The sequence below is a fragment of the Orbicella franksi genome, chromosome 5 (genome assembly GCF_964199315.1).
Source record: "Orbicella franksi chromosome 5, jaOrbFran1.1, whole genome shotgun sequence".
In the NCBI taxonomy this organism is placed as follows: Eukaryota; Metazoa; Cnidaria; class Anthozoa; order Scleractinia; family Merulinidae; genus Orbicella; species Orbicella franksi.
In genome coordinates, this window is record NC_138149.1 from 21,801,893 (window position 1) to 22,089,405 (window position 287,513).

The window sequence follows — 287,513 nt, forward strand, 5'->3', positions numbered from 1 at the left end:
AAGGTGGAAGTTTAACACGATTCAAACCTGCCCCACAAGGTGGAGGTGGCTTTGTTCATGAACTGCTGAAAGCGAGTGTTAGAGGAGGTCTGAAAGGGTTAAAAAGCGGTCGCGGCGCTCGAGATCGCATTCGAAAGGCGAAAGAGGGTGCGAAACGGAGTGTTAAACAAGCAGTGAAACATAAAGCTTATGAAGTCCTAGATAGAAACATCAAGTGAAAATTCAACGACATCTTCAGTGAATAATGAATTCCATCTACTCCAGAGGCTTGAGACTCATCAAATCTAGAAAGGGGTTGTCAACGTCATGTTGTGAAGGGTTCCCAAAAACCTCCAAACGTCGACAAAAGGTACAAAAAGGCGGATGGATTGGTCCTGATGTCAGTAAACCTGTTGGCTACGATTGGGTTCACATCTTAGCGAGAAGACAACAGAGAAGAAGAAGAAAAATATGATGGATACCTTGGTGGACGGTGGCTTGTTACATCCGGGTTCCAAATCAGTCCTGAGTCCTCAACTGAACCTGTTCACCGTTCCACCCACTGATCTCAGCATGTCTAGTTATCGCATTGTACCCATTCAGACCTACACGACAGGCATCAACCCCGTGGAATTCCAAGTGGATCCTCAAGAAGATTGTGTGGATCTCAGTCGAAGTTTCTTTGAGATTGAGTTGGCACTCAAACTGGCGAATGGTGATAATGTAGTCCAAGCCACGAGACTCTGGCCCATGAACAATTTGGCCCACACTTTGTTCAAACAGATCAGTGTGAGACTCAATGGTACCTTGATCAGTCCTCAGACCGACACTTATCACTACAAAGCATACCTGGAAACATTGCTCAACTACAACAGAGATGATGGAGAAACTGTGCTAAAACCTCAAGGTTGGTACAATGCCCTGGACTTTCCAGCGCAATTGACTGTGAACAACAGAAACACGGAAGGAGATGGGCATGAGGTTTTCCAAGCATTGTCCTCCAACCAACAAGCTTCAGTGCAACTCATGAAAGCAGAACAAGGCAATTACATGGATGGAAAATGACACATGCTAAGGTTCACACCCCCCATTGAGGTGTTCCACTTAAAAAAATTGCTTGTACCTGGTGTGCAGACTGGAATCCAGATGTACTTCAATTCTCCCAATTTGTTCTTGAATGGTGTGGATGTAGCTGGAAGATTGACACACGAGGTCAAAGTGAGAATGTACCTGTGTCAAGTAAGGCTCAACCCCAGTGTCTACCGAGAGTTGATGACGAAAATGAATGTCAACAGAACCATAGTGGCTTACCCGACCGTGAGGAGTGAAATCAGGACCTTCAACATGCAAAGGAACCTGCAAAGATACGAGTGCAACAATTTATTTCAAGGCAGAATTCCTAACAGAGTCATCGTTGGGCTTGTGCTTTCAGAAGCCTTCAATGGTACTGTGGCACGTGACCCATTCTGTTTTCAAACGTTTGGTGTGAGTAACATCAGGCAACTGGTCAGAGGAGAAGAGTACCCTTACGAGACCCTGGAGCTAGTGCACAACGATGGTACCCAAGATCTGAGAGGTTACTATCGATTCTTACAAGCCACAGGATGTTTGTGCAAACATCAAGGTAACATGGTCAGAAGCGAAGACTGGGGTCAAGGCAAGAATTGCACACTGTTTGTATTTGACAATGCAGCCAACGGATGTTTGGACAGTCCAGTGTTGAACCCCAAGCAGTCAGGAGAGTTACAGATCGTGCTGAACTTTGGTGTCCCACCAGGTAACAACATCACAGTCATCTTGTACGGAGAGTTTGAGAACCTCTTGGAAATAGACAAGAACAAAGCCGTGTTGTACGACATTTACCAACACTAATGGAAGAAGTACCTCTGAATAACGTACAACTGGATCATTTGGCGAAAGCGGATGCCATTTTGAAACCTTACTTTTATGGGAGGTGGCTTGTGATCGATTACCACGTTGACCAATCAAGAAAGAACCCCATGGGTACATTGTAAACACAGATCCACATGATAGACCGAGCCAACACTGGCTGGTGCTTTGGACCCATAGTGGGAATGTGTGCGAGGTGATGGACAGCTACACCCTACCTTTAGAGACTTACAAGTCAGGAGAAGTCTGCAATCGATTTACAGTAAAAGCTGTGGTGATTACGCCTTGTTCTATTTAAAAGACAGAGCGAGAGGTCAAAGCATGAGTGAGTTCTTGAGCCGTTTCTCGAAACATGATTATGTAGACAACGATCACAAAATAGGCCACATGTTAAAGAAGTTGATTGAGAAGGAGTTAGAATGGGATAAAGTGTGTAAAGTGAAACATCACCAAGACACCTCGTTGCGGTGTGAGATATTTAGTGTAATGATTGTTGGTTTGACATTAAAATACGATTGAAAACGTTCATTTTCTGTGTGATGATCTTGTAGTACAATGGTTAGTATTCTCGACTGTCACTCAAGAGATCAGGGTTCGATTCCCCGTTGGGTGGAATTTTTCCTTTCCATGTGGTATCAAAAGTAGCATGTCCATGCGCGTTTGCTCATTTGAACTCATGGAACGATGCGAGTCTTTTCGATTTCACACCCCTTCCAGTGTATTGGTGGTGGGTCCTTCAGGGTGTGGCAAGACTGTGTTTACCACCAAACTTTTACTGAACAACCTCGATTTGTTTCATACCCCACCCTCCCAAATACATTACTGCTGTGGAGTGTGGCAAGACTGGTTTCAGCCCATGAAAGAACAGGGGGTCAAGTTTCACAAAGGCGTTCCCGACACAGATCAATTGAAAACGTGGTTTCCTAAAGGCGGATTACTGGTGTTAGACGATCTAATGGCTGAAGAAGGGAACGATAAACAAGTGTTGGATCTGTTCACCAAACATTCTCACCATCAGAATGTCACCGTGCTCTACTTGTGCCAAGACATGTTTCCGCTGGGGAAATATGCCAAGAGTATTTCCAGAAACGCCCACTACGTCGTAGCCTTCAAGAATCCACGAGATCAATCAGGCACGAGAAATTTACTGTTACAGGCATTTCCCACCCAATGGCAAGTTTTACAAGACACGTTTCAACGTTTGACAGAACGTCCGTTCGGATACATGGTCTTGGATTTACATCCAGGCAGTTCGGACAATCAAAGGATTCTCAGCCACCTTTTAAAGGACGAAGGATGTATGCGATGTCACAAATTCATCGAGACATCGTGATGAGTTCTTCCCAAGATTCAATCACTACCGTATCTCTAATGAACGGATCCAACAAAAGCGTCCAGTTGGTAAACAAAGATTTGTTGTAGCGATTGGATGGGTTGTTTGCCTTTTACCACCGTCAATGGTGGTGTCATCTCCAGATGTTTTACCACTTTAAGTGGTGCCACGGTTGTCTGAATGCTTTGGCATTGATCATTGTGGCAGCAGGCATTGTCATAGGATCCGTCTTAGAAAACAGCCTCCTGATTGCCTGTTTAACTGCCGCTGGAACTGTGATTAACGAGTGGAACGATTTCAAAACGTTTTTGTTCAAAATCGACATGTGTTGCTTTGCCTACACCACTTACGACAAAATATTGATCGAATTGAGAACCTACGTGCGAGGACTTCCAATGGAGGAGTTTGAGGGATTTTTAATCAAGATGCAAACCTTGGATGACACAATCACTGATTTCACACCCCCAGTATCTGACAATTGCGTGCAAGAATACGAACAACGATTTCGCTACGACCACGTTGATAAAAGCGGGAGCACTTACGTGTGAGTGGTAGTATGTGTCATGAAGAGCAAACGAACAGTTCGTAAACAACTAAGGAGACGTAGGAGGACACAAAAAGAGGGATTGTTACCATTGGCAGCACTCATTCCAGCTTTAGTAGCAGCTGGTAAGGCGGCGGCTCTAGGAGGAATCTCTGGTGCAGCTGGTTATGGTGTGAAAAAGGGTTTGGAAGCTGCTTCGCGTAAACGTCGACGATGAAAAATAAACCAAAGACCAAGAAAAGAAGTAAACAGCGAGGTGGAGCACTGGCACGACGTAAACATAGATTGGTAGACAAGAGCGCCGAAGGAGCTAGTGTGTTCTTATCAGGACCCTCACCTACCTTTGCTATGCTGGCTTTGAAATTAGCGGGTCAGGCAGCAAAAGGAATCAGAGACAATGTGAATCACTATAACAAGAGACAACGTGGAGGTGCACTGTTTACTGTTCTCAAGAATGCAGCCAAGATCGGGTACAAGCTCGGAAAGGACAAACAGTATGAGAGAATGGGTGTAAAGGGTGTCACAGGCAGTTACAACAGACGTCCTGCACCTTGGGAAGTATGATTCGATTACGCAGAGAACGCCCTTTCTTGAAAGCTATTCTCCAAGAGGCCAATTGGAACAGGAGACAGGAGATGTTAAAACATGCTAATACTGATCAAATCAACGCCATGAGAGAAATGGTTCTCAATCTATTACGAAAGAGAATTCCCGTTCACCCAATCACTGTGGCGAAACTGCATCGCTATAAGACAACGCTACTCGAGGTGGGGAAACACAGAAACTCGGTCAAGAGGCGAAGAGAACATCTCCAAAAACAAAAAGGTAGCGGGTTCTGGCAAGGTTTGAACGACGTGTTCCAAGCATGTCGATGTTAACACCAGAGATGCCCACGGTTATCCACTGCAAGGTTACGACTTCGTCTCCAAACCCAAAGACACCTTGAGCGAATTGGTCAGGTTATTACAACAAGCCAACGAAAGAGAAGACGCCCTGAAACGTGATGTGGAACATTGGCATCGAGCTTACAACACCCTCCTTCAAGAGCATATGGCATTTAAGTACGAGGATCTGTGTTCAGCTTGCAAACTAAACCGCGACGAGACCGAAGCAGGTGAGACCATCCTGTTGTGTAAGGAGTGTTCTACAGTAGAAGAAACAAAACGTAGCCTAGAGCTGAAACTAGAAAAGGTTCATCAAGAGGTTCGTTACTGGCAAGACTGCTACGAAACGTTACTCCAACAACATTTCAAGGATGACAGAAGAGGTCATGATGGTACCCACATAAGAGTTTGACCAATTGGTTCAGTATTACAAAGGAGAAATCACCGACAATGTCTTGTTGAACAAAGTGGGTCGATTGGCCGCCGAAAGTCTCGTGATACTCCGTGATAAATCGATTCCAGATTTGATTGCCATCAAGAAAATTAAACCTCTAGCTCGTCAGAGGTCGTTTAACCAAATGTATCAGACAAATTGGTCCTTTGTCGAGCAATAGTGCTGATGTCGGTGAAGAGGAAGATGGGGAGGAAGGAGATTTGGTGAAGGGTCCGTTGGAAACCATGTTCAAACAATTGATTAAGAACGCTTCTCGAGGTACAAAAACACCAAAGATCAAGGAAGAAGCTACACCGCTTACGTCAGGTGTTAAAAAGAAACAACCTGCTGCTGAAACACCCATTCCACCACCTGACTCGGATCTGGGAATGCTCCTAAGAAAGGCTGACATTTTCCTGGGTAAAGACAAGCGCAAAGGCAAGGGCAAACGTAAAAACGAGGCCAAACGTTTAAAACCTACGAGTGGTTGGGAAGACTGGGCCAAAGGAAAGAAACTGAGAAGAAATCTAAAACACGATTATGACTCGGACTAAGACCCGTACGTGCAAGTATCGCCAACGTGGACTTGGTTTTGACATTCAAAAATTGCTAGGCAAGATGGGGATTGAATTTCACTGGCCTGGGTACCAGTACATGGGACCTGGGACCAAGTTGGCAAAGAGACTGAAACGAGGAGACCCAGGCATCAACCAACTGGACAAGATTGCCAAACAACACGACATCGATTACAGTCACGCTCAGAATTTGCAAGACAAGTGGAAAGCAGTTACAAAGATGATCAAGGCCATAACGAGGTTACCCGGCAACAAAACGGTGACTGAAAAGATTGTGAAAAGAATCATGCAGGCGAAGAAAAAGTTAAAATTGTTATCAATTCTCCCTTTGGAGTTCATGTTGTTATTATTCAATAAAAGTTGACAAATGAAATATCAGACTCTGTGTTCATTTCAAAGCAAGGTTTAGTATTAAAATCCTGATTACAATGTGTGTGCTCTATTTTAGAAACCAAACTTTTTACTCGGTCAACACGGAAACGAGATTAATGACGTCAAGGGGGGTGGGGCTTCTGGTTACCATGGATACGTCAAACTCGAGAAAACAATAGAACTCCTTTCCATAACAATACCTTTTCATTTGCATTACAATACCTGTCAAATCTGTACTGGACTAGCCTATACCACTACTTACCGCTACTTACCACTACTTGTTTATGACTTGTTTTTTCGCTTGCGCTCAATTAGCGAAGCGATATTAGTAAGCTTTTCCTTTGTATAGCTTTATCATAAATAAAATACAGTTTATTTTTTGTTCGGTTTTAAAAGAAAAGTTTTTCGCTTTTTCCTCCCCTGATTTTGATCTATTGCAGTGTTCCTCCATTGGAAAACTCAATTTTCTATCAGCTTTGAAAAACTGGAGATGAAAAAACTCCGGGACATGCATTGTGCAATCTGTGCATCGTTTTTATCGTGCCATAAACATAACAATGTTGGCTAAACCAGTGTCAAATTCAGAACCAACACCAACCAACTGATGTAAAATGAACCATATAAAATACATAAAACAACATTTAGCTCAGCAACTTTTAATGATATGTAACACGAAGCTATAGATATGTTATTTTTATAACTGAATTGAAGTTGGACTTATCAAACCATTCATGTTTATGACTCGTTTTTTGCTTGCACTCAATTAGCAGAGCGATATTATTTTTGTCTTTTCCCTTCTATACCTTTATGATGCTTTATCATAAATAAGATACAGTTTATTTTTTGTTCGGTTTTAAAAGAACGTTTTTCACCTTTTCCTCCCCTGCTTTTGATCTATTGCAGTGTTCCTCTATTGGAAAACTCGATTCTCTATCAGCCTTAACAAATTTGAGATTAAAAAAGCATCGCTATTAAAGTTTAGTACTGAAAGTGACGTGATAAACATTGAATTCATCCGTTTGAACAGCCACAGTTATGATATTTGTTCAAACAAAATTGAGCTGTTCAAATGGCTGATGTTTTCCGTTCGAAAAAGTTTTGGCACACAAAGATCGCAAAAACAAAACATTTTCATTACCAGTTTGTCAATTTGTAACCAAATACGCACATCAGTTAGCAGTCTGAGACTCCGGGACATGCATTATGCAATCTGTGCATTGTTTTTATTTTGCTGTAAACGTAACAATGGGGTTTGAAGGGTGGTAAGGGGCCCTGGTGGAGTGCACTGGGGCCACCAGGTGTACTTCGCAAATGCCAGGAAATGTCACCGTGTCAAAGGCTCTGCCACCAAGTCGGCTGTCGCATTTCCTCGTCATAACCCTGGTAATGAAGTTGTACTGCAGCTGAGCGACAACGGCAAAAGGTGGGTATCCGGCGCCTTTCAAATAACGGGATATTGTGGCTAAGGGAAGGACACCCTGACAGAAAACCCAGGCCCTCCAGGTTGGGGGTTGGGTATGGGGCCAATCTCCCCATCCCATAAAAAATTATCGATTACGGAAACCGGAAATTCTAACGAGCAATGTTACATGGGGAACAGCACAACTACTTGCCTAACTCCCAATGATAATTTTATCACATGGGAGGATGGGTTGATGACGGGAACAGGTATAAACCGAAAGGAAGCCTGTTCTCCGATACAGTCGTTGGCTACGCCCAAATCGAGTGTGAAGATAGGAACGTGGAACGTCCGAACGATGTACCGAATAGGGGAAACAGCAGTTGTAGCAAGAGAGATGAGGAAATACGACATCAATGTACTGGGAATCAGTGAATGCAGATGGGCTGGTTTTGCGCGGATGAGGGTACAAACAGGTGAAACGTTGCTGTACTCAGGAAGGGACGATGATGCACACCTGAGTGGTGTAGCCATGTTGTCGAATAGGAAGGCAGCCAGCTGTTTAATTTCGTGGTCACCTTTGAATGATCAAATTATCACGGCACGGTTCAACTCACGTTATATCAGAACTAGCATTGTCCAAGTGTTTGCTCCCACAAACGACGCCAAGGAAGAGGCAAAAGATGTCTTCTATGAGCAGGTGCAAAAAGTCCTTGACAAAATCCCAAAACATGATATAGTGATCCTGATGGGGGATTGGAATGCGAAGGTTGGGGATCAACAAGATGGTGAAGAAGGAGTGGTGGGCCACCACGGACAGCATGGGGAGAGGTCAGAAAATGGGGAACGCTTTGTCGAACTACACGCAAGCAACAATATGTTCATCACAACCACTCTGTTACCCCATAAGGATATCCACAACACCGCCAAGCTCAAAGTGCCTGAGGTGGCGCAGAGTTTTAAAATCGAACTTTGGAACAGATTTAGCTGCCTGGCAGATGATGAGGCCAATAACAGTGATGATCATGCTCAAGATGTGGAAAATGACTGGAAGAAGATCAAGCAAACTTGCCAAAAAAAAACAGCTGAAAAGGTTCTGGGGTTTCAGTCAAGGTCAAGCAAACCATGGATCAGTGCTGAAAGCCGGAAAAAAATAGATGACAGGAGAGAGTTGAAAAGGAAAATAGATTCCACCAGATCAGATAGGGTCGGGGAGCAGCTCAGAAATGCATATTCAACCAAAAACAAGGAGGTGAAGAAACAGCTCAAGAAAGACAAGAATGACTCGGTAGAGAAGGTCGCCGAGGAAGAACAGAAAGCTGCAGAGCAGGGCCATCTTAAAACAGTTTATGACGCTACCAGGAAACTGTCAACCAAGAAGGGCAAGACCATGTATATGATAAAGAGCAAAGAGGGAGTGCTGCTGACAAAACAAGACGAAATTCAAAAACGATGGAAGGATCATTTCCTTGAAGTCTTGAATCATCCAGCACCTGAAGATACAGGAGAGTTTGGTGACGAGGATGTAATTCCTGAATCTGAAGCAATTATTGACGTTGATGCACCAACAAAGGCTGAAATCTATGCAGTCTTTAAGGAGATGAAGAACAACCGCTGGGGGGTTGATAGTTTGACCGTTGAGATTCTAAAGGCAGATTTGGAAACATCTGTGAATGTCTTACACGACTTCTTGCAGAAGGTGTGGGAGCAAGAACAAATACCGGAGGACTGGCAACGGGGATTGATAGTGAAACTACCAAAGAAAAGCGATCTCACCGAATGCAGCAATTGGAGAGGCATAACGCTTATAGTGGTTGCAGCAAAAGTTCTAGGCAGAATCATAATTACACAAGTACGGGATGGAATTGATAATAAATTGCACCAGGAACAGGTAGGTTTCAGGAAGGGCCGCGGTACAACGGAACAAATATTTATACTGCGCAATATCATTGAACAGTGTGTTGAATGGAATGCTAACCTTTATGTCTGCTTTGTCGACTTCGAGAAAGCATTTGATTCTGTAGGTCGTTCTGTGTTATGGAAGATTATGAGGAGCTACAGCATTCCTGAGAAGATTGTGAAGATGGTGAAAGTGATGTACAGTGGGAGTGAATGCGCTGTAATTGATGGGTCAGGTGTGTACGATTGGTTCGAGATCAAAACCGGTGTTAAACAGGGTTGTTGTATGTCTGGGTTTCTTTTCCTGCTTGTTGTGGACTGGGTTATGAGAAAGAAAACCAAACATGGGAACACAGGCATCAGATGGAAGTTCAACAACTTCCTAGAAGATCTTGACTTTACTGACGACCTAGCCCTGATCTCTAGCAGTAGAAGTCATTTCTCTTTTTGGAAGAATATAGCACGAAACATTTTTCCCTGACCTGTTCACTGCTGCAAGCTGGCAGAGCTCGGCTGATTTGCCAGTTGAATTTGTCTCAGTATCAAACAACACGAAATCATGAAAGATACTGTCATCGTATTTTTCCTTTTTGATTGACGGTCTTTGGATGTAGTTTGGAACTATCTTCTCGTATTCTTCTCGCTGGTTTTTTGCAATCATATTATTTAAACTGCAAAGTTCAGAGACTGTGTTTAGTTCTGTTGTTGCTTCAGGGAATGATACCGGTTTCGCCCCATGGCGAGTTCGCCCTCACCGAGTTCGCCCCCACTATAAAATTTCCATTTCGAGTTCGCCCCCACCTTTGTCGAGTTCGCCCCCAACTTTTCGAGTTCGCCCCAAAATTTTGTGTTCGACCAAAAACACTCGATATAGTCTTTGCTAAGTATTAGTTTACTTAACTTATGAATGGTGGCCATTTTAAATTTAATATGCGATGCGGGAGCGAGATCCTGGGCAACCGGAAACAATAACGCGAAGTCACGCGAAAGCGCAAGAGATCTTGAGTGAGTAGAAAAGAAACCTAGCCTGTACTCCCCTCGTGTTAAACTAAATAAACTACAAAACACAGACTGATGCACTGTTGATCATGACTTCCGTAGATTTGTGGCTCCGTTTTGTTTTCTTTGACCGAGCCCGAAGGCTACAAGGTCAGAGGCTTGCTCACGCATCGCGAGGACCATACAAGCGTGAACACGCTCGCAGAAGTTGTTTGAAGGACTGCTCTCCGTTTTCGTAACGGTCCCACAAGTTGAAGATTTTTTATTGCAGTTGCCGGTAGGTCTTTCGCTGGACATGGCAGAGCTTTCTTTCGGAAACTAATCTGATCTGCAAAGATGTAAGTCGGCTCTCCTCGTGCAGCAGCATGATCAGCATATACAGGGGCAGCTGGTTCTTCCCTTGGGCGTGTCTGTTGAGGTCATTGTGCCAACCTTCCACGTCCTTGTTGGTTCGGATGGCTTTTGAGGTAAACGCTCCAGGATGCGGGGGGCCAGGTGGTACTTGTAATCCAGGTCCTTTCAACGTACTCGGCCAACTCCTGTAGGGGTCTAGTAGCTGCTTTCCATTTCAGCTTTCTGAAAGCGGACGGAATTTGGTCCTCTGGAAGGAAGGGGAGGGCCATAATCTTTCGGATCCAGGTATGTGTGCCCTGGTCTCTGTTGTAAGAGGTCTGACGGCCAAGTTCGTGAACCTAAAATACAAGAGAAAAAAATCGTAAGAACCCTACAACAAAACCTGATGTCAGTGTACATGTTAAGTGCGTTACAAATTGATACATTTAATTCCAAAATTATTTTAATTAACAGAGAAATCAGGTTAATAGTCTAAAAAAAATTGAAATCTAGATGCCATACAATTTACTGTTTGCTGTAGATTGTAGAATTTTCTTTGTTTTTATTTCACATTTTTGGGGATTATGTCATCCACTCATTAGTACTTTGAATTACGGTTGCTTGGCACCGGTTGACCTGAATAAATATAGAAGTAAGCTACAATTAAGACGGATTCCGCTCAAAGTTCGAGCAATAAATGCAAAAATTATTTAATAAGAATCTACTCATACCAATGTAACTTTTGGAATACTATCTAAAACAACACACTTTAGTTAATTTCTCCAACTGACCCCGCGTCTAAATTCTCAAGCATTCTCGAGAAAGTTAAAGTCAAACCTCGTAAGAATGCTTAAAGCGTGTGTTATTGTGCTTTTAACTAACGCGAAACATCTGTTTTAATTGAAATATGGATAACTTCAAGTTCAATTTTCTCTCGTGGGCTCAGCTTGAGAGCTTTAGTCTTGATAAGTTCTTCTTTACTGCGTTCAAAATATTACCATGCTATGAGGGTTTGTTGATAACTTAAACTGGTATGGTACCCTCAAATGGACCAAAAAGTTTGTTTAAATATGGTGAAGAAAGATCAATTGTGTGCTATTGCACTCAAGAAGAGAAATTAAATTTCTACAGTTTTACTCAAAGTGGTTGCTATGGAAACCAGTCACAGCCTTTTGAAGTAGTGTTTTATAGTATTGACGCCAACACTTCCTGCTCTTTTACAAAACAAGATTTGACTGTCAAATAAACATATCATGTAAGTTTCTGTTTTGTTCTGCGCAATGAACCTAAGTTTTGACAGTTAACTCTTATTTTCAGTGCTTTTTACAGCTTTATTTGGAAATACCCTTATTTTTTACCACACCCAGTGGACAAATCATCTCATGTCACGTGACAGACCTTAAAATGTTACGATGTTTTTGGTTTATGACATCACGACACCATTGGTCTTTGATCAGCCCAAGTTTCGGGAATTCTACTTAAAAACCTTGCAAAGTAGAAATGTTGGCGCGAAGTCAGTCGGTACAAAAGTAAACTTTTGAGAAAAATGTACTTTAAGTTTCTTACACGAAGTATTAAGCATTAAAGAGCCACAAATAGTGGGGGGGGGGGGGGTGCAGATTGGATCTCGGGGAAGGGGGTGCAATGGTTGTTCTATTTTGTAAAAAGTTACCGCCGTTGTGGGAAATATTCCTTGTCATAAGGGAAATGAATGAGCCTGTGATGGCAATTTGAAGCAAAGCTTTTCACAAATAATTATACCAATCGAGTTGTGCATGTCTTAAAATTTTTTTTCTAAACAGTTTCGTTCATATAAGTTAAAAATAATCTATATTTTTGGTCACGTTCTTATAGTAACCAGTCGTTGCTATGGCCGTTGCCACGTGAAAAAACTTACACCACTGTGTACTTTCCTTAAATTTCACACTCATCTGGAAGGAAATTCGGCAAGATCGTTTCAAAATGTTTTTGACAAGTCCTCAAGGGTCTTAAGTCTTGTATTTCCAAGAAATTGAATTTTTCATGAACATCGCCATATTTTGGGGTACCATACCCCCTTAATTTTGCCATTATTGCTCGAATGTTTTGCGGAAATCATCTTGAAAACACATCAGGTGATCATTTTCTATGTTTTGAGGGTCCAAAAACTGATCTTTTCGAACCGTTACTAAGGAAAATTTATTCTCATATAACCTCATCATTTTTAGTTAGTTCAGAGCTATTTCATGTGTTTAAGTAACACTAGTGCTGAGTCGTCAGGCCACGCTTATGGTCCTGTGACTGATACGGAAAAAAATGCAAAGGCTCCCAGGCAAGTTACTTAGTTAGCTGCCAGTCAGTATTGTTCCCGCGACGCCTCTTGACGTTGTAGGTGTAGCCACGGTTGTCCACCAGTTTGTTTCTCCCTCGCTTTGTGGAATCTTCCACAATCTCGAACTGGAGGCTGAAACTGGACAGCTCCTCGTCTGCTGGAGGGGGTTCGGCTATTGAAGATTCATCACCGGCAGGCATGACGTTAATTGAAGTCTCCTAAGATCGAGAGAAAAATGATGATAGTTGGAACAAAAAATCATGGCAAACTTCATTATAGGGGTTGTTGTTTAGACGGAGGTAGATTTGACAATCTTACTAAGCTGATTCAACGTATACGCACCATAGACTGACTTAAATCAGATTGGAAGCTGTGATCACTGAACAGCAGTGGTGTTGACTCTCGGTCTGCATGCAGGTGGGTGCTGCTCAGGATTGGGACTGACGGCTCCTCGACGTCTTCGCACGAATAACAGCGCCAATTTATCGATTGATCCAGCCGGACTGCCTCACGGTAGTCATCTTGACCAATACCAGTGTTGCACGTCCGATGTTGCCATCTTTGACAGCCATCGTGAAGCGACGCTTGTTGGCGAGGGCGAACGGTAAGTTCACATACAATGCAAGGATTCATGATGTAGTTGTTAAAAAACTGTTTGGAACGATGAAGCGAAATAGACTGAAGTTGTCCTGTGAGCTGTAATAGCTGATATGAGCGATTAGTGGATTTGGTAAACCTTTTGTAGATGGCCCAGGATCCAAATTGTAAGCTTCGGTTAATCACACGTTTTTATTGGCTGCATTATAGAAAAAAGTGAGTGGATTTATAACAGACCCGCGCTATTAACACCAAACTTAACAATACAACTTAATTAGGACAAGTTTCCTATTGTTTACATCGACGCACATTTTTCACACGATCTGTTGCAATCAGTTAGCGCTGGGCGGAGTTTTATGTTAAAAGTGATAGTTTACAAGTTCGCAAGTATAAACAAAGAGTTTGTAGATGAAAAAACTTTTTAGTTTATTTATGTGGATGATTACACGTGCATAGCGTTCACATTGTTAAGAATGAACTTAGTTTAAAACATTTTTTATTTAAGGTTTATGTAGTTGATAGCGAGTTATTAAACGTTTTCGAAGGACCATTTCAGTCTATGTGTGGTTGATAAGCTCAGTTGATGATTGTTCGCTTGTTGCAGCCAGCGCATAGCAACAAAGTCAAACAAAGCCCATTGATCGATCGGTTGACCTTGAAAGATAAACGACACTTAAAAGTATGAACTGCGTTTTAAACTTTTTATTGAATTACTTTTAAAGCGTTTTATTACAGCAAGTATGAATAAAGATAGCTCAAGGTTTCATGTTCAAAGTGTGATTTGGCTTCGTTCGCAAGTCTGAGTAAGTCGAGTCAGCGGCTGACCGATTACATCACATGGTTGACTTGAACATGCTAATTAACCTCCATTCGCATTTCAAGAATTCAAGATTGAAAAGAATTCAAGATTCAAGATTGAACAGTTGAATACTGACGTGGGAGCGAACACGATCTGGTTAGGGGCGAACTCAATCAAGTTGAGTCTATGTGGGGGTGAACTCGTCATGGGGCGAAACTGGCAACTACCGTTTCAGGAGTAAGGTTCAGACTAATGTTACTTCGGTACATTGGGCGTTTTCCATTTACAAAAAAATTCGGAAAATTCCCATTGGGAATTTCCGTTTGGGAAAAGCGCGTTCCATTTGTCACAAGTCCCATTCGTTCACAGGCCCTTCTCTCTCGCTTCTCTGAATCTTCCGCGAATATTCAAAGTGGAGGCCAATGAGGCCCATCAGATGTTGTTTTTGTGCGAAATGTTTGAAGTCTCTATAGAGGAAGAAAGTTTGATTAATTCAGAAGATGATACAGTAGATATCTTTTCAGCGGCATCGAAGTTCATGAGACGGAATTTGCAATGAACTGAAGGCTATTTTGAACACGCATTGCCAGGATATTCACTCGATGAGTTTAAAAGTCATTTTCGAATGACAAGAGGCACAATGGAAGGTCTGTGTAAAGTCGTCCAAGCTACAGGAAGAGTGCCACAACGGCATTTATTTGGAAGACCAACGTGGGAGACAGAGCACTCGTAGTAGCCCTGAAAGTTTGTTTGCAAAAAGCTTCCAGAAAACTGAACCTGATCAGCCGCCGTTTTTGTTGAAACACGAGGGAGCCGAGGGAAGCCTGGCCGCTTAAAAGACCGCGAAAGGCATGGAACTGGTGATAAAGACGAGAAATCTGTAAATGGAACACAAATTTTCCATTGGGAAGTTTCCACCGGGAAAACGGGACTACCTTTTCAGGAATTCCGTTTATTCCGGAAAATTTCCAACAGAACGAACCAAAATATCGTGTTCCATTTACATCCCAACCGGAATTTCCGGAATTTTTTGGTAAATGGAAAACGGTCAATTGTACCTTCCTTCGCCTCTTTCTTGGAGGTATCTGAAATTTTTTGTTTGTTCAACTGTGATCTACGTCGTTTGAATGTGGCTGCTGATTTTCCGTTTTTTCCATTGTGTTTTTCCTTTCCATTATTCGGTTAAATTCTCTGCAGAAAAATCCCGGATCTATGTTGAGGGCTTCCAAAGTGTGGGGAATATAGGCATGACCTAAATTAATTTGTGATATTCCATAGGACACTCTGAAGTCGTTACTTTCACTTCTTCCATAGTAACGAATCTTGGGGTTTTTAGAGCCCACCACACTGTTTAGAGATTCATTGGGCTGAGAATTTGCAGCAGGAACCAATTTTCGAATGACAGTATCAGTGCTATATTCTCCAAACAGGGATGTCAATGCCGATTTAAGGTTGCCTCTATGGAGGTCTTTGCCATAGGGAAGGTCTTTGTGGTTATAATTCTCAGGATCTTTCTTAGAACCACACCAGGATTCATCGCAGCCATAGTGATCACCAAATGCATGGGGAACTATGTTTTGCATTCCAGTTTTCATTTTTGTATGATTTCCCTTGTTTTGTGCTATGCAATATGTAAAGCACCTCACAATGTAATTGATAACTTTTTGAGACAATATTGAACAATTTGGAAACTTTCTTCGCTGACTTTAGTTATAGAGTCGTGTTGTTAGGGACCTTTTTATATGAACAGTGTCACTCCATTTTTCTACACCATATGGCACCTTTTGCTTTAAGTGAAGTTCAGTAGTGGAATCATAATCCCCTGCGTGTGTGGAAAATTTTACATTTGATTTTGTTACATTAGTGAAAAGTTCGACTGCAACACTAGCCTCCATGGCCTTGGATGAACCTGAGTGGTTTTTCTGCAATCATGTTGTTTTGGCTGTCTGCTTGCCATTTTTGCAGTTTCACAGGAGCGACAGGGTTTATTTTTTGTAACATAATCTAGGACTTTACCAGTAGTTGTACCAGTAGATAGCAGTAACTGTACCAGTAGGTCACCATACTCGTTTGCGAGAAAATGACGATTTACCTCTATGGCGAGGTCCAGCCGTAAAGAAAAAGCCGCCATTTTTAAACTCGTGGATACGCGAAGCGTGGAAACGTGTTTGTTGCGGGGACTCCGATATGCAAATGTGTCACTCACTCACTCACTCAGGTGTAGACACTGCTCGTAATTAGTCGGCCGGCCGTGCGAACCTACTACTCAATGCGTGCATCGTGCCAGCCTAAATGTTGATGATTTTGTAGCTTTTACACGACCATTAATATTAGGTGTTTCGCTAAATTGAAGTGAAGTTGACTTCGAATGTTCGAATTAGTACTATGGCCAACTTGAAGGCTGAATTTCAGGAGCATTTGAGTCGTCCAGGCGTTCAAAATGACCAGGAGATGTGCATTTGTTTGCTGGAAAGTGACCTGAAAAGCTAATGTGGTAAGCTTTGATGAGAATGTGTCTTATTCCTCGACCTTAATGAGCTTATATGAGCGAAACGAACAACTTTTAATGAACGAAACAGCTATTGAATGCAAGACAAACATCGGCACCATTGTATAATGTTGTAATTTCATTTTTATAATTTAGTAACATCTAAACCCGAGGCCAGCAGAAATATTGTTTTAACCCTACGACGTTGTGTCAGCCTTGCAGTAGTGACGCATTATCGTTTTACTTTTCAAGATTGGCTGATTAGATCTGCTGTGAGATCCAGCGTTCAATCAAGCGGGACCTTCGTTCACCGCTTTGCAGTTTAAACACTTAAGTTTTTCATTTTGAGTTGTCCATGTTCAACCGGCATCGAGTTAAGTTTAGATTGAAGTTGTGTTCTCTATACTTGTCTTGTTCATTTTAGTACATTGATCGGAACTCTAAGTGGGATGTGAAATGCACATAAACTTGGAAGAAACTCCCAAATACTTGATTTTGATATGCTTAAATGATTTTTGCCCTGTCTTTTGTTTACACTTTTGCTTCCTGAGGGAAAAGATAACAAAGGGAAAGAAACCCCCTGTGAGCTTTTCCCCAATTATTAGTTAATACTAAATACATTAACACTTCAATAAAGCTGTTATTATTATTGTTGGAGCACATATTTATGCTCGACAGATTTGTCGGATCAACACTGAAAATGCTTGCAAAAGAGTCTACTTATTTTGATGTATTTTACGAACAATATATATAGAGACAAACGGTTCCACATTGGAAAAGAAGTGCTGTCTCATAAGAAACCTTACCTATAACCTTGAATGAAATGCAATGAAAAACGTTTGTGAGCTCGTACGACTTGAATACGTGAAAATTTTTCCAGCAGGCAGATCAACATCAAGATCTGGGTGTGAGGGAGGGGGGGGTGGAGAGTATTGTATGATTTGTTGGGCAGGAGTGTCCTCTGTGACCCAAGAACCCTTAGCCTTTACCATTCCATGTTCTGCTGCAATTTTGCCACCCTAGCTATTCTGGACGTATGTCTTTGTAATATGTGTGCCAAAAAAAGCCAACGAAAAAAGCCTACACTTTGTGAGTTAAGTGCGACCTAGTATGGTACAAACCCGGCTTGTTTTAACAGCATTTAATAATACACCAGTAATTGCAAGTTCACTAATATGTTTCATCTCTATAGATTACCTAATCCACGAGTTTGGCCATAGGTCTCCATTGATTTAATGTGCGCGCGCTAATCACGGTGAAATTATGCGCAGTAGGGATGCGCAATGCAATACTATGCACGCGCACATTGAAAACATGGCGGATTTGCCTTGATGTTGAGTTCTGTCAGTCGAAAAATGGCTATAGCTCACTAACGAGCTCGGGCATCCCAATTTTTTTCCAGTCGTTTTAATCAGCTAATCATTAGCTTTTTGTGAGAAAAGACTGATCTGATTTCTATTGCTGAAAATTGAAGAAATAAGGAAAATAGCAGCTGCACTGTAGTCTTTTCTATTTTGTAGTTTGATAGCCGTGGCGAGCAATTTGGTTTCAATATTTTAACAAAGATTCAGCTGTCTGTCGAAATCAAACTAAAAAGTTTATTTGTGTCCGACACAAGTACTGACTGTAGTTTGAGGCGTGTTTTCATGAGTCTGGGCTCACAAAGATTTTACAATAACTTGGAATGCGTTCTTGTAATAAGCATTAAATAATGCCAAAATGGGATATTTCAATGCCTCACTGCTCCTTAACGAGCATTGGCACCCCCCATTTTTATTTTATAATTAAAGTTCTCATATGATAAATATTCAGTGGTTTGAACAAAAATCTATTGACAGTTAAAGTAACGCGCAACGTATTTGTCAACCTCGTTCCCAGGGTCTGGGGAGCGGAAAGATGAGACTGGGAACAAGGTTGCGTATTTCTTGTCTTTTCAAGGACGGTCGGTTGGTCGCTTTTTGGCTGTCGGTTGTTCTTGAGGACAAGTCGTTGCGTCGCGTTGTTGTCCTTCGCTTGGCAACAGTCGGCAATTTTTGATTCGCTAGAATTTTGACTGTTTCGCGCCCTGGTACGAGACGTTACTTTGGTTTGAAAATTACACCAGGCGGAGTTGACTACTAGGACTGTATTGTTTTCTTGCACCAGAGGTAGATCGGCAATCGTACAGCTATACATACTAGGCAACTGAAAATAAAAGAAAGGTTATATTCTGTGGAATACAATCCTAACATTCTAATCTTTACTCCTCTAAAAGTTCTTCGAGTTAACATTTGGCCGCTAACATCTTCTACTTTCCTTCTCCCTCACTCCCTCTTCCAGAACGCTGAAGCATAACACAAATACACAAGACTGTAAGGCAGGCAGAGTGAGAGCACCTGCCCGATGATGCTTTAATTCATTTCACACTAAGCTAGGCAAATAAGTACAAACAATGTGAGGAGGGAAAACTGGCTACATCTTTACGACTCAAAAAGCCTAAGTAGGAAAATATTTACTTAGTTGTAACCTACTTTCCAGAGAATCTTTAACATACATATTCTTAGCTTTCTCTGATTTCCATCGCCCGTGAAACATTAATAACCTATCAGAAGCACCTGATTTCATAAGATTGTCTGCTATAAAGGTAGCACCGCCTGATCTAAGGCTATGAGTACTATAAGGGATGGAGTTAATCCCTATAGCTGAAAGCGATTCTTTAATTAGCTCTCTACACCTAGTATAACTTAGTCTCCTAGGGCCAAGAGTATACAAATTGCCCTTCTTGACAAATTTAAGGGTTCTAAAAATGTGAGCAGATGAACCTAGATCAATACTTGCTGCTGAAAAATAACGGGCTAATAATGAATGAGGACATGCAAGACCACCACTTTTAGAAATAAACACAATATTGCCTTGCCTATATTGATCAGTTTTGCTATGCTTAACATTAATCTCTAGATGATCATCAAAAACTACAATATCCGAAGCCTGTATATCCAAAAGCTCATTAACCCTGAAGAGGCCATAAAAGCCTAAAACAAAAATTAATGCTGTACGTAAACCACTAAGATTACAGCCTTCATAAGCAAACTTAATACAAATTCGACGTATCATATCAGGAGTAATAGGCTCCTTTTTTCTGACTGGTCTGCTAAATACACGTTTACTAGCCTCCACAATGTTGCGAGATAGTGCAGAATCAACTGGATTACCTTGTATCCCGTATGGAATGAGATCATGGACCCATTTTAACGCACAAAACGCAGACAAAACAACAGCATATGATTTTTTGGTTTCGTGAAGATTAGACAGGTATTCAGATATAAGTAAACTATCACAAGGCAAAACCAATCTTAGGCCTCTGGACTTCATATAAAGACAGAAAAGCCTGTATTGAGCGACATACTTTTTAACAGAAGAATTAGCCTTAGACGATAAAACTTGCTTCAGCATTAAACGCCTTTTGGCAACACAGGTCCGTCCCCAAGAAGTGGCTTCAGTCAAATCCTAAGGAAGCAAAAATACTAAGAGATAATATAAAATAGAGGGAAGGGGATGTGCTTATGCCGATTTAGCACCGGCGAAAAGTTTAAGAAAAAATCCATAGCCAACCGGCCAAAGTCCGCTGCCATCCGGCTAGAGCATAAAGCCAAAACGGCTAAAAGAGTTCGCTGCCATCCGGCTAGAACCTGATGCCAACCGGCTCCAAGGACTGCCAAAAAAGGCTTGAAAAACTGTAATACAACAACACAGCGTGTATAATGTTTAAGTACGACCCAGTTGGTTTGTGATGACACTGTCAGAAAAATTAAGTTTGACAGCGATAATAAAACCATTCCAACTTGACGAGCCTAACAGCGAGTTAATGTTGCGCCCTAAACGCAACGCTAGCGCACCTTCGAAGAATGCGTAATCAACAACAAAACTCCAAAACCTATTGACCAACAGTGGCCAAAAAGGAGCAGACGGCCAATGCGGTGCAATTAACGTTCCACTGGCACGAGATCTAAACATGAAAATGAGAACTTTAGACAAAATTGGAATCGGTGGTACAAGTAGACAATTTTCGCCTCGCCAGTCCTGGAAAAACGCATCCACACCTGACGTCGCAGGGTTCCAGAATCTTGAAAAATATTTTGGAACTTTTTTGTTGTAGTGAGAGGCAAAACAATCCACAGTATATGGCCCCCAAAGACCGTCTAGCTGCTGAAAAAACTCGGGGGCAAGTTCCCAATCGTCATAATCAATTATCTTGCTGAGGTAATCCGCCTTATCATTGAGAGGTCGGGGCACCCACTGAATGTCCAAAACAATTCCCAATTTAAAGCATAGCGAAAAAATAGCAAAAGCTAACTTGTGAAAATTAAAGTGCATACTACCAACTTGCGCAATTCTTGCGGCCCCCTGGTTATCGGTAAACCACTTGACTCTTGAATTAGGCAGAAAAGAACTGAATGAACTAGGGACGAACTGTACAGCTAATAATTCACGGTAAGTGGAACTCTCCTGACGTTCAGCCTCAGTAAACATCCTATGAGCACAAATATCTTTCCCGTCAATATGGCCAGCGCAAGCAACATCACTTGCATCTGAATAAATAGAAACAAATGGAGTGACCGAATCAGACACGCTTCTAGTGTTAACGGAACGAAGATTGTTCTTCCAAAACTCAAGTTCAACTACACAGTATCTATCAAGCAAAAATACACTATCCCAATCTTGGGCGGCAACCACAGACATCTGACAATGCCTGGTCATAATTCGAGCGAGGTTTCCTAAAACGGGACTCATAGATATGATCTTTCCAACAATGGAAGCCAAACTTCTTGCTGATAACGTACGAGGTTGTAGGGCGCTGTCAATGTGAGACAAGGCATTATCTATTCTTCCTTGAATCCCATCCCAAACAATACCAAGCCAAACAATAAATTGTACAGGAATCCAAACTGACTTGTCGTCATTAGATATGAAGCCCGCCGCGGCAAGGTCTGACCTAAGAATGTTCGAATGAATTTGGCTCGACGACTCAGTAGACTCAACGTCAAAACCATCATCGAGGTAAACAACGGCACGTATTCCCTGAGATCTCCAATGCTTTACTAAAGGTCTGAGCAACTTGGTGAAAATGTAAGGCGCCGAAGATAAACCAAACGGGAGAACTGTAAACATAAAGAAACTAGGTTCCCCATCAGACATCACCCAGCTAAAACCGAGGAATGGCTGGTGTTCTGGAAAAATATCCAAATGATGATATCCACTTTTGAGGTCAAATTTGGTGAAGTAGCTACCTTTCTCAAAATAGTCTAGCCCAACTCTCCAGTCCTCGAACTTGAATTTTTGCTTAAAAACGTGGTGATTGATGTACCTTAAATCCAAAATCAAACGTCTTTTCCCACAACTTTGAACCGAAACAGAAAGCGGATTGATAACGTTGAGGCGACTCTTCGGAACTTGACAAACTCTTCCCGAGGAAAGCAACTCAAGAATAGCTGAGTGAACGAACTCGGAATGTCCTAAACCAGAACGATTATTACTAAATTCTGCTGGAGGCGTAACCTTCTCTAATACAGTCGATGATAAAAGGTGGTGCGCCAATCTTACCCCCAAAACAGAACATGAGCTTTGAGTCTCCCCTTAACACCTGGCGGAACTGTATCAGGGACCAGTGAACTAGACTCTACCTCAAAAGAAGGCAAAAACAAATCTTCTACCTTAATGATATCTTCGAAACATCCGACCGCCTCATCATGTTTAAATAGTTGACTGTCGCTCGTCTGGTCTGCGGGATTGCTCTCCAGATGTACTGCCTGAGCCAAGTCTGGTTGTGTTTCTGTAATTCCCGAATCCAGGACCTTCGCTGAGCCTCCCGCAACTTGAACTCCAATGACCTCTCTTTCCGCATCTGAAGCAGATGTCTGCTGGAGAAGGCATTCTACGGCCTGAAAAACGAAAAAACAAAGAACGCACAGCAGAAAACCTTCACTAAAGAAAAAATAAAAACGTGGAAAAAATAAACAAAACGAACAAGAAAACTACAAGCACCGTCGAGTAGTGTCGCACTTGATGAATATATCAACCTATTCACTCCTTATATCTATTACAACTGGAGTCTCGAGAGACTCCACGTGCTAACACAAGATGTGTTAGCATAAATCACACGCGTGCTCACGCTGAACTTCCGAAGGAAAATACATTTCTCTTGGCAGTTATTTTACGGTTTTGCTTTAATCGTGAGATTTACTCCTCTGTTATCACATCCAAGATTGTATTGAGACAAATTTAGTGCCATAGAAAGTAAATAAAATAAAGAAACGGAGTGCAGATCAGTCGTTTCTGCGCTTCGCGTATCCACGACTAAAAAGGGATTACCTCGGATATAAGGCCTAAACTGGAGATTCACTCGTACCTTGATCTTCTCCTGGTCCATAGTTAATGCAGTCCGCCCTGTCGCCTTTTTTTAAAAACTGGAATCCATTTTTCCATCTTCCAGTTGCGAGGCCACTGTCCACTACAAATGCAGGTGTTAAAAAACCCTGTCAACAGAGCCTCCTGCAAGGACCCCAGTAGTTATCTTCATCCACTGCTTTGCTTGCGTTTAACTTCCTTACTTCATTATTGACTAAACTCGAGTTTGTCTCTTTGAATAAGCCTTTTCCGAGTTGCTTTTTGCCCCTGTGTCAAAATGAGTTTTCGTCCAAAACCATTCATATGAAAATGTTCTCCTCCTACAGGCTCATTTTCATGCAAATTAAACTCATTTTCATATGAAAGGTTTTGCCCGAGGACTCGTTTTGAAACAGAGACACAAAGTAACACAGAGACGGCCTACTGAAAATGAGACTCGTGGTAAGAATGACCCATACCCTCCACGCTTTGATGATTGTTGAAATCTTGTTCGTCCAGTTTTAACACATGTTCTCCTCCAATATCGTTTTTGCCATTGTGGAAGAATAGTCAGCCATCTTCCCCGCTACAGTCTGCTGATCTTTTACGATACTCTTGTTGACTCTTCAGGAAATTGTTGTAGCCTTCCCTATGAACGCAGACATTGGTTAGAGGCCTTGAAGAAATGTCCGGGTCTCTTTTTAACTCTTGCAACTTTTGTTTTCTATAATTTTTGGTAGCTCTTCTTCTTTCGCTGGTGGTAATCAAAGTTTCTTCATTTTCTCTCCAGCTCCAAATTTCGAAGGAAGGATTTGGGCGTAAAATGTGGCATGGTTCTTTTCTCTTTGATCTAAGATGTTGAAATTTCACCCCAACAAGCGACGAACCTTTAATTTCTCCTTACCATTTCAGTGCAATATCAAGTAGCAATGAGAAAATAAAATCATCAATTAGCAAAATATTGTTTTGATGCCTCACCAAATTCTCATAACTATCAGTAAAGGAAATAATTGGGAATCTATAAGGAGAAGGTATATTTCCATCTAATTGTGGTCTCACTGTTAAAGAGCAGCTCAGATGAATTACAGTCACTCTAAGATATGGAGGTCTAAAGTTTATGCCTTAAGGTTTGTGAGTTTTACATGAATTGTAAACGAACAAAATAACCAGTCGAAGGTGTTTGCCTCATTTTCATTGAAATAAATTAGATTATTCAGAGAGGAAGCTTGATCAGCTTTAGCTGGTTTTCACGCAGGTCCTCTATTGCAAGTATTCCTCATCTATCCAGGATTTTGTGTCAATTTTGCATTTTACAAATTAACAATACATTTGGTAGTCACCCTGTATTATAAAAGCAATATTTGAGAATGACGTAGATTGATTTCGTGTGTCCAGAGCGCTTTTAAAAGTTGCGAGAAAAAACAAATACAAAACCAAGATGCGGGTTTAAGTGTCCTAAAACGTAAACCGTGAAATTGAATGAGACTAATAAGGAGGACTCCACTTTTAAATATTGGTTATAACCAGAAAACATGCCTGTCTCTCAGTTTTATTGAAATCTTTAATTAACTGTGCGCGCCGTTTGTCTTGACAGCCTTTGTTTAACCAAGACGGTGGTCATTAAATATTCCGTGGCTCGTATGCAAATTTACAACAGTACCAGATACATGTTCCTAAATCACTGTCTGTATTTGAATATTCATCCACTCCCGTTGTACCCGATTGCTATTGTGTTATTGCAAGGGGGATTCCCTGGTCCTCTTTGTGATTGGTTAGTGTACACTGAAGGATGCGACATCAGTTTAAGTGCAATCTGATTGAAACGTTGGATTGTGCGTGTACAATGTATTCGCGCGCGTGAGATAGTGGGTCAAGTTGTTTCGTGTTCCATTGATGGAGTATTTTTATTACGACAATACATCTGTTCGGTCATGAGACGGAAATACAAGCGAATCACTCCATTGCACTCCATTTCAAATTTCACCAGCACTGAAGTTTTGCCATCACATATGAAGGGCGTTTATTTGAAAGAAGTTATCTTTCTGAAACGCGTCCACAACTTGGAACGAAACGTCAGTTATAAGTTCTTGAATTATTTTAGAACTTTTGAGAACCACTGCGTGAGACAATTCACGATAATTTTTCCTTCCAAAGCTGGTCGGATAATCTAATGATCTTTCATATATTCACTAGTAGTAACATTTGTTGCTTCTGTTATTGCTTATTTAGATGGATACCTGAAGTATGAAGGATGCTACACTTTGCATTTGTAAAGCCAGACAGTTTGCTAGCGATTAATTACGCTTCGTCCGTTGTGTCGTTTTTTTTTTTTTCTTGCTATTTTCTTGTTCATTTATTTGATGTATTTACATAACTTGTTTGATGGTTTACTGGTTTATCCAAATAAATTTGAGAAAGGTCATGGTAGGAACTATCTTTTATGTCGTCATGACACCGGTTGTCATGCATGTCGGACTAAGTACATAGCTGGCTCCGCACTCATTCTGTGACCCTTCTTTGCGAGAGAGAGCATGGAACGTACTCGGGTAAGACATGCTTTTACAGTTACTGGGGGTTATCCCTCCTGAATTGTATTCACGTCAGTGTAACATGTATTGTGCTAAATGCGCTTCTCGGCAGCTCATTTGCGCTATCACTTCTTCTTTTCTCTATTTTTTAATTCTCTCGTTGTTTATTTATGCATAATTTATTTGTTTATTTTAGTTACCCGCCTACATTATTTAATTTCAGGTTTCATTCGCATGCATGATATACGGCACTTAGTTAATTCGGGTAATACTCATTTGATGTGTCCCATTTGTTAAAGCCGGCATTTATGGACACTGACCTATGTCCTATATCATCATTGTTTAGGCTTTAAGAGTGAATGCCTACAAAAATGGACCTAAATCGCCTATCAATGGCACAAGTCGAAAAATTGATTTCGCTTGTATTTTGTCCATAGATAGGTCCTAGTAAGAATAGAAACGGACCATAGTTAGTTTCTGCTAATACAGCTTTCTTTGGTAGAAATACGCCAAAAACGATTTCGACCCGATTGGGCTCAAAATCTACTTCCGGTTTTGCTGAATTTTCCGAATATTTGATTGCTTCGCGCTCCGCAGAACAGTTACTTGAGAATATTTTAATGGATTTTATATTCAGTTCAGGTCTTCGTGGTATGACTGAGCGAAAAATAAAATAAATCAAAGTTAGTTTTCTGCCCGAAAAGAGATCAAACTGACACGCAAAATTTTACAGTGTGTGGCAAGAGAATTATTGCTTAAAAACATCGCCATATTTTTCTATGGGCTATAACTTTAAATACCGTAAAAACACTTTCTACGGGTTAAATATACACCCACCTGTTAGGCTATCAAAAAACATCTCTGGGCAAATGGTTTCAAGTCGCCCGTCTTGGCCTGTGTTTCTCATAGATTTTGCCCAAAATCCGGCGTTGGAATGTAAACAATTGCGTGACGCGGATAGCCAATCTCGAGTAAAATATTCGTTTCCAGCAATCCGATGAAAGCAATTTTTGAAACGTTGTGTGGATAAAACAATGGAAAATGTTTTTTTTTTGTTTAAGTTAGTATAAATATGTATGTTTTTTCATTTGCATTGCAACACCCACGACATCCCTGATAAAGAACGTTGCTACAGTACTCCGGGAAATGATTTTAACACTTGTTTATTTTATTGATTTCACTGATAACTTACAATATAGTGGCAGTTTCAGAGATACACTTAACCAATCCTCTATGGTTTATGGCAATTGAATCATTGACTGACAAATAAAGTCAAGTGGAAATACCATAATTTCTATAAACTACTAACTGCGTGATGGCATCTCAGCTCTTCTAGCTGTGTAGAAAATTTGTACCTACACAATATGTTCAAACTCAGCTAGAAAACCTGGAATTTCTTGAATTGAATTAGCCCAGGAAGAAATTGCGTTTAAGTTTCGATCATACTGGGAAAAACTCCATCTTTTCTACTTTTGGTTGTTTGATCAATTAACTGAAATTTGCAGATCATAACACTGGTAGACAAATAAACATTACAGTGGTCGATCTACGACTGGGTTTACACTGAAGGAGTTTTTTTTGGATTCGTAAAAGTTCCCGGATTCATCAATTTTAGAGTATTCGGATTAGTAGGGGTTTACAGTGAAAGGATATTCGGATTCTTAACCGTTTACACACGACGATAACTCCGGGCACATTCATGATGGAATGGTTAACAAGCAGTTTGTTGCCTCGACAACGAGAAACAAAATGCCTCCGAAAATAAGGCTAGGAGTAGGTTGAGACAGTCTGAAGTTTTATTTCGACTCGCTGACCACGGTACTGTTGTCCATCATGTCAGGTCCCTCCAGGAAGTTATTCTGGTCTTTACTTAATATCTAGAACCGTCGAGGTTTTCGATCGTGCCATCGTCGTCATCTGCGCAGTATTATAAAAGTGATTACCTACACCTGAAACAGCACGAAGTAATCACCCAGCGACCGCCATCAAATGGCCATCAATGTGCGTACGACTCGACTACGTATACGACTGGATCATGTAATCCGCCATTTTCGTTCCACCGCAAACTCAAAAGATCACGGGCGGAAAAATATGCGGATTCGAGAGAAAATCGTTTACACGACAAAACTCTCCAGATTCAAAAGTTTTCGGATTCAAAGTTCCCACTTTAAATTCCGGGGAGTTTTTTTTTTCAGATTCGTCCACTTTTATGTAAACGGCAAAATCAATCCGGCACTGAAACGTTCCGAATTTCCTCTCGTGTAAACCTACAATCCTGGCCATAAGTTGTTGGGACACCTCCCCATTTTGCGCGCTAAAACCCTCGATTTCAACTACGTCCTTAAAGTTTTATAACAAAAGATGAATAGAAGCAAGTACAATTGACCCCCCTCCCCCCTAGCAATGTTGCATGAAAACGAAGCTATTCTAAAGACTAGATCGGATGTGGGAAAAAAGGAAAAAGGGACAATAGAAAGTGGTTAGACAGTTGTGTTGGAACCAAACGCGACTGCTGAAAAATCGCTATTATTGGAATAAGAAGTGAATATCTATCTTCTCGTCTCTTTGGTTCGAGAATACTGTTCTAGGAGACGAACAATTCTTCAAACGTGGCTATTCTGAAGCTATTGTCAAGGATTTTTTTTCTTCAAGATTTTTATCAACATTGACAGGGGGAGGGGGGTAGGCGGGCTTGCGCGGTTTTGGTCTTAAGAAAGGCTGCCTGTGAAGTCATCTGCCGTAACTGTCCCAACACTTTTGACCAGGATTGTAGTCTTAAATGAACAGCGAACAGCCATCTTGTTTTGTTCGCGGAAGTCGATCACGGAAGAGCGAATTTCAATGAAATATATATATATAATTTGATTAAGCAATTAGCCAAAAATAGGTTGGCCGCCAAAACAGTTTAGGGTTTAGCTTAACTCTAACCTTAAGTTTTAAGACTGAAGAAAAAAAGAAAAAAAAGCATTGAGCATTTCAGTTGTTTGAAACAGAAACATTCGCGCACAATGAACTATATGTATAATACGTGCGTAACCTGGAAAGCAATCCGTCCAGCACAGTAATTGTTCAAATTAACAGCTTACCGAGACACTCGCAATGTCGATGCCTCTTATTTATGATTTAAACTTTTAGGATTTGTTTACTTTACTTTTTCCAACTTTTTAGAAGGAGAAAAGGCACTAAATGTGTTGGTACAAATAAAAAGGTTTAACCGAAAATCGATCCGTCGAAATCAATCAACAAATACAAATTTAATCACTGTAGCGTTCCTTCAGATCACGTAAGGCTACAATACAAACCAACAATATCAACTTGTCATTACGCTTAACAAATGAACTTAGAACGATTTTCTTTCTAGAACTCGCTCTTGTAATTAAAATGATCAAAGAAAGAACGACAGCTTAAAACGACATACCAGTAACACCCGAACTCCAAGTAAATTGCTTTTAATTGACGTTTTTAATTAACGAAATTTCCAAAGCGATGACTTTCAAAATATTAAAGTTAAAAGTGGTCCATTATGTGTTTCTTTTTTCACCCAAATGTTCTAAGATAGTCATCTGCGGTTTGTTGGAAACGAATAATGTATTCACGGTGACCGCCCGCGTCACGCAATTGTTTACATTCTCACGGCGGTTCAGGGAAAAATCTATGAGAAGCACAGGCCAAGGCGGGCGACTTAAAACCATTTGCCCAGAGATATTTTTTGATTTTCAAACAGGTGGGTGTACAGTTAACCCGTAGAAAGTGTTTTTATGGCATTTAAAGTTATAGCCCATAGAAAAATATGGCGATTTTTTAGTGCTATAATTCGTTTGCAACACATCGTAATATTTTGCGTTTCTGTTCGATCTCGTTTCGGGCTCAAAAGAAACCTCGATTTATTTTATTTTTCGCTCAGTCATACCATGAAGACCTGAGCTGAATGTAAAGACCATTGAAAGACTCTTAAGTAGCTGCTGTGCGACGCGCAAAGCAATCAAATTTTCAGAAAATTTAACATAACAGGAAGTAGATTTTGAGCTCAATCGGGGCAAAATCGTTTTTCGCAAATTTCTCCCCAAAAAAGCTGCATTAGCAGAAACTAACAATGGTCCGTTTGTTTACTAGCTAGGGCCAGTCTATGGGCAAAAAATGAGCAAAATCGATTTTTCGACTTGTGCCGTTGTTTGGTCCATAGTTATGGGCACTGGCTCTTAAACTCCCTCGTCAAGTTAAAACGTTAAAGTAATTGGTAACCAGACAGGATCGGAATAAAGATTTTTAGTGGGACAGGATGACGCCAAAAGTGAGATTTAAAAAGCATATATATTCTAGGTTCGTTTGTCAACAAGAAATGAAAGTATAAACATCCTGAACATCAATCAGTGTATTTCACAAAAAGGCTTTATGATGAAGTGACAGGAAATCAAGAATATTGGTTGTCGCAAGAACTTCCAAAGTGGAAACCAGTATCTTTCATGCAAATTTTCTAAATTTTTATTTGTGGCGTGAGCGGCCTTGGAATGCCATTGCGATTTATGCAAATATGAATTAGATATAGACCACTCTAACATTGCATTTATACTTCACCATTCGTTGTCGCCAATCCGACACGCATGAGTTCACAATATCACAACATCACATCAATGCTCCGCCCCCTTTCCACAAGTCATCGAGGGGGATTCCCTCGATTAGTACGCTATCTGATTGGCTGGCTTGTGGTAAATTGGACACGTGAAGGGGCGTGAAAGTCATGACTCGAGCGATAAAGTGTTGACTTTGTTTGTTTTCTGGGTAATTATAAAAACGCACAGCAGTCATTCACATCAGCTAGGATTTTTCTACCATACATGTTCTTAAACAAGAGTTCTTCACTTAACTCGATTCTGGTTTTCTTATATAATTTTTTTTGTTTTAATATAGTTTTCAATAATCGTTTAGAGATGTTGATTACCTAAGAATTATTGTGTAATTAGTACCCTCCTTTCCTGTCTGACGGGAAAGATAGCCTCATCGTGATGGTCTTGACACTTGACGCCCACTCAACATCTGACAGTGAAAATGACTGGACTAATACACTTTGGATTTCTACTAACAGCACAATACGATGCAGATTTTAACCGGTGATAAAGTATGTCACAAAGGAAAAGTCAAGAACAAATATGTACATATTGTATTATAATTATTTCAGGTCTGGTCGAATGGGAATACTTCCCGGGGATGGTCAAAAATGTACTAGGGTTAGGCTTAACAAATGATAGGTGATCTAGTTAACAAACGTATTCCATGTTGCCGTGCGTCTGTTCAGTATTAGTATAAATTTACTAGCGTTCTATCACAAATGCTGCTCTCTGATTGGCTACGTTACTAACTCACTATTCTGTTGTAGATAGTGAGTAGCGTATCATTGTGCGGTTGTTAACTAACTGGCGGCTACTTCTTTGCGTTTTTCAAATGTCTGTGAAGAGGATTTAGATAAAGACTGAATGACGTCTAGATTTAAACTAAAATAATAAGAATATTCGCTCTCGATTTCTATGCATGATAGTTGACCAGGGCTGCTGGTCAACTATTAGTCAGGTGGCTTAATGACCTGATCGTGACAAGACTGATAAAGCATGAAATTTGGCACACAGCTTGCTTATACCCTACCAAATGATATTAGAAGGGGCGTCCATGTCAATCTGCTCACGCTCCCGTTTTAATGAGATTTTAGTTTTTGACCAAAATCGAGATATGGGATACCTGTGGTACGATTTTCAACAGAGTTATTTTACCACTTTTTAAAACGAATTTTGCATTTTTTGTCTTGATTTTATCACTTGGTTATGTACTTTGCTATTTTATTAAAGACTGCTTTAAAATAGCGTTTATAAAGCCAGATCATAGTATTAGTACCCAGTCTTCGCTCGGCCGATAACACAGACAAAGAAATTGTAGTAGTAAAGCAGAAAAAAATGCGCGTGTCACACCCAGTGAAAGCGTGGAAGACTGGTAAGGCTCGCGACTGAGACTCTCCAAGGAAAGAACAGATTCCGTTGATGTTAATAACCGAAAAGTGGCGCCCCATGCCAAACGCAACCCATACTTTAGAAAGTTGGTTGTAGGCTAGAAGATCATATATCTCTCCAACCAAGATCACGACAACGTCGGTGTCAACAGTTCTGACAAGGACAGATTCTGCACCTCTCTCCAAAGCGTGGCGTACGTGGACAACCATGCGAGTATCGGCCTCTTCATGGTTGCACTGACCCATAGCATGTTCAGATCCATGGGAAACCACAGATGTTCCTACGACACAATTAAATCACAGAGGATTATAGATTAAACACCATAGGAACAATTATTCAAAGAATCAATACATTTTACAGCTTTACTAACCAGATGTAATGTATAATGTTCTGTCAAGGGGCCATTGGAATTGCGCTACCTTCGACGTCAGAATGGAAAACAGCTCAGACTTGTTGTCAGGGTCTCTCAGAAACATCATCCAGTTCTTTGGAAGCTTTGTTTGGCCTGTTACTTTCCTTCTGACCCCGTGACCTCTTTTTTCCCTTGTTGCGTCGTTTAGGCTATCAGGAACGTATGTGTCCCACATCACATCCACACGTTTGCTTTGATGGAGCTGCTGTCGAAGCTTTGACAGTCGGCAGACAGTGGACTATTACTGCGCCATCCAAGACTTTGCAGTCAATCCCTCTGACAGACGACCTGACAATTCAAAATCTTTAAGTTCAAGGGCCATTTGACGGATACTCCTATCAGTTTCCAGCACCGAAAAACAGTGAAGCTTGTCGCCGTCGTCTCCTCCTAAACAGAATAAACATTGCGATCGCTCTTCAGAGACAGATTGGTGTTTCCTGCATTTCGGTACGGGTCATTTCCTCCTCATCTGTTCTGCTGTCCTCGCTTCGTTTTCGGCCGGCACGTTCTTGAACTTTCTTTAGCTTTGAAATACTAAACTTCAGGTGACAGGACTTGTGCCAAGTAGGGGTTGACACATTATGCTCCTAAAATCGAGCATTATGCTTTTTGGCACTGCCCCCAAAACGGACTATTATGCTCCAAATTATGCTCGACTGTAACTATTGTAATCGTAATTATGCCGCAAAATTTTTTTCCCGGACCCCGGTGAGTTATAATTATGCCGTAAAAAATTTTTTCTCAGACCCCGGTGAGTCATAATTGTGCCGTAAAAATTTTTTCCGGGACCCCCGTGAAGTGCGATAATAGAAACCATTTTGATTCATAATAAATTAGTAACACAATATGAACATTTAATCCAAAGGATTTCAAGTAAACTAGGAAAATACAACGTAATTTGGGTGCTAACTGCTAAACTTATAACTACATATTAATACTTATCGATACTTATTATAACTTATTAATACAGTTTTGGGCAATAAACTTATTTCCCCATGATTAACAAAAACGCACTGATTCCGCGACTAAGAGAGAAGGAACTTCTGAGCTCCAGACGATCTGACAATTCTGAGTCACCTGACTTAGCAGTTAGCTCAGCGCTTGTTGAACTGTAGCATAAGTGAACACTCAATATAATCTTGTAATGCCATAATGAGAGTAACCAGGCCTAAAGAGCTAAACCCAGTTGAGGATGCACTGGGAACAAGCCTAAAGTGCTCAATAGTAATGGAAAACATGTAGAACATTAAAATAGCTTGAAATTTTGTAGTTTTAACTTAATAAATGGACAATAGTAACTCTAAAAAAGGAAATAACTGTTATGTTGCAAAATGGCACTATTATGCCGCCAAAAAAGCACTATTATGCCGGCAAAATCCACTATTATGCCGGCATTATGCTCGATGCTCCACATATAGTATTATGCTCGAAATTATGCCGGCATAATGTGTCAACCCCTAGTGCCAAGAACCGTGAATATGACAAAGGCAATCTACATCAACATCGTCGCCAAATTTAAGCTCCACAGGTAAACCGTCTGCTTCCCGAAAGCTGTTGACATTTTGAAGGAAAGCCAAATACGTTTGCCGGTTAGCTTCAAGTGGATTTCTTGTGTATAGTTCTAACAGAAACTACTTTCATGATGAACTGGTCCTGCCAATTATAAACAGGAGCCTTGTAAAACAAACGTTTTTACTTAAATTCGCTTAAAACTATTCTAATAGATAAAAAAATATATTATTTCTACCCTCCTTACATAATTTTAGCATATTCAAGTTCTTTTGCAAAGAATTTTTGACACTTTCTTCAGATACTTATAGATACAGCAGTGCAACAAAGAGGCCGCCATCTTGGATGAACGAGCGAGGCATGGGCTCGAGTCTTTTCTGCGCTACTAAAAGAGACGTTTCTTTGCCAGTAGTGCATCGGAAACGAATCCGAAAACACAAACATACATATAAAAACTGAAAAATGCTTGTTTTGTAAGCATTTCTTTGCATTTGCTAATAAAATAGATTTACACCACAGGTATCACATATCTTGATTTTGGTCAAAAACTAAAATCTCCCTAAAACGGGAGCGTGAGCAGATTGACATGGGCACCCCTTCTAATATCATTTGGTAGGGTATAAGCAAGCTGTGTGCCAAATTTCATGCTTTTATCACTCTTGTCACGTTCCAGCCTAAATTTTGCGTTAAGCCACCTGACTATATCACGCGATAGAATATCTGGAGTTCATAATCTAATTGTTGAATTGCTGGTTTTCATTGTCACGCAATTCAAAATAGATCAAAATAAAAATCAAAACCGGCCAATAGATAAAGTCCAGAATCTGGGAAATGAAAGAAGGTAAATATGCAAAGACTCTCGCCAAAATTCTGGTCACAGCAATTTTTCTTATGCGAGATATGCGGAGAAATTTTCTACCCAAATTTATAGAGATTTGTATGGAGACGCCATGCTGGTGCCCATCCGTATGGGCACCAACATGGCGGCCGGAAACCAACAGAAACATCTGACACTGAGTTTTGCTATAAAAGCGTGAATTTATACCTCGAGGAACTGTAAAACATTCAAATAATACTTTTTCTAAGACATAAACTGTTCAGATAGCCAAATTCCCCGAAATAAGTCACTTTTTTAACCATCATGACAGCTCTCTAGGCCGTCATGTAAATGCCGCGTCACGCAAAAGTTTAGAAATTCAAGCGTAGTTTATTACAAAACCAAGAACCCATTCGGAGCAAAAATTTGTATGAATATTAATTTTCAGCCGCTCTTATACATCATTTAAGTGAAATCTCAGGAAGATCAATAGTTTTGTAGTTCGAATTTTAGTGACGTCATGTGAAAACCAGCTATAGACCACAGATGACGTAAAAATGTGGTAAGAACAAAAAAGTGGTATACTAGGCCATAGCCGAGTGTGTCACTAATGAAGAATCTACATGGCTTCTACTTGTTTTTTATAATAACGTAACAAAAAAGAATGTTAATGACGTCATCTATCTGTCTGTCTTCCAATAGATCATAAGCAAGAACCAATCAAAATGCAAGATGATAATGCGACCTAGTGCCAGTGTGTTGAGAAATCACTTTAAGTGGCTTGGTTTTCTGCAGCAAATGATTATTTCACAGTCTTTTTCAAGCTTGGTCTCCTTTAAAGAGCTATTTCACAGTTTTCTATATGTTACTGTCTCACAGCTTTTTTTATATGGGGCCACTCTGAAAACCACCGATGTAATGAACGCACCCTGTTTAGGGACTGCCATAATTGTGAGATTTCAATATTTTGCTGACCTTGTACAAAATTACTCTCAAATTGAAGGAAACCTCAAGAATGATAGCTTTCTAAGGTAGAAACTCACCAGAAGAATAATTATCCTAAACAGGAACTAAACAAGGGTGGCTAGCATCAAGAAAGATTACAAACGATAAACTTGAGAGGAAAGACCAATTTTTTCGAGACAATCCAATGTGCGCCGCCTGTGCCGTTTACTCTTTCAACTTACATAGCATGAGGTAGCGCTCACTTTAAAAGGGTTGCCACAGGTCAGGAAATGGTCAGGGAAAAAGAAAATCTTCAAGCTCAGGGAAAAGTCAAGGAATTTTATTTTGAGTCAGGAACGTTGATATTTTGAAGAAAAGTCAGGGAAAATTCAAATAATTTACACTGCTGATTTAATGCCATGAAGGCTGGAAGGAAAACATGGGGTCACTGTCATCTCAACGATATTTTTCCTCAATAAAGAAGGAAAATTTGTTGAAAAGTTTTTAGTCTCAATGAGCGAGTAGAGAGGAGGGCTGTAAGTTGAGGCCAGAAGCCGCTACTAGATCTGACATTTTGTATTTATTTGGTCAGGGAAATCCTATTTTTTATTAGAGAAAAGTCTGGGAATTTTGAAAAGTGATGCCTGTGGCAACCATCATATCTTTTCAAGAGTATTTAGGAAATAAACCTGTCGTCATCACAGCATTTCCTCGATAATAGATGTCGTCCAGAAACAGCAAACAAAGAATCAGTCAGTCGGTTGGTGGGAAAATCGGCCAAGCAAGAAACAAAGTAATAGACAGGAAAAGCAGTAGATATAACAGAGCCTCAGTACTCTAATTCGCCGTCCCCCTTTGCGTTGCACCTGATTGTTCCTCAAACAACCAAGCTGCCTCCATAAGGCAGCTCATGTTTGGAAGAAGCGCGAGTCGAGTACTTCGCGTGCAGAAATTTCTGGTGTAACTTATTGGCGTTCAGATCTGACAGATCGAGGTGAATTATATAATAAATCAAGTTATTCTCGCATGTTGATTAGTGCTTTAACACTTTTTGTTTCTTTATTATGTAAAACAGATAGATGCCATGTTGCTGTGCGTCTGTTCAATAATAGATCACAGAGGACGTCAAACTGTTATACGCGCATCAGTCACGCACACACGGCTCGTGTGGCCCTTTTCTGTTCTTACCACATTTTGACGTCATCTGTGATCCATTACTAAACAGACGCTTTGCAGAGGTTTGACAGTGGACGAAATGAAATCAACCTTTTCTATATCTTTCCGTAAGTGACTTGCACTTCGTACTCTTGTCTCTTGTCAGCTCCTTCCTTGCGCAAAACGTCCGCGAAACTCCCGTAAACAGAATGGTAAAAAAGTGATATGACGCAAACGGCAATACTTGGACTTGCTTCTTGCCCTTTTTCTCTCTGGTCTTATCTGTTGAAATTTCCCCCAAAAAGTGACAAACCTTTAATTTCTCCTCACCATCTCAACGCAATCTCAAGTAGACAACTGGCGAAATATTTTTTTGATGCAGTGCCAAATTCTCATAACTATCATTAAAGGAAATGTATGGGAATCTATAAGGAGAATGTATATTTCCATCTAATCGTGGTATCACTGTTTCAAGCAAGAGGCTCAGAGAAATTACAATCGCTTTAAGATATAAAGGTGTAAAGTTTTCACGGATCAATATGCCTAGAAGATTTGTGAGTTTTTCATCAATTGTAAACAATGAAAATAACCAGTCGGGGGTTTTTGCCTCCTGAATTCTAAGTATTCTTCATCTATCGAGGATTTTGTGTCAATTTTGCATTTTGCAAATTAACAATACATTTGGTAGTCACCCTGTATTATAAAAGCAATATTTCAGAATGACGTAGATTGCTTTCGTGTGTCCAGAGCGCTTTTGAAAGTTGCGAGAAAAAACAAAGACAAAACCAACATACTGGTTTTAGTCTCCGAAAACGTTCAAAAATTGAATGAGATTAACAAGGAGGACTCCACTTTTAAATATTGGTTGTAACCAGAAAGCATGCCTGTCTTTCTTTTATTGAAATCTATAATTAACTGTGCGCGCCATTTGCTTTGAAAGCCTTTGTTTAGGCAAGACGGTGGTCATTAAATATTCCGTGGCTCGTATGCAAATTTACAACAGTACCAGATACATGTTCCTAAATTACTGTCTGTATTTGAATATTCATCCACTCCCGTTCAACCCGATTGCTATTGTGTTATTGCAAGGGGGATTCCCTGGTCCTCTTTGTGATTGGTTAGTGTACACTGAAGGATGCGACATCAGTGTTTAAGTGCAATCTGATTGAAACGTTGGATTGTGCAAGTACAATGTATTCGCGCGCGCGTGAGACAGTGACGTGGGTCAAGTTGTTTGGTGTTCCATCGATGGGGTGTTTTTAATACGACAATACATCTGTTTGATCATGAGACGGGGAAACAAGTAAATCACTCCATTGCACTCAATTTCAAATTTCACTAGCATTAAAGTTTTACCATCACATATGAAGGGCGTTTATTTGAAAGGCGTTATCTCTCTGAAGCGCGTCCACAACTTGGAACGAAACGTCAGTTATAAGTTCTTGATCTATTTTAGAACTTTTGAGAACCAAAGCGTTTGGCAATTCACGATAATGTTTCTTTCCAAAGCTGGTCGGATAATATAATGATCTTTCATATATTCACTGGTAGCAACATTTGTTGCTCCTATTATTGCTTATTTAGATATTACCTGAAGAATTGTGGTTTTTTTTTCTTGCCATTTTCTGTTCATTGATTTGATGTATTTACATAACTTGTTTGATGATTTACTGGTTTATCCAAATAAATTTGAGAAAGGTCATGGTAGGAACTATCTTTTACGTCGTCATGACACCGGTTGTCATGCATGTCGGACTAAGTACATAGCTGGCTCCGTACTCATTCTGTGACCTTCCTTTGCGAGAGATAGCATGGAACGTACTCGGGTAAGACATGCTTTTACAGTTACTGGGGGTTATCCCTCCTGAATTGTATTCACGTCAGTGTAACATGTATTGTGCTAAATGCGCTTCTCGACAGCTCATTTGCGCCATCACTTCTTCTTTTCTCTATTTTCATTCTCTTGTTGTTTATTTATGCATTAATTAATTTGTTTGTTTTAGTTTCCTGCCGACATTTCTTAATTTCAGGTTTCATTTGCATGCTTGATTTACGGCACATAGTTAATTTGGGTAATTCTCATAGCCAGCATGTATGGACACTGACTCATGTCCTATGTCATCACTCTTTAGGCCTTAAACTCCCTCATCAAGTTTACACGTTAATTGGTAACCAGACAGGATCGGAATAAAGATTTTTAGTGGGGCGGGCTGACACCAAAAGTGAGATTTAAAAAGCCAATATTTGAGGTTCATTCGTTCTGGGGCTATCAGTGATCGCAGATCACTTATCAACAAGAAATGAAAGTACAAACGTTCTGAATATCAATTAATTTATTTCACAAAAAGGGCTTTATAATGAAGTGACAGGAAATCAAGAATATTGGTTGTCACAAGCTTCCAAAGTGGAAACCAGTATCTTTCATGCAAATTGTCTAAATTTTTATTTGTGGCGTGAGCGGCACTGGAATGCCATTTCGCTTTATGCAAATATGAATTAGATGTAGCCGACCACTCTAACATTGCATTTATACTTCACCATTCGTTGTCGCCAATCCGACACGCATGAGTTCACAATATCACAACATCACATCAACGCTCTGCCCCCATCCACAAGCCATCGAGGGGGATTCCCTCGATTAGTACGCTATCTGATTGGCTGGCTTGTGGTAAATTGGACACGTGAAGGGGCGTCAAAAGTCATGACTCGAGCGATAAAGTGTTGACTTTGTTTTTGTTATTCTAGGTAATGATAAAAGCGTACAGCAGTCATTCGCATCAGCTAGAATTTTTCTACTACATATGATCACAAGACACTCTTAAACAATGTTCTCGAGTTTTTCTATTCTCTTGCCCGATTCCAGAATAACGATTAGTCATGCACAGTCACGTGTCGGTCAGCTTGAGTTACGAACCCCGGGAGGGGCGGAGAATCACTCAACAATAGACTTTCGTGTGGTCCTTGACCTCGTGACGTGAATGAAAGCACGATCATCTCAAGGTAGTTATCGCGCACGGAAGATACCTGCCGGGAGAGCAGATGGACCCGCGCTTGGAAAACACCGACAAGCATTTGTTATCATCATCTTCATCATTTTTACAGTCATCTTATATTAGTTTTAGCTATGAATAAATAATTTCATTGCGTAGAAGTGTAAAACTATAGGCTACATTCTTTGTTCTCCAACTCATGGTCAGAATATTTTTTGGTGCTGCGTTAATACTTGAAAGCAACTCGTTTCTTAGCGGATAATTCTGTAACAAATACATTACATTACATTAGTAACCTCAAGCAAATATAATAAGAATGAGGAAAGGTTGGAGGTCAAAGGTTTCAGTGGCTTTTAGATCAATAGTGATAGAACTGCCTGAAACAGTGTGATTGATCTTTAGTCTCTTAGTGCATAACTAACATTGCTCTTGACTTAACTTAACTCGATTTTGGTTTTCTTAGACTTTTTTGTTTTAATATAGTTTTCAATAATCGTTTAGAGATGTCGATTGCCTAAGAATTCTTGTGTAATAAGAACCCTCCTTTCCTGTCTGAAGGAAAAAATAGCCTCATCACTCTCATCGTAATGGTCTTGACACTTGGACGCCTAGTCAACATTTGACAGTGAAAATGACTTTACCGGCTGAAAACTATGGAGTTCTGTTGACAGCACAATATGATGGTGATTTCAACCGGTGATAGAGAATGTCCCGAAATAAAATAACAGAAAAGAACAATAACTGCGCATCATGTTATAGATACATTAGGTCCGGCATTGAGAGTTCTTCCCACGGATGGTCAAAATTGAATACATTCTTAGGTCGATATGTATAACAAATGGTCTAGTTAACGAATAAATTCCATGTTGCTGTGCGTTTACTTGTCATTACGTGCAAGATACTTGTCGATGCATCACGAAACATTTTGGCAACAAAAACAGTTTTAAATTTTAGCGGGCCGTGCAGCAGAACACGGCCCGCTAAATTGACCAATCACAGCGCGCGTGCTAACTGAGAGATATAATAAAGAACAATATTTTCGAGACAATCTAAGATGCGCCGCGCGTCAGCGTGCCGCGCACTCTTTCAAACTTGCATCGCATGACGTAGCGCTCACTAAATTTACAACGTACCATTACGTCCCTCATAAGACGCAATGTGATTAGGGCTGATTTTGGTGTGTGTCTTGTACTGGCCTTCAAGACTACCGATATTCATCAAATCTTTATCATCATTGCAGCATTTACTCGAAAATAGATGTCGTCCAGAAACAACAAACAAACAGTCAGTCGGTTGGTAGGACAGAGGAAAAGCAACAGAGATAACAGAGGCCCGATACTCAAGTTCGTCGTCTCTTTCAAGCAACCCCGTTGCGTTGCACCTACTTAGTTCTATCTCAAACGAATAAGCTGTCTCCATAACGCCGCTCATGTTTGGAAGAATCGGGGGTCAAGTACTTTACGTGCAGAAATTTCCAGTGTAACTTACTGGTGAACAGATCTGACGGTGACTGTTTTAGTCTTGGTCTTTGCCCTCATAATTCTATGGAGCTTTTTTTCCTTTTTGCTCAGATCTAGCTTTCCAGACCATGATTTATCTAATCCGAGTCTGTAGAATTAGAGTCAACTTGGAATTAAGGTTTATGATATATTATCTTGTACTCTCGGAATCTTATTGACTAATCGCGAACTGAAACTTAAGTTAACTCGAAAAGGGTATAAGAAACTGACTGAAAAACTTTGGTTAATTTAAAGATGATTAGCATTATTTAGTTTTCGATCAGATGGTACAATGTATGCATGAGTTCCGACGGGACAGACATGAAAGCATTGCCTCAATTGAATGGCCAGAGGATGTAGGAATTTACCTATGGAATTGGGTCCATCAGGCTACAGAAACAGGAAAATTAACTCACTATTGTAAAAAAAGTGGTCTTTAAAACTTCTGTGAGGGCGAAAAGTATAGATTGTGGTGAGGACGAAAAATCCCGTGTCGGAGAAGTGGCGCTACTGCCGTTCGACAGTGCAAGAAATGAGTGATATCAAGTAACCGTTGTCCTTCTCGTGTCTGGACTCAGATTGGTAAAAGCGACTGGTCAATTTGCTATTTCTTAATATGTCTTTCCGTAAGTGACTTCCACTTCGTTCTCTTGTCTGTTGTTAGGCCCTACCTGGCACGAGACTCCGGCGAAACTCCCGTTAACAGACTGGTAACCATGTGATATGACGCAAACGGTAATATTTGGAAGCCCGCTTGCTTCTGTTTGCGATCATTTCGATGGCTGTCCGTTTCAGGCTCTTTTTTAGCGAGTACGTGGACAGCGGGCGGAAAGGGGTTGAAAGTCGTATCCGTTTTTTCCCGCAAGTTAATTTAAGTGAATGGCTATCACTTTGCTTACCATAAAATAATGAATTGCCCTCGTATCAGTTACAAAAGAGACGGTGTTGAATTACGTGTCTCGCCGGAATTTTTTTTCCGAAACGTTTCATTTTGTTGTAGAAATTACCGGAAAATAGCCAACGGTAGGGATCAGTTTTGCCATGAACGATTTTAATAAACAACAATGAAATGATATATTATGACGATAATTACAATAAGTTACTCAATATATTGTTAGGTGTTTGATTTATGAAAGCGAAACATTAATTTGAATCAGAAGCATATCACCTCGACGAGGTGATATGCTTCTTTTTGAACTGATCACTAAGGAGTAACAAAGTTAAGCGATAAAAATTTTGAAACGATTATTGTTTTATTCATTTACGTGGTCTCAAACTCGTGCAAGACTTTGATTTTCGAATCGAAAGAAATCAATATCTTTAGTAAAAACTACCACTATATTGCGTGAGACACGACAAGGAAAAGATATCAATAATCAATATCTTGAGAAGCCTGGCCCATTTCTATAAATAGATCATGTAACGTCAATATTCAATGACGCCCTCGTCAATGAAAAGAAACTTCACTGGGTTGAGATGACGTAGTTGCTGAGGGGTATTCCCCGGGAATGCATTCAGTTGGCTTGAAATGCACAATAAATGACGTAACTCGACAGACGTCACGGATGACGCATTTTGAAATTAGGTGTTTCAATTTCCTGTTTCTTTAATAGACATTCGGTTCCGTACGGAGGTGATCCTTTACTTGTCCAATTTGGTGTCTTGTTTTTCTTTTCTTGGTAAGCTATTATCGTGAAGTTCCTGTTGAAAGTAATGGCGGTCCGGAAAGGGACTATTTATTGCCTGGCATGGCTGCCAAAGTCAAAATATAATAGTCAATAATGAGAGAGCCTCCTTTATGTAACATTTAATCTGTAAATTAGAATTAACTTAGTAAAAGTGAATCAAGGAAAACTAAGTGGCAGAATAAGTTTATGCGAGAATCAATTGACCCATCAAGAAGAAGTTAAAAAATCGATAATTATTTTTATACTAATTTTTTTTCTAGTTGCTCAAAACTTATGACTTTTATCTTCTTTATATAAATGCAAATACGGTCATTTCTGTGAATCGATTTTCGATTGTCTCATTTTCGCGCTTAAATAATCCTGGCGGAAATAATAATTCAAAACAATGGAAATACTAAAGATAAATAAAAAAAACACTAGGAACTGGTCAGCAACAAGCCTGGATTGGGCTCACACCGCAATATTTTAACTGTTCAAAGGTCAACCCTATAAGAGATCACAGAGTGGGTTTTTAATTGATTTGCCATAATATTTATTGATTCATTCGTCCGTTTACCAGACGTCTTATCAGGTCATCTATCTATTTTCTCATATCGGAAGGATTTTGGAATCAATTAAAGGATTATTGGGGCAATTACCATGTAGTCATTACAGGTTCGATAATGAGAAGGACACTTAATCTTCACCATATTTCCGCCGACACGTATAACATACGTTTCTTTTCGTGTCACCACTAAACTTTATAGTGTTAATTAATATGTAATCACGGAAGAAGATGATTGTAGAACCGTATAGTAACAATTATCTTAATTTATCTTCGAACGTTCTTTACATCTAGTATTCCCCAATAGAATGAATATTCCATTTTCTTTTTTGTGTTTGAAGCTGATATTAAATCAAAAAGATGTTAAACTAGACAACGATTGTTTGAAGATAGCGTGATTAATTCAGCTCCTTAATCTCTGATTGTAATTCGTTTGCCGAAATAGGTTTTTAATTTACCATGGTAATAAGCGTAACCTAGGTTTTAAACATGCATGTTAATTAATTGCATATAAACAACGTCAATTAAATTCTGTGGAAAGAAAATAAGAAGCAAACTTGGTCTTTTCTAATGTGGGAAATTCTCCAATAAATGTAAGGTCTCGATTTCGAAAAAAGTTAAAAATCAGTCAGTCGAAACAAAGGTAAGCTACAAAAAGATCAGCCCATTTCATTTGCTCATTTTTTTAATTTTTATCCTTTATACGCACACTTAGAAGTGTATTTTATATTATTTATACACATTTTACATGTAAAGCTATCTCTCAAGATGTTTCCCGGCCATCGAGTCGAAATTCCTTTCTGACTCTGTAATTCGTTTCATTTATTTGGGTAACAAGGTTATTGAAGGGAACTTCCTTCAAAATCAGCTGGGGTCACGTTTCACGGAAGTCACGATATATTTCATGTTCTCTTCCAACCACGCAGATAAGAAATAAAAGGAAAACCTTTTAGTCACCAAGGAAGCTCTATCCATGTTACCGGAAAATACACGGTGCTAATGTTTGCTGGAATCTAAACAGTAAGACTTTTAAGTTCTGTTTTCAGAACGATCCAGGGGCCGACAACTGCAAATTTCTTCTTAGACTTCTTCAATCCAAAATAACTGCATTGAAAAAAGTCCGGGACAAAGATCCTATAAGTCAGTTTTTCGTTAGTTTTCCTTGGTCAACAACGTTTTACTGCAGTTATAAACCCTGCTGATTTTTCTTTTTCTTCGACGTAATGCTTTTAACCCACAGCACGATACAACATTTTAGACTGTAGCTCGATCGCTCCTGTCTTTAGTCGGAAACATGAAAGAAAAAAATTAAGTATAAATTTACACATGTTTTAGTCAACTTTTTTTTCGTCGAGAACTTCCTGAAGTAAAGCGTTCGTGAAGTAAAGTTAAATCGTCCCGGTATACATTTTCGGTCTTATATTCAACGTCTTTTTAAAATTTTCGTTTCAAACAAAGCCTGTTCATTAGCTCTTTAAATGATTAATTAAGTTCTCGCGGCAAAGTTTCCCATTTCGCGTTAACGTATTCGGTTTCGTGACAAACAGGCGCTATTTGGAACGCCTGGCAAACTTCGTGGCGCGATAAAAATTCAATCAGCTGACGAAAAATTCTTCCACTTTGCCGCCGCGTCACTTACCACTGACCAATCAGCGCTCGTCAATGGAGGAGGAGCGGGCCGTTTTGATTGGCGTGGTCACTTCATGGGGGGTCGTGTTGTTCGCGCAAGGCTATTGCATATCTCAAGCATGCATGGCGGCATGCTACAAGGCTCCGAGGCCACTGAAATTCCCCTTCTTGGAGACTTTTGGACGCTTGCATGAAGAAACAAAACTGTTTCGTCTTTGAGAGGAAACTATCTACTTTCAAGGAAAATCGTTCGCGGAGTCGTGATCGTTTTAGGGAATTGGAAAAGTGCTATGATTTCGATTGTCGTTCTGCGTTTCTAGCTTCTTGACTGCGTTCGACCTGACGCGTTACCGAATTGCAAAGGTGGAGCATATCTGTTCTGGAAAGTGTGGTGGATTGCTTTGGATCGAATTAACGACAAAAAACTTTTGGAATCAAAGCAGTGTTTGCAGGACTCGAGGTGAAAAGCTATGTCTGGTGAGTTGAAAATTTGTTTTGTTTGAGACCTGCATACGATGACGTGCTGTACTGTAAATCCGCGTAAACTTCAATTGTTTTTCGGTCCCTTACACTCACGCTTACGCCTTAGTTCACAGCTACTTTCATACATTGCCTGTTATTGATCAGTATTTTGCAAAGTGATTGGGCTACACTGCTGGGAACAATTTTCCATTGCATGATTTGTGTATGTATCAAGGAGTCTGAAGGACGCCATTTTGAGATGAAGTCCAAAGATTGTGGCGCGTTCCAATTCAAAACTATAAAAAAATGCACAAAATCAAAGAGATTATGTGAGTGAACCTTGGAAATCTTTTTTAGGTCGTTTTTGTTGGTTTGAAGCGGAAAAAGCTCTTTGGCAGTACCTTTAAATTCGCTAACCCATTGTCGCTTCGCTATCTTTCCTTTAAACACAACGGCCGCCATTCATGGGTTATGTTGCCAATAACAGTTGATTTTTTATTCGATGGGCGTAACACAAGGCTCAGGAATAAAACGATTGGAATATGTGTGGAAGATAAAACATCAAGGCCAAGTACCTCAGGCAAACGACTTTGGTGGATTGAATACACGAGAAACTTGTGATTCTTAAAACGCGAACAAAGGCACGAACCAATGTTCTAGCGATATGAATAATTACTGCCAATGACATAAGATGGCGGATGCACGGTCAGTGGAAAATCGAAATGGTGATTTCATTTGGTGACTTTTATTTTGCCCGAGATCTTGGTCAGTTTTTGGCATTGACAACTCCGCCTGTGTGTGTCGTACAAAGATATGCGTCGTAGAAATTGTTCTTCGTCCATTTACCGAGCGAAACATCTGCGTTCTTCGCGATTTTGTATTATTTATGAATGTTCATTTGTTGTTCTACTGGAGTTCCCCTATGAAATAAGCCATGGCTGAAATCTACAACCTCACGATTTGATGTAAAATTTCACTCAGTCTAGTCAGTATGTTCGCATTTCGCGCAGCCGTGAACACAATGACTATTTCCACTGTAAGTTTAAATCGCCATGGCTTCACTTGAATTCAGTTCATTCGTAGTAACTAACGATCATTGATGTAGGCTATCAGCTGAGCGAGGAAAGTCAAGGACGCGTTTCGTGAAAGGCAACTTTACCTTTCGGAAAAATCTGAACTATTTTGCTTGAAATACTCTAACAGCTTGACTACGCCTTGCAGAGTAAACTACTAGGAATGAAACGAACGAAACATGTTGTAAGCGACGTTTCTATTTGCATTTTCCTTATTTCATATCTCGCTTCTAGTCTAAAGAAGTTTTTCTTCCTTCTTCAGGACGAACTAAACGAGGCCCCGGCAGACCAAGAGTGACGGAAACTGTAGTAAGTACTGACGCTGTTTTAGTATTTCAATGAACGAAGGTGAGAAGGTTAAATCTATGCTTACTTATCCCAGCCTTCGACAGATTTTATCACGAGTTGCGTGTCCCATAAATGGTCTTTTGTTCATCAGTTCCAAGCGATTCCTAGCGCTTTCCTTACTGCTCGAATTACAGCATTTCTGTGTTGCTAATCGAAATTCGTTAGACTTCTCGAAGTTGCCAATATAAAAGGGTGTAGTAAATTGAATTCCACTCTTCAATGAGACCGTGAGAGCTTTGCCTTTTGGCTCAACAGCAAAATGTTATGCGATACTATTTGTTACGATAGTAAGTTTTTTACCTCTGAATGTGAAACGGAAAATTTTTTTGATGAAATATCGTGAACTGCTTACAGAGTTTGCTTTCTTTGGATCTCTATTACTGTTTGTATAAATTATATTTTTTGGTCGGATCTCAATTTGAAACTGGTATTGTTACTCACATCAAATTGAGAAAAAACAAGAAAAGTATAACATGTAATTGCTGTTGTTGTAATAGCGGCCTATGTATGAGAAGGAATTTTGAGAAAATGGTATCATTTTATGAACTGTAAACTGGCTTTGGTTAAAGTCAACCTCAGGTTCTGACATTGCTACATTTCTTTGGAAGAATGAAATTCGTGGAGCTTGTGCAGGGGATGTGAAAATCTCTGTTTGTTTCAATCTGCCAATTGAAAAAATGAATGATATTTTAATTTACCTCTTACAAAAGAGTGTGTCTTCAGTTCTTTTTTTGCAACCTAGAGTTTGGTTTGTTTCCTCTCTTTTGTCAAACAATGAAGGCTTCAATCTGGTACACAGGAAACTTAGGGGAAGTATTTTAAGGAAGTATTTGTTATAATTCCTGTTTTGATGGTAACAGATCAAAAAAGTTTGATCTGAAAAATTATTTTTGTTATTTATACATTGTTTTTTTAGATTTGATTTACAGAGAAATGTTTTTCACTCTGCAACAGATGTATTTCAAATTCCAAGAATGATTTCACTATCTTGGAGTATAGTTGTCTTCATGGGAGGGAATTGACTGCATTGTCAACTTACAAAATATGACTTGGTGGATATTATCTTTCTTGTGTTCCATTTTTATTATTTTTGTTCGCTTGGAACTTTAGAAACATTTCCAGAATTACTGGCACACTGTTTATAATTGTTTTGGCCATTGTTTTGTAGATTGTCAAATTATGCAGAGTATTGATTGAGTTTAATTTCATATCAACAGAGTTATATATAGCCTTTTGTTTTTCTGTTTATAGACATCCATTTAAACACTTTACATACTAGATGTATGGTTGTTGTCAAAGTGATAGAGGTAACAAAACTTGAAATCTAAAACGGTGTTTGATTAGAACGGTGTTTCGTAGTCCAAAACCACAGAGAAATGGTAAATTCGCCATAATTAGAATTATGAAGTGTCTCCAGAATAGCAGCAGTAAGAAGAAAATTGTGTGTGAAGGAAACTAAATAAAAATACCATTTTTTATTTTTACACAATTCAATGATTGCTTTTTATCAAGTTGTATTTTAATCTACAATTGATAGTCCCTTTGTTCATCTCTTGTTTAAGTGTCATTAAAGAAACAAAAGCATCTTAATAGATTTAATGCGTTGTAACCTTCAGAACAAAAGTTTCTGACAGGTCAATTTTATCATAAGTTCATTTTGATATTGGCCAAATATGGTGTATATCTTTACTGCAACTGTTAATCTCTTTTTCAGTGACAAAACAATGAGAAAGATATAACATAAACCTCTTGTTAAGTTCAGCTGGGTAACACATATATAGCAGGTTGAAAGAAGTCGTGATAATGTTTCAGAATTGACTCTTATTGCATGAAATTGTTTTGGTGAGGATATGTTATTCAGGAGCCTTCTTGTCTGCATAGATACCGCTGTTCATTCAATTACATACTTGTATTTCCTCTGTCCAATGTTTGAGAACACTCGGTATATTTCAGTGTCAATACTCTTGCCTTTGGGTCATGCTTTCTGCACGTTTTCTGTGTTCTCTTGAAATTACAACTTAAATATACCTTTATTTTATGTCAGTGTAGTGGGTTTTGGTTCTCTATTTATTTAATAATTCCCCTATTTGTCATATTTCAAAGCAAGCAATCTGGCCCATACTTCATTTAATTGCTTTGTAATTGTTATTTTTCATTAGTTTCTTCTTGATTATGTGTAGCGTAGAAGGCTGCTTTTTACAGTGTTTTTCATTTTGCCCTCTTGAAACACTGCAATTGTTGTACATGTAGATAAAGAAAACTTCTTAATTTTGGGGAAAAAATTATGAAATTATTTACTTCTTCGGCACTCATACAAAAAAAGGAAAAATGACAGAAAGTAGTGAGGGGGCCTAAGAAGAAACCATGGGTCTTATAAAATTAGACCCTTGGCATAATACGTATTGAAGAACTACTATGGAGTAGGATGGTGGTGGATGGCCTAATGTTCAGTTATTAGAATATGAATTTTGAGTTAAGATTTAAATGAGGGCAGAGATCCAGTTAACAATACCTCGGTCATGTTGTGATTGCTATATTCAACAGTCCCTGAGTCCATACCCAAGTTCTCCGTTAACACCAGATTCTGAAGAGGGATTCATAATGAATATAAGGGAAGAGGGTAGATCCACAAGGGTGCGAAACAGACCAAAGCCTCAGCCTGCAAAGAAGACAAGAGTCAATGCTCAGAGGTATGGTACTGCTATTTATAAATAGACTTGCTTGTGTAGGTTTCTTTGTTTTACCTTGTTAGCAAATTCACAACTGTATCAGGTAATTAATGCATGCATTGATGTGCAGCCTTCATCAGAATATGGATTTCATTTGAAGATACCATGCCACAGTTTTTGAAATTTTATGTTCAGTTTGGAAGGAAAAGGGACAAACACAGCTGGAGGGAATAATGTTTGAACTAAAATTGGATAGTTACCTACATTGCATAAAAATATCTCCATAAAATTCCCAGTTTCTTATAATATGCAACATGCAGAATTTGTGCACAGTACTATACACAGTTATGTATTTGCGTACTGTCATGTAATTGTTCACAAAAAAAAGAAATTGCTGAATTTACTGAGTTCTATGTTAGCTAAACATATTACTGTTTTAAAATAGTAAATTTGACAAGTGCATTCTCTGTATTGTGTAAAATGCCACTCAGGTTCTATACAAGAGTGTTACTTGTGAATGGGCTCAGTTTTGTTCACATAATCCTCTTGGCAAATTGTCCAGGATAAAAGACTATTGATCACAGATAGATAATCTTGTTCCCAAGGACGATTGTTTTCAGTTAATGCTATTAGCACTTGGACAGTCATCAAAGTTTTCTCTCTCCATTTTTAGCATCAAAGAAATTAATTTGGTAATGTCTGTTTGTTTGGTCAATATGTATGGTGTAAATAATGGCTGTTCATCTGCACAATATGACCTTGGCATATTGATGTTAACAGGTTCCACAATGTATGTTAGGTTTCCTTTGTAATCTGACACTCTTCTTTGAGGAAATATCAATTTAATTTCAGTCCTAATGCATGTATTTCTTGTTTGCATACAAACCTATTTTATTAGTTGAATTGTGACAATTGGAGAGGGGTATCAAATATTGCAGGAATATTAATTTATCTTGTAGAGTATAAGTTTCAGTTATTTCAACTAGTATCTGAGTGTTTAGTTTAGAAGGAGGATTGTATAGAGAGTATGAAAAGGATTTTCTGTTTGAGATGAAGGGGATTCCCACCATAACAAAATGTTTTTCAACTAGGAATTGCCTGGCTTTGGTGATGCACATGTTTCTAGAAAATTATGCATGACTAGCAACAGACAATCTCATTGAGAGAGTTTGGATGTCATTATCAGGACATGTTAGCTAAAGGTTATTTTGAAAGGAAGCAGTTGCAGCTAGACTTTGTTCAAGTTTCTTTTAGATGTGATTCTTGTATTATGTCCTTAGCTGGGCTGGTCCTATGTTTTGTAGATTAAGATTGTTTGTATCAGTTGTAATTTGTTTTGTTTTTGTTGGTAAATTTGCCTTTAATTACGGTAGTTGTCTTGGAATTGATTTTATATATTGTTCTCCCACTTGACCTTGTCTGATTTAGCTGTTTTTGTGTGTCATTTTTCATTTTCAGTAAGTTGAAATCTCCTATCAAGGCTTCCCCAATTGGTTCCTGCACTGAAAGTAATCGTGAGAACCATGATATAAGTACAGATCATGAAAATTTGATGGTAAGAAGGCATTCCATTAAATGTAATAGGAAATGTTATGCTAGCGATAATTAATACTTAATGATATTGAACTTGTTTGAACGGATCTAAACCTGGTTCTGTTGGTAAGGGTATAGAAAACCTGACAATTCATATTGTTTGCATACTAAAATGAAAAACAATTTGTAATACACTACATACCATTTACTTTATCATCTGCATGCCAAAAAGCATTTAAGGTTACCATGGTCATTTGCTGGTGTCCTTAGCTAGTAAAATATCAATTTGGCCATTTTAAAGTCAACCACCACAAAATGTATATCATTGCAATGCTTATAAAATGTATATTCAGATCCAAATTTTTTCTTAAAATGCAAGTCAAAATAAATGAACTTGTTTCAGTTGGCCCTCTGTTCTAAGTCTTCTGTTAGCCATATATGTGTCATTGAATGATTGTGTTATTGAAATGTTTTTCAAATTCTTCATGAAGATAAGTTTGCGCTCACATATAACTGTAAATAACTCGCAACTCTTTTCAAATTGTGCCTTCCCTAACAGGAGATCTCGCCCTACTCTATGCCTCTGGATGGGTCAGGCCAATTGTTGTATGACAACTTGACATCTGACGGCTTTGGAGTAACAAAGAGACCATTGACAGACCCAGAGGATGAATTGTAAGTACTTTTCCACTTTTAACTAGACTTGTCGTAATCCTATCTAATAATATTGCAACTAGCAAATTGCTGATTTTGTTGTTATTAAGAAGCACAGTTTTGTTCTTGCCATAAGCATGGCTGATTGATGTGTTCTAAAGGATCTGTCATCTTGTGTAAAAATTAAAGCTGGTTGGGAAGTTGTTGCATTTTATGGGGTTATTTTTTGTCATATATAAAATCAAGTGAAGCGTCTTATTTTACTATGGAAGGTAAGTGCAGCCAAAGAAGTGACGGTGAATGAAAAAGAAATGGAAAGTAGAAAGGAAAGGTCGAGAAAGATTTTAAACAATTAACTTGAACAAGTTGTCCTTGGTGTTTCTGATAAAACAGACTCCAGCATAAAATTAAGCGATGACGATAAGCATATGTACATTTGTGTATCTTTATACAGCTTGATTCAAACACTATACTGAGTTTGAGACAGTGGAAGTTTATTTGAATCCAAGTTGTACTGTAAATAATTTGTTTTCTTACCAACCTACAGTACCATTCAAAAGGATTGCAGCACCTACACGTGCGTAAAATGCGTGTAGCCTGCGTGTAGTATTCGTGGACAGTGTGTGGACGGTGTGTGTAATTACACGCGTGTAAAATTTACTGATCTGTTAGTTACACGTATTTGCGTGTAATTTTACGCAAATGCGTGTATTTTAATCCGAGGAAGACACCTTTGTTACTCATACATGCAGTTGCGTGTATTTTGCATAACAAAAAGCCACTACTAACTTGTATTTGAAACCTGTGACTCTCAATGTTCACAACAAAAAGTAAATTTCAAAGCCCACAAGCATTGCTAAATTAGTGGACTAGCTCGAGCACCTATCAAACAAATACTATTTTTTTAGTTTGTAGCAGTCCGCATTTCTGCTTGACATCTAAACTTAATTCTTAAAGATCTATGAGTTTTCGTTTACGACGTGCATTGCAACGTAAGAGCCCACTCAAACTCGCGTGATATCAAGAGGCTGTGTAAACATTATAAAGCAACTGTTTTCTATCCGCAAAAACATTAATGTAAATATGACAATGATGATATTGTAACCATGTTTACACGTCTGTGTAGAACACACCTGCCTCTATAGGTAGTTAGTTTTTGATTTCAGCAATATGGGGTTCCTTGTCTTCAGTTTAGTTAACTTTTTTTTCACAATTTATCCCTAGTCAATTATTATTGTTAACTAGGAATGGATTGGAATAAAAGCAACTAACTGAGAGAAAATGAACCACATACACACTGTAGGTGATATAAAAAATTAACTGAGATAAAAAATTAGTTTAAACATATCTGTCCAATCAGAGTGGACCTGGATAAGTGACAGCATGTGAAGCTTACTGCACATTCTTGGCATCCTAGTCAAACTTCTTTTATTAATTGATACTCCTCTTCTTAACAGGGCAAGGAACAAAGTTTGTTCATTCTGCAATTGTGGTGTGGAAAAACGTATGTTTCATGGCAAACTCCAGAGATATGCACCAACACCTGGATTCGACCCTGTCAAGAAGCTCCAAAACAGACACAGACAGAATAGTGGCTGCGACCCTTTTAGAGACAGACTAGACTTAGATCCTTGTGATTCTGGACAGTTTATTGAAGATCACCCAGAGCCTCAGCCTGTTGTAACTCGCCGTGGACCTGGCAGACCACCTGGGCGTGGCCGGCGGAAGGGAATAGTTGTTGTGGGTTTACCTTTGAGAACTGGTAACCATGACCTGACGGTTGACAAGACAACGTACGGAACTGTGAAAGAGAAGGAGCTGAGTGATGTATTTGAGGATGATGGTTTCACATGGGCTCATCACTGTTGTGCAGCTTGGTCAGAAGGAGTTAGCCAAACTGATTCTTATGACTTGATCAATGTTGATAAGGCTGTTGTCAAGGCTTTGTCAGAGGTATGCAATTGTGCATGTTTGGTAGGAAGGGTAGTAAATGTAGTTTCCTTTTTTTCCCTTTTCAGATACAGTATGATGTTGTCTCAAAAATCTTTGCATACCATATTCTAGTCTCTGCAAAAGCAATACCACAAAACATGTGGAATGACTGTCAGAAACAAAGATTTATTTTATTTCTTTTCTTTTGTCTGCTTCCTTGTTCAGGTAAAAATATTATTTATTCCCTACTCTGAGTGGTAATATTGCTTTTAATTCTACAGCGATGTAATCATTGCAATCGATTTGGTGCAAGCGTTGTTTGTCAGATTCCACGGTGTGGGAAAACCTATCATTATCCCTGTGCAGCAAGCAGTGGTTCTTTTCAGGTTTGTCTTGTTCCTTGAGTGTCAGGAAAAGACTGGAGTGACTTTCAGAGAGTAGTTATTTTGTGGCTCAGCCTTGAACTTTTAGTTGATACGTGCAATTGAACTTTAACTCAGTTGCTGAAGAGTACCTTGCACTGCCATGTTGATTGGAGATTCTGTAAACAGAAGAATGTAGACATAAAACTTTATAAGAACTGTTTCAGGGCAATTGAAACAAATCAGGATCTGATATAAAGGGAAACTGTGTGGAATTCTCTCAAATTCTCCCACTTGCTCTGAATGTGCAGAGACAATAAGGATAATTTCTGTTGACTTTGTACAGGGTTAAGGGTTAAAGTGTTAATTAACATTCGGGGTTTAAGCATTAATTAACAACTAGATTATGAGCTCGAACTTTCTATGAAGTGAAAGTTGACAAGGCATTAGTATATAGTAGTATTTGCATTACTATGCCAGCGAAATTCTTCTAATGCTTGAAAGAGGAGAGGTGGTACAAATTGGGCCGTGTATCTTAAGTAGCATGTTACATGGTGCGAGTATAACATATTTTTAAAACTGCTAATAAGCTTTTTTCCCTCCGGCACAGGACATTAAATCTATGACCATGTTGTGCCCAGATCATTTGGAAGATGCAGGACGTCTTGGTAAAGATTGAATCGTTTCACTACTCTTTTCCCTGGAATGTACCCATTTAAGTGTTGACAATTTCCTAAACTTAAGGGGCTCTAACAGTCGTAGAACTTTTCTTCCTGCCTTTTATGGAAACTTAAAAATGATGTTATGGCAAATGGCAAAGGACAAAAATGAAACTTTTTGCGGTCTGTCTTCAGCTGTGTGTCCAGTAGAGTGAAAATATTTGTATTTGTGGTAAAAAGTAGAAGACGTTTTTCTATTTTGTATGATTTTTTTAAGAATTAGAAGAAAAGAACACAAAATCAGAGGTAGTCTTTGTTGTTTGCTGTCTGCTGGAAACTTTTTGCTGAAACTCTCTTTTGTTTGTTTCTTCTCTAGCGGCCAGTGAAGCAGAGTGTGTCCTCTGTGGGGAAGCTAAAGATTTTGGTGAACAGATATTCTGCACTAGTTGTGGCCGTCACTATCATGGTCGCTGCTTGGAGCCATCTGTTGATTTGACTTCACTTATCAGAATGGGCTGGCAGTGTCCAGACTGTAAAGTGTGTCAGGGTTGCAGGTTGGTATTGATTAGAATAATATTGATTTTTTCTAACATGATTGAAGCGAGAGACTGAATAGTTTTAAGTAGTCATAGTTATGATGATAGATTCTTGCAGTGCAGATTTCCCAATAACTCTTATTGGGCTTCACATAGTCCTACTGCTGTTAGTTTGTTGTACGTATGGTGCTAGTACCCCTCTTTCCTTTTTCTGATTACAGAAGCAGTATCTTAATATGTAAAAACTAGATGCTCTAAAGTGTTCACTCAGGCTTTGTACCACAGTATCAAATTGTACTTTACAAAAACGCGTATTGGACACAATAAAAGCAAATTAAAGAATCAGGATATTTTAGCACAAGAGTTCTGCTTAGATATTTACTATTGAAGTTGCTTCGTTGAGTATCCTCCTCATCCTATGCAAGTTGTGGGTTTAAACCATTTTGGTTCAAGAATGAAGCACAACTGCCTTCGCACTGATGGAGAAGTTGTTTGCATAGAATTTTCGAGGTCTTTTTACAACTTATGGTGATTACTTTGTACATGCTAGCAGAAATTGTACGAAGTTTGTTTTCTGGTCGTGGTGATCCGAGTAAATTGTGTAGCTGAACATCTTTGCCGTGTTGCAATCTTAAACCCTTTTCAAGAGTCATATCTCCTTTGGAGAGCAAATAATCCCTTTCGAGAGAGCCAAAATGAATCATGATAAACTCCTTCATGAAAACAACAGTCCTGTGACTAGGCTCGAATTGCATTGTACATAATTTGCATAAACTTTCAAGTTGTGTATTTTGCGATAACTTCCAAGAATTTGCAACCCTTAACGCAGTTTATGAAGAAATATTCAAGCTACATATTTTTCTTGAATCAAGGCAGTAGTATTTTTAAAAAGGACTCTCATTTACAAGGGAAGATGTGGCATTCTGCTTTGCTATGTATTTTGGTTGCATGCTCGTCTAGTTCATGTCACGCAACATGATTTTCTTTTGCAGTCAGACACAGTTGTCTAAAACAATTGGCCATTGATAAGACTGCTAAATATATTTGAACTACTAGTGAAATAACTGGCTAAACTATCATCAATGCAGATTTTCCTTAGGACTTGGCAAGAACATTGGTTCATCAATAATCCCGCACAATTCCCCACACAATCGAAGGTTTAATTCTCCCGCACAGTGTGCCTCCAAATTCACACGTTATTTTTTTCCTACATCCTACTAGAAAGCCAACTAACTTGGAGGTAAGATATTTAATTCAGTTACCAAAAGTCTTATCTTTACAACTTTGGAGATCGACATATTTTGCACAGTGCAAGAAACAAGTCAGCATGTTTTTAATGAGCTATGAGTCCAAAAACATTTTCGTATTTAGCTCGTTTTATTGCAATATGATTTGTTTTACTGCAGTGTTCTAAATAACAGCAGTAGCCACATACCGGCATTTACTGCCTATTTTTTGCCAGTGTTTTCATAGATTGAACTCATACCACAATCGGCTCAATTGTTATCTCACGAGAACATTTCGAGCGTGAACTTTGCTCACCTGGCTGGCTTTCAAGCAATATAATTCGTGGACCGACCCTTTCTGAAAACGGTTGACATCTTTGTATGTGAGATGAATGTATAAGGCGCGATTCTTGCCAAAACTTTCTTCGCAAAACACTGCATTCTGTCATGAGGAGCAAGCAATGTCGCGTTTCTTGCCCCAGTTTCCATGGTCTACGCATGGAATGCCTGGGACCATGACCCCCCTTTTGGCGTCCAAAACGCTAGCATTTTAAGACTCGGGCTCTCCTACAGAAGCCCGAGTAAAAAAAATGTGTGCCTCTTGGTTTGTGTCTCTGAAATTTGGCAGGCAGTTGATTTTAAAAGTAACTTCCAACCTTAACTCTGTAGGCAACCTGGTGATGACAATAGGATGTTAGTTTGTGATTTGTGTGACACTGGGTATCACACCTACTGTCTGGACCCACCGATGAGTACCATCCCCAAGACAGGCTGGAAGTGTCTGGTGAGTGACTGTTGTGTTGTGTATGTTAGTTGGGTGATCTGCCTCTATTGTGGAGTATTCAGGTTGTGAGACTGAAAAAGGGGGTCATGAAAATAGATAGCAGGACATTCCCTCAACTGGTGATGTAAGAATATAGAGAGATTAGGAGGGGAATTTGTGGACAATTGGGCTCAAAGAAGTCCCTAATTTGATGATTTTTCTAAAGAAATGAGATTACTCTGTCCTGCAAAAGGTTCTATAGATCCCTTTTAAGGTGTCTCCACAGGGTAATCATTTATGGCGATGCGCGCGCAATTGTTATGTTTTGAATGCTGTTTTTGCATTCGCTTTCACACCTAGTCCTCTCAAACTTATTACATATAAAAAGCAATGGTTAAAGAGTATTTTGCTATCATCTCTGTTAAAATTTTGGGATTTAGTCTTGAATTATAAATGCCTAAACAAATGTGTTTTTTACTGTTTCTATGGCTTTATTTGTGATTTTCATGAATTTCCTTCGGTGAAATCTTCCAAAATTTTTACATCACATTGCTTCCAGTGGGATACGAATTTTGAACACGAAAAAAGTAGGGTCTGTAAAGGCAGTTTTTTCAATATTTTCAAATTTATGTCTTTTACCGCTGCAAAAAATCTGGTCTTATAGATTTCCCTAAAAAACGAGCTCCAACTAAAATAAAATATTTACTACCAATCTGCCAAATTTAACGGAATTTCACTGAAGGAAACACGATAAAATTCACTTTCAGTTTTGCTTTTTGTGCTCATGTCGATGTAATAAAATATCGAAAAACACTGACATTTTCCTTTGAGCGCGCGCAGATTACTTCCTCAACGTTCGTGCGATCGTAAAACTATAGGGAGCCACCTGAAGTGTGTATTTTTTAAAGCTACCATTTAGTGAACAAAAGTTCTCTTTTTTTGTAGGGCTGCCGTCGATGTGAAGACTGTGGCTCAAATACCCCTGGGGGTGGACCTACTTCTCGCTGGCACCACAACTTCTCTGTGTGTGACAGTTGCTATCAACAACGCAACAAGGGTCTGTTTTGCCCATTATGCGGAAGGGCTTACAGACAGTTTACTGATGTTGCCATGGTGCAGTGTCTTTCCTGTGAGAAGTGGGTCCATGCTAGCTGTGATAACATTGACAAGGATGAATATCAAAAGTACAACTCCAAAGATCTGCCATACTTCTGCCCTAACTGCAAGCCAAAGAAGGGTTCACTGCAACTTTTGGTAAGTGGTATTTTGATTTATCCTTTTTTTTCTTGGATTTCCTAGAACCTTCCTGTGTTGTTTTCCTCTATTTACCCATTTCAAGTCAGTGTTGGGTTACTTTGGCCATATTTTGAAGCCCTGTTCAGTTTCTATTTCTTTCCATTTCTTGCATTGTTACTACAAACTAAATGTAATCTTGAGATGGCATTCCCGCTTTGGGATGAGATGATCACAATACACCTGGTACTATTTGTTGGTTTGTCAAGGCTAATCCCTAGTATCTTTTAGTTATTCAAATTATATTTTGAGATGTCACTTCAAACCATTATTTATGTTGGTGTTTTTAGGACAAGAATCATGGAATTGATCTTGGATTTGATGAACCGCATAGTGTCATGAACATGAACTTGGGCTGTCCACCAGAAGAAGACAAGCGCACACTGACAATGGCAGGTCGTATGAGCCCTTGCAACGAGGACGAGGACCTTCTTCTTGATTCTCACTTGAATGCCCTGCGGCCTTTTGATCCTGTTCCTGATGATACAGAGACAATTCCAATGCCAAACCTTGATAACATTATGCCTGAGAAGTTGCCATTAAGTGAGAAATTACCACTGGATGAGGAAATGGAAGTTGTGAAGTCTGATGAACTGGACATGTTATCATCAGCTGCTAGCCTGTCAGAGGCATGCTCATTACCATCCTTCTCTGTAGCTAGTCAGTTGATGGACAGACATCTGTCAGTTCCTAAAGCTCCACCTCCAAGTTATTATCAACCTCGTCACTCACTAATTACACCTCCAAAGTTACCAGGAAAGAGAAAGCTGACTAGTAAACTAAAGGTTTGTTCATGTACTTATAAAAAAAGTATGTACTATCAACCCCCTCTCCCAAACAAGTGGACTCCTTGTTAGTGAAAGGGCTTAACTACATGGGCAAAGTTAGAATTGGCATAGTGAGACTGACAACTGGCAACTGTTCCTTGAGGGATGTGTCTGAGTGAGTAGTCAATCCTCTCTAATTGTCTCCTGGTGGAACATATCCTTTCCAAGGTGGTGCAGCTCCCCTTGGTTTGGGGAGGTTGAAATTAGAACCTCAAGTAAGATTCCAGGCCACAACTTTAATGGCTGAAAATTTCAATCATCTTTTAGAAAGTCAGTTGAAATCAAAATACACAACTCTTCAGTGGTTTCCATTGAGTTGATTCTGTGTGTTTCCTTCTGCAGTCCAAGTCTGGTGGGACTCCTGCACGGAAGAAATCAAAGCATGGTAAACCAGGTCCAGGTCGTCCACCTAGTAAACTAAAAAACAAAGCAATGCCTCAGACATCACCTGGAAAGGAGAATGTGGTGAGTTAAACATGTTATTTTTATCAGTTCTCACTGAACCTCAAGTGATGTTGTTGAAATGAAAACAAGAATGTTGTGAGTTGAGATACCTCTGTTTGGCTTAATGTTTGGATTGTAAGCTCTTCACATCAATCACTCAACAACCTAGTTCAGCCATACTCTTGGCTACAAGCCATGTTAAGACCATGATTTTTCTATTTAAACACACACATACTCTTTTATGGCCCTTGTGTTGTTGCATTAGTCTGTAGTAAGTGGAGTACTCTTTATCTACAGCCCAAAGCTGCCAATGTGACAGACCACACAAGCAAGGGAGATGAATCTGAAAGCCTGCACACAACTCTTGTACTATTCTCAGCTAATGATGAATTCACCACTAAACAAGACATGTGTCTGTGTTGTGGCAGTTTTGGCAAGGGTCCAGAGGGACAGCTAATAATGTGTTCACAGTGCGGCCAATCTTACCACCCCTACTGTGTTGGTGTCAAGGTAATATACTCCCATTCAAGAGGAAAAATGATTTTCAGAACTTTTGTTGGGGTGGTTTAAGTGCTACATTGCAGCCACTCCAACCTTAAATGGTTACTTTTCCTCTTGTCTAACCTCCCTAGAATTATAACACCCATGTGCAAACAAGAAAGGAAAAGAAAACATAAACACCGCTTCAATTTGCTATTGTTTGTTCAATTTTTGTGTTTTCAAGACTTTTTTTCACTGCTTCTGAAAGTAAACACTGGAAAAATATTGGAAAGATAATTGAAGTATTGTTTCAAATCATGGTGGTGATGGGCTGCCTCTAGGAAAAAACAAAACAAATAAGTCTTGTCCCAAGTTCAATTGTCCTAGCTTTTAAAGGTGAAAATATACATTTTGTAAACTACCTTTGGCTATTCAAAAAGTAGTTCACATGTCATATGTAATTCTAGTGGATATGTGCTGCCTTCTGAGTAAGTTTGCAGGCATGCCCTTAAACTGGGGAAGCTAATGTTTCACTAGATGTAGCATGGGTAAGAATTTGAGATGGGAGGAGAGGGAAGATTTCGCTCTTTACGAAGTTGCTGTCATAGAATTGAACTTTAGACTACCTAAGGCAAATAAAGTTAGTGATACTGTGGAGGGCTCACACCTGGTACTTCTGGATTACAGGAATGGTGCCCTTTTTACTAGACCTTGAAGAAAAAGTAACAAATGTTTGTTTTCTCACAGATTAACAAAGTGATTTTAACAAAAGGTTGGCGTTGCCTGGATTGCACTCTTTGTGAGGGCTGTGGTAAAGGAAGCGATGAAGCACGTCTGTTACTCTGTGACAGCTGCGACATCTCGTATCATACCTATTGCCTTGATCCTCCACTAGGACATGTTCCTCAGGGTGGATGGAAATGTAAATGGTGAGTCACTGGTAAAATGGTTGCTCTGGCACCCCACTGTTAGGCAGCCACCACAACCAGATCTTTATTGCAAATTCAACAAAACAGTGCACAGGTACTGAAAATTTCAAAATTTCACAAATGGCGAGGTTTGTAGATGCAAGCTAGGTAAAAATATTTAAGTACTAACTTGAAATCTTGATGTGGGTGGGTGAGAAAAGGTCAGTAATGGATGATGCTAAAGGCCACTGCACAGTAGCCGATTTTTTTGTCGGCCAACAAAAAATCTTCACTTGTTGGCTAGTGTACGGTGAATTCAGACAAGTCTGCGACAGTAGCGGGGCTTGTCGGGCGATATCTGACAGTGCTAGATCTCAAAAACGTCTTGTCGGTCCTTGTCAGCTAGTGTGCGATGGACCCAGACAATTTGTCAGGGCTTGCGCGCACCTCAACCAATTAGGAAAATGTTGATTTTGGATGAAAGCCCCAAGCCTCAATGTGGTTAGCCGCGACAAAAAATTGGCTAGTGTGTGTTAAGCTGATTAACCCGATTTGAACCCGACAAAAAATCGGCTAGTGTGCAGCAGCCTTAAAAAAAACAACTGCCTGCCTATGGTCGCACGATTTCTTCCCAGGACCTGGTGGTGCATGAGAAAAACAATTTCACTCATTTGTTTCACTCAGCCAGTGGAAAATTACGCTTGCTTTGGTATGTGTATATTGTTTGGGTTATCAACTGTATTGTTTTGTTTGTCAGGTGTGTGACGTGCTTTGATTGCGGAGCTACTACACCAGGAGTTGGCTGTCAGTGGATGTCAAACTACACACAGTGTGGTCCATGTGCGAGTAAAACAATGTGTCCCGTCTGCAAAATCAAGTACAACACCAATGACCTCATGATACAGTGTGCACACTGTGAGAGGTATGAACATTTTTTATGAAAATATGGGTTATTTTTTTCTCAAGTATCTGAGCGGGCCGGATTCCTAAATCCTCGAATTTGATTGGCTAATCATACACACGTGACCGGTCCAGCTTTTTACGATACGGCCCATGAGCTGGATTTTTTCTGCGCTGCCTAAATTTCGCTCCTAAAAGTTGGCGGTAATTGTCAATCTTTTGCCTTTTTTATACTTCCATTGACGATCAGTCAACGCAACTTTATCTCTGTTCCCTTTAGAATGGGAAGGAAAGTCACTGTAAGTAAATTCAATTGAGTGTTTTGAAGTTGTGAGAGTTTGCTTAGTTGTTTCTAGCTTGGCACTGTAATGGCGTGTAATCCTGTGTTTCTCTCGCCATAAAATTTGAGTCAATTTCAGTCAAGTTTACCTCTGATTGTTGCTGTATTTAGGAGAATTTCTGTGGAATACACTTAACGAATTTCCTCTCTTTCTGCTATTCAATTTACGGTAGAAAAGTCTGATTTCAAGTGATTTTAAAAGCAATGACTGACAGAAATTGTTTTTGTAGTAAAACTTCAAACTTCGCATGAAATTTGACACCGCAAAAAGAATTTTGGAGAACTTAACTGGTGAAATAAATGCAGCTAACATACAGTAGTTCGAAAAAAAATCTGTTCTTTAATGCATCTTTCTTTGTCTACTACCTGAGTTCCTTGCTCGTTGCCGAGATTTTTTACAAATTGTTAGAAGATGGCGCGGAAGCCGATTCAGTGACAAGAGTTGCATAAACTAACCCATTTGTAATCTGTAAAACCAATTTGCTGCAGGAGAAAAAAATAAACATGTTATTTGCCGGCTTAGGGTCGGTCCGATCAGTGAAAAACTGTGACCTCGGGCTTGAAAATGCTGCCCTCGGCCTGCGGCCTCGGGCAGCATTTTCAAGGTCTCGGTCACAGTTTTTCACCATACGGACCTCCCAGCCGGCAAATAACATATATGTATGTTCTGGGTGTTTGCCATCAAAACTGAAAATGTGTATAGCATGTTTCTGATGAGGTAATACAAGTTACAGTAACAAAGTAGCCTTACTTACTTTTTTATTTTGTAGATGGCTCCATGGCTCATGTGATGGCCTTGTTAATGAGGAAGAACTTGATCGAGCTGCAGAATATGGATATCACTGTTTGTATTGTCGGCCAAAAACCAAGCGTGCGCTTGTTGGTGTCAGTGGTATGTCTTGTAGAACTCCATCTGCTTCCCAACCTTTCCTCTCCTTCTTATCTTGTGTTGGAACTAATACTCTGCACGGTTAGTAAGTACGTCACTGTGCACTCTTCAAAATGCCCTCCACACTGCACTTATCACAGCAACGGGACTGTTTTGCTTCTTTTATTACATTGCAACCCAAATACAAACTTGTCTCTAAAATTGTCAGGGAAGTAGAACCAGGAAACATTTTGATGACAAGAAATGCTAAGAAGTGCAAAAAGCTAATTTTCAAGCAAGTTATAAAAAAGTAGACTGAAGCTTTTTGTTTCTGGTTTTACTGCCTTTACTGAATTTTCTGTTGAAAAAATTAATGTGTGCAAAATTCATATACAGCCCAGCACTTTCGAACTGTAACAGTTTTTCTGCTTTCTAACATTTCGTTTATCTATGGCAGATTAGAACAATAACTTTAAATGGACACTGTTTCTTGGAATGTTCTAGCATCACATGCATGATACACTGGCAAAAATGTCAAATTTGTACTAGATAGTTTGATTTTTGTGAATGTAACTTCTGGCAGTTTGATTAATGTTGGTACTGTGTAAAAAAGGTTGAAGGCACCAAATAAAAACAATAAACAGAGAGACACTTAGGTTTGATAAATTGGCTAGTCTGGCTTTGCACTTACTGCACAAATTTGCTGATGTGGAGGGTGTTTAAACTAAATCTGTTCTTCAATTCTTTACTCTTTGATCTTGTTATATTTTACCTAGCAATTCTGGGTCTGGACTGTATGCACTGCTTAAATGTTTCTTTTCCTCTGTGTGTTGACTTGAACATGTAGCTAGAGCCCTTAATCATTTCATGTCATTTCATTGCCAAGTCTCACTTAAAAAGTGCATTGACCTCTAAAGTTTCATAATTTCTATGGTTATCTGTTGTTAACATGAATAGGCACATGAATAGGCTGAAGTTATAAAGAAGAGATGAATGCCCATAGAAAACCAGTGTGTTGCTGCCAAAGGTTTCAAACAACTTGCAAGGAACCAAGTTTTTGAGGAACATTTTGAACAACTGGCTTAACATACATTAGATTCACTCCTAAATTGTTCCCTTCTTTTTCATATGGTTGTAGTGAGTACAAGAGCCATTGTGTTACAATGTTGGCAATACCACCAAGATGTAACAAAATTCATGAGAAAGTATATTTAAAATTACACCCCGAATGTTTATGTTTCTATTGTTGGTCTTCAAAGCACAGAAGGATTCCAGGGGATCAGAGTCAGTTATATAGACAACTTCATTTAAACAGACACCATTTGAAAAGAATCCTTGACTATTCAAACAAATTGCTGTTAAATTGATGTAGATGTAGCCCCTGGAATTGAAGAAAAATTATTTTTTTGTGACAGTAGAACTTTGGTCAAAGATGGACCTGGCTTGAATGCCTCTCAATTGGGTAATGTACAGTCTCAAATGCATAATAGTTGTTAAGAAAGTGACATCTAGAGCTTACACTTGGCAAGGCAAGAAGTGACATGCACTATGGCCTCAGGGGTATTTAAACTAGAAGACTTGAGTCAATGTGAATCGTAAAAATGGTCATAGTAGTAGTTATAGACCTACTTCTGTACAAGTATTGAAACCATGCTCTGCTTGGTAACGTTTGAGATTCCCTTTTTCTATATCATTGTCTTCTGTCCATTTCTTTACAGGTCCTCCATCACCCAAGGCAACAGCTTTGCATCACTATAGGCCTCCGTCTTTGTATGAACCCAACAGCTCTCAACCAAATGGGAAACCATTGCATCCTTGTCAGCGGGTAAACAACAATTTAGTGGAAGTGAGGTTATCCAACCACTTCAATAAAATGCAGATGACAGCATCTTTTCCTGCTAACAACATTGAACTGACTGAGTCTGGTGTGCGGCACATGAATAGGCTGAAGTTACCCCCAGGAAGCAACAGAAGGCGTGTGGTTAAGAGCAAGGTGAAGCCCAAGAAGTTTGGTATGCCAGGCAGTCCTCTCAAGAGAAACACCTTAGCTGACCACTTGCAAGGCAAAGATGCCATTTTCAACAGGGCCCTCATTGAGGATAATATCAACTTGGCAGATGACATGGACAGCCTTAGCAGCCAAACACCTTTTGTTCCTTCTAAGGTGAACAGGCCCAGGCAATCCAACATTGGACGTCCAGGTATTGGTGGTTTTGTGTTGCGTGGTCGTGGCTCAGGGGGAAGGAGGTTTTTTGGCCGTGGTGCACGGGGAGGTATCAAGAGGAAAGGTCCAGGATTCCCTGTTATAGCACGTGGACCTTCTCATGTGAACAATCTGGGAGGCCAACTGTCACAGGTATGTGTTGAACTTTGCTTCATCCGAAGTTTTAATCATGTATCCCTAATTGATTGGTTGGCTGAGGATTGATTGGTTCAGTAAGGATTTCCTAGCCATGCACAAGTGCTCAGATTTGGAAATTCTGGCATAAAATGTAGTGTACACTTTTTTTCACTTTGTGACAAACTTTTATTTAAAGTGTACCAAGTAGTAACTACAATTTTATATAAAGAGAGATCTGTTAAAATCATCCATAGGACCTGACCTGATGTGATGATAATGTAGATGGAATTTTCTGCTTGTGTTTATTTTGTAAGTTTTGAATCTTTTAACTTAGGAAGTTTGTCGGTAAACTTTAATCTTTTTGGTGTATTCCCCTTTTGACATGTACAACAGACATATCCAGGTGGACTGAACAGTTCAGCCTTTGGTACTAAGCAGTCTTCATTCAGCCAGTTAGAGCCATCAATCAATCAGGGAAGTAATGACAGTTGGGCTGATGGCAGTGATGAGACCGGCCTGCAGGAGTCGTATCCTAAGTGGATGCAGGTAAGGCTGTGTGCTGTTGCAGTTTTACCTTTATGAGTTAGTTTGTAAGCATTGCACTGTTTTGAAATACATATGACAATATGTAAGGTGGACAATCCAAAGTGGAGATTCACTCTTATATGTAGTATATCTTGCAAACAATTTTTTTAGGAGGCATTTTTTGGCAAAGAGCTCTTGGACACTATAGGTGGAGAGAAAAGATCAAAGCATGGTGGCAAGACACCATCAACTCCTTCTGAAGATGAAGATAGAGCAAACCAAGACCCTTTTGCACCAAGACAAGGTTCCATGCACCCAGAGAGAGAAGCTTCCTTTGCTGGATCAGGACAAGTTCCTTATCAAATGTTGGCTGGTGAAGAGCAACGGCATCCTCAACACTCAAACCAGGGACTTCACCAGGCAGGATATCCAAGGGGCAATCACTCCTTGCCGCAAAAGCATCACTCCGATTTGGGATTGAGTGGGCATGAGAGGTAAGAAGTGAAGTAATGTTTTAAGATTGTAAACCCTTTCTATGTTCTCAGGAGTACGGCGAAGTGGTAAATGTAGCTATAATACTTCCACTTGAAAGATTTCCCAAATCAAAATATATTCCTAAATCTCATTTCATCACATATCTCACTTTCATCCATTGTGTGTGGCATACCTATAGTTACTCAACACTTAAGGTTGTAGTATAATGAAACTGTTAGTTCTATTTCTTTGTTTTTGTAAATGGATGTGCTGTGTTTTGTTAGCTGGCAACAATCTGCTGGGACAGATCCATTTCCATCACATGCCCTCAGCTTGGCAGAAGATGTTCCCAATCCAGATGCCTTGTATAGGTCACTGGATATGCTTACTGATGACCTACCAGTTACTCAGGCCGATCCTCACTCAACAAACAGAGGTAAGAATGTTGTCCAGTCTGCCCCCTCAGTCATTCCTTGTAGCAGCATCTTGTGTTAGCACTGATTTTCAACCACAAATTGTCTACAATAGCAAGGTGCAAAGCAAAGGTCATCTTTAAGAGCTTGCGCTTGTGGTGTTGTTTTTTGAATGAGAGTGTGCTAATCTATACTGCTAGCATTTGTTTTGAACCTCTGGGCTAGTGGTGCTTAGTAGCAGCTAGAGATAGTTAACATCGATCTTCTTTTAACTTCTGCTGTGACCACTGTAAACACCTTAAAGTTCTTTTTGTATTTGTAAAGTACTTTCACAGCCACCCTCCCAACATCCTCCTCCAGCTGCGCCCACCTCCCGAGCACAGGTCCCTCAGGGAAATGACCTGGATATTCTGTGCAGTACAGGAGATGTCTTGCCTCACGTTGATGGCCAAGAAGTGGAGGAAATATTTCTTGATATTGAGAGAGAAATGAGCAACAGAGCGTTAAACTTTCTGGATTCTGAAATGGAGAACAACGTGGCCAATTCTCAAGAGCCATTTAATCAGGAGAGTGCCAACCCTGCATCAAGTCATGGTGTAGGTTTTCCATCTGGTCACCCTGTTAGTGCGTATGGCCAAGCTGCTGTTAGTCAGCCGTACAACTCTGGTGCTACACATTTTCAAAGTGTTTCTGGGAGATCTGGATTTCAGCAGGGACCTCAAAACCACATGGATGGGTTGTCCAATTCTGTTGTACCAGGTCCGCTTGGTTTTAATCAGAACAGTGTATTCCCAAGAGGAAGTGAGTTTGATCTGGATGACCTGCCAAAGGGACGACGCAGACCTCCAAGTCCTCGAGTAGACCCACTGAAACAGCAGCAGAAGTGGGAAGAGGATGAGAAGCTTGGTGCCATGGCAACAATATCACCAGTTCTTTATGCCAACTTGGAGCATGTTAATTTGAAGCAGGAGTATCCAGGTAAGGGAATGTGAGCAAAAGAAACAAAAAGTGAACTGATCGTGTTATTCTTTTGAGTACCCAGTCTCCATTTAAAGTATAGAGAAGATGTCACTAATGTAATGAAACCCTCCAGGTATAGCAGTTGCTTTTATCTAACCTTTTCACCTCCAGAGTGAAGCCTAAAATTGTTGCAGTTCTAAATTGTTTCAGTTCCAGCATAAGAACCCTACATTGTGCATTTTGCATATGTTGCTTGCTTCCCGAAGAACAGTGTAGTAGTAGCGATTTTTTCTCAGCAGTTAAAGTGTCCATAATGTCAGAACTTTTTTTTCGCTCATCTAATTCTACATTTCACCTAATGAGCTTCTGCGAAAAAATGTTTCGATTTGGATAAAACGCCATTTTTTTTTACGAATCTTTACAAAGTTCAAAATTCTATTTTCTTGCAGTCAACCCCTGCTGCTGATCACAAAAATAACGTGCTCAAAATGGCCACGTGACTGATGCCTGTGACGTAGGTTCAGGAACCTACGATGAAGACGGATGTTGTTTTCTGGATCATTAACGTTGTTACAAAGAGCGCAACGCACCTTTCCGGCATTTTCAACTAAATGTAGACAACTCTGAAGCAAAATTTCCACTTATTTTCAAGTCAGATAAGTCATGACCCAAATCACGTGTTCCTGAACCTACGTCACGACTCACTTCAAACCAAGGAAGACTGGTGCGAATGGTGGACCAAAATGGCGGCAAATTTTAACGTCTTTAAAAACTTATAAAAAAATTGCGTTTTATCCAAACCGAAAAATTTTTTCGCAGAAGTTCATTAGGTGAAATGTGGAATTAGACGAGCGAAAAAAACATTTTGACATTATGGGCACTTTAAGTAAATTAACTTTCCCGAACTTTTTTTCAGACTGGCCCAACAGATACAGAGCAATAGCAAGATTGTGGCGGAAACTGTCAGTTGAGCAAAGGGATCCTTACAGAGTAAGCTTATACTATATAAGTTGAAATTTATTTGTCAAGAAAAGCAGCATCTCTTGGGTCTCTGAGGGACGGACCATTATTTTTTTGAGGGGGAGTTGGGCAATTTCCTCCCAAAAAATTCCTGCAGAGCAAAAACTGCTGGAAAAAATGGTGCAAGCAGAGCTATGGGGAAAAAAATTCGAGCAAGTGCTTTCTACTAGCTGGGTCCTATTTCTGATGTTCAAAAAATTCTTGCACTATTATTGTACACCAAAAAAAAAATGTGCCCCGGAAAATTACTGAACGCCCCCCTCAAAAAAATAATGGTCCATTCCATGAAATAATGGAAGAAGTTTACACTACCTGACATCTTATGTGCTACCTGTGGTCTTAAATGGTGAGTCTGGAGTAGTGAATAAGTAATTTGTTGTGTTTTATTCCCTTAAAACACTAAGCCAAAGCAGAATTTTGATAAGGATTTTTTTTAATAAACTCAACCTTTTCAAGTTGGCCAGCACATCAAAGGTCGTTGGCAAATTTCAGTTCACTGTTGTCTAAACAGTGTACAATTTTCGGGCTTGCCTTTGTAGTAATCAGTCTATTCTATGTCAATGTTTAAAATGCCATTTTGGAAATGGGTTGCTTATTGAAAGGGGGTATTTTCTAGAATAAGGGGTGCTTATTGGACGGAGGGTGCTAAATGAAATCAGTGCAGTGTTTTGAACTTTCATTTAGTCTAAGAGGCATCAGTCTGGGTTCACTTGCTTGTACAGTACAGTCATATTAAAACGTTAAAAAGCTTTGTTGATCTTTATTAGTGTAATCGGAAGTATATCAGTACATTTTGTAACAGTGTAATTGCCTTAATTGCAATTTGTGGAGTTATTGGTAAAAGAAGATTGATGTAAGGACTTGTCTGTAAAAACGGAAAAAATTAACTGTGACGTTACTTTCCAGTTGAAGGCAAGGGACAACCGTGTTAGATTAAAAGATCAAGGGAAAAAAGTAAGTTAATGTTCAACGTAAAACATAAAATGCTACCGTTCAATATTTCAATTATCGTTATGATGCCAGTGTGTTAAATATGTTGACCTCGTGGCTTTACTTGTTTTTGTTTTATCAAGAATCGAAGACGTACCGCTGTATGTCAGTCTTCCTCAAGTAAAATTCTACGAATTTTTTTGATCCTTTTTTCCTTTGTTAGTTGATTGCAAAAAATGACGAAAAATCCAAGGCAGAGTCTCAGAAGCCACTTCCTTTGAAGCAGCAGCCACAACAACAACCACAGCAGCAACAGCAACAGCAGGAGCAGGAACAGGAACAACAGCAGCAGCAGCGGCAGGAGCAGCACATCCAACAGCCACAGCCACTGCAACAGCATCAACTGGTGCGGCATTCGCAACCTTTACAAAACTCCTCACAAGGGCATCAACTCAAACAGTTACCACCATCTGCATCTGTTCGTCCGCTTGTTGACAGCACCGTACTTCCTGTGACTACCGTCATGCCAGCACCTCTAACACCTAGTACACCTGCAAGATCGATCACTCCAGTAACACCTGGTACCCCTGGCCCCTTGACTCCAACAACGCCTACCACGCCAACGTTTTCTCAAGTGTTAAGTCACCCACCAATTGGACCTGTCATTCCAGGATCTGTGGGAAGCCTTCCCTCTTCGGGTAAAACTGTTAGTTCCAAAGGTAAGAAAAGTAAAGAAGAGAAGGAACGAGAGAAAGAAATGAGAAAGCAGAAGCTACGAATTCAGCAGGAACAAGAACGGCAATGGAAAATTCTCCAGCAAAGAAGGGCCTTGGAACAACAACGTCAACAGCAACAGCAGCAACAGGAAAATGTATTACTTAGGCAAGAGCTTAAAAAACAACAGCAAGCTAAAGGAACTAAGGTCCCAGAAGAGCAGAAGAAGAAACGCTTATCTAAAGGTAGTAGGCGAGCCCCTTTACAGGGACCAAAAGAGCAAGGGCGTACTACTGAGAAAGCAGGAGCTGGTTCCCTTAGAGATGACGTGCTTGGTTCACCTCCATTTCAAAATAGCATGAAATCTCTTGAAGATGCTGAAAACAGCATGGACGAGCAATTCCTTCCTGTAGTAAGTTCATTCTCTGCTGCACCCAGAGCAAACGCAAATGCTCTAGCATCTAGCAGTCAATATCAAAATGATTCCTCACTGGAATTTTTGGTTGACTACGATGGAAAAGGGAATGGATTGTTAGAAGAAAGACAAAGTGATCCAAGTGTAGCTACTTCCAGTCATGAAATTCCCAATGCAAACCAAGGTGAATATCATTCGGTGCAGACGGATGCAAACCATCAATTTCAGCCGCCTTCTGTTTGGCGAAAGGAAACTGTGGAAGAAGAGCTTCACCGTACAACAGATGAACCTCTCTGGGAACAATCACAGGCTAGCAGTCAACTTGAACAACAGAAGCAACCTAACGGCTCATTAAGTTTAGGCCAAGTCTCGCAGACATGTACAGCTGAGAGGCATAGTTTGTGGACCAGTGAAGAGCTGCAACCTGAAACCCTTCAAGATCACTTAGCAAGTGATAATGTACACAGCAGGGTCCCCTTACCTGAGCAACATATGAGACCTTTGCAAGAAGCCCTTCACGATGAGCAGAAGTCTCATGGTAACTTAGGTTCTCATGAGCAAATGATTTTCCATGACGAGAGACAGCAGTCGTGGGTTCCAAGTACTCATCGACACCCTTCTGCATTGCCTTCATCGCAGTCAGCAATACAAGGCCAACAGCTCAGCAGGGAAAGTGGGCAGATTGTACGCCAACCTTCTGTACCTGATTCCATTCAAGGTCTTCCTTTTTCAACCCAACATGAAGTGTCAATCAGTACCTCAGAGCAGCACCAACAGCAAGCTGTGGAATTGCAACACCCTCCACAAATACCAGTAATGCATTGGCAAGAGGAGCTGTCTCAAGTTCGAGCGCAAGTGGCAGCTGCTCATGACCTTCATCCACCTCAAGCTGTTCCTGCTCCTTCAGCACTGCCACCTCCACCACCCCCTCCACCACCACCACCACCGTTACCACCACCGTCCTTACCATCTACGCAGCAACAACATACTGGCCCACTGCAGCCATATGAATTGACTTCAGGATGGCCGCAGCAAAACCAGTTACCACAACAAGGACAGCCACAGCCAGTAGCCTCATACCCACAGACTCCTCAGCCCCACCAGCCACATGGTCCATCAAATTCACAAGGTGGTATGCTGCAGACACAATTTCAGGCTCTGCCGCAACTGCCAGTTCAGATGGCTCCAAATCAACATCCTAACCCATCTTTGTTGAGTCAGCCACAAGATAGCTCTCTACAGCAGCCACAACAACAGCAGCAAGATATCGTTCAGCGGCAGCAAAGGGAGCAACTTATTAGAGTTCAACAGCAGCAGTTTTTCCAGATGCTTCAGCATCAACAAGTTCTGCAACAACAACAACAGCAGCAGCAACAGCAGCAGCAGCAACAACAGCAACAGAATGCTTCCATTCAACCAGGCTTTGCTAGGGTACGATTAAATCAGGTGATGAACACAAAAGATTTGCCTGAAATAGACACAGAAGAAGAGCACCAAGAAAGGCTTCGGTACCTTTATCGCCAACGTCAGGCACAAAAACAGCAGCAGATGCAGGTGCAAGCTCAATTGTTGCAACAAGCTTGGATCCAACAGCAACTTACTAATGGGGGTGGCCAAGGCGTGGTTCCAACAGGTATACTTCCAGTGGATTCTCCCAACCCTCAAATGTTACAACAGTTTGCTCAGCAGATACGTCCCCAAATGCCTGACTTGGCACAGCAGCAGTTGTTTGCTGAATACCAGAGACGTATTCAGCAGCGCCAGGATTTAGGTCAGCAAACAGTTCAGTACGACAAAGTTCTGCAGGAATTGCAACAACAGCAAGGAATTCCAGTTGGCGGTAGCACTCACACTGGCGGTCCATTCCTGGAAATTCCTCAGCAGAGGTTTGCTCTGAGGCAGGCAACTCCGATGGTTCAACCTGGTTTGAAGCCTATAATGCCTTATGGACTAGATGGACAGTTTGTGGGTCAACAGCAACAACTATACAAGATGCAGTTACAACAACAGATGATCATGCAGCAACAGAAAAAGGAACCAACCCAAAAGAACACCTCTCGGGCGAGTACTGCAACAGGAAAGGTTGATATGGGAAAAGGTAACGGTGACTACAGTGGTGATGCTGATGGTGATAAGAAAAAGAGATCTGCTACTCCAGCTCACAATGATGGCATGCATGGTTCCGTAGGCAACACAAATGTTCTTCCAGAAGAAATACCTGAGGAGTCTCGAGGTCCTGGAAGTGGAAGTGAAAACCAGCAAGATGGCACAAAGAGCGAAAGTGCAAATGAGTTGGTCAACGAGGTTACGACAACGACTGATAGGATTCCTTCTGTCCCTCAGGATGATCAGAACCTTCAAGAGACCCATCACAAGAAGGACCTGATGAGATCTGAAGTTAATCCCGAACTAGAGAATGCTGAGGTTGCTGCTGAGTCTAAGATGGTTGCCGGTGAACAAGAGAAAGCCTCTGCAAGCAGTGAAGACCTTACTTCTTGTGTACAAGCTAACAAAGAACAATGTAAAACCAGTGGTTCTGAAGACAAGAAGGAAGATTGCACCTCTGTCGCAAATAATGACAGAAATATTGTAGAAGGGCAAGTGGAACAGACTGAGACTGCTAATGAAAAGACCGTTGAAGGATTAGAGGGCATTGGAAGGGAGCTTTTTGCAACTGATGTAGAAAGTGTTGTAAGTAGAATGTCCTCTGATGCTGTAAAGGACCTTGAGTGCAAAAGTGGAGAAGGATATCCTGTCGAGGGAAAGCAGATGTTCCCAGAACCCCAGAAAGCAAAAGTGGAAACTGTACAAATTCATGATAAAAACAAATTTGAGGAAAGTGAAAGTAAGAAAGAAGTGCTTGTGCAAGAAGGTGACCTTGCTTGTAAACCTGATGCCTTTGCTGAAGTGAAAGAGGCCCCAGTTCAGCCACACCACATACCCAGTCAAGCACCTCCTGTTCCTCCGCCTCAGGCCCAACATTTTCTCATGCAACAGCAGTTTATGGGGTTACAGCAGCAGTTCCTGCAAATGCAGCAGCAAAGACAAGTTCTCGTCCAACAATACCAACAGCTGCAACAGCAATTGCACCAGGCTGGAGGGCAGGACCCAGTACTTGCGGGTCAAGTCATGGCTGTACAGTCTCAAGGACAGGTTCTCCAGCAGCAAATGTTACAAGCCTGGCAACAAATGCAACTTATCCAGCAACAGTTGCAGCCCGGAGGAGTGCCGCTCCAACAGCAAGTTACCATTCAACAGCAACCATCACAAGTTCAACAACAGCCACAACCAGGTCCTCAGTGGTCTACCCCAGGACATCCAATAGGGGCACAACCAGGTGTGTTCCCCATGAGACCTGGGGTTGTGCAGCGTCCTCTGCAGCCTGGCGTGCCACTGGCAGACAAGGTAAGGTGCATCCAGTTTTAAGTACCTTTAAATCCCACGTTTAAGCCCCCCCCCCCCCCCCCGATATAAGCCCTTCTATTTGCTAACAAAGATATTATTCCGGATATAAGCCCATCCAATGTATAAGTGCTTTCCTTTTGGGTTTCTTTACAAACATCAAAATTTTCAATCAAAAGTTATAGTAATAGCTCTAGATGTAATGGTATATTAGCTTTTATTCGTTTCTCAGATACGTTTAATCTCGTCGTTCCGAAACAATTTTTTTTCCGCTTAAATCCCCCCAGATATAAGCCCTCATTCATGAGCCCACCAAAAAGCCCCTTATGAAATTATATAAGCCCAGGGCTTTAATGTGGGATTTTACGGTATTCTACCAATATAAGTGTATTTGAAGTTTTCCACTAGAACTATTAAGGCTGTTCCCGCACTGGATTCACTCCTATTTCATATTTTTACCTTTTATGTTAAAGCGTTGTAATTTATCTCGTGTCAGTAATCAAGTTTTTAGTTTATCGGCTGATATAGTGGTTTTTCTTTGTAAACAGGGCGTTGAGCCAAAACAAGGCAGATCAAGGTCCAAGAGCAGAGACACACCTCAACCATCCCCTATTGGACAGCAAAGCCCCAGTATCGACTGGCAACCACCTAAAGGGAAGCAAACAAAACCACGGCAGAGAAAACCCAAGAAGTCAGAATCGAAAGCCAAGGATTCAGAGCTTGAACTTCAACAGCAGATGCTTCAACAACAGCTGTATCAGCAGATGGAGCAGAGGCATCGCTTGATGCAGCAGAAGCAGGGTCTTTTTGTGGAACATGGCCAACAGCCGGCTCCACAGCCAGCAATGCCGTTACAGCAACCGGGTCAACAACCTCCAGTGTCATTACAGCAGCATATGGTTGAGAACCCTGCATTGTTGGCACAACCAGCCATTGATGTTCCTCATACAGTGCGACCTTTGTCTCATACTCCAGACCTTTCACAAATGGCATTGCCTCCCTGCACACAAGGCTCGCAGATGGCCCTTCCTCCTGCTAATCAAATGCCTCCAGGATATCTCCAAACGTCAGATCAAGGGTCGTTTTCCCAGAGGTTTCCTACACCTGAGCATTATCTTCAACAATTCAGCCAGCAGCAGACGCATCAGAGGAAACCACAGGTTCATTATGTCGCTGAAGCAAACAACCCTTTCAGTGATCAGTTCCAAGAGCTTCAGAGCAAAGGCAGAGGAAGAGCAGGGGCAAAGAAAAAGCCTGGCCCCAAGAAGCCGGGAAAAACGCGCGGGAAGAAGGCAGCTGAAGTAGCAGCTTCACAGGGTGATTCTTTGAAACAGGAACGCCAAACTAATCCTACTGTACCTGAACAAAGTCCACAGTGGCTTGTTCCCACTCCATCACAGCTAACACAAGCTATAAAGCAAGAGAACCCTGAATTCGAGGATGGTGCTCTTGAAATGCCAAAAGTTCAACCAAGTGCAGTCCATGCTGATCCTCATGATTCTGTCCCAAACGTAAGTCTCGAAGAAAGCCAGGAAAAAGATGGTGCTTTTGTACAGGAGGTCAAAGCAGCGGAAGACATACCATCAGAACAATACTCGGAAGCTTGCTCTATTGTAGCCACCAGTGAGAGTAATACTAACCATGTGTCAGCCACTGGCGATGATGCATTAAAGGGGACAAACGTGACCAATAAAGAGAGCACACCATCAGGTGATACTCCAGCTCCTGCAGAAGAGGGTGCTAATGAGTCTGTTAACAAAAGTGCAAGGTCATGTAATGGCACTGGACTTGAAGCGCTACAGAAGCTCGAGTCTATGGTCGCGGACATGGCAAATGAGGAAGAGGCTTGCAAAGAGCTCGAGAAGCAAAGTGAATTGGAAAGGTGGCCTCTTGATGATGATGAATACGACCCTGAAATGGAAAAGATGTATGAAGGAGATTTTATGGAAGAGACACCGTTTGAGCGGAGCCTACTCTCACCTGCCAAAGCTATGGGCAATGGCTCTCAAGCTAACTCTGTGGCCTCTCTTGAATGCCATGAAGAGAGTCTTATTTCTCCCCTGCTTGACGAAACGGAACGGCGAAAAGAACGTCAGAAGTTCTTTGCGGAAGCTTCGTCCAATGATTCAGTTTCAATGGAAAAGAACGCTCCAGATGTGACCAGGAACGAGTCAGGGAGTAAACAACAGGGCGAAGGAGTGATGTCATGTAATCTGTCTGATCGAAGTGATGTTACGCCGTGTGATCTAACGAACCAAAGTGGCGATGAGAGGGTTGGGCAGATTATAAGCAGTGCTGAACTTGCATCTGATCAAACTACGTCTGTTGAAGAAGCTATAAAGGACCCATTAACAGACTGCACGGAAGATCAAGGACTGGAAAGTCAATCCGACATAACAGATCTTAATCAGGCAAGTCAAGTGGAAACTAGTGCTCAAAATGCTCCCCAAGAAAAAGACCCATGTCACGATTCACTTGCCAGTCAAATGTGTGAGACTGCTGTCAGTGCATTAACTCAGTCTAAATGCGAGTCATCGGAAAATGTAATCCCTCCTGTCATAACTGCGAATGTTGTAGCTGAAGTGGACGAGGCGAGAATAGTTTCTACTGGTAACGGTGACATTCCTTTAGCTCCAGAAGCCCACCAAACACCTGAAGCAGAGAAATTCAAAAGCAGTGCGCCTGGAAGTGTCTGTGAAGCAATCCCCCAGTGTGATGCAGCAAATGTAACAAGTTCGATTGCGCCAGAAGCAGTGCAGGATACTATTGGTCAGATTCCCAAACCATTGGAGCAGTTCCATAGTAGCCATGAACCTATTCCATCAAACCCCATTCGTCCTGCTCAGCGTCAGAAACCTGCTAAAGCACCAAAGGCACCAAGTCGACCTAAAAACCAGCACAGTTCTGGAGAAGGATCGGTAAAGAAGAGGCCATCTCCTAAGGAGGAAGACCCACTGAAGAAACAGGTTCAGGAGCTCCGCAGGCAGGAATACGAGCGAAAGAAACGTGAATACGAGGAGCAGCAGAAGAAAAAACGTGAGCTTCAGAAAGAACTTCGCATCCAAAAACAGATGATCAGGGAGCAGAGGAAGCGGCAAAAGATCTACATGAACGCGAACAACCGCAAGCAGAAAACGAATTCCGGGAGTAGTGCCGCTTCTTTGAAGCTTTCTACTCCTAACAACACACACAGGGACCTCAAGCCGGCCACTCCTCTTTCTCTTTGCGAGCCCAAGCTGTTGTTGACTCTCGCATTGACACATCCGTATGGAAGCAGGCCTTCCAATGGTCAATGTCTTCTGAAAGGGAACTTTGGTTCAGCCAAAGTTGATGGCATGGTGGATTATTATTCACAGTTCCCATCACCGGACATGGATATTGTGGTAGGACATCCACCCACTCCACCTTCGTCTCTCCCACCCTCACCAAGGGTTCACCAACAGCAGAATGACTCGTCTGGAAAACCTCTTGTTAATGGCGACGTTTCGCCTGAGGAGCGGCAGCATGATGAACTACTTGCCATGATCAAACCACATGCACATGGTCAGGACAGTGAACATCCAGCAAAACGAGCTCGGTACATAAGCACTCTGGAGTCTAGTAGAAGTGGTATTAGTGTTCCGCCATCGATGCCCACACCACCATTATCGGATTCGGCGGCGACTGTTAACGATCGATTGGTTGAAATGATATCTTCTGCAAAACATCTGTCGAACGCGCACATGGAAAGAAATGGCAAAGAGTCGAATAGTAGCTCTTCGTCGACATCACCCGAGACAGTTCAGTATATAGCATCTTCATCTCCAGAATCGGACGCTGTCAACAGAGTACAAACTCCTAAATTTTCAGCGTTGTTACATCGTGATAGCACAGACTCTCCAACATTTCCAGCAGTGACAATCAAACGCGAGCAGGTGGAACACTTCCTGGACAACGGAGTTCCTCGATCTTGTAGCCAATCATGTCGCGATGTTTCTGATACTAATTACGTACAGACTACTTGCAAATTGGAGGCACTTCAAACAACTAGAATTGAGAACGATTCGGATGATTTGGATAGCATTAACGTTACACTAACTCTGTCTCCTACATCTGAGCAAAGAGTTACAGACACTGTAGCATCCGTGGCAGATTTGATAGGCTGTTCTCCTCCCAGGCGATCGGACATTGTTATCGAGCCTGCTGGGAAAGGTTTTTCTACGAAGGGTTTCATGATGCCTCAGTCGCTGGCGACTCCAACTGGAGACAGTCTTAATAGCTCAGTGGCTCCAAGGCCCCACACTTCATCGGATATTTATCAGAAAAACCCCTTCCCTTGTTCGAAATTAGATCTGTCACCAAGCGAGGAAACGTCATCCCGGAAAAAGCCCGAGGGTCCGTACTGCAGGCACTGTGACGTTTTAATAATAGGAATCGGGGTAAAGCGAAAGCAGGACGAAGAAGACACAGTTAAGACTGCAGTGACAGTTGATCCAAATGGAGCAGAGTCTGATGCCGCGGACTATAAAATCTATGGAGTGAACGTTGAGGCAGGGGACTGTACAGGGGACATTTTTTGTGCGGAAGCTTGCTTGAAACAATATTTCGCGCATTTGGGTTCCGAGTGTTCATCGCCCACACAGGAATGTAAATCAGGGTCAATTGCTGAAGAGCCTCGTTTAGATGCGAGTGTGACGTCAGTGGGTCAGACAAGCGTTGGAGCGGGGAATGCGACGTCATTGAGTGCAGTTGATACTCGGGGAGGTGTCGTCGCTGAAGGCTTATCGCCGACATCTTTACGCAAAATAAGAAGTCCCAGCTGGAAGCAAGAAGACGAAGATGAAGAGGTTAGAGAATGTTACTATCTGTAAGGAAGTGTTGGGTTAAAAACAAACGGCAGATTGTAATTCTCCCATTCAAGCCTCGTAGTAGCGGGTTGGGGTTTGTTGTGCTGGGGATGTAAACAACATCAGTCAGGATACCCCATCTCTTTTCTATCGTCTATTTTTTTTTTCACACTCGTTTCGTGTGTTCCTTCTGAAGGAAAATTTACAACGGAATCTGCTGGGTAGACAGAATAATTCGGACCTGCACATTTTTCTGTAACTTTAAAGAATAAACTCGGTTTAAAGATTTGTACAAGTTGATGACTGTATGTATACGGTCAGGCCCTTGTTGGTCAAAGGATAATGCTACCAACAGAAGAAATCACTACTCACTGGATGACCAGTTTGTTTTGGTAGCACTCATCCAGTGGTTTGTGATTTATTCGAAGGACAGCGTCATCTTCCCTCTCGGCAACTGACTCCCAGTAACGTTACTACTTTAGCTCAAGAACTTGTGATGAATGTTTCGTAACGTAACACATGTCTTTATAGACAAAGAATTGCAAACGCCAGCGTCGATTGCGATGGAAGAGGTGGCAACAGAGCGAAGCAGCAAAGGGTGACAACAAACAGAGAGTCGAGCTAAAACCTGAGGAGATCGCTGAGGTACGTATAGCTACTAACGGAATTAGACCCACTGCGTGTGGACCCGAGCATGTGAGGAAGCTCTCTTAGAAAAACAAGGGTGGAGTGGAGAGAAGCCACTGCTAAACTTACTCGGACCCGAATGATCTGGATGTCTGTTTATTTTCAGCTTCTGGAGAAACACAACGGAGCATTGAAGCCGTCTTCCCATGTGGCGGATGACAAGAGGTTATGTACTCTGTGTGGAGAGACAGGAGACGGAGAGAACAATGCATCAGCTCGGTAAGAACGTGTTCTCACGGTATTTTGTCTCACTTAGACTCCAACACGCAAATGAAAACTTCTTATCGCTTTTACTATTATCTTATTCTTTAGCCTGTTGAATCTGGATGTGGATGTGTGGGTTCACCTCAACTGTGCACTGTGGTCACTGGAAGTCTACGAAACCTTGAACGGTGCGTTAATGAACGTGGATGTTGCGGTGAAGCGAGGAACTATCACGGTGAGTCGGTGTGGTTCTCTGTCGACGTAACGGAAATGCAGAATGGGTTTAGAACTGTAACAGTGGGAGTGACTCCTGATTCCTTAGTTTTAGCACTCCTTGTTGTTCACAGTGTTCACTGCCCTCTATTTTTCAACGCACGCGAAAGAAAAACCGAGCGCGATCCCACCCTCCCCGTCAAGTGTCCCGTGTTGCACTGACGTCCAGTTCTCTCGCGATTCTATACGAGCGTTCAACGATCGAATAAAAATACGAGAAAATAGGACTTTGTGAATAGTCTCTGTTGGATTTGAGGTTTCTATTATTTTGGTGCTTTTCTGATATTATTTTGGAGTGTGCCTGTTAATTTCCGTAGCGGAGTGGTGCCGTGTTAAAAGGACTCCTCCAGAATGATTCACTGCCGGGAATTTAAGTGGGTAATACTGATAACGTGTTTGTCATACCAACAGAACTGTGTTGTGTGCTTGAAGAGGGGCGCTACTGTGACTTGTAACCAGAAGATTGGCTTGTCTAAGATCGGTTGTCCTAACAATTTCCACTTCAGCTGCGCCATCTCTCACGGATGTGTGTTCCTCAAAGACAAGGTAAGAAGCTGAACAAAGCCATGACCTGCTAAAAGGTAGCGAGATTATGAAGATCAATAGGGTTTTCTTTGAAGCTTCTCTTAACGTTTTGGTGTCGTTATAGTTTTACATACTGTCGCAAGTTTCAGGAAGCACATCTCCGAAAGTGAAAACCAGTTGCATTATTGGCGAAATGTTCCGTTTGTCCCAACAATTTGCTGCGTGTTATTGGTTCAAACCAAACGATAAAGAAAGAAAACTAAATAAGTAAACAAACAAATAAATAAATAAATGGATAAATAAATAGATTGATAAATAAATAATGATAATAAAACAACCTACCAGCACCCAAACACCACATCGAAAACTCTGCTATGAATTTGGCGATGAATGTAAACACGTTGATTTGTTTGTTATCAGACGGTTCTCTGTCGAGAACACAGACCGGACACTCCCATGCTGAGAGACCTGGTGCTGTCCTCTTACGCTGTATACAGGAAAGTGTACGTCAACAGGGACGAGATTCAGCAGATTGCAAGGTGAGCTTGTCATCCGTCTCGTCTCAACAGTTTGTATTCTCAGAATTTCCAGCCGCAACGCCCGCTCGAATAAAATTCTCGTCTTTCGTTGTCAATCGAGATTTAGTTGCTATTTCTTCCAAACGCGACTGAACCCACACTTATTGTTCAGCGTTTTTTCTGTACCGTGATAAGTTGGTGTGACGGAAAGTTCTTGTATTGTATTCTGATAGCTCCTTGATTCTTCTGATACCTTGCGTCCCTTCTTGACTGACCCTGTGTTATTTTTTCCCTCCAGTATGTTACGTCACAATCAGGAGACCAATGACAAGCCTCAGACGTTGCGAGTGGGCAGCCTGGTGGTGAGATCACTGGGACAGCTTTTGCCTCATCAGCTGCAGTCTTTCCACACCAGAGACGCCGTGTACCCGGTCAGTGGTAGTTGTTTATCGCCATACGTTTCAGTATTTCAGTCTTAACCCCTTTAAAAGTGCGTTTGTTGAAGTTTCGCAAATAAGCCTCAGCAAACCTTGTCTTGTAATAGCGAGATTAGTCCTTCTTCAAGTTCGCTTGTGAAATAATTTACTAAATGACAGCACAACACAGCCATAGAGACTGTTTTGGCAGACAACACTTTTCTACGCGTCACTTGACACGATCGGCAGGGGTAAACTTGTCCTTGAAAATTGCGTGGTGTTTGAGTTTGTTGTATAAGCTGTTAATTTGTAAATTTACTTTATGATCGTGTTTAACTTACGCCAAGACTGGTTGCTTTTGTCGGTAGTCGGTTTATTGACATGCTCTTCCATCGTTCTCTCCACAATAGGTGGGCTTCAAAACAATACGTTTCTACTGGAGCATGCACTCTGTGAATCGCCGCTGTAAATATTACTGTGACGTTGAAGACGCCGAAGGAACTCCGAGTTTTACCATCAGAGTGGATGACGAAGAACATAAAGAACAACTTGTTTTCAGGGGGAAATCACCAAGAGGTATAAATTCTAAGGGTGGAAACGCAGCCCCTTGTTATCGCAAGTCCATACGCCTCACTAACCGCTCGCAACGAGCGAGTTGGTGTGTTAAGCGAAGCTGAGTTGTTTTTATAATAGCCTTTTTGCACGCTTACAAAGTACATGCCTAACTTACCTGCAAACGTTTTCTTCCCACCACTTTTGAGGCACATGTATGCTCGTTCGCTTTGCGATTTTACCGTGACATAAAGGCATCTATTTTTGTGGAGTTTTTTGCTCATTTACAAACTGACGATATACCAAGATAGTTACATGTACTGCAAGAATCCCTTCGTGATATAGAGTTCATGTTAATAACGAGGAGATGCTATGTCAGGAAGGTGGACTTCCTGTATCAGTTGACTGTCCCGTGGTCCTATATTCAACTGGGTGTTGTTGTAATGGTTTTTTGAGTAATGACCTTTTTGGTGGTGTTTTTGTCTTTTCGGCAGATGTCTGGCAGCAGATTCTTGTTCCCATTTTGAGAATGCGGAAAGAGGCGGGTCTCGTTAACTTGTTTCCACAATACATCACTGGAGAGGTGAGCGAGTTACACAACATGTTAACTGCAATCCTTTTTTTTTTTTTTGCGTAAAGCAGTATGAGTTAAGTCCGGTCTTCTTCTGCTTCCAAAGCTGACGTTCTTTTCTTTTTTAGGATTTGTTTGGTTTATCTGAGCAATTTGTGCTGCGGATTATTGAGTCGGTAAGTGTGGGCTGATTTGCCTACTTGTTTGTTGTTATTAGTTCAGTTATAAACCTCCAATGCTGCTAGTTTATCTAGCCGTTGATTTATACCAAAAGTTGTCTATCTCCGGTATTTTATTCGCTATTCGCGGGCCAGTCCAACTGTAAAATGTAGATTTATTAAGAAATAAAATGATGATGATGATGATGCCTTTTATCGTAACACTGTTCGTGTTGTGCAGCGTTTGAGCCGTTTGTTTAATTGTTTTCAGATGCCCGGAGTGGACCAGATGCAGGGATATAACATGCGTTACGGCCCATCGCCCATCATGGAGCTGCCGCTGGCGGTAAACCCCACGGGCAGCGCGAGATCCGAGCCTTTACTCAAGACACACTTTAGGAGCGCCAGGTAATGTGATTCTTGCTATGACCGACACATAGAATTCAAGGGTGGTACACGCAAATACGCAAACTTGTTGGTCCCCGTGTGGGCACTTCAGACTTAAAGGAGTCTTTTCCGCTTACATCTGGATCTGGGTTAAGATTCAAATTCTCCCAAGTAGAAATACAAGAAATGACAGTTATCACGTTAAGGGGAATTTGTGCTTTAATCTGAAGGTTGGCGGGTTTGGTGGGTGGGTGGGTTGGCTGGGAGTAAGTGATATTCTTTAGTTCGAGTTACCATGTTATTCATTGTCTTAGTGTCCATGTGATTTGTCCACAGGGCACGCGCTCTTCGGTCTGCCACTAGTTCTGGGTCGGCCGTCTCCCCCGCGGCCACGGTTGGCGCAGGAAACTCGGACGAGTCATCTGGTCTTTACCTCAAGCAGTTTGTGTACTCCAAAGCTGCACAGTACCGCAAGCTTAAAATGGAGTGGAAAACAAACGTGTTCCTGGGAAGGTCGAACATTCAAGTAAGTTTTCTTATCTAATGCAGGAAATTTGACATTCCTATAGGCTTTTAGCTTGGCATTTATCTATATTTATTATATGGCTAGCTCGTTGAGTGGGCAAGACGAACAAAGTCTTGCGCTGTGATTGGCTACCCAAGCGGGCAAGATGACGCTATCTTGCCCTCTCGGGATTACGCGCGTTGTCCCGCAAGAAAAAACTTGTTTTTTATCCCACGCTCGGTCAAGATGGCTGAATGTTGGCCTAGTTCTATTTTGCGTGTTTTTGGACTTCAACTCCGTCTCGGCCCATAAACACTTGGTCAATATCCAGCCATCCTGACCTCACGCTTGGTCAATAACGAATATTTACAGAGGGAGTTGTGGTTTGAACGCTGAATTCAGATCCTTGACCACCCAGAATAATAGATTTTAAACATTTTCCCTTCTCCTTTCAGGGCTTAGGTCTGTTTGCTAACAAAGACATGGAAGCGGTAAGTTTTGTTACTTTTTGCTCTACCTTGTTGGTTGTTGCTGGCATGGTTGGTAGTTTTCTTTTTTGCTGGCATGGTTGGTATTTCTCTTTGTTCTGCAAGTCCTTTTCCGATATGAAGGTGCTAATGATGAATATTGTGTTGCTTGGGCATACAGGGGAGTATGGTGATCGAATATATCGGTTCCATTATCCGAAACGAAGTTGCAAACAGAAGAGAACAAATCTACGAGAAACAGGTAGGTTCATGGAGGATAGTTTTCGTTGCACTCGTGTGTTTCCGTTGCTTGTTTTTTCGCAGCTGGCGCGATTTTTTTCACCCCTTTACCTCGGGTGTTCACCTAGGACATGACGTAGGTCTTTTCTTCGTTAACACTATTTCCACGGTTACTATTTTTTGGGCCAAAAATGTTATTGCTATTCCCCAAGGAGAGTGTTATCTATGAGGAGAACTTTATAAGTCAGTCTTCAGCTTCGTCAACTTCATTTATTGCTCACTATTTACAAAGTTTACCTTAGCGAGTATTATAAAAATAGATAGAGAAATATTTGTTACATGTGGTTAGGGAAAGACTAAACAGATATGTGCGTGGTAACCATAGTAGCCACTGGTAATCGACCTTGGGCTTTAGCAGTGTTTTGTTTGTGTCTGTTGTAGAATCGCGGTGTGTACATGTTCAGAATAGACTCTGATGCTGTGATCGATGCAACAATGGCTGGGGGACCTGCGCGTTACATCAACCACTCGTGTATGGTAAGTCCTCGCCGTTAATTTATCGCAATCGTCTGCATCGTTGGAAAGAGATAAGGCGTCTTTTGTGTGCGCAGGTCACAAATTCAGGCGATATTATATATTTTTTTTTACTAACATTAACGGAACATTCTTAATCGCAATACCTTTGTTACTGCATAGCATATTTTTACAAGTTCTCTCGAAATTTTGTTTATATCCTCGTAATGCTTGTCACGTCCGTTTGGGAAAATGTTAAATTGACAGGTGTAGAGAGGTTGCCAGCGGCAACCTAGATCCCCAGCTCTTTCACACGGCCGATTATTTCACCTTCTCTATATGATGCGTGTATATGATCTTTCATATGTTGACTTGTAATAGAAGTTGCCTTAGTGTTTTAATGTGTTCTTTTTGTATTTTTCTTAGCCAAACTGTGTCGCTGAAGTAGTGACGTTCGAGAAGGAGCAAAAGATTATCATTATTTCAAACAGAAAGGTTGAAAAAGGAGAAGAGGTAAACATAATTCAACTGAACTAGGGACACTTGACGATATGCAGCTGTGAGTCGATGAAAGCTGCAATCAGAAAATTGTTTCATAGAAGAAATAAAAAAAAATTGCTTTATTTGTTACTATACTGTTATGGAAACACAAATGTGAGTTTGGAAGAATTCGAAAGAGCCTGGAAATACTCGGCTGGTATTTCCGCAGCTCTCCTTGTTCTCCTTGACATGTGCTAGCGTTACCATGAGTTAATGGTGGTTTATTGAAAATGTATAATGCAGATAGCGTTTGCTATTTTTTAATTACGGCTCGAGAAAAACTGTTTTGTTGTAAACAACGTGACGACTTGACGAGCAACTATTTCAGACGTGTTTCAATTCATCTCGCATACGATACATGTTCAACCGCAGAGAAGTTTTTTCCTTGTTGGGTTTCCGTCATTTCGAGGTCAAACATGGTTGCCTGTCTTGTCATGGCTCGGAGCACGTACATGCACTAAGGCAGTTGTTCCCACCTGGCCGTAATTTGTTTTCTTCCCATGGTTCGAATAAATAATTTGCGAATGAACTCGTGTCATTTGGTTTGCAGAGTTCAACCATCAACATATTCCGCTGAAGTTAAATTTCTTTCTTTTGTTTTCTTTCGCGTCAAGTTCTTATTGAAATTTGTTCCTTGTTTTTCAGCTTACCTACGATTACAAGTTCGACTTTGAAGATGAGGAAAACAAGATTCCATGTCTCTGCGGCGCGCCCAATTGCCGCAAATGGATGAATTAAGACGAGGGAACATGGTGTTTCTCTCCGAAAATTATTTATCGTTATTTATTTAACGCATTTCCGTTCATGGAATGTTCTACAGTTTTTGGCCGGTACAAATCTAGAATTTTCTTACACATAAAGACAGCGAGGAATATTACATTGCATGGTGTATAATCAGTCAAGTTTTAGTTCGCTTTTTGCCCAGCTCCAATAGATAGCAGTTTCACACAGGAATAGCTACATTCAGTGAACATATTGAATTCGCTAGTGTTTTCTTTTGTAGTCCAGTATTATAATAATAGTTCCACAGAATGTCCAGAGTTTTTAAAAAATTTTACACGCTCCAAATGCGTGGCTCATCAAATGGTAGTGTACATAATACAGTATTGCCTGAAGTGAAGTTTTATTGAATATGGAGAAGAAGAAATAAATGCGCGAGACAGACCTATTTGCTTGTGAGTTTCAGCGCGTGTTTGTTTTTGTCTGTTTTTATTTTCTTTTTTTTGATTTGTAACTTGCGAATGGTCAAGTTATTCGCTGATATATCTGTGTAGACTTGAAGGCTATCTTTTTTTAAGAAATACCAAGGAAACATAATTGACTCTTGTGTTTATACATATCACAACAATATCGGCGACAGAAAGGGGCTTCTTTTTTGCTCATTAATTGAAAGCGAGCTGCCTTTAAAAGAAAAAGAGAAAACTTGGCAACTACGGGGGTTCCGACTAGTTGGACAGAAAATAAGTGCTCTGAAATATTATTGAAGTAGTGATGGTGGTGTGAGCATCAGTGAATTTGCTTTAACCGGCTTCTTCCAAAGGCTGGTACGCAGTGTTATGGAATGATCGCGTGTGGTGTTGAATCGAGCTTGTTATTTTGGCACTTCAGCTGGTCTGAGCGTTCAAGCGAATGCGCGCGGTTTAAACGCATTAGGTGCTTGCGTGCTCGAAGCATATCACTCCGCCTAATTTTCCGCAGCGAAGCACTTAACGAATGACGGAGATCGGTTAAGATAAGAGCTTCCACTTGCGATCGGCGTGCTTTGAAATCATCCCAGGTAACTATTCCTTTCGCGAAGGTCGAATGAAAAATAATTTATCGCCGTGGGCGAAATAACTTGCACACGCTCGCGATTTGGTGGTGTTAATAAATTCAGTTCAGCGAGAAGCAGTCGCTAATTATTTTCTTCATAGCGCGCACGAAACAAAAGCATGAAACAAGAGAAAGGAGGTGCTTAGCAAGAACTGGGAAAAAGCTATTGGTGCTCGACAGGTTAAGTAAGAATGAACATGGGAAAACTGCGCGCGAAACATTGGGAAGATTTCTCTAGCTTTGACAGAGATCCTCTGGAAAGATGGACAGGTGTCGTTTTTGAAGTACAGCGATATTTGACGTTCCTTAATTTCAGGGCGCCGTATTGACGAAGATGCATTTTGTTTAAGACAAGATGTCGCCGTACATCTTTTCCAATTATCTTGGACAAGCGATTGACAGACAGGAAAGCGAAGCTTTTTTGTCATGAAAGCCAAGGACCTCAATTATGTCTTAAGACCTCTGATATGCGTGCACGGAATATAGAATATGTTAGACTCGGGTCTTAAAAATCACTTTTTCCATCTATTACCTGTTACGTAGAGATACATTTTCACTGTAATTGCAAATTGGGTTTGAGTTTTACGTTGGGCAAAATACATCATTGTGTTTGATTTGAAAAGCTATCTGCTTGTTTGAAATATCCTTGAAAATCCATCAAAAGACTCTTTTTGCAGCGTGGTTCACGGTAAATTTTAATTTCATAGTATTGTTTCGATTTTAATCTTTTACAAAACGTGGATATGGCGGACTGCATGAAATTTTTATGTCATCACTCGCGGACTTTTGTTTATACAATTGTACCACCTGCGCCAGCTCCGAAAACCGAAATAAAAAGTCATTTTTAGGCTCAGTTTACTGACTTTTCAATTCCATATAATGGTATCTGGCGGAAAGTGAAATTATATTAATTTTCCGGGGGAGGTGGCACTTTATAGAAAGGAGGACCTCCAAATCTTAAATTGGCTAACGGAAAAATGACAGAGGAGATACAACGTATAGTTACCTGATAAATGAACCTTGGCTAAAAAGTTGGAGTGGGGTTAGAAATAACGGCCGTCGTCGATTAAGTCCTATGTTCCCTATAGTAAAACCGACGCTCGTAAAACCCTGGTCACAGTGGTGTGACTGACACCGTTGTTAACCTCCGGCATATGGTGGGCGGTAAACAGTTTGTTAACAAAAAATCGGAAAAAGTAAAATGCAGCAATAGAGATTATAAGAGCAGGTTTGACCAATAAACGGGGACGACAACCCTTGGTTGTGCGAACACGTCCCTTCACCTCTTTTCGCCAAGGTTGTGACCTTTCAGAGACTCCTTTTGACTGTCCTTCATAAAAAGGTGCCAGAAATTCCACAAATTCCAGTAAATGTTAAGCTTAACAAATTGAATTCATTATTTTAGGTTGTTGTTGTTGTTGTTGTTGTCATCCTACTTGACATCGTGTTTTGCGCTTTTTTTATTCTGGTTCAGATTGTTGTTCTTTTGTTCCATTCAGGAAACGCCTTGTCAATCTACATTGTTTCTCTTCCACTTGGAAGGGGACAGCTAACACGGAACGCCTCTCGCGGAGGGGCACGCACTGCGTGAGCTCTGCCGCTGCGGAGTTACGTAACTTTCTAAAAATGTTTTCCTCTTCGCTTGATTACCTTGTTGGTTACCGAACAAGCCTCCTGGTTCAATTTTGTTTTGTTGTAGTCACGGAGGGAAAGTAATACAAAATTGACACTTACATTTGAAAATTTCGCAGCATTGCTTCCAGTTGAACAGTGTAAAGACATGCTATGTCTTTGCCATGCAATTTGTGTGGAGTATGTTTATCATATTTTCACGTATTTTCATCACTTAAGTTCTCTGCACTTCAAAAGACTGAGGGAAAACAGTGACACCGGGTCCAAGGTTGCGGAAAACTCTTAATAATTCACGTCAAAGCTTCCGTAGCTTGTGTGTTGTTTGTTCTTTTGTGTCAACAACAAGAAATCATTAAAGCAAGTGTTGTAGCGGGTTATCAGGCTTTACGTGTACTTGCATCATTCTACACTCCATCCCTTCACTCCATCGGACGTTTAGGCTGCATTCCAAGGGCTTCCCTCAATGGCCAAGTTATGTGAAAACGGAAACAGGCACATCCGGTCTACGTGGCTGAAAATAAAACAATACGACAAAGGGAGACTGCTTGTCGAGTTCTTGGATAGCCATGGAGAGAAAAAGCCTCGATATTGATTTCGACCTTCCTTTTTTCGACTGTATGCCATATGCACCTTTACAATGAACTTCTTCTTATGTGATAAACCGCCGGCTTTGTGATTTGAGATACTGGATGATATTCGTGCCCAGCCGCCGGCGCCTGTCCCGTACAAACAAAAGCGAATGCACGCTAGCCAATTTAATGCTTTTGTATGCCTGAAAATTTCAACTTTGTAGAGCTGTTGTTTTGGCGAAGTAATAAAGTTCTCTGCCGGAACCCACCCTGCCCTCGAGCTCGCAAGACAAATTCTTAGTCCCCCACGGAGCGCGACGAAAATATGGCCGAAAGCAGACACTCAAATTCCAGACAGACAAACAAGACGGCCAGACGTTAGTATTGGGAACCATAATTGTACCTCCCAGAAAAGCGATTAGACGAGACAAATCTGACTTTTGAAATTTTCAGACTACACCTGGAGTGACGCATACGTGCAAGGAGGTCGCGTGACTAAGAGAGCACAGTACAACCGTGTTTTTAAACAACGCTATCAGAAGCTGCCTACAAAAACACGAACATCGCTTTTGTTGATATTTTACTTCATAATATATAGCCAACTTTGTTGCCCGATGCAAATGTGCAAGGCACACCTTAAAGAATAAACAAATGGGGACAGAAGAATTCCATATTTCTCATCGTTTTCAAATTAGATTTTAGCCCCGGTACAAATGAATTTTAGCTTCGAACTAACAGATGTAAATATTGGCCCCTAATGATCCAGAACTAATTGAGGCAAAAAATTTCCTTAATTTTTTTGACTTAAGATTAATAAAAAATAATAAAAAGTCCGATATTATATATGAAACATTTCCAATGGGCCATTTCTTTTCTCCGTCGCTTTTTAGCCGAGCTAAATTCATATTGCTTCAGCTCTCGCCAAGTCACACCGTCATTGTTATTCCGATAGCCTTCAAGACTTACGTTGATTAATATGGACGAAAAGAGAATGCGTGGGCGAAAAAAACACATGCTTTAAGAGTGCCAAATCACTTGGTTTTTGCTTCTTTTAAGGTGCCGAAACCAGAAGGGAGTGAAATTCAAAGCTTGCCAAAGCTTAGAGGGTAAAATTACCATTTTAATATGGCTTTCTCCGAGTGGAACACCCGTTAAGCTGGTTTCTTGTTTGCGAAAAAGAAAATTTGGTTTGCAGTAATACGGGACGAATATCATTCGGTAAGCAAAGTAGTGGGAATCGAGGAACGTTTTTAAAAGTGCAATTTACCGGTTGAAGAGAACGTGGGTAACAAAGTCCGGAACCTTCTAATTCGTACGTGAAAAGCCGTGAAAACGTGTCACAACACAGTCGAACCGAGATGGCCCGTTTAGTCTAAGTAAATAACGGATTATTCTATTTGAACAAGTGCTCGGGAGAAACGTGTCTCTTGATAATATTTTCGTCCATTTTTTTTCGTGCCTCCAGCCTGAAAGTACCAAGACGAGAAAATACATTGTTTACAATCGCCTTTCAGTCAAAGTGATTGACAGGAACGCGTGTAAGGATTAATTGCTATCGTTTTCTGAGTGATGTGATTGGACAAGAGGCTTGCTGTGACATGACCATAGTGGATCGAATCTGAACTTGTTCTGCGCATATAGAGTTGTTTGGGAAGGAAGGTTCGTGGGATTTTGGCGGAGGGAACCTTCTTGAATTTTGAACTATCGACGATGAAATGAGGACTATCGAAGGACAGGGGAATGGAGAAAACCTTGGTGCAATCGGCTTCCCCGAAGAGAGGACCGAGCTCTGCCGATGCGAATTTAAGTATCGTGTTAAATCTTATGTGTCATACAACTTGCCATCGCCAAGGAGGCGAAACTGAGAAATTTGCAAAGAGAGCCATCGAATCGCTGGTGAAAAAACTTCGAAAGAAGTCTGAAGAGCTCGACTCACTGATCACCGCTATCACGACTAAAGGATCCAAGTCGTCAAAATGTGTTACGATTCAGAGAACTCTAGATGGCAGACTTCAAGTTTGTGAGCGCAAGGGCTTTCCGCATGTGATCTACGCTCGGTTGTGGCGATGGCCCGACATTCAAAAAATGGAGATGAAACATTTGGAGTTTTGCCGATACGGTTATGATTTGAAGTACGAGAGTGTTTGCGTCAATCCGTATCATTATGAGAGAATTCGCAGTCCAGCCGGTAAGGGTGAATTTTTTTTTCGTTTTTGAAGGTTGTGTGTTGGGTCAATTGTGTGATGTCATGTAGGGCAAGAGAGACCAAGAGAACGCACGCACAGTACATGAACGTACGTGATGACAAAACTCACACCAACGCTATGATATGTGACATTTGTTCAGTGCGCAGCGTACTTAACCTGCATAATCTTAGTTAATTCTAGCAAATCACCTAACCAGATATATTTTTTATGTTCGTTCTACCAGGGAAAATAAAACAGAACTTTTTCTGTAGCATCTCGATCGGGGGTAATATTTTTGTAATTCACTCAATGTTTCCTTCCGACATCTGATCGAATCATTCGACCGTATTGTCGTAATAGGATCATTCTGACCTTTGGAAAAGCTTACAGCTCTCCAACTTTTCGTCCGATTGCTTCTGCTTGAACATCGTGCGTTCATTCGGTTGTACATTATTCGCCTCGCGAATTCATTAGCGATAAACTTGTCAAAGAGCGAAATGCAAATTTCCTTGGGAGTGGGCTCGCCAGTGTTTTCCTCTAAGCTTGGCCATTGTTTGGATAACGAGCCAGCGGCTATTTTGCATTTTTAATTTCTAGTTGAAAGTCGCTTCGGTTTTTGGCCGATTTTTCGCGCGATTTTGCTGCGAACGCCAGCCAGACTCTGTCTCAGACGGCTTGAGCTCTGAATCACGCCAAATGACTGGCGATCGTTTCGTGTGGGGCAGGAGAATTATTTTGTCTGGGTTTTGTTTAAGTATTATTGTTGGTTAGTGGTCATTGTCTGGCTGGAACGTTTCTTGTCTGAAAACGTCTGAAATGTCGTCTGCTTTGGCTCTAATTTATTTTGGGACGTGAATTTATTTTTGTCTAATGCCTTAGCGGGCGCGCGCGCTATTTGGAACCAATTTTTTAGCCAAAAAACACACTGAGAACAGTGAACGTGCTTCAGTCAAGGAGTAAACAGAATACCTAATTAGTATTCATGAATGCGTCATTTGAATATATTTTTATTTCAGTCTCTTTGGCTGTCTAGACGTTAGCGTGAAAATTACCGACAGTTCGCGATCAGTTTTGTAAGGGATTACATTCACGCCATGTTTACCAGCGAAAAGCACGCCATGCGTGTTCTCGGCCGAACAGATTTAGGAGCGCGGAATGCCTTTTGAAATTTAGAATGCCATTTCTGACAACGCTTATTGTTTGTAATTGTGTGTTTGACGTTTAGAGGGTTATTAATTTTGTCGCGAAATTCTGTTTTTTTTTCGATTGCAAAAAATTGCCTTACTTCGGCTCTTTCTCAAATTGTTTTCGAAATGATTTTTCTCGAACAAGTTACCCGTAGAAATTCGAATCATAACTTTGTCGCCATTAATATTTTTCATCTCTTGACAAACAAAACCACAAAAGCCACGTAGGTTGTATTCAAATCGCTTGTTCGGTTTCATGTCACGTAATTAAAATTAGTGTTCGTTCGCGCGGCACGAAAACGTTTTTTTCTCGGTAAAAGATGCTTATTCGATTTTTGAGATGAAATGTGGTATTTGAAGTACTTTTGTGCTTCTCATGGCTTACTATCGCTTCAAAATGTTCGATGCGGCGGCTTCTTCTGTTTACATCATTTCTATTTTGAACCCTGGGGGATCAAAACCAGCACTGTAGACACACTAGTGGTACAAGTTTTCAATTTATTGTTTGGTATTGTCTTGTTATTTTTCTCATCCGTGTATAGCTATACATCTGAAGCCCCTAGATAATAAATGTGGCGTGACTTTTGCAATAAAGGATCACATTCCTGATATTGTAAATCTCAAAAGAATGTTCAAATTTGTTGGGGCAAAACAATTGTTTGTACCCATGACTTGACATTGCCTGTGGGCAAAATAAATTATCTTTAACCTGAATAGTGGTAATTTATTTGCTTTCCCTAGCTTCAAAACCGTGTTTGTAAGAAATACTTTTGAAACGGTCAATTTTTATTGTGTTTTCCTAGCAATGAGTGTATGCAAAATTATAGAAGTAAAACAAATCAAATGATTCTTTACTGGTGTTTTTTTTTTTCAGAATGTCAGAATATAATGTCAGAATACTGAGAACATTCGATTTAAGATTACTTTTGAGGTTGTACTTAATACCAGTAAGTTTGAAATTGTCTGGGATGAGCAAAAATTTGAGACAGAATTTGTGTGAGAGATCAGTTTTTGACACAAGTGACTGGTTATTTTGCCTGGTTTCAAGCCTTCAAGTATATTGTGACCTGTGATCTCGACACCTACTGATCACGACAATGCAATCCAGGGCAGAACATGTTGTTATGATAAAATCTGGATGAGCGACCTAAAATTGCTTTGTTTTAGCTTTCAAGAAGGTGGAAAACATTGCTTGTGTTTTGTTTGCATGGGTAGTTATTTTGGATGATTGGATTTTATTGTCGCATAGATGATTTGTGACTCATTTTCAAATTCTGTTCAGTATGTGACAGCTTTTATCTTTCAAAAAAGATATGTTTCCTTTCTTTTATTACAGTTAAATAATCTTGGCTACTCTGAAAGAAACGTACACATTTTTAAATGTCTTCATCTCCTACACTTTACTCACAAATGACTCTGAAAGTCTTGTTGTTGTAACCAATCTGGAATCACATGCATGAAAGATACATGTAATTTTTTCGTACATTGTCGCTGATATTCAGGTGAACAGAGGTTAGAAAGCTTAAAATTGTGACAGCGTGACAGTCGCGTATAAAGTGTTACCTCTTGGTGTTCAACTGTGAAAGGTGTGTTCTTTTGTTGAAAAGGAAATAATTTTCCTTTTTGGGAGGGGCAACGTGTATTATTGATTATTTTGTACAGGTGGTGAATTTTTTTGCTGCAATTTTCACCTTTTTCTCAGGATCTTGTGAAAGTAAATTTTAGAAAGTTAATTTTGTTATGTCAATTTTGCCCAAACATTTTGTATTTTTATCAATCAAGGAGTCTTTTGGCCAGTTCAACTTGAAATTTGTGTCATTTTTTGCATGAACGACAACTTTCATATTTTTGTGGAAAGTGATAATTGTTGTTTTGTAAGTTTTATTAAAATGATCTGAATCTATTGTTCCTTGTAGCTGCTGCTTTTCTTCAGTGGGTTGCTTTTACAGGCGCATTAAATCTAAGACACCAACTTAAAGTTTGTGTCACGATACACAGTAGGATAATATTCTTTACACCAGTGTTCTATATATAACGGTACTGTAAGATGTGTTTAGCAAAAAATATTTGAAAATTTGACTAGGTTGTCCTCTGATTTTACTCATTTGTTCGAAACTACATACACAGTTGTTTAAACAGCAGATTTAACTTGAATACTACACGCAAAATCAATATTTGGCTATTTATTATTTTGGCTAAGCCATGTTGTTGCATTCATGTAGAGTGAAGGTAGTTGGTTTCTTGTCATGTAACTTTGAGCTTTGTGTATTTATAAATCTAACTTCAGAAAACTACACCTTGCTTAATAAGTAGTCCTGTAACATGATTCTCTGTTTACATATGTGTTTATTAGGATAGTAGAGCGTTTAATCTTTTTGTGTCAGTCATCTTTTTTTACGTACAAATAAATTTTGAGGACATGGAAGTATTGTTTAAGTAGTATTTCATTTGTTCATTTCAAACAGTAGTGTGTTAAAGTTATCATGTAATGAAGTATAGCTTGGATTAAACAGTACCGTGGTCAGACAGATATATTTCAGCCATAAATATGCTTGTTTGGAAATATGCGTGTACAGCAGACAAGTGCACCAGACCATTGTAATCGCTGTTATCATTTCTGAGTAGAATAGAGTTTTGTTTGTAATATGTTTAATATGTTTGGTATGTGTGATATTGGTTGTTGAGCTTGAAAATATGAACGAAGAGACACTACTACATATTAGATCAGAAAAAGCGAGTGAAATATTTAGGCAGCTTGAACAGACATTATGGGCATAAACTTTTCATGTCATGTGTCACTGACAATTAAACTTCTGTAGATTCCTCAATCTGTCAGTTTTCTTTTGAAGGGAATTAATGGTTTTCTGTTAGCTGAAACATATACCAGTTAATTTGATGTAAAGAGCGTTTTGTTAAACATTTCCGCTATAGATGCCTGGGAGCAATTTGAAATGTTCTGGTGTCAAATGTCAGACTGCGTAGATATCACTTGTTGTTTAAAGTATCAATCTCTTGCTCAAGTTATTTTTAGTTCCAAGAGCAGAACTTACACCTTGCCCACTTGTCTAGAATTTTCAGAGCTTTAAGTGAGGCAGTAGTAATTTTTGACAAGTAGTTTTACTCAGACAGCAATGAAAGACATCAGCAAATATTTTGCTCATTACTGTCTGAAAGTCAGATGACAAGTGTGTAATTTTAACTGTCAAACCAAGGAGGTTAATAACAATAATACAGTGTATTTTTGTAACATTAATTTACGTGGGATATTGTTTCAGTTTGCTTCTGATTAGGACTAATGTTTGCAGGCTAATCTCACCTGTAAGTATTGTGACGAGTGTCTTTTTATAGACGGCATGGTTATTTTAAGCTCAGACATGAAATCATGAATATATAAATAATGCATGTGTTACACTTGTCTGAACCATATGTTGCATATTCATGCTGTCGGTATCCGTGTCTGAATTAGTGCGTATCAAAGTCACGTAAAAAGAGTGACAGAAAAAACATTGCATATGATGCATGTTTGAGCCGTGATATCATTACTTCAAAAAGTCTTGCGTTCTCACATGCTTTTGTTAGGAGATTTGAAAATTGGCAAGTTGTGATTATAGTTAGCTAAATGATACCTTTGATTGGCTAGAGAAGGGAGCATCACATGACGACCTTGAAGAGCGTTAGAGTTAAGGAGACCAGACAGGATCTTGTAGTGTATTATATGTAATATTTGGCACGTGAGCAGAATTCAAGCGGAAAATTAAGCTCTGAATTTGTGGCAATGAATGCATAAAATATGTTACTCACTGTGCGTTCTGGATCACACTGAGAGATTATTTTTGTTCTGTTTTTTTTATTTGTGTGTGCTTACAATGTACTGTTGCTACCAAATTGATGATTAGATGTTTTGTGGTGATTAAAAAAGAAATTGCGTGGAATATATAATTGCGGTGATCTTGACAACACTAGAATGTAGACATTCACTACATCATGGATCAAAATCTTTCTATTTCATGGTGCTTGAATATTGCCAGACAGACAGAGAAACAGTTGCTCTTTTGTCTTAATTAGAACACTGAATTTGGGTTTTAAAGTTTGTGGCATTGTCTTGTGTAAGAAAATAGCAAGGAAAATGATTCAGGTACATGTTGTTATTTATTTGGAGGAGTTTGCCTTAGAGTTATGTTGAGAAGCTTCTTGCAACGTTATTAAAATTGTGTTTTTGTTATACTGTTAATGGCAAAGCAAATGTGGTAAAATTACTGCTATTACAAGTTAAGTATACATGTATAAAATCCATCATAATCTTTCCCCAACACCTCAAATGTACACGTACACAATCTAAGAAACTCTGAGATAAATTGTTATATCCGCAATCCAAGAACAGAATATGCAAAAGGTAGCATGCACTATAGAGGATCTGTTCTGTGGAACAAGATTCCATTGGAAATCGGGCACCTATCTAGTCTAAAACTGTTTAAAACCTCACTGAATGGGAAAGATTATTCTTAATGTACTGTAAATTAGAGAAAGTTTTATGACATAGGTTTTTACTGTAGGCTAGTTAATTAGTTCGTTAGTTAATGTAATGTAATGTTAGTAAATCCATTCCTGTTAATATAGTTAATTTATTCTTTGTAATTTTTTACATGACTCCTAGGTAGACCATTTTTATGATAAGATTTTCGTGTTTAAATAAAGATTGATTGATTGATTGATTGATTGATAAGTGCTGGAAAGCAATTTGTGTTATGTTCTTTCAAATCTCTATTTTGTCAGACATATATTTCGTAATTGTGTGCACAAATAATCTGCTGACTCAATCTGTAGGCATATATGAAGTAATCAGGGGTCAACACTAACGGTAGCCAACTAGCCACAGACTAGTAGAAATTTAGTTTTGGCTAGTAGGTTTTCGATTCCCACTAGCGACTTTGGCTAGTCAACAAAATGAAATTGGCTGAACTAGTTTCTGTCTTCTTCAAGGACGACAGACACAAGATGTACACTTTTCTTGGAAACAATGTCAGAATTTCAATGTGGACATATCATGGTACTGGGCATGTGCTGTTCAGCACGTATGTCTACTTTTCTGTGGTACGTAAACGGGGAACTGAACATGTTAATTTTGTTGAAAGAAATATTTGACAAACAAGACAGCACACATCAGTGCTCTTTTTTGTTACGAAATTTTTTTCATGCGCAAAATAGTGTGGAACTGCAAAAGGATAACATTTCATTTGGCGTAACAATATATCAGTGATACGTCGTGGTATGCATACTTACAAACTTACCACTACAGAAATAATTGGATGAGAAAAATTTAGTTCCTTCGACATTTAAATCAGTTGTTTTTGGCAGTCGAATTTTGCCAACGACAGTTTAAAGTATTGTTCAGATAGTTGTTTTGCTTTTGAAACATTTCTACGGCATCTGTCTGTGAAGAAGTCTCAACAGTGACATCTTGGGGGTCTCGCTATTTTTCCAAGGAAGTCTCAGAGAAAACAGAGTTCTGAAAGTCTTTTCGGGAACTGGAGCTTTTTTGAAACTAGTTTAAGTACAGTATAATTATCAACATTATGTATTTAAGAGAGTGGCTTGCGTTTTGCTTTCAAGTCTTGCAAATTCTGTTGTTATTGGACCCACCTGAAATTTTCGTGACATGTTAACTTTGTGAATTTCGCGATTTAAGACTCGCATAAGTGTTGGGAACATAACACATTATGTTACTGTTGACATGCAGTTCTGCGATTGCATTTTTTTTTACTTTTGGCATTATTGCACCTTTGATAAAGTCAGTTTACTAAATTCAAAGATCATGTTTAAGTAACATTGCCTGGGAAACAAATTTTGTGTTACTCAAAAATGCAAAAAATACAAATTTTTGCAAAATCGCGAATTAAAGTGTCACGAAATATGCGCACCCCCAAATTGCAAAATAAACCTGTTGCGAAAATTTCAGGTAATAAGGTTGCCAACCTCAACACTTGGCAAGTTAAAAACTGTTTTTGGCTAGTAACATCTAAGTAGTCACCAGCCACGTGTCTAGGAAGTTGAAAAGTTAGTGTCGAGCCCTGGGTAAAAAATATCCTTTAGTTAGCGATTCAATTCTGGAGAAGCTGTCAATTGAAACAAACCATGAATCTGTATGATTTGTGATTTCTAACAAGTTTCAAAGCAATTGTGTTGTACAAACAAGATATTCACCACAAAAAGCTAGGTCATCTTGTTGCTTGCTCATAGTGTAAAATCATATTTGTAAAGTAGTCGACAATTTCACAAATTTGGGTAGACAATGTCCAATGATGACTTTTATTTCCAGCACTGCAAGATGCCCATGGAGTGATATGCAAAAGATAATGATATTGTAGTAATCTCTTTAGATCTGAACAAAATTTAATCTTTTCATTCCCTAATGCAGCTGCAACTCTTTCTGTGAAAGCAACATCTCCAAACTGTGACAAATGTGCATTATCTGTATTAAAAGAAAGCCCGCCTCAGCCAGTAACAACATATGATCAACCAAAGTACCTGGAGGCAGGACCTAGCAACTCAATACCTGGACCAAGTAACATTCCATGTTCTGCAGATCCATGTCCTATCATTGTACGCAATTTACTTTGGCATGCTGTTTACAGGCATCAAAGCACTGATGCAGAGAGCTTCAGTAGACGGGCTATTGAATCCCTGGTGAAGAAACTAAAAAAGAAATTCTTCGAGCTGGACTCACTGATTGTAGCGATAACTTCTAAGGGACGGCAACCGTCCAAGTGTGTCACTGTGCAAAGGACCATGGATGGAAGGTTGCAAGTCGGGGACAAGAAAGACTTTCCACATGTCATCTATGCTCGCCTCTGGAGATGGCCTGATGTACACAAGATGGAGATGCGGCATAAAGAATTTTGCCAGAATGGTTATGATACAAAACGCGAAAAAGTTTGTGTTAACCCATATCATTATGAAAGAGTTCAGCCACCAGGTATGTGAGAAGCAAATGTTTTGCATGTCATATCATGTTACAGATGTACATTACACCTGAAATAAAGGAGTAATTTATAGTCATTTTCTTATACTTTATGTATTTATTCTTGAGTTGATTATCAAAATTGGCTAAACAAAGAAGGAGCAAAACTTCACCAAAGGTGAAAATGCTTTAGAGAATAAGGGGGTCTTTGTTTTAGAGTTTTTTTGGTCTTTGTTTTAGAGTTTTGGGGTCTTGGAATCTTAGGGTCTTTGGGTCTTCATTTTAGAGTTTTTGTTTAAGAGACACCCCATCACTACATAGGGTTTTGAAACATTGTGTAATGTTTATACCTCTCAGCCACCCTCTTAATTGGTATTTTACCATTTTTGCCATTTCTGCTGGAGACACCCCTCATCGTACAAAAGTGTACCTTTACGACACACACTACTCTTAGAATTTACTAAGTTTTTATTGATTTTTATTCATAACTAGGTTGTTGACAATGAAAGTTTTGCAATTGAACAAACTTCTCAAAATTTTTTATTTCATAAGTATATGTAAACCAAAAAATAATTAAGTTACTAAAGGTAATAGTTGCACATATGTGATGCAATGCAGATAAAATGTGAACATAATTTGGCAACAAATAGCGATAATGTTTGCAAGTAATAAGTGAAAATGATGATTGAAAACAGATAGTAATAATGGTGTCACATTGTCTTTGTCAAATAACAGGTTACCAGTTTCTACCAAAAGCCTTGTTATTTGTACCCTTTGGGTTTAAAACCAGTGTCCTTAAAAAACACTGTTTCTTCATCTAAAACCACCAATTTCTCTGGCTAGAGCTCAGTTGATAGTCTTTTAGTGATATTCTTTATATTGTGGAATGCAAAATACATATTAGACCAGGTCACCAATATCATAGTTATTTAAAAGGGATGCACGTTTTTTGTGATTTTGTGTCACAAACAATACAAGAAACAAAATACATCATTAGTGGTCAAATTAACAGATTCCATGTTGTTTCTTTGTTTTTATGGCTTTGTTTCATTATTTAATAGATGAATGAATGACATTCCAACTTGCATGTGTTAACTCATATGTGTACATGTTTTCAGCTGTTATCTTGATTGTTCCTTCTTGTTTCAAAAACGTAGACTAGGTTTCATCGCCTTTATAACATGGTAACTTAAAGAGCATGCAATTAAGTATAAGCTCCCAATATTTGCACTGTTAATTAACATCCTTCATTATTGCTCCCGATGCTAAATGGATCTGCAGGTGTTTTCTGAGCCACCATGAGGCCTAACACAATAATCTGCTGTGTTTTGTCGCCTTATCAAAATAATACTGATCAACTGTCCATAAATGACCAAGTTGTATTAATTTTGACTTCTTGTAAAACACTTCAGATTAATATCCCTCTTCTGGATTTTACTCATCTGTCACACTACACTCTTGAAACAGTTTCTTTCCAGTGTGAAAATATAAACTTGTGGCCTTAATTTATTTGTGTCCATTCCTCCTCCCCCTCTGGAATATCCCTAGGCTCTGAGAAGGAAGCCTTATTCACCTACTGGCATGAAGAGAGATGATGGTGATGATGATGATAACCCCACCCCACCCCACCCCTCCAGAATTTGCCATTGTCCTCTTTAGTTGGGGTATCAATATTTTCTGGGTCTACACAATTCTCTGAGTAGAATCCACTCTCTTTGTTCTAAAACTGGCTTAAAATATATATACATAGAAGGCCGAAACAGTACTGTCTGCAGTTAGTTAGTTATATATATATATATATATATATATATTTTTTTTTTTTTTTGCAGGAGACAGAAGTCAGTATTGTACAATTTTAATTTCTTGTAAGATGATAGAATATGGTTTTTAATTTCAAGTGTTGCTGTTTTTGTTTTTAGATTGGTTCAGAGCTTCTTTGTATGGAAATTCACATAAATCACATAGCAGTTCAGGTTTGATTTGTTTTTCAAATTTGTTAACAAATTTTGATATGGTTAAATTTAATATAAAAACTGGTTGAAAATTTCTGAACTTATATTTAGTGCAGAAATGTGAGCCAATTGGATATCAAATGCAACATGGTTTTGTAGCCAGTTTTTGTTAGAAGATACATTTTGGCAATGTTTGCACTTGAAATGAACTGAATCTGTACTTGCCCAATATACTTTACAAATTCAACCACTCACAAAACATTCCTGTAAATCAATTTTTCTGGCCATTATTTATGGGTGTGGATGTTGGCATAAACACATTCAAATTTTGTTTGAGGTGTGGAAGAGATTTGGTCAGCAAAGGAATGTTTTGTTGTGTATAATGTTTGTAGCTTGAGCATCTTCAGGATACAGGCAAGAATTTATTAATAAGCAAACTGACAGTGTAGACAACATGAAAATGTTTTGCAGTAACGTTAAAGCATATACTGATTCCAACTTGGGCATTTCAGATTTTAGCCTTTAATAAATGTTTTTCAACTATGTGCTATGTCCATATTTTGTGTGCCTTTTTTAACTTTTTGTTACATTTTTTGTACAAACAGAAGTAGACAGCAGCCATAAGAGTGATGAGGTAAGGAATTCACTTAGTACATGTTTACAGTCCCAGGTGTTTAGTCCTCAGGGTGCAAGCCTGAATACTTTGGCTATTATTTTTCATCAGGGTTCTGGTATCTTGCTGTGGTTTTGCTGTTTGCCATAATTTTTACAAATCATCATAACAAAAAAACAGGCACAATTGATGTTGGCCATAGTATCGGACATTGTTGGGGCTTATCCTGATTTTTGTACCATGAAGTGACAAGGGATATTTCTACTTAGCCCCCTTGGATGGGATGTTAGTCTCCCCAGTGCCAACTTTGTAAGTACCGTTTTATAGACCTGGCTGGGGAAAGGCACAGTGAGAGTAAAAGTGTCATGTCCAAGAACACAACAAAGTGATCTCTAGCAATGGACCAAACCTGGACCACTTGATCCAGAGTCTAGCATGATAACCATTAGGGTATTTCATATTGCCGACCTCGAGAGAAGGATCCAAATATTTTTGCAGTTCTTACACACAGCATTTGTTATTTAATTACTAACACAGTGCATAATAGAGAGGCATGGTGACCACTTGGTTAGTGCACTTGTCTCCAGATTGAGCAGTGTGGGTTTGAGTCCTGGCCTGGGACATTGTGTTATGTTCTTGAGCAAGACACTTAACTCACACAGTGCCTCTCTCCACAATGGACTAGCATCCCATCCAAGGGGGAGTAGAAATACTCCTAGTCACTTCACTGAAACTGGAGATAAGTGCCAGCCTGATGGGCCACTTGGCTTGTCTACAGACTTAGCCTTTACCTTACAGTGCATAATATCTGCAGTGTGTATTCTGTTGACTTAAAGCTCAGCTTATATGCTCAAAGCTAATGAACCCATCCTTTTTCAGGACACAAATGGAGGATCGTTATCAAATGAAAATAGTTTGGGCGAGAAAAATAATTGTTTCTGTCCGCATACCAATTCTTCTCAAGGAAGGAAGAGACCAGAAATTCAAGATTCAAGTTTTTTCAACTCCAGATTAAAGCGAAAAGCTGATTTTGATGGAAACAGGTATTGATTTTCTATTTCTTGTTTGACTAGATTAAGGAAAGTTATGTAAGTGTTTTCATAGCCTGTGAGTGAGTGATTATTTTTAGTCTCTCAGACTCGCTTAATTGTTTTCGTGATAACATAAAGCAACCATTATAGAATGTATGGCTAAACTCGGACTTAAGGTTCATAGTTTGACAGTTTTTACAGTGCTGCATGCTGCACTGTACCATTGGCACTTAAGATGACGTTTTGGAATGAGATTATGATAACAAAAACATTTCAAACATATTTTTTGGGTTATGTTTTAATTTGTCAATAAATTGCAAAACATGAGGGAGGCAGAGTGAACTGCCACCTCTAACAGTCCTTGCACATGGATTAGCCAGTTCAAATAGTGGCCATACGAATTTCATCAAAAAGATGTCAAAAAGTGTCAAACATTTAATCAAAACTATTTCAAGTGGGAACATTGTGGCATGCAGCACTTTAACCTTTCATAGCAACATAAATGAAATAATCAGTTAGCAATATTGAACTCATCAAGCACCAAATTCTTAAGTTATTCTCAAAAGCAATGTGCCACAGTTAGGAGAATGAACATTTCCAGCTTGTGTTATTTTTTCACTCATAACAGGACAATGTCAGCTTGCTCATCAGTTAGTTACTCTAGTGATAGTGATGAAGATATCGACATTGAAGCAGATTCACCAAAAAGAACAAAGGTAATGACCAAAAAAAAGATGTTAAAAAACAGTTTTGGTGCCCATCATGTGACCCTTACTTTACAGTGAAATAACCCCAACTGGTATTTCATTTTGCTTCAAGTGTTACTGAGCTTGTGGAGCCTTGTGGATGGATTCTAGAGATGTTATGATCCATTAGAAAGTGTAACAGCTGGCTATATTTTTGCAGATAGTTTAATTGAACAAGGTTTTCTTCTTATATTCTTATATTTTTATTATTCTTAGTCTTTTATTCTGATTTTTACAGATTCGTTATTTTATTAGTTAGTTTATTTTACTCATGCTTTATATATTTCTATGTTTCTTTATTAATTTTTATCGGTGAGATCTTTTAAAACTCATTGTAAAGCACTATTGGATAGTAATAGAAATAGCGCTATATAAATAAAGTATTAAAATTATTATTATAACAATAATTATGTCACAAACTATTAAATCAGTCCATCCAGCTGTCTGTCTGTCTGTCTATCTGTCTGCCTGCCTGCCTGCCTGCCTGCCTGTCAGTCAGTCAGTCTGTCAGTCAGTCAGTCAGTCAGTCAGTCAGTCAAGAAGTACAACATCCATTAAAACAATTTTAACTCTTCTTCGAGTACTTAGTTGAATTGTTCCATTCAGTGTTTTAATTTCAGCTTTCTCCAAGTGAAATTTCTGAGAAACGAAGTCCACTTGCAGTAGATGAGAGATTGAATAATTCTGATGGTACACCAAATTGTGTTTCACAAAGGTGAGTTGTTAGGTGTGCACTATTTATTCTAATGGTGGTATATAATTCTCTGGTGTACTTCCTTGTATAAGAATAAGAGCTACGTAGTTCAAGTAGTCTAGTTGTGTTTGAAGTGGCAGTAAGAAAAAGAAAGCCAAGAAAGGGAAATGAAATGTCTAGAGCATTTATCCATTAACTTTGCACATTGTTTGTATCATTTCAGAGTACGTTGTGCCTTGTGTAACTGTGTGAATAACAGTGTGTTAGGACAGGGAGACCTGATATGTTTCGGCAGAATATCATCTGGCTTTCAAAGACACTCTAGAAGTCCACAACGACAACAACAGAATGTTACCTCAGCTTACCGACACTCTCATTACCCCACTGCTGGTGGTTCACATCCTTCCCAGGGAAGGAAAAGCCCCCGTGATGGAGAGTTTCAAGATCACAGGCAATATTCCTGGACATACAGGGCTGAGGCTGCTAACTCAACAGTGCACCTGAGCCCTCAGATCCACGGGGAAGCACCTGGCAGGTACTGACACTTACTACAACATTTCAGCTCCCACTTTCATGCTTTACACATGAACTAAAGCCTTTTCCATCCCTGCAAATAAATAGTACAGTCTGAGCTGAACCTTTAAAGTCCAGATTCCATGGCAATGTGGAACATTTCTGCCTCTTGCTGAGGAATGGGGTGCAAACATTCAGACTAAGGGGAGGGGAGGACTCCCATGTGAAAGGTCAGGGATGCTGGTCAGGCAGCTGGTCCTTCCTAGTGTAGAAATGAGTACTGGCAGATTAGTGGGGAAAAAAATTGGCCCAAATGTTGGGAAGTAATCTGTGATGGAAGAGGGTTTCATTGCTTTGATACTAGTTGTAATTTACATTAACTTACAAATGCATTTTGTTGGCTGACCCCCAATAAATTGTTCATCACACTTGTTGACCTGTAGTTTGTAGAAAAGCTCCTGAAAAACTTAAAATGTGATTATGCTTCATTGACTCTCTTAATTCATCTCTTTACATCTTAATTGCACACTAGAATCCCTGATGGAAAATCCAGCACAATAAACAATTCTACCAACAGCAGGCAGTCACCAGCTCCCCATGAAGATCTTTCCAGTGTTGGGTTTGAAGAGGAGCCAGATCTGGTTGATTTGTGCAACGTGTCTGGTTATGTATGGGTGCATGATAGGTGTGCGGCATGGACACTGGCCTCCTTAGCAACCAAGTCATCAGTAGAGTTTACAATAGACTTAACAAGTCAGATTCTATCAAAGGTTTGTTGATGTTACTTGTAGGTTATCTCTAGCTTCAGTTGTGAGTTTCCTTACTCTTTGTACAGCATCATTGTACAGACAGTACCTATTAGTTTGTGTTTCTGTTTATTCTCATCATCTATCTGCTTTAAACTGTATTGACTTAGTATCTGGAATTAGATGAAGATAAAAAAAGCTTTATGGTTGAAATGACTTGCCACAAGCATGGGACAAAGAAAAAAAATCTGAGTCTCCAATAGGATTCAAACCCATGACCTCCCAGATACTGGTTGGACACTCTAACCACTGAGCTACAGAGAGACTCTTGGTCTGCCAGGCCATTTCATTAGGGGCGCGATCCATTCAACCAAAATTTCCAGAAATTTTGGTCTAAAACTGAATGGATTGGTTCGGTCCAACTGAAAAAGTTTTGAAAAAGTTGGCCTACCCTTTGGGGTGGACCACTTTTCTTCGTTGGACTGATCCGATTGAAATTGACTGTTCCGTTTGACCTTTCTGATCCATTCTCAATCTCAGTACCTCGCTGTTCGGTACTTTCGAAGTTCAACATTGAAGAAAACAATTATCATTGCAGCTTTTATGGATTGTTAACAGCGGATTTATCTGTGTTACTCGTACATCCATGTGCAGTAACAACAGTTGCATAGCTATGTTATGCAGTGTATGTTGTGGCTGTTAAAAATCATGAATGGTCTATTTCCCGAGAGAATTTCATTATTGGAAAATAGTTTTTGAAGATCTTTGAACTCAACCGGCAAAAACATGGGAACAGTCTGCTCAAAATAACCTCTTATATGGGTTAAATTTCTATGCATGAAATGGCTTACACAATATCATTGAAAAAATTGAAATAGTCATCTAAACTCTAACACAAGCAACAGTGATCCAACATCTGCCATTTTAAATGAGTGTGAAACTCTTTTTGTGAGTGGAATGAAATGAGCCCTTCTGGACCCGTTGCGATCCATTTGCCCCCAAGAAATTTTTGAACCTCAATTTGGTTGAATGGATTGTGCCCTAGGTTCATCTGGGAAACATATCCTGCAACTGCTAGGATCAGCATTGTCAAAAGTGTAGCATGTGATGAGTGAAAGATTCTTTAAGGCTTTTTTTCTTTTTCCTAATGACTGTACTAGTGTCCCACATAAAAAGTCACACAACTTCTCATTACCGGTATTCTTTTTTGCAGAAGTGTTCTTTTTGTGGTCGTTTTGGTGCTAGTGTTGTATGTGAGATGTCAGATTGTGGAAGAATATACCACTACCCTTGTGCAATGGCTGCTAGGACATATCAGGTCAGCACTACATCTTGGCCTAATGATAAGTTAGTCAGATTCAGAATAAAAAGATCCTGTTTTTTTTTGTAACAAAAACTAAAAACCAAAACAAACAAGTAAAAAACAAAACACAAAAAAGTTCCCATCATCTTGCCATGTGACACACCCATGGTAGATAGTTTGGGATATTTTATTTCAGTTTTTTTGTAGAGCATTTTCTTTCTCATAGTTTTTCCTTGCCACCAGGCTTTTAGCCAGAATTTTAGCCAGGGTTTGAAAAGTGGGCATCCAAAATATGCTGTAGGGACTTCCCAAAGGAACAAATTATAAAGCAAAATCTGAAAAATAAAACAATTTTTTTTACTAAATGGTTGTCCCCAGGATGGCTGGACACCCATTTGGCTAAAAGCCTGTTTGCCACCAACCTGTCCAGAAGTTTGCAACATTTGAGAGGTGAAGTGACGGAGAAGCTTATTCTCTCTCTTTTCTCTCATAGTAAAAATTAGGTTTTGTCATTTGAAGGATCCATCTGGTGTTTTGTTTGTATTGCAGGATATGAAAACTATGAAACTGTACTGTTTGAATCATGAAGATGTTATCAGAAGAATAGGTGAGCTGATGAATTACATTCTATCATTGGTGTATCAAAGATAGGAAATGGAGTACATATAAATGGGTGAAAGATTAAAGAGAAAGAGATCTTAGTTTGTAATTTTACAAACTCTCTGCCAATGTTCTCATTCAAATCCAAATGGTGGAGCTGGAAAATTACAATTAATTTTCTTATGCTGTGTTTGACTTCCAGCATTCTGTGACAAATGTCATCAAGGTGGTGAATTATCACAACTGCTACTCTGCACAAAATGTACCTGCCATTATCACAGTTACTGCTGTTCACCTCCTGTTCGTGCTACAGAGTCTGTCAGGGTGGGCTGGGAATGTGCTCAGTGCAAGTCTTGTCAGGCTTGCAGGTGAGTTTTTAAATACAGTGGAACCCCTATTAAGTGGCCACCCTCAGGGAAATGGGAGGTGGCTGCATAATACGGGTTGGTGTACCTTGAATATTTTTCACCATCGTGTTAATTTCTTGGTGAACATGGAGTCACTTCAAGGCAACATGATAAATGTGTGTTTGAATCTTTTTATCACTCGTCATCTATCTCGGACTCTTATCTGCCGTTGCCTTTTCCAAAACAAAGTTTTTAAATTTTGGGTGGCTGTTTAATAGGGGTAAAGACAATAGAAAAACCCTCATCTGGATGACCAGAAGGTGGTTGTGGCTGCTTAATAGAGGTGGCCAGTTAATAGGGGTTTTATTCACAGTATTTTACTGACAATAATTTTGGGACTTTGATAACTCACTGCTTAACAAGGGGTGGCTGCTTAATAGTTGGCAGCTTAATAGAGGTTTGACTGTATGCAATTTAACAGTTACTGGTTTACTATGAATGACGGTATGTTAGATGTGTCTATCTTTGTTGATAGAAAGAGTGCTTTTAGTATTTGCTCAGCTCAAAGTATGAAGTGCGAGAGATATTTGAACCCTTAGATAAAGCCTTGGTAAGGGGTGCTGAATGGTAAATACGAGACTTTGTGAGAAGGCGAGACTAGTAAGCCTCCATCCCGTCGCTCCTGGGGACAAAAGCGTTTTATTTACAATGCCGTTAATGAATGGAACACTTTACCCGATGAAATTAGGAACAGTATCAGTATTTTTAATTTTAAAAGTCGAAGTAGGGGTATTTCTTAATTTTTAATTATCATTTTTTTTTTTTTACTGTTTTCTATATTTCTATTAGTACAATGGTTAAATGTTATTATTATTTTTAATCTACTATTTCTTTAGCTTTTGCAATTTTATTTTTGCAGGGCCCCACTGAAAACCACATGTATGTGAAGTGGGCTCCCTGTTGAAAGATCTTTATTATTATTATTATTATTATTATTATTATTATTATTATTATTATTATTATTATTATTATTATAGTATCTTTTCTTTACTAGCCCAAGACATTTGGCTCTTCAATAATTATTGCAAGACTGAGACTTCAAATTGAATAATTTCACTCTTTAAAATGGATAGCATATATCCTTACAAATGATTTTTTTTTTATTTTAATCATTTCACAGGCATGGTTCAATTAAAGACAAGCTGCTGATTTGCCGCAGCTGTGACAAGGGTTACCATTCTCTGTGTACAGTACCTGTGGCTAACTCTACAGAAAAGTTTGGCTGGAAGTGTGAGGTATGTAAGCAGCAGCTGGTGACCAGAATTAAAAGTTGGACTGAAATTCTAAGAACTATACAGAGGAAAATTATGTATGAAAACCCCTTGGGAGAAGCAATACCTTAATCTTGAGATCACAAAGGTCATTGGATCATTTCCCCCACACTTTTTGGGCTTCCTATAAGCTAAGGAAAGGTCTGGAAATGCGAAAACATGGAAAAATAAGCAGTAACATGGAACGACGTTTTAGAGTTGTCATGACACCATTATCAATTTCTAAATGATTGAAATAAACTGTTACAAATAGTTTCTCTGAGGGTTAGCTAATTCAATTAATTATTTATGCAATGTCACGCAAATAGTTTGGCTTGAATTGAGTCCAATTGGATGTTTAGAGAAGGTGTAAATTTTCTAATACTAACAGCAACATTTTGTGCACCAGTCAGCCATTTAAACAAGCGAGTGAATGAATGTCATCTTCCATTGGCAAGCACCCTAGAGACAAACACTTTATTGTCCTCAAAGACCTTGACAAACAGTTTTCCACCCTTAAGAAGATAGTGAAAGAATAGATAATTTTGATTGTTTTGCGCACAAAATGTTGCTAATTAGATAATTTTCGCCTTTTCTTAACATCCAATTAGACTCAATTTACTTGACTGTTGGTAGGTCAATGCTTGACCCATTTTGTCTATAATAATCTGTTTTCTTTCTTAACAGAAATGTCGACAGTGCAGGCAGTGTGGAACAAAGAAAACATCACGCTGGCACATTGATTACACTTTATGTGACAAGTGCTACCAAAACAAACACAAAACAAGTCGATGTCCTATGTGTAATGAAGAACAGGGCAACCAGAAGGTGATCCAGTGTGATTCATGTAGCAGGTACGTATGTACATACAAGTTAGCACAGACCCCAGCTGCTAATTGGGTATCTTATAACTCCGATCTGAAATGTGTCCCCCAGTACTAGGAGGTTGTTCATTGAAGAAAACCTTCAGACAAAAGTATTTAAAGTTATCTTATTATATTGACATGAGTGTTTTACTGGAAAATTCACCTCTGGTAAAATTGATACTGAGTGGTATTTCCCATCCTCACGGGTGAGTATATCGATGGCATCATTTCCCGCTTTTTCACAGTTGTTTAAGGAAACAGTTAGTCTCCCTATATAATAAAGAGAATATTCTGCTTACCCGCTTGCTTGGTCATAAAATATTGTTTTTACCACTCAAAAATATAATTCATATCTTTGCGGCATTGTGTAGTAACTGCTATAATTTCTTTTGTGCCTATTTCTTTTTACTGCGTGCATCAAAGAACAGGCAAAAAACTCCAGTTTTGGAGGCTAATCCTAGAGGCTTACATGTATTTTCCTACTTAATCAGGGCTGTTGATGTTGTTTCATGTAGGGTGGATCAATCTGTAAAGTGATCTTCATGAAGTGTTTCACATCAACTTGGCATTATTGGACTAAATACTGGCTTAGAAACAAACAAGAAACAATATTGTTGTTAAAAAGCTTGGAATGTAATAATGTAAAAAGATTGTATTACACAGTTAGTATCATCCATTGTCAGAAAACATTTGTACCAAATGTACAAAAAATGTACAACAAGGGCAAAAAAGTCTCCTGCCCTCAGAAACTTGAACCTTGGTGAAGGGTCACCGGAAATGGGTCCCCAAATTGACAGTGATTTAGTTTTTTATTGATTTTATTCGTATCTTTTTTTCATTTTTCCAATTTATTATTATCCTATTAACAGTTTTTTACACGGCCCCATAAGCTATATTAGCTTTAAAACCCATCATGTTTAAATAAAAGATGTTGTTGTTGTTATGTAATGTATAACTGATGAAGTGTATGTAAACACCTCTATGGCACCTGTATTTTTGTTATAAAGTCTTTGTATTGGCCGTAGTAACAAATCGGCCCATTGAGTGGAAAACTAGAAAATATCTAGAATTATCCCTGGATCCAAGCAGTTTAATAAGCAAGCAGCAAAATAATTAGAAAATCTCTTTTTTGTTGTCGTTTCAGATGGATTCATACTGTTTGTGATAATATCACTGAAGAAATCTACAGCAAACTTGAACAAGATAGCAGCATAATCTATGTGTGCAAAATTTGTAGAGAGGAAGTTGAAAATATTAAGAAAGAATGTAGACGAGAGGTAAGTAGTGATCCTTAACATACATATACACCATGTTGATTCGTGAATTAAAAGAGTGCGTGACTGATTAATCTAGTTATTTTTTTTTTAGATTAAAACAGATCCAACAGAGTTGGAAGAAGTATCTCCAGTCACAGCTATGGTTTTATCCCAGGAGAGTTACAAGGGACAGAACACAAGACACAGCTCCGTTGTCACCACCAGCATGGCTGCCACACCCTTGTGTATGTCGTGGATGACATCAGAGCCTGTCCAGTGGTCTCGTTTACGAATGACCTATTCTTTTGAATATTTCATTATGAAACAGTATGGTAAAGTGTTACTTTAGGGCCAATGTGTTGGAAGTGTTCAAAACTATTGCAAAAGGCAAAATTATGGTCCATTTCTATGGATATTTTGTTTTTGGAAGAAAAAGATATTTTGCTGTAGTTAGAATATCCATGTCAAACTTTCAGATTGCCACCATAACAAACCTTTTGCTTCTTCTGAAGACAGTTTTGAATACTTTCATTTTTTGATAATTTGGTTTATATGGTGGTTATTGAGCGTCTGTCCCAGAAGCCTTGTTTTGGTAGGGTGCATGTCAAGTAGCAACTAGGAATGGTGAGTTTATTTGGGTTGAATCATATGGCTGTACGCACAAGATAGACGTTTAGGCAAATTATCTGTTTGCCTTTGAAGTTCTTTATATTGATGGAAGAATTCAATCTTGTAAATTGTATATTATATTAAATTATCTGCATGTCATCACTGATATTTAAATATTACAAACATACATACACTGAATTTTCTTAAAGCATTAAATCAACTGTCGCAATAAGAGATGTAGTGACAATGCAAAGGAAATCTATAATTTATATACGCAGATATTATTTTCCAGTTCAAAGTGAAATCCCTTGAATTACTTCAGATAAAATGCTATTTATTACTATTAATGAATGTCCATTCTGTCAAATACTTGTCGAAGATAAGATGTGACTCTAATCTTTTGAAGATGTTGGTGAGTTTTCTTGTTGAACATTATCATTTTCGTAAATGAACTTTGGTGTAAATGTAAGTTTTACAGTTGATACTATTACATGTTTTGTCCTGATTAATGTTAGTCTCAACTTTTTCAGAACAAGTTTCTTGCTTGCTTGCTTGCTTTAACACCAAAAACAATTTTTGCTGCATTACAGAATTTTGAGTTTATTAAATTCATTTGGTGAGTTACTTATTTTTGATCATGTGGCAGGTTTTCTTTGTATGACAACTTGTCCATTGTAAATCTGTAAGGATGCAAAAATTTATATATTGATGTATATACAGATATATGCAGGTACATATATATTCAGTCAGTTTTTATAACTATTGTCATGAGAGATTTTGATTTTGGTAATTTATGTATGTAATCTTTAATTCCTTTTCTTGGAAGACAAGTAGCACCAAAACAAAGCCTTATATGACACAATTTTTAGCAAGTTTTTTTTCCTGTGATTATTTACCGGTATATGTGGCTTAAACTTGTTTTTGGTTCAAGAGATTTTTCAAACCAGGTTGAATTTATTGTCACCTGTTTCATAATAATACTATATTGAATGCAAGACAAAGGACATATTTCAAGTTTCAACCCAAAGAAGATTTCAAATTTCAAATTTCACCCAAAAATAGATTTAAACCACATGTACATCACTGTTAGTTATTGCTCATGCTCACTATAACCCATGAAAAAAATACTGATACCATGTATTCCACCCGAGATTCATATCTTCATGTGATTGGTAGTTGTGTTTGGAAACTGTGACTGAGTAACAGCCAGAGAGACTTGTAGGGTTGCTGAACTGGTTTGTCATGGACTGTTTTTGTGCAAATTTCAATTGTTTGTGTGTAGGAAACTCATGAGTGAACAGAGACGTCTATTTTCTTAGACTACAGGCACATGACTTGTGCAATATGCTGAATACTTTATAACTATGATTTGATGCATGGCCAGAAATCTGCCTTGACAGGTCTGTGCTAGAATAAAGAAAAACAAACATACCCTTATACTCCTTTAGTTCAAAATTCAAAATGTTTATAAATTATATGTTACAAAGTTATTCAATGCAAGGCCAAAAATTGATGCAAAGTTTGTCAGATTATAGCTAAGGAAAAAAGCTACTTTTAAGGTAGAAGACTAGATTCTTTTTACTTGCTGAAACTAAACTGATCCATGGTGGTGAAGCTGGCTATGCATTAAATTACAGATATGGAACTTATTTACTTCTAGAGTGGTGCCTCCTGATAAATACAAAATGTTATTAACCTTCTAGGGCTGGAACCCAATTATAATTTTGTTTGGCTACTGTGGTTGAGTCTGTTTTGAGGATTTGTACAAACAGTGATTATTTTTAATACATCCTGATTATAAAATTGTTATAGAGAAAGTCACCCTCCACTCATTCATACACTTAATTGAATCTATTAAGACTGTTTACACTGAACTGTCAATCTAAAGTAAAAAATTAATTTCATTTTACAGAAACTTACCTGTTGAGAAAGAGAAACCTCTATTTTTATTGTTTTCTACGTAATAAGTGGATCAATTAAAATCTTATTTTATACTGCAATATTTGGTCACATGATTTTATGTGCCATCTGAGTAATCAACATACATTTGTACTTTGGTTGCACCAAGTTAGTTCCAAGCTTGAAAAACAAATTCTCCCCACTAATTATTGCAGATTATCCTTGAAAATATAAGGAGAATTTGATTAGATCAGGCTTGGAATTACATGGTTTTGATCTTTTTTTTTTTTTCTAAGACGTAAGAACTGTGAACAAATGCTGGCCACGGTAATTATTTTGAAAATATCTTGATGGCATCTTTACAACACCAGCACTGTTACTTGTATCTAGTAAACGCAGTCTCTCTGACTCTTTTATTTGCTCAAGGTGTTTGTAAAATGGCTTGGATTTGTTATTTTGTAAGGCTAACACGGATTTATTCAGGGTGTCTGGTCTGGTAGCCACTTATGTATGTGATACCCATTCAACACTAACAAATCAAACCTTGACATATATAATTATATCACAGGTGATCAGGAGTGTATTTATATCTGAAATAGACAAACTTGTATCAAAGCTGATAAGCTGAACAGAAAATAGTTATTTTTAATATGAAAATTATTGCATGATCTTTATACTTATTTTAAAACACCTGAGATTGCATTTGCTGAAAAGAGCAGTCTGTATATGAAATATAATATTTATTAAAATAAGTACCAACTCCAAAGTTATGTATTGTGGTACTGTACCACTAGCAGTGGATTTATATCAAACCTTTCCCTACTGTAGACAAAACACTGCTTTGCCCTCCCTAGACAGTTGCTTAGTTCTTGCGGTGGCTAATTCCTCCTTGGGAGATGGGAGTTAGTGTATGTAAATACCTACAAGTTCGTATCTACTTGGTAAGAATGGGCTCCCGCTATAATTATGGGGGCCTTTTCTATAGAATCGTCGCTGGATATTTTATAACGTATGAAGTAAGAATTCGAGTGAAATAAACAGCTGTAGACTCAATATATTGGAGCCCTTTGGCAACTCATTTATTGGAACATTAGTGTAGTGAACAACTAGTAAGCCTTGTGTCAATCATTTGCAGCTATAACAAGACTGCCATATTAAATATAGATTTAACTGTCTCTGGGACCAGCTTGCACCTAAAAACCCCATGTTTTCCATGTCATTTGTTATGAAACATTAACTGTTCCACAGTGATAAATATATTGTTTGGTAGATGCCATAGATATATAATGTTACATTTAAGCAAAATAAAGGTGACTGAAATATAATTAAATTGGTTGACTTCTAATGTTTTATGATGATTAATCTGCTGAGCAAGTAGTATTAAACTAATTTATGTTGTTTAGTAGCTTGTAATATTTATGAATATGTAAATCAGGTATGTTAAAAACTATCATGAAGCTAACTAATGACCTATTTGATATCAACAGTAAACAATAAAATTTCAGCAATAATTAGTGACAACATGAAAACATTACCATAACACTATCCTAAAAATATTAGCCTTGTTTGAACCTGACTGAGTAGGCTGTACTTGCACGATGGTGACCTTTTTTTGGAGATGACTATCAAATTTGATACAAATTGGTCTTTTAAAATGCACTTCCATAAAACATTGTGTGGATCAATAGTTTTTGATTAACATTTCCATTAGGGGGCAATATTTAAAAGCAGGCTGTTTGGGGTTTTTCAAGTTATTCACTAGACTTGCTCAGGGCCAGCTTAGAATAGCACACTTGCATGATGTCATCATTTGACTACAACTACCAGAATCATTTTGTTTCTCCTTTATTATTCAAATTTTAAAACTACAGGGGGGTTAAAATGACAATTGTGCCATATTAGCATGAGTTAAAAAAATAATTAAGCATAATGGTAGTTGTAGTGAAATGATGCCATCATGCAAGTTGCCTATTGAGTGCACAATGTACTACAGGTTCAAATTCATTCCACTTTTAAGGCTAGTGACTAAACAGTTAAGAATTCAAAGTGTAACATGGTAACATTTTTACCACATTTGATTATCGCTGGCCTTGCATTGAAACATGAAAACATATTAAATTGCTTTGGGCTTTTAATAAGGTAGTATAATTATTGTGCGATGATCCTTAAATCAATTGAAATTTTGTAAATTTGAATAAATGAATGCTGTGCTTAAACTGCCTATTGTGTATGTCTTGATTCCTATTTGTTCTGAAACTTAACACTAATTAGAATAAACGTCACAAAGTAACATTTTTTTTTAGATAAAACAGGCTTTAATCAGTCCTTTGAGATGTCCCCCTTGATTAATGTCTGTTAACTGTCGAAGCATTACTCTTGCTAATGACTTTATTAGCTATGACCTTATTAACTACTAAAAAGTAATTGACATTCAAATAATTGAAAGCAGGAAATCCCAATAATTATCATGTACCAAGCCACTGAATGTTGTTTCTTTCCTGTTCTGGGGTATTCTACACTTCCCACAAGGTTGAAAATTGTGAAGCAACATTGCATTTGGTAAAAGAAACAAACTGGTTTTCTACAGAGTGATTATTGCCCTAGGTGTAGACAAGAGAAATTTACCTCCAAAAAATTAACAGTAACTTGAGAGTACCCCACTTTACTTCACGCAAAACTGCTCAGAATTGGGGGTGGGAGGGGGGTGGGGTAGGGGTGGGGGGGGGGGGCAAGGAGTAAGGGAGTTAACTCCTTGAACCATGAAAATCACGAAATGGATGTAGGAGTGAATATTGCTATCATATGACCCCCCAGTAAGAAATGATATGAACTTGTTGAAAAGACTGCACATAATTTTCAGCACAAAACATCCCCTATACCAGGAGTAATGGTCAAAATACGCAAAGTATGAATTGCATTTGGTGCATAATGTAGAAAAATATTGTGGGTTATTCCAGGCTTATCTGCGAGGCCATGTCTGGCTTGTCTTCATCTACTCTGTGTAAAGAGCAGGAAATGGCAACTCAGATGTAGACTGCAACCTTAAAATGAGGAATAATAACATTTCGTTAGCTTAGACGTTCATGCCTGATAAAAGTCAAATTTTCATAACATTCATTGCTGCTTTGGTTGATTTAAGGGTGCATTCCTTGTGGGATGGTCCAGATCCCAGATCTCTCAGATCATGGAGCATTAAAGAAGGCAATAGCCTGCAAGCTGGTTCTTCACAGGGAAAGAAAGTAGGAAAGGAAAATCTTTCCCATTCCTCTCCTTATTTCTTGCCACGCGAAGATCCTGCTCAGAGTCTAAGGAGGCGATGAATCCTTGTCCATTGTGGATTTATTGGTTCCTCTGATCCCGGCCTGATCAATTGATGACAATCGATGATTGGAATTCCAATCGATCAATCGATGACCAATCAATAATCACAAGTTCACTGCTAAGTTAGAGTAGAAATAACTGGTGTAGTGCTTATTGTGTTAAAAACTTCTTTGGCAAGTCTAGATACGATACGTATTTTATATACCTGCCCCAAAAATATGGAAGTCAATGAAATTGCTCGTCATTGACAATCGATGGGAATTGCTAATAATTGATGACAATTGATGGCAATCAATGATAATCGCTGAAAATTGATGACAATGACAATTGATGGCAATTGAAAAACACCAAATTTTTGTTCATCGATTGGCCATCGATTCCCGATATCAATCGATTAATTGTTATCGATTGTTATCAATTGTTGTCAATTATCAGTTTCATCAATTGATCAGGCCACGCTCTGATGTACCATAACTGATTATGATGAAGATAACCCCAAAGGAATGGACCCTAAAATACAACTAGATCTTTCACATCCCTTCTGATTAAAGCCCAGACTTAATTGTAAATAAAATAAATGAGAGTTATGTGGAAGCCTCACTTTTGGAAAACCTTTTAAATAATCCTGTACTAGTGTCACCAAATTATATGGTGCTGCTTTAGGTTCTTTTGTTTTATTCTTTTTAGATACAATTTGTTTTCTTGGTAAGGCATTATTCTAGTTTCACTTTTTCTAGGTAATAAAATGATCAAGAAGCACAGTGTTTTTGATTGTGTTCAAAAATGAAGGAGAATGCATACTTATGATGTAAGTGCAGACTAGGCAAAACACTTAATCAAGATTTTTTTGTTTTTTGTCACTGACGGCCATTGTCTACCTTTGTTAGAACAACGTTACATTTTGTGCAAGTGAAGATGTGTATCAGATGACCTCACTGACAGTTATTTTTTAGCTATTTTCTTAGTAAATTTGTGCTGTCGTGGTCAAAAATTTATTAGGTGCAATTCATCAAAGCTTGTCAGAGAGAGACGTTTGGGTGGATCTTTGGGACTGTGCATCATGACTTTAAAGTACTTTGGCTTTGGGATGTTAAGTGTGGGAACACAGCTGATGACGCCTGTTACATAAATCAAAATGTGTCGATTTTGTCAACGAAAAAGGGTTGAATGTCCGCTAAAGCAATCATTCAAGCCATCTGAAGGCATCACATGAACTCTAATTACAGTAACTATGATCTTTAATTACTGTCAGTAAGTAATGAAGTACGTAAACAAACAAAATGCCATAGTTTATTCCCCAATTTCTGTTCACTAATATTGTTGTCATCTCCTGATATCTCAGACTCTTACTTCCTTGAAACGTTTTTGATTGCCCTTGATCAGTTATTTTAAAATGGATATAATTATTTAAGTTCGGACCAGGAGAACAACACAACCATAAAAAGTACTCTGGTTGCATTGTGTTTCAATGCTTCAGCTACTTCAGTGGACAACAGTATTATTATAACATTCAAAATATTCATGATTCCTCACCAGTTCTGTTTGCTGTATTCTGTATTTTCTTGTTCAACAATATGAAATGTATATGCATGCCTTGACTTGTCAGACTTGTTAGGAAAACTTCTGTGCAGGACAGTTCCATGAATCAATACCAAACAACCTGAAAAGATCCATATTTTTTTAGTATTTTCCAGCCTTCAAAAGGAAACCAGCTGAAGATTCTTGGGTTAAAAAGGTCTTTTCTTACCTGTCGACTGAAAACAGTTTTTAAAAATGTTTTAAAAACAGTAGGATCTGGGGCTGTAATTAATGGCATCTAGACAGAGATGTTTGTAGTTGGTGAAAATTGTCACTTTTTCTTATTCACAGGGGTAGGATTTTTATTTTTTTATTTTTTATATTTATTTTGGAAGGGCAAGGATTTAGCTCTTATTAACCGAGCAGGAGGACTGTATGGGAGAATCTTGATCGAGGTCGTGAGTACAGACCGAATGCAGTGAGGTCTGTAAACAGGACCAAGGTCAAGATTCTACCATACAGGCCGACTAAGCTCGGTTAATACAATGTTTATTATAATTATGGCAAACAAGAACAATTTAATTCGTCTAATGTAATTGGTTTGTACTAATTGGCATTTTGCTTGCGAATGGTGATGAACTGAACTTAATTTTGCCAAAGTTTTCTTGTCCTCTTTACTTTTTTTTTTCATCATGCTTTTTCGCATTTCCATAAATAAATATTGTTAGAAGAAAATAGTCAGTATTTTCGCATTTTAGTTTGCAACTTTTCTGCCACAAAACATTACTGGTCTAGATGCTGGTCTAGATGGGAAAATCTAGACCACTTTCAATATCGATTTCAGCCAATCAAATTTGTGAATTCGGTAGTTCCAGTCCTTGTGAGACACAGCCATATAATAATTTTGAGTATTACCCAACCATATCCCAAGACTTCTGAAGATTTCTGAAGACTTTTCCTTGTCCCAGGCCCAAGATGTGTTTCACCAGACATGATCAAACGTAACTAACAAAAAGTATTCTCAGCACTTTCTCTTGAAAATCAGAGAATCGGGGAACTGTACTTTTCTTTGAAAGAATCAGTTAAGTTCCCAAATATAGCATAAAGTTTTCAGCAAGGTACAAGGAATTGGTATGTACATGTAGGCATGAGAATTGGCAGGTATACACTGTACCATGTATATAACATGCTTTATCAGACTACCACTTAATAAACTTTGTAACCAATTTCTATAGCATGAAAGAACTAAGTAGAAGTATTGCTTCAGCTCAGGATGGGATACTAGTCCATCACAGGCTGCTACATCTGGTTAGAGAAATGTGCAGCAAACTGTGCGGCATTAAAATTTAAGCACTGCTTTGACCAAAAGTGCAGCAAAATCATTGTGATAGTGTCCCTTTCTGGGATGATAAATATATCTGACGGAAATTGCTTACTTAGGTCTTTGTCTTCTTGCTCAAAAATAAGTCTGCATGGACTGCTTGCTTTCTACATATTACATTAGTATTGTGTCAATGACTAACCTTTTTTTGTAAACTGTGGAATGAAGTCCTTGTCATCAAATTCTTCCTTAGGTCCTTTAAAAACGGTTGGGGTACTGTCAGGCTCAGGGTTACATATAAAACGACGCTTTAATGCATCTGACAAAATAATGCAAAAGACATTTTTTACTTAAAAATTGCAAGTGACACAAGGATATAAAATTTTTGCCCCCTTTAAGTAGGCACATGCTCAAAGTGATACTGCACAATTAAGTTATTCCTTAACAAACTTCCCTCTCCGTCAAAAACAAATTCTGGGCTGTATATTTGCCAAATTTTTCTGATTCATTTTACTGTAGGCATGAGATTTTTAACCTGTACGTCCCAGGATTTTTGAGGATGATTAGACATGATATCTGAGCATGTGACTTCTAAGCATGTTCTGAAGATTTGGAAAGAGGTTCTTAAGATTCTCAGGTCCAAGGTCTCCACGCACATATAACCAGCTTACCTGCACTTTTCTTTCCTTGGACTGGTTGGAGTTGACAATTGGGTCAGTTAAGGCTGTAGTCTATAGCTCAACGTTTTCCAAGTAAGCAATAGAAATTGCCCCAGAGGTATGATATAAGTTCTCAACTGGCAGGCTTGAGAATCACTATGAAGGTGTGAGAGTGTGCTGATATTGAGCGTGCTGTCTGTTTAATTTAGGGATTAAGTTGAGAAATTGACTGAAATCACTCTCACCATTATGAGATTTGGGAACAAACTGTAGGCAGCCATTTTCCAGAGTGCAATCTTCCAGCGGTATCCATAAACCCAAGGCACTGGGTGGCTCCGTATACAGAAAGGTGGAGTCTCGATGAGGAAAGACTGTTAAAAGAAATATATCAAAGAAAAAGGAAAATACCTTAAAGCTGGACTATGTTAATCCTTGTCTTACCACTGAGTTCAAAATTCACCCTGGCATGCAATATCATTGGCTATGTTCCAATGATTATCCAGTAGATCGAAGTAGGTATCTCATCCGTATACTTTGGGTTCTGTAGCATGAAATCACTGGTCAGAAGTATGGTGGTTATAGTAAGAATCTTGATCATGAAATTAAAAACTGACTTTCTCTATTTAATTAACATTATTTGATGTACAGCTTATTGTGAGGTTTCAATCTGTGTTTAAGACTAAAAAACTGCTGCAGCAGCTGCTTTCATTGAAAGCTGGCATTTTAATATCTACCTAATATTAACGACTAAACTTCTACCAATATACTAATGAAGACGGAACAATCTGATTGGTCAGGCTATCCATAAGTGTGTGGTGCCTGAGGGGTTGTCTGTAGAATGGTGATGTTTTGTTGTTTTTCTGATGTTTTAGAGGAAACTGTAATTTGAAATATTACTGGAAGATTCAATTACCTTAAACTCTAAAAAAAAGGAAATTGACCGTTATGAGACTTTAAAACATCAAAATTGTTCAGTGAACTGCTGAGCTCATATAAACAGCTGCAAGGTTCAAACAACAATTTAATCTGTACACAATTTTGATAAAACATGAAGTTCTATCATCTCATAGAAATCTCGAACTCAAAATCTAGTTGTTAATGAGCAAGAAAGTCAGTTCCTACCTTCTCCACCAATTCCTGGTTGCTGAGAAATTCAATCAAACAAAAAGAAAATTTAAAGTAATTTATTAGAAGAAATGAAATAAGTAACAAAAAGTTTCAATTGGTAAATAACACAACGGCCTGAAAATTCTGATGGATAACAAACCTGTTCATGTCCTCAGATTGTTTTGCAATCGCCAAACAATAATTTATAATAAAAAGTCTTATTGTGGAAAACACACAATTATAAAGAGCACATCTTCTTAAAAATGGCGAATTACAATGGTAAAGAATTATTCAGACAAAGAAGACTGCTTTGATAATAGTGATTCTGAGGAAACATAAAGAAATCAACATCCAAGTATTAGATGGCAATAGAGTCTACAAGTCTGTCTCCCACAGAGTCTGTCTCCTACAGTTCAATAATTGAACAATAATATATAAAACAGTAATTATTATAAATAACAGTTTTATATTAATCATTTACATACATATGTTACACCTATAGACTAAGTAAAGTCCCGAGATACTTACCTTAAAAATATACATACTCTGTGGGACAACTGGATGTTTAAATCCAATTGACTTGACGATAGCCTGACACAAAGATAAACTCACTGATTACACAACAGGATAAAATAGGTAAATATCACTCAATCAAATTGACAGCATTCACTTTCAATGCAGTTAAATGCACTAATAGTTAACAAAGCGGAGTGCAAGTCTTGCCTTTGCGGTCAGTGATATTTAGATCTGTGCATTGGCCAGGATTCCATGTGTTCTTGTGCCACAAGGAGTTCAAGTAGTTTAACATGGTCAGCATTTTTCCGTGAGCGTCTGAGTCTCAAGCGCAGGGACTCTGCATAGGGGTTGTTTCCCCTCCCCTCGTCCCTCCCTTCTCTTTCCACTGTTTTATCAGTGTGATGGGTGCCCGCTTTCTCCCATCCGCGTGGGGGCTCATGGCTAAGTTGCCAGGATTTACCAGCCATGGGACTCAGCACTCTCCATCTAGGAGCTGGCTGCCAATAGTGGAAGCTCCTGGATGCCTCGGGCACCCAACCTCCACTTCGCAAGGCAGTTGTTAAAGAGAAATTAAAATTTACAAATTAAAATGACCCATTCTTTAGTTACCTCTATTCTCTTGTTGAATGTGACTTTTTTAAACACTGGATTTAAAGCGTGAAGTGCTGATAAGCAATCAATAAACAAACGACTAAGTAAACAAACAATAAAATAAAATTAATATTAAGTAAATAAATGAAAATTTAGAAAGGAAAAATGGGAGGGGGAGAAGAAATAGGGGAAAAATGATTTAAAATAATATCAGCTGATGATAGGAAAAAGGAAACCACATTTTTGAGGAATACAGAATTTCAATTTATAAGCATCTTGTAAAAGAATAACCTTAGAAAATGAGCTAAAAGGCAGACTGTGTTGGTGATCCATACTGCTCGGCTAATCCTTAGTATGAGGTAACAAGTAGTATTGCTACCTCCTGAATGGAACGCTAGTCTGTTGGAGGGTTCTTTGGGAAGGAAAGGTGAGTTCTGAAAGTGAGATTTATGAGTGTTTAAGGCTATATGAGGTCAGTTTTCTGGAGACAAGCACTACAAATTATTGCTAAATAAATGAAAAATCAAATCAGATGGCACATGTTTAACATTGCTAAAATAATCTTACCATGACCAACTTTGTTGATGGCATTATGTTTTTTCACGATAAGTTCACCTACGAAAATAAACAAAGTAAAGATGTGAAAATCCATTTCAGAACATTTTTGGTTATGGTTTCAGTCAATGTAGAAAAAATTCTAGAACTGCATGGAGTGTGAGCATATACAGGTATGTGAGAGACGGAAACATTCATCACAAGCTGTAAATGTTAAGAAGAATTGAAGGTGTGTAACTTGCTAAGTCAACATCACAGAATTAAACCAGTTTGTTCATGGGAATGGTGATCATGAGTTTTGTCTGGGAACAACCCTGCTCTGTGTGGACACTCAAAGACACACAGATATTACCAGTATTATAACGCCACAATACATGGAACTGTTGGTGATCTTACCTTTATCATTGAAAGCTCCTTCTTCAAAGAAATATCTAATTTTGTCTCCACTTGTCATAAAATAGTCATCTCTAAGCTATAAGAATGTAATTATGAGCAGTGTGATTAGAACTCATTTATGGTAATGTTCCACTGGTGATTTGCTACTATCAATCAGCTCTCCGCAAGTTACTGTCACTATCTTGAATGTCCAGTCACAACAAGAAGTTTAACTTAGCAAAATTCAAAACCAGTTTTGAATTTTGAATGCTCCTGTTTTTGTTCCTGTTTTTCTCTATACTGTTACTATGCTCATTTTTCAGATTAAAAGTATTTAATGAAAGTGAAAAATGGTTTAACTAAGTCATTGCTTTTTTTAAAAAAAAACTATGCCAAAAATTTGAGTCGGTCGGACGATGCTAAACAGAGAAAAGAAGGGGATGGCCTTTTCACTGAATGTAGAATTGTGAAAGTTGGCACGTCAAATGCTATGATATAGAATGTTATTTTCAGCCAGAACCGAACAGAAACTTGGTTAAATTATGCACGTTCAGGTAAAGGATTGAAAATTGCATGGGAGAAGTAATGATCAAATTGGACCAAGTGTTTTAATCAGCAATAATTTGGATTTCTCAACAATTAGATATTCCGGGGTACATACTTACAGATTCTATAGTCATAAGCTGTCTAACCATTCAATTGCAAAATTAAAACTTTTTGACTTTTACCCATAACAACATGCAAAAGACAACATGACAGGTCTTGTGGGCTGTTACGTCATGATCAAGCGGAAAAGATGAAGAAAACTGCGCATTAAAGCATTTCTGATCTACTGCAATTAGTCTTTCCTGGTGAATGGCATAATACGCTTAGTAGAAGTTGATCCATGCTTCAGGTTGCATGCTAGCCTGCAAATGCAGACGTATTTCTGGCTGTCACTTAGTTCTGCCGAAAAATAACGTCTGCGAACCCGAGCCAGGAAACGATTTCTGTGACGTAATGACTTTTGTTTCTCCTTGGCCAATCAGATTCCATGATAGAATGAAACTTGAGTGCTCCTCGCAGCGAATACCTCGCGCAGTAGTTCTGGGGTTGAGCTAAACTGTGATTGGCTTTGAATTCCTACGTCACAGAAATCGTTTTCTGGTTCGGGTTCGCAGACGTTATTTTTCAGCGGAACCAAGTGACAGCCGGAAATACGTCTGCGTTCGCAGGCTAGTTGCATGCGAGCAAACCTTACCAGTAATTCACTAAACGGTTGAGGTAAAATATCTCTCTATTATTCAGTTGCTTTTACAAAAGGCTCTTACCTTCGTCTGGTTGTCACCGGTAGTGAAGATGCTTCTTGGGTGATCGTCCAAATTCATGTCTTCCACAATGTCATGCATTGCGTTTCTCATTTCTTCCACTTCATCGAGGGTGAAGAATCCTTCGATGACTAGAAAACCATCTGTTTTGTACTAAAGGGAATTAATTAGATGTTTATGAGCTTGAAGTATCTACGTCTTTAGCTAAAAATCGCCTAAATAATGTACCTTTTCAACCTGCGCCAGGGAAAGCCCTTCAACGCCCGCCATTTTAGTTTCACAATCTGGAAATGTACCGACGGAAACTGGGAACTACCTATGGTGAATGGACAAAAGACCAACCCAAGTGGGAGAGGGGTCGGTATAACGTGGGTGGTGCAATTTTGTACCTTTTTGCTTTCCACTGTTTTAATAACTTTAGGTAAGTAAGGCTGCAGTTAAACTTTTCGCATAATCACTGCTATATCTATACCACATGAAGCGTAGGTAAAGCGTAGGTAATATTGTAAAATTTATAGGTCCAGAACTAACGGGTTTACCCCGGGACCCAGTCCTCTTCCTCGCCGCACGTTGGAAGAGGATCCCATCCATGTTTTGAGAAAATGCTTGCCCGTGGTTGCGAAAGCTTTTGTTCGTTGAAGAAGTTATTTCCTGTCGTTGTTGCAGGAGTGACTAGAGCTAAACACACTCTTCCAGATTTACCGTACGATTATAATGCTCTGGAGCCCACAATCAGCGCGGAAATCATGCAAATTCATCACCAAAAACACCATGCTACCTATGTGAACAATTTGAATGTTGCCGAGGAGAAGTTTGCCGAGGCTCAAGCAAAAGGTTAGCTGAAATCTGATTATTAAATAAATATTCATATATACATTTTATATCTACATTATATAAACATATTTTCTTCTTGGGCCATAGGTTTCAGGGAATCAAAGTTTATCAACGAAAGGCCTGCTTCACATCGAACAAAAAGCGATTTTGCACATGTTCATATTGTGGCTTGCTTGTTTTTTATGGTATTAAGTTAAATAATGTATCAGTGGTGTTTGTCTGGACTTACTGCTAGTACATTTGACTGATAACTGTATTCACAAGCTTTGTTGATCTTTTTTTCCATAATGGCTGTCTTTGAAGTCTTTGAATTAACTGGGTGCATGTTGGGAGTGGTAGGAGGGTGGCTGGGGTGGGGGGTCCTTCCATCAATTAAATGGGAAGGTCACTCCAATAGACGTATTTCTTTTTTGTCAGCGCTAATAAAAACCTTGCACCGAGTTTAGCCACTAACCAAAGTTTCAGCATCCAAATTGTAGGTTTTTCTTGTGAAATTTGCCTCCAAATAGGCCCAAAATTTGACATCGTTGCCGCCATTTTGAACAGTACTCAGCAGCCAGGCTGCATTTTCATGGTGTCATTCCATCCAAGGGATTTTGCCAATGGCTTCTGATAATGAAGCCTTTTAACTACCACTCCAGGTTATGGCTGCTCTTGAGCTGTATTATTTCAAGCCGAACATGCTCCAAACCCCAAAAATGATAGCAGTGAAGATAGCAAAGTGGATAATTATTGGTTGGAAAAAATACATTTTGCTAACCTTTTGAAGGATGCCAAGTCAGTTGCACGTTTCTCTCGTTCCTGCCAATTTCGAGTTGGACGGAATGATGTCACAGAAACACGGCCTGGCTGCCAAGTTCAGTTTCAAAATGGTGGCATCCAAAGTCAAATTTTAAGGCTTCTTTCGAGATGAATTTCTTCAGGATAGCAGGCACTTTAGAGGCTAAAACTTCGGTGATTGGGAAAGCTGAATGTTTACTTGCCATAAGTGGAGACAAAACAGTAAGCTTTTTGGAGTGACCTTCTCCTGTAAGAATAGGTTTATGTCGTGATAGGTATTTAAAGAATTAGAAAACAAAACTGAAGACCCAAAATGTGGAAAATGACAGTTTTAATCAATCAGGACCGCATTTTATGCACAGTTTTATTTGATAGGATCACAACAGAATCACAATACTGGAAAGAGCTAAGAGGATAAAAACCATACCTAAAAATCCTTACCCTCTTCAGTAGCACATACTTACATAGCTGCTAAATGGGACTATCCTTCACTCCCCTAGAGAATGATTCTGAGGTAGAGCAGGAGTAGTACTGAACCCTCTTGATTACATTACAAATCACAATTATTTTGTTATTTTTAGAAAAAAAGAGGAATACTTGTTATTTCTAATATAGTACAGATATTGTTTTATTTATTCATGTGAGTGTTTTACAAACTTGTCTTCTTTAGTTTTATGTTCACCTATCTCTTTCTTGACTAGATGTCACATAAGACCTCAAACTTGTCTACTAGCTCCTAGGTATTCTTCGGATAAATAAACTATTGACTCGATTGATGTAATGTGTTTTTGAAATTTTCACTCAATTAACACCAGATTACCTGAGCAAGGTACTTCCAGATTTGAAGTCTCCTTATTCCAGAATTTTTTTACAAAACACCAAAAAAACATTTGCCTGGCCACAACACCTCCTTGAAATAAATCATCGTTGGTAACTCATTGAACTGAACTTCTACTGTATGGACTGTATGATAGTTGTACTTAGCACTGCTGATTCTGTATGCCAGGTGATACAAGTGCCATGATAGCTCTGCAGCCAGCCCTGAAGTTTAATGGCGGAGGTCATATCAACCATGGAATATTTTGGACAAATCTTTCTCCTAATGGTGGCGGAGAACCGACAGGTATTATGGAATTATTTTAGCTGCCATTGTGTTATAATTGACGTTAACCGCTTTGCTTATGGTAATATTTGAGGATGATCAATATTTTTCGAATCCAATAACCAACAGACCTTTGTAAAATGCATGTGAGGCAATTTCAGGCAATTTTGTAGTTTCACATCACATAAGATTACATTGAAATGCAACTAAGAAAAGTTAACTGCAAAAGGGCCATTGTTAATTATTAATTAGAAGACACTTGTTGTGATGTAGTGCAAGTCTGATCTGTTCTCTTGTTGTTGATGTTTAACAGCTACATTTCGGCTACAGTCCCTCATCAATTATCCTCATAAGGGGAACTCTTTCTTCCTTTGTGGTTTAAAATATCCAATTAAAAGTAATTGTTAGATTTTTTACCAACTATGAACCCCGTATATCATCTACTAAAAACAATGAAACTACTAACCAACGTTTCTGAGTATAGTAAACTTAGCTGTGCCTTGTTGACTTCTTTGAGGTTTAAATACAAATCCTGGTCTAATGCAGGTGCCCTGATGGAAGCTATCAAGAAAGACTTTGGTTCATTTGAGAGCTTTAAAGAAAGGTTCAACACAGCAACAATAGCTGTACAAGGTTCAGGATGGGGCTGGCTGGTAAGTAAATCAAAGGTTTTTCACGTTACAGTGAATGCTAATTTGAAATTCTGTACTTTCATCTCGCTGTTGATCAACCAGTTTTATTATTGATATAGTGTGAATACAGTGACACCTATACATGTACTACCACAGTATTATAAGCAGATACCCACAGAAAACCCATACTAGTGACTTCTGGGGCGCAGGGATGGCACAGTGGTTGGAGCACTAACCTCCCGCCAATGTGGCCCAGCTGTGATTCTGGCCCGGTGCCATATGTGGTTGAGTTTGTCATTAGATCTTGCCTTACTGCAAGAGTTTTTCTCCAGGTTCCCAGGTTTTCCTCCCTCCATAAAAACCAACATCTCCACATTCAAATTCGACCAGGATAGAGGACCTGCATGAAAACCAGCTAAGGCTGATGTGGCTTGCTCTCAAATCTGCTTTAAATGCAGGTTTTGTTCTACAGAACTGAGGAAAGATTTATGAACCCTTATCCACTGATCAGCCTGAGTCTTAGCAAAATATCTCCAAAAGACCATGATGAAAATTGGCTGCAAGATGCAAGTGAAGCATACAAAGATAGTGATGAAATCTCAGACTGTGGAAAATATCTGCAACCCTGCAGAAAGAATGGGTTGTATGACTAGCCAGGGTTGGGGAAATTATGATATATTTTTTAAAGTTTTTGCAAAGAGATGAGTCAAGAAAATGTCCTGGGGTATTTGAGAGTTTAAACTCTACATGGCACTCAATAAATTTCTCTAAACCTATTGATAGCTGCCTGAAAATAAGCTCTTATTAAATCTTACCCCTCCCAGTTCTTAAGAGTCCCTGTCCATAAAAAAATATGGAAAATCACTCGGTTAAGGTCAAAAATTCGATTTCGCTCATATTTTTACGGTAGATAGGCTAAGGCATGACAAAAACTACTGGATGGTTTTTTTGGCAAAATATCCTTTTATTTCAAAGAAATATGCAAATTACCAAATTCCGTTAAAATCGTCCTTTGACGCCCCATTTTATTAAAGAAGTTTGAGAGCCTCACATGCAAAACCACATCATTTTTCTGTCTTTAAAACACTCAAATATTTTTGTGCAATGTTTAAATGTGTACTGGGTTGATTGTAGGGAATGTTGCGGTGTTTGTTGGGTGCAAAATAATTAAATTTTGAAGACATGTATTTCATTCACTTAAAAGTACTTCGTAAAAATAATTGATTTTCACCATGTGCGAAACCTTCAAATGGATTAAGCTTCTGGTGGTTGAATTGCAGAAGGATGGTCTACAGATTCCTGTAAAAATTTCTTTGGGAAAATGATTGTGAGTGGTGCAAAAGCTTTTCAAAGTACGTTAAAAATGCAGATATTTGACCATCCGTCGTCAAACTTCAATTTACGGGTTAGACATATATTTTAGCATGCGCCACATGTCTTGAGCTCTATTAAGTTGAAATAGACACAGAGCTGATAATTTCGAAATGTTCTAACCTTATTTGCTGTAAAAGGCAGGTCCAAAAGCCGAGTTGACATGTTTCTGTCACCATTCGTCGCACATAAAGCAGTTTGCTTTCGTTTACACAACGTCCGATGTACATCCCCAACTGTCAACTTATTTAATGGTCGAATACCACAAATCTATGACCCTCTTTCGACACATATGATCACCACTGTATCTAAGTCAAAAATGGCTGATTTGTAGATAGTTGCTTGCTTTGCACTACACCAAAATATTACGTTTGATCATCGTTTGATCTATCGCTGCTTGAATCCTTGCTTGCAGCAGTTCCTTGTTTGTTCATCACGCAATGCTGTCATCCCATTTTAGGGGGTAGGGTAGGACAATTTCTATCCTAATACGTAAGGCTCCGTAAGGCTTGGAACCACAGGGAGAACACAATCTTGTTGAGTAGGAAGAGATTAAATGAAGCAATGAAAAGAATGAATAGTTAACCATTGCCTGTGTTGTCATCTTTTACTAGACCACCGCTACCTACACGCCCTGCGTGATACCGTAAACGCTAAATTCGTACCTAGGTCTTTTCGTGCTGTGCAATTATTTTTGGTTTAGATATAATACAGTGGGCTACTCTTGGGGAAATGGGAGGTGGCCACTTAATAGGGGTTGGCCGCTTAATAGAGGTTAGTATACCTTGAACATTTTTTCACTATCGCGTTATAAATTTAGCTAAATTTCGTAGTAAACATGGAGTCAATTCACGACAATCATGATAGACGTCATTCTTGGAGACCCAGGGGCAGTTAGTGGGGGTGGGGAAAAAGTCTAAACGGGTCTTCGCCTGAATTTTTTTCTCACCCGTTTAGACTTTTCCCCGCTCCCACTAACTCCCCCTGGGTCTCCAAGAATGACGTCTATAATGATTGTCTTGAATTGACTCCATGTTCACTAACACAACACAGCATTCCCTAAAATCAACCCAGTACACATTTAAACATTGCACAAAAATATTTCAGTGTTTTAAAGATGGAAGAATGATGTGGTTTTGCATGCGAGGCTCTTGAACTTCTTTAATAAAATGGTGCGTCAAAGGATGATTTTAACAGAATTTGGTAATTTGTATATTTCTTTGAAATAAAAGGAAATTTTGCCAAAAAAACCATCCAGTAATTTTTGTCATGCCCTAGCCTATCTACCATAGGAATATGAGTGAAATCGAATTTTCGACCCTTGCCGCAAAATTAAGAAGTTGTCTGATTTTTACAGGCAGGCACTCCTAATAGCCTGCAAAAGCAGATGTATTTCTGGCTGTTGCTTGTCTGACCTCTTAAAGAATCTGTTACAAAATTTTCTTTTTGCAAAGGTTGAACTCCACTCCCCCTTCCCACCCCCACAACAAAATAAAAAAGAGGGAAAAATTCCAAAGCAGCTCCCAGATGTAACAGCAGTAGGAAGAGTGAGAGGAACAGAGAATACTCTTAACCACAGTGATACATTACTAATGAACTAGTAGTAATGGAGATTAATCCAGCAACAGTTTATTATGATATGTTCTCTGTTTCTCAGGGGTATAACAAGGTTGATAAGCGCCTGGTGATCACTACATGTGCCAATCAGGATCCTCTTCAGGCCAGTACAGGTAGTATTACGATATTTATTCATTAAACCCCAGTGAGGGGGGTTTAGGTAAAACTTGAAGTTGTAGTGTCTGGCATATATCAGGACCTGGACATGAGTATTTTTTACCTTCTTTGTCTGCCAGTTTTGTTGTCATAAATACATCCATTTCAGTGATTTACAACAAGACTTAACTTGACACTAACAAAACAAGGAAATTATGTCTCACAGACTTAAACCACTCAAAGAATTTCATACTCAGTGACTTACTGGAGCACTTGTGAAGTGCATGTATGACAGGCACATAAACTTGTGGTCAATCCCTTTTAAAGGTCACAGAATGATATTGACTGACATGCACCTTTTGATCTGTGGGACTTGATTAGCAGACAATACACTTAGGTTCAAACAAACACTGAACTTGAAATAGACTCTGACCAGCAACTTGACTAAACAGCAGGGCAATGTGATCTAGGATGTTGTTGCAAAAGGAAAAGTCTATACTAGTGGTAATCAAAGATCATGAGTGCGTTCGACACCGTCTCTTTCATATATATACCTTAAATGACTTACCTAGCTGACTTTCTACCTCTGTCTATTGCTAAAATCAACATTTTTCATGAACAACCGAGGTTGTACACAGACAGATATAGTGTCAAAGTCCATGCCAGTGAAGAGGTCCCCTGTATAGACTATGATGGCCGATTTGTTGTTCAAAATGTTGGGTGACGGTGCCAGTTTCTGTAGACTTGCAAAAATAGTAGGCCTTCAAAATTTCATGTTTTGACGTAAACTCAGCGTGAATTCAAAACGTAAACAAAAGAACAAGCTTAAACTCTGGCCTGTAAGCAATTTTAAAGCTCCCATTCGATTTGTGTTCATGAAAATCTTCTTGTTTCCCCAGAGGGAAATTTGGATTCATAATTCAGGCTCTGCGTCTATGCCAAGTTTTGTTTGTTATTTTTAATTTACTTTCAATGACCTGAGACTAAAGGGGACCAGAACAACATAATCATTTACATTCATGTAAAATAAATTATCTGTTATTCACTAAGCTGTTTAATTAGGTGAACATTCTTTCTAGGTGTTTGTTTACACACCAACATCTTCTGGTTAAATGTGCGGCTTCTGTTTCCATTCATTTAACCCGCTATAACGAGCTAGACAACTCGGTAAGATGGTTCTATAACCGCGAATCATGGCCATATGCCGAGTTACACAACTCGTTAAGTTAAAGTGATATATTTTGTGCACAGAAATCAAAGCCAGCAAGGTGAAATGACACATTTCCTCCATCGATTTATTCAACACAAAGCAGTGTTGGTTTTTAGTCGAAGACAAGACGGTAGACAACAGATCACAACATGTAGCCGAACTGCACCTTTGTGTTCGTCCCAAAAGTCGTATACATTTCGTGAAGACATCGATAAATCTTAGCTACAAGGTCATTTAATGCCATAACTCTAACTTCAAACTTCAAATACGCAACTTGCCGGTAACAGCAAATAAACACATGGAGACACAACGAGAATGGACGTGATGTCATTCGCCCCTGAAGAATTTTTTTTTTTGGGGGGGGGGGGGGGGGGGCAAATTGTTGTCCCCTTATAGATAGATAGATACACAGGTCTCAAATTTTTATGCATTATGCGATTAGAACTGTCGAACGCAAAAAGCAGGCTGATCCTGTATGTCAGTGATAACGTTCAGAGAGCATGAAGTGACTTACTAAGAGTATTATTTTTTGCCCCATCATTAATTATGATTTTACTGCCTACCACCAATAGCCATCCTTTATAGACCTTTGTAGGGTCTATGTTCTTGATTAACGTGTAGTCAAAGTATTGCTACGTGTATGCTGGTTCAGAGATTTTCTCCCTTCTTTCTGCTCAGTAAAAAAACTATGCCATTCTTGCTCATCACTTCGCAACCTTTTTCCACCTCTTCATGGCTTATAAATGACTGGGAAATGGAAAAGACAAAACCTCTGGAACCACCCTGATAAAGCAGTTTGAAAACAAAGCCTAGTGTTTACCCTTTACTCCCTGAGAGTGCCAAATGGCTCACAGCATCATAGCTTTGCAAATATTCAAAATACTTTGATGACTTTTTGGTATCAAAGTTTTCTTGTAAAGAACTGCTCCTTGAAGGCATAAAATTGTGACCCTCTCTTATCTATTTAGCATTCATCTTCACTTAGACTTCAATAATTAATCTGACCCTGGGAGTATACCCTTAATGGGAGGAACAAACTACTGATACTCCCGGAATAAATGTTGTATCTTTAGTTCTGTTGTGTTATGTCATGAAGATTGCTGCCATGATAATATGATTAGTGTAAAGTTTAAGATGCAAAACTTGAGATAAGCAAAATTATTGGTAAGTCAGGTGATTTATGTAAGGACAAACAGTGGCAAATAAAGTTGATTGACTTATCAAAATCGTTTACTCAAGAACAAAGAATACTTGAAGCTTTCTTTATTTGTTAATATTACCATGGATTGCTTTCATTCAGGTTTGGTGCCTCTTCTTGGAATTGATGTGTGGGAGCATGCATATTACCTGCAGTACAAGAATGTACGCCCAGACTATGTGAAGGCCATTCACAAAGTTGTCAACTGGGCAAATGTGGCAGAGAGATACGATGCTGCTAAATTATAACATGTCGCTTAATGTGTTTAGGAAGACATTTTTAGTTTGGTGTGAAGTTTGTTATACTTTGGTGATAAAAAGTCTGTAGTATGTAGTTGTCAGTAGATTTAACATGTTCAAGATGCTGTCAGGTAATGGAGAATAAGGGCAAACAAGGTGTTCTTGTGCAATATGTTCGCTTAGCATGTAAAAGCAGCCTTTTTTGGTTTTTCAGCCATGTGTATAGCAAGTGATAAAATGGGCTACCTTTGGTGCTTACCATTTGACAAAAAAATCTGGAAATTTTGGTTGAAAGTCAAATGGAACTGTTCTAGTAATTTTTCAGAAAATCTGTTTGGAAATTGTAGACTACCTCCAGAGGTACCTATTCTTTTTCCCCTTTGGAACGGAACGGCAGAAATTTCCTTACCATTTGCTAGAAATTTCCTTACCAGTTTCCTGGTCTCTCCTCAGCCAAATTAGCACCATCTTGTTCGGTTGGTTTGCTGATTTTGGAAAAACCCTCACCATTATTCAATGGTCATCCCAACTGGTTCATTCTGACAAATGGTAAGCACCCAATGTTACTTTATAATTTTACTAACCAGTTCACAAACAAATTTGATTTGTTTTATATACATGTGCATAATCTCTGTCATGTTAAGTAGTTGTCAAAGTAGACCTAACTATAAAACTTTACTTACAATGGAAAGTAAGAGAGAAATAAAAGAAGCTAGTGAACATAACTAGAAGTAGCTTTTTGGTGAAAACTTTAAAAAAAAAAGCTCCATTTGAAAAAACAAACAAACAACAAATATATCAAGACAAACAGGAAGCAAAGTTGTTTTCATTTATACTTGATTAAAAGTAGATAACATTGTTCACTTTTAACTGGTCTTTTACTGCTAACCCTTGACCCTTGTTTTTTACGCACTTGATACAGCTGTAGGCATAGGACTAGAGCTCAGTCTGAATTTGTTACATGTCACAAGCGGCAATTAGGAATGTGTTTAACAAGTATTTGTCTGTGGTTGGCACACTGTAGAGACAATTCATGATACTGGATGAAAATAAAGTGAAATGTTCTCATCTATGTCTTTCACTTTGGCATCAATTCACTCGGTCTTTCAGGCTCAATTCGTAAGAAGTTAACAAAATGTTGCATCTTTTGACACATTTAAAATTTTCACACAAAGTAAACGGATATTGAAAGGGATTTGGACCCATTAGTTCTCCGACCTCATTTTATTCTTTCTTCACTTTAAAACCGTTCCCTTTAAAAAGTGAAAAAGAGATTGGCAAACATAGGTTTTTATCTGATTTATTTCATGTGCTAAAAACTGCCACCCTGTACCCTAATAACCCATCCATATAAAACACTTGATAGTTTTGATCTTCTTTTGAATTTTGTTACTTCTCAATAACGACTCTGTCAACAAGAAAGTTCTTACTGTGGATTTTCCTTTCTTTGTCTTATTATTGCTCATTATTGACACTTTCTTGAGATGATTCCAACATTGATTGTCCATCACTGTTAATTTAAGGAAATTAAGTAAAGTTAAAGAACAAGTTCTCGGTCTCCTAGAGTTTCAAAATAGCTATCCACTTTTCCTTTTGACACTGCATCTAGAGTACTTGGCTGCCACTTGGGACTGTTATCTTTGTCCACTAAAACTGAAACAAAATGACAAGATTCAACAAGACATGAGATGAAAGGAAATAAAAACTCTCAAACACACATTACATGTTCCCAGCTGCAGGATTAGTTGTTAACCACACATACTTGTACCTAGCATAGCAATCAACCTGTCATGTTATTTTCTTACTATCTTGTCAATTAGTAGACACTTGATGTGTTCCACTGGAGATCCACAAATCCTGTTAAGTCTCCCATTGTTGTCTTTTCACTGATAGAATAATTTCATGCATGGTGCTCTTGAGAGGGGAAATCATTCATTTATTACATAAATTATAGGTTTTGGAATGCTGTCCTTTTGAGTGTCTACTTGAAAAATCTGACTTCTACTCTGTGTTTCTATAAGTGATAGTCAAATTGGCTGCCCCTCATAAACTATTCTCTCATAGAAAGCTTGGCCTTGTAGTCAAATTTTTATTAAGATTAGGCAAATGAAATACCAGGTGAGCTTTTGCACAAAAACATGATACCTTCACAATTGAAAATAACTTGTTATCTTCACACTGGAAAAGCTCACTGTTGCTATGGTTACAAAATAAATTACACTTTCTGCAGTGAAAGTGAAATGGCTTGGTACTTTATTGTGTTTATTTAAGAAATAGAAAACATGTTCTGTGTTTCTATCAAGTTTTAGTATAAATCCACCAGCATTCTATCATGAATGCCACTCTCTGATTGGCTATGCTACTCACTATCTATTCTGTGATAGATAGTGGCATAGCAGTGTTCTCATATTAACAAAATGACGGCTGCTTCTTGGTGTTTTTGAAGTGTCTATGAAGAGGATTTAGATAAAGTTTTGGACGTCTAGTAGATTTACACTAAAATAATAAGATTATTTGCTCTCGATTTCTATGGTTGATAGTTGACTTGGGCTGCGCCCTCATCAACTATCACAAGTTAGAAATCTCGAGTTCATAATCTTATTGTGTAATAGAAACACAAGTGGAAGTTTGGGAGAATGAGAAATGAGGGTCCACAATAGGGTTCTCAGATCCCGCTTTCCCGCTAATTTTTTCCTGTTAATCCCGCCATCCCGCCCTTTTTTACTTGGGAATCCCGATCCCGCCCACTTTTCCATAACGTTTTTCTGTTAATCATTAATTTGTTAAATAATTAACGCAGAAACTTTACAAAAATAAACATTACAGAAAAGATCATGAAAGGCCTATCTGTATGCAATGGGTAGCAGATAAGTAACCAGAAATGATTGTTACGTTTCCTTCTTTAAACGTTTCACTGTTTTGTTTTGTTCTTTTTCGACGTATTAGTGAAAGAGAGAGATTGTTCATCCCATACTCCTAGTCCTGGTTTTTTAGAAGACAATCAGCTGAATATTTGAAGATGTGTGTTAGTTCGTGCGTCTGACATTCGATCGGGCGCTAGCTCAATGGGCCCTAATCCTGTTCTTATGTATCATGTTTTTTAGTTAGACAGGAAGATTTGGTCCGTATCATCTCCATCCATTGAGTTGTACAAACATGCACAATCAAATTGTTGGAAAAAAAAAGAAAAAATGTTGAGTATCTTAGCAGAACATTAGCCTGCTATTGAACCGAACAGCAGGGCCGAATGTAGACACTCTCCCTAGCAGGAAGTTCGTTTCCCTGTCATATTCCGAAAAGAAATCGTGCAGAGAATTTCATCTTGTAAAATAAATTATTGTATAAACAGTCGCCACAAAAAAACTCCCACTCCCGCCTGATGGTCTGTCCCTAAGCCCATGTCGGGAGGAAGAGAGACCCTGGGAATGAGGCTGGTTTTGACATAGAAAGTCTCATGTGCCGTCCACGTGTGAAGAATTTGAAACCGGAAATATATATAATATTTTCATATTAATTCTTCTTTTCGCTCTTTGAGGAAAGCATACCTGTTGACACTAACTTTACGTGCGATTCAAACGAGGTATTTTAAATAATATGCATCTATTTACACATAAACTTTTATTATTAACCACTTCTGTTAACGAGACCATTTCAGAACGATCATAACAGTCACAGCATAAAGCAGAGGGCATGAAGGTCATGCCTGATCAGACCAGACACACCGGGAATACATCACAATAAAAGGGCCTACAAGGTCTAAAAAGTTGAATGCAGCCAACGTTTAAAAAATAAACACACCTAACAGTTTCTTTTAAAGCTTTGAGCGTCCTCACTTTCCGTGAAACCTGTGCTCGGAACTTTTCTTTCCGAAGGAAGGCATTCCCGCTTGCACCCTTTTCATAATAAATGGCGACCCAAAATATAATGTCGCATACTTCATTTCTGGTTCGTTCGGTAAATTACTGTCACCGCTATCCGGAGTGGCCATACTGGCCACAACAAACCACTTAGCGCTCGTAAAAAGGTCGAAAGACGTCAAAGACTAGAAAAACTAGAAAAGATCAGGACTGAGAACACTGAGGTCAAGAATACGGAGGCAAATGTCGGAAATGGACAAATGTCATTTATGTCAGAGGCCAACACAAAAGATCACAATAGGACTCAAAGACCTCATACTGTCTGATACGTAGGGTAAGCGATAATATTTAATGGGCACAGAGCTGTTGCTATTCTTTACTTGAAACCTGACACAGCTATACGCACAAAAGGTTTATTTCCGCCAGCTTGCAGTTTTTCCGCTGGTCAACTTATGATGAAGTCACGTTGGAATTGAAATCCCATATCCCGCTCTGTTTCCCTCAACAATCTCGCATCCCAACCCTATAAAAACACGAAATCCCGCTCACACACGCAACTGAAATTCCCGCTTCCTGCCCCTATTTTCAGCTTAAATCCCGAATATCACTGTGAAAAAAAGCCAAATCCCGCATCCTGCCAAACATATTGGGAACCCTCAGAAATGCTGTGGGAACATGAGGTGATAGGTGAGTGTTTCCACAGCTTTTTCGAGTTCTCCCAAACTTGTTCTCTATTTCTTTTAGAAAATTCTGCAACAAAAAAAGACTTGTCTACTTTGATCATCAACATGTAAATTCTCTATGTTCACACCATCTTTACATGATAGAGATACAGAATTTATCTTCTCATGCTGAAAAATATTTCACTTGTTTGCTGCACTCATTCGTGGAACTTTTCAACAGTCGAGAAATTTTGTTTCTCTGCGCAGCCATGTAATATACTCTCACTATTTACTTATTTTTTAATATGTAAGCTTTAAATTAATGGCAAGATTGTTGAACAGTTCTTACCAGCTCTTATCCCTTCATAAAAATCATTATCCGCCTGCAAACAAACAGAAGTTGATTGTTTTCTAAAATATACTCGTGCAACTTCTCCAAACATGCAATATCACTTTTTAAAGAGTTTTTAAAAAAACTTGCACATTTCTGCAAACAATCTCTAGAGGAATACTCAGATACACAGACTTTTCCTCAGAGGTGGAGAAGACAAACTGACCAACTAGTTTCATTTTGCAGACTTGAGACCATCCATTGATGAATAATTCTTTATTAACCTTCCATTCAGTTTGGAAAACATCAGTCACCATTTTTAGAGCATGCATGCATGTAGCATGCATTTTTAGATGACTCCACTAAATGAACTATCAGCTCAGTAAGTAATCTGCCATATCACTTAAGTCACAAAAGGAACAGTTATTTTTCACCAAAATTTTCAATTTCAAACTGGAAATAGGTAGCTTTCCATTGCCAATTAATAATTTTATTGTCATTTCCGAGACTACTGGTTATTGACTTTGACATAATCAAGACAATTCCCTTACATGATAATTTTGTTTATTCTTATCAGCTGACTTCTTAACAATACACTGACAAAGTATCGTAAGAATTTAATACTGATAATCCTTACGAATTGAAGTATGCTTACCATACACCTCTGGGTTAATCTGTATTCCATCTTTAAACACTCTCCTAGGCTCAAGTTTGCTCCTTCTTGCAGCTGCCTTAATGTTATCTTCAAAGATATTGGAGACTAGAAAATAAAAAGAAAATCTTATGGTTGATGTACTCATCAATCACTCGTGATCCAGCAAACACATTTTTCATGTCAACTAAGTAATGAGACAACAAGAAACATTCAAAGTAAGAGTTAAAATTCATTCTTGAACTAATTTATTATAATTATCTACCAGTATCGGTGTCAATTTTGTTTTCTGGGGAAGTTTTCTATTCAATGCTGAAAGAAATCGACTCCTCTCGTGTTGCTTTACCACACTCTGTGATTGGTATGAAAAACTCTTGCCTTTGATCCAATCAAATGAAAAACCAGACAACCAATCATGACTTGGTGTATTTTCTTCAAGTTCTCATTGTTTTTTCTGTGTTATTTATGTTTGTTGCATAATGCCCATTGTTAAGACACTCAATTGAAAATTCTTCTTAGTACCCCTTATTTATGTTCCAGTGCTAACACAAAAACACTTACATCTGGGTTTTAAAAGCAGCCAGCTTCCAGCAAAAATCAGTGTTTACTCCATGATTTTTACATAACAATCTCTGAGCACATGGTTCATCTCTCACAAAGTCCCAGCATATATTGCAGTACACAAACTTGCGGTCACACACTCAATGTAACATGTCACACACTCTACACTTAACCTGCTAGGTTATGTCTTATTCTTTAGAAAAGAGATGGAAAAATCAGCCATATCCAGCAATAATGCTGTCTACATGAACTTCAACACTGTGTGACATCCTTCCTTACAGTCATAATTTTATTTTCTTTATTGCTCAGGGGAATGGGAGACAGGAATGTAGAATTTAGGACTGCAAATTAATTAATACAAAATTGAAATGACTTAAATTATGTATGAAGTCATCACATCAATTTGGACTTACCATTTTATTTAAGACCTGAGAACAGAAGAAAAAATATATATTAACTAGAAAACAAAATTCTTGGTTTAAAACAGGTATATCTATAAAATGATCATTTTCTAAAATGCTATTTCTATTCATTATAATTAGAAGTATTGGAAGTTTTGTCTTTTCTTATAATAAATAATAAATTGTAAAAATTGGTTAAAGATTACTTTAAAACTAATGTTTTTTCTTAAAAGAGGAGCATTTTGTCACTTTAAATGTATTGAAATAAATTATTTTGAGACTTTTCATGTAGAAAGAAAACCATGCACAATGGCAACTATCAGCTGAGCACTTCACATGCCTTTTGGTGTCTTATAGGAAACATTTAGCAATGAGACTACTGACATAATTTATGAGCAGCAGTTGTCTCAAGACAACAAACATTCCTGTATGAAAATTCTAATAAATGAAAGTTGTTCCAAGCCTGAGGCTAATTACTGTCCCACCCTAAGAAAATGGAAACATTTACCTCGATTTGTTTCAATGCCCAGTCTGATCCATCTTCCTTCAATGCCTGTAAAATCTCTTCTAAAGTTGGTTTATCAAAGCAGCTATTTGGCAAATTACACATTTAATCAATAAAATATTAGAGGCATCACTAGAGGGTGTAGAGGTTGTAAAAACAACCTCTACATTTGACCATTATAATTTTATTTTAACTCCTAAAGGATGCCAGGATGACATTCAAATAAATGTCTACGTCAAACCAGTAGTCGATACAACCAGAGCTCATCCTAGTTTCTGTAGCATGAAGTGACTAGGAGTATTCCTACTCCCCCCTGGATGGGATGCTAGTTCATTGCAGGGTCACCCCCAGCATTAAATTCACCGGTACCCATTTCTACAGCTGGGTGGAGAGACGCACCGTGAGAGTATTGTCTGGCTGAAGAAAACAATGTAATGATCCCAACCAGGGCTCAGACCCAGACTGCTTGACCCAAAGTCAAGCACACTAACCATTAGGCCAGCCCACCTCTGTGACATCCAAATGCCTCTCATTTATTGCCTGTATTTCTCCTTAAATGTGTAACTATCTAAAGTTCCATTGTAATGTTATGAAATTCTTGAATGAAATGCCATTCAGACTCAACATGAAAACTTTTTCAGCCTTACTCTCTCCATAATTCCTTAGCTAAGGAAGTTATGTTATCATGACTTCATTTAACGACATAGGGATCCTCACAGATCAATAAATCTGATATGTATCTCTTCTTAATCAGCTTCTGTAATGACCCTCAAATAACTATTAAGTGTTAAATGTAATATTTACCTACCTATCTATTTTGTGTGTAAATTTTTCTAGTACAAATTGTTTTTGTCCCTCAGAACACTGTAAAGAGATGAATATTTGTTATCTTAGGTCTTTGTTACCTATACTTCTTTAAGGAATTTCTATGGTTCACAATTAGAGGATTAAAATCTCTACTAGCCAAAGGTAGTCTGGCCTATTCAAATTATAATAAACAAACTTACTAGCCCATGCATGTTTTCTGAGAGCATATGATCAACAAAACCCACTATGGACTAGTCTTGTGCTTAAATTAGCCCAGATACATTGTTGCTTGAACTCAAGATGCAAGAAAAGGGAAGTCCAATAAATGATGGTACACTTTCCTCAATTTTCTGATAATTTTTCAAGAGAAAGTACTGGTGAGGATACTATGTTTGGCAAAACACAATGTGGGATTGGAACTGGGAAAAGTTCGAAAAGTCTTTGGAAATCTTTGGGACATTCTCGTAAATCTTGGGAAGTCTTCAGCTATGGTCAAGTCATCTTCCGAAATCCTCATACTCCCAGAACAAAAATCTAATGCCCGCATGTTGGAAAAAGTTGGCAGGTTTATAATAATATTATCAGGTAGTGTTTGATCTTTCACCTTTCTCTTTGACCTTTTTTTTGGTTCTTACAATTCCAAAAAAATATCCTAATACCTTTTTATCATAATCATCTAACACGTTTTGTACATCATTCAGTTGTGGATCACTAAGGTTAAGTAATGATGACTCCAGGTCTGAGAGCTGCAAATCAAACAGGGAAAATGTTACCAGTTTCATCAAACAAATTAACCAATTCAGAAAGGGCACTTAAGAAAAAAAATCAATCTTGCAAGGATCTTCAAACAAAAAATAAAACAGCAATTTTAAAGAACATAAAATTTTAAAAAGAAATGAAATATTTAAAGTTGCATTATTTTATGGCAGACATTGCCTGAAATAAACAGCCACTTGAAATTTGAATAGATATATACATTTATATGATTGAAAGAACTCAATTTGACAACTTTCCAGTAACTGTATTATTTTAATTTGTGCCTGTGTCCAATTTGAGAAAATCCTTCTCAAGGTCAGGAACTGAGTTGTTTTCTTTTGAACTTGTCAAACATAATGTTTGTAAAGCTGTGTGGCACAAGTGGTGAACAGTTCATCACACTGCCATACTCTTAGATGCTCAATACAAATAGCTGGTTTTCAACTATCAAAATTATTGACAAAAATTAGCGAGAAAAATGCAAAAAATATCCCATGTAGGTCATAAGATAATTAAAGATGCTAGCATCCAACGCCATTGATGCAAACATTATCTGAATGAAAACAATCGAAGCCTTTGACAGCCGAGTGACCTTTTCAGCAATTCAATTACATGGCCTGGCTCAGCTCAGTTATCTTTTTTATCACTTTAGTTGCAATGATCGTATGAGTTTGCTCTTGATCTGTTGCTGCAATAGCATCAGCAAGGAGTTTCAGCTTCACGCATTAATCATTGTTCCAGTCACAGGGATCTTCATTATATCAACAGTAGTTATATTGCTGAATTTACATTTCCCATTTAATTTTGACAATAATTCATTGATAAACACCTTTTCACTGGTGACAAAATGAGTGGCCACTCCAGCATGTTTAACATCATAACCTTTTAACCTTTCACCTAAAAGTACATGAATCACATTATATCAGAACAAACTTGTTAACACGAAGGAGATTTCTGGGTGCAAAGAAAATTTGTATTCCAGGTTTCCCTTTGGGCATACTGTAACTGGGATTTTTGGATCTGTCAGTCATGATTGATTATGATGACTAAAATTAAAATTAAAGTAAAACAAAATAGGATCTCTTACACTACTTTGGTAATTAAATTTTCTCAGATTTTGCCCCCAAAAAAACTCCACTTGCCTAAGATAGAACCCACTTGCCTAACTGTAAAATCCACTTATTTAGCCCTGGACCATCAGAAATGACCTTGTTTGTATGCTGAGGTCAGGTATTTTTGGTTAATAAATCAAATACCAAACCTCAGTAAACAAACAAAGTCACTGGTTATGTGAAGCATCGTCCTGCTAACAAGCCATTATTGCTATCATTATATACTCTGATAAAAATAAAAATAAAAATAAAATAAAAAAATAGCAGCCTTGTTCATGATGTCCAGTTCTTTTAGTAACAAACAGATACTTGTAAGTGAGACTCTAATGTTTATCTAATTTAATTACAATTGTGGATTCAACAGCTTGTGGTAGTTTTTGCAGGTTTCTAATTTTGTAGATTGGTGGTTTTTGTGTGTGGAAAGTTTCTTAACAGCGATAATGAAAACCAAAGTAAAAGTGGTGAAAATTAGAACCTACAAAAAGGTGTACAGTAACTCATATGGTACACCACCTATTAAGGTAGGTTTTTTAAAAATCAGAAGCATGCTAAAAAAGGTGACACAGACTGAAAAATCATCACAATCACTACGAAACAGCTTGCTGAAAAGCTGGCACCTGAATTTCCAAACTGAAAATTACTATTTTGTGATACTATTTTGTTTTGACAGAAAGAGGGACCTGGGTCCTTACAAAAGGTCTTCCACTCATTCACTATGAAACTAATTCTACAATATAAACATTTACTTGTATTTACAGTATACTGTGAACTAATCTTCCATAAAGTTCAGGGTAGGGGCAGGGGACGGGGGGGGGGGGGGATGTAATGCTTCCCTGGCCCCCTGGCACGCATTTCTAGATGTAAAAACTAGTAAGTTTGTGGGGTCCCATATTGTCATGACTTTGCAACAGATTCTTGTGAAACTTTGCATATATTTGCTTAATTTAGCTGATTTACTGATCTGTCGAGATAGTTTTATGTTTATATGAAAAATACAAAGAATTGTTGATATGATTTGCATGACACTGGTAAAGAGGTCCATATTGAATTACTGGCATTACAGGTTTCCTGGTTATTAACCGTGCAGCCATGGGCTGAGCACAGTTCATGTTCTACCCGTGGTTTTTTTTTTTTCTGTCGGTGACCAGACACAGACCTCCACTTGGCCAACTTTGAATTATGCAATCTGTAATGTTTACTCGCCAAACCTTGTTTCTTCAGGGTCAACGAAAATCTCAGATTACAAAGTCATGCCGAACTCACGCTTTGCAATAAAATCTCTTCAAAACCCTGACTTCGAAGCGGTACCAGTATATCACTTAAGCGTTACTAGCTACTGCATATCAGCAGTAGTAAAATCTATTCCTTAACAATCCAGCTTCATCATATTAAAATTTCAACGAAATCGAACAAAACCAGAACTAAATATAATTAGATTATTTTTGTCACCTTGCTTCATTGCTTAAGTCAACAAAGGAAGCGACAGTCGCCCATAGCCACCGAAACACACGAACATAACACAAACCGACGTTTTGGTAAAAAAATCCAGCATTATTGCCTGAGAGCTGAAAATTGAAGAGGAACATCTTTTTCGAACTTTTCTCAGGTTAACTAGACGAAAAAATGACCTCGGCGGGCCCCAAAAGAGAACGAAACAAAAAACAGAACGAGACAGTGAGAAGAGCCAATAATTTATTCAATTTGTTCCCCACATGGCCTTTGTTACGTTCAAGTTAAAAAAAGCTTACTTCTGGATAATTTCAGCCTTACAAGCCAGGAACTGGTCCCAAATTACTTTCGGTATCCTTACAAATGTCCTGACTCCCATCTCCTAAAGATCTGGCTGCAATTTTTGAACAAATGAACATTTCGCCGATAGCAATCACCATTATGGTGGCTTGCATACTAATTCGCTAACTTTACAAAACCCTCCCAAGGGAAGGATATGACGAAAAGAGCTGAAAAATGATGGCCGGAACTAGGGTAATTTTCTCAGCTTCTGGTGTGCCAAGTTTGCTGGAAATAGGTTCAAAACCGATTTTTTTTTTCGTTTTTTTTTCTTCAGGTCACTCATGATCCCATATTATGACATGTGCCGGAAGTAATTACGTCATCGGAGATTTCACAACGGCTACGACTGATGGTGCAATAATACAGGTTGTGTTGATCAAGTGATGTGGTGTCTGCAGTAATCAATGAATCATCAAGGACTGCTTTGGAATGTGCATTGCATTGCGACTGTAGTGCTACCAAAACAGTTAACTTTTAAAAGTGTGGTTGTAAGATCTTAAAGATCTTCTTGTTGTTTCTAAGTAAGAAAAGTGGTATTAATCACTGGTAAAATATTTTTTTAGCTCAAATCATTTACCATGGAACAAGGAATAAAAAATATAGTTCTCACCTGATAAAGCAAGATAAAGACCTAACTTTCCTCTCATTCTGGGTAGCACATACCCTCCACCAACATCAGGAAAGAGACCTTTTAAAGTTGGAAAAGGGTAGAGTTGTTATTCAGAACAGAATACATGGGAAAACTAGCCTTCCAATATTGACACTTATCTAACAACTTCTTTAAATCCGAAGGACTTATTTTAAAATCCATAATTATTTTAGTAACGGGAGCGGGAATGAATTTGGCATCTGCCATTGTTTGACGTTTCCCTAGTTCTGTGATTGGGTAAAAAACTTGAGCTGCAATGGCCTCCTCTTTTCCTTCACTACCAAATATGTCAAGCAAGGATGATGCAATCTTTGTCAGCCAACTGATATGTATTCAATCTGGCCATATTATCACGGGTGGGGGGCGGGGGTGGGGGGGGGGGGGGGAGAGATTTAAAGAGATCATGTACATGTAGTTAGAAAGTAACTACCCGAGTGTCAGTGACCACTCTCTCAGGTCAAATGTACTGGTAATAATGAGGTGCAGGTAAGGTTGGTTTTTACAAACAGTATTCAAGATCAAAGTCATTTCAGAACACTGCTGAACACTGCACCTGATTCAACCAAGGCACCAGCCAACATGTTAGTGGTGTGTCAGCCAATGCATTGGTAGTTATGTCAGAAGTAACTTGCTGGCAAGTTGGCAGACACATCTGTTATCTAGATCACATTCATAACCTTTACCAAGAGTTGAACCATAGACCTTTCCAACAGAAAGCCATAACCCAACTTTCTATACAACACACAGTCCTGTTATGCTAGTATCATTAGAGGTCTTTTGACTTACGGTTGTATCATACCTATTGCCGTTTCTGGCATAGCAAATACTGTACGCTCTGTGGCAACTCGGAATCGACCATGGACAGATAAACCAACACCCTGAAAATAGACATGCAGTCAACTCTAAAAAAATTGAGTTGTCCTTGGCTAATTTTCACATTTTCAGTTCTTGGTCTGGATTGAAACCAGAAGTATCTACTATACTTGAGAGTTACATGTACAGGACAGTACTTGTCAATAATTATTATGGCAAGTCCTCACAGAATACTTTGACTGCTTAAGTAAATAGTGCTGTGAAAAATGGTGTAGTGTGCTGGCAATGATTGAATCTTAAGCACTTGATATTGATGTTATGTAACACTATATAATTCATTAGTATAATTTCAGAGTTGAACAAAGAGTTTCCAGCAATCTGATTGGTTGAGCGATTCCTTATATGACGTTATATTCACAGCACTAGGCAGTAAATATAATATTTTTTAGGCCTGGTTACTAAGCCTGCTACCTTTGCCATCTCAGTAATTAAACATGGCAGATAGTTGTGAATGAAATTTTCATTTATTCAGAAGACATCACTCCAAGTCTGGGATATTTGAAAGGATGAAGAATTTTCAAAAGGACTGCTGTTGCCCTTGGACCAAAAATCTTTTCAAGGACTCATGTTCAAGGCATTTAAGAATCGTAAATGCAGTGGTTATGTTGATCGCCAGCAGGCAGGTCAGATTGATTGACCAAAATTTATTTTTCTTCAAACTAAAGCTACTCATTTTTAGACAATGATGACAACCGTGAATGAAGTCAATTAACAATGATAAAATAAAGGTACTGGATGAATTTATTTTTCATAGTGTTCCACTCGTTTTTTTTTTTTTTTTTTTCACTGCTGAACTTGATGAGTAAATTGATACACAATTGATGTACATGTAAGCTTAGTATTAAAACTACGGCTTCATATGCAAACAAAGAATTATGTTAGGTGTTTTTATGTTTTAGTCCGTTATTTTGTAGTCCTTGATATTCATCTCTGAAAATGATACTAAAACAATTATTCGCTTCAGGCTCCGTGAGCATTGGTAAATATTCACCTCAACTTTGTCTTGGTGAACATTCACCAATGTTCACTTCGCCTTCAGCAAATAATTGTTAAATACATATCAGGAAAAAAGGCATCAATAAATAAATCCATAAATCCTGAAAAAAATGAAGTCCCTGTTAAATTCTGATATTCTTTTGCTCTGTCATCCAACACTAAAAGACTTCGGGAAGAATCTACCAGGGAAATATAGATATTTATTTAATAGTGACAAGAGCAACAGTTTTTGATAACTTTTAGCTTTACAAAATTGTTTAGAAAAATTGTGACAACTGAAATATTCACGTTTACTTACTCCTCCCATTGTTATTCCATTAATAAAAGCAACATAAGGAGTTTGTAATGTTCCTGGAAATCAATATACGCAACAAAATTACACAGCAGCCTTTTACAATAACTGCAGAAATTCCTGTGAGCTCATTGGCTAATTTTCATTGCCAATAGGTGTACAGACGCACAAATTTATAATTTATGTGATGTTGACGCAACAACCGAGAGTGGACAATTTGATAATTTATTATAATTGTAAAAAAAACAAATCCACGTCAGTTTTTCGTACATCTGTCCTGTTGTTGACAATGAATTTTGTCATAACTTTGTCAAAGTAGTCTGCGGATCCACTCAGCTATCACCTCATCAATCCACAGCTAGTTTGACAATGTTATGACAAAATTCATGATCAATAACAGGAAAGACGTACGAAAAACTGACGTCAATTTGTTAAATAGACACAAACAGAAAATAAGATCATGATGAATTCATTAGAAGGAAGTGATGTATACTTTATTAATAACACTCTGATTCATCATCTGCTAGCTAGTATAGAATTGGCTCCTTACATTTTTACAATTCCAAGCACGCTGATGGTAAAAGCTAATAGTAATCTGCAGCTCAAAGGAAATGTCACTGAGGGTTCTCTGATATTTTGTGATGTCAGCATGATCACAAAAAGCAAAACTAACAGCTCATTTTCTTTTGCCACTTTCAGTAAATTTCTAAGAAATTTGGGAAACTCAGATTATGTCAGTCACTACTTTAACTAACACGGTTTTAGTTTTTCTGGAAAGTCATCTGATCATGCATAAAATGAAGAAACTGTCAGATGAGTGCTCAAAGCAACATAAACAATGGAAAACTCATTTGCAAGCTTGGGAAATTCAATTCAAGACTAAAAGCTATCATTTTAACTGAGATGATTGTGAAACACAATTTCATTATACTTGCTTACTGCATGTAGCAGGGCAGGTTAAAATGAACGGAGAGTAAAAACAAAAGAAAAAGCAATAATATTATCAAGAGATAACACTTTAGTACATGCAACACTATGGAGCCAACATATGGTGACAAGAAATCTTGTCTTCCTGGTTGAAATTCTACATAGCGCATCCTAAAGGATTTTGTGGCATCTAACAGGGTCTTATAGGGTGGGATCTCATGCAATATATAAAGCCCTATCAGAATGTACAGGATCCTGTGGTTGTCATCACGAATCATTCTGTGTAAGATTGCTTACAAGATACCGCAAGGATCTATCTATAAGGATCTATAGCATCTTACATAGCATATTGTATATAGCATTTCCTTCCAGGAAGGCTTTTATTCCTACTACAGAAAAAAATTGTACAATTCCTGAATAGCTTTCATTCTTTTGACCAGAATCTACCAAGTGCTGAGAAATTACACATGTAACTGAATTAAGTATGTTACCTGTAAGTATTACAATTGTTGCTTTCTAGAAGACAGGACCATTGCTGCATATATATATACAATCTTCACTATTAAACAAAATGTAACTTACCTATGGCATAATTTAACGTGTATTCCTCTTTGAAGAATATTTTGGTAAGCTCATCACCCTTTTTTCCAGCATCTGCAACTGCTGTAAATTTTGATGCAATAAAATTTGTTCAGATTTTGACTTCAACCGCCTGAGAAGGGACCTCCTATACCTTTTAGCGGTGGAAGAATGCAGAACTTTTTGGTACTGCTTAGGGTGTTCAGCCTTAAATGGTCCACAGCAGGAGCTTTTGCGGTACCCTTTAGTATGACAGGAGATACCTGAAAATCAACTTTATAACTAGAAGTTTTTTGAAGTAATCATCTTTATCACTATTTTTAAAAATAATGAAGGGGTCAGTTAATGTGTTGTTTTAGAATTGGTACCTCTTAGGAATAAAGAGAATTTCAAGCCACGCCCACAAAACAGGATCATGGTACCTCTTAGGGATTCTTTTCAAACTTTCTGATGAGCAACCCTCTCCTTTTTATATGGGAGTCCCAACCTCCCCTCCCCTCCCCTCCCACCACCACCACCAAGGCTTGAACCATGTCTGTTCCAGTTCTATGAATCAGATAAAGTACACAAGATAGACAGGTTTCAGCTGTTCAATAAATCAATTCCAGCTTACCTCGCACATCACCGCCTGCACAAAAAGCACGGTCCCCAGCTCCCTTGATCACAACTAAACCCACCGCTGGATCCACGTCCCATTTCTGTAAAATAAATCAATTCTCTAGTTAGCAAAAAAGAAATTAGATTACACTACAGAAGGAAGTGACTTGCTTTTTATGGACAGTGCATGTTGATATCTGGCCCAATACCCCAAGGGGGTTATGACTAAAAGTGAAGTCAGGTGAAGCATGTTTATACTGAAGTCAAGGAAAAGGAGAAAGTCATTATGTTCTACCAGCATAAGTTTCAAAGGTGTCATTAACATTTTCAGCAAGAGGACAACTGCTTGAGGCCAAATCGTCCTCACAGCCGGTCAATTTACCCCGTACCCAGCCGTTAATGAAAACCTCAAATGTTACAATTTTTTCTTACCTTTAATACTGGATAGATTTGCCTGATCATATTCAGATTCAGAGCATTCAGTGCCTTTGGACGATTCAGTGTGATCATGCCGACTTTGTTTTTTATTTCAAGTAATACCTCTGCATCCTGAATATTTGAACAGATTTACATATCACATGTTATGAAGATATCACTGGATATGGCAAGTTAGAGTTTCAGGTAATTAAACTGGTTAACTGGTTATAAATACCATTTCTGCACTGGTAGATGACATCCTCTGAAATCAAGGAAGAAAAATATAAGTTACTAGTAAAACCTTATTGAGACTGATTTAGACCCACCAATGATTGCCATCAAACTTTGCACGAGTCTTCCAGCCAATACCATCATGGCTAAACTGACCAATCACTTTCAACGGACCAGACTTATAACATCATCGACAGACTAACACAATTCACTTGACTGAAGATGACTTCTGCTCAGGTTGTCAAAACATCAGTCACTAACAGTCTTACAGTTCTTTTCAGAACCACCCTCACCCAGACAATTTAGACTGATTTTGTTTAGCATAATCGATAGTCCACAAACTAGGTATGTAAACAGCAAAATCAATGCATGCTAAAATTCTCTAGGAATTCATGCATTTTTACCTTTAGCAAATGTATTTTACTTTTACAAATTTTGAGAAAAGTTAAAGAATAACTTTTACAGATTCTTCCAACACTTACTAGATGTTTGCATAAGATTCTAAGCCGTTGGCAACCAACAGAAGATGACCTTGAAAGGTGAAATGTACAAAACAAACACAGTTAATAATTATCTTTCCCCAAAATAGTTGTAGTAATTAATTATCAACAACCACTGACCCATACCAAACCCCTAGGTTCTATCCCTATCTAATAATCTGACCACTTCAACTTACAATGCAGTCCTTTGAGAAATTATCAAGGGCATGGAAATTATAGAACAAAAGTCCTGTCCATTATTACCTAGGACTAGTGGAATTTGCATGTCAGCTGCCTGATAACCAAGTAAAATAAAGATAAAGTTTCACTAGTGAGAAGTGCTGTACAACTTAGCCAAAAAACTCTCACATCAGTCCAATTGGAATCTGGAATATTGATTTTTGCTACCCCTACCACAAGAAAGACATTCCTTATGGACATATGTCACATATGGGACACCCCCGACAGGAAGATGAGTTATCTCCATAATGGAACAGTCCCATCAGAGGATATCTCCCTCCCCCTCCCTCCCCCTCCTGCTCCCCCTCATAAGAAGATGTTCGTAGATAAAATATGCTGACCCCAAGGTGTGATGACTAAACAATGAAAAGCTCACATGGTAGAAAAGTATAAAGCTTATCTGAGCTGGATGAGCTACTCACCATTTCATTAAGTTCTTTGCTTTAAAACATCACCCACAATTTAACTTTTTTTAACATATTTCTATTCCAGGTGAATTTGGGGCAGTTATGAGTCCTGATTTCATCAACATCCAAGTTTTTGTGTAAAATTTACGCTGTGGCTACATGTCCGGCAGCCGGACAGGTTTCTTAAAATACTCTGTGCCTGCCAGTGAGACTTAACTTTTTTTTTTAATAGTAAAAAAACGTAAAATGAACGATATGAAAGGTGACCGCAAGAAGAATCGAACCCGGGTCAACGGCCTGGTAAGCGATACTGATGACCACTGCACCACTGCAACCGGCTGGCAATTTCTGGAATTTTTTAAGTATTTATCAAGTTACCCTTAGTCTCCTCCGCAGCCGTTTTTTGGGATGTCATACAACGCTCCCCCCAAAGAAACGGCTGCTCACATCCAAACAACATTCCTTTCACAAAATTAGCCAACCACCGCTTCCGTTCCATTTTCAAGAACATTTTCGTGCCAAATTCGCTTTTTGAAACTTGTCCAATCAGAGAATGTTTTTTATCTTTGCATCCCGTCGTGGGAGATGTCACAAATGAAACATACAGATTTCCGGCTTTTGTTTAGGGACGCCGAAAAATACCAGCGACGCTTGAACGAGCTTTCTATGTAGCTGAAGACTCTTTCAAAGTTTAAGCTAATTAATAGAAGCTTTCAACTCAAAAAATTATTGTCGAGAAGGACGATATCTATTTCAACTTAATAAAGGAACCAGGAAATCAAGTAGCTTCGCTCGATTTGTTGACAGCGAGTTCTGAATGCCGCTCTTTCCTCCTGATTACAATATGTCGGAAGCGTTTAGCCCTTGATTGACGCTTACAATACGACATTTCCAGAAAATATATATTCTCTCATTAGCTGAACTTAGCGATGAGCACATGAAGCACTTGTACTTAGGGCTTTCATTGACGTTTTTTTCAGTCCGTCATGATCGTAGCCTGTGAACACTACCTACTTTTGGTGATGTGCAGCGTGAAACAAAAGCCAGAAATCCCTTGCGTGTTCGTACTGCAGACCTTTTCACGCGAAAGCTTACGTCATTCACACTTTGCTATTATGTGATTGGTCAGTTCAACAGAGCGCAAACAAACCACAAACACAAAAGGAAAAGAGTGTGGTTTGGATGTGAGCAGCCGTTTCTTTGGGGGAAGCATTGTGTGACAACCCAAAAAACGGCTGCAGAGGAGACTAAGTTACCCTTAGCATTATTGAAAGCTAACCGTAAACAGGCTAACCACAGAGCTATTTAGGCTAACTGGTGTGCTATTCAGGCTAACCAGAGTGCTTCTTAGGCTTACCGGAGTGCTTTTTAGAATAACCGGAGTGCTTTTTAGGCTAACCGCAGTACTTTTTAGTCTAACCGTAGTGCTTCTTAGGCTAACCAGAGTGCTATTCAAACGTTTTGACTGCCGGTCATTTTATAAGAGTCTACATTATAAATCCCGACATACCAGGTGCTGGGCTCACCAAAATTAGTATTCAGCCATATAAACAAGGATTTGACATTGTTAACTGAAATTTTCAATAAAATAATTTTGACTGCCAGACACGGGGCATTTTGAAAATCCTGTCCGGCTGCTGGACATAGAGACACGGCGTAAAATTTAATAGCCTGACTGGGACTCTCTTACAAGAATAATGGGCATATAATTCATGGTAAGCCACCATATAGTCTCCCAGCTATCCCATAATAATGCCTATAACACCCGTGTGAGTCCATTTACCCATGTAAACCCTTGAATACCCTTGCAAACCCTTGCATACCCTTGTAAACCCCTGTATACCTTTGTAAACCCTTGTATACCCTTGTAAACCCTCATATACCCTTGTAAACCCCTGCATACCCTTGTAAACCCCTGTACACCCTTGTAAACCCTTGTGATCCCTTGTAATCCCTTCTATACCTATGTAAACCCTTGCAATCCCTTGTATACCCCTCTAAGCCCTTGTAAACCCCTGTATACCCCTGTAAGCCCTTATATACCACTATAAACCCCTGTATATCCTTGTGAACCCTTGTATACCCTTGTAAACCCTTGTAATCCCTTGTATACTTTTGTAAACCCTTATATAGCTTTGTAAACCCTTGCATACCCTTGTAATCCCTTGTATACCCCTATAAACCATTGTATACCTCTGTAAACCCCTGTATACCCTTGTAAAGCCTTGTATACCCTTGTAAGCCCTTGTAATCCCTTGTATACCTTTGTAAACCCTTGTAATCCCTTGTATACCCCTGCAAACCCTTGTATACCCTTGTAATCCCATGTACACCCCTGTAATCCCTTGTATACCTTTGTAAACCCTTGTATACCCCTGTAATCCCTTGTATACTTTTGTAAACCCTTGTATACCCTTGTAAACCCTTGTAATTCCTTGTAATCCCTTGTATACCTTTGTAAATCCTTGTATACCCTTGTAATCCCTTGTATACCCCTAGAAACCCTTGTATACCTTTGTGATCTCTTGTATACCCCTGGAAACCCTTGTATACCCTTGTCTGGATTTCAAGTCAGGTGCCCTAACCACTCAGCCACGCTGCCTTAAATAAATTAGTTGGGTTTCATACAGAATGTTTTTTGCGTTTTTTAGGCAAACAGAGGGGTATACAAGGGTTTACATAGCTGTACAAGGGCATACAAGGGTTTACTGAAGAATACAAGGGCTTACAGGGGTTTTCAAGGGTATACAAGGGTTTACAGGGGTATACAAGGGTTTACAGGGATATACAAAGGTTTACAGAGGTATACAAGAGTTTACAGAGGTATACAAGGGTGTACAGGAGTTTACAATAGTTTACAAGGGTTTACAGGAGTATAGAGAGGTTTACAAGGGTATACAACAGATACAAGGGTTTACCAAGGTATACAAGGGTATACAGGGGTGTACAAGGGTTTACAAGGGTATACAGGGGTTGACAAGGGTTTACAAGGGTATTCAAGGGTATATAAGGGTATACAGGGGTTTACATGATTGTATAGGGGTATACAGGAGTTTGCAAGGGTATACAAGGGTATGCAAGGGTATACAGGGGTTTACAAGGGTGTACTGGGGTATAGAATGGTATACAGGGGTTTACAAGGGTGTACAGGGGTATATAAGGGTTTACAAGGGTATACAAGGGTATACAGAGGTTTCCAAGGGTTTGTATGGGTATAGAGGGGTTTACAAGGGTTTACAAGGGTGTACAGGGGTATACAAGGGTTTGCAGGCTTTCATTGGTTAGCATTATTGTGGGATATCTGGATGACTAATATGGCTGGGAGACTATATGGTAGCCTACCATGAATTATATACCGAACACTATATGGTAGCCTACCATGAATTATATACCGAATAATGCGAAATAATATAACGTGAGGGGTTTGGAAATCCGGGCGCCATGGAAAAATGTAAGTTATCACTAGAGTAGTTAGTATCACCTGTTTATCCAGCGTTTTGGGTACATCGGGTCTTTTTCAAACAGTTATTGCTCCTGAAATCTTAGCTCAAAAGTTGCACAAATCGTATGTCGATCGCACTATACTGTAGATCGCACCAATCTCGAGCTCAGAGGAAAGTTGAAACAATCAAACGTTTGGTTCAGCGGCAAAAGATCAGACGGGGTAATTGTACATATAAGACCCCTCGTCATATAATAGAACAACCTCGTTCCCAGGGCCCTCTCTCTTCCGCGCTCGAGAAAGTAGAGGGAGGAAGAGAGAGGACCCTGGGAACGAGGTTGATAATAGAAAATGTAGTTGAAATTGAAGAATGATCATCGCAGTATATTTTCCAATTTAAGCAACTGGAAAGAAGAAGCCTGAAAAAAATCAGGGCTTCAACGGGATTCGAACCCGTGACCTCCGCGATACCGGTGCGATGCTCTACCAACTGAGCTATGAAGCCACACATTGGGAGCGAGGCCACTTAATTGAGTTCATATCTTCCCGTGAGGAATGAAATGATGTGAAGTTTATATGAGATAATTCATATATGAACTGCGGTTGTAGATGAAATTGAAGAGAACTGACTGTGCCGAGAACTTGCTTCTTTTGATGTAAAAAATCCATAGATAGACTAAATAGTTCACGTGAAATGTAAGCAAGTTAAATGATCTGATGATAGAGTACATCTTGACATGAAGAATTAACATGTATATTAAACGACCATGTTATCACGCGTAAATCGAAAAAAAGGGGTGTGGGGAGTGTAAATCCTGTAATACCAGTGACACTAAACGGGTATATTAAAATAGACAAAAGCGGGCCACGTGGTCCTTTAAAAGAACATGTACATCGACAAGAAGGGGCTATGGAGGGAACTTGGTACGAGGAAAAGGCGGCAGAGGGCGGGGATGTGACCATCTAAATATCACTGCGTTTCCTCAACTGCGTCATTTACAAGCAACATCCAATGTACAACTCAGAAGTTAGCGTGAAGCGCTTTGGGAAAAATGAAAGCGTGCTCAGTTAACTATAAAAAGTCGAGGTTAAACACGACGTGTAAATATGCAAACAACCCAGCTCCCGTCTAGCCTCTTCCATGCGTAAGAGAAGAGATTGGTGCGAGGAGAGAATCATTACGCCTGTGAGCTGTTGCTTTCCCACGCCGCACTCCTCGATAAGGCATGTCTAAAAATGTTCTCTCTAGCAGTTTCCCACACCGCTCCCCTGCTTTAGAACCAAGTTTTAACTCACTGTGATTTCCCATTATTTGATCATCACGCATGCAGCACTCCTCCTTAAGGAGAAGATTGCGTGACAACACAATCGTTGCTGGTTCTTTATCTGGAACCCAGATCCCCAACGGTCAAGCCTCAAACAGAATGAGATCTCGTTAGTACTTTCAGAAAGGTCCTTGATTTAACTGCAAAAACATGGACATAGATAGTTGTCATTTAAACTCGCACATCAGTTTCCAAAGGCATCAAACCACAAATATTCTCCCCTTTTCGGAGCAAATGTCAAAAACAATCGCTATTCCCAAAGTTAACTGCTTGCAACTGGAAGGAACTCCCGCTGTCAACTCGACTTGGAACGTAGTCAATTATTGAATTAACAACCCAAAAGATAAAAAAATGAAATTCGTTTATTCAAAAGCGCAAATATTACAGCTTTCCTGTACATTCCTAGCAGGCCATGATAAGGGATATATACATCTTTAAGAAGTAAATACAGCTACGTCTGATATCTGCGCTTCTCTACTGATTGGGAGATATTTTACCAAAATTCTAACAATCTAATTTAAAGTTTGTTACACGTATAAATCGCTAAAAATATTGTCTACAATATTAATACTTATAACAATTATATATATGGCTTGTTTTAAACTTGTGTTGCGCACTTGTAACACTGAGAGAGTAATAACATCGGCAAACGATTTTAATATCATACAACTTGGCTAGGAAAATCTTCAAATTCTAGGAAAATACTACGGATTGCACCAAGTATGATACACCAAAACATATGGGACGTGAAAAAAGAAGACCTAGACTACTTAATTTTAATAACTAGTAAAAAAAACCCTTTTAAATTCAAATTAACCCAGTTTATGTTGCCTCAGAGCATTCCTCGTAGCAATTTGACATGTGATATAAAATCTAACCAAATTCACACAATTGCTACTTGTGGGGACAACAATATAGCCTATGTTAGATCAAACCGAACAAGACCTAGCTAAGTAAATATCTTCCGTTTTGCACAAACATACATACACACACCCTTTAATTGAAAAGGTCGAAGTAAAGGTAGCACCTGACCTAACTCAACCTGACTGGAATGCTCATTGTAGCACCTGGGAAGTAACAATCCACGTTTTTCTTAATCTTTTAATAGGATGTTCTGTTTCTATAAGGCAAGTACTATACAAGTGAGCAGTGTCTGGCATAGCCATCTTAAAGGTAGTTTTCACCAGGGTTACCTTTTTTAAGTAATGAAAAAATACAAAATAAACAAATTCTGCCACTATCTCAAAAATATTTGTTTTTGAATTACAATGAACATTCCTGCCATTCTAAAATCAGAGTGCTTGCATGTAGCTCAGTAATCTCCTTAGTTAATCACGTTTTGAAAAGGTAAAATATTCACTAGTCATCATGACTGGGCTGTTTGAAAGACGATTAAAAGTGGCCCAGGAATAACAAATGGTTGACGTTTTAATTAATCCTGTAAAAACCCGTTTTCCCGGTAATTATTTGGGGAGTTTGAGAACAATCTAAGTCAAAACTAAGAGACTGAAATATATTTCACAAAAAACTTCATAAGAAGGTTACAGAACTGAAATCAAAATTCACAATAACCCTGGATTAGCACAATCGTGCTTTGAACAACCCAGTCCTGGTGCTAAAAGAAGCCTGCAATACACAGTTCCATCCAATAAAACAATTTAAAACCAAGAGAAGCAAAACTATAAACATCATCACCGTAAATACAATTTGATGAAAAGATTGAAATAAAAATATGAATCTTGTAAAACAACATACACGTATATACAAATCTTTTTCACATATTGTACAATAACCTGCAGAAGAACTAGGATTAATGCAGTTTTTATGAAACATATCAAACACAAGAGAAGAAAGAAAGTTGAAGATACAATGTCCAGCAAAGTACTTTGGACAAAATTTGAGGAGAAATGTTATGCAACACTGTTCTGAGTGTTTGATACATCTTTTCCATCAAAAATGAAACAAAGAAGAAAATGGAAAAAAGAATGAAACGATAAAAAATCAAAGATTATTCAAAACTTCCACCATGGTTCCGTGGCTATGTCTCTACTGCTGGGTGACGGGTGTATTACTGTAAATACATTGGCACCCCATTTCCAAGGTGTCTGCATTAAGCTTTACTGCACATACAGTCTGTTCATTTAAAAACTGACATCACTTGTACTAGATGGAGAGTGTCTGTCTTTTTAGTCTAAGTATTATTTTAAGTCCAGTTAATGTTATATCAATTCACCATTGGAGGTAAAACTCTAATTGCAAAATGCAATTGATAATGCAATGATAGAATGCTATTAACACTACAAAGTTCTGAATATTTCATTACTAAGAGAAAAGACACGCTCAAAAATTCACCAACAAAAATGAGAAATTCTTAGGTTCTCAAGTTCAGAATTAAGCCTCCCTTTTATTGATAATAGTGCACGTAGGCATAAATAGCAATATGATCAATTGAATTGTAACACTTCAAGTCCCTGTATGTTACTTTAGTATTCTCATTCCAAGTAGTGTAAGTATAACAGTAGAGTTAGTAAGTAACACTAGTGATTGAATTGTCATTGGCATTAGTAGTTTGTATCACAACTATATAGTCTGAGTTGTATTTTGGTGTGTTGGTATTTGTAAATAGTTTAAAATAAAAAAAAAACTATGTGTATCATAAAGAATGTTATTCTTAGTTGTGTTTACCCTGCCAGCAGAGATCCCTTCGATCTTCCTAGAAAAGTCAAGAAGAGCTTTCTCTTCCTGACTTTTCTAGGGAGATTGAAGGGACCTCTGCTCACAGGGTAGTTAAGTTGTGTTCTGATGAGAAACAAAACTCTTGCCTTGTAATCATTTGAAGGAGCCACATTGTGAATAGCACGTTTTATCCTACATGTCTCCAGTTTGTCTTTCACATGTCATTGTAACCTTACCAATCTTAACCGTTCTCATTCATTTTATCATGAAACGGTGTGATTACTAACTCTTGAGGGTTTTTCTACCCCAGTACCACAGTAAATTATAAATGTTCCCTAGATTGGACCGTAACCGTCTACATGCTCATCACAAAATATGCTCAATGAATCACGACAAAGATCATTAAACACCGTGTGCAAAATCCCCAAAGAAAACAGCCATAAAGTTCCACAGAAAAAAATGGTACAGTGGAACCCCATTGATACAGTCAGCAATGGACCATGAAATTTTGGCAGTGTTAATGGGGTAGCCATATTAACAGGGTAGAGTCAAATTTCATGACTGGTCTATTTTAAGTGATGTCTTGACAGATACACATATTTATCTATTCGCACTTCTAACCAACTGAATAAGCATCCAGAGTGCAGATATCATTTTGAAACAATGAAACTTCAATCACTACATACAATATTAACCATGGAAGATGTCATTGACATGATATGTTACAGGCACATTGAATAAAAAAGAGAATTTCTCAGTATTGTTTCTCAATATTTGTTTTGTTTGGTCAACAGATATTGTGAATATGTATTTGCTTTGAGTGGCCATATTAATGGGGTAGAATTATAAAGGATTATACAGGTTAGGTTTTCAGAATAGGGCCTTTGACCATACTAATGGAAAGTCCGCATAAACAGGGTGTCTGCATTAACAGGGTTTTCTTATAAGAAAATGTATGGGCATTTCCCCCAGACAAAATTAATTGGCCGTAACAACTAGGTGGCCATATTAATCAGGTGACCGTAAGGTGGGATTCCACTGTGGTTTGCATACGACGCAAGTGGCCCATCAGGACGGCGTTTACTTCCTATTTCTGTATCATGAAGTGACTAGGAGAGTTTCTACCTCCTGGATGGGATGCTAGTCCATTGCAGGGTTACCCCCAGCATTAAATTTGCCAGTACCATTAATATACACGGGTGGAGAGAGACACTGTAAGAATAAAGTGTGTGGCTCAAGAACACAACACAATGTCCCTGGCCAGGGCTCAAACCCAGACTGCTTGATCTGAAGTCCAGCAAACTAACCTTGAGGCCACCACACCTCCCACAAAGTGCCACAGTGCCACTCAGATAAATGCTGTACAAATGACACTTTCATGGGTTGCTGATTTTTTTTTTGGATTTTCCATGTTAAGAAAATTTAAGATGCTTTGTACTTTAAAAGGACATATAAGGCCAATAACCTAGCTGGTATGCTTCTTTTTACAGCCGTTTTTGTGTTCCTTCCAGCCAAGTGATGTTGCTAGTTTTTTCCAAAAGTCATTCTCTTCTTGTCGAAGGCGATCAAGGTAGGTGATATGAGAAATAGAGCGTGGAATCTTCCCTCTATAATCCTCATCAATGAGAACTGGTATAAGTCGTTTCTCTTTGGCCCCTGTAAAAGAAAATGTGACATTCATAATCACTGCCATACAATAAGTAACTCTAATGACCCACATAGGAAGTACAATCAACATGGAGTCAAAACACCCAAAGTCCAAGTGGCATTAGGGACTAGTCAGAAAGTATAGGGGGGTGGGCCAGAGCAGAGAGGGGGTGGGTCACTAGTTTTTGAGCCCTTGGTAAGGGGTGGGTCGTTAAATGTTTAGCTACCCATGGGGTGGGTCATCCTATTTTATAACAAAAATTGGCACAAATTTAAAAAAATAATTGTTTTTACTTTTATTTACTTGTTCTACTGGAACAGTTGGCAACACATTTAAATTTTGTACACATCGAGCCAAAATTATCACTGTTCCATGCGAAGCTAGGCTTGCGGCCGAGAGTAAAAGGTTTACAGTCAAGTTTTTTGTAGAGTGTATTTTTAGATGCTAATGCATTATTGTTAAGAAATATATCTAAAACATAAATTACACCAGAATTTCATACACAAAATGTGATTCTGTTGGATTAAGGAACCAAAAATGACATGTTTAATAGGGGTGGGTCATGCAATTTTAAACCTTCATTTAGGGGTAAGTCACCCAGTCTTGTGCCAAATGGAAGGGGTGGGTCAGGTGTTTTCTATCCACTACATTTTCACCAGTCCCTTATTCATTGCCACAAACATGCATGTAAAAGCACATGTCACTGTAATCCAATACAAAAACAACATAATGCAAACAAGAACTAAATGGATTGTTCATTGGCACAAAATTTTCTTGCCTGATCTGTGGTCACATGCATTGTAACAATTCATTCCTTGCATTGCAAGGCAAAATGTCAGACTTAACAAAGTAAAAATGACAATGTTCTGTCAGGGAAAAGGTGCATTGTCCTGATTGAGCAAATTTACCAAACGCCCAGGAAATATTCTTTCAGTGATTTTATTGATTGTGTCTTGGATCAGAAAATAAAAGGTTTTCCTTAGAGTGGCCACTTTTCCTCATGGTATCAGTATTCCAACATGCATGTATGCTAAAAAGACCAGTCAACTTGTCACCGTTTTGGTTCAAAATTTCTTGAACAGACTTTCACATGTTTTTCCCTAGAATATTCGAGTTTCTAAACTCCAGGAATAGTGTTTATCTACAGATATGTTCTGCATGAAGTAATCAAGCTGATTACACAAGATTCCCGAGTGTTTATGTGCAGAATTGCAGAATGGAGAGTGCACAGGAAAAAGATAACCCTTAATAATTATTACCCTTGGCAGTGTTTATAGCACAAATGCTAATGGAACCAGTTAACTATACATTGCATAGTTACATAAATAAAAACCATCACAGAATTTCAACAGAATGACTGTTACTCTTACAAACCTACACCAAATTATCATCATTTAACAAATAGATTCCATGTTGCTGTGTGTCTGTTAAATGGTAGATCACAGATGATGTCAAAATGTGGTAAGAACATCAGTGACACACAAGCTAGCGTTAAGCTAGCGTGTCGCTGTTATTCTTACCACATTGTTATGTCATCTGTCATCTATTAATGAAAAGATGCCCGGCAACATGGAATCTATCTGTTTTATATGACAAAGAAACAAAAAGAAAGTGTTCATGACGTCATCTATATGTCTGTCCTCCAATTGATCATTAGTACAAACCAATCAAAAGGCAAGAATAATTTGACTCATTATGTAATGTGCATTAACCAACAAACCTGGTGCAAGACTCATGGCAATCTGTGATTCATAGCGTGCACCATCACTGTTGTCGAAATGTTTTGACAAGATAACCACAAACTTTGAACACCTTTCAATGGCCTCAGCAGTTATGTCATAAATGGATCCACCAGGCAGAAAGTCCCGTTCACTCAAACAAAGATGTAACTTGTAAGGTCGACCCTCCATCTTTTTAGTCAGCGAGTCAACAAATTGTCTATCATTCTGGCCAAAACAAATGAATGCATCGTAGTGTTCACAAGCTAGAGGGAAAATAGTGTTACATTAAATAAACTATTAATAATTATAAACATAGATGTAGATGTTACTCAAACTCATTAATAACAAGATAAAACAAAGGAAATCATGTCCGTATTGGTGCTGTGTTAAACTCGGTTTTAGTGTATCATGTATCAGGGTGTTTTTGTATTGTATCTCAGTTTTAACCCTTAAATAAAGTCCTATGTACATGTATATATATATGTATCTGCCTGTATGTACCTTGTAACCCAGGGCATGATCCTAAGTTTGGAAATCAAGTAAATCTTCTAGCTCATATTTACCATCTGTTAGATGGCTTTGCAGCTTTATACTAGCCATCAAACTACTGTACAGGCCATATGTTTACAAGTTGGTTTTCTGTTTGACTAGCTTTAGGTTACCAAAGACTCAACAAGTCAGCAAGGAGAACAAGAGCTGTATGGGAAGTCTTTGTTTCTGATCTTTAGAGTCCAATCAACAGATGCTGTGAGCACTTAGGGGCACTCCAAAAGTTGTCATACCAGGATTGGTAACCTACCAACTTTATGACAAAAACTCTTGGCTCAATCTAGACTGCATAGCTGATAGATTATTCATGCATGGGTCCTTTTGTTTTAGTGGCAAAGCCGAGCATGCCAAGAGTGGCAAAGGGAAATAGTGAGGAGATGAGTTGAATTCCTGCCAGCCCTAATTCATGTTTTTTTTAACTGTACATTGGCCAGTGGATGGGAATTTCAGATTGGCTGAGAGTAGCAAAACATGAATCAAATGTTAATTGATACCTCTAATCCATCCCAAGAGAACATAACATTTGTGTTCATTAAACTGCGGTGTAACCAGAAGTGTCACAAGATTCCCGAGTGTTTATGTGCAGAATTGCAGAATGGAGAATGCACAGGAAAAAAGATAACCCTTAATTACCCTTGGCAGTGTTTATAGTACAAATGCTAATGGGACCAAGCAAATTATAAACAAATGAAAAAAAAAATCAGATTGAACATACAGTAGAATTGTTGAGAAGTTATCACAACTAGCCGGAGGCAAACAAGTTGGCTATTTAAAAGCATGGCTCAGGATTTGAATTTGGACTCAGACCTACCGTGAAACAAATTCAGTTAGTGGTCAAAATGGAACTTGAACCCAGGACCTCTGATTTGTGAGCCCGATGCACTGACCACTCGGCCATGCTGCCTCGCATAGAGAAAGCTTTGGATTCACTACATATCCAGACAGAAGGCAGGGAAATTATTCAAAGTAAGAACAGGAGAGAGCCATGGGGAGTTGATTCAGTATTAATTCCAAATCTGTACGGCTTTGGAAGCAACAATATGGCAAATGTGTTGTAGAAGATCTGCCGTTGTTTATCTTTTGTTCAGCAGAGAATGGTATCAGAAAAGCCTTTCCTGAATGGCTTGAAATTAAAAACTATTCTTCGTAAAGTTGTATCAGTCACTGGCAGGCCTACGCAGACTCCACATGTGGTTTTGTGGTTACCGTGCATTAGCCTTCAAAAGGTTTGCGTCAATGAGCTCATCTTTAATAAGCAATTTACCTCTCTTTTATAAGGAAGCATCTTGTAAATTGTTTTCAGTAGTCTGTGGCTGATGTTGGATGACACTCCATTTTTACATCCATTTTTGAAAGGGCTCAAGAGCAATAAAAATGTTTTCTACTGCATGACCTTAGCGATAATATCCTTTCGGAAAGTTTTGTCCTCAAGATATATGTTACCTGTAGCTCGCTCTCGGATTGCAGGGCTCAACTTTAGAAAAAAAACCTTGGGGCCATATGGCTCTAAAGATTTTAGATTTGGTCGCCAGCACAAATTTTTTGGGGGCCAAAAACATTCAATCATTTTGGAAGCCTTTAGTCTCTTCCTTGTATTTTCTGTACAGACCAAACCAAACAAAATGTTACATTTGAATGTAAGTCGTAGCAAACAAAAAAATAATTTCAATGCTGAAATACACCTTCCTTATTCAAATTGGTTTGATCATCTTTCTTTTTTTTGGCCATTTATGCAGTTTATTTCAAGTCTTTGAGTCGCGCCTGGTGGAAAATTTCATAGCGTGTCGACGTGATAAATACGGCAATTGAATTCAATCACAAGCGGGAATAAATACAAATGTTGAAAGTCAAAAGCAGGCTATTTTTGTTAAAGCTCAAGTTACATTGCAAGATTGGAAGAAAATCACAAAATCAAACACAACATCAAACAATCAAACATAAGGATTTCAAACAAACCTTTTTAAGTGCGAAGAGATTAAAAGTGGCTTTATAAGACAGGCAAAACACCAAAGAAGCTCACACCTTTCAGAATGACTCCATAAACAAAGTGCAAAGCAGGTGTTGGGAACGTGGTAGTCAAGCCTCGAAATCGGTCAAGTATTGGTACAGAAGTCCTCGCACTCGTATCCTGACAGGTTACTAGGCAGAGAAGTTTGAAGCACAGAAGATGTTTTCTCCGAGCGGCTTTACTACAGCTTTATTTACAGGAAAAATATTGGTTCTTTATGACAAATTGAGCCAGTGAGCGTCTACAAGATTCAGGTTAAAATTTAACGGATAAATGTTGATGCATTTTGACTTGAAGCTCTGATATAGAGAAACAGATTGCTAAGTGAACATACTTTGTAAACTGTGCTGCCGTTTATCACGTTTGTTAACATTGAAAGACAATTATTATGCTAATTATTTGACTGGCACTTGGATCTCAAGTTTTGACCCATGTATAAGTCGAGGGCGAATTTCTGGACTGATTTTTAGGTCTTGAAAGGTCGACTTATACACAGGAAAATACAGTACAAAAAAAAAAAACACAAAATGCTAATGCATGTGTCTGAGGTTTGCGTTTCCGCCTTTTACGATCTACCATCAATGTATTTTATTTCTTTCACATGTTCTTTAGGAACTACAAAATATTGCCAATGAAAAAGAAAACTATAATTTTATTCATGAGAAAGCTGCAACAAATATACAGCCACTACATGCATTCAGTTTCTGTGGAATAATAATGCGAGCTTTTGTAAATTAAATTAACTCCCTATTCTTTTCCTACAACATACCGCTACTAAATTGTAATGTGAAAACGAATGTTATTTCTTTTGAAATGGATACACCATAGTTTACAATCAAATGGTAGAGAATTTTTCTTTTGGCAAAAATCTCCTTTTAGGAACAAATGTCACTTCCGGAATGCTGTCAACCAAACATGTAGTTAACTGATTTCACGATAGTAATTATAGTAAAGGCAGTTTAAATGGCTTTGTACCTGAAAGTAATAAGAAATTGCATTGTCTGTGCATTCCTCATGGTTTACAATTAACATTCATTCATTTCATTATGGATCTTAGGAAATGAAAAAATATATATATATAAATAAAATTTTATAATAACTTGAAATCGCGGTGGCCAGACTGGCGACCACACATGAAAAGTTAGTCACCAGCGGACCAAATCCAGTTGCATTGGCGACCCCACAGCTCGCAACGTCGAGCCCTGAATTGCCTTATTTTGGATCATCAAATGGTAATAAAAGTACGCGGCAAGCCATCCTCAGAGACCCAGGGACAGTTAATCAGGTCGTGAGGAAAAAAAAAAAAGAAATGAGGCAGGCAGGAATTTCACTGGCTGCTCACAAATTCCTGTGTGAGAACAAAATGTTGGCTCTGGCCAGCACAAACCACTCCCTCACAAATTGCACCTGCCACACAGGCTAGGCCCAATCCCATCTCACAGACCAGAATTTGCCTTCAACTTGCCTTGTTCCCCAAATACATTTCAGCCTATTTGCAGAATCTAATGGTTTCCACTGATCTGATCAATAAATAACTAAGAGATACTGGGTGTGGTAAGGTGAAGTCTACTCACTTGTCATCAGTTTGTTTCCTACAAGAAAAATAAGACAAAATATTTAATTTACAATCAAAAAAGTATACAAATATTACATTTGATGAAATGAAACAAAATGTTCATGTAATATAATCATGATGAATACCAGGAAATATGACAGACAGACAGACTGACAGAAAACTTTAACCAAAACCAACCGTGAACAACAACTGGTAATAACATGTCACGAGCTACATACCGCGTCTCCTTACTCGCTCTTCTATTTGCTTTGGAGTAGAGGTCGCCTCTAAACAAAATGAAGCATGAAGACAGGTCACACAATAGAGCATGTTCATTGTCATGCAATAAAAAATAAAATCAAAAACCATTCAGTAGATAAAGTCAAGAAATTGTGATATTATGCACAATAAATAAAGAAGACAGTTCTCCAAGTTTAAGGTGTGTGCGTTGTCCCAACGCTAAGATATTCGTCAAAATGTTCCGTGCAAAATTATAGAGCCTAGTATGGAGCCACCATGTTGGAGGACCTCCTTCGTCTTCCAATATGGCAGCCAGAAAATAGTGTAAACACCTGGAACTTACTTTGGCTATCTAGACAACTGATTATCTGAACCAAACCAAAAATATTTACACAAGCACTTTTCCTAATACTTTAACTCCTAAAATAGCTAAAAATCACGAGATAGGTGTACATTTTCCAACAAACGCGACCTTAGCTTCATGTCACACAATGCCATAACTCCGAAATTCAAAATGCGCTGGTTTCCAAACGAAGGACGCTAGTGAGCTGGAAAATTGTAAACAGATATGAATTTAGTACCTCTTATGCCTGACGAGGATAAAACCTTTAGTGGCTCTTTAGTTTTGGATTTGAGAATTTGATGAAATCACATGAACACATTCAATACCAGTTTTGTGGCTTGTAAGCTCGGGAACTTACTGCTCTTTACCTTTAATGCTTCACAGGAGAATGCTTATTTGAGAAGGGGTGTTTATTAGGAATCTTATCTTGAAAATTATCTCGTTGAAAATATGCATATGAATGAGATACAAGCCTTAAAAGAAGACAACAGATGTACTTCAACCAAAGAACTATAACAATAATTGCAAATGGCTCTGAGCAGACTTGATAATCTAATCAGTCTATTCTACATCCATGTCATGAATGTTGCTTTTGCTATGGGGTGCTCATTGGAAGGGGCCACTTATTGTTAAAAAATGACACTCAATGAGGAGCACTTACTAGAAAGGGGGCACTTAGTGGAAGGAGAGTGCTGAAATCCAGTCATTATAATAAGTGTAAAGGCTATGCTCTAAGAAAAACTCTAAGGAGCCCTTCAGGCACCCAACCTTGTAGGCTAGGGTGCCCAGAAGTCAAGATTGGTGGCCCGAACAAAACAAAACAAAATTAATTAATTGATTAATTAATTAATTAATTATAATGATCTAATAACATTATTAATTAATATATGATAACCGATTGACCCTCAAACAAAAATGTCGAATTATTTCTAGGGCATTTATCCCATTTACAGATGCCAAAAATAAAAGGTTCACGTGTAATTTTTTGTAATACTGTTGTCAGAAGTCCACAAAGAAAGATAAAATTTACACATTTTTTTGAGTTAAAATGGTTGATATATGAAGACAAATTAACTCCTTTTTCCTTCTTTTCCCTCTATGCTTCTAATAATTTAGTTCACATTCTCCTTCTATTAGGGACTTTTAATGCACATTATGCAATCCACAAAAACTAAGAAGACTTTTTGTTGATGCTATACCAAGTATACAAGTAAACTGCTGTCCATATCACTGCAGACCAGTGTTAAACCCACGCATCGAACTGAGCCATTGAATGACCTATGTTCTGACCTCACAGATGAATTTAAACACTCTGAATTGAGCCATTTTGTCTTGTAAACTTCAATACAACACAAGAAATCAAAAAGGGAAAGACAAATTATTGTGAGATTGTTTTCATCTCTAAGTTTAAATCTCAAAAAGGAGGTTGCCCAGCCAGGTGACTATGTATGTTTTTCTTGTTGCCCGAGGATGGAGGCCAGTCACCTCAGGCGACCAGGCGCTGCTAGAGCACAGCCTTGAATGTAGTTAAAGAAACAAGTAATGCAATAAAAATGTTATAAAGATAACAGTTCGTCAAACACAGAAAACAAAACAATGAGGGCAACCTACTTAAACTTTTCTGAAGTTCTTCCACCACATCGTTTCTCCCCATATCTTCTAACAGTGGAATCAACTCCAGAATTTTCATGTCTCCTTTTTCCTTAATTAATGTTTTTACTGGTTCATCTGTACTTCCTAGATACTTGATATAATCATTCCTATATCCCAATTTATCAGCCAATCTTCTATAGTCATTTCCAAGGACGTCATTAGGTTGTAAACAAACAACCAGTTGTTTTTGTCCTTCACTGGACATATCCTTGAGTCTTTTCTCGCTGTCTGCTGAGGTCATATAGACAGAAGTTATATCCACACATGTTATATCTACAGATTTCAAAACACAATAAAATAAAGGAGTCAGTTCAACACTTTTTAAAAAGTGAAGAGGATTGCTTGTCATTTCTTGTTCATTTACTTTCTTTTCACCCGTTGACTTTCGCTTTATTTTGCTCAAAGCTTGTGCTTATTTTCAAAGTGAATTCAAAGCTCACTGCTAGCTTTTTTTCCAATAAACTAATGAACAATCCCATTCTGGTTTATAATTACTATGAAGAACCACTCAGTCTCAATTTAAAGAGGAGCCTGGTACTATGGCACCAAAAATTGAGAACAGAACTTGGACTTGGGTGAAATTTGGGCTGGGAAATAGTACTTATACCTCCCCTCACTCCTGCACCATATTTTTTCAGGATCATCTTGAAAGCTGATCAATCCCGCACTGTGTCCAATATATTGCCACCAAGCTTCAGAGCTTCAATTTTACAACCTTTAATGCTTACCAATAATTATAATATTATTATAAAAAACCCTCCAAAAAAAGGTTTCAAGTCTATTAACCAAAACCTTTGTAATGGGTCTCAATATTTCCCATTATTGACGATCATTGATTCTCAATGTATAATTTTAATCTCTTTGGCAAAACATTTCACATTAAGATTTAAATATGGAGAAAACTTTTGACAAATCCAAACTGTGTTTGACCCACTGACCTGAAGTTGTTGAGCTCTGTTCTTTTATAGATGTGCCTATACTTTGATCATCTTGTGGTTTAGGCAGATCCACAGTGGTCTCACAGTTAGACATTTCACTCTCCTCAGATGTCGACAGGGGTGGCATTTGTAAATTTGGGGTTTCCTTTACTCCGCTCTTTTTATCAAGAGCTGGACGTTGTCGTCTCTTTCTCCACATCTTAAATGTCTTGTTTTTAAAAGTCAGGAGCCTCCCTTTTTTCGGTGCTTCCATCCTCTGATGAAATAAAACAAACACAGGGAATGCAGTTGAACTCTACTACCTCGAGCTGTCAAGGGAAAAAACTAACAGCTGATCAAAAATGACTGAAAAGCATGTCCAAGGGAAAATGATTTGAATTTGAGAAAGCAATGCTCAACTGTACACATCACTGTCCTGGGGGGGACTCCCATGAAAAAAGGACAGGGGTGCTGGTCAGAAATTTTAAAAAGAATGCCTAAGATGTACCAAGCTCCTGCTGTGTGGGTAAGGCTTGAATTTTTTTCACCCCTAAGAGGTACCAATTCTACAATAACACATTATCTCCTTTCATAATTTTTTGGACAAGAGGTACTGCAAAAGCTCCCGCTGTGGACCTTTTTAGGCTGAGCACCCTAAGAAGTACCAAAACCACTTTTTTAACCCCGAAAAGGTGCGATGAGCACTCCCATATTTTTATATGGGAGTTCCCCCCCCCCCCCCCCCCCAGATCGGTGTTAGCACTTGCAAGCTAAGAACAACCCCTGTCAAAACAAACAATAACTTATCAAAAAAATTATCTTATCAATGATTTAAGTGTATCGACAGCCAATGCATGGTTTGGCCAATTCTGATGATGCAAAATAGGTTCAAACAATAAGGAAGATATTTGTTTACAAACATTGTTTTTGTGATTTAAATGTTCAAAACGTTAAACGAAAGAATTCTTTGGCTCACCAGCCAATAGTTCTCTGGGTGGCATATTAATAACAATAGGTGATGTCATTGACATCTTTGCTATTGCGTAAACAAGGAATGAATAAGCTTATATACACACATTTCATTTCTTTCAATCTTGAATTACTTTTCGTCCACAAAACACAAAGTATAAGAGCTACGAAGACTTTCTGGTGACACTACACGATGTGCATCACACCGGAACAGGCTGCAATGAATTCAAACACTCGGAAATGAGCCTCTTTACTTTGTAAACTCTAATAACAGTCTTGTGAACTTAAGCTTATGAGTTATTTCCAAAACATCGCGACGGAAGCAGGCTAAGACTCGCAATTTCACTATTTTATCCCAGATTATGCTTCGGTTGCTGAATGGTCTTTCTGGCAATCGTTTGAGTGAATGATTTTCAAATAAAGTACGATAGAAAAAACTTGAACTTCAATTGGTCTGTCGCATACTTTTAACCGGAATCAAAACAGATTTTTCGCAGTACGAATCTTTACATCTCATACCAAACAGTTTCGAAGTAAGCTTATGCGCGTATGTAGTACAAATATTAACACTTCAGTGCATGAACTGTACGTTACACTAAACTTCATCTTCTTCGACTGTCGAATAAGCTTAACTTTCTTTCACAAAGAGGCGAAGTGGCCATTTATTCATTCATTCTCACTAGCGACATTTCATAAAGAGACGGCTTTGGGAATACATTAGCTTCGATGGAAATATGAGCGACGAAAACAAACTACAAAGGCAAACACAAGCATGAGAGCTGGCACTATCGTCATCGATAAATAATGAAAGATGGTAAATTTCACCACGATAAGAATCACTGCGATAAATCATAGTAGCACTTCAAAAATTATACAAACACATGAGCAATTGCAAAAAAAAGGATCGAGCGGACTTCTCGAGCGAACGTTTCTCAGGAAGCATGCAAGCAACGGAACAAATCTCTGTCGTTCCCGACAATAACGATAAGTCGACAAAATTCTAACTATTAGTTCATCTCTGGTTGTATTATTTACTTACCTGAAGGGCACCAGGCCCGAAGACCAAGTGATAACAAAACCAAAACTTCGAAAGACCTACACATCTAATATGGCGGCTTTGAAGGTGTTGATAAGAAATCAGGTGACCGGAACTTACGTCATGTCACTCCGTACTTCCTCATTCTCTGGCGGACAAAAACTCTGATCACCGGCATGGAGTGAAACAGATGATGCCTACAAAACAGTTTGTCGGTCACTTTTCAACCAGGAGAATTATGTCGGTATCACAGCTATGGCAGTTAGGAGAACAGGAGAACGCACTGGATTCATAGACATAATAGACCCCCCGCCCTCCAAACCCCGAATGGGACGTTGGGGGATAACGCAAAACCCAATTGCGTAACCTTCTTTACTCACATGAGTTTTAAAAATTCCCTTGCGGAACCAAGCACTTCCGTGTCCAAATTCGCTCTGGTGATTCACAGCACCACACCAAGTGTCAAGAGGAATGTCTTATGAAACTTCTATTCTTTTCTTCATAGTACTTCTTCCCCAAAAAAGTATATATAGATATCACGAAATTGAGCGCGAAAGCTCTGTTAAATGTAAATGTGCATAAAAACTTTGACTATTTCAAGGTGCCTGTTGTTGGGTTAGGGTTAGGGGTGTCGGTCTATCTCAAGTAACGGTAGGCATCAAGTTACATAAGAATGACACAGATGTGAGTTTTAGAGACGTGTCTGACTTAAAACATGTTTTTGTTCGTCCCGAGAGAGTTCGCTGTAAGAGTTAAGGTATTTACAGCCCTAAGGGATACTAATCTGGGTTAATAGGCTTAGGGAGAGGAGTTCCTTCCCTTCTTTTTCGCGTTTTTCGCCTTCCCTCCCGTTTATGACTGTAAAGCAGGCTCCGAACGTGACGGTGAACACAAGGACCGGATGCGACATTCTGCTGGTTTACACTGTCACGCAATAAAAAATAAAAATCGTAGCCATTCAATCAATTAAGTCAAGAATCTTGAATATGATAGATGATTGATCTATAAACAACCATGTCAAGAGTTAGGTCTGTGCAGCTTTTTATTCGCGCGTTATATTCGGAAAAGTGTTTCACCCAAATTTACAGTCTAACATGGTGGCCGCAAAGTAACAGAAACAACTGAGCTTTGCCATTGAAACAAAAGATGTTACTCTAGAGTTCCGACACATCGAAAGTAATAACTCTCCTTGTACAGAACTATTCAGTTATCAAAAACGTGAGCGATAACTCCTCTTTTGACCTACGCGAAAGACCTCTCGACCCGGGGGGGAGGCACTGCCATATCTGGGCTATATAGGTATGTGCCGCTGTGAAGGGTATGGTTTTCAAGCAGTTTACTCTAGGATAGGGTATATAAATCAGAGCGTTTGGGTCTAGAATAGGGTATCACTTTTCACAAAACTGACTAGTTGGTTGAAGATTTTATCTAGACTAAGGAAACCAGGAATTGCCACTCAAAAATATAAAAAACTCAAATCGGCAAGTTTAAATTTACGCAGATCAACCTCAACAGTGTCGATAGATGAGGGGATTTGGAAAGTTTACTCTAGTATAGGGTAGCAAAATTCAGCTGAACTAGCTCTGGTATAGGCTAAGGGTTCCAGGGTCCCAGCGGCACATACCCACCTAGAAACTCCCAAAGTACCCCCCCCCCGGGCCTCTCAGCCCGTCATTTTAATGTCACGGAACGCAAAAACTTGGAAATTTCAAATCATGAGGAACCCCGTCGAGCTTGAACGTTGTAAAACGTCAAGTTCTTTTTAGGTCCCATTTATATGGTCTCGAGTACCCGAGACAACCCTCCACCCGAGTTAGCCTGGCCGAGGTAACTTTTAGCTTGTTTCTTTGCAAAATTCAACCATAGTTATTGGTTCAACCAACCGTTTACATCAGGATCGTAAACCCGTCTCGGGGGACGAGTCAACTCGGGTGGGCGAGTTGTCTCGCCTCGGCAGGTAAGGTAACCCTGGCAAGCGGGACAACTTTTCTTCACATAAACACTTTGGTTCGCCAAACCGGGACAACTCTCGGCGTGGCGAGTGTCACATAATGCCTAGATTTAGGATTTAAAGCAGAAATGCATATCAAAGAAGTGAAAATTAACTCGGCAAAACCCACTGTGATCGAATGACCGAGGAAAACTCAAAGAAAAAGGGATATTTGCACATTTGATTATTCAGCAATCATGCGAGGTCAACTTTGACTCGGCCTACAGGGACTACGTTTTCACATATAAACGCTTGATAAAGTTGCCTTGGGTGGAGGGTTGTCTCAGGTACCCGAGAACCATATAACTGGGGCCTTAGAGGGCTTTCTATCTGAGGAAACTAAAACTTCAGAAGGATTAGCTATTTTTTTTTATTTTGGAAAATGATGGCGTCACATGAAAACCGGCACAAGTTGTTTCTAGAGATAAAAACATTAAAAAAAAATTAAAGAGAAAATAAAGTACATGCATCTGTGTAGTTGATCACCGCTGGAGCCAGCACAGTGTTCTACAATGAAGGAGCTGTGTGTGTATGTGTGTATGTATGTACGTAGACATTGGAGATACTGTGTAGCCGTAATTCTATGACAAGGCTACAAAGAACTTCATCTTTCAGATATTTGACCTGTTATCAAATGTGCTATAAAGAAAACTATTGGGAATTAGGAAATACAGTCCAGAACTTTGAATTTACTGAGGGCAAATTCTAGTCACACATTTTAACGTCACATCTTGACGTCATCTGCAATCATTTACTGAACAGACGTAAGGGAAGATGGAAACTATTGAGTAATGCGATATGTAAATAAAGTGGCTCACGCACCCTGGATAAACTTGAATCGAATTCTTACGCGAGCAGGTTAAATTTGAAACAAGCTTCCTGGAGGTGAAACGAGAGGGAACATCTAAAAAAGAAACAGTATACTCAACTTTATAGAAACTCTATCACTATCACAGCCAGCTGTATTGGAACATGACTTGGCATAATGATTTATATTTCAAGTTATGTAAGGATCCTTCAGTTCTAAGTGTCAATTCCTAGGCAAGTAAGGCCCCATTAATATGGTCTCAGGTACCCGAGACAACCCTCCCCCCAAGTTACCCTGGCCGAGGTAACAATTCTCGGCGTGGCGAGCGTCACGTAATGCCTAGATTTACGATTTTTAAATAAAATTACTCGGCAATACCCACTGTGATCGAATGACCGAGGGAAACTCGAAGAAAGAGGGCTATTTGTACATTTGAATATTCTTTAAGGATTATGAATAATCATACAGGGTCAACTTTGACTCGGCCTACAGGGACTACGTTTTCACTTGTAAACGCTCGGTAAAGTTGCCTCGGGGGGAGGGTTGTCTCGGATACCCAAGACCATATAACTGGGGCCTAAAATTCATACACCGATCTGTTTGCCGGTAAACAATCCCCTATTGTCCACCAAAACTGGCTGATTTCTGTGCTCGATCTATCTCAGACAGTGTGAAGGATATGGTTTCAAGATTGCGTTTATATTGATGCCTACCCCAAGGCCAAGGAGAAAAATAGTCACGCATACTACTAAAATCAGTGCAAGGCCTTGGTTCTACAATCGCAGACTAAAATATTGGGACACCAAGCAAGTTGCACCCTTCACGCCACTTACAATGATGACATTTTGCAACATTGATCGGGGCAGATGGGGGATATGTCATCCAGCTTAAAGTGGCTCAAAACAGTTTCCAGCACTTTCCAGCACTTTCCAAGACTTTGATTTTGATGAGCCATATTTATAACCACTCCTTATCAGTTGATGGTACAATCAAGGCATCAAAACTCTTCCCAATCATTGGTGAAAATGTTGTTATCATTTTCTTGACACAAAAGGTTACCATAGTAATAGACCTGATAAAAACGCCCCGGTCAACTACTGGCCGCATGTCGTGGAAATTTTAAACTCGTTTTTGTAATGCAGTGGGATGGGTGGAGGGTAATGTCCTATCCGAGCACTCAGTGCGCATACACTTGTAGAGCCACAGTTGCTAAGCAACACGAAGCGTCCTTTTTTTAAAAAAAGTTCAAGTGCATTGTGAACAATTAAAGTAAAACTTACTTTTTGCAAAACAACTATTTGATAAACATCTTTATTGCAATAAAACATCTGCTCTAAAACCTAACTTATGACTCTACATTATACACTGGCTTAAAGAACCTGTTACACTACTCTATGCATTTGCAGCGACTTGACTTTTTGACAATCTTGTCCCCCAGAGCCCATACGTTTTCGGTCAGCAGTGACTGAACACGTGACGTTGTGGACAAAATCAAAAAGCAAAAAATTGCACTTGCGCATATTGGTGGTGCAGCTACTTAAAGGCAAGTAACAGAGTGGCTAGTATTTTCTTACGGCTTTTAAACCAGTATTTCTCTCAAACTTCCACACTGACTAATACTCTGGCATGTACATGTTTTACAGATATTTAAAACATTAAGCTGTGATTAGGCGTTCTTTTGTTTTTGGGGTGGTGGAAGAGGAAAAAATAGGAACGCCTCACCACAAGTTAGTAAAATGCTTTAACAAGCAAAAAAGGAGCTAAGTTAGTGAGCATCTTATCCTCTACAGTTTTTGCGACCCTTTTCAGGTGGTTATGTGAGTCACAATAGGTAATTTTTTGTTTTTGCACCTCTGGTGCTTGTTTATACATCATTTTTAGCCCCTCACACCGACAAAACCAGCAGTTACACAGGTTTGAGATTGCGCATATGGTGCTTGCAACTCCCCCTCCCCCCGCCCCCCGTTGAGCACAACACACTTTTTTTACTATGGTACCCTAGCTGAGAGTTAGATTCCCTTAACCAGGGTTGTCATTAAGTCTTGAGACACCTGTAGCCTTGTTTTCCACACCTGCAGCAAGCTTGTTACTTTGTGGGTGAATTCTACTGAAAACAGGTAATTTCACTCATAGCATCAAGGGAAAATCAAGCATTCTCAGGCGTAACAGGTGTTATGGGTTTACAGCCCTGCTTATTATCAATTGACTTATTAGGTTAGGTTACGAAATAAAATGTTTTGTCTTTCCCCTTGGTTGTAATCAAAAGACATTATAACTGTGTACTCTAAAGACAGTAACAACAAAAAAAAGTAGAAGCTGATAACTACTGTAAATTATTATGTCTTTCCATTGCATTTATCATCATAACCAAGCGATGCAGCTAGTTTTTTCCAAAAGTACTGCCTTTCTCTGTCACTGGTGTAATCCAGACGAGTAAAAATTTGTAACTTTCTTGGTATTTCACAAGACTTGTACAAAATTGGAATAAGAATGGTTTTCCTGAGATCTGAAAAAAAACATAATGGAACTTTATTAGCACAGGAAAAAGCATACACCCTGCTTCCTAAATTGCACTACTTTGAATTTTTATGTGGTTTACTGCATACTCAAAAGGCAATGACAACACAAGAATAAAAATACGTTTCTCCATTACATGTACTACTATAAGTATTACCAAGCGAGGTAGCCAGTTTGCCCTAGAATGTCCTCTTAAAAATGTTAGTGCACTGAATAAAACTCAATTAAAACTATAACAAAATTAACAAGTCTGATTGACCATCAGCAGGCCCAAATAGGACAGTATCTGAGCATCCCTGAAGTTTTCATATGGGAGTTTGCCCAAGGGCACTCCAAATGTCAGCTTCACAAACTCACTATGGCAATCTGCATTTACTGCATTGACCTTCAACAACTTCAAGTTGATAAATAGCTACAAGTAAGTACGATGCTACAAATAAAGTCAACCATAAAGGAAAGCTAAAATGTCTGTGTGAGAACAAACCTCGAGACAAATGAAGAGCAAAATTAACCATGTGGTCTGCATCTGGACATCTGTTAAAGCTCTCTGACAATACTACCAGGACTTTTGAACATTGTGTCTCAATGGCTTTAGCTGCAGTATCCGAAAGCTCACGGTAATCAGTGCACACTTTCATGCAATATGGTGGTCGCTCCAATGTTGTAACAATTTCATTGACAAATACTTGATCATCCTTAGCGTAAGCGATGTAAACATCATGGCATTCGGAAACTAAGAAGAACAAAATAAGCACATCAGAAGTAATAGTAAGAAATATTATACAAGTTTCAGGTTGTAAACTAAAAGTGTGAGATAAATATGCAGTTCAACCCTGCTAGTTAGAACTCAACACCGTTTCACTTGGATTTGCCCTTCAGTAAGTAAGATGATTTCCACAGAAGATTCAAGCAATAATGGCAAAAATTAAGTTACCATAAAAACCTCATGGCGTGGTAATATTTTGAATACAGCTTAGAAGAAGAACTTATCGAGACTTAAGCTCTCAACCTGACCCCGCGAGAGAAATTTTTTTTTTCGCGAGAGAAAATTGAACTTGAAGTTATCCATATTCCAATTAAAACAGATGTTTTGTGTTAGTTAAAAACAATAACACATGCTTTAAGCATTCTTATGAGGTTTGACATTAACTTTCTTGAGAATGCTTGAGAATTCAATCGTGGGGTCACTTAGAGAAATGAACTAAAGTGAGTTGTTTTAAATAGAATTCCAAATGTTACCGTGCTATGAATGGATTTTTAGTAAATAAGTTTTGAACTTATTGCTTGAACTTTGAGTGAAATCTATCTTAAAAACTGGCTATTTCAAACTCCTGCTATTTTAAACTATTTTCTACTTCCCCTGAGAGTTCGAAATAGCGGGATTCAACTTTAGTTGGATATTGGCCAAGTTCTTTATCTGCGTGTTTATGGACTGACAAGCAGTCTAGGTCCATGATCAGGAAAAGAAGATCCATATCCAGCCATCTTGACCAAACAAGCTTGGCCAATAAGGGATTTATTGTATGGCATAATGGACACCATGTGAATGGAAGGGTAATCCAAGTGGATAAGCTGGCCCCATCTTGCCCACTCGAGTAGCCAATCACAGTGCAAGACCTGGTTCATCTTGCCTGCTTTTGGAGCTACCCATATGACAAGATGAAATATTATACTGAACTATGCTACAGATCTGTGCCCTAGCTATAGACTGAAAGATTCTAATCCAATCCTGGCCAGTGACTGTGTGCTAATTTGTCATGTGAGGCCCTGGTCCCAGGGAAAATATCTATACCAACCTCACTGAAAATTGCCAGTCAGTGAGAATCTCTAATGCCAAATTTTCAAAGGAAAGTTAAGTATGACGCTAAATTGGAATTTCCAGAGAAATGGAGTGTTCAAACCAAAAAGTCTTCCATGGGGAGCACAGATATTTTCTGGAACAGCAATAACATATTCAGCCCCCGAACACAGATGTATGTTGAAAAAATGTGAAATGAGTGAAAAAATGTGAAAAAATGTGAAGTGAGTTACTTACTTGCCTCAGCCTTGGTATCTTCAGCTGAAAGGAATGAGAAGAGCCATATGTAAATAAAATAAAAGTTAAAATATTTATGGAGGAAGCCACATCAGCCTTAGCTGGTTTTCACGCGGGTCTTCTATCCTGGTCATTTTAGAATGAACCTCCTGTAAGCAAACACTTAAAATGTGTTGCTCTATGGTAGTTTATACAGGGAGTCACACCACATTACAGGCAGTTAGTCTCCACTTTAAGTCTTAACCCACAATCATTTCAAATCAAAGGTGCAATCCATACAGAAATGCTTCAGTGAACCAAACAATGCTTATTCAAGAACACATCTAGTGATTTCAAGAGACTCAGTGTGTCTAGCGCAATTTCCAAGTTGCAATACTAACTGTAGAAATAAAATGTCACAATGAACCAACAGTCAAGAACTGGCTATTTTATTTTTATTTTTATCTTGTACTTCACAATACATGTATTGCACTGAAATATTTTCTGTTGTTATCGCATACTGGGCAACTAAACCTCAGTTTTCAACTGCCCCAGTGGTAGCTGGTTTTAATTCGCCACTGGCAACCTGGCAATGGCAACTGCCAGGTTTTAACCCTGCTAGAATCAACCAGTGAACCAATGAACCAAAAGTCACTGGTCAACATAAAAAATGACAAATAAGACAATCTTTGTCATTTTCCACTAATTCATTCACTGGGTTTTGCTTTTAATGATTCTTCCATATCAAAGAACATATTCTTCCAGTCCCTTGGCACTTCTTTAGGCTGGAGTTTCCCTGTATAAGACACTCTTTTACTGAAATATCATTGGTATGACTGAATTATATCTTGGGGGATACAACTGCTATTCACTTCTTCCAAAGCAGCAAGGCTTAATATCTGTTCTACAAAACTGAAACTTTCTCAACCTTGCAAAAGAAGTTGAGACTAAATCAGCCTCATAAAATGTTTAAGACAAGTGTCTTTGAAGAACCATTTGTTTAAAGTTAAAACCTCTTGATCTTGAGCATCCGTTACCTTTGTGGTGCTTAGGCAATATTTAAAAGCTATATGAGGAATTTAAGAAACAGACTTGACATTTTCCATGTTTCTGTCAAGTTATAGAAACACAAATGCAAGTTAACCAGATGTGCTTTGCAACATGAGATACATGCAAGTGTTTTGACAACTTTTTTAAGTTCTCCCTAACTTTTACAAGTGTCTCTACTACTCAATAGAAACAGATGTTTCCTATTTCTTTTACAAAACACTGTGAGAAAAGAAAGGAAAATCACTTTTTTTTATCAATAAAATATATATCATCTCTCCTTGTGCCATCATATTTATGTAAACAGCTCACTATGTGCTTTTCCACATTGGTTTTCTCAGTACGCCCCCTTCCTCAATAGATGCAGTACTACTGTACACATAAGAACACTCCAGGGCTTATTGGCTAAAAGTGGCTGTTAATGGATGCTCTTGTCAAACTCTTGTCCACAGCTGAGGAGACTAGAAACTGATTGTGGAAATAGTAACCTTGGTAATGTCATAGTTTTCATGGAGACTTACCAGCTTCAGTTTGACACTGCTCCCATTCTTGCTGTTTTTCTTCTAACGTAGGTGTTGCTTCTGAAGTCAGAATACAAATTCATTTCATCACTCATCTACTTAACTTCATTTGACCATAAAATGAAGAGAACAGACAAAATACATAGAGGATATTACATGGTAGCATGGAGATATAAATTTTATTTTCAAGTGGTAAAAACAATATGTTTTTCACACAAGAAAACAAAATTCATATCTTCAAGCCACCATGTAATTTTTAGTCATCATCAATATCCTCTCTAGTGAGGTTGTGGAAAATACGCCACTCAGGTCCCAGATGTAGTTTGGTGTGAATTTTGTGAGTGACTGATTCTTAAAGGGCTCAAAAAAAGTGCCATCCCATTGTCCCCGACAAGTAGATTTTCTTTCTGGGCAAGTAACTTTTCATTCTCACTTGCCCGATGTGCAAGAGATCAGGCAAGTCATCTGCCAACTAAAGCATTAAAATTGCAAACTAAGACTTGTCCAGGGCAAGCAAAATTTGAGAGCTACTTGTCCCAAGGGCAAGCTAGAATTCATTTTTTTTTTTTTTCAAGCCCTGAGTCTTAGTTATGGTCAGTCCACCGTAGGAAAAAAGATGGCGGCTGCACATTTTACCACAATGCCCTGCGAGCCTAACACAGCCTATAAGGCACAAAGAAAGCCAATTTTTTTTACAATATTCGTTCCTATTCCAAGGACATTAAGTAGCCTAGGTTTGAAGATTTTATAACGTTTCTGTACGTTTTTATGAACGTTGTTAAGGTTTTCGTGCACTTAGAACTATGGGTAAATGTACCAGTCGCCATCTTTTTCCCTACGGAGGATTGGAGGACAGTTGCATTGATGACAGTATTAGCAAATTTTTTGTTTCCTTATTATACAAAACAGATAGGTTCTATGTTGGCATGCGTCTGTTCGGCAACTGATCACAGAAGACGCTAAAATGTGGTAAGACCATCAGTGACACACTTGGCTATTGCCTTGCATGATTTGTGATCTATTACTGAACAAACACATGGCAACACGGTGTCTATTAGTTAAATAAATGACGCAGCATTTTGGATATTTTCAAACCAGTTAAATTTTGTCTGCATAATTTCAAATTGTGAGTGTTGATAAGGTGAACCTGAACACTATTTAGGATATCCAGTGAGCTTAAAGGTCTTTCTGGCTCTCAGTGATGGTAAAACTGCAGCATGATATATGTTCTTTACCTGTTACCCATTACCCATTATGTGACACCTACTGCCAGATAACCTGTAAAAATGTAATTATTTGCCAATTTTGCACCCAAAGCAACAGTTTTATATAATGGCTTACTCTGTGTAAATGTCTGCAATGGGTGCCTGCCAATCTATCAAGCTTACCGACTCGTGAAGTAAATTGAATATTCTAGATGAAGCTTACTACGAAAGCAAACTGCAAACATTTGTACAAAAAACAAGTTATTACTAAACTGCACAATAACAACGAGAGGTGTTTAAATAACATACCTTTCGTATTAAACAAAGCTTATCTATTCGATCAGCTAGACTTCACGTTTGTGAGCGGTTGTGTCAGACAAAGCTCATATCGTAATCAAAAGAACACAGAACTAACATTGTAAGATACAAAATTAAGCTCACAAACAAGAGGATTACCTACGAATTTTTTAAGGTCCTCAATCACATCGAATCTCTCCATCTCTTCTAAAAGGGATAATAGCTCTGAGATGGTCTTTCCTTTGCTTTCATAACTGCTTATTAATTCAAGTACCGGTTCTCTTCTGCATTCGAAGTACAAAATCTCCTCACGAGGGAAGCCCATCTTGTCTGCCAATGTCTTCCAGTCACGGCCACGGTTGGAAGGAAGGAGAAGCACTTGCATTCTAAAATGAGCTTCATGGCTTAAGTCTCTCACTAACTTTTCGCTCATGATTCGTTATTAGAGATTCGAGTTAGCAAAGGAAAAAATCACATCATTTGTTGTGCAGGTCCAACTTCGCGAATGGCAATATGGCCGCCTCGACAGGCGCACGTGACTGCTTGGGGAGAACCGGAAGTTCGAAATTCAACTTCCTGAACTACCAGAAATTCCTGGGGAGATAAGTAATTTTTAGGCTAAAAATAAGGGAAAAGGCTCCTGAAAATGCCTCATAAGAACCTCTCCCTCTCCCACATTCTTAGAAGTAGCTATAGAAATGTATATACCTCCATAAATAATACAGTTATATTTGTAAACCCTTCTTGTGTATATTGGTCATTTCACTCTCGACTTCCTGTCTTTTAATATACACGGTTCGAGAGCCGAATTTTGCAATCTCTTATTGATGCCCCTCTATAACAACACTCCCCGGTAACCTCCATTCATTGCCAGCTTCTTGTGGAATAAATTGTTGTAAAGAGAGTTTTGAATTTCGTGACATATATGCTTGACCATAACAGGATCCCATTCATCACTTTATAGTAAATGTAAATCCAGGTGGAGAAATTTAATTGCAATGCCGTAAAATTTCGATTATCGTTCACCTCCAATCCTAACCCACTCTCTGCTACCCCCCACTCAGTCCACCCTGCCCGAAATTTCGGTTTCAGGAGAAAATGGTCAACGTTATTTGGTTCACCCAACTGGAAAATTCCCGCAAAACAGGGAACTTATATCTTCTATTTTTTGAAAGTTCCGTGTCTTTAGGAAATTTTCTAGTGGTGCGTATCCAAGAACGTTTACTACTTTCCTCAGAACCGATTTTGTTGGAGCGTTTGACTAAATGGAAAGCGTCCTAAGAGTCAACCTTGTATCATGTCATTCGGCCTTTTTAGTGCAGAGTGCACTATTGGGATGGTTTAGGGGTTGACGTCCGCTTAAGTACTATGGCAATAAGGTGTAAACTTTAATTTTTGTACAATTAATTAATTGGCCTTGCAGGAAGGAAGTAGAGTGGGTGGGGGTAGGTACTTGTGAGCACTACGGGAGTAGGGTGGGGTGGGGGTAGGTACTTGTGAACACTACGTAATTATACTTGCGTCACTTCGTTGATAACTTAATAAAGCTATATATTTGTTTCAGAAAATCCCTTGCGCTCCTTGTGGTACTTTTCTCTTTAGAGCAAAACCAATATTCGCTCTAAACGTATGAGCAGATTAATATGCGTTAGTGTCAACTACATATTAGGTAGAAGATACATTTCATACAAGATCACACACTAACGTTGAGCACTTTACTTTGTGGCAGAACCCTAACATGTCATACACATGCGTTCTAGCGTCGTTAGCATAATACAAGAGAGTTAATGTGACATCTCTTTTGGAATTACGCCTAACTTGGTTCAAGAAATATCATCTGTTGTTTCCAAACTACGCTAGTGCGTTTATCTCAACCCTTGTCTCTATCAAAGAGACCAAAAAGTTCATAACCGAGCCGAAACTTTCCCGATGGCATTAAAAATTGTACAAAAAAATATATATATAACTGTTCAAATATTGCTGCAGACTTCGTGGCACCTAGACTGAAAGCGTAAATTAATTTAATTAGTCTTTGAGAGACTCGTTCAAAAATGAAGGATTTAATCTCGGTCAAGTAGCGCTACTTCTCGTTGAATCGCTGCTCAGTTGTATTAATCGATGTCAGTGTGTATTAAATTTATAAGTGGGTTTATTTCCCTTCGCTTTTCTCCTCTTTCCCACTTCCCTCCTCTTAAGGCCAGATGTTCAGGTTACCCCAGGGCGAATTTTTCCAACTCTTCGTATAAGAAATCTTATCGGTACCATATTGGTATCAGTCACATCGAAACTTCATCCAAGCTGCAACAAACGATAAGTATGATTTATGATGGACAAGACAGGCATCCTAGGGAGTCTCCTAGGGAGGTGGAAAGCAAGTGTGTTAATCAGGTTAATAGATAAAATGTACGAGCTTATGATCGATACACTGCAGGTCATAACGAGGTGTTCTTATGAAGTGATCAGGTGAGTGAGAGCTCTGATCCTCGTTATCCAGGAAATGAAACAAAACTGTATGGTCAAATCTCTCTTTCAAGCATGTTCCTTTGTCCTTTTCAAACTCATCAAGTTCAAACAAAGGAAAAAATGACCGTGATAGTGTTTGGATATCTGATCTCAAATGGCAGAGATTTTTACGATTTTATTTCTCTATTTTATCTAAATTTATAGCTTCCATTCAGAACATGTATAAAACACTCAAGACAGTGTTTGACCACATTTCCAAACACCTCGAAATTCGTCAAAAATGCTCCGCTACGTGTCGTATTTTCCACCCTCCTCTCGGTGTTTGGAAATGCGGTCAAACATCTCGGTCTAGAATCGTGGTCTTACTCAAATTTAGAACGAAGAACTCGCAAACAATGATATCCAAATCCAGCGGTAAAGGATTTTTTTTAAGGCAACGTTTTATCTCTTCTAAAGACAATACCCCTTGTACGTTCCCATCACTTAAATATGAGTAGACCCACCCACCCCCCACCCCCCCCCCGGATAAAGACGAACTCAAAGAACGGCTTGTAATATGTTACACTGTATTTCATCAATCTTCTTCTTGCGATACACACAAATTATCTAAATAATGCCACAAATAAATAATCGAGTACCGTCCTTTTGTAATTTTACCTATCTTTGTCACGAAGTACAAAAAAAAAAACTGATTGAAAGCTTCTTACTGTGCTGGCACATAACTTAAGGCAAAAACGAAGCAGTACTGACAGAGAAAAACGTTCCTTGTTCATTTAAGGTTCATCGCCAGCATTTTAATTTTTTCAAAGATTTCAGCCTCCTTTTCATCGATGAAAATAATAAACGTGAATGCCAGTTTCTGGAATAACATGTCTCCTCTCATTGGTCGTTATCCGTATATCTGGTTTCCGACGAATGTCTGGCGCGCCTTCGGGAAACTGCTCGTGAAATCGTCGACGAGCTTCGGTTTTACTCCAGCTGTTCTGCAAATTGAGAAGCGCTGTACTCGGCCTGGTCTCTCCGAGCTTGGCTGATCGAAACCACTTCGGGTACAAGTCGCTATTGGTCGAGCCTGTCTTCGCCTGATCGGAAACTTGGCTTGGCATGTTATTCACTATGGGAGATGGAGGTCGCTTGGTAACCTCAGGTGCCGTAACAGGTCTGGATAGCTCACTGAAATGTTTTGAATTCATGTGATTAGTGATGGATGAATAGTACAAGTGTGGATGAGCGAGGGTGAAAGCGTGCACATCAGAATACTCGCCGCTCGGATGGATCAAGTTGTTCTGCAAGTATCCATTGCTATATTTAGGACCCGTGGTCAAATCTAAGAGTTCTCCACTCACAAAGCAATTGCCATGAGTTTTCTTGATAGACTTTTCCCTGGAATCTTCTTCTCCTTCGTCCTCGCTGTCTGTCAGCCACAGTTCCGTACCATGTCCCACAATCACCTTTTTCTTTTTTTTTGTTTTCTTTCTTACTTCAGTGTGCCGTCCCTCCAGTGGCCGCGGGGACTCGAACTCATTCTTGAAATGTTCTTTCTGTAAAAGAAAAAAAAAAAAACCCAAAAATGACTGCCAGAGAAGAAGGGCCCGGATGGCATTAAAAAGATATTTCGGCTGAACGCTGCTCCTTGGACAGAAATATTTCAGAAAGCAAGGAGAGTTTGGGTAGCATAAAGGTTGAGTCATCCTTGGAATAAGGATGGAGAGTTCTGGGATCAATCTCGTTTAAAAACAAGACACTCACACGACTGGTTGCACTCTTCTGCGCATTTGGAGCGATGTGACTTTTGGACCGACGGCACAAGGAACGTAAGCCCTTCTTTTTACCACCATACACTTACCAGTGTGTCGTCCTCCCCCCTGCAGATCTCGTCAAAGTTGTCCAGTTTAAGAATGTTTTGCGGTCCGTTGCCGGTGAACTGTTCTTGGTAATGCGTCTGCCAGTAGCTCCGCTGTACATTATACAAGGCGTTGGCCGTCCGGGGGGTCACCGCCAGCGACGAATCTCTGTTAGGGGTGTTGGGCACGACCGACGTGGGAGGAGTGGGGTAGTAGTTTTGTCTCTGTAAGTTCGGGCCCTTTACCAGCTTTGGAATGAGAAAGAAAAGAACAAGAAATAAATGATCATCACTGTCTTCCGTTTAAACAAACTGAACTGATCTCAAGGGAGCGGTATCGGGATTGCAACATGACCTCCTAAAGTCAAAACCTAAAAGAGATATGATCATTGTTGGAAACATAAATAGAATGGTTCAGTTTCGTTAAAAATTACTATCTCAGTGAAATGAATAACGAAGCGCGCGAAGTCTAAAAATAAAATGCAAATTATTGAAACCCGCGAGAGTCAGACAACATAAGCATGCTCTGAGAGAAAGAGGAGGTAAATGAACGCCAAATTTTTGCTTTAAAAATTGTTTTAGGAACACTTGCTTAAGCGCTTGAAAAAAGCTTCAAAGCTTCCACCATTCCATTTTGTTTGTCTGAGTTTGTCTGAGTTATGACGTCACTCGCCCTATGGTCACTTGTTCCTCACTGACCATGTGGCTCAACTGCACACAGTCAGGCACAAAAATCATCACCTGCTGCCAAAACGAAATTGTCCGGTTCTTGTTTTTTATTGCAGTTTCAGTGTGTTGATATTACCTGAAGAAGGTTATGTTCCGGCCAAACCAAAGGCTTCCTTTCTGACTCTCTCTGTACCGACACCATTTCCCTCCGGTCAAAATGGCCCTTGGTTTTCTCAAGTACGCTTGGATCTGGAGCCGAGGCTGGGGCTGTGGGGGGTAGGGTGGGTTGAAGCATGACAGGTTGTTTTCCTTTCCTGATGTCATCCGGGGACTCGAGTGAAGGAAACACTTGGAACTTAGGCATGTGTGAGGTATAAGGATGCTCTGATGGGAATCCCAAAGGGATTTGAATTTTCCTGGAGGTGGAAAAATATCAGACAATGATCACATAAAAGGCCATTTTCGAGTTGCTTTTTGCCTCTGTGTCAAAACGAGTATTTTCATGCAAATCAAACTCGTCGAATCAGAGCTATGATTGATGGCAATATAGACCATGAAAGTGACGTGACTGTGACGAAAAGGCAGCTGACGCAGAGCTTTAAAAACTGTCGTATTTTTTTTTCCAATGAAGCCAAATCATCGAATTGTGAAATAGGAATTATAACATTTGGGACGAAGTTTTGGATGAGCTCGTCGGTCTCACACGAAAAGAGTGATTTCACCAACTGTCGTGCCTGCAGGCAATCTCTAATTCGCAGGTGAATTTTCGCTGCTGAAGAAAAACAACAAATCGACCACTTTTTCCCTTGGTATACACATTAATAGGACATAGAAATGGCGTCATAAAATGATCGGAACGCTTTAAAAAAATACTAAATTTAGCCTTAGCTGGGTTTCATACGGGTCCTCTATCCTGATGGAATAGGAATTTGGAGTGTTGGTTTTTGCGGAGGAAGGAAAACCAGAAAACGGGGAAAATACCCTCGGAGCAAGGCGAGAACCAAAGACAAACTCAACCCACATATGGCACCGGGCCGGAATCGAACCCGAGCCACACTGGTGGGAGGCGAGCGCTCTCACCACTGTGCCATCCCAACTCCCCAGTACCACTGGAACCACTGGCTCGCTGTTGGTGGTTCCACTTGAGTCTTGAAAATTTTATGAAGTCACTTCTATAAGAGTGTGGACCGTGGGAAAATTTGGTTATTTCTTTCATTGACTTACCCCATTTCCGACTTCTCTGGACTTGGAACCCTGCAAAGCACAAATGCGATATGCTGTTTCGTTAGATCCCAAGCAGATGCTTTTATGATATTGGGTGTAAAAAGTGGATTTCCATTGTAGCGTTTTTACGAGCGTCAACGGGCGTGAAATTTTATGGCATGGTCTGCGCAAAAAATTAAACGTGGTTCACCTTTTTTTTAGCAGACGCAAGTTTTACATTCATTTATTCTATTTTATTTTACGAAAGTTAAGCCATGAAACTCCACGCCCGTTTACCCGCGTTAAATAACGCGGCGACAATTGAAATCCCGCTAAAAAGAAAATAAAACGCCTATTTCATGAACACTTTTTGTCCAGTTTATAATCCTCCGCACAATTACTTATACGAATGGAGCTTCAGCGACTTGTCGTACCGTACTCCGGCTAAGTATAACCAATCAGAGAGACGGGTGGTGACGTCAATTCTTATCACGTGCCCACATTCTCGTCCCCAGAGCCACCCTGTATCTTTAAGCTGGCGGGGCCTTGGCACGAGGAAAAGATGGCTCTGGAGACATGTATTGATCAGTTAAATCATTCCATTCTCCAAAAAATCGACCGCCTTATCTCTTACTAAAACCATCCGATTGGAACAGCTACAGAATTTAAGCAGATCTTTGCGTATTACAGACCTTTATGTATAGTTCTGGTTCTGGCCAATTAAATTCAGATCACTTCACTGAAAATTCTCCTAGTATTCTTGAAGATCTGTTGGTGTTGTATACCAACGGTTTTAGGTAGAGATCAACCGGTAAATATTGTCAGAAAGGAACTACCGTCGAATCAGTGAAAATCCTAATCAAATCATGTGTCTCCAGAGCCAGCTTTTCCTCGTGCCAAGGCCACGCCGGCGAAAAGGGACAAAACGCTCTGAGGACGAGGATAATCACGTGGAATAATTGAATATTTCACTGCAAAACATTGAAATGAATTGGTTTCTCTCATTGAATCATTCACCAGTTGGCAGCTGGCCAGGTGGAAGAAATTTTAATATTGAATATATTTTTACTTTCTTATTTATAACTGCGGTTGTATTTACACACAGTTGCAAACATAAATTATCTGCAACTAATACCACTAATTCTAACGAAAACCAGTAGCATAACGTAACCACGTCACCTCAAATTTATTCTATACAGCTTGGTTTAAAATCTTTCCCTGGTATTCCCACGTTACTTCCTTAGATTGAGCAGTTTTCCAAAGTCCGAGGAATAGAAAGCAAGGAAAATAATGAATTTTATTTCTACGGACCACCAGTTTGTCAACACGACCAAAATGCAAATGTATTCTTCCAGACTTGTAGAAGGCACTAGAAACCGCGGTAAACCGATTCAGAAACACCTTGTAAACAAAATTGTCATAGTAAAGAAAGAAGGGATGACAAAATCCGTCTTTGAAACATTTCGTTGACAAGAACGTCAAAAGGGTATCAAACGCTGCCAAGTAATAATTAGCAAAATCAAACTATTTTTTTTATGAACACATGGCATAAAAACACAAAAGTAATGCTGGCGTAATTTGCATTTCTAAAGGTTCAGTACAAGGCATAAAGAACCTCAATGAGTTTTCATTACAGCCTATTGTCTCCTGTCTAACAAATTATTCTTGGACTTCACTGTTTATTGCGGCAGAATCTCAAGAAATATTACTATTCATCGAAGTATTCAATCTTCAAAACTTAACGTTGTTTAAGAGATTCATTTAGCAGGCCACTTGTTTGTGTGACATTTAGTAAATACGTGTTTAAGTTGTGTGACAAAAGTAACGGTCACGTTTGACTTTTCAGATCTTTTGTACGGGTGGTGATGGAAATACGAGCTTCATACATGATTGAAAATCCATGAAATTTGAGCACATGGAACCGGGCAAATGCAACGCGAGCTATCTACAGGATAACAACATCACAACGCTCACGAAAATAACACAACTCTCGTGACTTTTGCGTTATATGGCAAACTAGTCATATTCGTCTCTCGTGAACGTTACTATGGTAACCCTCTTCAAAAGACCAACCAGAAGACATGCAGCGGAGCGAATCTACGTGTCGCTAATATTCAGGGAGTGCCTCGCTGTCGAGATCTGACTGGAACGGTGATTTTAGCACGCAAGTGCACTCCTCCAAACATGGCGGCGAACTCGGAAGAATCAAGCCACGATCTTTACGCGGTACAGCTCTATGACAAAGAGTATTTGAGGCCGCGCACGACCGATGTTCATGGCTTACACTTACCAGACAAGCAAACGTTTTCGATCCACGTCGATCCGAACATGCTGGACGACAATAAAGAATATTCAGTCCCCAAGCGTCTGGAACACCTCGAGAAACGACTGCATGGAGGAAAGAGCAGGGAAAAGCGAGGCACCTTCCGCAAGGAAAACCTACTGCTGGTCGATCTGGAGAGAACGACGGCCCTCAAGGAGCTAATCACCGGAGAAATACCTGTATTCGCCCTGAAAACTTTCAAAGAAAAGGGCGAGAAACGATACATGGAGTTTTCACTCAGCAAAAGTGCTTCTGATGACCTGAGACAGAGGGATCAGCAGAGAAGGCTGGAAGCCGCTATGAAAATCGCTTTCGCTAACTACCTGCACTGGAGCCGCGTGTTTGAAGAGATCGAAAGCAAAAGCGAGAGGACCGCGTTTGAACAAGCGCGTCATGAAGACCTGGAGGACTACCTTCGCAATCCGCTCGAGTGCAAGGGCGTCGTGTATTGCTACCTTGTGATAGACGAATCGCAAACAGATGACAAGAAATACCAATTCTACATCGGCGGGGCAGAAGGCGAATTCACGAGGAAGATCAAGGAACATAACACATCCGGAAACAAGCCGCTATTGGAGCTGACCCTGCAAGACAAGGCGCTCTGGCCTGTGGAAGATCAACACCTCAAGAGAAAATTTAAAGAATCACTGCCGAAATCCTCCGGCAAGAAAGGAGATAAACAAGACGACGACCATGTGCCGAAGCTAGACTACGAACCGAAAGTTGTGGTGATCACTTTGGACTTTGGCTACACGGAGAGCTTTGCCGAAGATTTCAAGAGCCTCATCGACAGCGAAGACACAACGGAGAAGCTGGCACAAAGTTATGCACAGTACTTCGCCGCAAAGAGTCCGATTGGACTGAATGGCTGACTCTCACTAACCATGTGATTACCAGTTGTAGTAAGTTAAATTAAATAATGCACGAGGATTTTTTATCATTGCTTAAGAACAATGTGGAATTGTCATTAACCCTACGCAGAGGACAGCTTGTTGTTCTTGACAAATGTTGATAGCAGTTAGTGGCGTGAATTGAGTTCGAGTTAGATTATCTGTGCGGTTCTTGTATTCTTCACAGATCTGATGTTTGTAGCATTTAGTGATAACCCCACACACTTGGTATTCAAAGTGGTGTTATCAGGGATGCTTCTAGCTCATTCCAGTCATTTCATTGAATCGAAAACGTTCCGCAAAGGCCGAAAACAAAACCACTGACTTGGGTGTGTGTTTTAAATGAGCAGTGAGTTGTGAATGCAATGTGAACGAGTGAGATGTAGAAAGTATACTTGTCATTCAAATCGCAGTCTCGTAGAAGCTACACAAAAGAGCGAGATCTTTGTGCCGGCGTTAAATAAATCATAGATAAATAAAACGAAATTGGTCCGAGGTTGTTAAAAATCGGCGATATAAGGGCAATATATTTCGCGAGAAGTCGTTTTTAAGTCTGACTACCTGAAGCCATTTTCTTCGCAATTCAAACAAGTTACAAGATATTTTTGGCGTTTAGAGATTTGTTAAGGTCCCAGAGGGGCGAGCGTTTAGTTCAATGCGTGACAAAAGAAATTTCAACTGTCGTCACTTTTTTATCGCGGCGTGTTGGAATTGAGTGTTACTGGAAACGTTACCCCGCTTTGCTCGTTATTATGCATGTAAACAGTTGGAGCGAAAGCAATTGATATCATAAACGGTGTTTTAGTGTGTAAACTCTCTCGCTTATCGCCCAACAATGCCGTACAAACTAGACTATCGACGACAAAGGACTTTCGAAGCCTCAATTATAATACAGAGTCGAACTTCATAAACTGAAAAAAACCACACACGATAACCATAGCATTCTAAATGTTTTGCATTGATTTCGTCCATCGTAACTACATATTACCGCGACTAAATGCACCGTGGCAATATCTTAAACTGTTGTGGTAAGGCCCTGTGTGATTCCTAAATCGCATTAGTTAAATTAAAGACTTCCAAATGACTCGTGAATCCGTTTAGCACCCTATTCTTCAAGTTCCGTTTTCCTTTACTGCCCTGAGGAGGGTGTCTTGCAGAAGCCACTAAAATGCAAATTCGCAATATTTTGAAATCGCTACATGTAAACATAACATCCGCCTCCTTTGTTTTCTTGCCGTCGAATCCTGCCCTTTTACTAGTAATTAGACATCTGATTGTTTTGCGCAAGTCAGCCTTTAGCCTTTAGTGACTAATGTTAGAAAATATTCATGGTTCGCTCACTCTATTTGATCTCAATTGTACCGCATTTGCAGAAAATACTGCGCAAAAAGCAAAGAAAAAAGATAATTGTTAAAAAAAAAATACTAAACGATATTTTTACGAGCATGATTTTCCCTTCATTACCGTCGCATTGAACGGGAGAGGCGGAATCAATTTGAATACTTAATTTACTTGAGAGGAAAATTCGAGAAAATCGAACTCCAATTCGAGTGAAAAGTTTTGTGGGTTTAGCCACAGTTACCACTAATTTACCACAAGATGCTGTACTTACAATTCATCATTTGTTCGCAGGTTACTCTTCTTTAATAAAGTAAGGTCGTAATACTGCTCAATAGGAATACCACTGAAAGACAATAATAGACTGCCATTAATACAAGGAAAGACAGACTCGAAAAACAGGAAGAATTGTAGAGTGGAAATCAGCCAATACTGCTGAACGCAGTGTTTGTTTTTCCAAGCTGAGGTTGTTTTTTAACCTGAAAAAAACACATTTCAACTATTTTATCTTATCTTGAAGGGTTTCATTTCTTTCTGTCTCTCGTGGAGAAAACAATGAGGATGACAAAAGAAGGTTTTTAATTTGTTTTTATATGCAAGAATAACCCCAGAGGAAAGGGGTGAAATTTTACATGAATGTGTGAGGAACGGCATTGAGAGAAAGTATTCACAGGCGCGCGAATGATACGTTGGTTTACATGACAAGGAAATCATGTTTTTTTTGCGAGTCCATCGTTTTATACCAGGAAACTAGTTTTTCTCCTTACCTCTCGCTCTTAACGCCTACACGTTGCAGTTCCCTTAAAACAATTCATGGTGTCACAAGATTTTTGACAGCCTTAGGGTTGGGAAAAAATATTTTGTAAAAATGTTCATGCGGTTTGAGCAGGTTTCAGTTGTGTTGACAGTTCGAGGGTGACAACAATAAGCCGACATTATTGTTTTTGGCGTGTTAGATTTATCACATGTGCAAGTTACGGAAACTTGCCTGAACGAAATGTAAAACAATAACAATATTGGATGAAGACAAAATAATATAACCCACGTGGTACATTATTTTTTCTTGAAAATATTTCGGAAATTCAGAAAGTTTGCTACTTAATTTTCCAAGGTATTTAGACTAGCCACCTCGAAAACCTGGTAGAGTAGTCGTTCTTTTCGAGGCCGGCCCACACTAGGGGAAATGTTGCGAGGACATGAGAAGGGGAAATATTCCAACGACAATTGTCTTCATGTGAGATGCTCGTTTTTGCAGAAAGGTTGTGTTGCGAGGACAAAATTGTGTACTCGCAACATTTTGCATGAATTTCAGCTGCAGGGACAAAATGACCTCAATTTTCAATATTGTATCATGTACACTGCCCTTCCAAACTGTCCCCGTTACAACATAGAAATGAACCAATATCCGCTTCGTGTACGCCATCTTGCGTGCTGTCTCTGCACCACGCATGGATCCCAGGCGTATACATGAAGGAGCTCGTCCCCTCTTCACCTCCCCGCAACATGTGTCCTAGTGTGTGGAGTTCCGTCGTAGCCAGAACGCGAAAAAGCTGTTCGTTTCGTACATTAAAAATCGTCACTGCAATAGATCTTTCACAGATCTTTTTTCGTAATTTTCTTCAAGTTTTCTCCGTCCTAGTTACTGTGTATTCAAGAAAACGTTTTAAACCTAAGTTAAATTCTTCTTTAAGTTAAAAACTGTAAGAAAATCGAGGTGTGACTGTCTTATTGACAGCTTATGAGAAAAGATTTGAATAAACTAAACTTGAACTGAACTAGGTGTGTTTCTGTTCCATTGACAGAAAACGCAAGCAAGAGGGTAAAAAAGCCGCGCGAAGATTGGATCAGAGACTAGGAGCGATTTGCTTGTCATTTTTCCGCTTGTTCTTTTCTAACTAGTTTAATTTGATTTCTTCTTGTCGTGACTTCATTACACGTCTGCCTGTTGCTACTGCACCGCAAACTCCCATAAACAACACAGTCTTGTCGGTGGTAAACTTCTCAGTAATCACGATTTTCAAAAAGCTAAATGCGCGCGTGGAAGCAAGCCAAGGGCCTGATTACATGGCGAATTTCAGCCCAGGCTGAAATTTCAGCCCGACTAAGGGCCTGATTACATGGCGAATTTCAGCCCGGGCTGAAATCTCAGCCTGGCTTGGGGGGCTGAAATTTTGTTGCGAATACATAATGAATTTCAGCCCGGGCTGAAATATTAGCCTCGGGGCCAAATATGAAATTGTGTGCGAAAAGTCTCCAGAGAATCAAAATGGCGCCGAGAACACGAATCGTGAAAATAGGCGCATTGCTTCTCTCGTAGTTTGACCTTTTGTTGGCGCTCAATTGCTAACTTTTTGGGATAGTAACACCCTACAATGATGATGGAACTGAAACGAAACCTGTCTCTTAGCCAGAAAGACGTACTTGCATATAAAGAAAATATGTCCTCAAGCTTGCCGAGTTCGTGGCCTCCCCGACAGCCTCGTGCTGTTTAACCTTGTCTCGATGTTCTTCTATTCCATCTGAGCTTTAAAATTAGAGGGATTCTCTATTTTATCGCCCTTATTCCACTGAGATAGCTTCTACTTCGCAGCGGCAGCCATCTTATTTCCTGCTTTTCAGCCCGGGCTGAAATTCCGTTTCGATTACATGGGATTTTTTCAGACTTTTTAGCCCGTTTGCCCGGGCTGAAAATCCTAGCCCGGTTTGAAAAACTGGGCTAGGATTTTCAGCCCGGGCTGAATTGCGGCCCGGGATGAATCCTTCTGCATGTAATCGCCAATTTGATTTCATGAGAATTTGTTTCAGAAGCCGGGCTGAAATTCGCCATGTAATCAGGCCCTAAGGGGGCTGAAATTTTGTTGCGATTACATAACGAATTTCAGCCCGGGCTGAAATATTAGCCTCGGCGGCAAATATGAAATAGTGTGCGAAAAGTCTCCAGAGAATCAAAATGGTGCCGAGAACACGAATCGTGAAAATAGGCGCATTGCTTTTCGCGTAGTTTGACCTTTTGTTGGCGCTCAATTTTTAACTTTTTAGGATAGTAACCCCCCACAATGATGATGGAACTGAAACGAAACCCGTCTCTTAGCCAGAAAGACGTACTTGCAAAGACAGAAAATATGTCCCCAAGCTTGCTGAGTTCATGGCCTCCCTGACAGCGTCGTGCTGTTTAACCTTGTCTCGATGTTCTTATATTCCATCTAAGGTTTAAAATTAGAGAGATTCTTTTTTTTATCGCCTTTATTCCACTGCGAACGCTTCTACTTCGTAGCGGCAGCCATCTCATTTCCTGCTTTTCAGCCCGGGCTGAAATTCCGTTTCGATTACATGGGATTTTTTCAAACTTTTTAACCCGTTTGCCCGGGCTGAAAATCCTAGCCCGGTTTGGAAAACCGGGCTAGGATTTTCAGCCCGGGCTGAATCCTTCCCCATGTAATCGCCAATTTGATTTCATGAGAATTTGTTTCAGAAGCCGGGCTGAAATTTCAGCCCGGCTAACCAGGCTGAAATTTCAGCCCGGGCTGAAATTCGCCATGTAATCAGGCCCGAAGAGACCATGATCTCGTCTCTTGATGAAGGATAATATATTTTTTTGGCGGTTCCATTTCCTGTTTTTCGTGCTAAGAATCTATTTATGCAAATGTTTTTGGAAGGGAAAGCCTACCCGTTTCCGCAAACCCGAATTTTTCTCTTTGAATACACACCGCCAAATGTTCTGCCCCTAACCCCCTAACTTAAAACAGTGGTTTAAAGGAATGGTTAGTACTTACCCGACAACGTTTGGCAACTCATTCCCGCAAACAGTGGACTGGTTTATCACGCTTTGAGATGCACTTCTCAGAACTGAATTTTAGCCTTGTGTTGATGGAATACCATTTTTGTAAGCTCCGCATGTCGTTGTCAGAATTTCGTCCAACGATTGACGTAAGTAGCTTAGATACACTGAGCAAGAATTTCTCAGGTGCTTTTTCTAAGTGTCAATTGAAGACCGATGAAAATTTCACAACAGATAAAAATTCTTCGTTCAATTAAGATTTCTCGACCGATCAAAAACGACACGAAGAACTGAAGCGCTCAAAGCAGAAGTTTCTCAGGTATTGGTTGTTAACAATTGGACGAACAAGGGGGAGGGTGCAAGGGTGATTAACCCCTCGGATTTTTTTTTCGCACTTCGTAGCGGACAGGGTCCCGGTAAATTACAGAAATGTCTCTTTCCTGATTTCCGTGTTATATTGCCATTTCCTACTAACTATTCGAATAAATTGGATGAAAATCTTCTGTAGAACAAAATAGAACAAGTATTTTGAGGGAGAGGTACAAGATTACACGGATGGAAATGGATTACAGTTCATCAAATTTGACTGTCACAGGATGCCAAGGAATCTAAATTGCCATTCTGGTGAAATTTTGATTTTTTTCAGTAATTTTCTTTTTCTTTTTATTTGGTCTTTCATTCTTTTCAACAGATTTGGTAGGTTTTTTTTGTTTTGTTTTTGTTTTTTTGTTTTGTTTTGTTTTTTTTTTTCATTCCATTGCACGATTATAAAGCATGTTTACAGCAAGCTTCCCGCCATACTCATTAGAACACGACATATCAGCCGAACACTGTCCCTTCAATATTGTGAGGATTTGTCACCAAAACCCTACCTTGAAATGCTGGTAAATCAAGAAAGGCCTCGCTTCGTGTTCTAACATCACATAATTTTGCTTACCGTGGAAATGGCATCACACCCCCTCCATAGTGCCTGTGTCCCTTCTGTACCCGGGTGGGGGGCTCCTGCTTGGGCCGATACTCCTTGGGTAGCTGAATGGGACCGAAGCCACCATAGCTTAGACTGCGGCCCCATGGCACCTTCGGTGACCTGTTCGTCTGTGACAGATAACGGTCGAAGCTGTTGGCGGAGAAGAAAAGAGTTTGAAGAATGAACAAATAAAACGTGTTGGGTATACAGGGCAAGGCGTGGACCGAAGACTCTCTCTGAGAAAAAATCTCTTGTTAAAATGTCAAGTAGAAACTGAATGTCACGTTTTTCACGCCTTGTTAAAAGAGCTCCTGAGGTCTTGCTAGTATCACACCCTCTGGAAGTGACTGCTGTAGGTCCCCTTGTTTGGTAGTAGACCTGACTCGAGAGAGCGGCCCAAATCGAGCCTGGTAATAGTAATGGTAGTAATAGTAATAATTTATTTAAGGTCGAAAACGTGGGAGGTGTTTGCACAATCTTCCGAGCCAGAGGCTCATGTTGAAAACGCTCGACAACAAATAAATAGGATCTAAGAACTAATTACAAAAATGAGGTATTAAAATGCTCGTAAAAACTCTAAATACTAATCCTCTAAAGAGATAAAAAGCAGGAGTTACAAGTACACCCTTAAAATTCCGCTATATCGCTAAAGCATTTACGAAAACGAGCAACGGTCTCACATTGTTTAACACAGTTCGGCAAATTGTTCCAACAGTGTGAAACAATATAAGAAAATGAATTATGTAGATAACGACTATTATACGAAAATTGCTGTACTATTAGATCTTAAATTATAGTGTATGATGCGTGGCTTAAAAAATTAGAGATGTATGAAGGAGCGAGACCATTAGATGTAATTTATTTTTCATTTATTGTACCAAACAGCCTGGTTGTTTGGTGATTACTGAAAAACCAGAACAACAAATAAAAAAACGAACTATTTATTTACTGATCAACAGCTACATTAAGAACAAAGAGATGAATTCTTATGATTGACCTGTTTGATACACGTGTTCACAAAATATGCGAAACTTTATTTTTTCAAACTCAATGTGTGAACACATGAATTTGTCAATCTAGTTCAGTTTAGTCTAGTTTCAGTTTTCTCATCTCTTTTCCTTGACATCTTGGAGTATTTTGTTCAGGTAACATATCTCAACAGTTGGATAGAGCCTGGCAATCAATTTGGCTAACCAACTGTGCGAATGAACCTGGTAACGTGACAACTAATGATTCAAGAGTAGTGTGACTCATAATCACGTCGTCATTTACCTGCGTGACAGGCCCTGAAAACAATTTTCGCCTTGTGCTTGTACACAGGCCGAGAGATAATTCTGCTGAAAACCCTGCACATACTGATAGGACACTCATAAAAGCGTTCGTCACAACAACAAAACTTGTCAACTAAAGGAACTGTCACGCACAAGAAACATCTGCGACAGCGAGGCGTGTATTTGCCAATTAGGTCCAATTGAATAGACCACCTGTTCACACAGCCGGCCAAGAAAACAGAAAACCATTTGAACGCATCAGCTTCTGAAGTAAATCTGCAGAGCTCTTAAAACTAACAGCTGACATCAAGTAAAGAAAAATATGTCCCGATTTATTTTGCTAGAGCAAGACATGATGACCAATAGAGAAAATTTTTCGTGGTTAGATTTACAACAAAAATTAATCTTGATGCAAGGTCTTCATCACTGAAGTATTATTAAATCGCTCACAATTTATAATCTGATATTTCCACTCTGGGTACAATCAGAAAAATAGGTTTCACGATTATCAGATGTAGTAGCTAAAAGCTCAATGTATAGTGAATACTAACTACTAAATTAAAGTTACATCTCACATTAAACCTCTTGTATATAAAAATGTTGAAAGATATGCCCTTAAAAACTAACTGAGATATGTAATATATAGTAATACAAAAGCTAAAAGTAAAAAAGAAAGTTTTTGGAGCGTTTTAAACTCTGTCAAACCACTTAGCAACGTGCTAGCAACGGTCCGTATGGATTGTTTCACAAAAGCGCTGAAAGCGACACCGGGTAAATCGCGAAAACCTCAAATTACCGCAGTTCACAGCGAACATAAAGCGAGAATAAACGATTTGGTTTGACTTCAACGCCACACCGCCTTGTTCCAAAGGGAAAGAAGCGAAATGTAACACTACTTTGTACTTACTGATCCTGAGATACAGTAATCCTGTCATGGTACTGTGGAGTATGAAGAAAATGCGATTCGAAATTCCTTGACAAGTAGTCGACACCTTGATGTTCCTTGTACAGTCCTTGTTGCAGCGCAGTGGTCATTCTTCTGCCGAAGTCTTCGCGCTCGATTGACGGAATTTGTTTCAAACTACATCGTAACTTTCTCGAATAGTTTCAGTGGAGTTGAAGTTTTGCAACTTCTCTCGCGTACATCCGGTCAGGCAGTCAGCTACACAGCGCAATTCATAATAAACATAAATTTTGCCAAGGAGACGCTTGCTTGTATGATTGGTTTATTAAACAATGGGATGCGTGGCTATTGTTTTGATCAGATTACTTGGTCTTTCAATGAAGAAGAACAATGTGAGAGTAATTTAAAATGCCGAGAATGATTATAACTGTAATACATGCTAGTGTCCTCTTTCATTATGTTTATAGCTATATTTGTTAGCAGCCAAGCTGCGCACTCGCGCGCGAAAGCCCGCCAGCTACGCGTTTGGTTCTCTACGCTACACTTTTTTTTGCTCTCGAGAATGACACTCGAGTCTCACAGTATTACATATTACAGTGCCTTTCTCCATAGAGGTGTATAAATGGGCACAAAGATTTGACAAAGACTGGTTGAATACTGAAACTTTCCTTCTGGACGCAAACATGAGCCCATGACCGCTCACGAGAACTTGCAGATCATGAAGACTTTTTTTTTACGCCCCGTCCACAATTCGCCGGAGAAATTTGAAAACGGTGATTTCACTCTGAAAACGCATCAAATGTTTTCTGTCCACTCCAACGCCGAAAAAACTTGAACATGATTCTCGTCACGTCATCGTTTCCAAAAAAACTCCGTTTTCAAAATGTTTTCCGAACTCACTAAACGCAAAGCCAACATTTTCAAATTCCTCCGATTTGAAGAGCGTTCTCGTGACGGATTAGTGTGGACGGCAGGGATAACCGTAGAAATAAAGCTGCGTTTTCAAATTTCTCCAGCGTAGTGTGGACAGGGCCTAGCCTCAATTTACAGCGTTTGCATTTAATAATTTATAATAAATGCAAAACTCCATTCATTTATCATTACTTTCTTCTGGCATTTTTTTCTCTTGCACAAAAATGTTTTGTTTCTCTTACAACTTAACTGCGCTTTGAAAATTCACTTACTTTGCTGAGTGCGACTACTGAAAACCACCGGAAATGTTTACTGCTTGAAAAAGGAATGCTCCTAAGGGTTTAAAAAGAGGCCGCACTTTTGTTTAGCATGTTCCCTATTGGCGTGTATAATGACAGAGTAAATAGTTGACTTTGTTCTTTTCTTTCAATCCCTTCAGAGGTCAACATGAACAGACAAGGCCAGCGCGATTAGTGACGTCACACGTCTCGTCTGACTGCACACGAGGCAAGGTAACCTTGGCGAATTTTGTTTAGCGTTCGAGGGATATCCGGCCATAGAAATAAGGAATTTCTACATGATTTAACCCGAATTATTCACATCATTGGCTTCGGTGCACTATTTTTACCTCGCTGGCTGCCATGTGAGCAAGTTTTCTGTAACCAGGGGCTGAGAGATGGCCGTCGCTACGAGTTATCTGTCAAAGTTACAGCATGAACTCTACCATGAAAAACATGGCTTTGACAAGCTCTCCAGAAATTTTCAGTCCTCTCTGGTCCATGATCCGTCGCACATTCGCCGTATAACAACTTATCCTGATCGGTGAGTCCATACAGAGTTTGTTAACTTTCCTAATAGTCCTAATATATCTACCCGCGGAGATCAGCAAATTAAAACTTACACGAAACGCGGCAAAACTCAGTCACAAAGTGCGAATTGAGAAAACACATTCATCATAAATTTTTAGTAGATATGGTAATTTACTTATTCATGATCAAAAAGCAGCAACTGTTAGATGTTAGCTACACCAGGTGGTAATGTGCATCCCCCAATGAGAAACAAAGAATGCGAGTTCTTCGAAAAATATCACGCAACATGAAAACCGTCACGTCACGGCTATGTTTTGGTAACCCTCACAGTAAAACTTTTTAAAAATTTGTAAAGCAAGACATATGCGTGAAACCCTTTTCCTGGTAGTACGGTACTCCTTCGAGTTACAAGATCAAAACAGGAAACTGCTGTGTTCTACCGCTTTTTGTCCGTCTTACCTGACTTAGTAAGGAGCATAGGCACGTAATTCGTGCAGAGGGCTAACTAGGCTATGAAGCTAATTCAACTGAAGAAGCATAGGCACACAATTCGTGCAGAGGGGTATGTAGCTAATTGTCTCCAAAGTTGAACAAAGAAAGTTAGCAAATGCTATGATTATTTAGATTGATAAAGGTAACTGAAAAAGACACAGAAAAAAAATAAGTGGAAACATCAAAGGAAGATTACAATGGAGACATAAATGAATAAAGTTTACGATGCTTTCTTGGGGAGAAATTTGAGTAACTATCTCCCTTCTCTGAGCACACTCCCTTATTTAAGCACAAACGGTCTGCACAAACCAAAGTGTGTGGTTTTGTGCTGTTTTACTCTGATAAAAGGTATGTTTTGTGCACTGTAATTGTGCATGGGTTTTTAAAAGAAACTTTTTTCATTGTTATGATTTAAGGGAATTCCCCTGAAATAAAACTGCACATAGATTTTTGTTCAAACTTTGTCCAATGAATATTTATCATATGAGAACTTTAATTATAAAATAACAAAGGTTGTGCCCATGCTTGTTAAGGAGCAGTGAGGCATTGAAAATGTCCCAATTTAGCCTTATTTAATGCTTATTGCAAGAACGCATTCCAAGTTATTGTAAACTCTTTGTGAGCCCAGACTGATGAAAACACCCCTCAAACTACAGTCAATACTTGTGTCGAACACAAATAAACTTTTTAAATTTGATTTTGACAGACAGCTGAATCCTTGTTAAGATGTTGGAACCAAATTGCTTGCCATGGCTACCAAACTGCGAAATAGAAAAGACTACAGTGCAGCTGCTATTTTCCTTATTTATTCAATTTTCAACAATAGAAATCAAATCAGTCTTTTCTCATGCAAAGCTAATGATTAGTTGATTTAAATGACTGGAAAAAAATTTGGGGTGCCTGAGCTCGTTCGTGAGCTATAGCCATTTTTCAACAGACAGAACTCATGTTTTCAATGTGCAGATGCATGAACGCACACCAATGATGCCATAAATTATGCGCGGTAAGGATGCACAATGCAATACTGGGGAATGCCCCTAAGGACTTGAACGCTTATCCCAAATAAGAATTCACAGAGAAACCACCCCTTGGTGGCTGAGATCGATATTAAAATGTGTCAGTACTAATTAAAAGATCTAAAATAAAGCAGCATCCCTGAAATTTAAACATTATGTAAAATGTAAAGCCAAAAAGGGTCAGGGACACCCAATGGATCATTTTGGGTAAATCATCTGTTTGATTGGTCTGTAATCCCCTCAAACTTTAGTCACCTCAAACTTTTGTGACGTGAGAAATATGATGCCTGTTGTTTTTAGATTGATAACACCTGATAAAAATGTCATTTTGGGCTTTGAAAAGAGCCAGCTATGATTTTTGCAAAGGCAAGAAGAGTTGCTATGGTTTTTGAGAAATGGACAAGAAAGCCCTGGTGAATTTGAGAAGACTCGAGTTCCCCTAAAAATTATGTCAGAACAGATAAAAAATTTATCATTAGCCTAAAATTCACCTACAGAGCTTTAAAGCACTCCAGATAACCAAAAACAGTATTTTAGAGCATTTGAGGGATAGCCTTTCATGAGTGCCCTTGAAATGTAAATATTTGAAAATATTTGAAGAAAGGCTCTATTTATCATAAAGTTGTGGTAAATATGCCACAAGTAAAAAGACAATTATTAGAGTTTGGAATAAAAATGCCACTGACCTTCATCAACATTTTCTAGGTACTCCCGCCATCTTGAACAAGCCAACACTCATGTCAAATGTCCCTGGGGTCGTGCTCGTAGCTATGCCGGGGAGGCCCCCGTGTGCCTTCCAGAAAGCCATCGGCCCAAATGTGAACCACCAGCCTTACTTCAGAAGGGACATAAACACTTTGGCAGTGGGGTTGCTCCTCATCCAAGGTGAGTTAAATATCCAGCTGATCAACACCTCAATTCACCTAACTATGCCAATGCATTGTTAAGCAGACTGGTGATGAGAATAAAGAAAATCATCAATTAGAGGTTTTCATTAACATTTTCAGCAGGGTGGTAACTGGTTTTCACAGGTGGACAAAACTACTTGAACTGAACTTTGTTACATGAAAACCTTTTCACTAAATGTTCAAACCAGGTGGGCAAAATCATCCTCACAGCCAGGCAATTTGCTCGGTGCTCAGTCTTTAATGAAACCCCTGCATTGGGTAATCTATGTTGCAGGTGTATTTTTGGGAAGGTAGGGATGAAGTGGAGAGATAAAAATAGAATTAGAGAGAGGGCATTTTTACTGTTCTGTTTCCTTTCTCCATCTCCCACCCCACCCTAAAAAATATTTTCTTACTCAGGAGATAGGTTTCTGTTGCACCATTGGGTGATGTTAACAGGGTCATTCAGTGTTAACAGGGTGTATGGTGCATTATTATACTAGTAAACTACTCCTCTGGGGGAACTCCTATATGAAAAGGTTGTGGATGCTAGCCGTCTTGCTGAGGGTTATAAATCAAGGATTCTGGTCTCCCTTAGGGTGTTCGTGATGAAAAGCCACAATTTTTAGCTGCCAAAGTATCTTTTAGAGTGCAATCAAAGAGACAATTCTAAAAAATGCTCTCATTTCCATTTTTCTGCTTGATTTCTGATGGTCTCACCAGTACAGTGTACTAGTGCAGGCTCCCTTTCCTGAACAGCAGCTAGTATTTGGTTTTAAGCGGTATCTTTTAGCAGTCAAATAAAGCGCAAGCCACACCCAGATTGGTCTCCTTTAGGGGTTTAATTCAAACTTTCTGACAAGTTTCCCTGAACTTTTCATATGAGGGTCCTCCCTGGGACTACTCCCTTTAAATTATGTCACAATTTATTTACTTCTTGCCATTTGCACAGTTAAGGCAACTTTTACTGTAAACCAGTTCATCTCTATGGCCTATTTAATGTAAAAGGAATCATTCAAAGTAGTTGGTTTGCGAGTGTCTGGGCATGCTAGCTCATGCAAGATGGTGAAACCCCTTTTTGAAAATTTGAAAAGTTTATGAGGTTGAACAAAAATAAATTTGTGCGAATTCTTTGGCTTTTTCTTCGCCCAATACTTTGGAAAACTTCACTTAGCCAGACTGAATGAATTTCCAAGTTTCTAAAAGGTATTTAAAGCTTTAAAGTCGAAATATTCAAGTATTCTGAGGCAAACAAAAACCATTGTGTGCCAATTGAGCGGCCACCCCTTATAAAGCGCCAGGTTATTTAAGTCCCAAAGTTATTGTCAGTAAAATACTGTAAATAAAACCCCTATTAATCGGCCAGAGCCGCGTTTTGGTCATCCTGATAAGGGTTTGTCTAGTACCTAAAAATTACCACTATTAAACGGCCACCCAAAATTTAAAAACTTTGTTTTGGAAAAGGCAATGGCAGATAAGAGTCTGAAATAGAAGGTGACAAGTGACAAAAACATTCAAACACACATTTATCATGATTGTCCGAAAGTGGCCGCTTAATAGGGGTTTGACTGTATGACAATTCTTTGCTCACACTAGGTAGGAATTTATATTTTAATCAATAGTGTCATGTTTTTTTGTTTAGTTTTCCCAAAGAATGGTTAAATCACTTCACTTCACTTCAACTTCACTTTAACCACAGAATGGTTAAATCATGATACAAAACTCAATGAGATTTAGAGACAGCTTTACCGTATTATAATGGTGGCTAGTTGGCAGAAAATATATTCTTGTATTCTGGGCTCTGTTGCAAAGCAACTCCGCCCATTATTAGCATATATTTTCCATTTTGCTGCCAATACAATGTGGTAACACTGTCTCAAAATTACATTTAGTTTATATGAAAGCTTAGTTCAAACACTTCAGTCTTTTCACTTTCAAGAGTCTAGCAAATGTTTTCAAAAGTTTTATCTGCCCAAAAGAAAACACTTGAAACCACAGGTTCTAGAAAAAAAAGTGGCTTACTGCTGATTTCAGTAATTTACTTCAGTGTGAACTGTCCAAGCAGAAGCTTCCAGCAATCCTTACGAAGACTTCTTTAACACTGAACTACTCTTTTTGATATATGAATGAATCAACCACCTTTTTCCATTTTGTATTTTCACTTAAACTTTCAGTTCTCTTGTTGATCACCTGATGTATCATCATGATGTGTTTTTTCTTCCAAAGATGCACATTTTGCACACACATGTACTTGCTTCTTATCCTACCTCAGTGTCAGTTTCTATGTGTATTCATTATTCACTAAACTGGAGGTGAATAGTGGTGGATATTTACCAAGCCATGAAGTGACAAGGTAAATATCCACCACTTTCTCTAACACTGAGGCAAATAGTTGTAAGAGGGTCCTACAAGGGTGAAGGGGGGAGGGGGGGGGGGAAGGGTCTCTAATAGCAAATCACGGATCATAGATTTCAAAATTTCAGTTTCCCGAAACATGAAAATAAGCAAGTAAGGTACTTTTTTAAATAACCTGCTCCTACGCTAGAAAGAGTTTTGAAGACAGCAAAATCGTGAATACCCTTGAGTCTTTAAAGGCTGGTAATTCAGTTTAGCAGTTGTCAACACGGCCATGCCGCCAACCAATGAAACACAATTTAGAACTACCCAGCGAGTTTCATGACAAAGAAGGCTGCAGCAGGGGCGGATCCAGGATTTTTCTTAAGAGGGGATGTCCAACTAAGGAATGGTGTAACTAACTGGTGACGTTGACAAATTTTAAAAGCGAATACGAAGAAGAAGACTTCATCTCAGTATATTGTTATTTTCGGATTCTACAATTTATTAGCTTTACGATATGTATAGTTTACAGAGGGTTTCTTTAAGGCAGTGTGCAAAGAAAGCATTTTCCGGAAGGCACCCCTGAAGGTCTATAGTAATCTCAATAAATCTCCTGGAGAACTCACTTCTCAAAATCACATCGAACAGAGCAGTGAAATCAAAAATATCGGTTAATGATTCAAGTTCTTCATGGGTCACACAAAACCCTCAGGTCACAGATCATGAAGAATAATTCGGCGAAGCGATCGTGAAATCAATGATCATTTCAAACAGAGCTTGATGATGAACCAGAGCAACAATTTGCACAAGATCATTTCAATCAATTAAAAAAAGCCATCCAAGAGGGGTTGTCAAGGGAAGGAAAAATGTCAAAGCCAGTGTTGACCCAGCAGACCTGACTAGCATTGTTTGGCTTTGGTGATCAAAAAGGAAATTATTGTCCACTAGTTATTCAGCTTGTGTGGCATATACTAGTCAAGAGGGTTTTGCAGGGATATACTCATGATGTGTGATTAGCTGATTTTCTTTACTGTAAAATGTGAATTTAAGAATAGTTCTTAAAATCCCATCGAACAGAGCGGTGAAATCAAAAATATCGGTTAATGATTCAAGTTCTTCATGGGTCACGCAAAACCCTCAGGTCACGGATCATGAAGAATAATTCAGTGAAGCGATCATAAAATCGATGATCATTTCAAACAGAGCTTGATGATGAACCAGAGCAACAATTTGCACAAGATCGTTTCAATCAATTAAAAAAAGCCGTCCAAGACGGGTTGTCAAGGGAAGGAAAAATGTTGAAGCCGCGTTGAACCAGCGGATCTGACTACCACTGTTTGGTGGTTTAAATCGACAAATAGGTTTTTCTTGTTAACAAAACAATTATAAAAAGAACAGCAAAAAAAACAAAAAAAAAAAGAAAAGAAAACCAGGGGAAAAATTCAGGATTTGAACCAACACTCGAAGAAGAATTTCACTGTGAGCACACACCTGCACGCGTTTTAATCACTTGCACCACATTAACACATACTAATATAAAGTGAAAATTGAAATAATGATTTCCTCTTGTTCCGCCTCGTTGCATTCATCGTGCATGCTTCGATATTTTGTCCTCATTTTTCCCAGAAACAAAGTGCAAACCAGCCAAAAAAAATACAGGAAAATGCTTTACTACTAAATTGAAAAGCACATGCAAAAATTCAAGCACTTTTGAAGGAAAAAAAATTTCACCCGAAAAAGTCACGTATGCCAGTCTTGCACCAACCCATTCAATTGTGTTATGTATAATTTTCAGAGCTGAAGAAAGAGAACTACAGAATAACAGACTAAAACATAAAAACACAAAAACACGAAGAAAATTGTTTGTTTGCATACACGTATGCAGCCTTAGTTTTAGTAATAAGCTTACATGTACATCGATTGCGAATCAGTTTACTCATCGAGTTTGGCAGTAAAACAAACAAGCAGAACACTATGAAAAATAAGTTCATCTGGTACCTTTGTTTTACTGTTGTTGACTTCATTCACAGTTGTCATAATTGTCTGAAAATGGGTAGTTTTAGTGTGAAGAAAAATTAATTTCGGTCAGTCAATCTGACCTGCTGGCGATCAACATAACCAATGCATTTACGATTCTTAAATTCCTTGAATACGAGTTCTTGAAAGGCTTTTTGGTCCAAGGGCGACAGCAGTCATTTTGGAAATTATCCATCCTTTCAAATATCCTGGACTTGGAGTGATGTCTTCTGAATAAATGCAAAATTCATTGAGCAACTGTCTGCGATGTTTACTTGCTGAGATGGCAATCAATGTACATGTAAACTTATTACTAAAGCCAAGGCTGCATATGTGTATGCAAAGAAACAATTTTCTTTGTGTTTTTATGTTTCAGTCTGTTATTCTGTAGGTCTCTTTCTTCAGCTCTGAAAATTATACTAAAACAATTATTTGCCTCAGTCTCAGTGAACATTGGTGAATATTCACCTCAACTTCGTCTCGGTGAATATTTACCGATGTTCACCTCGCCTTCGGTGAATAATATTGTTTAATAGTGAATATCTACCTTGCCACTCTGGGGCTTACCTCCATTGTAGGGAATAATATTGTTAGTTATTGTGAGGTAGGACAGGGGGGAAGAACCTAGGAGTCAAAGGGGTAACAGCTTTACAAGAGGCAGGAGAAGAAATGGAAAAAGTAGGATTTCAAAGATGGTGGGAAACAGGTGAAATAGGGGAGAATTGTGCAACATTACATGATATTTAACAATACAAAACACCAACAGATGGGAGCCACTCAGGAAGCCGTTTGTGCTCCCAGAGGGTTTTGTGGCTGACTACTCCCCACCCCTCCCCCCTCCCCAAATCCATTTGAAGATTCCAGTTCTGGTACATACTTTCTTTTAAACAATTTTGACATTTAAGAGCCCCATCCCCCTTATAATTTTCTACTAACCCTCCTAGGGGTAGGTATGCATATTTTCTGTAGCTGCACATTTGCTCCAAGTATGCACTGTCCACAGTCTCTAGCGTGTGGAGGTAAACACGTTAAAAATGCAAGAGAAACATTTGATGCCTAACAATTTGAGGGTTTTTAATGTTCTGTGGTTTTTATGATTTACAAAGCATGCACAAGATTTTAGTCATCAAATTTGCTGGTAGGCGAAGGATTTCCACACAAATGTCACTAAAATTCCCCACTACTCCATTTCCTGGTTTGCATCCAAAATGAAAACCCTAACTGTGACTTTGCTAGTGATGCAATAACGTTCGAATTTAATCAGTGAATTATTTTACTTAGTATCTCTAGTTGTTAATTCATGCCTGTTTTAAAATTTGAATTTGTTGTGACTTGTTAGGCAATCGCAATACATTTACTGCAACTTCCACCAAGAATATGCAGTTGTCGTAACTGTCAGAAACCGTGGAGGGGTCTGTTCACAATAGAATCCCTCAAGGGTTCGACGAAACTAGTCATTGAGAAGCAATATTATTTGTCTCAAGTGAAAGAAACAACGCTCGTTAGGGAGGACTGAAAACAGCTTGAAACTCAGTTACAGCAGGTGTTGCTTATACAGGAGCGACCAATTGAAATGCTTTCAAAAATGTCAAAAATGAAAACAAATAGAAAAAGGTGACCTACCCTAAGCAACTTTCCAAATTACTCACTTTTGTCTTGCAAATAAGTTAGAGCTGCTTCGAACTTTTCTCTCTTTCCTTTCAACGTGTACATCACGTGTGTACATTTTCACTTTCTGTCCACCATTTTCATTTTCGGAGAGACTGGGTTCGAATTCCACAGATTAAAACTCGATGATTTATATCTAGCTTTGCCTTTTTCGTCCGAGTAAGCTCACATCGTTGAAGACAGCCGTCAATAATGTTTGATCTTTAAAATGTCTCTGTTGGGGTTTGGATGAAAGTTGGCTTCTCAAAAGCGGTAAAGAAAATATGGTTAATAATAATAAATAATAATAAATAAATATTTATATAGCGCCTATCCATGCCTGCTCTAGGCGCTGTACAATTCGCCAAAATGAGCTGTACTAATCTTAATAATTAAAAATGTGCATTTAAGAAAGTAATAGAAAGTAAGAATCGCTAAGAATAATAAGTTTTCTTAAAAAGATGAGTTTTGAGTTTAGATGGTTATTTCACAGTGACGTCTCTCTCGGAGGCATCTTCAATCGATCGTTTCTCGAAAGGGTTGAATTTTGGCTAACGCGTCAACGGGGGCGGAGGGAATAAGATATACCATGGCATGGCCCAAGGTTACCATCTTCATAATATTAAATTTGGGAAAGCAAGAACGGGCGCAAACCTCAAAGAAAAAGCAAGCTCGGTTGATGAATAGAACTAGCCAGGATTGTCGACTATTAATGGAAGACGGGGACTTGGAAATTTGCGGGTCATAGACCTTTTTCATAGATGGCTGTCAATTTTAAGTTCTTTTGTATGTATTTGAATTAGCCTCACTAAACTCGTTTGAGAGTAAACATTCTTTTGAATTATCAACTTAAAAACAAGGTTACTCAGGCTAATTGTAATATTTACAAAAAATATATATAATTGGCAGCCATTTATGAAAAGAGTCTATAGCCATGCAATGTTGTCTTTGTTTCTTTGACGCAGAAGGACATGTGACAACGCTTTTGCGTTTACCGTGTAGCACTTTTATTTTGCGAGGTTTAGTTTTTGAGAATTTTGCGGATGGTACTTGATCCGCAAAAATAAGTTCCAGCAGAAAAAAAAAGACACCAGCAAAATTAAAAACCACAAAAATTTACTCCCGTTAATATAATCAAAAATGGCTTTTAATCCACTTGTGTTGCTGTATATCATGTATTAGGGTAAAAAGAACGTTTATTTTGATATTTGCATTGAGAAAAAGCAATCGGAACTTGCTACAAACAAAACGAAACGATAAAAGGTTAGGTTAATACTTTTCCAGTCTCTGTGGCACAAGAAACGAACTCAAAGCAGTCAAAAGGTCACGTTAAACTTGCTCGAACGGGTCATCCGAAGGGACACCATTTTCTAAGGCCTCTAGGATGCCACATTTCTCATTCGGAAAACTGTAGACTGTTGTTTTACCTAAAAAAGTATTAAAAGTTGAAAATATTACGTTTCCTTCCTTGTTGATGTCTCGCTGCTTGAAAAGGAAACCGCAAAAATTAGTTTCTAGTGGAAATTTCAGTCAATCCGAGCGCAAAAGTTTGTTCCCGCGAACCTCAAAAAGTCGCCAATCCGCAAAATAAAAGTCCCGCAAAAATCTCATGCTATACAGTATATATTTTACTACTACTGAACGAAATTTTTCAAGCTTTTTGTCAGCGAATCCAAGACCTCTACCCCTCCACTCCTTTCAGAATGCCTCCCCCCAGTTGCTTGTCTTAGTAAGGTCTTGCGACTTTTTAACATTAGTTCCCCTTTCTGTTTTCATTTCAGAGGTGTGCCACTACAACAGTTCTACGACCTGACACAACTCAAGCGAAGTAAAGTGAGGTGGAACGACGAATTGTAAGTGTGTTTATTGCATCTTGTGAAGACTTACAAAAAATCCAAGCAAAAGTATCCAAAGTCTTTAAAACCAGTTTAAGGAAATCGGTTGCCTATCTCCAGCTACGCCTGGTTCTTTATAATTAAGCTAATCCAGGATTGTCTTGAATTGTTCTAAAACCGTTGCTTTAAAGGAGCTCAATCACGGTATTTTGAGTTATTTTGGCCACATACTAAATTACCTTTAAATGGTAGGAAACCTGAAAATCACAGTTTAATAAGATAGGAAAACACCAAAGAGATAATGATAAACCATAAAGGAACAAGGATGACTAAGGATGGAGAAGATTTACATGGATTACAAACGACGAATTTGAAAAATTGAGGCTAAACTTTTCAATATGCGCAAACCATGACTGAGCTCCTGAAATGATGGCTTTAAACGAAGCTAATATATTTGCGGCCCCGGTAGGGGGGTCTCCGTATCCCAAATCCCGTTAGGTTTTGTCTAAATATCCCTTATCCTTTAACTCCAGTTGAAAAAACTAACGTTTTTCCAACTCTATATCGCGTTTTATCTGATCTAAATATCGCATTTCCCATTAATTTTTGCCCCAAATGTCCTGTATCCCGTTAATTTTTTACCTGAAGGACGTTCGCGCTAATTGTTTCTGGGCATCCTTACTGCGCACGCAAATTCACACGCCACGTCATGCATCGATGCGCGCGCTAAGTGATAAAATGAACAATGATAGGGCAGATGGCCATTGCTATAGCTTTGCCTGGATTTAACGATCTTGGACGTTCGGTGACCCCTATTTTTCTTTTCATGGATCATTTTCTCTACCGATTTTCTACGTTAAGCGAAAAAATGAAGAAAATCTATCGATTAGAAGCTTGAATTTTTTGTCAAATGCACCATCGAATCCATTATTTGTAGCTCACCGTTTATCTGTGCAGCGGTTTCAAATGCCTCTTGAAGGGTTAAGTTTTGTGAAAACGTTGGTAACATTTGGAATTATTTACGCAACAGACCCTCTTCTACAAAATATGACTAAGATCGCTTGCCTCCGTCGACTCACCTTCGACATTTTTAACCGCTATAAACCCCTGTAGACCAAGCTGAATTACGTGCGCCAATGTGTCAAAATCAGGGTAGTTTTCCACACGCTTTATCTCTGAAACGAAGTCGGTGATCCCCATTTTTTGTTTTCATTTGTGACACGAGTAACTCGTTATCTGACTGCAGTAAAAAATTTTTAAAAAATCTATCGGCTGTAAAATTTTAGCGCGAACGTCCTTAACATCCCTAATAGGGCCTCATACTTCCTTCTTTTTCCCTTGGAGGTTGCCAAGGCCCACAACAGCAGCTGTGCAGTGAGTCATTAATTTTATAAATTGTGATTCCTAGTTAACTAATACGGACGACAATTTTCTAAGAAAAAAAAATCCGTCTCGTTCCAGAATAATTCCGGCGAGTTCTTAGCCACACAATCGATAATTTCCCCCAGCTCGCAAAGCATTACCCCTGGGTTTGCTGGCGGTTTTCTTAATCATTCTTCAAGTAATTATATTCGTGATATTAAACTCGTCATCAAGGATTAACGGAAATTTACTTAACGACAGCAACCTCAAAAAGTTTGACTAATCAGAACTGATTTAACTCGGTGAGTTACGTACCGTTTTTTTTTTCGTGAATTGAGGACTAGAATGAATGGAACAGTAATCGACACAAAATTTTGTACTAACTATCTCTCCAAACTCACGTAAATGAAGTCACCTCCCTGTGTGGTGGAAGAACTTCAATGAAGGTTCGATTCCAGGTTTCAATCAATGGTTGCTTAACTGTTTTAACATGTGCAATGTTGTGTCTGGTCTTGTTGTTTGTGTTTTGTTCTCCACGTTTGTTACAGGTTTGACTGTTGAAAGCGTTTCAATTTATTGCGCTTGCGTATCTTGCATTGGTAAGGTAGTTTACGTATTACTTAGCATGTTCCTTTGTGCTGCATTCTTATGGCAACAAGATCTTGGAACAAATATCCTCGCCAAACACCACGGTATAACCAGTCACAACTATTTAAACAGGCGCAGGCGTTGTCAAGCGCGGGAAAAGCCAGTTTACGAGGGTCTTACGTTTGAACATCTTTGCTCTCTGATTGGGCAAAGAATGTTTCACCAGTTTTATGACATGACAATCAGACGATGACTTTCCAAAGTCGTCACAGAGCTGCAAACTAAAAGCGAGTGCGTGAGATTACGCAAGTTCTGACGACAGTATTTCTACCCAAGAGACAGTGATCTTTACTCTTCCAACAGCGACAGTATCGCCAATCCTATACCTGAAAGGGTTAATTGATGGTAAAAATAATAGCTGATTTCTTTATTTACAGTAAAACTTTGATAAAGAACTTGCTCTTTGAAAGACAGTTTCTGCAATTGCTTGCTTTGTAAAATTTACATTTTTAATCAGATTCTCATTTGTTACTCTCCTTCATACAACAATAAAGTGAAGTAGTTCTTCTTTGTTTCCAAGGTTGAGAATCTGTTTCGCATATTGAGAAGTCAGGTATAGGATTTGCTAACACTGTCTCTTTCTTCCTGCAGAGAAGGTCAAATTACTCTTCCTTTCCCTAAGGAGTCTCCCCTGAGTTCACACATGTCCCGTCAGGTTATGTTTCCAAGTCCAAACCCAGCAGAGCGACATTCCCAAACCAAGATTACTTCACCCACCCCTCCCCCACTGATTGTCAACAAGGCCATGGGGAGCTTTGCACGCCGGGAAGTGGTAACACCCATGATCAATTCCAGGACTTCTCCTCCAGCACAGCATCAAGCCCGACCTTTAGCGGTATGTGACACGTGATTTGTATACGAAAGAATAGGGATAGTAATATGCGACAGGTCCGAAAATCACGAGATAACAGCTTTTGAGTTTTCTGATTCGATAAGAAACATATTTGCTTAATGAATATCGCTTCCGGTCAGAATCTACCCCTCTTTTGTACCTCTGTTACAATATCTCTAGTTCTGTAGGTGCTCTAATAAACGGTTTTAGTTTACGGTCTACTTAAATTCTCTAGAGGTACCTTTTCCTCGCGCCTGGTACCCGCTGTATAAGAGTGACTGGCGGCTCTGGGAACAGGAATGGACTATCCCAGCCAGGGCTTAAAACTAAGGCCTCTTAACCCTAGATCAAACGTGCTGACTATATACTGAGGACCTCCCAAAAAGTGAATTATTCAGTTCGTCTGTATCAGATATCAAAACACCAAAACAAAAAGTTTGAAATTTGCATAATTTTTCTTTATTTTCAAGGCATCAAACAATTGGTTTTCCAAACATGACGTCATCAACCAGTTCAATACACTCCACCCCAGCAGAACTCCCACAATTCGACTGAACATCCAGAGACGGAGGCGTGCAGACTGGCAACTAGTTTATTAACACATATTCGGAACCAATGAGAGCCAAGAATGACTGTTAACGTTCAAGGAGGACCTCAGAAACACGCTACAAGTTTTACTAGTGGAAAAAGAAAATATTGCTCCTTCAGTGTTTTCGAGACGTTTTAAAACAGAAAATATTTCGCTACAAGGTAGAAAGTGTCTGCTATGATATTTCCGTGTGTTACAGTGTGTTCATGATATAATTCCTTTCGCTAACTTGTATTAATTTTGCTGAAATTGTAAGATTTTAAACTATCATTAGTATTATTTAATAAAGAAAGGCAACATGCATTGTTAAGTTTGAAAATTGATTTTAGATTTTGCGCTAAGATCGCAGCCACCATTCGTGTGACTAGACTTGCATTACTACTAATAAATCAAAGCCAAATCCTCGCTTTTTAAAATTGCTGAGAAAATCATTGCTATCTCCGTGCCTTTTTCTTTAATTTAGTGAATGTGATCACAGACAGTTAAAGAAAGTCAAATAGGACAAATGCGAACTGACTCCAAACTGAAATGAAGTAACTGGTTAAAATGGCAGCTTTTTTTAGCCCTTCTCGGTTGTTATATCGAAGGAAATACTTGCTTCGAAAACGGCAACATTTCTCGGTGGAAAAGCACAATCTGTGTATAATTATGAGGTCTTAAACTCCAGTCAACAAAAAACACTTTTAACTACTCCTGACTAACCTTCCGTTGGCATCTCCAAGTTGAATTTCAGTATTTGTAGATTCGACTTTTTTGCGTTTCACAGAAAGGGGAGTCGGTACCCAGGCCTTGATCCGCCTCCTTTCGCTCTCAAGAGAGCTAAAAATCTGTCTCTGGAGAAACTTACAGCTTATATACGTAACCATAACTCTCGAGTTTTTACTTTGTCAAACACACAATTAGTCTACTTTCTACGAATTTGCTGCTTTCTCTACGTACTCTACTTTTAGAAACAATACTTGCAATATTTTGAGAACAATACTTATACTTATATGTGGCCATCTCGGCCTCTTGTTTCTTACGTTCGTGCGTGAAAACGATTTGTAGAGGGAATGCCAGACCGTTTCTTGAGTAGTTTTCAACTTGGTTTCTTTATATTGACTGATTTTACACTTTTCTGACGTGGCACTACATTTTCCAGAAGACACCAGCAACGCTGAAATACTCTGGAAGTGGCACTATGAAGAATTTGCTGAATACGTGTAAATGGTGATTTGGCGAGTTCCCCGAAGACTTGCGAAATCCGTACCCTTTTATACACCCGAAGCCTGCTGGAAAAGGTACCTCTTTCGGGCAGAGCCTCCCCGTATAGGGAGTATCCGCCTGGGGGCGAGTTAGACCAGATTGAGCACGGCCGGGTTGGGGACACTTGTTTCGTTTCGCCGTTCAAAATTTCTCACAGATAACCTAACTCACTCTCTCGAAAACAAAAACAAACAAACAAACAAAAAAAAACATTTCACGTCAACTCTTTGTTTTGTGACAGAAAATTTGAAAAGAGGTTAAGGTCTGTGAAGGTTTTCAGTGAAATCTTTCGAATTGAGATTACAAACAGTTAACCATGCGATGGCGTTTACATCCCTTTGGTTTAAAGACAATTTTTTCAAAATTAGATTTTTGTCGGGCGAGTTGGTCTCGGGAGTGTGCCCAGCCTTTTGCAGGGGAGGGGGGGGGGGGGGAAGGGGTCAATCTCTTTCGAATTTTGTCACCTGAAGAAAGAAAGCCGTTCAAAACACGTGCGCATGTCACGTTTTAAAATTAATTAAAATTAACTAAATTTCTTTAGACTATGTAAACCAGCATCAACTTCCGGAGGTATCCTGTGGGTTCGTAGACCTGAAGTCGGTGACGTGCTCTCAATCACACAATTTGAAATTTAAAATTTGGAGAGGGGGATTCCGGAACCCCTGAAACTCTCCCTTGGGGTACCCCCTATGTCTAGTTTGAAATACTACTGAGGATGTCCAGGATTGTGAATCAATATTGAAAAATCTCAGACATAAAAGCACACGCGCTTTTCGCCCAGCAAAACAGACAACGAAGACAGTACTGCCATTAACACCTTTCTTCCCAGTTGTCAACACCTTTCCGTTGTAATGTTGCGTGAAAATATTTTTATTTCCGAAATATTTTGACATCCTCTCAAGTCGCGTGTGCCATGATGGTCCGCCAGACATGCTTCTGTTATCACCAGCGGATCTTGAAAGTGTATCAAAGGATTTGTTCGTGTGCAAAACCTTTTAACACCTTTAAGTATGACGTCAAACCCTCGTTCTTATGGTACCACACCTCAGGCAGAAATCTCGAACAGGAAATCATTCATAGAGAAAAAAATGTTGCTTGATTTTCAGTATTCTGTCAAGTTAAGCTTCTGTTTATTTGATGGCGGGTCTCAAAGACGACTGCATAAAGTTTAATTACATTCTCTCAGTAGCTTAGAATCTCAAAAATGAGTTGGTTAAGTAAAGTCGAAAACAGTTTGTAAACAAATTATCTTGAATGTTATCTTGCTTATAAAAATTACCATTGCTAATTAATTAAGGGCTGTGCTTTTTGTTTTTATGTTAGCCCATTAGGCAGACCTGGTTCTTTTTAGAGGCTATCTGTTTTGAAATCATTTCAAGTTTTTGTATATATATCACAATCATGATTATTCTGCTCTAGAGCTAAAGAAGCAAGATTAACCAGAGAGGAGAAATTTCAACAAACGCGAGTGTAAAAGGCAATAAACGCCTTTCTATTTTGGAAGCGATCACTGAGTTTGCACAACTGATGAATGTCAGTGACGGACGACTTAAACTCGTGGAGTATTTCAGCGAGCAATTCAAATGAATGCTATCTAAAATTACGACCTGTGTTGTTCCATGTTCTTCAAGAAACTTTCAGTGGTCTTTCACGAGCACCACTTTATTATGGTACCAAGTTGGTAAGGACGTTGGTATTTAACAACTTGAGACTAAATTTTGCCCGCGAATTCTCCTATAAGTGTCGCAAATTTGTACCTGAAACATTTGCTGCAATGCATTGTCTTCTTCGAGCCCAGCGAGCATAAGTTCCTAATCTATGAGTATCGAAACTTTTGCCCACAATATTGACTTGAACCATTTACGGGGAAACGGACATTCTTTAGACCCAACCACAATGAAAGCTCCAAGTGTTGCATTCCGCTTGGGATAGAACCTTGCCCTAAAACTCAACAAAATGACTCAGTTTAGCTTGGCTGGAGTTAAAAGTTTGTTCATATAGGAATAATGCCACCCTCTAATAATATACCTGTTATTAAGGAGACCACTGAAGACCCCAGAACAGACCAAGCATGTTGTGCAAATATTACTGCTTTTATACCGGCTAATCTTGACTGAGAGGTTTTTTTGCGATTCTTGTCAATCGTTTTAGTTGAAGACGGAACATGTGTCTGCACTGGGATTGAAACCTGAGCGAAGCGATATGAAGAATGTTGAACTAGTTATACTAGCAGAAAGAAGAGAAAGAAGAGATTCTCTCATAGTATAAAGCACAACGAAACTTCCGCTCTTTATTAATTTGAGACAGAAGAAGTCCGTATTCATCATGACCTGATTCACAAAAACGTTATCTGACTGATCTCTCAGAAATGCGCCGGGATCTCGCAGCCAACAAGCAGCCATGAAAACGGAAAAATATCTCGCGATATTCAGTCAAGGAGCTGATCACCTGTCACTATACATAAATAAAATTAGAGCTGAGATTAAATTGATAAATGTCAATTGCGACATTTGACATAAATGTTTCAAATTCTTCTGGAAACGTTGAGACTGGCGTCTTAGAGTATGCAAATCTCAAGGGCTTTGCGTTCCAACTTCCTTACTTACTTCCCAATGTTCTGCTTTGTTTAGGTCTCTTGGACCAAAAGAAACGCCCCCTCAGTTGGAAAATCCTAGGGAATGATAAGATAGGTGATCGTTGCAAAACCTCGAGTTGATTCTGTCTTTAATCTCTGCATGGAAGCGATCAATTTTTATTGTAAAAAATAAATTCGGCAGGATCTGATTAAGACATGGCTCAGGGAAAACGTCTAATATTAATTAACAATTTTTTCCAAGGCAAACTGTATTGAATCAACGAAAAAAAAGAGTCGAGAGGAAAATATGATTTTAGCCTTGACACTTGCCTCTCGTGAGACACGGTTTTATGTTCAATATTTGATAACTGGTTATATATAGAAAGTCTTTTAAAGGTCGTATTCTTTAGTCGGCTTTTAAGTTAAATGCAACAAATATAGGGTCAAAACTCAATTTAAACCAGACCCATTTTTTTTATTCAAAATAGGAATTTGCGAGAAAATTTTTCGTGCAGAGTGTAAAAATGTTGTTAATTATTTATTTCATCGTGCGCGTTTTGTCAACTCCTTCTTAAATAAGGTAGGAACTATTTTTCATTTTAAAACCATGCAATTTCTATTGACGTGATAAATTTTACGCTTTTTTTTTCTTTGTTCATCGGTGCCCGAAAAAAACATTTTGACTTGTTGCAACTTTTTGAAGTTATTCTAGTCTGGAACTCAAACTGATTATCTGTAAAGGTTACCACACAAATATTTTTGAACTGAACAAAATATGATTTATAAATGAGATTTGTGGTACCGTGATAGTAAAATTTCACTGCCCCAACAACCGAGTAACGAAGGGTTTTTCCTTTAACACAAGCATTTCCTTGTACGAAATTTCAGAGAGCAAATTTAGCTCATCAAAAACATCTCACGTCTGTTTCGTGTTGTCTGAGTGAGTTCTTTTTCTGGCATGGGGAGGAGATTTCACAGAGGGTGATTGCAAAAACACGCTTTAGCTGCTAAATTTAGAGTAACAATTAGCTGGCTCCGTCATGTCTCCTGATCAAGAATAACTGCAATTAATAAATGATGAGTCTGACCGAGATTTCTCATGCAAATCCTAGATTTTCAAAACAAAGTTCTTATCTTGTATTCCCCGGGGTTCAATTTATCTTGTGGAGGGTTGGCTGATAATTCGTGGGCTGATAGTTTTAGTCAGCACTTAAGGCTCACTTAATTTTTCCCCGAGGAGTCTTTTTGATGATTCTCAAATTCGCGAAAAAGAAAACGTATGGTTTGTCACAAAAAAAGATAATCCCTGGCCGATGTTTGGTACAGATTTGAACTCCATTTGTTTATCATCTGTTCCAGCAATAAACTTGTGGACTGAAAAACAGTTGAATATCCTGTATTGTTCCCAAACGTTTCCAAAGCTCGCCAAGTCGAAGTGCTTTTTTTGCATATCACTCATAACTGTCTAGATGATTTTTGCACTGAAAACATTTTTGTGCGTGGGAAGCAACGAATACCTAATACTTCTGAAGAGAGGGTAGAAAAGAAAATATTTGAATTACAATTAATTGAGTTAGTTATCGCCTTGAAAAAATCGTCGACTAACATTCATTCGTCTTTGTTTCTGCACAGCTCGTACAAGCAGTTAGCATATTAGACTATCTTACACAGGGTTTTATCTTTAGTAAATAGGCCAAGTAACAATGGCTGATCTTCAGTGCCACTAACAAGTGCACTTTGGTGAGAATCTGGTAATAGGCAAAAGAGAAGATGGGTAGAGAAAGAGAGAGAGATTAGACTGCATTCAGATTCATTTGCAAAACCAACTAATGAAAAGTAGTGATGTCTTAGCTTATATCTGAGGCATGTCTGGGTAGTCAAGGAAGGGGGGGGGGGGAGAGAAAGCCGCCTCCCTCGCTCAAGGCAAAGCTTCTGCTCTCTTTCAAAAGACCCGGGGGGTATCACAGGGTGGGTTATACAACCGATCATCAAAGAAGTGAATACCGCAGCAGGCGAGTGTAACTAAATTTTGACGGAAATGAGTAAGGTTTCCAAAGAGTTTTATATCTCGAAGTCGGCTTTTTTCATCGATTTATCCTTATAGGATTAACTGAATGGGTTGACTCTCATAATCATTTGCTGTTCAATCGTCTCTTTGTTTCAATAAAACCAAACGCAAGCACTCGGCAGATTACGTTTGAGATAAACTGGAAGAACGTCAAGTTCGATTGAACTAGGGCGATGAGATTAAACTGTTCACTCCTAATGATATCCCGCACAAAATTAAGCACATGCCAGGAAGAGATTTGACATGAACAGCTTCGTTTAACTTTAATTATCCGTAAGTGTCATCTGCAGAAACACGAGCCAACAGAGTGGTTAGAAGGCATAAGTTGTCATAATCTGTTTTCCTAGGTTCCATCTCCAGAAGTTTGAAGATTGCAGTTGCTTTGGATCTCTGCAACTGCTGTTGGTCTACCAATAGAATGTTCGATTTCTAAAAGTTTTCACCAGCAGCAGCTATAACATCGAAGTAATTTTAGGATTAACGTTCTGCAGAGCGTGCGTTTTGACAATAATGACCAACCTCTCCAAATAAGGCGCTTTTGGCATTTCCTGTAAATACTCTCTTCGCTCAGTTCGCCTCAAATTAATTATCGCCAAGTCAGTTTACATGTAAACTTGTCGCGCTAAAAGCTGGCCCGATTATCACTCTAATTAATCTTCATACTTGCTTTCGTTATAGCAATTAGCAGAGGACACGCCCATTTCTCGTGCCTCGACGAAAGTGAACAAACAACTTTGGCAGCCGGAATTGCCTATTTCAATAATGCGGCGCAATTAGACCGCCAGCTTTTTCTGTACGAAAAAAGATAGTAACAGCCTCAGGGAATGCTAAAAATGTGGGATTAAAGTATGAAACATTTCAAAAGGACTGTGGAGGTTTGATTTTAAGTCCGGAAGTGCGCACTGTACTCAATCAGGGGGTCTGACCAGCGCAGAATAATTAAGTTCTCTGGAAGAGACAAATAAGAGCCTTTTATTTGGTCAATTTGAGTAAACTATAGCACAAACTTCAAGTCGCTGAAAATGAGTTAGAATCCCTAATGCAAACTCACTAGACAGTTTTTATCCGGAGTTTTAGCATTTGTTGAAAAAGAGAGATCCGCAGTGACAGCAAGCTTGCCGCGAACGAAAAGCGTGCGCTCACAATACTATCCGACAATTGATCGCCACACGATAGGAAAATATTTTAATGAAGCAATCTGCATTTGAATAGCTGAAGTACCATAAACAAAAAACGAAATATAAAAAGATCAGTATCTTTGAATTCTTCAGATCCCTGTGGAAGCAAGTCCATTGTTCCAACACTTTTCTTCTCTCCTCGTAGTTTGGAGAGCGCTTGTAGTAACACTGGATATTGTGCTAAAGTCATAGCAGTGACGATTCAATAAAACGACAACGGTTAGCTAGATTACGAGGAAGAACATCTAATAAAACAATAACGGAAAGAAACTGCTTTACAAAGGTTAACAGTGACTACCAATTTGCAATGTCATAAAACATTAGAGGTGAAATGTATCTACAATAAGGAATGTTGTGGCTACTGCTTCACCCATATGATGAAACTAACTCGTAAACGATCTATTTCATTCGGAGAATGATCCTTATGCAGGCTGGAACTTCAGAGTAAACGGTAATTTGAATCGTCTCGTTCAACTTTTGTTTGAGTCGTGTTTCAATCGCTACACATGGCACTCTTCACGACAAGAATTCTGAACAAACATTTCATTTCAGCTCAACTATGTTTTTGCATTTCTGGCGTCTCCCATTTTAAGTTTGTCCAATTGGAGGGGTCCTTGGTGAATTCTCCCCAAATTGGTCTGATGCCGTGATCGATAGCTTAAAATTGGAACATCGATAAAACAAAACAATTTTGCAAGGACTGTGATGGGAAATGAAGGAGTGGTAGAAGTAAAGTGAGGCCCTTTGTGCGGAGATAAAGCCGCCATTAAAGTGCGGTAAAATACCACGGAAATTCTGTGTTCTGGATTCGACGGAATGCGGGAACAAATCTAAAGAAACGCCGCCATAGAGAAGAGTGCACTATTTGCCATGTGTCTACTTTTAAAGTTAATAAAGTTTAATTAAATGCAGAGGGTTTGTCTTTGTTTGTGTTTCACTCTATGGATACCAAAATGATACAGACAGTGACATACGATAATGAAAGAAAGTCATTTGAATAAAATAAGGATTTCAACCCTTTCTTTTAGTAAACATTAAACTGACATGTTACTTTGCTTTACCATTAATTACACTTGCGATAATTTCTATTCATGAGGGATCGAATTCTGGTATTCGATGCACAACTTATTGATGTAATGTGAATTGCTTGCGAGACACGCCTACACAAGAGATTTCTGCGTGCAAAATTTTGCTGTATACGTGGGAACCCATTCAAAATTAGATGGCCTTGCTAATTTCAGATCGAAAAAACAAATACAGTCTAGCCACTGTTTGGACAAACCTTTCTGGCTAGTGGACAATAACGTAGATTTCTTACATTAAGAAATGGCTTGATTTACTTTCAGCAAGCAATGTTGACAAGAATCTGGAAGTCTACGAGGCAATAATTAAAATCTTTTTCTTGATTGGCCGAACAACAAGACTGAACATTGCCGCAAATTAACGACTCATTACTTTTAGCAGTTTTAGCGAAGTCTGAGCCAAAGTGGCAGTTAACCTCTCGCATTTTGAAAGTCTCCGACTCATTAGCAAAGGAAATGCACGGGTGATAAAATTTTTCGAATGCCTATTAATCGAAGCTAAAGCATTTTTTCGGGTAGGAAAAAAGCGAGCAATGCAGGCAGGTGTACGAGCTCAGGAAGTTGTTCAATAACACACCCTCGACACGCCAGTCATTCAGATGAGCCAATCAGAAGAGGGTGCGTCATAGTCACATTGAAATACTGAGGACAAAATTGCCAGTGTCAGTTAAACATGTTGTTGAAGAAACGAACACTTTAGCGGAAGAAACGTCGTCGCTTATAATTTTCCTTAAAGCTGAACCTTTAGCCCCAGGGCATACTTCGAACAACCACACGATTGGCGAACTTTGCATGCAATGGAAATTACAAACTGTGCCTTTTTCTGTCATTTTATTTTACTATTTGGCGTGATACAGTTCAAGCCGTCACTCTCGTGCGGCTCCAGGAACGGTTATGGAGGAAAAGGCCCGAGAAAACCTCTTATGCTAACGCAGAGCATTCCTGACACTAGTGAATTCAGTCAACAAGCCAGTGGACCAGCTAAGGGGAAGATATCTAGAAATTCGCCGGAGTTCGAAAAACTTGAGCCGTGTTATAATAACGGCATAATCTTTCGCGACGAAGAGGGAACTGGCGCAGATCGCTTGATGTCGAAGGTAGGAGTGCTTTCGTTTGTTTACTTTTTATATCTTACCTTTCATCACTTTAAATGCACAGCATGTAACTTCTTGTGAGGTTTATGTACACTAGATAGGTCAGCGTGCGGGGCGCGATGTCCATTCATTCATAGATTCACAACAACCATCGTAAAAAAATCCGCGAACTTCCCTCATGTTGTCGATTTTTTTTCATTAGCGATGCAAAGAGAAATTGACAACGTTGGCGGGTTTAGTGAAAGGAGAGTGGCCCTCCGTAAAGCTCGTGGTGACCGAGGCTTGGGACGAACAAGACCAGCACTCGCCAAATTCGCTGCATTATGAAGGGCGAGCTGTCGACCTACGTTTGTCCGACCGGGACAAAACGAAAATCGGTCTTTTGGGACGACTTGCTGTCGAGGCTGGCTTTGACTGGGTTTTGTACGAAAGCAGATCACATATTCACGCTTCTGTTCGCGAAGGTAAATACTCTTAATTTAATTCATGAGAGCTTAAGTTAATGATTTCGGAATGCCAGCTTTTTCATTTATTTTTGACTATGTAGCGATGAGAATGTAGCATTTTGTAATATAATTCTCCAGTGATCTGCCCGCGCACATTTCAAATTTCAGCTTACCTCGCGAAATCCTCTTTGAAGGGCGTGCGAGTGTTGTTTTGAATTGGTTTGCAGGAGTAATAACTTTTGTACCGCCCCTACGGTAACACGCAAATCCAATTTTAGAAATACAAAGGAAGCATGTTAAGTCATTCCGGTCTCAGTAACAAAGGTTATTTTTCTTTGCCAATCCTGCGAAATTCCGCCATTCACCAAAACAAACTTTCGTCCGCGTGTTACATTACAAAAGATGAAGCAGTAATTGATGGTCTGTTAATAATCTTTCAAGACAGAAACTATATTAATGTAAAATTGTATTTTTTCTGCCGTGTTTTAGATGGTTTTTCCGACAAACCGTGGGATGGCTGTTTCAGCTCCGATTCGACAGTCAAACTAGAAAACGGTGTTGATCTACAGGTCAGAAATCTCAAAGTCGGTGATTTTGTGCAAGTTATGACGCAGCAAGGGAAGACTGGCTTCAGCGAAGTGGTGATGTTTGCAGATTACAAGCCCAACATACCACAAGCTTTGCACGTTTTGATCGAGACTAAAAAGCCCGCGAAACATATCACTCTCACGCCTTCACATCTAATCTTCACAAGTAATTCCTCAGGGACACAGCTTCACTCAAAACATGCGGGCAGCGTGCTGCCGGGAGATTTCCTTTTGGTTTCAGCAGACGACGGACTTGTTCCATCGCAGGTAAAGAGGGTTTCTCTTGTTAAACGAACTGGCATGGTTGCCCCGGTTACCATGGAAGGAAATGTAATTGTGGATGGTGTTGTGTCTTCTTGTTACGCCATGATAAGCGATCATGAAATCGCTCACATGGTCTTCGGTCCTTTGAGACTTGTACATAGTTATGCTCCGAGCTTGTGGAACACTGGTGGTTTTCATGTTCAACAAGGGATGCATTGGTATCCCGAGTTACTTATGACAATCAACAAAGCTTTTGGCCTCGTTAAGCTCTCGTGAATTTAATGTGTTGATGATATAATTAATGGCACGACAAATTATATTCTTTCTACTGAAAGATGTTCTTCTTTGACGAGTTTTTTTTAAATAGCTGCTCTACTGAAAACATCAAGAAACTGCTCAATACCTTTGTCATTTCATTTCCATATGTTTAAAAAGCCGTACGAAAAAAAAGAGCATTATTATTTCATGCATTATTGTGTTGAGATGTAGAATTATCGACAAGGTATTCTGCAGTTGTTATAAGTCTAAAAGAAATCTCCACTTTGATAAAGTCGACTTGGCGGTGTGGAAGATAATTTAGAGTCGCTGTTTCATTTTGTTGTCTTCACCTCGTGACTTTTGTTCAAGAAATTTGCATTATATTTTTGTGTCATAATCCAAGCACTGAAACAGTAGTTTTGCTATCACAGATTTATTTCTTGCGACATTTAAGCGAGGTTTCGTTCATGATAGCAGCATTTCTCTGTTTCCAAAGATTTTTTTATGCCTAAAGATATTGAGTGTCAATGAAATAGCTTAGTGTGTTAAGGAAACTAGGGCACCTCGAACATAAATTAAGATAAATTAACAACTATTTATGTCTCTATTGTACAGTATTACGTAGTTTTGTATGGTATTGTATAAACGGCTGGTCACCGATGTACAGTCAAGAAACTTTTGGTTTAGAGTATGAACTGAAAAACGAAATATTATGAAACAAATATTTGTACAAAGTAATGCCTATAGTAGTAGGAATTATGATTTGTTTTACAATGAAACTAACTCTGAAATATGGAGTGAAGACTCCATGTTCTTTAACTTAATACACATTTTGTAGAGTTGTGGCAATGACAGTTGGAGACTGAGAAAGTCAACTATAAAATCTGATAAAAAAAGTAGAAAAACAGCCGAAAACAAAGAAAGGTTAGAAATATGTGAACGGAAAAAGATTTAACATTATAGACGAGGTGTAGTGTTGTTGTGTCTAGAGAGTTCTGGTAATTCTCGAAGTATTTAGATGTATTATTTTAAAGCCCTTTTCCAGGACAGTGGTGTATTCAGTAAAAAACTGTCCCCTATAATACAGGGCCTACTTTACAAGAGATTCGGTTGAGTCAAAGATTTTCTAGTTTGCACAGAAGGCTCAAATTTAATATATTGTGCAACAGTCTTGTGTACAGAGGGAAGCCTTTCTCATTTTGTAGGTCAAATTCTTTTGATGCTCGGTTCACGAAAGTTTGTTTTCTCGCTCGCAGAGAATTGCCTTTATAAGGTTTGCTTCGTGATACAAGGTATCTAGTGACTTTCAAACCAGGTAGTTATTCCTGGATTGTGAAAACAGGGTGTTACTCGAGAAAAAAAAAAGTGCAAAAATTACACTCATGATTTAGTAGCAATATTAAAGCAAGTTGCAACGTAAACAGTCATTGTGTTTGTGAAATATCTGTTGTGGGTTGTTCCTGGCTTTCTTCAGCTGCTTCAAGTCATCTGTTTTGAATCTTCTTCACGTCAAATGGAGTAACTGGGTAGGAGAGAAAAATAATCTTAAAATTTGTTTCGGAGTGCTGCGAACCTTGATATGATCAATGGCCTTGCGACACTCGCGACCATGCCATTTTAAGTCATAAAATGGTATCGTCGAAAATCCACGATTTTATGATCAGGATTTTCAATGTATAATGAAGTTCTTCTTGCACTCAGGACGGACAGGGCTTGTAAAATTAAATTAACACATAAAAAAATTTAATCGCGTCACAAGAAAGTCCGTCAGCACTTCGATGCAATTAGACACGAGCCGTCAACATTGTGCAAGTGGGCGTGAATTGTTTGAATTATGTCCCCTCCACGCTCTGTCTTTTGAATGTTATGATCTGACGACTTCAACACAAATTTTCTTCAGTAAAGTAGTGCCACCAAAAACAGTGAGATACTAGGTATTTCTTATTTCACAAAGGAACAAGGAAGCAAATCTCGCACTAAACGCCATCAGTCCTTAATAATTAATTAGCAACTGTGTTTTCAAAACAATATTACGCCCAGAGATAATTTGATTATAAACTGCTCTCATAAACAATAGTCGAGTTTATTTCAAGATATCTTCCCTAAATTGATAAAACTGGACTACAAACATCGCACAAAATGCTAGCCTGAATGCTGCAGTAATGGCAATCTTTGTTACAAATTTAAGTTCGCTGTCCAAAAGAAACGGCATACTTTGTCTCCGAGAATGATTTCCTGTGGAACATGTCTTCGAGAGGCGTTAAACGACACGGCATCTGAAGAATCTTTTGACGTTGTATTTAAGGTGTTAAGTGGTTTTTAACGAAACAGATCTTGCGGTTACCTTAAGATCCGCCAATGATAACAGTTGAGCAGTGTCTGAGAACCATCCGACGCGCGCATCCCGCGTAGTCGAAAAGGTGTCAAAATGTGCGGCGAGGTCAGAGCTTCACGCACGGAAATAGAATTAAAAACAACGCAGAAGGAAGGTGTTAACTGTGGTAAACTCACCATGATATTATTTTGAACTCATCTCTGAGGCATTTAGATACTGAAGTTGTCGCTTCGGGTGAGTTTTATTTGCAAAACTCGAGTGCGTGTAAGAAACCACTCGCTTAATGGCAATGATGGCCCGATGCAGAGCAGATTTCACTTCTTAAGGCAGACAGGCGACAAACGATTCCCACAATTAAATGATAAACTAGCAATTATCCGTAAGGGATACTTTACTGATGAAGGCATTGTTCGTGTTCATTAATATCCCGTGGACAGATCGGTTTCACGCAAAAAAAAAGAAACAAAAAATACATGTTCACTGTGACAAAGTGACCTGTATTTAGGTGTGGGCGAGACTGAATGAGTCTGGCGTAGTATGAGACAAATCTTGATGACAAACAAAACCCCTTACTACACCCACTCGCTCAGTTTGCGACTGAACTGATCGGTCTGGGAAAATCACTCAGAGTCACGGAAGATATTACTCGAGATTGCGACATGTTCTTTAAAATTGAACTCAAACGCTTTTTCCACAAAGAAGAATGGAACCTCAGGGTTAGTGAAGTGAGAAGTGCTTAAAAACTATTAACTAAATAAAAAAAACCGAGAACCTTGAGCAAGTAAAGAGTTGTTTAAAGAAAACTTGAGATACGTTGAGACGACCTTATCTTGAGCCTTGAAATACTTTCCTTAGTTGTTTCGTCGTTTGCAACGAGCTGAATCGACCGCGCAGTCTGCCGATTGTACATGTTGCATTGTTGTCGAACTTGAGCCCTCGCGTGCATCCCACAGCTGATAAAATGTTCTAAAATAAAACTCTTTCATTTACTCCAATAAGTTTTTTGTTTACCTGAAAAAAGGAAGGATCCGAAGACTGAAACACTTCTGAGATGAGTAAAACTGACGGCATCCGAAAGGGAAACAAAAAATGATTAACAAAACTATGACTTGCATCTGTATAACAAGGAGACGTTGGACAAGAAAGCAACGCAAGTTATTAAGTTGATTTGAAGAACAACGTAAAAATGGCATTGAAAGAAGGAAGGAAGCAAAACGAAACGAACAAAGAATTTAGCCAAGGGAAGGGCAGGTTGAGTGTTTCTTTAGTTGTAGCTCGCGTGGAGTAAGAATGAAGACAGATTTGTTGTAAATGCGGAGTAAATCTTTGGTCAGTTATAGAATCGAGATAAGCGCTAAGTTTTATTATTTTTTATTCCAACAGCCGAGTCTGCAGCTAAGCCCTCGAACGGCTTTACTTTATTTATCATTTTATACATCCCTTTGTTTTGAACACGTGGACCAATTTCCAAAGAAATGCTATATGTCTCGTTTCTTCAGTGCTATGGTCAGATAAAATCTTTTTCATTGCCACAAAAAGTGGTCCGATGTTTGTGGAACGCCTTCTCTTGATATAACACTTAAAGGCGAGATATCACTGCTTATCTTACAACTAGCCGATAACTACAGCTCGCCAGACTCGCTGCTGCCACTGTCGGTAGTAGTGTTATTCATCACACTAGCCAACATGGCGTCCTCAGCTACCCGGCAGCATTGAGTTTTAACACGAAAGTCTTTTGTCAGGTTTTCAAGGAGTTTCTAAATCAGATCAAATTGTACAAAGAAGATTAAATGGTAGCAATTAATTAGGTTAATGTTTCTTTCTAAACAGTCTCCGTGCTAAGTGCCGAGTCCCTTTAACAAATGCGAAGAATGTTTTCTCCTGTACATTTGTGAATGTTTCTAAGAGATGCACCATGTCAAAGCACTTCAGTCCATCTCGGTGGTGTGTGAGTTTGTTTTTAACTGAAAAGAAGGATTGTTTTTCAGTCTACGAGCTAGGTTTCCAGTTGCTTTGTTTGAGCGTTCAAGAGGTGCACGTTCTACATGTCAAACACGCGCCGCGAATATTCGCGAATGTTAAGAAGATTAAAAACAGTTTGGCCTTGAAAATGTTATTAAACAACAAATCTCTTTTTGCATATTGTGGCTGTTGTCATCATTCTATTCCGCGGAAAACCACGTTTAATAACTTTTAGTATAAAGAACGGCTACTAAGATTTCCTCAAGGGGCGATTTAGTTTTTTTCAGTTTAGACTTCCCGTTTCAACTGATAAGACTTGACTTCGGCCAAATGGTTAAATTGCTTCATAATGCAACATGCTTGACTAGAAAACACCAGGGTCAAAGTTTTTAAAACAATGGTTCACCTAAATCCGATTTTGTACTCAAACGATCTCAAAGGTGCCGCTTAAGAGTAATTTTGCGTGGGTGAAGAAGCCAAACGGTTTCACTCAACCAAAGATTACAAGTGTAGGCCGATTATCACGTCCTTTGAGGTTTGAAAGCAGGAAATATTTTGCTACTTATTTAAAAAGCTTGCATGTCTAATCCAGTTATCAAGTGGGATTTGTTTAAAACAGTTAAAATACGACCGAACAACGTTGGAGAATTAAATAGGTTCTAAGCTTTCCTAACAGGGGCTTAGTAATATATGGTATGGAAAAGTAAACCTGCCTTCACTTGAATACATCCAGTTTTACTTAATGTAAATGGGCTTTGCTTCCTCATTTACTGGTCAGCAATTGTTGCCGTTTGTTATTGAGCGTTCTTTGGAAATTTTGATACCAATTGCTTCATGTTTCAACTGTTCTGGGTTCGACGGTTGATGGGTTTCCCTTCTATCACGGGTTCTGTTTAAACCGATTAAGTAATGAAACAAAGTAGAGATTATTACACTTGACTAAAAAAGTCTGAATAGAAATATATTTAAGACAGTTGAATGAAAGCCAAATTGCCATGTTCAGCTGGAAAGCATTTTTTAAACTGGCTTAAAATCCTCTTGCTACATGTAAAAGCGATAGCTGCCGACACAGTTTAGTTCCAGTTTGCTTAAACATTGATTAAAAATGCCCCGCAGTCTTCAAAAGCGTTTGTTCCCACGAAAAACGCGTTTTAACAAAGAAAAAAAAAAAGGCTTGTATATGCCCTCAACGGGTCAATGATTGTCTTTAGTACGGGTGAAAAACTAAAGACAAGTATAATACTTTTATCATATTTTGTTATTTGATTTCTACAAAACTTTAAATTCCTGTCCAAACTGATATAATAATTCCATTAGGAGTCGACAAAAATCAATCTTAGACTGAGTTTGGTGCATCATACCAAAAAAGACAAAATCAATTATGTCATTTATTCCTTTCACGACTGGGGTTTTCATTGCGATATTCCATCCTCATAAGTTCAGTGTTCATTATTTTTTCTTGTCCTCGTGGACATGACGCACGCAGGCTAAATTGAATGTGTAAGAGGAAAGTTGTGTACAATGGCGGGAAGATTTTAGCTGGATGTGAGTGGGTAGAGAGCATGAACTAAGCAGGGCATAAATATTCCCTCAGCATGTCTGAGCCACGGTGTAGACACGCTCATATGCTAAATACCTTGTTTTCTGCCTGGATGGTATCGAAGTCTCTTCAGCTGGGCACGCACGTTGCGTTTTGCTAGTTTCAATTATGTAAACAAGTTAGTACAGGAGTAACTGAAAATCATTGAACTCTCGACTTTTATTTGAACTTCACCTACTGTCCACAATATGTGCCGATGGGCAGAATTTTGCAGTCGATTAAAGTTTACAAGACAGATAGCAGTTTTGTTGTACAGTTGTTAACAAGGAACTTTAAGGTGTAAACCTAAATCATCTGTTTCGTTTAGTTTTTCATCAAAACTCAGAAGTACAGACGTCACAGCACTTAAGATATAACTAAAGATAATTTGGAAGGGGAGGGGGGAATTCAAACAGATGTGATTGTGGATTTTAGAAATTGTACAAGCAGGAAGAGGCATGAGCGATGAGTTTTGATCCAAATTGCTCCAATGAGCAACAAATATAAAACATGATCCTTCGCCACTGGCAACTTAGAACGTTTTTGTAACTTAAATTTCAACCGTTTAGCATGGCTTACACACAACTGAAAGAACTTCTGCAAATCTTCTATAATTGAGGTGGGTGAAAACTCCAAACAACACGAGCACAGAATGAGTCACATGACCTGTTTATAGCTTAGCTTCCAACCTCGTCAAACAACGAAATTTCGCTGGGCTATAGCGTGTGGTAAAGAAACTTTAACCGCTTAAAATATGACATAAGATTGATTTCAAGCAAAACACAACTGAAAAGGTCTTGTCAATGCTTATGATACCACTAAAATTCCTTCTAACAGCCTAGTGGATAATTTACGTATTTCATGGTACATTAGACCTGTATCATAACTATCTCTTTTGTACGTTTGCTCGACATGATAACCGGTTAAACGAGAAATCCACCAGCTTTAGTCGCGTGACTAATTGCCACGTGGTAAATTTCCTGAACAAACCACGAGCTTTTACCGCCTGTCACAGTCGCGTGGCGGAATTCAATGAGCGTTTTGAAAATGTGTGGGAGGTTTCCTTCCTGCTGCCGTCATACGCTAACAGCTTTATTAGACTCCTGTCGAGTAAGCAGATCTTTTTAATTGTACAACAAGCGACTTCCTTCTGGCGCGTGATTTATTTTGTCAGTGGGAGCGTTTTTCTCAGCGAGAAAAAGCTTGCACGCTGTATTTGGTGGAAGTCTTTCTTTCGAATAGTAAAGAATTTCGGCCATAGTTAATCACTCTCAGGTCGAAAACAAAGAATAGAAGGTCTGCATGCGACAGGTATTTTCTGTCTTAACATGCTCTGAAAACCGGAGAATTGACTCTTTTTCTAGTTCATCTTGTTTCAGATTTTTTCTCTGAGTGGGAAAAACTGCTACTGAGCAGTAAATAAAGGAGACTGCAAGTTTGGCGGGATCTTACCGCAGAAAAAGGTGGCAACCTCGTTCCCAGGGAAAAGCCCTGGAAATGAGGTTGCTCCAATTGCTTCTGGGAAGAATTTCACCTCTTACCTTTCTTGGCGAAGCTAACAGCATTAAGTCTAATTTAGGAAAATATTGACTATTTGGTAAATCGGAGAAATAGAAGAAAAGAGGAGTAATATGTGATAATCAATTTATTCTCGTTTTATTGATTTTAAACTCGTGTTTCCTTTTACTTCTCTTCAGTCCAGGGCATTAGACATTAGAAAGCCTTACTGTTAAAGAGTATTGATATGTTGCACCAACTCAGAATGACACAGAAGAAAACATTCCCCTAGTAATTGTCAATGGGCTTTCATTTATCTTTTTTCTTAGGCTTAGTTAATAAGTCTGTGGCTGAAACCTTAGTGTGTGACCATTCAAATGAAAGCCATTCTGAACAGTACTTTAAGGGGTTGTTTATCTGATGCTATATAGGGAAGTTGGTTCTGTGGGCATCGATATGTTAAGTGCAAGTGACAGCTTTTGCTTGGCAGTCCTCTCTTTTGATATTGTTCGTTTTATTCTTATTTTCTTAGTGGAATTTTTGGAGCTTTATTCAAGTCAACTTACGGATACCCCGAGACGGATAATTAGTTCACAAAAGTGCATCAGCATTCAAATGTTTGTATAGAAAACTATTGTGTGAATCTAAAGAAAGTTCTTACTTCGACAAGCGGCTCTAACAAACACTCTAGACATCAGCCACTTAGCAGCATCAAAAGCCAGTTCTCGAAGCATTACTTTTAAGTGTAATGTCAACATAGTGATTCTCTTTGTAATTGTCTTTGCCACCTTCAATGGAAAAGCCCTGGGGACGAGGTTGCTGGTGCGGAGAATTTGTACAAACTCTCTCTTCCCTCTAGCTAGACGTCACAATAATATGTCTAACGGGTTTGCAGGATAACGGCCGTGGGCACCGCCACTTTTAGTCTAAGGAATTGAAAGTCTTCCATTGGATGTCTTTTATGCCACAAATGGTCGCTAAGTATTTGCAAAAAGGGAGCATTAGAAAATTTATTTGCAGAGTGGGCCACATTGGCGGATCTAGGGGAGGGGCCCGGGCCCTCCGCGCCCTCTTTATTTTGGGTGAAAAAAAAAGAATCGAAGGAGGAAGAAAAGCCGGCAGGGCAAGCAAAAAAGCTGCCGCCCCCCTTAGTTCAAGGTCTGGATCCGGCACTGGGCTAACGCCCTTTCTCTTCTTGGCACCCCAGTCAGGTGTAGCAACCTCTTGTTTCTGGACCACGATCAGTCCTCAAAGATTTGCTTGAGTTCGCAACGAAGAAAAGCCACTTCATTTTCGATGGTCAATATTATGACCAGATCGATGGTGTCGCTATGGCCTATGGGGTCTCCACGAGGCCCTGTCTTAGCTAACATTTTTGTGTCACTTTGAGGAGAGCTGGTTGGCTAATAATGAGTCCCGACCGTCCATTTGGTTTAGATACGTTACGTTCTAATTCACTTCCTTCGAACGAACGTAAATTACTTACCACTTAAGTATCCGCAAAAACTGGTACAACGAAGCATGGGTGGATCGCACGCGGACCCTAACACTTTTATTACCCTTTTAAGATACATTTCAAGAGAATAATATAATCGGCTACACCGTGGTTCTAAGAAGTACAAGTCCTTTAGCCTCGTCACTTTTCCAGCGCCCATGAAGCTTTAACAATCCCTCAGAAACGTTATGCGAGAGGTCGTTACTATAGAGGTTACCCCACCAGAATGTAAACTATGGAGGCCTTAATCTTTGGGACCATAGCCCACATCCTTTAAAGCGTCCTTGAATATCTCCCTACAACGGGTGTTTGATAATTTGGCATTGCTAAGGGTATACCCTAACTTCTTCTTTGTTAATGGCCTGAACAAGGGCAACTGATTAGATAGGTCAATATCGGCTACTTGGATATGCCTACGCAATACCGCCACAGGACGATAATTACTCTCTAACTTAGAAATATACACATAGTTCCCCCTATACACATCTGTTTTACTCTTTGGTACAAATACTTTAAAAACCTCATCGTGAAAGAATATGTGGTTGGGCTGAATGTTACCTAATTCCGTCAATAAAACGAAAAAATCCAGCAAAGCTTGAGGAGGTTACTGCCGCAATAGGTAAGTCCTTCAGCAATGCACCATCAGCACCAAATCTGTTGATAATTCTTTTAACGACGTCAGCATCAACGGGTTTTTTCTCGCTAACTGAAAGGCTACTTGTTCTCCTGGCATACGCAATCATGCTTCTGCAGCAGGCGTTGTCCAAAGGATTAGGGCCGTCTCAGGAGTGAAAGAATGTAGCCATTTAACCGCGGCATGGAGCAACACCATTGAGGCGGGGGATCTAAGCTGTTGATCTAAGTTAGATAAATAAAGGGCGACCACGGGGACACAAAAAGGTATCTGAACAGAAATCTGTCTACTCTTACACCACATGAAAAACTTTTTAATTTCTTTGATGTACTTTTTCGCAGTAGGATTAGCCCTGGAGTTAAGCAAGACACTAAATAAGGAATTGCGGTAAGGCCTAAGAGCAGAAGGGAGTTACGTCCAAACTTTACTTGCAATTGCGACCTGCAAGAAAAATTATAAATATAAAGTTTTATAACAAAGGAAAAGGAAAGGAAAATAATACTTGAGTCAAACGACCTAACAAATAAAACACCTAAAGTACATACCAAAGGAAAAACTATTAACTCTATAATATCGTAATGTAACGGCGCTGGGCATAAATTGACCACGCCTAAAACTCCTGACCCAAAAACAAATGCCCGACGGTCGCAGGGATAGACAAACCTGACAAAACATGGAGGCTATAGAAAAGGCGTGCAAAAGAAGCAACATTTATAACGCTTAACTAATAGCGTGGCGAGAAAGGCTAGCAAAATTTTACACATGTTCGGCCACATTGTCTAACACACAGCGGATTCAAAGTCAGCTCGTGAACATAAAACGGACGGACACGGCTGCCCTGCACTAAGCTTCGTGCAATATGCGAGGGATAAATCAGACCCTCTTGGCCCCTTTGGCACACTCAAGAGCTTCAGCTCACATTCCTGTGAGCAATTGCCGCTGCATATGACCATTGTCATTTCTCTAAACACATCCATCCTCCTCATGACCAGTGTCACATGACTCTTGAAAATCGAACCACAGTAACCCTTTAAGTCAGCTTTCAAATAAACGAAACGCGCGAGAATTTCTTTACAAATAATCCAGTCTAAGGGCGACAACGTTGCCTGTAAAATGTACAGAGCCCAGGAACGAATTCAAATTTCTTTCTAAAGTGAGACCCTCAGTTCCATTCTGTAGGAAACAACCTTTCATGAACCGCTTGTATTTACTTGTAAGTAGAGGCCAGAAACTGGACAAAGGCCATAGTGGTATCACGATGGTAGCCCTCCCCTTCAGGAGACTCAGATAATGGAGGGCATGAGCAACAAGGGGTACCGGAGAAACCACTAAAGAGCTCTCAGACTCTAGATTTTGAGCAAAAAAGTCCACCCCTGATGTCGCCGGGTTCCAAACACGGGAAATGAATCTTGGTAGTTTCGCTGTATAAAAATTAGCAAAACAGTTACCTGTGTGCGGACCCCATAACTCTTCTAAACGGAGAAAAAATTCCGGAGTAATCTGCCAATCATCAAAGTCAATAAGACGACTGATATAATCTGCTTCCTCATTTTCCGTTCGCAGGATCTACTGGACCTCCAAACGAATATCATGCTCAGCGCAAAACTGGAAAAGTTTGACAGCTAGGCTATGCAGATCTAACTTAATACTTCCCTCTTCGACAATTTTCGCAGCCTACTGACTATCCGTAAACCACTTGACGAGGGAACCCTCCAGAACTGGGGCAAATGATTAGAGAGAAAAATCAGTGACGGCAAGCTCTCTCCGAATAGAACTTTTGAAGCATTCGGATGGTTCCCAAAGTCTATGACGATATGCTCCTCATTAAGGGTGACTCAGACTTTTTCTTTGTCCCACGCTCGTGTCATGTTGATTAATTCACCTTCACATTTCATTACCGAACTTAAAATTCACCATCCTTATTAACTTATCACTACTCACGATGAATTCGATAGCGTTGATCCTAGCAGTATGCAGAACACCTATCATATATGAACTCAGTTAAATGACCTTGCTCTCCATGAGTTCTCGTAGCTCAGTGGATAGAGCGCCCGCCCGGTGTTCGGGAGGTCATGGGTTCGATTCCTGTCGGGGACTCAGACTTTTTCTTTGTCCCACGCTCGTGTCATGTTGATTAATTCACCTTCACATTTCATTACCGAGCTTAAAATTCACCATCTTTATTAACTTATCACTACTCACGATGAATTCGATAGCGTTGATCCTAGCAGTATGCAGAACACCTATCATATATGAACTCAGTTAAATGACCTTGCTCTCCATGAGTTCTCGTAGCTCAGTGGATAGAGCGCCCGCCCGGTGTTCGGGAGGTCATGGGTTCGATTCCTGTCGGGGACTCAGACTTTTTCTTTGTCCCACGCTCGTGTCATGTTGATTAATTCACCTTCACATTTCATTACCGAGCTTAAAATTCACCATCTTTATTAACTTATCAATACTGATCTAATTCAATTTTCTCCTTCCAATGCTGGAGACTTAATGTAGACAAAACGCAGTGCCTAGTCAAGATTCTGGAGATACTCCCGGAAACTGACTGGTGATGTAGAAATAATTTGCCCCGTGAATGACGTTAATTTTCTAGCAGAAATAACGAAGCCAGAGTCAACAATACTGTTAATAGTACTGAGTATTTTGGCAACCTCCTATCGACGATTTCAATGGTTCCGCGAGCACTGTCCCATGTTAGACCCAACCAATCGATTTGTTGGTAAGGTTCCCATATTTATTTCTCGTCATTTGTCATATAACCTGCCTCACCAAGATCAGTTTTTACTGTTTTAACTATGCTACTACACGCTTGGCGATCTCTTTCTATGGCCCAGCCATCATCAAGAAAAATAGCAATGCATATGCCCCAATGTCTCCGATGTTTTTCCAAAGTCTTAAGCGTTTTGGTGAAAATGTGAGGCGCAGACGATGAACCAAAAGGCAAAACTGTAAACACGTAAAACTTTGTGAAATTAGAGCTACCAAGCTTCCAAGAGAAACCGAGGTAGGTCCGCCCTTCAGAGAAAACATAAAATCTTCTATCATAAAGTGGGACAATACAATTTTCCCGTCTTCATATTTGACGCGCATCTATCTCAGACGCTAATTAATGTATCTTAAATCAATAATGAGCCTCTTTTCGCCAGTGACTTGAACGGAAACTGACAAGGGATTGACCACCAACGAAGGTACGACAACTTCAAGAACACGACCCGACTCAACTAGTTCACGTATAGCATCCTCAACAAATTCAGCATCGGCAAGGGATGATCTGTCGTTTTTAACTCCTGCAGTTTCAGGAAGACTAAGCAAAGGTAGCATGTATCCTCTCTCTACAAAATTAAGAATAAATTTCGAAGTTCCAATGCGTTTCCAAAATTCTAGTTTTCTTCGAAGATTTCTTTTAACATTTACAGGTGGCGGATGGTCAGTCAACTCAAACTCAAACAATTCGCGTTCACAATGTACCTGTGCAATATCCGAAACTTCCTCTTCAAACACCTCACTGCTTAGGACCGAGGTGGGGTTGTATTCCATTTCTGGGGCTCGACCAAGCGCTGGTACAGTCTCTTGCCCAATGGTCGAGCTTAAAGCATCTGAAGCATCGTGCGCGATCCATGTAAGCCTCTCTGCCGCCTGGAAATAAATGAAAACAAAGGCAGTATCAGACAATGGATAAACAACAACAGATTAAAGGAACATATCTGAAAGAGGGTGGGCGGGCGAGTTATACCCGTGCATAACAGAGAACGTGACCGGCTCGAAGGAGGGTAGGAGGGTAGGGTTGCAAGCGAGAGAGATTGAACGAAACTGCCGTAAAGTATAAATAGAAAGAAAAGACCAATCCTCCAACACCTAACACAGAAAATCCAGTGAGGAATGTGACGCTAAAATACCAGCGGAAAATGCATGCACCTGATCACATTTGCCTTGCTTTCACATTTGCCGTCCAGTAATAACTAGCCGGCCCTAGACTGGGAACGATTCACCGACCGTTACGACAATTCGCGGAGCCATACATGACGCAAATAATGGTCAAATCAAGATGGCGGCAACAGTTCGGAGAGAAACATCTTGGAGGCGTCGTTGGAAACCAGATCTTAACTCTCAACCATGGAAACCCTTTTTCATTTCAGACAAAAATTTTCTAGTCAAGTCGATGTTCGTGGAGATGGACTGCTCCTATGAATTTTGCTTGTGGGATTCCAGCACTTTCTGGCATGAGAAAGTTGAACAAGACACCTTCAAGCGACGAACAAAGGTCAGTAGAAAATTACTGGTTGTTTTTATTCCTGGATTTCCCATAAAATGATTTTTGATGAACGGGAAGGGAGATTAAGAGACTTTTGTTATTGCCCAATACTCTGCCACTACAATTCTTTTCTATATACATTTCGCCGATAAAAGCGGGCATGTAGCCACAGCGAAAAGTAAAATATAACGTTTTAACGTTTTAAAAATAACGTTTTCGATCTGTTTGATCATCACTCTGATGATGATCAAACAGATCGAAAACGCTTAGACTCATAATTTTAACAGCTTTTTACCTTAAAGTTTTATATTTTAATTCTTTTCTAGTTTACGGAAAGGGGATATTTCTATAGTTAGGATATTTTCTCGTACAGCTTGGTTATATGTCACGAGTTAAGTTTTAATTTAAGCTCAAATAGATTGTTCAGATATTTCCAGGAATGATCATTCTAATCTCGGGCAGATCCTTGGACATTTGTGGGTTTGGAAGATCTTTCAGAAAACTCGACACCCCAATACTCTGTAGACTGGTTTCCGTTGTGCTCGTAACAATATTGTTTTTTCCCAGAATACACACGAGGCCCAAATCGCATTTCTTAATTATCAGTTTGTGATTTTCAGGAGTTTGAGTTAGAATTTCATGTTAGAGTTAGAGTTTTATGAAAGACATATTTGATCTATTGTCTGAGAAGCTTATCATTTTCAGTATGTCCTCTATCAGGGAAAGAAATTTTATATCCACTTGCAACTTAAAAGATTAGAGCATAACTTACTATAATGTGAAATTGTATTGAATACATTTCATAGCTGTTTGATAACCTTTTTTCACAGTTAACTTTACTCATTTGCATTACAAGATAATCCAGCATGTATGTAAGGCAATATTTGTAGTTTCTGCCCGAAATTGCCTCGCCTCCATGTTAGATTACATTGTAATGCAAAGAGGAAAAATTAATCTTTAAACGGGCTATTGTTTTATTGCACTTATGATTGGACATAATATTTATCATTATTCTAAAGTCTAGCCCAGTTCCACATGTGCTTGCATCAGGTATCTGTGGGACAGTATGTTACCCTTACTTAACTATGCTTGAACTAACTGGAATACTAATCAGGCTAATAAGAATGCTAATTAACTGAGCTGGGATGTCACAGGGCAATCTTTGCTGACGTCATTGTTGACATAAAGAAGACATAAAGAACACATCATGTCAGATATGAATTGACTTTTACATGGTGAAGTTTTAAGCTCTTTTGATCCATTATTGAAGGAGATAGTGGTTTTAAGAAACTGCAGAATTTCTGGGTGGCAAAAGTGTTAATGGGCCCATACATTCTTTGTGAAATTTTGAGTTTTTAAATCTACATTTCACCATAAAGCTGAAATCATACACTGGTCTATATTGCTTGAAATGGTTTGACAGCATTCCCTTTGCTTTCTGAGAAAATGGGAAAAATGGGAAAATGGGAGAAGTTGCCAGAATTGCTGAAAGTAATGACTTGTTAGTATCCCACTAGCACTTTTTGGGCAAGTTGTAAATGTTGTTGTCATATGACAAATTTTTTTAAAAAAATGTACTGTTTTTTTTTTTTTCTCAGTAGGAGCTAAATCCAAATGTTGAGGCGAAACTGTCATACTTACTGAAATTTGTACAGAAAAGTGTAGAAGAATGCAATCAAAAGGAAGAATCAACATTTACAATAAATGAGGTTGGACTACAAAATGATTTTTCTGAACATCCTTGTAAGGTGATTTACAAAATATTCTTTTATAAAAATTCATTACAATAAAGATTTTTAACTGGGTGCTTTTACATTTGGTAGGACGCTGATGATCAATTGATTGTGAAAATGAAGACAAAGCTACAGGCAGGTGTGCCATTTGTTTGGGAGTTCCACTGTTCAGTCGGACAAAAGGACATGGTATGTAATAGGTAAATGAACAAACATGCAAGAACATGCAAGCTCCTTTTTATTACACTCAGGTATGTAGTGTCGAGGTTAAGTCTGTATATGAGCCAAGTGACCCATCAGACTGGAGCTTATCCCAGTTTCTGTAGCATGAAGTGATTAGGAGTATTTCTACTCCCCCCTGGATGGGATGCTTGTCCATTGCAGGGTTACCCCCCCAGCATCAAGTTTATACACGTGGGCAGAGAAAGGCACTGTCAGAGTAAAGTGTCTTGCCCAAGAACACAACACAATGTCCCCCAGCCAGGGCTTGAGGCCCACTTATAAAACCAAAGCAAATAAATCTCTTCTCATTGTGTTCATCTGTGCTGTATTCTAGTCCAATTACATTTTGATCAGCAATAGTTTTGTTTGTTGTCAAGGTTGGATCACAGCTGGTTCAGCCAATGTTAGCCATGATTAGCGAGTTACAGAGACGTCAAACTGAGCTGTGCATTCTGCTGAGGAAGAAAGATCTGGAGATTTTGGATTATAAGGGTTCAGGAGTTCGCTTGTCAAGAAGTATGGTCTATGTCACATTGATTTTTTATTAATGAAACGGTTGGCACAATTGTAGAGCACACTTCTAGCTCAACTTTCATTTTCCCAGAGTACCAAAATTGCCAATATGTACTGCACATTGCACCTAATAGTCACTCGTAATTTTGAACTGTAGAATTATCTCTCACTTCGCCTCCTTGCCCAGAGGCTAACAACTAACACTTCCATAGGAAAAGGTAAAGTCTGCATACGAGCCAAGTAGCCCATCAGGCTGGAGCTCATCCTGGTTTCCCTAGCACAAAGTGACTAGGAGTATTTTTACTCCTCCCTGGACAGGATGCTAGTCCATCGCTGGGTTACCCCCAACATTAAGTTCTCCAGTACCCATTTATACACCTGGGTGGAGAAAGACACTGCAAGAGTAAAGTGTCTTGCCCAAGAACACAGTGCAATGTCCCCAGGCAGGGCTTGAACCCCGATGAATGACTAGACACTGAAACTGGACAGTTCAATAACCATAGTATGAATTTGTCCTTGTCCAATTTGGAAAGAATTGAATTAAAACGAAATTCCTCTGACTGCCAAATTGGGCTTCGTCTGCAGACCGTAGTCTAATTTAGCGGTCATCAGACTTTTATTCATCCAGTTTTTTCCAAATTGTACAGCATTTGATCCTATAACATACACTAATATTTTAATACTCTTTGTTTCAGAAAGCCTTGGAACTACTGAGTTTGATGAAAACTCCTTCAAAAGCAAAATGATTCTTTCAGCGGTATGTCAGTTTAGTTGTTGAGTACTATTCATGCAAGAGCTCAATTTGTTTTTTTATTCACAAGATATGGTATTAAAAGTTAGCAAATAAAAATGACATAAAGCTCTTGTTTTAAAAGAAGAAAATAAACGATAAAATACGTTGAAAAATGCTAAATCATGTACTACAGAATTACAATTGAATTTCAGTTTTTCATGGCGTCTGATTGGATCATGGAATCCTTTGTGCAGACATCCGAAGATGTTTGCAAAATTTTCGGACAATACTTGGTTATCTTCAGATGTCTTCGGTCAAGCGTCAGCGATCTTTAGAACAGTATCACTTTACTTGAGACCAGTGTGAATTTTATTCGCGGATTAAACACATCTGTTAAAAAGCTTACTAAGTAATAAACGTGGAATGTTGGCTAATTATTTTGTGGGACACCTCGTAGATTTGTACATTGCGTTATGCATAGACCCTTTTCATAAATGGTGCCTAAATTTGAATAACAATACTTATATATTCATGCGAAAAATCTCTTGTTCGGAAGCATAAGTACGAGGAGTAAGGATGTACAAAGTATTGTCATTCAAATTTAGGCACCATTTTTTCAAAGTTTCTATCGCTATTGAAAACGAGGTTTTTCATTATCAGTGAGTCGAAAGTACTTGTTTGCCGCGCTCTGTGATTTCTAGAAATAACGTCATAAAGAGCTCTAACCAATCAGGAGAAACTTGCTGTTTATAAGCCAATCAGGAGTCGAAAAATAATTGCGTCTGGAGATACACCCGTTTTCCCGCGTTCAGCGTCGTTTGCATGTTTTTTTAGTTTGCCTCAAGGTCTTATTAGTTCGTAGATCTTAAACAGTTTAACGTGAAGTGTCATGAACAAACTGTTTTAACTCCAGCCTGGCTGGGTTCGCTGTGTTAAACTCTTGGGCAAGGCAATATTTCTCCTTTTTCCCCAGAGGGCTATGGACCATATATTCAGGTATCCCGTGTGAATCATAGGGCAAACTTGGCCCATATATTGTGAGTTAACTACGTTAAACTAGCATTCCACACAGGGGAAATAAACATTTATAAAATTGCAGTATTCAGAGAGGAAGCCACATCGGATTTAGCTGATTTTCATGCGGGGTCGAATTGGAATTTGGAAGTGTTGGCTTTTGTGGAGGAAGGAAAACCGGAGAACCCGGAGAACACCCCTCAGTGCGACGAGCGACGAGCGACGAGTGGGGTCTGGTAGAGAAAAAGGGTAGGTTACGCGCCCGTCCGCCCGCGCCTTCTCATTTTTCTCTTTCAGACCCCGCTCGTCGCGCGCTCGCTTTTTCGATCGTCCCCACATATGGCACCAGGACGAAATCGAATTGGGGTCATTGGTTAGGGTTGAACGCTCTCACCGCTACGACAAAATTCTTAACGAGCCATACCGTATTTGAGGTATCCTGAAGAGCGAATCAAATTACAAATGGCTAGTGGAGAAAAAAATATCGAAGGCAAACTCGCTGATCTAATGATAAAACAGTTGAAGAATTCGATTGTAATTATGATTTGCGTAGTTGTGATTAGGTTGGTTTTGGTTTCACAACATTCAAACGTTAAAAAACTCCTTGAAATCAGCTATGTCAGCCCTTTCCAACGACAGGAAATTATCAAATGAATAACGTAGAATTAAGATTACGTTTCTAATGCAAGAGAATATGTGAAAGGCCTTAAATTTCACATCTTCTACATAGTCACTTGCATCCTTCACTATCTACGGGTACATTACGAACAACGTGACCAGCTCTCAGTTAGCATCCGTATCGCATAGGTCATGGGTTCGAATCCCGTTCAAGCTTCAATTTTTGTGGAGGCATTATCTTCACCTCTGCTTAAGTTGTGTACATAAGTGCGATGATAATTCATGTACTTACATTACGTTTCTAAACCTAAAAACAACTTTCTTGTGATTTCTTTCTAATTATTTTGTTGCAAGTTGTTTTAAAATTATTCTCTGTCTAGTCCGGAAGGGCCGTGTAAATCACTTGGAAGTCTATTTTCTTCTCAAGTTTAATTCATTTAGACCTTCCTAAATCTTAAAAATCCTTATTGGTTTTGGCTTTTGGCTTGTCTGTTTGGTGTTTTTCTTCCTTATGAAGTATTTGAAAAGTTTCTTTTTATTTTTTAATCCTTTTATATCTTATCAGTCAGTTCACTCCTTTTTTGTTTTCAGTTGTTGTTGTCTCTTTGTTGTTGTTCTATCTTAGTCAACTATTTGAAATTCTTCTTTCATTCCCAAATCTGCTTAAATCCACGTCAGTCCTAACCATCCTTATTTCTCTTTAGCTTGTTATTGTCTGTTTGGTGTTTTTCTTTCTTTCTAAACTATTTTTGAAGGCTTATTCGATGTGAAGTATTGTATATTTTTCCTTGTGTCTACCATCTCCCGTTGCACTCTCAGGGATTTGAAGACGCTGTGAAAGAAGCTGCTACAAAAGGATTTGACGATGCTTCGTGCGAGCTTTACAAACAGATCAAGATTAAAACAGCATGGTTGGCAGAAAAAGATTTACCTGGTAAGACATAGAAAGATTTACCTGGAGAAATTTGAAAACGCAACAATCACAGGTTATTTTGGAGTTTGAAGAAATTCGGCGAGGGAAATCACTTGATTCTCGAGACGTCATCGTTTTCGAAAAGCTCCGTTTTCAAAATGTTTTCCGTCCACACTGAAACGAAAGCTGGCGTTTACAAATTCCTCCGTTTTGAAGGGCGTTTTCGAAAAGCTCCGTTTTCAAAATGTTTTCCGTCCACACTGAAACGAAAGCTAGCGTTTACAAATTCCTCCGTTTTGAAGAGCGTTTTCGAAAAGCTCCGTTTTCAAAATGTTTTCCGTCCACATTGAAACGAAAGCTAGCGTTTACAAATTCCTCCGTTTTGAAGAGCGTTTTCGAAAAGCTCCGTTTTCGTGGCGGATTACGGTGTGGCCGGTAGGCGAACCGTAGAAATAAAGCTGAGTTTTCAAATTTCTCCGGCGTAGTTTTGCTTTTAAACGTTGTTTTGACAAAGCGATTTTGCACCGAAGAAATTCGCAACATTTAATTTTGTCTACACTCGGTGAAAACGAATACTCTTTTAAAATAGGTTGCGGTTTTCAGCAGATGAAACCTGTTAGTATGAAGCATGATTTATCCACAGCTACATATATTCAGACATGTTATGAGTGGTTCTCGCTGGAGTCTGGAGAAATCTTTGCAGCCGCTTACATTGCTTCAATATGCGATATAGCACTATATGGTTTATTTTACATTTACTATTCCACATGATATTCTATTAAGCAATTAGATTATGAGCTCGAGGTTTCTATCACACATAGAAATCGAGAGCGAATAATCTAATTGTTTTAGTCGTATAAATCTACTAGTCTTTCAAAACTTTATCTAAATACTCCTCACAGACACTTGTTAACAAGCGCACATTGCTATGCTTCTCACTATCTACCACAGAATAGATAGTGGGTAGCGTAGCCAATCAGAGAACGGCATTCGTGATAGAACGCTAGTAGATTTATACTAATCGCAGATATCTGAGAATTGTGTGTGATGTGGAAGAGTAAATGTAAAATAAAACACAGACACCTCGAAAACGCAATGAAGCGGCCTTAATTTTGCTAACAACCGCACACTGCTGGACTATTCACTGTCTACCACAGATAGTGAGTAGCGGCGTATCCAATAACGGTATGGCATTCGTGACAGAACGCTAGTAGATTTCAATGAACTCACCGTACTCTTGGACGTCTTGTGCTTTTTTGCTTTGTGGCGCACACGCTAGCTGCCCCTAGACAGATGTTTTGTAACATGTCGATAAAAAGAACAACGCAACGAGGGGCACAAGTAACTCTAAAATCAATGTTCCGAACTAGTTAACAGCGAGTAAGGTGTGCTGAACTGCGCCTTGTTTATTGTATTTTACTAGAACCAGAGGAAGATGATGAAGACCCTGATGATATTTACGGGTCAATAGCAGTTGGAGGAGCTGTGGGGGGCCCCAGTGCGCCTTCGTGGACTGATTTGCCCCCACCATCCCTCCTAGGAAAGGACGGCGAAACCTTAACAACGTCCCCTAGGGGATCCCCCAGGAAAACGCCTGTCACATCACCTACAAGGTCTTCCGGGATGTCATCGCCTGCTAATTCACCGTCAAAGGTAAACAAGAAGAGTGGAGATAAAGGATACAGGAGATTAAAGGGAGTGGTGTAGGGGGATGGAGGGAGCGAAGTAAGAGTATGCGATATGTCGTTGGGTTGCTAGGAAAGGTATTCGAAGTTTAAAACTGAAAAACTAATTTTCGATGCCAAAAATTTGTTTTCTTCGTGTCTTAATAAGTTTCGTTCTTAAAACGGCTACCTGATGTTACTTCAGAACTAGAACTAAAGTAAGTCACATCTGCCAATCAGCTGTCAATTACAACAAACACAAATAAGTTGACGAGCCAATCAGAACTCGAAACCATAACATGCTGAGCTCGGGAAAGCGCGTGTAAGCCACGTCCCGATTGGATTGGGTATTGCGCAATGTAATTCGCCTGATTGGTGGAAAAAATGTACGTCTGTTCTGATTAGTTAGAAAGCGGCGTAGTAGTTTTTCACCCCTTATAACAAACCGCTGGTCTAAAAAGTAAAAACGGCGCATAATTTTTGGATTGCATAACCCCTTCCACGAATTACCGAATTTTTTAATAATTTTGGATATTGTTTTTACAGGACGTGGAACTTCAAAGACGAGAAGAACTGCAGAAGAGACTAGCCGAGGAAGCTGAACGAAAGAAAAGGAAAAAACGCAAGATTAACCTTTAAAATTACAGGCGCAAAAGACGTGTTTCGATTAGGCTCCACGTATGCTGTCGCCAAAAGTTCTTTCATGATTACCTACTGCCGGAGACGTTGTCTGATGGCGAGGTCGTTCCCTTCAAAAACAAGTTAAGTCCCTGACACAAAGGAAAACAGAACATGACAAAAGTAGAGAAATTTTTAATTCAGCACATGACATGTTCTCAAGCCACCGGTTAATGAGTTCTCGCCATCACCAAGAGAACCAACACAACATAACATTTTATTGACAAATGCTGTTTATATTAAAGAGAAGAGGGCGACATGTGTTTGAAAGCAGCATTTAATAGATTATCTTTAGATTTAAAAAAAATTGTTAGGGCTACTACGTATACCTTGAAAGATTTTAAAATTTGCGAAATAGAACGTCTTAGAAAAACGTATTGTACGAATGTACAGCCTCCAAACGTTTTATTAATAGATTAATTTTGTCAACATTTCGTCATCTTTCTGTCTTTCATATTTCTTCATCCGATAGCGACGTTTTCCTTTTCTTTGACTTCAAGTAAATTTTGGATATTCAAATTTTCCCGAACTGTCATACAAGAGAACCCTATTTGATCACAGGTTCTTTGTCACGCAGAAAAAAGCTTCAGTGCCATTTACAGTAAATTGATAAGCTTGATGAAAAATTTGTCTTCAACCCCCATGTAATTTGCGCTCAATATAAACAGCGCCATATGTTCAGCCTCGTACCCATTTGAATAAGAAATTTAAGGCAAAGCTGTCTTCATAGGCAACACTATTATTATATTACAAAGGTTTGCAGTTTAGTGTCCTAAAAGATGGCGTGAGGCAGTTGAAAAATGTTTGTAAGTGAATCGTGTTTCTACAACTGTGTGTTGTTTTCTGTATAATTTACAAAACGACATTTGCTGCTGCATAAATAAATGTGGACTGTGTGTTTTTCAGTTACGAATCTATTAAAACAGAATTATATCACATTTTGTTCTTGATCCTATTTAATAGCTACAAAAGCAATTTTCATTTAGCCGGGAAGTTTATAACAAGGTTTAAACTTTAGCCAGTCGTTTTAACTTGGTCATCACACAGCAGTCTTTACCCTTTCTCACCACCCCCCGCCCCCGCCCCCCCTCCTCTCCCCTCTTCCCCGTGTACCGAAGAAAATTACAATTAAAGGTCTTGGGTAAAGCAATCTTGGATCGGATTCCATAACTGCTTAGGGCTTTGGTTCTAGACGGATTCTTAAAGTTAAAGGAAGAAAGAATTGGTTTTGGAAGATGGATAGGATATCGCGCCAGTGAAAAAACACATTCAGTCGCCTGTAAAAAATATGTCACGACTGATATCACTAAGCAACATAATTTCTCCCAGGTATTTATTGCCCATTACCCAAAACAAAGTTAACGTGGGTGGAAAATTTGGAATTTGTTTTGTAAAATGCCGGAAGGATAGAAAAGTAGTTTATTACATTAATGTAGAGCGAAAGGGTCGCTGCGCGAAGAAGGCCATTATTTGATTTACTCAACTGCTTTTTGTTAATTATCATTGAAAATGTCCACGTTAAAGCATCAAATCGCCAAAATTTGCATTAAATTCACATTTTTCCACCAATAATGCGCCCATACTCCAATTTGTCTGCAGTGAATACAATTCATCTCCGCGGGAACAAGAAGCAGGTGCAGCGAGAAACGTCATTTCTTGTCGTCTTCATGTCTGCAGTTGTGAAAAATGTTGACAGTTTGATGTCTACCAGCGGAAGAATAATTCATTTATTCAGCTTACTTCTGGTTATCCATTATTATGAGGACAAAAAAACGACACCGAATGCCATTCAAGCGTTCATTTATTGGCATGCTGTCACGCGCGCGTGCAATAGGCTGCTGTCAATCTTAGCTTTCGATTGGTTTCTTTGAAGTGTTATGCTGGCTGTCCGGTCGATCAATTTAGCGAAGAAGACGATTTGAAATCTCGCAACACGAGGCTCTTTGTTACGCTTTGCAACCGAAACTGGTATGTACAATGCTTTCTACGGACTTCTTGTTTGTAATCTATTTAAGCTCAATTTAACAAGGTCAGTTGGAAAAGCCATCTTTAAAGAATCGTTATATTTAGCTGCAAATTTAAAATACATGGAATGCGATTAAACGGTGTGGGTCTTGAAGTAAATTTATGGTATTAGATTTATCTTAAACCCGAAGAAAGGTTGTGATTTAAAAACTGACTTGTCTTGCATCTTGCGTCTTGCATCCGTACACTTTATATAAGGAAAAATATTTTTACCCTGAGTTCGATTGGTTTTCATCGTTCAAGTTTTTGTTAAATATGGTGTTTCGAATTTTTATCAAAGTATTTTCAATATTGTATTGGTGAGAACACGCTGCTGTATCTCTCGTAAAACATCAACAACCGAAGTATCGCCGAATTTTAACTTGTAATAAGTTTTAAAAACACGTGATTGCAACAACATTGATATTCATGACCCGTTCTTGATCGAAGTCGCTGGACGCAAGAGCAGATCTCGAATGTAGGTCATTGCATGAGAGGGCGCTAGATTTGCGCGCAAAAAAGAGCTTTTAATTTTACATACATATTGTTTATAGCGGCTAGACGGTTTGTATTTAAACAAACTTGTTCGAGCAGCCGGTCTTACCATTAAAACTTGACAGAGATCGAGTTGAGCGATTGTTCTCACCTATTTTTCATTAAAACAGTTAGTTTTGTTTTTATTTTTCATTCTATGAAGTTGAGGACTATTATGGTAATGTTTTTCGCTTGAATTTTTATTTTCATTGCATTGTGTAATCGTGATATAAGGAACGTGCTCGGGTTTTCATCGCGGAGTTAAATTCTTTCTCTTGAAGCTCGACCATGGCCAATTTTCCTCATCCAAGGTTATTTTGATTTCTTTTGTTTTACTTTTAACAAAAACAACATCGTCCGAAACTGGCTCGTCACCTAGACAGTCACTTTAACAAAGAAGTGAATCGAGATGTCCGGCCTCCTTCCCTCGTCTTCTTGCTTTTCATAGGTAGGTCAAACAGAACTAACTAAAGATTTGGGTTTGAGTTGTGAAAAATTCTGGTGAAGAGGTAATCAACGGACTAACCTCGTAGCTGGCATGCAGGATGCTTTTCAAGCAGACTCCATTTCTGCCCTATTTTAGTTAGGTGTTACAGAAATTACCCTTTTCAAAGAGGTTTTGGGGTAAACTAGCATCTGGCAACGGGCAACTGGCAGTTTCGCAGCATTTCCCACCGAAAATGTAACATAATCAATGCATGGACAAATCGTATTGAAAATCTTTCCATTAAATGTGGGATAATGGAAAGTGTAACATAAAGCAGCAAACAAGAAACATAACATCAGCCAATTTAATGCGAAAAACGCCTCCAGGCAACGGTTTTCACCTGTAAGGTAAAACTAGTGGCTAAGTGCGTGTATGAAAGTTAAGCCAATGGGCACGAGAATAAACATGCCAGGAACACGGTAACAAATTAGAAGTACCGGATCCTGTCATTGTGGAGGATCTAATCAGTTATAATTGATAACGAACCAAGAAAAAACACAAGGCCATTAGACGGTATGGAAACTGTATCACTTAAAATTCCAAAATTTTGAAATGCACGAACTTTTTCTTCAGATTCTGACAAAGAATACCCTGAAAAAGAGGCCATACCTTTTATTTTGAATATAGACATTTTCATAATACAGTCGAACCTCTATTAAGCGGCCAACCTTTATTCGGCAACCAGCGGCCAAACTCCCGGAAAAATTGTCAGCTATACACTGTAATACAAACCTCTATTCAACGGCCACCTCTACTAAGCGGCCGCAGCCAGCTTCTTGCCGTCCCAAGGGTGATTTTGTTTAGTTTTATACCTCTGTTAAACAGCCAGGATGATTTGAAGTTGGACGTTTTTAGCCAGATAAAGGTAAAGGAATGACAATGTGGAAACGTGATTGCTTCTTTGGCTTTTGTTAACTTTATGGACCGCATTATAACTATCATTGTTCTACTGTTTCTCCACTTGCATTTGTTTGTATTTATATTTGACTGAAAACTGGACCACGCCTAACGTTGTTTTCGGGTGAACCTCCAATAAACGGCCACCTCTATTAAACGGCCAGTTTTCTCGTCCCCGAGAGTTGCCGCTTAATAGAGGTTCGACTGTTTATAGTCTCCATGAAGTTTAGTCTGCCTTGCCTGTGTTAGGGTTCGCTTTCCCAGGGCCACTAAATTGGCAATGGCCACTCCCTAAGAGACTGTTTCTCTCATTTTAGGTAGAAAACAATTTCATGCTGACCGTGTGTTCTATTGCTTCAGAAATCGGCTCCTGGTCGTTATTGGTTTGAGAAGAATAAAATACAGTGATCACCTGCAAATCCAAATCTGCAAAGCGCGAATGAATATATTTGAGATTCAGACTAGTTCCAGGTGTTTATGCTACTGTCTTTAGCGGAGCTGAGGGGAAGTTGAGACTCGGGTTCAGGCCCCGTCTACACCACGCCGAAGGAATTTAAAAAAACAGCAATCAACGATCATTTTGGATTTAAGTTTGAGGTAAACTCGGTAAAGGAAATCATATGATTTTCGCGACGCCATCGTTTTCGAAAAGCTTCGTTTTCCAATATGTTCTCCGTCCGCACGAGAACGAAAAGCTGGCGTTTTCAAATTTCTCTGGCGCAGTGTGGACGGGGCTCAGTTAGGGTATCTTTACTGCGCATGTGCTTTGGGTAGGATGCGTGGCGTGCTGGGCCTAACGGATCGCCATACATCTCGCAATGATGGTATGCGAAAACAAAGAAAAAAATCAGCCGAATCAAACGACCCGTTTCGATTACTGCTGAATTTGGACTGTCACGAAGCAACAACTTTGAAATTACTTCTAGTATTTATTGTAGCATCTCGGAAACCTTTTAATGTTCGTCTTGCCAACTGATATGACAGCGAGGCCTGGAATGTGAAATATAACCTTCACTGCATTTATTTTGGGACAGAAGCGTTTTAATTAAATTCGGCCAGAGGGATTTGCCACCGAATTCTCCCACGCCCGAGTTTTTATAAGATTTATCGTTGCACTTTTGTTAAATAAACTAATTTTTCGTGACCGAAAATCCGAGAAAATAATTCAACAGAGATCAGAAGACTGAAATCTCCACTTGCTCCCACCCATCATTTTGATAATGCTATTTAATAATGTCGCGTCTTTGTTATTTAACGCTGAATTTTTCGACCACACTTATTTGACCAGAGGGATGAAAGAACCCCATGAAAAGCCTCTCTTGGTATGTGATCGCCGTTTGGACGGGAAGTCATTTGTTTTGGTCTGACATTTTTAGAAACCTTTAATTAATTATAGGGGACATAACCCTGTCAAACGCAGCAGGCTCGCTGTGGTACATGCGCAATGTAGTCTACAAAACGTCACTGCACTTAAAATTGTCAAAACCTTCTTTTTCTCAAGGAGATTTTGATCCACGACAACAGCCATTTTAGCGTTGAAGAACTCCACTTGTTTTAAGATTTCCACTTAAGCCCTTGAATTAAGATTCTCGAATCTTGGAGATCAGTTTTCGCGGTGTAGCAAAATCGACAAAAATGTCCCTGGATTGTGCGGTCTTCTCTGATGTTCTTACTTCAGGCTGAAAATAATACCGAGATAATTTTTCACTTTTTTTTTTAAGTCGGCAAGGGTAGCTACCTTTCGTGGTTGGTGTATTAAGATTAAGTTTGCTGAAGACACCCTATACACACACTCAAGAATTCTAGTTATTACACAGCTGTCAGGCATTTGGCCAAACTTATGATAAATGAAGAAAACGCTCTCGGAAGAACGTATTCAGTATAACTAAATATTGAGCGAAAATTTGTCAAGGAATTTCATGCTTAAACATAGTTTCTTTAACTGCTCTCAGGGAAATACCAACAAAATCTCGAAAACACTCGGGGAACACTTGAACAAGATTGAAAGAACTCGAGAAATCTCAGGAAATCTCGTGTTCCCGTCCAAAGCTCACTCGAAATTCTCAATCACGTTATCTCGTGTTTCGTCAACATTAACGAACACAAACCAAACGTTTACTGTTTATAGAAACAATTAGATTACGAGCCCGAGTTATCTATGAGCGAATGGTCAATTAGAGGTCGAGTCGACTATCGCTCATAGAAAAAGAGGGCGAGTAGTTTAATTGAATTATTCTCACATTTTGATTGGCTCTCTACTGGAGACAGATGCATAGCTGACGTACTTAACAAGTTTTTGTTCTTTTCTATTAAGTAAAAGATGTAGATTTCAGCTCCACTACACAGTAAACAATGTGAGCAAAACCATAAGATCTATTTTGGTGGTTTTGGCCGAGCACCGGGATCTATAACAAAACGTTATGCTATAACCTCTTATTACATCCAAGCATGCGATACATAAGATGATACAGAGCTGAGCGACAGTTTACAAAGATAGTACTGTCAGACAGAGTTCAGAAAAAACCTGCCGGAAAAACTCCTAGTGAGGAGAAAAGAACTCGGCAGGAAATCTGGGTAAGGACCATGGCTCAAGCTCTAAATAGCCCATCCTACGAAGCTACACAAGGGACGATATACTTTGAACTGAGTAAATGCCCTAAAAAATAAAGTAAAGTAAATAAAAATAAAATAAAAATTACGTTATCTCAACCGAGGTGTCGGCCTACAATGATATCCCACGTGATATTCATCTCTTATATGGCCCTCCCTTATGCACATGCTCATTCGACTGGGTTAGCCCCAGTCCCACTGCTCTCGTGCCGCAGAAATATTTCATTTCCGGCTAATTCGTGTTCACTCGAACGCCAGCAATTCCATATTCCAAGATTCCATGTTGCCGTGCGTCTGTTCAGTAATGGATCACAGATGACGTCAAAATGTGGTAAGAACATCAGTGACAAACTCGGCTATCGCCTCGTGTTCCACTTCTTTGTTCTTACCACATTTTGACGTCATCCGTGACCTATTACTGAACAGTCGCACGGCAACATGGAATCTATTTGTTAAGTAGAAAACGATGAGAGAACTAATCAGATTCGCGGATTACCAATCAAAAACTGCTGAGTGGCTACTAAATCATTTTATAAAAGTATTCAAGGCAAGGAACTGGAACTTAGCAATTAGACAGCGCTTTTGAATCGTGCATCAAGTTATGTGTTTTTCTGTTTGCCAGGAAGTCAGTTCTTATGGGGTGAGTCACCTCCCTTTATAATTCCTCGCCGTTCTGCTCTAACACCGAGTTTCAGATCGATAAATTAGAGAATGAAACAATCCTTTACCCACTCCCCTCTCCTCCTCTGGTGAAAAAGAAACAGCTTAGACTCAACTATGACAACTGAACTGTTCAATCGTCACGTGATGTCCCCGTGGCTTGGGAAAGTGTCACTCGTCGTTTGTTTGTCGATATCTTTTTTTTTTTTTTCATTGCAAAATTACATTTCACTTTCAAACTCCAGGGTACTGGTGTGTTTCCAAGAACAATTCTCAGTGACAAAAGGAAGCTTTAGATCAATTTCCTTTTGTAGAACAGTACCCGAATGATTGGAAGAACACATCACGAAGAGACAATGAGACATGATGTGTCCTGAGGAATTAGCTAAAATACAAACATTTCAGTTTCGTAAGTCAACCTCAGTGTTTTGATTTGAAAACTCAAGATTGTCAGTTTTGTGGTCTCCACCCTAAAACACAAAATTTACTCCTGTTTACTGGGCTGGTACAAACAAATTCTCAGATTCAACATTTAAGAAAATCTCTGCAAGCAGTAAGGAGATTTCCTATTTGTATCGCGAGCCTGAAGTGGGTAAATGAAAGAACCAAATGGATCAAAGCATTACAATTGAGTAGTTTATAAGAAACTGCAGATTTTGGTGGCGGCTGACGTTTTGAGAGTCAGTGGGAGAATTAGGGCAAAGTACCAGGGAATTGTGGGTAAACTGCAGGTGAAGATACGCCATTGGTCGAAGTATGACGACAGAAACACGTGACTTGACAAATAATTAAAAACAATTACAATGGCGTCTTTGATCACATGAGGTTTAGTGCCATTTAAAGAATTTTTGATCCACAATTTTTGCGGTCTCTGCGACGGTTTCAAGTGAATGCCTTCATTAGCGTTTTCAAGAGCATGGGAGACGGTCCAAAACAATCCTATCGGAAATATTAATTCTTAACTGAGGATTTTGAACATTGTTGTCGTTGATTGAAAAAGTTCAAGTCTAACACGCCAATTGAAATAACAAACCTCCGGAAAGACCCCTGACTCGCCGTCTCCCTTGCCGCAGCAGGACCAAACGCTCAAGCACGGCGCCATTTGTTTGTCACGTGAATATCTATTCGTGGACTCCTTTCTTTTATCCTCTTGTTCAGTAAAATGGAACCTTTTTTTAGCAGACATATTTGCACGCTTATTCATATAGAGATAATAACCATTTATGTGGACTCACCAGTCAGTCTGTCGCCTTTCTCAAGAGCAGCACGTTTGGTCTAATACGATTTAATAGGCACGCCCTTTACCTAATTGCATTTAATGGGCCAAAAGTTAAACAAAGCAACTACACGGATGATAGAAATTTTCCCTGCACTATGATATCAGCCAAATACGGTGCCACTTTTTGGCTTTTTTTCTTCAGACTGATCCGAAACAGAAAGGATTTTGGTAAAAACGTGGTCAATTCAGTAACACGATCCCAGTCACCTGGTGCACAATTTACGAGCGCGTGCGTTCAAATATAGTAAGTGCTTTTTGTCTGCTGTGAACAACACAAAAACATTAATTATCATTTCAATTATAGAAGCTATAAACCTAAAAATTGCCCCAAGAAAAATAAGTAGACGCTTGTGAGTCGTCCCACTAATCACTGTCTCAATTAGATGTAGATGAGCTTAAACTGTAATAGATCGAAACTTCTGGAAATAGATCTTGAATGATAGCTTTTGAAATTAAATGGCCTTTATTCAGCTGAGGAGGGAGAAAACAAATTTGACTTTAGCAAGGCTTAAAGATTGCGTCGCGAGGAAAAAAACCAAAACAATATCATGTCATAAGTTGTCATTTTATAATGGGAATTAACAGGCTTCAAATTATGATGAACTGTCTGAAAATAGATTGCTTAAAAATATCTGCTTAATTAGTAAGTTCATTTTGAAGACGGATAAAGTGAAATGAATAAGCATATTGGCTCTTCGACAGAGGAGAACAAAGCACGAAAAACTTTGACTTTGAAAAGTTGAAGACGTTTTCCAACCTTCCGTTAAAATTATGGACTATTAGCAATTATTTACGGAAATAACAGGATCCTTTTATTTGTAAGAGTCGTAATTTCGAGGTCCATTAACGCCGATTTGAACTTGCCTGCTCTTCAAGTAACTTTTTCTGATGCACACTGACCTTTCTCAAATGTTGCAGGCTTATCGCTTTTACCACGGCTTTGACATTGAAATCAGAACTTTGATGTGATTGGTTCAATTAAGAGTTGATTTACGGTTTTCAAGCAAAGGAACAGAAAACCGAGCACTTAGTTTTCATCACTAACTTTCAATTTCTTTGGATGCCCAGCTTACACAAGCTGCCTTTTGACCGTTGTCAACCAAGTTGGAATTTTCCTTCTCTATTGGTTGTTTTCTATCAGAACCACCCCCAAGTCGATATTTATATCGCTACCAATACATCCAAATGATGTATTTTGCGACCGAGTCTTCAACTCCTAGTTTTTGAGCAGGATACAGGATAAGCCCAGAATTCTGATTACAAAGTTTTGCAGAGCTCGACTTTTCGTTCCCAAGTCACGGCGTCGAATTCTTTTTTGTTTACTTTTTTTATACCACACTTTCGCCCCTTTTCATGTTCATGTTCATGTTTTAGAGTGTATAACTTCAGTGGAAATTATGTAATGAAATCTTTGTATTTTAGGAATACATGTACGCACTTTGAACGAGCTTGTACGGCTCTTAGACTTAACGTATCTAAATAAAGTATTGTATTTTATTGTATTGTATTGGTTACTTCGTTTCTATGCACCGACCAGAATTTCCAGTTATTGAATCCAGTTTTCTCAGTCACTAAGATTGCCCATGTTCTTTAATATACGCGGTTTATACTCAGTATTCGTGATAGATTATGCTTGAACGCTATGTGAACTGAAAACTTACGAACTTTTCTCTGTGATTTGTGAATACTACAACGCTTGCCTTGTTTCTGCAGTCGCGTTAGAAGTTGGATCCAAGAACTTGGCATTGTTACATGTTTACTTCTCTCGTGATTCTCACATTATAACTGCCATTAGTAGAAAACGCTACTTTGCTGGCGTGCTACCAACAACTTGATAGTTTAAGCCTTCAGTATGTACTTGTATACCGTCATCACATTAGCTTTGGAAAGGTCATAGGTAACCGTTAAATCCTCTTTCAACTGTAAGACATCAAATTTTCTTGGCCCTCTTTAGAATTTCGTATTATGTTTTCACACAAACGCCGCCAAAATAACTTTGATAAGTACATTTTGTTAAGCCGCTGGTGTGAAAATCTTTCTCGAAAGATAAACACAAGATTTTAAGAACTGTCCGCAATCGCTTTTTTTTTGGTAGGGGTTCATAATCAGTAGAAACTAAGTAATTAGGAAAATAAAGTCAGGCTTACGTTTGGAAGTAATATTACATTTTCAGTGGGTTAGTCGGGATAACAACATAGACCAAGTTGAACACAACTTATGAAGCACGTAACAATCTTTGAAAACGATTTTATTGTATGAAGTATGAATTACTAAAAGCGACTAACCAGAAGAAATTTGTAATGTTAATTGTTCGTTAATCAAAACTTATCTAAACCAGCGGGCTCTTATGTCTGAGAGGCGGGGGAGGACATAAAAGCTTTCTTTCCTGAAGAAACAGGATCATATATACTGTTTTGTATACCTTGTTTTCTGGGGGCGTTTTAGATAAAAGCTGGGAAGAACGCAAAACGACAGGGTTTGAGTGAAGAAAAATTTTACGCACCCTCGCGTCTCAGTTAATATATGACGCCGAAATTCCAAGCTATTTAGCGTGAAAAGTGAAAGATATGCCAGGCTTTCGACAAAATTGAACTGAACAACGTATAGTCCATCAGTTCCATTATTACTTTGATAAAGAAACCTGACTCCACTTTAAAACTCTTCACATAAACTCCTTCATGTCGGTTCGCTCTGCATGTCTGTCGGTGTTTTCGGAACGAAAAAGGACAGTTTCGTATTCTTCTCGTTACACAAAGAGCCGCCGTTGTAACAATGCAATCATAAAAATACCACTAACATTCCAGTCTGGTGACAGGCTGAAATAAAACATATGAAGTATTACAGTACACAATTATATCTCCACATAAAATTATCAGGTTCACTTCTTCCTTGAAGTGTGTTAAATTTATAGTCCAATTGAAATTACAATCAAGAGAATGGAGACGTAAAGAATGGAAAAATTGAATAAAATAAATACTAGAGAAACAAATTGTAAGCTGCGAAAATGTTGGTTGTGTTTGCAAGTCGCTTGACTGAGGTCTCACCGAAGTCATGCTTTCGCCCTAAATTTTATCACTATCATTTGCTGTTAACTTGACCCGGGGTTGAATTTCCGATATCTTGACCTTTTAATTTCTTCGTTTTCTATTTTTGCCTTGATATAAGACATGTGCACATATAAAATGCTTTGCTGTTACCGACAAATTTATTCAAACTGTCACAAAATTGATTTCATTCACCCTACTCCACAAAGTCCTGTTCACGAGTTTAGCCTTGTACCTCTCTTGTGCGCTAGAAATTAATGAACGAGTTTTAGTTGCATAAATCGGAAAATAAACAATCCATCGTTTTTGGAGAAACCTAAATTGAATTAATTTTCATAGACTTTTTCTGCAGTGAGCATATCAATTACACAAGATCCATTCCGAAAGATGGCTTTATCCAAGGTACTTTGTTTTCGTATGACTATCGCATAAGACATACACAAGGTACATTTACGAATTGTCCCGTTACTGAGATCAAACCTGCGGTCCCGGGAGAACTCGAAACAAATTGGACTGGAAACTACCAGTTTTCTCGTTTGAGACGAGCAAATTCTAAAACAGGTATTAACCAATGTTTTCAAAATTTTTGATCAGACTCGTGCTGTTATTATTTTTTAATCTGGTCGAATAGCTTGAAACATCCCGGAAAAACTAAATGGTGGACATTTTGACTAAATTTTGAGTGCCACAGTGCTAAAATTTACTCTCGATCTTTTTGCTCAACGCCAAGATGAAGCCATTTAGAGAACTGTTGAGGAAAAACAAATTATGATTAATTTCCAGGCACCAAGACAAAATTAGAAAAAGTCTGTCAACCTTTCCCAATTTACATGTCTTCTTGTGTACACATAACTCATTGAAACATCCCTTTTATAGCTTTATATGGCACTGAATTCTGAGCGAACCTTAGCCCTCATTTTTAGGTTTTCATCAGAGAAACTATCGCATGTACAATGCTAAGTCAGCAAATTTTGGATGAAACATTTTATATCAGGGCCCACTAGTCCGAAGGGCCTCCTCTGTACCGGCCGTGGGAAGTTAGTCGATGAAAAAAAAGAGAAAAAAACGAGAAGTGAGATGAGATGAGAGATGATTAAAGAACAAGATCGTTCAATTGAGAAGTTAACAGTTGTTAACGATGCCCAAACTGCCAGAATTATACTCACACTAAATTAAAAATAATTCAAAACTGAAGGATAGACAGTATGTATTAGATAGAATTATCGAGAATTATAAAATGACATTAGCGAAAAACTGAGACCGCAATGCTAAGCCGAGACTGACTCGAAAAAGTGTGGTTTCTTTTGTGACCAGAAATACAATGTGGAAAAAGAGAAATAATTGCATTTAAAAGGCAGGATGTAGAGATTAAGAGATTTGTGGCTGAATGCAGCCTCCAACTAAAATAGTAAGTGGCTGCCATGACGTTAAAAGGAAACCGCAAGACGACTTCTATTGTGTCAGTTTTCCTTTCTAAACGCAGGAATAAACCAAGTGTTGAAAAGGAAACTTATTTATGTTCTCTCTGTTTAGACTGCACGATTTCTTTTTGTGAACGCCACGTGAAGGTGTCTAACGAACGACTTCATGGTTTACTGGTCGACAGAAATTACGCCACCGCAGAACTTAACTATGAAAGGGAAAATTGATAAATTTATTCACAATCAGACGAGATGTATTCAACCGCGTCTATTTATGTATCTTTGATCTTGATTTGTATCCATTTTGAACAGTCTATATGGTAAAACACACACACACAATATATATCCAGGAGTTCTTATCTCAACGGATTTGCCCAAATGCGCTTTTTATCTGGGAACAAAACACTTCGCAGCAATTATATATGCGTAAAAGGTCCACGAGTAGAATCAACATGTTAAATGTAAACCAACAATAGGCCTATCAAAAATCCAAACCTGCTCTTTTTATCGAATCGCCTCGGGCTAAAGATCTTTGAAAGGCTAAGGAGTGACATCGGAGGGCCTGTGAAAAGAATAAACATCTCAGAAAAACAAATAAACACAAATTTGAGCCTTGGAATTCATCATAAGAAACTATTAATCCAGAACATTTCGATTTTAGAGCATTGCGGTGGGGGAAATTTTAGATCTTAGTTTCAAAGCTGATATTTCTAAGCAAATGGTTACTTTTGAGGCGTTCTTTGTCAGGATCTGTTCATAAATGGCAGTTAAAAATGTGGAGGTTTGTTATCGGCTTGTCTGCATTCCTCGTTTATCGTATGGCTTCATTACATCTTCCATCATACACCATCAACATCTTTGCGGCGAAGACGTTAATCCTATCCCAAATCGAAAACCAATTTTAGACGCATTTACGCTCACAATTCTGACAGGTTGTCACTTATTAATCGAAAAGGTAAAGATTCGTTTGTCGCGCGATCATGTCACCTTCTAAATCCAAGGCTGTGAAATGTCACGAAAGTTGCACTCGATGAATATTCACCGCCGCGAGATAATATTCTCATTCACATGTCATCTTCGCTCGATTTCTTACCGCGTTACTTGGATATCTTGACAAGGAGCCAACAGGTATGGCCAACTTGTCTTGAATTGACAGGAAAAACTCGAGACGCGTCCGCGTTCACGGCAAACACACTCTAATTCTGACTTGTCTGGGAATTTTTGAAGTGCCTCGAATGCAAAGGTTGCAAAAAGCAGGAATTGCGGTTTTATATTACTTTCTCGATTCCAAAGGTTTGGAGTGAAATTTCGAGGACGATAAACGTTCGCGTGCGATCGAAATTATTCGCCTGCAATCGACATCGCTCGCTTATCGATTTCCTTTAAAGCTAACACGTTAAACTTCCTCTAATCCACATTAAAGAAAGTACAGTTTGAATTCTGAATAAAGCAGACAATGCAAAACAAACAAGAGTCTAGGTCATTTTTTCACCCTTCTGAGCTGTCACAACATCCTGATTTTATCCATTATCCCGATTACAGCTCACAAACCCAAAACAAACTGAGTGGGTTTCTTTACAACATTTAGCGTCACACGTCGTGTTGAATACGCGGCGCTGATTGGCTGATTTCGCTCGCAACAATTTCCCGCTAATTGGCCGTTTGATGTGATTGGTCGTTGAATGGCTCAGTTTGAGAGGCGCATCTTGCGATCATTTCTATAACACTAACCATGCACCGTTTGATATTCTTTAGACTGGAAAGTACTCGGCATAGTCCATGCAGTTCTTGATCTGCTCCCGACAAGATGCTCGTGCTCTTTAGCACACTGTGGCTCGCCTGTGCTGTTCTCAGAGGCCAAGGTACGCTAGCATAGTGCGATTTCGTGATTATTTTCAACAATATTTCTCGTCTCTCCGTGTGTTTGATCATTCATCCACAATCACGGGTGCGCGCTTCACAGGGTTTCTTGTCAGCTTGTTCGCCTTTCGCATCGCCTCATCTCGCTTCCAAGTCGGCGCTTTTGTGAACTGGTCGTTCTGTTGGTTTTAGGTCGTTAGAATTAATCAGCGTTTGTGGATTTAACAGAAGAAATAATTAAGACAACCACGCGAATTCGAATAAATCTTCTCGTATTGAATTGAATGTAAATTTCCGGTGGCTAGAATTTGGGCTGCGGGTTAGTCGGGATTTACGTCAAATATACGGCCTCGGCCGTCACAGTTCGTTAGTAGAAATCTTTGCAAGGCTTTTACGACTGTAATGCTTCCGTTGTTTTATCTTCCAGCCATCAGTTGCTGTGGAAATGTTGGTGAATTCAGCGCTTGCAAACATCGCTGTAATGAGGTAATGTTCATGCTACATACGATCTCTTTTATCTTGCCCGGCGGGACATTGAAGTCCAGTGAAACTGGAAAGGAACGTTGCATTGTCATTAACTTAATGCACGATTACTTCATCTGGATCGCTTTCAAAGCAGCGAGTGCGAAATTTCGCTGTACATTGTCAGTGCGAACCTATTCACACGTACGCAAGTTTATTTTAGACCGTAGGCGAATTGAATTCAAATGCCTCTTCGCTAACATCTGTGTATGTTGTTTTGATTCTTTCTTGTCAGTTGGAGTCCGAGACAGACGTAAGTTTACGGTATCAGAAGCTACGCGAACTTCCAAAACACTGCCCCGGCCATTTGGTGAGTAAAATTTCACATTTGTTCGGTATATTTGAACCAGAGCTTTTGTGGCTTTGTGCGAGTGTCTCGGCATAATTAAGCTGCAATGCCCTGAAGAAATGGCAAACATAACCGGCTATTTCGCCGCCCAGAACACTAATACCATTTATTGTAATCCTCTTCTTTCAGATTTCTTTTTGGCGCTGCCTTAATGCTTCGAATCCAGGTGAGTAGTTCGCAGGAATAAGTAGCGGTATCTCCTTGTATTGTCAATGTAATTTCCACTAATAACTTCTGCAAATAAAGGCCTTGCTTCGTATAATAGGCCAATTAGCTTCGGTCTGAGTTTCGTCGCCTCTGCTAAAAACGCTAAGAGACGCATAATTTTAGAAGCTTTGTGTACTTTACAAGTTCACAGACTTAACTGTCGTTTGCGCTTTAAGCTAAACGAGGTGAGAATTACTTTTCAAGGGAATTAAGTCTGCAAAGGTCGCGCCATTAGGCTCGATGCGCTGGTGAGTGGTTATCCATGCGTTCAGAATTTATCAAAGTTATGCTGGGTTTAACGGCTTCATGTTCTCCTCTCATCTATTGTCAGTGAAACAGGGTTTCATTCATTTGGATATGACGGATTATTTCGAAATGGTTCAAGCTAAATCCCACGTGTTAAAAGTGCGTTTTGCCTTATCATTGACTCGCTGTTAATCGCAACCTTTTAACATGGCATCATCTTCGATGCAAAGCGAGCTTAATGGAAAATTAATTGGGCTGTTTTATTGTTTTTTCCTTCGATGGTTATTTTTTTCGCTTCCTCTGGGACCATCGAGCGTTCAAAAGGGATTGCATGATTGTATGTGAGGCATGTTAGCGTTCACTGGCATCGCTCTTGAAAGGGCAAATTAATTTCTTTCTCAAAGACAGAAAAACGTCACTCTCAATTTTTTTGTGCCGATCGGGTTGAAGCAAATGGCTCTGGTTTTGGATTTTTTTGATAACACAAAGTGTGTTTTTAGTCTCCGCCAGAGGCGAAAATGAATTATTTATCTTAATCAACAAAAAAATGGACATTTGCACTCTTTCGAGAAAGCGTTCTCGTCGATTATGATTTTTTTTGTGTGTCTCGTGCGTCTGTTTAATGTCGCCCGATCGTGTGCATTCTTTTAAAAGTTGTACTCTATCTGTTTTCGCAAGATTCCCCCACTGAGCTGTTTGGCAGCGATCTTTTGTTCCAGAAAAGAAAAGAAATTATGCGTTTTAATAGGGTGCTAATATTCTTTTTCTAATGTCCTTACATGACAAACATGCTTAAAGCTAAGCATTTACTTCTGATCTCGGAAGTATCCGCGTATCATAGGCCGATCTTTTTGTTCTTGTTCGTAAGTAAGTGTATTTTTGGGAAGGTAGTGTTTTTCGTCGCCTCCTCTAAAGGAATTAGGCTTAGTCTAACCACTTTAAGTTGTCAGATTATAACATAGCAATGATGTGGGGTGTTGCATTTGTAAATAAGGTTGCCGCAAAGAAATGGCTCATTTGGCGTGAGGAATGAAGAGGAATGCGTTTTTACCATTTATCAGGTTTCACATCAACGCTTTGCCAGATAATATCGCCAGTATTATTTTTCAGAGCACAGATCAAAACAGAGATTTGCTGTAAACCGAAAAATGGAAAATCGAAAGTATTGCAAAAAATAACTATTAGTTTATGTATGAGTATGGCTGTAGCTAGATTTCTTTTCTGCGTCGTGTTGATTTAGGCTCTTCGCGTGAGAAGCCCTCTCCATTTATTTGGCGTTTGATGTTTCAAACGTTCTTTGTAATGCAGTTCCCATGTCTTGATGTTTGATTCTTGTTAAGGTCTTTTGGAAAAAACGAAACAAAATATTTATAACTCTCTTTTTCTTGTTCAATGTTTGTAATTAATGCACAACTTGCATATGTTAAGGTTTTCCTCTACATAAATTAATTTTGACTAATGTATCTGCCATTTTATAGGAGCATTTTTGCTTGAAACACGAAACTATGACGTGCGAAGACAAATTTCAGTGTACATTAGTTGTGTGCAGATTAGAAATCTGATCATTTTTTTTTTTGCAGAGCTCTTTGTCTCTTAGGCTTTTAAAAAACCATTAGCGACATTAGGGTATTAGCCCACATGAGCTTTTAAGTGGTAAAAAAAATTAACATCCAGTGATTCATAGTCTGCTGCAAAATCTACTTGAAATTAAAAAGAGAATCTTTGGTGATTAATTCAATTTTGAGTTGGAAGGATTGGGTTAGTTCTGCACAAAAGAAATTACATGTAGTATACAGTAGAATTAATTGAAATCACATTATCTCTTTATTTCTCAACATAGACTTAAGTCAAAGGCTTTCGATTACAAGCTGTGGTGTGCCACTATTGTGATAAATCCTCATCCCTTCACTTAAAAAGCCTTCAAATCAGAAAAAAAAAAAAAAAAACAGATTTACTAGGTGTTTTGAACTAGCAGCCCAACACAGAAGTATTGCTTAATAGCTTTCATTTGAATGGCCACACACTAGGGTTTTATCCACATAATATTAGCTAGAAGATTCTGTTTAATGTTGCAAAAGATGAAGGTTTTCGTTTCAAAGATCAGAAGCAATTGATGGTCTCAGAATTCTAGTTTTTTGGGAATAATACATGTAACACCTTTGTCTCGTTTTCAATCTGTCCTTTGCAACAAAATGAAGGTACCCTTTTAGAGACCTCTCCTGCCATCCTATTCTTAAATGTCTCACATTATCTTATAACCAAATATCTAAAATTATTGCTGTAATTCATTGCCATTATAAATTCACGAGCGAAAAAAGATAATTAGGTGATTCAAAATTCTTTATTTACCTTACAAGACCTGTGTGGGTTGTAATTTGATTTCGTACATGTATATACGTTTGAAGAATGTTCCAGAAACTTAAAAATTGCTCACTTTTGAACTTTATAAGCTAAGAGGTATTGTGTTGATTGACACTACAAAGTAACATCTCTGTTTTTGAAGAGAGAAAACATGACTGATTTTCTTCTTGTCCTAATGCAATTTTTGTTTGGCAGATTAATGTTTCTTGTATAATGCAAGCTTCAGTACAGTCTTTTTATGCCAAGTTGAACAGATGTAGTTTTTGGTCTTTAAGAGATCTCCATTACTGACAAGATAACAAGCATATAAAAGTAAATCAGAATGTCACAAAAGGGAAGCATTTTGTGAACTTTGCAGCCTTCATTATTTTGTATTTGGCTGATATTCAACAGCCACAAAGTCTTTTCTGAAAGGAATGATAATACTTTATATGACTTATGCTTGTGATGTTTTTCTTCCTCTTGGTCATGTCTACTGGTTTTGACTCAAACAAATTCAGACTTGTCCTAATAGTTTATAGCTTTGAATGGTTGAGCTTGCTTGTTCTTTTGACAGCCTGGAAAGTTTTGTAATGTCTAACTGTAATTCTATCATCAGTCTTTTCACAAGTGTTCAAGTGGTATTGTTAATTATTGCTTTTTCATGCAAGGAACTCGAAAAACCATTTTGGTCTAAGTCTTTGATTTCGTGTACATGTTGTTTAAGTTCTAAATTATTCTAATGAGAGTGTTGAGTTTCTAAATCATGTGGTATTCTTGAACATTTTGCATTTTCTGTTTGTCATTCAGAAGTGTTGGTCATTATCATTTCATGTATTTTTGGTTTACTAAAGGTGTGAAAGGTAGATTGAATAACTCCGTTATCTTCCATTCCAGCTTTTCTTAAAACTTGGTTGAAACCAATTTATTTCTGTGGTACACACATTTCTAATTGTATTGTTATGATATACAAAATTGTATGCAAAAAAAATTATTTGGGCCTAATTCTTACAAACTATTTTTCTTATAATTTAAAAATATATAATACCCAGTGAATTTGATTGAATGCAATATTTGTGGTTAGTGAATGTTTACAAAGGGAAGTTTACTCTGTCGGAAGAGAAAATGAGGTTGTTAAATGCATTAAAGCACTGTGTTTGTTAACACCGAACCTCTGTTGTTCATGATTGAAACAATTTTTGTATGTTAAATGTATGGTAAATTTAGTGTCATTTAGAATAGACAGTTAACATGTAGGCAACTGCATAGTGATGTTTGATTTTTCTTTGATATGTACAGCTGTATGCTTTAATGGCTATTTTTAAATCTTACTTGATTATTTCTTAGCAGTGAAGTGTGACAGTTGCTGTGCCTCGTTGTTTGTCTTAATAGATCTACAGCAGTAGCTGTGTTTGAAGAGTTTAAAATTTTTGAAATATTGGCTTGCTGTTTCAATTGTTCTAGAATGCAAAAAGCAATTTACACAGTGGGGTGGTGAATGCTTTTGACAGCTTTGTGTTAGGTTGTCAAACCAATCTAGTTTACCATCAGTCATGCTAAAATCAACAATGTTGATTTTGCCGTCTACTTTTGTCTTAGTAATTAGTTGGTGGAATAATTTACATATGTGTGGCAGCGTGTTTTTAGTGATGCTTGTGGTGTATTTAGGTCTTGCATTCTTTTGTTCAGTTGAAAAAATTGGTTCAGTAATAAACGTGCCCATTATGTGAAAGGGTATTCCATTAAACAAAACATTTGTAATTATTTCATGCTCTTTTGTTGTACTTTGTATTAATGTTTCAAAGTCCAAATGACCTCTCGCTGTTGGTAAATGGGTGTTACAAAAACGTTTTCCTCTTTGTCTTATGATGGTCAAAAGAACAGCTAGCCTCTGAAGGCAGCTCTGTGGGAATAATGTGTTTAACAATTAACTTGCAGGAGGCCTTGTTATGTTATCAAAATAACTCCATTTATGTTGAGGAAATTGTTTTGCTTCCTGTGTCTGCATTCATTGCAGAAAGGAACAATGTAAATGAGTTGCGTTAAGGGTGTGAATGGCGGTCTTAAACCATTTAAAGCTCCTAGTGGTTTTCCATTACGTTAATTGGTTTTTTTTTTTGGTATTGGTTGAAAAAAAAGGGGAAGAAGGAAACAATAAGCTGTCTACAAAATGTTTATGCCTGGACTTTTTATTCGAAAAAATCAGTTTTGAAGAAAGTAATGCTTGAACTTTATGTGCAAGTCAATGTTCAATTCTTATTGAGTGTAACAAAGCTTCTGTTAAATATACTTGCTCTGTACTTTTCAATTATTATTGCTTCTAGAATCCAAGAGAAAGTATCCATTCCATAACAAGTTTAGTCCTTGGATATGTGACAATGTTTGTTCAGTTTGTTTTCCTTATCTTTCTATAATTGGCATGCTAGCATGTACCACTTAAGGCCACGTGATTTCCATGAGGGGATTAAGCTGTTCTCTTGTTGTATCCTTTCACTATTTTTCCTTCCAAGGGATTTTGGACGATCATACTTAGCTCTTTGTGTATAGAGAGGAACTATTGGAAGTTTTACATGAAAGATTGTGAAAAAAATTGTTTTCTGTATAATGCTTTGAAAACATGTAAGTGCATAATAGCTTTGCTTATGGTGTTCCTTGTAATAATCATTGTCGAGCAGAGCAGTCTGGTGATCTAAGAAGAAAGAATATGAACTGCGGTGTAAGAGGGTCTTTTTGATGCACCTCCAGTTTAACACTGAAAAAATGTGAGACAATCACAAAATGTTAATTTCTGGTGACATGATAAATTATTCAGCATTTTCTTGAGTGGTCTTCAATTGAATCTGTACCTCAGGCAGAATGTGTCAGAGTTTGATTTATGGCTGCATGAACTGGCTCGTTAAGACTTTACGCAGCCCCAGGTGGTCTTCTATAATTAATATACAGCAAGTATCTATTTGGAGTATTCTATAGTTTCATTTCTTTTAATGCTTTTATTCTAAATTAGTAGCCTTTTTTAAGAGTGAAGATATATTAAATGGGGATAGCATTGCTTCAAATTATGAAACTTGTATCGTGAACATTTCTTCAATGACATTTTGGAAACTAGACTTTGGGTCAGGATCAGATTGTTTGCTAAAGGATATTGTGCAGTTCCAAAAATATTCATACTCCTCCCACGGAAGGGATTGGAGCTTCCTGTGGGGGGGGGGGGGGGGAGGTGGGGGGCTCTGTAAGGCCAAAAAATTTAAAGAAATGTGTGAAACTTGTTTGGAATTCCCAGAGGGGGGTATGGATATTTTGTGGAGCTACACATTCTTGTTGTGTGGTGGTATGTTAAGTTATCAGCAAGCTTTGAAAGAATATAGAATTGTCTTGATTACATACCTGTGCACTGAAAATATCAATCTTCACCCCAGCTCATCCTTATGGACCAATTTCTTATGTGATTATCCCTTTAAGTCTGGCTGAATTGTGTGGTCAAAAATGTAATACAATCGAACCCCTATTAAGCAGCCACCTATTTAACGGCCACCCCTATTAGGTGGCCAGTAATCAAACTCCCGATAAGGTTTTTTCTATTGTTTCTACCTCTATTAAGCAGCCAGCCCCTTCGGCCACTATTCGTTTCCCCGAGGGTGGCTGCTTAATAAGGGTTGAACTGTATTATACGTGTAATTCCTTTTATTTTGCAGTAATTAGCCCATATATCGGAACAAACCCATCCAACTTTGCAAGGACCTGTTGTCTTCTTCCTTCATCGCTGAAATGCCGCCAAGCATGTCGCAAAGGAAGACCAGAGGACTTGAGGAAAAACTGCTCAGAAGTAGAAGAGGTACAGTCATACTAAAGATAATTAATTTAATCAGTCTATAATGCATGCTAACTTTTCTTTGGTAAGTTTCTTTATTCAAAAACTGCAAATCACTCAATGTCAAGGAAAACTTGTGCATTAATTTGGCCAGGTCTTGGCTAACAAAAGGATTTCTCCCTTGTACTGTCCTGGAAAAATCATGGACAACTTATCAATATTAACTAGTAGTAATCAGAGATTATGAGAGTGCGTTCGACGCACTCACTTTAATATATAATTATATATCGTAAATAAATGATTTCAATAGCTGACTTTCAACCTTTGTCTATTGCTAAAATCAACATTTTTCAGCAGCAACCGAGGTTTTACAGTCAGATATGCATAGTGTCAAAGTCCATGCTAGTGAAGAGGTCACGATTTGTTGATACGTTGCGTGACGCTGCCAGTTTCTGTAGTCTCTCAAGCTTCATAGAATATTTAAATTACGTACATTATTCTAAGCTAGCATTTGCCGTCGCGTGCTCGTTTCACGACTAATTCGAGTATTTCCCTGATGAATAAAGTAGTCTTATGGATCTTGCCTTCAGAGAACTTTTTCACCGATTCCAAACAATAAAATTTCGACAGGATAAAGACTGAGCTATCTGTCGCGACTGGAACTAATCAACAAATGCAATCAAAATGTAGCTGTTCCCACGATTATCATCCCAAAGCCAAGTCGTGTTAATAAACAAGGACAATTCCCCCAGAGTGCGATAAATGCTGCCGTCGAAGCGTTTAAATTCGCCAAAATCTAACGCTGAGAGCACATAATAGGAAAGAGCTCACATGGCCTGCTCACATACTCACATGTTCGCCACATGTCTTATCACATGCCTTAGCATTAAACGGTACCAGTTTACTGGCCGTGACATGCCCCTGCAAAAATCAAGCGGGGTGGCCATTTTGGTGTCCTTACAGGAATGTGGTTTTTTTCGGCCTACAACCATGCACAGGGAGACCAACTCTGAAAAGCCACATGTCAAAATTAGGTTTGCGTTCCACTTTGTCGAATGTAATAATGTTAATTATTGATGTGCTTACCACTTTAATGTTGTTCTGTTTAGGGTGCCATGTTCCGATGTGTTGGCAGACATCAAGGTAATAAAACTTCCATTTGCAACACAAGAAAAACTTTCATCTAGAAGGCCAAACTAGGCAGTCAAAATTATCTTCACAGTCAGTCAGTTTGCTGGTTGCCTGGTCCCTAATAAATACTCCTGACTTCTGTGTTGCCCAAGAAATATCCACACCCCCATGAAAGGTTTTGGTTTATTGACCCCCCTGTATTTTCAGTGAAATTAGCCTTTTGAGCCCCCCCCCCCTCCCGGCAGTTTCCAATGACACTACAGAGTGGGTTTGAATATTTCCTGAAAGCAAACATTTCTCATTCACAGTTACAGTGCAATGTAGTTTCAGTTTAAGTGAGCTGTCTTAACGTCTGTTTAATAATAAATACTGTTAAGGACAACTAGTTAACAACAAGAGTGCAAGCGAAGGGCTTTTTAATTGACTCACATGTAAATTTAGCCAGCGGTGCACATACCCTCTAAAGAAACCAAGAGCAAACATGAACCAGTGGCTGATCTCTAAAACATATCATGCCAACAAAACCGATTTACTTATGGTAAATCAGCCTCCAATAATTCATGCATCAGTACTCACAGATCTGTTGGTAAATACTTGAATTTATGTGGTGAATCCTATTTATTACAACTAGGTGCTTGTTCTGTTTGCTAAATAAATTGACTTCTACCTTATAATTATAGCATCCAGAAATTGTTGTAAAAATGATCTTTGGACAAACTCAAGATGTATCCGATCCTGCCAAGTGGTAAGTGTATTGGGAAATAATTTTGCTTATAAATAATCAACTTGAGCCTTCAAACCTGACCTTACACAAGGGAACCAGTGGACTTTATTACGAGTCCTACACAGTGAAACATTTCTTTGAGTTACTTGTCCCAGTACCTAATCAAAATCAGCTGTTATTTTCACCTTACCCCACCAAGAACACTAAAATATTTATTACCCACACCAAAACGTTAAAAAAGATCCTTTGTAACCCCAAGCGAGGTTATTGAAAATTTGTGGCAATGGAGGGGGTGCATTTCCACATAGAACAGTCAGAGAAGTGGGGCATGCAAGCCACTACACCACCACTACACCACTACCCCTTTCCCTCCCTCCAACAACAAAAGGTAATGACTTTGATCAATAATAGAGATGCTGATACTATTCTGTATTATAATATTAATATTACAACCTTGTTTGAAGGTTATTAATCAGTATTTTCAATCTTCTAGGTTTTTTCTTCAGAGGAAGTTCCATCAATCCAGGCAAAGAACAATGTACGACGGTATTGTTCAAGAAGTCCCCATGTGGTTTCTTGTGTAGACAGGCTAACTGCTGATGTGCAATCTTGTGCAGGTAACTAGTATCTCACATCCAAGGCGCTGTTGTGACTAAAGTAAAATTATGTGACTGGAAATGGAAATTAACACCTGCAGGAATAATAATGTGTAATGCCAGAAAATATCCATTCTTCCCTATGGAAGGGTCTTCTATGGAAATTGGATATTTTCTGGAACTGCATAATGACAACTTAAGGATGACTGAAGGAAGATTGAGAAGACAGGCCGAGGGGTGGGATATAGCACTGCATATTATTTTTTTAATTTTTTCCCTTCTTTCATGTATTTTCTCTACAAGCAGATCGAAATTTAACAAATTGAAAATGTTCTTTATAATTTATACCAAATGTGGAGTTAACAACACTAAGTATGCAATTTTGTATAGAATACCAGTATAGGTTGTGGTACACTTTTCATTTCTGATGTTTCCTTCTTTTCTCTAGAACAAGCAGTTGATTCGAAACGTAAAGGTAAATCTATTGGTTTCATTTTTATAGGTTTTAGCTTCTTCTAGGCCATATGATGTTTTGTTCATGAGTTTTGGAAAGCAGGGGTTTGGTGAGAGCAATTGCCTTCCACTAATCGGTAATGTCGCCCAGGTTCAAATGCCAGACGCCTTATCATATATGGGTTGAGTTTGTTGTTGGTTCTTGTCCTTGGTTCGATGGTTTTTTGCCAGCTTCTCTGGTTGTCCTCCTGCCCCAAATTAACACTTCAAAACTTCCAGTTTGATCTGGAGACAGTGAACAAAGACCCTCCACTGTTGAATCCCATTTATTTATTTATTTATTTATTTATTTATTTATTTATGTATTTATTTATGTATTTATCTAATACTGGTACTGATCAACTGATTGATTTAATATTGACTGATTTGTTTCGTTAATATTTTTCAAAATGCCACAGTTGGCTTGAAATTTTTCTTTCACTATAGATGCTATCTTTTCACATGTTGTGTACATGATTTTTATTGTGTTGTTCTTTTTAGCATTGAGATGTTGTAGAAAACTCCGGGCTGATGATTCAAAATGCAAAAGAACTTGTCGACAGGTACAGTGTTTATTAGCTGAGATTTCCTAGATTTTTGGTTGTCCATACCATGGATTTCATTAATCTTGACTTTTCACTTTGCTTTTTAGGATCTTCAGTCACAAAAAAGTGAAACAACACTGATTTCAAATCTTGTCAAAGCTTGCGGAGAACCATTAGCCCATAACAACACAGAGGTACTTGCAGTACTACATGTAGATGACATACACTCATTGTTCCATGCCTTAATTGCAACTTTTATCTGCTTGAATTCCAGAATATTTTGGAAGTTCTAATTTTTATTGTGAATGATTTTATTCTTCAGCGTGATGAGTTTTGGACTTGCCTTCTGGCCAATGCAGGTGAAAACCCTTGTAAGTTATTTGATTTTTATGGTAAATTATTTCTTGTGAAGCATTAATTGTTTAGAACTTTATAGAAAATAACCATACCCACCACAGAAGGGATTTCTATATACCCCCTTTAACCTAATTTACCAAAATTGGGTTTACCCTTCCCCCTTCCATTTGGAACTTCTAAGGAAATTTTTCCATCAGTAAATGGGCATTTATGTTCAAGTGAGTTTTGATAATGTGTTTGAAGCATGCTTAAATGGAACATAATGATATACATATATATGACTGCCCCCTCAGAGAATATTTCCCTTGATGCACCCCTTCTGTTAGGAATTTACCGTGCTGTTGATTGTTCTTCTGCTCAGGGGTTCAAGTTTTGTTCAGTGTTTATTCATGTTTCTCTGTTTATTTTTTGTATGGCACCATGTATTATTACACCGTTTGAAATTGAAATTTTGCCATCTTCTGTTCAAGGACCTGCAGACCCATTCATCTATAGTGTTATCAAATTTAGAAAGACCCAAAATTTCTAATGAGAACCTTTTTGTTACCTGCCTTTTTTTCATAGCTCCAGCTTGTCCAACCAATCCGCCTCCATTACCAGGTACAGATAGATATTTATTACTTAGGAAAGTGCTGCTGCAGTGTCATGTTTAAAATGTATTTGCATGTTCATGTCAGAAGAGACTGATGACTCTTTTGAATAAAATGGTTTCAGGAAGTGAGCATTTTAAAAGTTTTGCTGCATGCATGCCTAAGGCTATTTTATCCTTTCCTTGAGTTGGTACATTAACATATTAAATGATTTATTTAGGAAAATATTCTCACATAGGATGTTTTGTTTTTTTGAGATTCAGGAGTTGATTTTGCAAGGGTACAGTGCTGCTCAAAAGCTACTGATTCTCGTTGTTGGCGCTTGTGTGTTCAGGTTTGTACAAAACTACCTTAGTGGATGTGTATGTATGCATGCTTATTTTGGATTTTCCTTGCAAGAGTCAATTAAGGTGAAAGCGTGAAATAAGAATGGATGTGTAGTCAGGAACATATTCATGAAATGTCTGTGATTGGTTCAGTTCATAAATTTCTTGAGTTTACATAGTATCAAGTGACTAGTAGTATTTCTACTTCTCACTGGTTGGGAGGCCATAAAAAAAGCCAATAACTTATTCATGTAATAAATTCACTAAATAAGAGTTTAATTTATTTTAAACAGATGTACACATCAAAGTGGGGAAGGAATCAGAACTGGGAGGCATTTGATGCAGAATGTTCATACAATCCTAAAGAGGTATGTTTTGCAATTGAACTTATTTATTTATGATGTGAAGTGTATATGAAATAATTCATATTTGAACTGCAGTTGTAGATGAAAGCGAAGAATGATCATTGCAGTAAATTTTCCAATTTAAGCAATTGGAAAGAAGAAGCCCGAAAAAATCAGGGTTTCAACGGGATTCGAACCCGTGACCTCCGCGATACCGGTGCAATGCTCTACCAACTGAGCTATGAAGCCACACATTGGGAGCGAGGTCAATTAACTGAGTTCATATCTTCCCGTGAGGAGTGAAATGATGTGAAGTATATATGAAATAATTCATATTTGAACTGCGGTTGTAGATGAAAGTGAGGAATGATCATCGCAGTAAATTTTCCAATTTAAGCAATGAATGAGTTTCCAGTAATCGGATACCCGTGTTTGCGCGAAGAACTCTGGGATCGTCAGGGGGCAAACATTGCTAGTCGCTAGAAGGAAATGTATGGCGAAGAGTTGTTTCGAAGTACAAGAAAACGAGTTTGGAGAGAGATCAACGCTTTTTCGTCTTCGTTTGTATCGCGAATGGATTTGGGCAATGTTGATATGTGGAATATGAAAGTTTTTGTCTGAATAACCGTGAATCTACCGATAAACTCTGTTGCTTGCGTGAGGTTGATTGTGAAATTTACATTGTGTAATGGTCTGAAAATATTACAAAATTAATTAGGTATAAATCGAGAGGAAATAACCCAGTAAAGCCTTTTAAGTTGTGTACAGGCTACTTTTGGCTCATTTGAAAGTTCAGTCATACAAATAATACTGGAAATAAGCCCGGTGGCGATCATTGTACTGTCTGGGGTTGATTTAATGACAAATGGGTCCGCGTGACTCATGCTGTGTGGCTACTGTGTTGCTCAAAGCCTTTGTTTTGCTTTTACAAGCACGTGTGTCAGTGATTTTCCTTTTCTATAACAGATTAAGGGTGGCTCCTTGAGTTTATCTCTGAGTATTTGTATCTAAAAGTGCCATTTGTGCGTGATTATGCTTTCCAAAGTTTGGTATTGATGGTTGAGTGAAATTGCCTGACACAAAGGGTAGTAGTTCCTTCTGCAATTTTCGATTTCTGTTTTAGAGCTTCTTTTCTGTCTTTATATTCTGTCTTTAACTTCTCGGAGGGTCTTTTCTACCATTTGCTCCGGGTAGCCTCTCGAGATCAGGCGTGTATTGAAATTTTCAATATTCTCTTCAATGTGTTTCACAATAAACCTCACACAAGCAATAGTGAGTTTATCGGTAAATTTTATCACTTATTTCACGGTTATTCAAACAAAAACTTACATTTTCCATGCATCAACATTGCCAAAAGCCATTCGCGATAAAACAACGGCGAAAAAGCATTGATCTCTCCCCAAAACCATGTTTTTGGGCGTCGAAACAACTTTTTGCCATACATTTCCTTCTAGCGACTTGCAATGTTTGCCCCCTGACAATCCCAGCGTTCTTTGCCCAAACACGGGTATCCGATTACTAGCAACTCATTTATTGGAAAGAAGAAGCCTGAAAAAATCAGGGCTTCAACGGGATTCGAACCCGTGACCTCCGCAATACTGGTGCGATGCTCTACCAACTGAGCTATGTGGCTTCATAGCTCAGTTGGTAGAGCATCGCACTGGTATTGCGGAGGTCACGGGTTCGAATCCCGTTGAAGCCCTGATTTTTTCAGGCTTCTTCTTTCCAATTGCTTAAATTGGAAAATTTACTGCGATGATCATTCTTCACGTTCATCTACAACTGCAGTTCAAATATGAATTTTTTCAGGCTTCTTCTTTCCAATTGCTTAAATTGGAAAATTTACTGCGATGATCATTCTTCACTTTCTTTTATTTATTTTTTGGTGCATTTGTCACATAGTGACAGAGATCATGACTAATGAATGGTTCTACCAAAACCTCACAAGGGGAAAATCTGGCTAATTAAACATATTTGTGACTCATAATGCCTGTGAGTTTATCAACAAATTAGTCTCAAGCTGTGGGGAATTCAAAAATGCAAGGATAAAATTTTCTCATGTGAACTTTTAACATTGTTTTTCTACAGATCAGTATGATGAACTGTTTAGCTGATGGTAAGATTGCATTGAAATTTAATTGTAATCTGTATTGCACAACGTAAAATGCGTGAAAAAAAGTTCCTCATGTCCTTTTCACTGCTAGTGTGACACATTGGTACCTTCCTACTAATTTGATCCATAACTAATCTATTGTCTTATTGCATTTTCAGTGACTGAACCATGTCAGTTAGGATGCTCTGGTCTCAGTTTTTGTACAAACTTCAACAACAGGTGGGTTTTAGTAGCACAGTCATAACGTGGCGCCCTGGGGCCATCTCATGTGGTTTTCATTAGTTTTTTGCTGATATATCTCTTGTCCCTGTGGAAGTAACAACAGTGCAATTCCTTAAATCATGTCCTTTTTCAGTGTAGATCACAAAACAAAATATATCTGGACAGTAAAAAAGTTCTTACACAAAATACAAATGAAAGAGAAACTTGTATATTTTTTTTTTCTAATATTAATAACAGCTGTCTTTAATAACACAGGCACTCTATAACCAAGGGCTTCCCGTAAGGAGGCAATTGACCTTTTGTAAATGATATTTCTGAATTACAACTGTAACTTATTGTCGCAAATTGCTTGGCAAGTGTGGTGCTGTTTAATCTAGAAGTTCAAGCTTTTTAGTTCTGGTGGCTAATGTGAGACTGATCAGATTACAATGAAAGTTTTCTCCTGGTTCTCCTCAAGATGAAGCAGAAGGCCTCTTTGCATCGCATATGAAACTGATTGTTGATCATTAAATGGTATTAAATGGTATTTTGTTTGACAGGCATACAGAACTTTTTCGTAGCTGTAACAGCAATTCAGATTACGAAGCTAAGAATCACATTCAGGAGTGGAAAAAAGGCTTCATTCGGATGCCGAACATTTTAATCCCAATTCAGGACATCAAGAAGTGCCTCCCTGACACATGGAAGGTATGTCCCTAAAAAATACACTTGTCTACTGTGTATCTTTAAAGCCTGGTATTTGTGTGAATCTAGTGGGTTTGCTTACCTGGCTGGCAAAGATCTTGCTCCACTTGTATTCTGTTTGAACATGGAAAATTTGTGTTCCGGTCAGACTGGCACCTACCTCCAGTCTCTGTATTATCAAGGGAGTACAGCATATCTCCTTCCTGCGGGGTGAGATAGTAGTGGAGCGTTCACCCAGCATATAGTTTGCCAGCACCTCATTATACACCTGATTGGAGTGAGGCACGATGAGAGAAATAAGGTGTCTTGCCCAAAAACACAAAACAATGGCCCCAGGCAGGTCTCATATCCTTGTATCTGGACTCCAGCATGCTAACCACTTGACCACAGCATCCCACGTTTAAAATGGAGGTGCAAAAAGATCAACTGGACTGAGGATTTTGTTTCTTTCTCAGGCCATTGCTTGTGTACTTCAGATTAAGCCATGCAGTATCAAGTCTCACAGAAGCACCATCTGTAGGTGAGTAATAATGGCGACCGTGCATCTGCTTCTGATCTGTGACTGATATTCAACTTTGCTATTTTCTTCTCACACTGAAATACTTGATGTTTTCCTTTCAGGCCTGATTGCGTTCAAATTCTACAGAAGTGTCGCAATTCCAGTGCCCACCTGGCATCCAAATCGGCAGAAGAAGTTTGTGATGAACTCTCTCCTCCTGAGAAGCAAGCTCCATGTATTTCCCTCAAAGAATACCTTGGTGTGTACTTAATATGACACTTGCATGTGCACTGTAAAGGTAGCTGTAAAGTTACAACAGGAACACATGCAATATAGTGTCCTGTCTGTTATAGATGGATGTGTAAATCATACAACTTTTATTATGCTTCTTATTTTGCAGTTCCCAGCAAGTATACCGATGTGACGGATGAAGGTAAAGGGAAATTGATTTAGGAATTCACTTACGAAATTACTGTTTTTCTAATCGTGATAATTGTGCCCACTCCCTCCTTTCAATATTGATAGGAACAACATGTAAGCGCAGAGATTGTTTGACTTCTCATTTTGGAGGACAGGAGAATTGCGCATACAACTTAACGCATGTACTTAAGTTCTCGCTACTCACTGTGACACGAATTGTAGATAAATGCCTTTCATTGTATTGTAGTACTGATTTGACTCTCACTCATCTGTGTTTTGTTTTAGTAACTCACCCTTGTAACCCAAACCCATGCAAGGAGAATCAAGTGTGCGATATCAACAGAAGTTGCTATGGAGCCCTACTTGACAGGTGTCAATCATACACTTGTGTGCCAGGTAAGTATCTTTTTATAGCCTATAATGAAGGGGTATTTTAGCGAGCAAACGGAGTGCATTTTGATTCGAGCACGATCTTGGATTTCGAAAACAGGAGAGATTTGAGGAGAGGGCAATGCACGTTCTTGGGGGTAGGAGTGAGGTCATTCTAACCCTCCATGCAAGCTGGTGGTGGGATACAGAAAGCTAATTATTGAATGCCCACCTAGCTAAACGTCTAGTGCTCGCCCTGATAACTTAACACAAGTCTTACAGCCAATATTATCACGGCTAAACGGACCAATCACTTTCAACAGACCAGACTTATAACACCATTGACTGACAATCTCTATTCACTTGATTCTGAAGATGACTTCCGCTCAGGGTGTCAAAACGTCAGTCACCAACAACATTTCTTTTTAGAATAACCCTCACCCGGATGATCACACTAGAAGCACTACTGATACTCCTGGGTTCAAACCATTTACTAGGTCTAGGGTTCTCAGTGCAAGGCCTTGTGGAAAAGCCTCAAGGCCTTCGTCGACAATTTTTTTTTTGCAGGCTGCGCATGGTTCTCTGTGGGAATATTAGCTTTCAGTCACAATACTCTGCATATTTGTTCTTGAGATAGCTAAATGCCTCAATCTCGTCACTAGTCGCTTGAAATTACTTTACAAACAGAAAGTCCATGTAGTTCATTTGCGATAATACGTTGTTCGTGGCTAGTAGAAGTTCAATATGTGAAAAGTAACGTATACCGTGCTGATAATTAACGCAGGGTGTCCACTTGGTGACGCTTCAAGCTTTCTTGTGAGAGTTGGAGAGTATGCGAGGGTAAGAATTGTCTTGCACTTCACACTCTACTGTTAAGCTAGAATCTTTTGAGATTTTTAAGGGCTGAACTAACCTTACACATTCCTGTGTACGTATTTGCATTTGCCCACGTGGTTTTCGCCATCTTTGCTCATCCTTATTCCCTTCTGGGTTCCTGTCAATCATTTGCCGAGTGTTATGTTACAAAATTGAACCAGTAATATTGGGTTTAGATGATCCAGGAATGTTTGCAGTGTTTTAGAGTCATGTGCTTTGGTTCTTCATGTCAGGTGCCGGTTGCAACTGGAAGGGAAGGCTGCTTTAGGATCTGCCATTGCGATGGTACGTCCAGACTCAGTAACTGTGTAAACCTGGAGTGCGTTCAACGAAAACCGTGTAGTCTAAGGGACAAAACCAAAAGTAAGTTGAAGTATTCCGATAGAACTGTTTTTTTTTTTTTTAAGTGACCATAACAATAACAAAGTTTTCGGGTCAGTCACTGAAGTCACAAATTATGCAAGAAACCATTAGCAACTTGCAGCAAAAACAAACAACCGATGCCAAATGTAGGCAAACGCGTGACCAGTGGAAACGCGGGAAAAGTCACGAGGACCCAAAAATCTTCTCTCTGATTGGTTAGAGCGCGTTCCACATAGCGGCTACAAAACTCGGTAAACCCAAGTTGTCTCCTGCAATTGTCAGTTCGTTATTGACTTCATGTTGCTTCTTCTCTGCAGATGATGGCGAACTGTTTATGGACGGCTGCAACATGTGCACGTGTTTCTCGGGAGAGCTTATTTGCACAAAGAAACATTGTCCCGAGCCCGTGTTTTCACCAGAATACAATGCAAGTAAGTACAGCTTACACAGTGATTCCTGTTTATCCCTTGGATTTCTCTGTTTATCTCATTGATTCCTATGCGATATTTACCGCTAGTGTTCGAACATCACTGTTCTGTTTTGTAGAATGTTGACCGAGTCAGATTTTGTGCCATCAAAAGTCATTCGATTTCCCGTTCCATTTATAGTGAAACCAATTTCTGTTTGCAGTCTGAACTATTTTCCTTGTCTGTGTTAGGCCGACCCAAGCGTAATCAGACACCAGACAATGAGTCGATGGATACAGATGTGATCACAACCCTGCCCTGCGCCTGTGAAAATGTTTACCATCCAGTGTGTGGCAGTGATGCCAAGACCTACCCTAACCCTTGTGTGGCACGGTAAGGAACTTTAATTCAAGATTTGTTTCTCCGCAAGAATAATTGCACATGGAGGCAGTCACGATAGCTACAAAATGTCGTGACTAACTAATCTGAACTCAAAAGAATGTGGACGACCAGTGGCAAGCGCGGGAAAAGATTTAAACGGTGGAAAGTGCGGGAAAATACATGACCGGTACACGCGGAAAAAGTTGAACATCTAGATTTTGGTTCCTGATTGACGTCAGTCTTGGTTTTGATTGGTTAGAGAATATTGCGTGCCTTTAACGTAGATAAGGATTACGGGTTTGGAAGTGCCAGGGTTGAAGTCCACGAGTTGTAGGGGTGGCCAACTTGACTTTTGAGGGGCGAGGGTGGGTGATTTGGTGAAGGGATGATTTTTTAAACCCTTTCATGCACTAGGAATTTTTTTCTCGGAACTTAGGTATACTGTAAATTTTCTGCGTGTAACATGCTTTTTTCCGGCTCACTAAACGTGGGTGAATGTTGTTTACGGCAGTAGTCATGTTCGTGAATTTTTGTTAGGTGCAAGTTTTCCTGCGGAATATTTTGTTGTTGCAATCACCCATCCCCCCTCAACAGTCAAGTGGTTCAGCCCTTACCTGGAGTCAAATGCTTGACACAGACAAGGTTTCATATTAAACCTGTTTTCGTCAACAGATGTATTGGACTGACCTGGTCTAAGCTAAAGAAGGGAAATTGTGCTTCCATTGATCCTTGCCAACCAAGTCCCTGTGCACCTGATGAAAAGTGAGTGTATTCAACATAACATTAGATGCTAGCTTGTTGCATTAGATCTGTTGTTTGCTTTGAGATAACTGCTGAAGAAATACCGCCTTTGACATTTCAAAAGAAATAACTTAGCACAATAACGGGCTCGGAATTGCGAATACTTTTTATACATTCATCCTACAGTTAAAATTTTATGTTGCGAAGATTTTACGATGTTTTCCTTTTATGCCATGTTGAAAATTCATTTTAAATTGAAGTCAACGTAATAGAAAAACACCAGGGAGGCGATCCTTAGCAAAAAGCGATCGATCATGGCTAAGATTGGGAAAGACTGAGATGGATAACAAGAATTTAATCGAAGCTAAAATTCGCGTTGTGTCCATGAGCAGTTTTTTTTCTATTGTGCATTACTATAGAGATGATCGACAGGCTTTTATTTCCGAATGGACTTTAACTTCCAGTTCAGAATGACAGCATTTGGCAGACGGAAAAGTCAAATGAATGAATGAAAGAACAAATAAACGTCTTTTAACGTGGCTAAGAAGAGGGATCCCTCTGTAATGGGGGACACCCAACTAAGAATAAAGAGAACTATGATGCTAGTGTACATGGACGATAACAGGGTTAGGTCGACTCAGTTCTGTTACCATTTTTCTTCCAGGTGTATTGTTGAAAGGAAGACTTGTCTCTCTATTTATGATCCCTGCAACCAGTACTACTGTGGTAAGCAAACAGCAGATTAGCTTAAAACTATATCATCATTTTAGCTACTGCAAGGGAGATTTGTCAATTTAATATTTGTCTCTGTATTCACAGTCTCTGAAGGAAAATACTGTAGTGATCTTCAGTTGGACCCAGTCTGCGACTCGGACAACAATCAACACCCAAACCTCTGCTCGTTGCAGTTCAACCGCAAGAGCCTGGCGTACAGAGGTTTCTGTAAGGTTAGTTAAGTAGCGATTGCGCATGAACTGCGATCCCTCGGTGTAACAACGGACGCAAGTTTTGTCAAGACTGCTGTTGAGTGCCTTCCCAAGTTGGAAGCTAAGAGACTTTACCAATACATTGTTGAGTGATTAGTGTGTGAAGAGAGATGACCGTTTATCAAAGCTATTAAATAGAGAGCAGCTTTATGTTAAATCTTATTCAGTTGGTTGACGGAGATTTTGAAAGCGTTCAAATTGACACTCTGTTCACTTTATAGAAATTAACCTGACGTTTAAGCGGATGCGTTTCGTGTCGTTGCGAGGTACTGACTTTCATTTGATTTTTGTTTAACAGGATGAATGCAAACCACCCTCCCCACCCGTATGCGGCATAAATGGAGAGACATACTCCAGTACATGCGCAGCTCATTCAGCCAGAGTCATAGTTGATTATCAAGGGCCGTGCAAAGCTGTTGGAGGCGGATATGGTGAGTGTCAGCTGCCATTCAACGTTTTTTAACGTTACTTAAACTCCCAAGGTTTACTGATTGAGCTCCAAGTTACTGATTGAGCCCTCGATCATCGAAAATGGGGCTGATAAAGATCTTCTTTCCCCTTATTGTGCTCATATATTTTCAATCAGTCAGGTGTGAGGAGTAGGAAAAATAACCTTCAAGAAAAGTTACAGTAATATTCTTGAAAATTCCCAGAACTGACACATGACGTGTTCGACCATACTGTAAATCAATTGGACAATTTGAAAATTTTTTCAGACAATGACAGACTGCCATTTCCAGCACTATGACGGAAAACAAAATTAACTGAAATCGGCAGTGAAGGCGAATAAACTATTTGATCTTCTGAATAACTGTTGTCTTTACCTTTGGAGTGCGAGAAACAGTAACAAGCTGGTAAAAAAAAATATAGATAACACTCCTTAGTAATCTTACACATGTAGCTATTGATATCGGAACAGCTTTGTGAAACCAAGCCGTCAACGTGGCTGTAGAAATGCTATAGTGTCTTGATATTGTTTCAAGGTGCCTTGTAGTTCATCGTTCAAATTCCTAAGGTCTCTTGCAATGCTCTTTTAACATTCATCGAACGAAGGAATCATTAACTTGAAATAGAGTCAATCATCGGAAATTCGTGGAGTAGGACAAACAGGTTATTAAGGATAATTTTATTACTGACTGGGCAGAAGTAAGTGGATTTATTTTTTTCCCCAGACGATGAGCAAGTGTGTGAGAATGTCACGTGTCCAGCGCTGAAACCGCCTCACTGCAAAGGAATTATTCCACCAGGGGCTTGCTGTGCACACTGCGGTAAGCAAAACTCTGCATGATCTTAACTGGTAACTGTTCTGTAACATAATGTACCTGTCTTCATGGTCTTAGCATTGTAAGAATGTCGCACTTACAGGGTTTGTTTTGAGTCGTCACGCAAGGTTGCGGTGTTGCGTGACGAGGCGAGTGCGTTAACAAATTTCATTCTATTCTCGACTCATCTCGTTCTTCTACCTTATATAAACAACAGCTTCACAATTAAACAGTGGCTTGTTTGTCTTACAGCCGCGGAAGTTCGAATTTTGTACATTCTGAAACAGCTGGCAAGAAACCGAGAAGGCTTCAGTAGACACGAGTCTGTCACGCTGGAGGAAGTATTCCGGGTTCTACGGCGGCACATCTCCACTGTAAGCATAAGTCTTGTTGCTTAGTAACGTTCATATCGATAACCGCAAACTTCGTTAGAATCGCTTGCGCGCGTGGGTTTAGATCTGTTGCGAGGGCAGAAGAAAAGTCTCCAGCACTCTCCAGATGTCTCTCGGGTCGTGTCTGAATATATGATTAAATAAAGGTAATTGATATCAGTCCGGTTTAGTTTAATTAATATTTTTTATTATTATTCCATTAGACCGAGTGTGATCTGTTCGGTTACCACAGCCTCGAGCGCGACATAGTGGTGTTTGTGATGGCCGTCACACACAAGCCGACAAAACTTCAGGTTTGATTAGCCGTGTTCTTTTTGCTTTAATTGTACCCAATTAGCTTTTTTCAGTCGCATGATTGCCAGCTTTCAATCCTTTGAAGTTATTAGCTTCTATCCGTCTTTCCTTTCTTCACTGTCAAGGTAGAAAGCACGTTTGGTTTATTTTACTCAGTGGTCGAATATGTCTTCCTTCTTTAGGTAGGTAAAGTCTGCATGCGAGCCAAGTGGCCCATCAGGCCGGAGCTTATCCCGGTTTCTGTAGCATGAAGCGACTAGGAGTATTTCTACTCCCCCCTGGATGGGATGCTAGTTCATCGCAGGGTTACCCCCAGCATTAAGTTCGCCGGTACCCATTTATACACCTGGGTGGAGAGAGGCACTGTGAGAGTAAAGTGTCTTGCCCAAGAACACAACACAATGTCCCCGGCCAGGGCTCGAACCCGGACCGCTCGATACGGAGACGAGCGCACTAACCATGAGGCCACCGCGCCTCCCTTCTTTAAGTCGATAAATAAAATGTTTCTGTTTTAACATTTGTTGAGCTGAAATTTAAAATTAGGTAGATGATAAAAACTACTGTTGAAATAGCTCGGGCTGGAAGGCTAATTCGCCATGTCAGTTTCAGGGTTTTTTAACGCCCACACATGTACACTGTGTACCTATTTTTTAACGCTGGGTATCCTTTGCTGTGTCTCCATAGGTGGAAGCTTGTAATCGTGAAGCTCAAAAGATTGAGGCGTTTATTAACACAGCAACTCCATCGTTTACATCAGACATTGTGCTGTCAGCACTCAAGGGAGCACGGTCACGTGTGCCCTCGTTATCAAGTGAACCGGACAAACCGGTTACCGGCCCTCGTCACAGTAAAGGGAGTCGGGTGAACAATGCACTTATCGCTACATTACTTCCTATCATAATGTTACC

The 287,513-nt window shown here is 39.0% G+C and overlaps 17 protein-coding genes, 1 non-coding gene and 1 pseudogene across 26 annotated transcripts in view; 13 read left to right on the top strand and 6 right to left on the bottom strand.

Moving 5' to 3' along the window:
- Positions 1-450: 450 nt before the first annotated feature.
- LOC145486748 (uncharacterized protein F54H12.2-like) lies at positions 451-1,044 on the top strand. The gene has a single exon (XM_081465459.1). It carries the CDS (start codon positions 451-453, stop codon positions 1,042-1,044), a length of 594 nt encoding a protein of 197 aa, XP_081321585.1.
- A 3-nt stretch (positions 1,045-1,047) lies between these two features.
- Positions 1,048-1,866, top strand: LOC145486743 (uncharacterized protein F54H12.2-like). Its single transcript, XM_081465455.1, has one exon. The coding sequence runs from the start codon at positions 1,048-1,050 to the stop codon at positions 1,849-1,851; it is 804 nt and encodes a 267-aa protein (XP_081321581.1). The 3' UTR covers positions 1,852-1,866.
- Positions 1,867-2,515: 649 nt separating this feature from the next.
- Positions 2,516-3,202, top strand: LOC145486745 (uncharacterized). Its single transcript, XM_081465456.1, has one exon. The coding sequence runs from the start codon at positions 2,516-2,518 to the stop codon at positions 3,200-3,202; it is 687 nt and encodes a 228-aa protein (XP_081321582.1).
- A 4,325-nt stretch (positions 3,203-7,527) lies between these two features.
- Positions 7,528-9,789, top strand: LOC145487864 (uncharacterized). The gene has a single exon (XM_081466652.1). The coding sequence runs from the start codon at positions 7,528-7,530 to the stop codon at positions 9,787-9,789; it is 2,262 nt and encodes a 753-aa protein (XP_081322778.1).
- Positions 9,790-14,457: 4,668 nt separating this feature from the next.
- LOC145486738 (uncharacterized) lies at positions 14,458-16,593 on the bottom strand (annotated as a pseudogene).
- A 28,249-nt stretch (positions 16,594-44,842) lies between these two features.
- Positions 44,843-86,931, top strand: LOC145486762 (uncharacterized). Of its 2 annotated transcripts, none has more exons than XM_081465470.1 (42): positions 44,843-45,387; positions 46,708-46,754; positions 49,338-49,483; positions 50,921-51,017; positions 51,555-51,670; positions 53,107-53,602; positions 53,863-53,967; positions 54,554-54,611; positions 54,979-55,156; positions 57,034-57,148; positions 58,073-58,381; positions 58,711-59,205; positions 59,590-59,712; positions 59,989-60,201; positions 60,919-61,100; positions 61,837-62,001; positions 63,090-63,289; positions 64,906-65,543; positions 65,922-66,074; positions 66,225-66,547; positions 66,812-66,963; positions 67,265-67,918; positions 68,817-68,890; positions 69,827-69,874; positions 70,074-74,384; positions 74,930-79,207; positions 79,739-79,852; positions 80,001-80,113; positions 80,207-80,333; positions 80,783-80,917; positions 81,317-81,435; positions 81,713-81,845; positions 82,241-82,406; positions 82,877-82,965; positions 83,082-83,129; positions 83,383-83,519; positions 83,835-84,024; positions 84,459-84,494; positions 84,652-84,732; positions 85,152-85,247; positions 85,650-85,736; positions 86,409-86,931. In XM_081465470.1, exons 1-42 carry the CDS (start codon positions 45,381-45,383, stop codon positions 86,499-86,501), a joined length of 15,447 nt encoding a protein of 5,148 aa, XP_081321596.1. In that variant the 5' UTR covers positions 44,843-45,380; the 3' UTR covers positions 86,502-86,931. The 2 variants fall into 2 exon arrangements, with proteins under 2 accessions (XP_081321596.1, XP_081321597.1); XM_081465471.1 differs by having other exon boundaries at positions 63,090-63,211.
- A 4,208-nt stretch (positions 86,932-91,139) lies between these two features.
- LOC145486763 (uncharacterized) lies at positions 91,140-114,693 on the top strand. Its single transcript, XM_081465472.1, has 16 exons — positions 91,140-91,964; positions 99,565-100,122; positions 102,027-102,080; positions 102,665-102,693; positions 103,552-103,715; positions 104,332-104,419; positions 105,070-105,164; positions 105,367-105,678; positions 106,189-106,426; positions 107,616-107,720; positions 108,255-108,312; positions 108,508-108,673; positions 109,833-109,947; positions 110,650-110,816; positions 111,973-112,105; positions 112,197-114,693. Exons 1-16 carry the CDS (start codon positions 91,517-91,519, stop codon positions 112,431-112,433), a joined length of 2,967 nt encoding a protein of 988 aa, XP_081321598.1. The 5' UTR covers positions 91,140-91,516; the 3' UTR covers positions 112,434-114,693.
- A 521-nt stretch (positions 114,694-115,214) lies between these two features.
- LOC145486768 (phytanoyl-CoA dioxygenase domain-containing protein 1-like) lies at positions 115,215-126,148 on the bottom strand. Its single transcript, XM_081465478.1, has 11 exons — positions 126,091-126,148; positions 125,866-126,015; positions 124,577-124,652; positions 124,193-124,240; positions 123,644-123,699; positions 123,047-123,109; positions 122,534-122,555; positions 121,657-121,782; positions 120,955-121,071; positions 119,447-119,573; positions 115,215-117,633 (listed from the first exon to the last, which is right to left on the bottom strand). The coding sequence occupies exons 1-11, from the start codon at positions 126,130-126,132 to the stop codon at positions 117,585-117,587; spliced, it is 876 nt and encodes a 291-aa protein (XP_081321604.1). The 5' UTR covers positions 126,133-126,148; the 3' UTR covers positions 115,215-117,584.
- Positions 126,149-126,412: 264 nt separating this feature from the next.
- LOC145486772 (superoxide dismutase [Mn], mitochondrial-like) lies at positions 126,413-136,010 on the top strand. Its single transcript, XM_081465482.1, has 5 exons — positions 126,413-126,696; positions 128,483-128,599; positions 129,125-129,231; positions 132,239-132,311; positions 134,805-136,010. Exons 1-5 carry the CDS (start codon positions 126,465-126,467, stop codon positions 134,948-134,950), a joined length of 675 nt encoding a protein of 224 aa, XP_081321608.1. The 5' UTR covers positions 126,413-126,464; the 3' UTR covers positions 134,951-136,010.
- Positions 136,011-136,115: 105 nt separating this feature from the next.
- On the bottom strand, positions 136,116-158,085 carry LOC145486765 (3-hydroxyisobutyryl-CoA hydrolase, mitochondrial-like). Its single transcript, XM_081465475.1, has 17 exons — positions 156,545-158,085; positions 152,420-152,468; positions 151,942-151,968; positions 151,722-151,838; positions 151,306-151,390; positions 150,696-150,776; positions 149,193-149,245; positions 147,825-147,903; positions 146,987-147,064; positions 144,303-144,370; positions 143,377-143,463; positions 142,719-142,774; positions 141,914-141,995; positions 141,418-141,432; positions 140,447-140,551; positions 139,810-139,843; positions 136,116-136,594 (listed from the first exon to the last, which is right to left on the bottom strand). Exons 1-17 carry the CDS (start codon positions 156,568-156,570, stop codon positions 136,479-136,481), a joined length of 1,158 nt encoding a protein of 385 aa, XP_081321601.1. The 5' UTR covers positions 156,571-158,085; the 3' UTR covers positions 136,116-136,478.
- Positions 158,086-158,176: 91 nt separating this feature from the next.
- LOC145486766 (myeloid differentiation primary response protein MyD88-A-like) lies at positions 158,177-173,567 on the bottom strand. Its single transcript, XM_081465476.1, has 7 exons — positions 173,149-173,567; positions 171,162-171,417; positions 170,182-170,496; positions 168,227-168,274; positions 168,007-168,024; positions 163,875-164,138; positions 158,177-162,162 (listed from the first exon to the last, which is right to left on the bottom strand). Exons 2-7 carry the CDS (start codon positions 171,412-171,414, stop codon positions 161,972-161,974), a joined length of 1,089 nt encoding a protein of 362 aa, XP_081321602.1. The 5' UTR covers positions 171,415-171,417; positions 173,149-173,567; the 3' UTR covers positions 158,177-161,971.
- A 3,671-nt stretch (positions 173,568-177,238) lies between these two features.
- On the bottom strand, positions 177,239-184,212 carry LOC145486771 (myeloid differentiation primary response protein MyD88-A-like). The gene is made up of 5 exons (XM_081465481.1): positions 183,704-184,212; positions 182,043-182,102; positions 180,496-180,519; positions 178,945-179,193; positions 177,239-178,449 (listed from the first exon to the last, which is right to left on the bottom strand). The coding sequence occupies exons 1-5, from the start codon at positions 183,975-183,977 to the stop codon at positions 178,280-178,282; spliced, it is 777 nt and encodes a 258-aa protein (XP_081321607.1). The 5' UTR covers positions 183,978-184,212; the 3' UTR covers positions 177,239-178,279.
- Positions 184,213-186,531: 2,319 nt separating this feature from the next.
- On the bottom strand, positions 186,532-205,191 carry LOC145486764 (sperm-associated microtubule inner protein 4-like). Of its 2 annotated transcripts, none has more exons than XM_081465474.1 (7): positions 205,109-205,191; positions 198,989-199,168; positions 194,548-194,619; positions 189,744-189,773; positions 188,656-188,935; positions 187,854-188,099; positions 186,532-187,548 (listed from the first exon to the last, which is right to left on the bottom strand). In XM_081465474.1, exons 2-7 carry the CDS (start codon positions 199,000-199,002, stop codon positions 186,832-186,834), a joined length of 1,359 nt encoding a protein of 452 aa, XP_081321600.1. In that variant the 5' UTR covers positions 199,003-199,168; positions 205,109-205,191; the 3' UTR covers positions 186,532-186,831. The 2 variants fall into 2 exon arrangements, with proteins under 2 accessions (XP_081321600.1, XP_081321599.1); XM_081465473.1 differs by lacking the exon at positions 205,109-205,191 and adding an exon at positions 201,197-201,543.
- On the top strand, positions 191,879-193,846 carry LOC145486767 (uncharacterized). The gene has a single exon (XM_081465477.1). The coding sequence runs from the start codon at positions 191,907-191,909 to the stop codon at positions 192,915-192,917; it is 1,011 nt and encodes a 336-aa protein (XP_081321603.1). The 5' UTR covers positions 191,879-191,906; the 3' UTR covers positions 192,918-193,846.
- LOC145486769 (sperm-associated microtubule inner protein 4-like) lies at positions 202,642-216,993 on the top strand. 2 transcript variants are annotated; one of them, XM_081465479.1, is made up of 6 exons: positions 202,642-202,927; positions 205,128-205,307; positions 213,091-213,162; positions 214,489-214,518; positions 215,746-215,989; positions 216,457-216,993. In XM_081465479.1, exons 1-6 carry the CDS (start codon positions 202,782-202,784, stop codon positions 216,583-216,585), a joined length of 801 nt encoding a protein of 266 aa, XP_081321605.1. In that variant the 5' UTR covers positions 202,642-202,781; the 3' UTR covers positions 216,586-216,993. The 2 variants fall into 2 exon arrangements, with proteins under 2 accessions (XP_081321605.1, XP_081321606.1); XM_081465480.1 differs by lacking the exon at positions 214,489-214,518.
- Positions 216,994-224,877: 7,884 nt separating this feature from the next.
- Positions 224,878-229,399, top strand: LOC145487261 (indian hedgehog protein-like). The gene is made up of 3 exons (XM_081466000.1): positions 224,878-225,820; positions 226,020-226,281; positions 226,753-229,399. The coding sequence occupies exons 1-3, from the start codon at positions 225,521-225,523 to the stop codon at positions 227,388-227,390; spliced, it is 1,200 nt and encodes a 399-aa protein (XP_081322126.1). The 5' UTR covers positions 224,878-225,520; the 3' UTR covers positions 227,391-229,399.
- Positions 229,400-235,436: 6,037 nt separating this feature from the next.
- Positions 235,437-250,132, top strand: LOC145486816 (non-homologous end-joining factor 1-like). 2 transcript variants are annotated; one of them, XM_081465539.1, is made up of 9 exons: positions 235,437-235,567; positions 235,882-241,144; positions 242,737-242,844; positions 242,959-243,057; positions 243,468-243,606; positions 244,299-244,360; positions 246,788-246,902; positions 248,305-248,534; positions 249,092-250,132. In XM_081465539.1, exons 2-9 carry the CDS (start codon positions 240,929-240,931, stop codon positions 249,182-249,184), a joined length of 1,062 nt encoding a protein of 353 aa, XP_081321665.1. In that variant the 5' UTR covers positions 235,437-235,567; positions 235,882-240,928; the 3' UTR covers positions 249,185-250,132. The 2 variants fall into 2 exon arrangements, with proteins under 2 accessions (XP_081321665.1, XP_081321664.1); XM_081465538.1 differs by having other exon boundaries at positions 235,437-241,144.
- A 185-nt stretch (positions 250,133-250,317) lies between these two features.
- The window catches only part of LOC145486808 (reversion-inducing cysteine-rich protein with Kazal motifs-like), a 37,482-nt gene continuing 286 nt past the window's right edge, over positions 250,318-287,513 (top strand). The window contains exons 1-35 of one of the 5 annotated variants that reach the window (XM_081465522.1): positions 250,318-251,191; positions 263,915-264,021; positions 264,447-264,505; positions 264,777-264,851; positions 265,020-265,056; positions 271,376-271,515; positions 272,601-272,634; positions 273,303-273,367; positions 273,840-273,963; positions 274,391-274,417; positions 274,936-274,997; positions 275,087-275,173; positions 275,302-275,350; positions 275,901-275,936; positions 276,184-276,260; positions 276,546-276,620; positions 278,685-278,712; positions 278,868-278,928; positions 279,471-279,618; positions 280,071-280,135; positions 280,237-280,373; positions 280,515-280,547; positions 280,820-280,930; positions 281,688-281,743; positions 282,013-282,142; positions 282,460-282,573; positions 282,801-282,942; positions 283,603-283,692; positions 284,336-284,397; positions 284,491-284,618; positions 284,956-285,088; positions 285,830-285,925; positions 286,172-286,293; positions 286,515-286,604; positions 287,290-287,513. The exon at positions 287,290-287,513 is cut by the window's right edge and continues 286 nt beyond it. In XM_081465522.1, coding sequence (XP_081321648.1) covers positions 263,967-264,021; positions 264,447-264,505; positions 264,777-264,851; positions 265,020-265,056; positions 271,376-271,515; positions 272,601-272,634; positions 273,303-273,367; positions 273,840-273,963; positions 274,391-274,417; positions 274,936-274,997; positions 275,087-275,173; positions 275,302-275,350; positions 275,901-275,936; positions 276,184-276,260; positions 276,546-276,620; positions 278,685-278,712; positions 278,868-278,928; positions 279,471-279,618; positions 280,071-280,135; positions 280,237-280,373; positions 280,515-280,547; positions 280,820-280,930; positions 281,688-281,743; positions 282,013-282,142; positions 282,460-282,573; positions 282,801-282,942; positions 283,603-283,692; positions 284,336-284,397; positions 284,491-284,618; positions 284,956-285,088; positions 285,830-285,925; positions 286,172-286,293; positions 286,515-286,604; positions 287,290-287,513 — 2,972 coding nt within the window. In that variant the 5' untranslated portion in view covers positions 250,318-251,191; positions 263,915-263,966. Of the gene's footprint in view, positions 251,192-263,881; positions 264,022-264,446; positions 264,506-264,776; positions 264,852-265,019; positions 265,057-271,375; positions 271,516-272,600; positions 272,635-273,302; positions 273,368-273,839; positions 273,964-274,390; positions 274,418-274,935; positions 274,998-275,086; positions 275,174-275,301; positions 275,351-275,900; positions 275,937-276,183; positions 276,261-276,545; positions 276,621-278,684; positions 278,713-278,867; positions 278,929-279,470; positions 279,619-280,070; positions 280,136-280,236; positions 280,374-280,514; positions 280,548-280,819; positions 280,931-281,687; positions 281,744-282,012; positions 282,143-282,459; positions 282,574-282,800; positions 282,943-283,602; positions 283,693-284,335; positions 284,398-284,490; positions 284,619-284,955; positions 285,089-285,829; positions 285,926-286,171; positions 286,294-286,514; positions 286,605-287,289 lie in introns of those variants that run through there. The other 4 variants (XM_081465521.1, XM_081465523.1, XM_081465524.1 and 1 more) reach the window with 4 other exon arrangements.
- On the top strand, positions 278,226-278,298 carry Trnat-ggu (transfer RNA threonine (anticodon GGU)). Its single transcript has one exon. It is a non-coding gene; the product is annotated as a tRNA-Thr (tRNA).

Coding starts and splice junctions, on each gene's coding strand:
- LOC145486765 (XM_081465475.1), bottom strand. CDS start 156,570: ATGTACCCAAAACGCTGGATAAACAG. Junction 151,969..152,419: donor GAATCTTATGCAAACATCTA/GTAAGTGTTGGA, acceptor CCTTGATTTCAG/AGGATGTCATCTACCAGTGC. Junction 150,777..151,305: donor TGCAGGCGGTGATGTGCGAG/GTAAGCTGGAAT, acceptor CAAAATTTACAG/CAGTTGCAGATGCTGGAAAA.
- LOC145486762 (XM_081465470.1), top strand. Junction 60,202..60,918: donor CCTACTGTGTTGGTGTCAAG/GTAATATACTCC, acceptor GTTTTCTCACAG/ATTAACAAAGTGATTTTAAC. Junction 79,853..80,000: donor AACCTGAGGAGATCGCTGAG/GTACGTATAGCT, acceptor GTTTATTTTCAG/CTTCTGGAGAAACACAACGG.
- LOC145486764 (XM_081465473.1), bottom strand. CDS start 201,324: ATGACCACTGCGCTGCAACAAGGACTGTACAAGGAACATCAAGGTGTC. Junction 188,100..188,655: donor CGGAACATAACCTTCTTCAG/GTAATATCAACA, acceptor CTCATTCCAAAG/CTGGTAAAGGGCCCGAACTT. Junction 187,549..187,853: donor GGGGGGAGGACGACACACTG/GTAAGTGTATGG, acceptor TTTCTTTTACAG/AAAGAACATTTCAAGAATGA.
- LOC145486743 (XM_081465455.1), top strand. CDS start 1,048: ATGCTAAGGTTCACACCCCCCATTGAGGTGTTCCACTTAAAAAAATTG.
- LOC145487864 (XM_081466652.1), top strand. CDS start 7,528: ATGGGGCCAATCTCCCCATCCCATAAAAAATTATCGATTACGGAAACC.
- LOC145486772 (XM_081465482.1), top strand. CDS start 126,465: ATGCTTGCCCGTGGTTGCGAAAGCTTTTGTTCGTTGAAGAAGTTATTT. Junction 128,600..129,124: donor TGGTGGCGGAGAACCGACAG/GTATTATGGAAT, acceptor GGTCTAATGCAG/GTGCCCTGATGGAAGCTATC. Junction 129,232..132,238: donor GTTCAGGATGGGGCTGGCTG/GTAAGTAAATCA, acceptor TCTGTTTCTCAG/GGGTATAACAAGGTTGATAA.
- LOC145486766 (XM_081465476.1), bottom strand. CDS start 171,414: ATGGAAGCACCGAAAAAAGGGAGGCTCCTGACTTTTAAAAACAAGACA. Junction 170,497..171,161: donor ACAGAGCTCAACAACTTCAG/GTCAGTGGGTCA, acceptor TGAAATCTGTAG/ATATAACATGTGTGGATATA. Junction 168,275..170,181: donor AGAACTTCAGAAAAGTTTAA/GTAGGTTGCCCT, acceptor CATTTTGTTTAG/AGGCGACCTCTACTCCAAAG.
- LOC145486763 (XM_081465472.1), top strand. CDS start 91,517: ATGGAGAAAACCTTGGTGCAATCGGCTTCCCCGAAGAGAGGACCGAGC. Junction 100,123..102,026: donor TGAAAGAGTTCAGCCACCAG/GTATGTGAGAAG, acceptor TTTTGTTTTTAG/ATTGGTTCAGAGCTTCTTTG. Junction 108,674..109,832: donor AAGTCTTGTCAGGCTTGCAG/GTGAGTTTTTAA, acceptor ATCATTTCACAG/GCATGGTTCAATTAAAGACA.
- LOC145486748 (XM_081465459.1), top strand. CDS start 451: ATGATGGATACCTTGGTGGACGGTGGCTTGTTACATCCGGGTTCCAAA.
- LOC145486771 (XM_081465481.1), bottom strand. CDS start 183,977: ATGAGCGAAAAGTTAGTGAGAGACTTAAGCCATGAAGCTCATTTTAGA. Junction 182,103..183,703: donor GGACCTTAAAAAATTCGTAG/GTAATCCTCTTG, acceptor TTCTGACTTCAG/AAGCAACACCTACGTTAGAA. Junction 178,450..178,944: donor TGCTCTTCATTTGTCTCGAG/GTTTGTTCTCAC, acceptor GTTTTTTTTCAG/ATCTCAGGAAAACCATTCTT.
- LOC145487261 (XM_081466000.1), top strand. CDS start 225,521: ATGGAAATTACAAACTGTGCCTTTTTCTGTCATTTTATTTTACTATTT. Junction 225,821..226,019: donor CAGATCGCTTGATGTCGAAG/GTAGGAGTGCTT, acceptor TTTTTTCATTAG/CGATGCAAAGAGAAATTGAC. Junction 226,282..226,752: donor TCACGCTTCTGTTCGCGAAG/GTAAATACTCTT, acceptor GCCGTGTTTTAG/ATGGTTTTTCCGACAAACCG.
- LOC145486816 (XM_081465538.1), top strand. CDS start 240,929: ATGGCGGCAACAGTTCGGAGAGAAACATCTTGGAGGCGTCGTTGGAAA. Junction 241,145..242,736: donor CCTTCAAGCGACGAACAAAG/GTCAGTAGAAAA, acceptor TTTTCTCAGTAG/GAGCTAAATCCAAATGTTGA. Junction 246,903..248,304: donor GGCAGAAAAAGATTTACCTG/GTAAGACATAGA, acceptor GTATTTTACTAG/AACCAGAGGAAGATGATGAA.
- LOC145486745 (XM_081465456.1), top strand. CDS start 2,516: ATGTCCATGCGCGTTTGCTCATTTGAACTCATGGAACGATGCGAGTCT.
- LOC145486767 (XM_081465477.1), top strand. CDS start 191,907: ATGGCGGCGAACTCGGAAGAATCAAGCCACGATCTTTACGCGGTACAG.
- LOC145486768 (XM_081465478.1), bottom strand. CDS start 126,132: ATGGCGGGCGTTGAAGGGCTTTCCCTGGCGCAGGTTGAAAAG. Junction 124,653..125,865: donor CCGGTGACAACCAGACGAAG/GTAAGAGCCTTT, acceptor ACATTCTTATAG/CTTAGAGATGACTATTTTAT. Junction 121,072..121,656: donor TGTTCCCAAATCTCATAATG/GTGAGAGTGATT, acceptor TTATTTTGTCAG/ATGCATTAAAGCGTCGTTTT.
- LOC145486769 (XM_081465479.1), top strand. CDS start 202,782: ATGGCCGTCGCTACGAGTTATCTGTCAAAGTTACAGCATGAACTCTAC. Junction 205,308..213,090: donor GGGGTTGCTCCTCATCCAAG/GTGAGTTAAATA, acceptor TTTTCATTTCAG/AGGTGTGCCACTACAACAGT. Junction 213,163..214,488: donor GTGAGGTGGAACGACGAATT/GTAAGTGTGTTT, acceptor TTTCCCTTGGAG/GTTGCCAAGGCCCACAACAG.